The sequence below is a fragment of the Pyrus communis genome, chromosome 16 (assembly GCF_041283825.1).
Source record: "Pyrus communis isolate YQ-2024b chromosome 16, ASM4128382v1, whole genome shotgun sequence".
Taxonomy (NCBI): domain Eukaryota; kingdom Viridiplantae; phylum Streptophyta; class Magnoliopsida; order Rosales; family Rosaceae; genus Pyrus; species Pyrus communis.
Window position 1 is genome coordinate 18,885,182 of NC_142580.1, and position 288,358 is coordinate 19,173,539.

At 39.7% G+C, this 288,358-nt stretch overlaps 7 protein-coding genes, 1 non-coding gene and 8 pseudogenes across 20 annotated transcripts; 8 read left to right on the forward strand and 8 right to left on the reverse strand.

Annotated features, from left to right (window-relative positions):
• Positions 1–4,645: 4,645 nt before the first annotated feature.
• LOC137732291 (uncharacterized) lies at positions 4,646–8,982 on the reverse strand. Of its 3 annotated transcripts, XM_088687234.1 has the most exons (8): positions 8,720–8,982; positions 8,517–8,582; positions 7,922–7,976; positions 7,789–7,823; positions 7,195–7,360; positions 6,393–6,560; positions 6,155–6,265; positions 4,646–5,351 (listed from the first exon to the last, which is right to left on the reverse strand). In XM_088687234.1, the coding sequence occupies exons 1-5, from the start codon at positions 8,958–8,960 to the stop codon at positions 7,326–7,328; spliced, it is 432 nt and encodes a 143-aa protein (XP_088543360.1). In that variant the 5' UTR covers positions 8,961–8,982; the 3' UTR covers positions 4,646–5,351; positions 6,155–6,265; positions 6,393–6,560; positions 7,195–7,325. The 3 variants fall into 3 exon arrangements, 1 of the variants encoding a protein (XP_088543360.1); XR_015957490.1 differs by lacking the exons at positions 4,646–5,351; positions 7,789–7,823 and having other exon boundaries at positions 5,932–6,265; positions 8,517–8,560; XR_015957489.1 differs by lacking the exons at positions 4,646–5,351; positions 7,789–7,823 and having other exon boundaries at positions 5,932–6,265.
• Positions 8,983–12,145: 3,163 nt separating this feature from the next.
• LOC148690103 (uncharacterized) lies at positions 12,146–16,273 on the forward strand (annotated as a pseudogene).
• A 65,103-nt stretch (positions 16,274–81,376) lies between these two features.
• On the forward strand, positions 81,377–86,804 carry LOC137731831 (uncharacterized; annotated as a pseudogene). The gene is made up of 4 exons (XR_015957472.1): positions 81,377–81,387; positions 81,634–83,980; positions 84,419–84,568; positions 84,647–86,804. The product of XR_015957472.1 is annotated as an uncharacterized LOC137731831 (transcript).
• Positions 85,150–86,334, reverse strand: LOC148690104 (conserved oligomeric Golgi complex subunit 6 pseudogene; annotated as a pseudogene). The gene is made up of 2 exons (XR_015957709.1): positions 86,152–86,334; positions 85,150–85,801 (listed from the first exon to the last, which is right to left on the reverse strand). The product of XR_015957709.1 is annotated as a conserved oligomeric Golgi complex subunit 6 pseudogene (transcript).
• Positions 86,478–87,425, reverse strand: LOC137732821 (conserved oligomeric Golgi complex subunit 6 pseudogene; annotated as a pseudogene). Its single transcript, XR_015957710.1, has 3 exons — positions 87,033–87,425; positions 86,691–86,890; positions 86,478–86,565 (listed from the first exon to the last, which is right to left on the reverse strand). The product of XR_015957710.1 is annotated as a conserved oligomeric Golgi complex subunit 6 pseudogene (transcript).
• A 10,716-nt stretch (positions 87,426–98,141) lies between these two features.
• LOC137731830 (E3 ubiquitin-protein ligase, putative (DUF177)) lies at positions 98,142–99,989 on the reverse strand. 2 transcript variants are annotated; one of them, XM_068471064.2, is made up of 7 exons: positions 99,783–99,988; positions 99,330–99,518; positions 99,133–99,222; positions 98,838–98,927; positions 98,637–98,717; positions 98,487–98,532; positions 98,142–98,405 (listed from the first exon to the last, which is right to left on the reverse strand). In XM_068471064.2, exons 1-7 carry the CDS (start codon positions 99,918–99,920, stop codon positions 98,332–98,334), a joined length of 708 nt encoding a protein of 235 aa, XP_068327165.2. In that variant the 5' UTR covers positions 99,921–99,988; the 3' UTR covers positions 98,142–98,331. The 2 variants fall into 2 exon arrangements, with proteins under 2 accessions (XP_068327165.2, XP_068327166.2); XM_068471065.2 differs by lacking the exon at positions 98,838–98,927 and having other exon boundaries at positions 99,783–99,989.
• Positions 99,990–100,423: 434 nt separating this feature from the next.
• Positions 100,424–106,939, forward strand: LOC137730613 (putative splicing factor 3A subunit 1; annotated as a pseudogene). The gene is made up of 5 exons (XR_015957708.1): positions 100,424–100,725; positions 101,491–101,580; positions 101,748–105,493; positions 105,626–106,580; positions 106,710–106,939. The product of XR_015957708.1 is annotated as a putative splicing factor 3A subunit 1 (transcript).
• A 4,089-nt stretch (positions 106,940–111,028) lies between these two features.
• Positions 111,029–125,108, forward strand: LOC137731779 (phosphoinositide phosphatase SAC8). Its single transcript, XM_088687184.1, is given in 19 exon segments — positions 111,029–111,125; positions 113,181–113,303; positions 113,395–113,738; positions 114,037–114,252; positions 114,540–114,605; positions 120,529–120,616; positions 120,766–120,893; positions 120,975–121,066; positions 121,153–121,206; positions 121,770–121,845; positions 122,011–122,071; positions 122,183–122,245; positions 122,346–122,452; positions 123,067–123,153; positions 123,259–123,336; positions 123,632–123,696; positions 123,880–124,475; positions 124,614–124,707; positions 124,811–125,108. Coding segments are annotated over 17 exon segments (1,848 nt in total). The 3' UTR covers positions 123,983–124,475; positions 124,614–124,707; positions 124,811–125,108.
• A 333-nt stretch (positions 125,109–125,441) lies between these two features.
• On the forward strand, positions 125,442–130,368 carry LOC137746255 (putative receptor-like protein kinase At3g47110). 3 transcript variants are annotated; one of them, XM_088687877.1, is made up of 3 exons: positions 125,442–125,529; positions 126,841–129,492; positions 129,693–130,368. In XM_088687877.1, the coding sequence occupies exons 2-3, from the start codon at positions 126,849–126,851 to the stop codon at positions 130,112–130,114; spliced, it is 3,066 nt and encodes a 1,021-aa protein (XP_088544003.1). In that variant the 5' UTR covers positions 125,442–125,529; positions 126,841–126,848; the 3' UTR covers positions 130,115–130,368. The 3 variants fall into 3 exon arrangements, with proteins under 3 accessions (XP_088544003.1, XP_088544004.1, XP_068342432.2); XM_088687878.1 differs by having other exon boundaries at positions 125,444–125,529; positions 126,877–129,492; XM_068486331.2 differs by lacking the exon at positions 125,442–125,529 and having other exon boundaries at positions 126,093–129,492.
• A 1,957-nt stretch (positions 130,369–132,325) lies between these two features.
• LOC137730557 (protein RESPONSE TO ABA AND SALT 1-like) lies at positions 132,326–133,464 on the forward strand. Its single transcript, XM_068469539.2, has one exon. It carries the CDS (start codon positions 132,517–132,519, stop codon positions 133,351–133,353), a length of 837 nt encoding a protein of 278 aa, XP_068325640.2. The 5' UTR covers positions 132,326–132,516; the 3' UTR covers positions 133,354–133,464.
• A 557-nt stretch (positions 133,465–134,021) lies between these two features.
• LOC137732825 (acyl-coenzyme A oxidase 4, peroxisomal-like) lies at positions 134,022–136,842 on the reverse strand (annotated as a pseudogene). The gene is made up of 10 exons (XR_015957575.1): positions 136,728–136,842; positions 136,287–136,393; positions 136,092–136,169; positions 135,871–135,994; positions 135,670–135,743; positions 135,524–135,583; positions 135,284–135,393; positions 134,898–135,057; positions 134,417–134,493; positions 134,022–134,309 (listed from the first exon to the last, which is right to left on the reverse strand). The product of XR_015957575.1 is annotated as an acyl-coenzyme A oxidase 4, peroxisomal-like (transcript).
• A 19,354-nt stretch (positions 136,843–156,196) lies between these two features.
• On the reverse strand, positions 156,197–219,744 carry LOC137730957 (aspartic proteinase CDR1-like; annotated as a pseudogene).
• On the forward strand, positions 196,868–196,978 carry LOC137746359 (small nucleolar RNA R71). The gene has a single exon (XR_011069829.2). It is a non-coding gene; the product is annotated as a small nucleolar RNA R71 (small nucleolar RNA).
• A 7,353-nt stretch (positions 219,745–227,097) lies between the features above and the next one.
• Positions 227,098–228,787, reverse strand: LOC137730763 (aspartic proteinase CDR1-like). The gene has a single exon (XM_068469722.2). It carries the CDS (start codon positions 228,578–228,580, stop codon positions 227,207–227,209), a length of 1,374 nt encoding a protein of 457 aa, XP_068325823.2. The 5' UTR covers positions 228,581–228,787; the 3' UTR covers positions 227,098–227,206.
• A 30,851-nt stretch (positions 228,788–259,638) lies between these two features.
• On the forward strand, positions 259,639–260,336 carry LOC148690105 (receptor-like protein 51; annotated as a pseudogene).
• A 7,489-nt stretch (positions 260,337–267,825) lies between these two features.
• Positions 267,826–273,879, reverse strand: LOC137730995 (glycosyltransferase BC10). Of its 3 annotated transcripts, none has more exons than XM_068470028.2 (11): positions 273,416–273,879; positions 272,558–273,003; positions 271,914–272,012; positions 271,304–271,404; positions 271,137–271,208; positions 270,543–270,633; positions 270,291–270,371; positions 269,213–269,272; positions 269,006–269,128; positions 268,592–268,630; positions 267,826–268,508 (listed from the first exon to the last, which is right to left on the reverse strand). In XM_068470028.2, exons 2-11 carry the CDS (start codon positions 272,906–272,908, stop codon positions 268,380–268,382), a joined length of 1,146 nt encoding a protein of 381 aa, XP_068326129.2. In that variant the 5' UTR covers positions 272,909–273,003; positions 273,416–273,879; the 3' UTR covers positions 267,826–268,379. The 3 variants fall into 3 exon arrangements, with proteins under 3 accessions (XP_068326129.2, XP_068326130.2, XP_088543680.1); XM_068470029.2 differs by having other exon boundaries at positions 273,202–273,723; XM_088687554.1 differs by having other exon boundaries at positions 269,213–269,268; positions 270,287–270,371; positions 273,416–273,697.
• Between the last annotated feature and the right edge of the window lie 14,479 nt (positions 273,880–288,358).

Genomic DNA, 288,358 nt, shown 5'->3' on the forward strand with positions numbered 1-288,358 from the left:
CCAAAAATCCCAAAGCATATTAAAAATACAAAGCAATTTAAAAATACCAAAGCACATTAAATAATTCATTTACAAGTGTGAAAAATGTTAAAAAATATTCAAACGCTCGTGATTGCAAAATTAATAAAAATTCATTAAAAATAGGTAAATGCTCATGACCGCAAATGTTAAAAAATATGCAACTGCTCATTTTTTTTGTTTGAGTGCAAAATTAATAAAAATTAATGTACAAGCGTGAAAAATGTAAAAAAGTAAAAAAAAAAAAAATATATATATATATATATATATATATATATAATCACTCGTAAAGACAAGTTTTACAACTTTCTTGAATGGCTCAATTCCGAAATCCAACACCAAAACCCATAAACCCTAACTTTATATTTAATCATTGATTGTTATTTATGCTCTATTCTTTTCATTGGATTTCGTTTTTTAAATTTTTTTTTTTGAAAACATGATCTTTTAGCGGGTGCAGAAAAATGAACGATTCGGATGGTTGATATCACTTTCCAATGTTTACAGTTAACTGAAATATAAGTCGTGCTATATAGTTTCTAAAGACTTTATAAACTTCGAGCAATATTTTCACTAGCCGTAAAAATCTAAACGTGATACCAGCGATCAGAACTGTTCATCTTCCTGCATCTGCTAAAAGATCATGCTTTCGAAAGAGAACAATCTGAAGAAGAAAAAAAAAAAAAAAAAAAACTGGGTGAGAAGAATAGAGCGTAAACGTAAACGACAGTCAATGATTAAATTTAAATCTATGGTTTATGCAATTGTTGTAATGGCGGAGTTGACATCTCCACAAAAGTGCATGCTTTGAGTCTCATTGGCAAGGTTCTAACTTTTGAAAAAGGCTTTACAACCTTAAACTCTTTTCAGTTTGCATATTCTTGAACATTTGATATTTTGTAGTAATGTACTAATTTTTTTCATTAGGCTCTTATTTAGAGGTATAAAATACTTGAAAGACAAAAGTAATTTTATGTTTTGAAGTAATACGAGCAAAAGAGCCCCCGTGATGCCGCGTGTTTTAAAACTTTGTTAAATGTGTGGAACTTGTAAAAATTTATTTACATCCATGTCAAAATCCATTTACATCCCTACGTACTATAAAGAACAAATCATACATAAAAATTATCTTATTTACATCGATATGGTTATAATACACAAAAAATATCTTGTTTTCCATGTCCCAACTTTTCCCATTGTTGTTCAGTACTTCACTCTTCCTTCTTCTTTGCTGCTAAAGAGATGTTTTTCTTGTACCATGCATGGGATTTTTAGAAATGGATCAAAACTAACATGCGATGAGAGCATTTCCACTGGAAGCAAAAAAGGACGGCACCCAATGAAAAAAACAAGCTGAGACTCAGCCAATCCACTCCAGCCCGTGGAATAGACTGGCACCCAGCCCAAGCCAGTCCACAGGCTGGCCTAAAATCAACAGAGGAAGGAGACGGCTCATCTAATGCCTTGCTAACATCATGGCTAAAGTCTCTCTTATCTGGAACCCCATCCCGATCCCTGGAACCCCATCAAACCCCTTCCCTTGATAAATCCATATATTCAACACCATGTCCCCCTTCCAAATCGTGATCTTTCTGCAACTTGGATCGTCGTTGATTGGTTGATTAACTCGGATCTTCCTGCAATTGGAATTTTTTTTCTGTTTTGTATATTTTCGATGAATTTTTGAATATGTAGGTGTTGATTTTTGGAGGTTTACGATGTGCGCAGGTCCAGGATGGTGGGTGTCCATGTTCAGAATAGGGTAGATTCGACGGCGTGGTGTACAAAGAGAAGAAAAAAAGAAAGAAGAAGAAGAAGATGGTGTACATAGAGAAGAAAAAAGTGGGAAAAGTGGGAAGAATAAGAAGAAGAAGAAGAAGAAGAAGACGGGAGTAAGGGAGTCAGAAGAAAGAAGTCAGAAATTAAAAAAACCAAATTATTATTTTATAATAAAAATTAATAATATTTTAATAAAATTGACTAGGTTATTTTTTGGTTAGGGGTGGAGATGCTTTGGCTTATTACTGTTCACTGGGATCTATTACTGTTTACTTGAGTGGATAAATGAGCTGGGTGCTAGTGCAAAGTCTTTAGGGGTGGAATTGCTCTGAAGAACTTCTGTGTTTCACTTGCTTATTGATTGGGTTATGATTGGGTTACAATCTCAGGATGAGAAAAGCATTCCATGATCTAAAAAAAATAGTTAAGAAAAGAAAAAAAGCTCATCACTTTGCTTTCATTACTGGTTGTGAATTTACTTAGAATACCAATTGGATGAAAAGGTATTAGTTCATGAATTGTAGGAAAGGAGACAACAAATGCAAAGGTTATTTTGTGTGTGTGTGTGTGTGTGTGTGTATATATATTATACGAAACACACAAAAGGGATTGAAGTTCCTCCTATTCTGCAAGTACATAAAAATTAGAACTCACCACTTGAAATGTCCCTAGCAATTTCCCGAGTTTTTACCGAGTAGGTATGCATGTTGGTCTTCATCAGTCACTCCATCAAACATTATGTATTCAATGAAAATTTTTTGTTGACTGCAGAATCAGATAAAAGGCCTATAGTGAGATTTTCTAGGAGTGTAAAAGGATAGTAAAAGTTTCATTGCAAACAAATGAAAGCTAAAATTCCCACCTAGTCCATAGACGTTTGAAAATTAAGAAAGTACGTCTATACCCACTTGGACGCTTGCCTAGCACACTTAGGCGCCTGCCTAGTCCACCTAAACCCGCCTAAGTTGCAACTCTCACTTGGACAGAAAATCAATAATTTTAATTTTGCATTTTATTTTGTCAATCAAATGTAGAGACTTGTTGAATACTTAGATGAACACTCATTATATGCTTGTTCCCCATGTTTTTAATATGTTCTAATATTATATAATCTATATAATAAATTTACTTAAATTCGCCTAGACTGCCTAGGCCCCCCTAGCCGCTAGACCCCAACCTATTGCCCAACTAGCGCCTAACGTATTTTAGAACCTTGCTATGACTCAAAATTGAATTCAATATTTTTGTTCTTGTTCTTCAATTTGGGTTTCAGTTAAAGTAAACATAATTAATTGTGTGAAGTGTGATTGATAATGATTTCAATGTCGTATGATTTGGAGCATTATTAATTCTAGCTTTACTGCTTTAGTGGTTGAGTAACAAGAAATGCTCTCGACGTTTTATGCACGGGGCAACATGTGGTGAGACTAACTCATGACTCCAAAACAACTCTTTGACTCTTCCACTTCAAATATGAGATCCATTTATATCAACGGCTACCGATGCAAGTGAATTTGTTCTCAAGAAGTAAAAAGTTGCATAGAAGTCGGCACTACAACGTGATGTTAGAAAAACAAAGGTATGGGAGGTATGGGACTAAGTGCTAACATGCACATGTTGAGCATGTATGAATTAATGTTGGAGGTAGATTTGATAATTTCTTACACGACTGTTAATAAGATATGAAAACAAAAGATTTCAAGTTAATACGATAATTAATCGGGTCCATATTGGATAACCCGTTTACACACGAGTAACTCGTTTCAATCTGTCAGGAAAAAAGTTAGTTTTTATCCTTGTATTTAACAGAAAAATAACCATAGTACGTGGTAGTAAGGTAATCGGAAGATAATCCCCATGGTAAAATATTAGGATATAAACCCTTATATAAACTGCTAGCAAATCTAGTCCAAAAATCCCAAAGCATATTAAAAATACAAAGCAATTTAAAAATACCAAAGCACATTAAATAATTCATTTACAAGTGTGAAAAATGTTAAAAAATATTCAAACGCTCGTGATTGCAAAATTAATAAAAATTCATTAAAAATAGGCAAATGCTCATGACCGCAAATGTTAAAAAATATGCAACTGCTCATTTTTTTTTGTTTGAGTGCAAAATTAATAAAAATTAATGTACAAGCGTGAAAAATGTAAAAAAGTAACAAAAAAAAAAAAAAAAATATATATATATATATATATATATAATCACTCGTAAAGACAAGTTTTACAACTTTCTTGAATGGCTCAATTCCGAAATCCAACACCAAAACCCATAAACCCTAACTTTATATTTAATCGTTGATTATCATTTATGCTCTATTCTTTTCATTGGATTTCGTTTTTTAAATTTGTTTTTTGAAAACATGATCTTTTAGCGGGTGCAGAAAAATGAACGGTTCGGATGGTTGATATCACTTTCCAATGTTTACGGTTAACTGAAATATAAGTCGTGTTATATAGTTTCTAAAGACTTTATAAACTTCGAGCAATATTTTCACAAGCCGTAAAAATCTGAACGTGATACCAACGATCAAAACTGTTCATCTTCATGCATCTGCTAAAAGATCATGCTTTCGAAAGAGAACAATCTGAAGAAGAAAAAAAAAAAAAAAAAACTGGGTGAGAAGAATAGAGCGTAAACATAAACGACAGTCAATGATTAAATTTAAATCTATGGTTTATGCAATTGTTGTAATGGCGGAGTTGACATCTCCACAAAAGTGCAAGCTTTGAGTCTCATTGGCAAGGTTCTAACTTTTGAGAAAAGCTTTACACTTTTTTCAGTTTGCATATTCTTGAACATTTGATATTTTGTAGTAATGTACTAATTTTTTTCATTAGGCTCTTATTTAGAGGTATAAAATACTTGAAAGACAAAAGTAATTTTATGTTTTGAAGTAATACGAGCAAAAGAGCCCCCGTGATGCCGCGTGTTTTAAAACTTTGTTAAATGTGTGGAACTTGTAAAAATTTATTTACATCCATATCAAAATCCATTTACATCCCTATGTTCTATAAAGAACAAATCATACGTAAAAATTATCTTATTTACATCCATATGGTTATAATACACGGAAAATATCTTGTTTTCTATGTCCCAACTTTTCACATTGTTGTTCAGTACTTCACTCTTCCTTCTTCTTTGCTGCTAAAGAGATGTTTTTCTTGTACCATGCATGGGATTTTTAGAAATGGATCAAAACTAACATGCGATGAGAGCATTTCCACTGGAAGCAAAAGAGGCTGGCACCCAATGAAAAAAACAAGCTGAGACTCAGCCAATCCACTCCAGCCCGTGGAATAGACTGGCACCCAGCCCAAGCCAGTCCACAGGCTGGCCTAAAATCAACAGAGGAAGGAGACAGCTCATCTGACGCCTTGCTAACATCATGGCTAAAGTCTCTCTCATCTGGAACCCCATCCCGATCCCTGGAACCCCATCAAACCCCTTCCCCTGATAAATCCATATATTCAACACCATGTCCCCCTTCCAAATCGTGATCTTTCTGCAAATTGGATCGTCGTCGATCAGTTGATTAACTCGGATCTTCCTGCAATTGGAATTTTTTTTCTGTTTTGTATATTTTCGATGAATTTTTGAATATGTAGGTGTTGATTTTTGGGGGTTTACGATGTGCGCAGGTCCAGGATGGTGGGTGTCCATGTTCAGAATAGGGTAGATTCGAAAGCGTGGTGTACAAAGAGAAGAAAAAAAAAGGAAGAAGAAGAAGAAGAATATGGTGTGTACATAGAGAAGAAAAAAGTGGGAAGAATAAGAAGAAGAAGAAGAAGAAGAAGAAGAAGAAGACGGGAGTAAGGGAGTAAGAGAAAAGAAGTCAGAAATTAAAAAAACCAAATTATTATTTTATAATAAAAATTAATAATATTTTAATAAAATTGACTAGGTTATTTTTTGGTTAGGGGTGGAGATGCTTTGGCTTATTACTGTTCACTGGGATCTATTACTGTTTACTTGAGTGGATAAATGAGCTGGGTGCTAGTGCAAAGTCTTTATGAGTGGAATTGCTCTGAAGAACTTCTGTGTTTCACTTGCTTATTGATTGGGTTATGATTGGGTTACAATCTCAGGATGAGAAAAGCATTCCATGATCTAAAAAAAATAGTTAAGAAAAGAAAAAAAGCTCATTACTTTGCTTTCATTACTGGTTGTGAATTTACTTAGAATACCAATTGGATGAAAAGGTATTAGTTCATGAATTGTAGGAAAGGAGACAACAAATGCAAAGGTTATTTTGTGTGTGTGTGTGTGTGTGTGTGTGTGTGTGTTATACGAAACACACAAAAGGGATTGAAGTTCCTCCTATTCTGCAAGTACATAAAAATTAGAACTCACCACTTGAAATGTCCCTAGCAATTTCCCGAGTTTTTACCGAGTAGGTGTGCATGTTGGTCTTCATCAGTCACTCCATCAAACATTATGTATTCAATGAAAATATTTTGTTGACTGCAGAATCATATAAAAGGCCTATAGTGAGATTTTCTAGGAGTGTAAAACGATAGTAAAAGTTTCATGGCAAACAAATGAAAGCTAAAAGAATTTATTAAACACATGAGGTGCAATAAAACTTTACGTGTTCTCTTGGTAGTCTTGCAATGTATCAATCAGCTTTACTAAAGGAAAAGCCCGAGCTGCAGGCATTATCTGACAACAGATTTCTTGGACGGATGCATAAGTGAAACCGCTAATCCATAGCTAGAAGATCACTATGGAGCTTTTTGATAGCATGAATAATGCCGACCTACAGAAGATTAGATGCACAACTGTCAGAGTAGTAAGCCAAATGTTTTTAGCAATTGTGAACTACATCATTGCTTATGCAACTATGATTCACCCACATTCAATGAAAGAAGCAAAAGAGTACTTTGTACTACCTAATTTACTAATTTACTAAGATCCACAAAATCTAAAAGCTACAAAATTTTGATTATAGAATCAAATAAAATAGCATGAAAAAGTTATTAAGATACACCATATGTAAATGTTTGTGCAGATAAAAACATCTTAGAAATAATGGCAGTTTTCAATGCCTAGTCGACATGGTAATTTTCTTTGGCAGTCATGAGAAAGTTATTAAGATACACCATATCTGAATGTTTTTACAGATAAAAACATCTTAGACATAACGGCAGTTTTCAATGCTTACTGTCGACAATAATTTTCATTGGCGATAGGTGAAATAGTGATCCAGTCATAACATGAATTGCTTCAATTAAGGAACCATACTCATTCAAAGGTTCTCCCATTCCTTGAAAAAATACATAAAATCAAAGTATTCAACATTTCAATGGTTCCCATATTTCTTCCGTATGCATACCATTCAATAACATCCACAAATGAGAGAATTTGGAAAAGGATCAAAGGATAAGGGTCACCTTGGGCACAGCTCCAATTTGAACTTTCTTGATAGCATTGCAGAGGATTATCCCACTTCTCAATCCAAGCCTAACTCTCCCTCCGAAGGATCCGCCGGCATATCTATAGCAGCAACAATAACAATCATCTTTCAGAGTCCTCCGGCCAACTCATTTCTCCTTGTTGCTACAAAACAAATGATTAGCTCAATTAGCACAAACAATCAAACGAAACCCAACTTTCAAGTATTCAATTATTTCAAACTTAATGGTTGAAGTAACTTAAGAAACTTATAAAGTATCAATTTGTAAAAGTTAAACCAAAGAAAGGAGAGAGAGCTAATTTTCTGTTTGGTTAGTTAGAAAATGAAGGAAAATATAATCTTGACCTTTTGAGATACGCTAAACAAATTCAAAAACCCACTCCACATACAATCACTAAAACCGATTAAACTGGTTCAAAAGAACCGGTTTCCACAACCACTTCAAAAGTCAGCAAAAATAAAACAAAAAATTCAGAGCTATTTCTCAAAACATTAACTCCCAAAATCTTATACTATTTCTAGCCGATAACCTTTTCCGAAACCCTAAAAATCACAGATCAGAGGAACTTACTCATTGCAGGTTTGAAGCAGAACCAAATTGCTCTTCTTTTAAAAAAAAAAAAATCATTGGGGGAAGATTCAAAATGTAGTAAAAAGAAAATAATGATTGAGTAAGGAAAAAAAAGAATTCTATACGACCATACCTGAGCAGCGATGTAGAATGTACACGGACAAAGCATTTTCTTTTTAGATGAAAACCTGTCGGAAAATCGAAAACCAAATGAGATTACATAGCACAAAAATTGAGGGGGGGAAATAGATTAAGAAAAGCAATTAAAAATGAAAACACGTAGTAGAATCAAAAACCAAATGAGATTACATAGCAGAAAAAAAAAATGACGGGAAAAACAGATTATTAAAAATAAACACAGAGGATGAATGATGTTGTCAATGTACTTAATTTCTCTTATAAAATATAAGACAACTATATATATTTCTCGACCATATGAGAGAGCATCAAATTTGAATAAACTGATAGAGGCATTAATCCTAAGTTGGTCAGTCATTGTTGTCTGTCTAAACTTGATGGCATACTGTAAAGTCCTCTAGCATACATATTAATGCAATGTGAATTTAATTCCAGGGGCAATTTGATTTTTGCAGATTAAAAAGAATTGAAGAATATTGAAAATTAATAACCCCAATAATAGTTACTCAAATTCAATAACCTAGAATACTAAATTCAATGCCCATATAATCAAACGTATTTCAATAACCACAGATGTTTAAATTGCTTACCATGAACATAGAGGGATTTGAAAGGCGACGAACAACGTTTGAGCCTGGATACAAAACCCTCAAAATCTGAAAAATTTGAACAAAAAACCCCCAATAGTTACATATTTTTTCTAATGCTATGCTTTGAATCAATTGAGAAACAAAAACTCTGTATTTTCAATCCTTGGATCCCTAGAAAAATCACCAGAAGATAAATTGCTTACCTTCCGTAAATAGGGTTATGGAAAATGCGCGGATGGACTGGTGGTGCGTCGCGGTTCTCGCGTGTGCTGTGGAGCTAGTCGCCGGATTTGGGTGAATTGGTTTAGGGTTGGCGGTGGTTTTTTTTTTTTTTTTTTTTACTGAAGAGAATCTCGTTGAAAGAGGAGGAATGGCTATCCAAAATGGAGCACTGGAGCGGGAAAGAAGAGGTGCAGGAGATTGGGGCCAGTCCATTCGTTCCATGCTGTGAAAACAATTGATGTCGAATTCCAAAAACCACCGGGACACGGAGGAACGACAGCGCACAACACAGATACACGTGTTAACATGGGCAATTTCGTAATTTTACTGTGCTTACGAGGAAAACAAAGATCAATCTGAACCTAAAACAGGGGCATTTTCAGTCTTTTCACTGTGCTTATGAACAGTGCTACCGGGTTTTAGTATTTATAGAATTTATGTGACAATGTAGTATCTAGTATTACGTTTTTCATTTGATTATTTATTGGTTTAAAATATATTTTCTTTAACAAATAACAAGTAGGATCATATTACCCATTTAATATTAACGGGTCAATATTGAATCGGATCATATTACCTGTTTATTTTAACAAGTGTTACACGACACGATTTATTATAATATCAAATATGTCACGAAAATGATATAAATACGAAAAACACGACACGAATGTCAGACCTAATTGGAGGCACCGGCAACAGCATCACAACAAGGACTATGATATTATGATAAATAGCCAATTTGGGTATCATATTTTCTTTAGCAATTTACGTAGATTTGAACTGAGTATTGATGCTACTAGAAATTTCGAAATGATGGGAATTCAAAGATCGTTTTTCAACTGTGATTTTATGTGGTCTCGTTCTCTTGCTATGGCGTTGTGTGGCTTTGCTCATCTGCAAAGATTGTGTGTGTGCACTAGTATTGGTTTGTCACGTCTATCATTCTTGTGACAAACGATTCAGCCGTTGAGAATCACGTATGTTCTTTCATATTAAAAAGTAAAATGGATTAACCCAAATGCTTGGATGACGGACTTTCAAAGTACCAATGAACTATAAACTCAATTATAAAAAGTTACACGGACACCACCAATGAACTATTCGAGCACTACAAAAACACAACAACTGCGCTACATGGACTTTTAAAATGACACATTTCAACGAGTCATTTGAAATTTCTCTTAAACTTATTGTATCTAGTCATTTTTAAGTCTCTCCTTGTAATTTTTGTGGTGCATTCTTAACAAATTTAGCCAAAGTTCCATGGAAGTTTAAAGTCCCTCATCCAAAGCACACCATAAGGGCTCATGCATCGAATATCACTTTAAGCCGCTTTGCATTTTTACGAGTTTTGTGCACATCGACATCTAATCAAATGGAGTTTATAAGGGCCTTGGAAATTATACTGTAGACACCGAAATTTCAATGAAATAAATGTTAACCAATGTATTAAAATTACAACATTTATTCATTTCACTTACATCACACATTCATTTCACCTACATTACACATTTACTTCACCTACCAACTCCACTCACTTCACCAAAAAAAATGGATGGTGGTGATTCACTCTCTTGGCCTATAAATAGCCTTCTCCATCAAGAGAAAAGGGAGAGGAATTTACATTACACCAAAACCTTGAAGCCTTGAAACTCTAAAGCTCTCAAGCAAATCCCGAAGGATCAAGAAAGCACTTTTCGTTCTTCGTCAAATCCTCCTTCAAGATCAAGCCCCAACGGCCCTTGAAGAACTTCCACCAACTCAAGATCAAGCCCTGACGGGCCTTGAAGAAAGTGTTCATCGTTCATCATCCGTTCATCCTAAGATCAAGCCCCAATGACCCTTTAGATCAACAACCTCAACAAATCCACACACCCAATTGTTCTTCAAGATTAAGCCCAAAAGCCCTTGAAGATCCGCTCATCCATCAACCTTCAAGATCAAGCCCAAAAACCCTTTGAAGAAATCCGCACAACTATTATTCAAGATCAAGCCCCAACGGCCCTTGAAGAAACTTCAAACCGTTCATCCAAGATCAAGCCTCGACGGCCCTTGGATCAATCGCACATCCACAAATCAACACCTTACGGAGATCGAATCAGAGGATCAAATTATAAAGAAATTGTAACCCCAAAATCATTAATTAATACAAATATTATTTTGTACACGTGTTCTTGTTTTTTGTTTCAGGAATTTTTCGTGTTTACAAATTTGGCACGCCCAGTGGGACATCTCTACCTCTTATCTCTATCCTCAAATCATCGAAAAACGCAAATGGCATCAAGAAAGGATCAAGCTGTTCCTGCGATCAAAGCAAAGAACAAGAACATCATCGCCGCAAGTAGTGATATTTCGGGCATCATAACCCGAAGTAAGGCAAAAGCTCTTTTTGCCGCAGCTTCCGCCCCTGCATTAACTCTGTCAAAGGAACAAGAGCACTTGAGGCACGAGCCTGTGATCACCCTAGCCTCGCTAAAGGCGTCAAGAGGAGAGAGCCCGAGGAAATACTCAGAGTCCCTACTCTCCGACGATGATTCGAGCGGCAGTACAACCATGCAAGTCATGACCACTGGAGCAACTTCAATCGAGGAGCAGCTAGCTCAGATGAATGAAGCAATCGCAAAGCTCACACGGACTGTGGAAGAGAAGGACTTGCAGATTGCCGCACTTGTCAACCAACTAGATGCGCTGCCCGACGTGAAAGTCGACCCAAATGTTGGCCTATTAAAGAAAGAAGTCGACGAAAAAGAGGAGCCACCAGCGGAGAAAGTTGAAGAGAAGTTGAAGCTAGACCAAGCAACGACATTCATGGGATCTCTCTCTATCCAGCAGCTACAGGAGATGATCGCAAGCACTATCAAGACACAGTACGAAGGAAGCTCGCATGACTCCGTACTGTACTCAAAGCCTTACTCCAAGAAGATTGATGCTTTGAAGATGCCAAAGGGTTATCGGCCCCCAAAATTTATGCAGTTCGATGGAAAAGGCAACCCGAAGCAACATGTCGTCCATTTCATTGAAACTTGCAATAATGCTGGGACAGAGGGGGACTACCTCGTCAAACAATTCGTGCTTTCGCTAAAAAGTAACGCTTTTGACTGGTACACCGACCTCGAACCTGAGTTTATCAATAGTTGAGACCAGCTAGAAAGGGAATTCCTCAACCGCTTCTACAGCACTCGCCGTACTGTAAGCATGCTAGAGCTGACCAGTACTAAACAGTGGAAAGATGAACCTGTCGTCGACTACATCAATAGATGGCGCTCCTTAAGTCTAGATTGCAAAGATCGGCTTTCTGAAACCTCTGCCATTGAGATGTGCGTTCAAGGCATGCACTGGGGTTACATTACATCCTCCAAGGCATAAAACCAAGAACATTCGAAGAGCTAGTAACTCATTCCCACGACATGGAGCTGAGTATCGCTAATCACGGGAAAAATGAGCTGATTACTAACTTCAAGAAGGATAAAGTATTCACCCCAAATGTAGACAAGACTGGGAAGAAGCCCGCTAAGGAAGTTTTCACCGTCAACACTACCCCCATTAAGACCTCCTCAGCGCCCATCAAGATCTCCTCCAAAAAGAAAGCGAAGGAGATAAAAAAAGGTGAGTCTTCTCGCACCCAAGACAGATACAAGAGCACCTTGAGAGAGTTGGAACAGAAAACGTACCCTTTTCTTGACTCTGACATGGCTGCCATGTTAGATGACTTGCTGAAAAAAAGGTGATTGAGTTACCCGAATGCAAGCGTCCTGAAGAAATGAATCGCATAGACGATCTTAGGTACTGCAAGTACCATCGTATTGTGAGTCATCCTGTTGGCAAGTGCTTCGTTCTTAAAGAACTCATCATGAAGCTAGCACAACAAGGGCAAATTGAACTCGACCTTGAGGACACAGCTGCAACGCATACCACTACAATTGCGTTTGGATCGTTCGATCCTATGCCTCTCCAAGCGACACCTGACCATTCCTGTGAATGCTTAAGCGACACAATACCTCCTACACAACCATCACTGGGGGAAAGCGACCAAGATGCACATACCGATGATGAAGAAGGATGGATATTGGTGACCTACAAAAAAACAAGGAAGCCAAGACCATGAGTCATACAGCCAAAGGTGGAACAAAGAAGAAATCACCACGGTCGCAATAATAGGAAGCCTAAAAGAAACATAAATGATGATAAGACAACATATCCTGGGGAACCTACGGAGCAGGAGCCACGCATTCCCGTTTCCTTGCATGAGTACTTCCCGAATGACTTTTTCCAACAGTGCACTACCGTTGCCTGTCACATGGTTGAAGTAGAAATAGAAGAGCCCTCAAAAGGCAAAGCTATCGCCACTGAGGTAGAAAAAACCCTCACACCTGAAGAAAGTCTACCAACACACTTTAGCATCGAGGAAGCGCTACGATTGCCAAAAAAGATGCGAAAAGCACTAGCAACAGTCTTAACGAGTCCCGGCGACCATGAAGTACAAGAAAGTAACGACGAAGGCTCGAAGATTCAGCCACATGAATGTGCCACATGTTGTACCACCCATGACACAATTAACTTCACTGATGAAGACCTACTGCTGGGATCAAAGCCTCACAACCGTCATCTCTTCGTCTCGGGGTACGTAAGGGAACACAAAGTCAACCGCATGCTGGTAGATGGTAGGTCGGCCATAAACATCATGCCAAAATCAACAATGATCATAATCGGCATCAAGGTGAATGAACTATCCCTGAGCCGTCTGCTGATCCAACGTTTTAACCAAGGAGGACAAAGGACGATGGGCATGATCCGAGTAGAGATGACCATTGGTGAGCTTAAATCAAGCACGATATTCCACGTGATTGATGCAAGAACTTCCTACAGCTTGCTCCTAGGAAGACCTTGGATCCACGCAAATGGGGTAGTACCGTCCACCCTTCACCAATGCCTAAAATTTTACCGAGAAGGAGTGAAGGTGATCCAAGGTGACACTAAGCCATTCACTGAAGCCGAATCACATTTTGCAGACGCCAAGTTCTACATGGACGAAGACATGGTACCTGAAGCTTTTCCGGAAGAGATCAAATCCACGAGCAAAACAACACTTAAAAAGCAGGAGTGGCAAGCCATGCCTAAAAAGCAAAAAGAGCAAGCCGTGCCATCTTTAAGCAAAGACGATGATGAGTTTGCTAAACCTGCAACAACCAAAGGGAGTAGCATGCCTTCAAAAGGACCGAACACGCCCATATTCCGGTATATCCCGATGTCAAGAAGAAAGAATGGTCAATCTCCATTCGAAACTGGAACAAGAAAAACCAACACACGGTGGCACAAGGATAATGTGAAGTTGCTTAAGACGAATGTAGTTTTGCCTCTAACACAGCTAGGGAGTGCTAAGGTCGCAAGACTACCATAAGGCTTCATCAAAGCTCTACTAGATGAGGTGGAATCAAGCTTTCTTCCAACCAAAAGGACCGAGGAAGGTTTCAACCCAAACACCTACAAACTCATGTCGAAGGCCGGGTACGACTTCGCCTCCTCTTCTATGGCTGGAAAGAAGGTTTCAAACACTGTCAATGACAAAGAACGTAACCTCACCAAAACTCAAAAAAAGTTGAAGGAGCATGGTTATGGAGTTGACAACAACAAAGCCGGACTTGGCTTCACACCAAATGCACCTGTGATGATTTCAAACAAAACGAAAAGTACTAGCGCTCAATACGTCAGCGTGAGCATTGAACAAGACCAAGAAGAACCTAAACCCGCTTCTCAAACGTCGGTCTTTGATAAGATGAGTCGTTCAAGCCCCAGAATTTCAGTGCTTAATCGCATTGGTGGTCAAGACCGAATCTCTGTTTTCAAGAGGCTTAACGCACCAACATCCCAAAGCTCTGTTTTTTAAAGGTTGTTAAAGCCTAAGAAACAAATCAACACAGCTATCTCTCCTCTACGACGATCAGCTTTGGAAAGATTTGAAGATAATGAAAAACCTTCTAGAAAGAGGAAAACAACGCCAAAGGAAGAAAAGCTCGATGGGTTAGCAGAAAAAGGCGACGTTCGAAACTTGATATCATCCACACCGGACAATCCTCATGCCAACAAGCTCGAGAAGACAGCACTGAAGAGGAGGTCCAAGATGTCTTCCGCATCACGATTCAAGAAGGCAAAGAAGATGAAATCCCCGAGGAATATGTCACCGCTGCACCACCACAGCTCGAAGATGGGGGGCAAGCCACGGTTGATGATCTCAAGGAACTCAATTTAGGTACAAGCGAGGAACCAAAACCTATCTTCGTAAGTGCATTATTAAGTACGGATGAGATAAAAGAATATTATCAGCTATTGTTAGAGTACAAAGATGTCTTTGCTTGGACCTACAAGGAAATGCCCGCCTTGGACCCTATCATCGCTGTTCATCATCTTGCGGTCAAGTCTGGAACGCGACCGATAAAGCAAACTCAAAGACGCTATCGATCCGAGCTTATCCCACTAATCGAGGTCGAGGTCGACAAGCTAATCGAAGCAGGCTTTATTCGAGAAGTGCAATACCCCAAGTGGATCTCCAACATCGTAATTGTCCTTAAGAAATCAGGACAAATACGTGTTTGCGTAGACTTTTGGGACCTCATTGATGCTTGCCCAAAGGATGACTTCCCCTTGCCAATCATTGAAATCATGGTGGATGCAACCACTGGCCATGAGGTATTATCATTCATGGATGGCTCTTCTGGGCACAATCAAATTCGCATGGCCCTCAAAGACGAGGAACTAACAGCCTTTCGGACTCCAAAAGGTATCTACTGCTACAAGGTGATGCCCTTTGGTCTAAAGAACGCTGGAGCTACGTACCAAAGCGCAATGCAGAAAATCTTCAATGACATGCTACACAAAAACGTAGAATGTTACGTAGATGATGTGGTGGTTAAGACAAAGAAAAGATCAGACCACTTGAAGGATCTGCGAATAGTGTTCGAAAGGCTGCGAAAATACAACATCAAGATGAACCTATTAAAGTGTGCGTTTGGCGTCACCTCTGGAAGATTCCTTGGCTTCATCGTCAAGCATCGTGGTATTGAAGTGGACCAATCAAAGATCAAGGCCATTCAAAGCATGCCTGAGCCAAGAAACCTGCACGAGCTGAAAAGTCTACAAAGACGGTTAGCCTTCATCAGACGCTTCATCTCCAACCTCGCAGGGCGTTGTCAACCGTTTAGTCGCCTTATGAAGAAAGATGTCCCATTCGTATGGGACGAAGCATGCCATAATGCTTTTGAAAGCATAAAGAAATATTTGTCAAGTCCACCTGTCCTGGGGGCACCTGTGCCCGGGAAACCGCTCATATTGTATATTGTTGCTCAGGAAAGTTCAATCAGAGCACTCTTGGCACAAGAGAATGAATCCCAGAAAGAATGAGCACTTTACTACCTCAATTGAACTCTCACCGGTGCTGAGTTGAACTATTCCCCAATAGAAAAGATGTGCCTCACCTTGGTGTTTGCTGTTCAGAAGCTCAGACATTACATGCATGCTTACACCATCCACCTGGTTGCTAAAGCCGACTCTGTCAAATACGTCATGTCCAAGCCAGTCTTGACAAGGAGACTCGCTAAATGGGCTTTGCTTTTTAATCAATATGAGATCATCTACGTCCCAGCTAAAGCCGTCAAGGGACAAGCACTAGCAGACTTCCTTACCGATCATCCAATCCCGGCTGATTGGAAAATCTCAGACGACTTGCCTGACGAGGAGGTGTTTTACATCGACATTTTCCCGACATGGACGATGTTCTTCGACGGATCCGCACGAGCAGACGGAGCGGGGGCAGAAGTAGTATTCATGTCGCCACAAAGGCAAATACTACCTTACTCCTTCCAACTGAGTGAGCTATGCTCCAACAATGTTGCTGAGTACCAAGCATTGATCATGGGGCTCCAAATGGCGATCAACATGGAAATCACAGCTCTTGAGGTATATGGCGATTCCAAGCTCATAATCAATCAACTCTTAACTGAATATGAGGTGAGGAAAGATGATCTCGTCCCATACTTCCGGCTGGCGACTCAACTGCTACAAAAGTTCAAAGCCGTGACACTAGAACATGTGCCAAGAAAGGAAAATCAAATGGCAGACGCTCTTGTCAATCTGGCCTCGAGTATGACACTAGGAAAAGATGAAGCTGCAGACGTGCCAGTTTGCCAAAGATGGGTGATTCCGCTCGTTAATGAAATGTCACTGGACGATACAAATGTCATCTCAATACTTCCAGTCGATGCCGAAGAGTGGAGACATCCGCTGATCGACTACTTAGAGCACGGAAAGCTTCCAGATGATCTTAAACGCCGTTCCGAAATACGTCGACGAGCACATCGCTTCCTTTACTACAAAGGAACACTCTACCGATGCTCTTTTGAAAGAGTGCTCCTGAGATGCCTAGGTGAGGAAGAAGCCAATCAAGCCATGGAAGAAGCACATTCAGGTGTGTGTGGAGCGCATCAGTCTGGACCAAAGCTACATTTCCAACTCAAAAGAATGGGTTACTACTGGCCGAGCATGGTGAAGGATTGCCTGGAACATGCCAAAAGGTGCCAAGCCTGCCAATTCCACGCCAACTTCATACATCAACCGCCTGAACCATTACACCCTACAGTTGCTTCATAGCCGTTCGACGCATGGGGATTGGACGTTGTAGGACCAATTACGCCAAAGTCATCTGCAGGAGAAGCTTACATCCTAGCTGCAACAGATTACTTCTCCAAGTGGGCTGAAGCCATACCTTTAAGGGAAGTCAAAAAGGAAACTGTTGTTCGTTTCATCAAGGAGCATATCATCCACCGATATGGTGTGCCTCGCTACATTATCACTGACAATGGAAAACAGTTCTCCAACCGACTCGTGGATGAGCTTTGCGATAAATACAAGTTCAAGCAGCACAAGTCTTCCATGTATCATGCTCCAGCCAACGGCCTCGCGGAAGCATTCAACAAGACATTGTGCAACCTCCTGAAAAAGGTAATCGGTCGAACAAAGAGTGACTAGCATGAAAGAATAAGTGAAGCGCTTTGGGCATATAGGACTACATATAGGACTCCCACCCAAGCTACACCTTATTCTCTCGTATACGGCGTGGAAGTTGTTCTACCGCTCGAAAGTCAAATCCCCTCACTAAGGATGGCTATACAAGAAGGCTTGACTGACGAAGAAAATGCAAAGTTGCGCCTTCAAGAGTTGGAAGCACTGGATGAAAGAAGGCTCGAAGCTCAACAACACTTGGAATGCTACCAAGCACGGTTATCCAAGGCATTCAACAAGAAAGTCCGCCTAAGGTCTTTCCAAGTCGGAGATCTCGTGCTGGCATTGCTTAGACCTATCATCATAACTCACAAGACAAAAAGCAAGTTCACATCAAAGTGGGACGGACCCTACGTAATACAAGAGGTCTACACCAACGACGCCTACTTAATTATGGCAGAAGACAGCTTGAAGATCGGCCCTATCAACGGCAGATTTTTGAAGCGCTACTACCCTTAAAGAAAACGTGCCACGCTCCTGGCCCGCAAGAGCATAAACTGTGTACGGCAAAATCATCATCAAAATCATCAAAAAAAAAAAAAAAAACCATCACTTATTTGAACTACGTCATGACTTGATCTCTCCTCAACCAAGGGTACGTAGGCAACTTGAAACTTCAAAACTTCAAGTATAGTCACATCATCAACAACAAAAAAAAAAAAAAAAAAAAAACACAAACACTTTGAAGAATAAAGAGCAAATTCAAGAATGCAAACATTTTTTTTCTTTAAAGGAAAAAGTCTGATTACAAAAAAAAAAAAGGGGCAGAAGACATTACTCGAAAACTATGTCCCTAAAACTACGGAGGCGGTCTTCAAGCAAGCTTTCCAAAGCCTTCAAAGTCTCTACATCGGTGAGAGACAGGATGTGCAACTCCATAGCCATGTCTTTCTCTTGTTCTAGGCGTGAAATCTCCTCTTGGCATTGAGAAAGTGTAGCTCCCTGCTCCCCGAGAACACTTTCAAGTTTTGATGCCTCGATGCCCAGCTGTTCTTGCTCTCGCATCAACGTATCTAGACGTACCCGGACGGAAGCTAAAGAAGTCTCTGTGGATTGATAATCTCCCGAAACAGCTTGCTGAGAAGACCGGGCTTGGGTTAGTGACAAGTCTATTGCAGCAAGTTGGTGAGCTCTAACATCTGGACTCAACTTCTTCGAGGAAATAACACGCAAGGAAGAATACTCAGTTGAGGCGACCATAAGTTCGGCAATCTTGATCTTCAAGGATGAAGAATCAATGTTAAGATTGTCAATTGCAGAAACAAGTTTCGACAAGTCTTCCTTAAGCAACGCAAGGTCCTCCGACGGGCATTTTGAAATCCTCCCCTCAATATGGCTCTTGATATCCATTGCTGCACGAAGATTGATGCGATGAATAAGCTGCTCAGTACCACTAAGGTTTGGCCCTTTCAGAGAGATCTCAAAGCTAGCTGGCAAAGGTATAGAACGCATGACGGGATCTTGCATGCCTCCACCTACACATGGCAAACTTGGGAAACTTGACGGACTTGGGACAAGCTCTGTACTAGGTGGATCCCCAATTTCCCCGCCTGTAGGTAGGTCGCTTTCAAATAGCATCTTCGTATAAGAATAAATACCTGTGGTCGCCAAGTCAAAAAAACAAGAAGGCCCAACCTAAAGAAAACAAAAAAAGCTGTTAGAAACAAAAGCTAGAACAATGAAAGCAGAAAAAGTCATAAGAGAGAAGAAGATGCATACATCTTTCTCAAACGACACACTGCCATCGAGTTGAGGGAGCCTAAACACTTCTTTCTTCTTATGACGAAACTTGACATCGCTATCGGCCTGAGCGCCTTCAAGACGTCGTTTGTTTAAAACTTGTTGACGCTGCCGCAAAACAAGTCCATCTTCGTGCGAATCAACTTCATCACCGGTCTCTTCAGATACATCCGAATGTTGAGAAGACAAGCGTGGGCATTGAGGGACTAAAACCACTGGTCTATCTTGCAAAGTAGCAGCACTAGCGCAATCAAAAGGTATCGGTTGCGTAGGAACCACAGAACAACCCCCCTCGATACATCAAGGCGTGAATGAGAAGAATTGGTACCACTTGCCATCCCCAAGTTCTCATAATGTACCTTTGACCACCAACTTACGTAAGCACGGGTTACTGGACTACTCCCGAACTCGTCTTTGGCCGGCAGGGTGATAGAAGCATTTGTACATGCACGGGTACAAGACTCCCAATGCATATACACGGCTGGCAAGGAGTCTAATTGTTTTTTTTCCTTCAGCTTGCCTGGCACATTTTGGACAAAACCAAATTGCCTGCTAAAACAGTGGGGACTATACGGCTGAACAATGCATCGGTCTTCTTGCCGCAAAGAAACATATCCCGAGCGAAGACTTATAAGATAAGATAAGTCCGAGAAGCCAAGATGCAAATCATCCATGATGCCTCGCCGCACCGAGCCAACTCTCGCCAGATGGTCCATCTTCAAGCCTTCACAGCTTCTAAATAGTGCTTGGGCCTGGGAATCATTGAGGCTCTTCGAAGAAAGCACGCCAGAATACTTCGTCATTAAAGGCCCCGACTTGTCTAGAGTTGAAGAAAAAGAATGAGTGCCGAAGTACTCACCCAACCAACCATGCACATAGTGGTAGGGAAGAACCGTAGCACGATCTTCAGTGTTTGCCGAGTTCGAAACAACACTCAAGCCGTTATAAATATTGGCCAAGACCGGGATAGCAAGACTGAAAGATTCACCTGCCACCATCTTGCTAGCAACTTTGAAAACCCCAGGACAAACAAAGTTGACGTCGCCAGTTGGAAAAACAAACTTACAAAGCCAACAACCTAAGAAAGCAGCTAGGTAAGATTCTTCCACATGCTCTGATGCTATGCCAAGGTCCTCAAATGCTCTCAACTCGGCAGGGGAACGGCGCCTAGCTGAACCAATGGCACCAGACGGATATGGGTCTCCTTTTGGCTTAGTGGGTTTGTTGCAACTTCTTCTCTTCAAGGACTTCTTGTACCTTGTGTCCTCCCAATACCAGAAGCGGATTCATGAAGAAATCTTCACGCCTGATTTACCTCTAGCATCTTGGGAAAGCTTGTGATATGCCCAAAATAAACAGCGACAACTCGCAGGCAATCCTCGGCTATTGCAGAGAGAAAGTTCCTCCACACTAGGAAAGACCTCGTCATAAAACTTACCTTGGATTGGCAAGCCCCTTATCTTGTGGAGATCCCAAAGTGAAATTGACATCTCTCATTGAGCTGTATGAAGCGTGTTAGTCGCTGAACACCAATGCTCGAAGAACGCATGAAGGACAGAATGATGGAGATCATAACTGAACAAAGATGCGTACACGGCATGGTAAAGGCCCACGCTAGTAAGCACATGTTTAGATCGGCCCAAGACATCTTCAAGCCATTCCCAATAAGACTTAGCAAAAATAGCTTCTCCGGTAGTCAACAAGACATCATTCTAAGCCATAGCTCCTCTGCGAATGTGATCTCCGAGAAGCTTAAACGAAGCCGGATGATTGTCACGAGCATGGTGCGAAAGGTTCAAAATAAGAATCCTTAGTGTGCACACCTTCTTCTCCGTATTTGATCGAACAAAGTCTGCCACCTCCCAAGATACTTCAGAAGACCACGACTTGATATGGAGTTGTCTTTTGTAGGAAGATCAAGCGCCTTAAGGCCAGTCAGTGGGGTGTAAATCTTCAGCGTTGTTCCCCTATCTTGCGAATCACTTTCCTTCGCGAGAATGGTGATGGTGTTGTTCTTAAAACACTTGAAAAATACCATGACCGCAACAAAGCAAAATCAGCCACAAAACTTGAGCAGCACAAAAAAAAAAAAAAGCATATGTACACCCGCAGTCCTGCCCGCTCTGCCACCAGCTACCACACCTTTGGAAACTTCATGAGGGTCCTAGCATCATGCTCTGCCTTCCCCAAAAAAAAAAAAAAATTGTAGTATCACAACAAGGAAATCCATCAGTGGGGTACACACATTACAAATTTTACGCACAAAGATGAGACAATCAACATATATATATAAGTGCATGTCAGAAAGTGCATGTCAAAATCAATATATATATATATATATATATAAGTGCATGTCAGAAAGTGCATGTCAAAATCCATATATATATATATATATACATATGTACATATCAAAATCGTCTTCAGCTTAAAAGGAATAAACCTTACAGAGCAAAGGCTGTGCAAAGAAACTTGCTAAGTGACTGCTTCCTCTCCTTCCCATCCACAGCAGCTGAACTCCCAAAAATAGCACAGAGAGCTGCAAAGGTTGAAGAAGTGGAAAGCAACTCGCCTTGGCAGTTCAAACCTACGGTAGCATCCAGTTCAACGGGCAGCAGACGTGGAGAACGCAGTGTAGCAAGGAAGCGGTGCAGCGTAGGGTTGCAGGACAGAGTAGTCGGGATGCAAGAAGGCAGGCAATGAAGTGGCTGTGCAATGGTTGTGCGGTGACGATTCAATCCCATATAAATACATACATATATATATGTGCACATGAACCCAGAGAAGTGAATGAAGTGCAACGACTGTGCAAATAATGTTGCAGTGACTGTGCAAATAGCAATCCGCATGCAGTGCAGCCAGGGACCCAGCGGTGCCAGACTGTTATACTCATCATCAGAACAATGTACACGCACACAAAAAGAAATTGCAAGCTACTGTAAAGGAAGAGGAAAAAGAGGTGGTGGCGACAGAATTATTGCAAAGAAGAAAATAAGGGAAGGATGGTGCACGGCACCACTTGCAAAAGTGTGATGTAAAAAAAAAATAAAAAAGGGCGACAGAATTATTGCAAAGAAGAAAATAAGGGAAGGATGGTGCACGGCACCACTTGCAAAAGTGTGATTAAAAAAAAAAAAAAGAAAAAAAAAAAGATTGAGCTTTCACAAAGGTTGCTCACGTGAAGCCCCACTACTTGGCAAAACTCCAGGAGCGAGAGGCATCGAAGATAGATCATTCGAGGCTTCAATACTTGGTTGAACGCTAGATGACGAAGGAAAAAGGTGCCTCTGGAAGAAAGCGCAAGCCTTTGACGGTCACTTTGAATTCGAACTTCAGATTCTTGCAGCTGATCAAGCTTCCTCTTCATGCTCGTCGAATAATTATTTGCAAGCACGTGCAAATCCCTATTCTCGCGCTTAAGATGTTTGATCTCTTGTTTAAGATTTTCCACCTCCGCCATCAATGATTCAACTTGACGGGATCGAGCGAGTAGGTGTTGGCCCATGTTGGACACAGAGCCCGCAAATTGAACACTGAGAGCTAGGGACTCTTGAACGGCCAACTCATCAGACCGTCTTGAAAGCAGCCTATTATCTCTAGGAGTGAGGAGATTCCTAGTTACTACCGTAGCCGTTGTTGCATCCTGCATCACGGAGTCTTCACCTGTAAGAGGGCCATTAGAAGATAAGAAAGATGGGCACCATATATTACCCTGACGCGGCGCACCTGTATCACCGCTGAGACTCAAATCTAAGCAAATGTTAGATGTGTTAGCCATTTTCAAAGATGTTAAGAGAAAAGGGAGGGACGAAGTAAAATCTAAAAAAAAAAATACACTGGAGATGATTTTCACAAGCAGGTAATCTTCAAAGTGTGCACGTTGGATGTGATCGATACCTCTATAAAAGGAGAGGCAACACAACCACCAATAAAAATAAAAAAATAAAAAATAAAAAATAAAAAAATCGAAGAGACGCCACTTTTCAAATCTTAAAAGCCGGATTTTCCTGCGTAAAGTTCGTCAACACTCTTCAGACGCAATCTCAGCTTTTCAGATAACGCGTGCAACTTTGTCAAAGATCTCTGACAAAGTTGAAAACGGGTGAAGGTCATTATCCCAACCACCACACTTTTGCCGACAAGCGTGGGTGACAAAGCCGCACCCGCACTACTACTTGCCATTAAAATCCCTATATATGTCAACATTCATGGCAAGGCATACATCCAAAAACGCATGACTCTTCTTCTCGGCAGAAAATGTAGCTACAACCAAACCTCTCAATATGCTCAGTTTTCTTCTTCCCTTGAGAACACCTATTCAACCAAGTCTTCGAGAGCAAACATATCCCATATCATTAGGGTTGAAAGCAAGAGTATCTCATAGCATGCCTTTCCCCCGTCCTTTCCTTTGTTCTTGTTCTTCCCTGAAAGACAAAGAGAGAGAGAGAGATCAGTTGGCACTTGGAATCAAGCTTCCCGTTTGGAGCCGACTGCCTGGAATCCCTTCCCTGATTGCTTATCCAGCCCTGCTCTCAAATACTCATCTTCAACTATTGATGTACCCCCAAATAAAATACCAGATGCCTGGAGTACAGATGAGGCAGGAGGAAACGGTAGATCGAAGCATGTGGAGACAAGCGCAACAAATATATGTGCTGATTCATTCGCTGCTTCTTCAAAAGCAAAAGTATCTCATATCATCAAGGGCGAAAGCAAAGGTATCTCATATCATGCTTTTTCCCTGTCTTTTCCTTTGCCCTTGCTCTTGCCTCCAAGACAAGGAGAAAGAAAGCAATCAGTCGGAACCCGAAATCAAACTTCCGATCTGGAACTGATTGCCCATAACCTTTGCCTGGTTGCTTACCTAGCGTTGCTCTCGAGTACTCATTTTCAATTGTTGGTGAGTCTCGAATTCCCTCAGCGCATACTTTAGGACAGGTGACGGAGTGTCGACTCTTTACACTGAAGCTGCTAAGCATGGATGAATTGCTGAGACATGATGCCCTGAAAGACCATTTAAAGGCAAAGGGTTGCACACCACCTCGGCTATGTAAAAGAAACAAACAGAGAAGAATGCGGTACAAGGAGCTGGAACAAATTGCTGGAGCGCGACGCCTTCCCCTGCAGAACCATCTAGACAGAGGAATTTAAGTTAAATCCAAGCTCGACATCATTGTTCTAATCAAAGAGCTCGGGAAGCCTCAACAACCCTCCGCTGGCGCCGTCGCCAAAGAGCAAAGCCTCGCCGCGCGACGCTGGTAAATCGTCAACACTTCTTCAAAAAGCAAAAGTATCTCATATCATGCTTTCTCCATGTCCTTTCCTTTGTCATTGTTCTTACCCGCAGGGCAAAGAGAAAGATAGCAATCAGCCGGCACTTGGAGTCAGTCTTCCGATTTGGAACCGACTGCTTGGAATCTATTCCCTGGTTACTTACCTAGCGTTGCTCTCGAGTAGTCATCTTCAATGGTTGATACACTTCCAGAGAAGGTACCACATTCGTCTGGAGAACAGCTAGGACGAGTGACAATGAAACATCAATCTTGTGGATCGTCAGCAAACGCAACAACTGCACATGCTGATTCATCCCCTAACCCTCTTCAATATGAATTGGAAAGATTAAACAAAGAAACAGGTCATCACCTCCACCTCGTGCTTGCCTGCCATGTGTCTGAATCCTGAAACCACTCATGGTCCTATTTTCACTCAAGATCAAGCCTCAATGGCCTTTAAAGAAATCACAAGTTCGATTCAAAATCAAGTGTTCACCACCCTTGAATCAAATTCAAACTCCAGATAAGAAGAGTAAGTTCAAACCTTCGGAGGAGACAAAAAAAAAAAAAAAAAAAAAAAAAAAAAACCCTCCAGCCTTGTTCAAGATTAAGCCTGTGGAAAATCAACGATTAGAGGAAACTAGAAAATCATCCAGTCGAATTCAAGTTCAAGCCCCGACGGCCCTTGAAGAATTGTCCAGCCCAATTCAAGATCAAGCCTCGACGACCCTTGGGTTGACATCTACATTAAGGGACTTCAAAACGCATCTTCTACACATGACAAACATGTGTATACGACGCGCCTTGAAGTGGGGGCATTTGTAGACACCGAAATTTCAGTGAAATAAATGTTAACCAATGTATTAAAATTACAACATTTATTCATTTCACTTACATAACACATTCATTTCACCTACATTACACATTTACTTCACCTACCAACTCCACTCACTTCACCAAAAAAAATGGATGGTGGTGATTCACTCTCTTGGCCTATAAATAGCCTTCTCCATCAAGAGAAAAGGGAGAGGAATTTACATTACACCAAAACCTTGAAGCCTTGAAACTCTAAAGCTCTCAAGCAAATCCCGAAGGATCAAGAAAACACTCTTCGTTCTTCGTCAAATCCTCCTTCAAGATCAAGCCCCAACAGCCTTTGAAGAACTTCCACCAACTCAAGATCAAGCCCTGACGGCCCTTGAAGAAAGTGTTCATCGTTCATCATCCGTTCATCCTAAGATCAAGCCCCAACGACCTTTGGATCAACAACCTCAACAAATCCACACATCCAATCGTTCTTCAAGATTAAGCCCAAAAGCCCTTGAAGATCCGCTCATCCATCAACCTTCAAGATCAAGCCCAAAAACCCTTTGAAGAAATCCGCACAACCATTATTCAAGATCAAGCCCCAACGGCCCTTGAAGAAACTTCAAACCGTTCATCCAAGATCAAGCCTCGACGGCCCTTGGATCAATCGCACATCCACAAATCAACACCTTACGGAGATCGAATCAGAGGATCAAATTATAAAGAGATTGTAACCCCAAAATCATTAATTAATACAAATATTATTTTGTACATGTGTTCTTGTTTCAGGAATTTTTCGTGTTTACATATACCTTGAGAAATTTTCCAAGATAAGGAAGTGCTACGGAAACTCCGCCTAAGTTTATCTTACATTGCCAGTCCCAAGTCTGGATAAGGAAGGAGGAAGAGAGTGTTAGGTAGTCGACAGCCGGCACTCCTAGGTTACGTCGAATCCTTATGAAAATAAATCCAGAACGAATATATAGCCAACCCCACTTAGTGGAAATTTTTTTTTATTTTTTATTGTTGTTGTAGGGAAGTGCTACGAGAATGCAGTCAAAGACAAATCCAAAGCTTCCGTCCTCTATACGAAAACCGAAAACAAAACAAACCCACAGAAATTAACATAAAATCCAACACAAACTGAAACAAAATTAACACACGAAAAATTGTTTCGTTCTCTTACAAGCTATACTGGGGTTGCAGTTGAGCCAACAAAATGGTTTAAAATCAAAAACGAACCGAACCCGTATCCAATCCATCTGGGTAAGTAGGACTCGTCCAGCCCAAGGATTCCTACACAATCCCATCAACCAATCACATTCAAAATCTCAATCTAGAGAGAGAGATACCTAGTGTGAAGCGGAGGACGGAGAGCTTGAGTTGTGGGTTGGGGGTGCTGCTCGAATCCTTGAGACGAGCGGAGACTGGTAAGAAATTTGGGGAACTTTCTGGCACGGGGTTTGGGCGGGGTTTTCAACTAACGGATTTGGGGATCGAAGGGCCCTTCTGGCGTTGCTCATTTTTTCTTGGGAACTGTTTTTCTAGCTCTAGGTTTTTTTTTTGTTTGTTTGTTTTTTTTTTTTTTTTAATTTAAGACCATCTCTAATGGTTGGACTAAAAGTCAAATATTTTAAAATTTAACTTTTAATCTAGAAATAGTTTTTCTGCTCTAACCGTTCTAACTTAAAATTTTAGCTTAGGATTATTAAAAAATGTACTTAGGCTATTTTTTTTGTTAAATTAAAAAAATAAATATGTAGACTATCGTAAATTAATTTTATGAACATTTTAATCTAAAAAAAATTTAAATTCCGATAAATATTGAGTGGAGTCCACTTCGATTTCTGGGCTAAATTTTGGGGGGAATTTGGCCTTCATTTAGCATTTAGCTCAAATTTTCTCCTTGGGTTGGATTGGATTTAAGGGAAAATTTTGGAGGGTAATTTGGCTTTTAGCCCACCTGTTACATCTCGACCCGGGCCCCCACCACATCCCCGGCTCGAATCCACCGTAGCACGATATTGTTCGTTTTGGGCCCCGACCACGCCCTTACGGTTTTGTTTCTGGGAACTCACACGAGAACTTTCCAGTGGGTCACCCATTCTGGGAATGCTCTCGCGCGCTACACACTTAACTTTAGAGTTCCTACGGAACCCGAAGCCAGTGAGCTCCCAAAAGGCCTCATGCTAAGTAGAGATGAGAATATACATATAAGACTTACAGGATCCACTCCCCTGGACGATGTGGGATGTTACACCACCATTGGAGTTGGTCTAAAAAGATGACAACGGGTGGCCAACCATAATTATTCATCATTTCTGAATTCGAAAAGGCTATGGGAATTTTACTCTATCCGTGGCCACAATCAAGCAAACTCACTAACTCAGAGTATCAAACCCGGAACCTCCAACATTTATTTATTTATCAAGGAGCTGCAATATGTGCCCTTACCATTGGGCCATTTATTGTGGTTATTCTAGTTCCAAGTGTTTGGGAGCTGAGCAAAAGTGGGAAAGCGTGGGATGAAAAGCAATGCTAGGTAGATTAAATTTATAAATAAGCTCGTTAATCAACACTTAAGTAATAATCTAATTATCAACTTCCATGTCATTTAGTTTACAAAACTTACTCTACCTAGCATTACCCCGTTGAAGTGAGAGTCCAATGGTCCAAGTTGAGATTGCCCCAACTTCGAAAATTTGGGGAACTCGAAATTTTAGATGCATTTGTTGCCCAGGACTACTTCGGATTGGACTAGCTTTAAGGACTAAGCTGAATAAGAAGAAGGGTAATACAACTACAAAGCCTTTTCCCACTAAGTGGGGTTGGCTGTACGAATCCTAGAACACCATTGCGCTCAGTTCTGTGTCACGTATTCTGTTAGATCCAAGTACTTTAAGTTTTTTCATAGAGTCTTTTCCAAGGTATTCCTAGGTCTTCCTCTACCTCTTTGGCCTTGAACCTCTGTCCCGTAATCACATCTTCTAACCGGAGCGTTAGTAGACATTTGTTTCACATGTCCAAACCACCATAACCGATTTTCTCTCATGTTTCCTTCAATTTCTGCTACTTCTACTTTACCTCGAATGTCCTAATTCCTAATCTTATCATTTCTCGTGTGCCCACACATCTAACAAAACATTCTCATCTCCGCTACACCTATTTTATGTACGTTTTGATGTTTTGCCACCCAACATTATGTGCCATAAATTTCAACCATGTTCATAACAAAATATTCATGTTATTTGCTTCAACTTCAATTTCAACCAAATATTCATGGTATTCCCATCAAGCATTTCATCTTCTTCATGTTCAAAGTATGTTTGTGTCTGTTGAGACCCAAAAATGTCACATACAAGCTCGACCAAGCCTCGAAATCCAATTGTCATGCAAGCTTCTATTCAAACCCAAATACATGCAAATGTGCGAGATCGAGGAGGAAATATATTTATGAACATGCCATGCTACGATAATTAGACCAGATCACGCCATGCCTATTTATCACGTTAGTCACTATTCATGCTAAGCCTAAGTCACATGCCTGTGGCTTGTCAAATGAATTATGGTGTGGATGGTTATGGAAGTTCATTGGGCTTACTGGGAGTCAAGATAATGGAAGACTTTAGGTTAATTGGGAGCCTAAAAGTCTAAGCTCATAGCCTTTGTATTCCACTTGGGTAAGTTTGAGAGAGAACTAGCTTAGTTTGCCTTTTTCCCCAGCAAGCCAACCTTTTTAGTTATGACTAAACCATATTCATGCATTAAATGTATGCCAAACTTAGCAAGTCAAGCATTTAATGCTGACTATCCTTTCCTAGCTTGCACAGACAACCACAGTGTTAAAGCCGTGAGGTGCGCTACTGGAATTAGCATTTGCGGAAGGCCATATTGGGATAGGCCCATCTTGGGAAGAAGTAAACTACAGGTCTCAACAGTGCAGTTATCTTACACCAAAAGGGGTATAATAGGAGGCTTAAGGAGAAAGAAGGGGAAGACAAAGCCAGAAAAAGATATTCCCTTCGAACCTAGAGAAGAGCCATTCACTTATATAAAGAGGAGGGGTAACACAGAACGGAGGAAGGGGTTAGGACACGCATAAAGGAATACAGAGAGAGATAAGAGAGAATGTAAGGGAGAGAACAACCCTGTTAATAAGCCCAAAGAGTTCCATTTAGTCCAGAAGCATAATTCAAGCCTCAAGCATCACCATTCATGCAACCTTAGTAATCCCCACAACCTTCCACTAAAATCCTAGTTATCGTAAGCCTTGCTGCTACCCTAGGAAACCTTGATTATCTACCAGAAAACACCATGCAACCGTGCCAACTCTCTCAACATGCTAAACTAATGAACTTCTAGCTTCCACACCACGCTTCTCTTGATCAAGTCATTATTTGCCGAAATCATGCTATCTTCGCGTCGTTGATCCAACCAGGATATTTCCTAAGATAAGCTAACTCTTTCGAGATATTCCGGGACTTGGTACAAAACCGAACCAAGGGAGACAAGAGGACGTTCTTGAAGCCCAAGTCCACTTTGATAGGAGCATATTTATGTGACTTTGTTATCTTATTTCTTTGCATTTACTTAATTGATTTCCATTTGTTATAGTAATTTAAGTTATTTTCATTTTATTGTAGGTCCAGTTGGTAAAGTTAACAATAAAATGTCAAATGGAGCAATTTGGAGCAGTTTTGGACTTGGATTGGATATCGTTCGTGGATAGCATATGGGTTGGACATTTTTGGTGTTTAAAAGATGTTAAACATGTGCTAAAATCTGGATAAATTAAAGTTGAGGCTTGGAAGACAAGGAATTGCACAGGAAAGAGGAATCCTAGTTGGAGTGAAACATTATCTTATCATATCTTATCTTATCTCTAGCTGCAAGGAAGAATCCTAATCACATTCAACATTCTCCAACTGTTCTTAGAGTCCTAAAGTGACTCAAAACGCCTAATCCCTTTCCTCCTTGGATTTAGCCATGCCATACATACATATACATATATATATATATATATATATATATGCAATGTCCTGCAACGTTTTAGAAGGGTGCCGCACCTGTCATTCATCCATTGATGTTGTTGGATTTTTCAAAGTTCTTTCTATCTTTGTTTTAAGTTTCAATGTTTATTTTAGATTGCTTTTCAATTATGATGAACATGTGTAACTAAGTTTCTTTTTAGTTAAAGGTGAATTCGAAGCCATGATAATATGTTTTATATAAATTGATTACATCCAGTTATTGTTTCATAAAACATGAATGCAATTTACTTATCCGGTTTATAGAGAACTTATTCTTGTATGTTTATTAAGGGTGCACACTTAGTTTGCATGTAGGGATTTGATGCTAGAATATAAGGGAATTTCACCTAATCGTTATGAACTTATATTTGTTAGTAGTAAAAGTCACTAATCATGATTGAGTTAAGTAAATTCTTTGTAGGAGTATCATGCTTTATAGGTACGAATTCTTTGTCAATGCTTATGATTTTCACAGAACTTAATGATCTTCGAGATGTATCTCTATCATGTTTTTCATAGTTAGGGAACTTGAGAAGAATAATGTGGTTACTTCACTGAGTCCAATTCATTGAACTTAGGAAAATCTGAGAGTTAATCAGTGTTGTTCATGGTTAATTTGGGGTATTGTCATTCATGGTTTATAGGAAGAATTACTGGGAATCGATTTGTATGCATATGATTCATGTGTGGAGAAAAATCCTTTAGCTATCCTTCCATCCATATTTCATTCACAACCTAATTTACTTGTTGCCAATTACTTTTGTTTTAATTAAATTCATCCAAAATTCCCCAGTCACTGTTTTGTTGTTAGTTTAACTTAGTTTTAAATTTTATAAGTTTAATTTGTGTTGATTAGCATCCCTTCTAAACCCCGGAATAGAATGCTCCCTACTTACTCGTACTACGATTGCATAATATATATGGTTTAATTTGTGTGTTAGTTTTTATCACATCACACCTCGATCTAAAAGTCACCCAACATAAATTGGTGACTCTACTAGGGACCAGCTCGCATCTTGATTCAATGACTCGAAGATTCAGTATAGATGCTACTAGGAGCGGAAAAGCCTCACTGCCAAGGAAGGCTGCTTACCAACTTGACGAGGCTCAACACGAAGGCCAGCACCAGGAAAGCCAGGAGAACCTGGATGAATATGTCGTACCAGACATCAAAGCAGCCTTCTATGCTTTGGGTGAACTCCAAAAAGAAATTGATGCATTTGTAAATGAGTTGAAAAACTTAACCCCAAAGCCAAAAAAGAAAGTAGTGACGAAACCTGCACGCCCAGGGAAAGTACTTCTCAAGAGGAGCCAATTGCTGCTGCTTACAAGGGCCCTGAGAAAGCACCATCCTTTGTCACTTAAGAAGATGTTATTGCCATATTGGAAAAGAAGTTGCACAAGAGCTCGGAGGGTTGGAGGTATATTCCTAAGCCACCATACCTAGTCAACGTTCTCCACATGCCGTATCCTAAGGGATACAAGACTCCTAACCTTGTTCTCTTTGACGAGAGGAAGGGTAGCCCTAAGGAACATATGAGCCGTCTCATTGACGCTTTAGACCATCTCCAAAGGAGATGTCAAGTTTTAAACCTAAAATTTAAATTTGAAGGCTTACGTGACACTTTGGCATTTTTTTAACTTTTGGTCTCCAACCGATATGTCAAATTTTAAACATAAAATAATAATTCATATGTATTTTCTTTGCATTGGGAATGAAAAGAAGCAAAAGGATAATGCTTTAAACCAATAAAAAATTAATAAAAAAACATTTAATAATTAACTAAAAAAAATCTAAAGGTGCTGTCAAATTTGGCAGCAAGGGGGAGATATGTCAATCCATGTCATGCCACATCAGATTTGGCTTCTCGGTTGGAAAACATTAATGCTGTCTTTTATTATCGTTATTGCTAATTTGGACAATTTGACATCTCCTTTTGAGATGCTTTTAGGTCCTCATGTTGGAGATTGCAAGCTCCGTTTCAAGGAGTTCTCGAAAAGCCTAACTGACCATGCCTATACTTGGTACACTACCCTCGCACCAAGTTCCATCCAGACTTAGGAAGAGTTAGTGGGCAAGTTCTGTAAAAATACTTCTAACATGAGGAAAGGGTCACGACAACTCAGCTCAACAATACGTGCCAAAAACACCGGAAAGATCTGGTGACTTTTGTCAAACGTTTTCGAGACCTTGTCCTTGACTGCTATGACGAGGAGAACGAGGAAACACTTATGGAGATTTGCATTAACAACATTGTCGCTAATTACAGGGTATACTTGAAGAACACTGGTAGTGCCCAGTTCTCAAGAATCTTGGAAGTAGTGGGAGAGACTAGCAAGTTAGTCAAGCATTCCACAAAGAGATCCTGGAAAACTGACAAGAAGGAAACTCATCATGCCCTAGCTGTGGATGACAGATCTAACTACAACCCATGGAAAAAGAAGGAGAGGAAGAGGGATAGGGAAACCTATCCTCCACTAGCGCGCAATGACGAGGAATTTTAGGCTATCCTGGGTGCAATGTTTGTAGGTGGAGCTATTAAACTACCCAGGCCTTACAAAGTCCCTTTTAGGGAAGATATGAAGGATCCCAGGTATTATCGTTATCACCAGTGCATGGGACATCCATCTACAGCTTGCCAAACTCTAAGAAGGATTCTTTATGCAAAAATCTACGAATAAACGCTAGAGCTGCCATGCAAGACGTAAACCACAGACACTGACCCTCTGTCGAAACACTGAGGGAAGAAGGTAGCAGCTGCCATCATATGCTCTGGAGATGACGACGCCTACCACTTATGGATTAACGATCCTAAGCAACTGGAAGCCATTTGGGAACCTTCCAGAAGTATGGAAAAGACTTTTTGGTGTAAATATTCAAAGCCACAAAGCTGTGACACCCATGGTCCCAAGTTAATAGATAAAGAGAAGAGAGTGAAGGCATCATGGATATTTCCCCAAGCTACAATGACGATGTCTTCACCGTCGAGATGTCAGAATCATACAACTTGAGAACCCCAGAAGGACAACAAATCAACCAGGAAATGACTACCGTGACTTCTCACAACCTCTCCGACATGTAAACTGATGCAGTAGAGCGCTACCTTTCCCAAGGGCAATGACCTATTGCAACACAGGCCCTCCAGGGAGATTCAAAATTCAAATCTCCCTTTGATCAGCTTGGATGTAACCCAGAGGCAAGGATCGATGCTGCTAAAACACTTATGCATGTTTCCAAGGACTACGGCCCCCAATGCTACGCTACCTAACTATAGAACAATGATGCCATTATCTTTATTGATCTTCACATGGAAATGGTTTTCCCTGATCATCAAAGACCAATATACCTAGAAGGATAAATCAACGACGCCTTCAGCAGGCGAGCTTTGGTTGATACCACAGTTTTTCGTTTATGATGTGTTGGGGGGTTTAACTATATTGTGTGGGAAAGCCCCAAGAATGGAAGCATTACATGCCAAGAAGCCCCTAAGGAAACTAAAGATATGCACACTCTACAGTTGTTCCACACTTGGGGGCTTGACTTGGCCGAAACATTCAACTCAGCTTCTAAAGCCAATATATGGATCCTGGTTGCCACTGAGTACTTCACAAAATGGGTGGAAACAATCATTCTTGGGAAAACAACAGGAGCTGTAGTACCCAACTTCATTAGGGAAAATAAACAGGATCAGGCACCACTGCTTTATGTCGTACTACCCCTAGGAAAACGGTTAAGCCAAAGTCACAAATAAGGTACTACTAAGGATCATAAGTGATACTTTGCACAATTACTCTAGGGGTTGGAGCAAGTATCTCCCAGATATCCTTTAGGTCTATCACACGTCTCCAAGGAATACCACAACCTGTGTAGAATGAAGGTGGAGATATCTCGAGTTACTCAAGGAAAAAAAGTGGAAACAGCTAAGAAATTAGCCTTATACCACCAACAGGTTATCAGAGCCTACAATCGCATAATCAAGCCACTTAACTTCAAGGAAGGAGATCTCGTCCTCAGGACAGCCGAGCACATAAGGAGGCAGATCCTTTAAAGTTTGCCCCACACTGGGAAGGATTTTTTTGTGGCTAAAGTCCTATTATTGCTAAAACGCTCATGCTTATTTTAGAAAAACAAGCTCCTTTTATGCAATGATCATTTTGCTTACTCTATAAGGCCTTGTAAAGCTATGCAATAATTGATGTACTTCAAATTTTAATGAAATGAAGGAGCATTTTGTCAAAATATTTGGTACATTCGTTTCTTTACATTGGCAAGAGTAACTAGAAGGATTTCTTCTCAACAAGCTATAATAGTAATCATGCCAAGGCTATAATAAAAGTCTACGCCAAGCAAACCACCCTAAGGGGCAAAACATGCTAAGGCTATAATAAATTCCCATGCCAAAGCCTATCAATGCAAAGAAAGTTGCTCAATGGTTCAATGCTTATGCAATATGCCAAACCAACATGCCATGCAAAACCATTAAGTCAAGCAACTAAAGATTTTACAAAAGCTAGACTTATGCAATATGCCAAGCCAACACGCCATGCAAAACTATGGAGTCAAGTAACTAAAGTTTTTCCAAAAGTTATACTTGTGCAATATGCCAAAGCCTATTGATGCAAATCGATGCCAAGCCTATCAATGCAAAATCAATGCTAAGTAAGCTGCTTAATGGTTCAATGCTTATGCAACATGCCACAACAACACGACATTCAAAACCATTGAGTTAAGCAACTAAAGCTTTTTCAAAGCTATACTCACGCAACATGCCAAAGCCTATTAATGCAAAATCAATGCTAAGCCTAAGCCTATTGATGTCTATTGATGCAAATCAATACTAAGCCTATCGATGCAAATCAATGCTAAGCTTATCGAAGCAAATCAATGTTAAGCCTATCGATGCAAATTGATGCAAATCAATGCTAAGCCTGAGCCTATCGATGTTTATCGATGCAAATCAATGCTAAGCCTACCAATGCAAATCAATTTCGAGCAAGTCAAGCCTTCTTAGCACGCTCTGTTTCTCTGAGGAAACTCACCTAAATGTTCTCCTTCCCCAAGGAAACTCACCGATAGAGCACAAAGTACCAAAATCAGTCATTAGAAACAAGCAAAAGCTCCAGCCTGTATCTCAAGGCCTGACATAATTTTAGTCAACAAATCCCCACACATGGAAATTAAGTAGCAAAGTTATTCTAATAGAAAATATCTCAAATGTCATGCCAAGTTCAACATTAGAGTTCCAAGCTGAAGCAAGTAGAGAAACAAAACTAAGACAAAACGAAGAAGGCCTCATGCTTATAGTCTGAATGAGTAACTAGCCATTTGGAAAGAAAGATACAACAAAAGATCTTGCTACACCAAGAAAAGTGAAGCAAGGGTAAAACAAAGCAAACAACCAAGTGACATGCATTGCCTAAGAAAAACAAAAGATTGACCACAACAGACTAGCTTTCCAAATGAACACTGGAAGCATTAGCCTGCATTTGATCTGTCGCAAGTTAAAGGCAATTAGCCATCTCTTTTGAACTCCTATGACATATCTACTTCAACTTGGACTTCTCATGCTTCAACACCTTACACTTAAGCTCGAAGGCATGCTTTATCTCCCTAACCTTGGCGAATTTCCCTACGATGCCTTTGTCTTTCTTAAGGCAAAAGCCAAACATTGTGTCACGAAGCTTCTTCAATCTCTCGACCAATGAGTTTATAGGCATGCCTAGCGCCGCCAGATCGCTAATCATATCACACCAGCATAACATCTTGTGTTCTATAAGCTCCAAACAGGGCACACGCTCCATGTCTAGCAATAGGACCCTTAGTTCCTTAAGCACCATGCTGCACAAATAGGGTGACAGTTGCTTTAGGTTTCCATCGGCCTCCCCCACCATCTCAAAGAATATGTCTAAGACGTCGAGCAACCCTGAGCGAACCATCATACCTTTGAACTCAACGCGAAAGATGAAAGTCTCGCCTTGACGAATCAATTTTTTGATTGAATTTAGCATTCTCACACCATTTCTGAACTCATTCTTAAAGGCACCAAAAGCCTCGTGCCATGGCTCATACTCCTCGATTGAAGCTTGCTTTTCTGAAGGAAAAGTCTTTGGAGAAAGAATAACATTTAAAGCTTAGGCATCACTGATGCGATATTTATACGCACACAAATTAAACCCTCTTTTCGTCAAATTGTAGTATATGTATAAGTAGAGATCGTTCTAGACCGGGGATTAGGAGGGATTGTTAACCACTTGGATTTGACTCAAAAACGTAAAATAACAATATAAAACACTATATTAGACTCAAAGAATGCAAAACTAAACTTTAAAACACTCAAACAAACCAAAAGACTCAAAACAACACAAACACACTCAAATCTACCTAAAAACCACTTTCTGGGCAGATTTGAGTACAAACACAAATTTGGACGAAATTGGGAAATAAATTGACTCAAGAATGTAAAAACACAATATAAAACACTAAACTAACTCAAAGAATGTAAAACTAAACACTTAAAACATTAAAACAAACCAAAAGACTCAAACATCACCCAAAACACTCAAAACTGCCTTAAAATCACTTTCTGGGCAGTTTTGAGCACTTTGGTGAATTTGAACGAAATTGGGAAATAAAATTGAATCAAAACACTTTAAAACATAAACTAAACAAATTCTAAACACTAAAGAACAAGAAAGTAAAGGGGGGGGGGTTTTAAATTGACGAGAATTGAAATAACAAAACAGTTAATAAACTAAACAGATTGTAAAACGAATTTGACGGAATGGAATGAATGGATGATAGAATGGCTAAGGGGTTCATCTCCATACATGTTATACTTGCATAATAAAATGATTTCCAATTGCATTTCAATAAACCATGAAACTCAACACCCCGGGTTAACCGTGATGCACTAATTAACCTTCAAATCTTCCTAACGTTATTGAATTGGATGGGTTAGCGCATACAACAATTCAAAACATTCCCCACAAGTCCTCAACATGAATGCATAGAAGAGATACAAGCAAGAATCATTACGCTCTATGAAAATTATAAGTGTTGACGAGGCATTCGTTACTATGGATTGCATGAAACTTATGCCAAGAATTTGTTTAACGCGATTGTTTATAAGCAACCTCCACTACTTGTGAATATAAGTTCATAACGATTAGGTGAAACTTACTTATATTCTAGCGTCATATTCATGCATGAAAATTAAAAGCGCATTCTCAATAAACATACATAAATAAGTTATCAATCAAACGGTTAAACAAATTGAATCCACAACTTATGAAACGCAATTAGAAGTATTCAAATCAAAATGCAAGCATAAACATATATTCGAATCACCCCCTAACCAAGGGGGGTTTAGTTCCTCATGGTACAAAACAAAGAGAATCAAAGAAACACCTAAACATTCCAACAACTCAAACTTGAATTGTATGAACGTTTAGGCCCTCTTATCTTCCATTCCTCATTCGTACAAAACAAAGAGCATTGAAATTAAACATTGAAATCAAAGAAACACCTAAACATTCCAACAACTCAAACTTGAATTGTATGAACGTTTAGGCACTCTTCTCTTCCTCTTCGTTGTAGCACAAGGTCTAGGGATAGTTTGATGGTGTGAATGGTTTGGGGAGTGGTGGAGGAATGGAAGAGGAGTGGTGGAATATGGAAGGATGGTGTTTGGATTCTAAGGGAGGGCACGGCACAAAAGAGTTTTGATGTCTACATTCTGAAATGTGGAAGGATTTATGAATGGAATGGATGGACTTTGTGAAGGGCACGGCCCCAAGGGACCAATTTCTGTTGTGAAATGAATTGTGTATGAATGAGAATGAATGAATGAGTATTTATAGGTGAAATGGGGGGAACATGACAGCTAGGTTGCATGTGCTAATGCTTGTGTGTGCATGTGAAATCTGCCAAGATGCATGTGAAAGTGTTTGAATGTGCACGGCATGGGATGTTTGTGGAGTGGATTGTGCATGTGGGTTGCTGGAACAAAGATGGAATGCATGTGATTAAAGGGTGGAATGAATGGAATGCAATCTGAAATGCATGTGAATTAAAACTAGAGTGATGATGATGAATGCATGTGCAAAGGAAGTGGATTTTCTGCAAATGCAAGGTGAATGTGCATGGCTGAAAATGCATGTGAAAGCATGTGAATTAAATGGATGTGAGTGGAAATGTGGCTGCAATGATGAAGTGAATGCATGTGGAATGGATGCAAAGGGAATTAGGCTCGGCAATGATGGTGTTTTTCTGTGGTGAATGGTAATGCAATGTGTTTGCATGTGAATTAAAGTTATGTGAATGATTAGGGTGAGTGTACATGTGCTTTGACAGCTAGGATGAATTAATTAAAGGAAGTGCATGTGATTGCAAAATGTGAATGATTATGAGTGTGTGTGAGTGAATTAAAGGATGGAACTCATGTGAAATGAATGAAATGCAATCTGAAATAGGATAGGAGTGCACGGCAAGGTTGTAGAAATGATTATGGATGCATGTGTTGAATGATTAAAGTGCATGTGCAATGTTTTAAAGGATGGACTGATGGAGGAACAAGTGCATGTGAATGCATGGTGATAGCATGTGCACGATTTTGGTTGGAATGATGGCAGATTGTGAAAACATGTGAATGCATGTGTTTGATGAATGATAAGTGGTGAATGATATGATAAGTGATAAGTGGTGAATGATAAGTGATGAATGATAAGTAGTGAATGATAAGTGATGAATGATAAGTGGTGAATGATATGATAAGTGATAAGTGGTGAATGATAAGTGATGAATGATAAGTGGTGAATGATAAGTGATATGATATGTGATTATGATAAGTAATGGGAGCATGTGTATGGTTTTGGGAGAAAGGTGGAGATGCACGGCATAAGGGAATTGGAAAGGTTTAAATGTCCTAAAACTAAAGGGAACAAAGTTCCAACACTTTGGTCTTCAATTTCGTCCAACATTTTGGCGCCAAGCATAAGCTATCCATCCTTAGCCCAAAAGTGCTCCAAAAGTCTCCAAAATGCATCTTTTTGCTCCTTTAGCCCTTTGGACCTACAAACACACAAAAATAGCTTAAAGGACTAAAATAACTAAAGAAACATAACGTAAATGCACGAGAACAAGCCATTTAAGTCGCATGAATATGCTCCTATCAAATACCCCCACACTTATCTTTTGCTAGTCCTCGAGCAAAACAAAACAACAAAAGAACACGAAACTAGACAAAACGAACAAAACACAACCTACACCTTCCAACAATCGTCTCACGGATTTCCAATGCTCATGACAAGTTAAAAATCATTATTCCCACAGATTTTAGCCATCTTTACACTTAAGTACATTCTTAGTCATAGTCACCACATACTAGTTCACATTTAAGCATTTAAAACCATTTCGAATGTAGTAACATGCCTTAGAGAATTTCCTCAATTCCTTACTAGAATGCACTCTATTTTCACATAGATTTTCTGACTATACACCCTACACTAGTTATATGTGAGAGATTGATGTAAACATGAAAGACTAGTATCTCACATATGTTATAACAAAGAAAGCATTTTCTGGATTTACGATAATGACATGAATATGATCTCATGAATGGAATGCTACTACTTAGAATGAGAACCAGTGATTCCATAAGCTCATATCAATTCCAAACTCCACATATTGAACACATAACGATCAAGATAGAAGCATAAGGGTTGAAACGGGGCTAAAGGTGTTTGGCTAACAAAGAAAGGATAGGGAAAACAAACGTTCTTTAAGCAATAGTGAGCAAAGTATTGAATTAGGCACTTAGAATTCCCTTTAGAACGCAGAAGTCAACTTTGAACACCCAAGGGGAAGTCACACAAAACTTAGGGCCATATTCAAACTTTTTGGGCCCTTTCTTCAACAATCACACTTGTGAGTCCATTCTCACTTATTTTCACTCTTTTTCTTTCTTTTCTTCTTCTTTTTCTCACTTTTTTTTTTCTTTTTTTTTTCTGTGCCTCCTTTAAGACTTAGGCACATACATACACACAAAAATCTCTTCCCCCACACTTATTTTCTGCAACATATTAATCAAAAGGAATTCATTTAAGTCATGCTCACTATACTTCAAGAACAAGGGTATAGGAAAGTCCTACTCTAGGCTAGGTAAGGGGTGATGTGGTTAGCAAAGAAAATAGGCTAAACGAGGCTCAACGGGGTTAAAACTAATATATACGAAATATGGGAAGTAAGGCTATTTGGCTATGGTGGCAACAACACAACTTCATCTTGATATATATTATGCAATTCAATGTCATGCTTTGAATGAAACGGATATAAGTTCTAGCAGTTAGTTCTATCATGATACAATTGCATTCTAAGTAGCAACCAAGCAAGGAATAATGAGATCATGCAACAACTTTAGAAAACAAAGAATCACAGAAAATAACTCTCCAAAGAAGGTAATGGCTCGAGTCTCACAGGGTTGTAGCGTTTGTTTGAGTTCCTTCCTTCAAGCATGCTACAAAAACGAATTTTTCTTTTATGATTGCATGTGAAGTCATACATTATAACCATAACCAAGCATATACCAAGAGTAATTCAAACTTTTCTCTATGTTCATAACTCTTTTTAACAGTCATGCAATTACAAACCAAATCCTTATCATTTTGTTGGAAGGTACCCTAAGACACAAACACACAAAAATGACTCAAAACACTCTTTTTAGGCTTTTTAAAACATGTTTTTCAAATTTTTATGTGATTTTCGGAGTTATAAAACAAAACACACTAAAAACACTCTAAAACAACTTAAAAACACCTTAAAACAGCAAGGAACAACATTTGAAGTAATGGGTGATAAAATCCCACGAATTTGAATTAAATATACTTAGTTACCCCCCCCCCACACTTAAATCAAACATTGTCCTCAATGTTTTAAGCATAGATTCACACAAAACATAAGTAAACACACAAAAAAAAACAATTTAAACATACTAAACATGGCAGAATGTAATTAACAAAGAGAAGAGTTTAGGGACGCAAATCTGGTTATGGAGTGTAAATTCCCTCTTCTCCTTGGTAATTGCATTGAGGCTTTGATCATAGTGACTCCACAGGCATACTCTTGAACTGGGCTGCATGATTCTTTTGGTCTCCTCCACTTGTTGATTTTCCTTTGTGCTACTGGGCTGGAGGATTCTTTTGGTCTTCCCCGAAGGTCTGAGCTTACCCCTTTGGTCTGTTTCTTTGTTCAATCTTTCCAATTCGTATTGAAAAGGGTTGGAGGATAACTCAGCCTATGTTTGTCTCCACATGCTTCAATGTATCATTTTCACTTGCCTTACTCGCTCCCCTTTGCAGAAGTGGTCCCTTCTCCGGAAGTGTATCAACCGTTGAAGATGACTACTCGAGAGCAACGCTAGGTAAGCAACCAGGAATAGATTCCAGGCAGTTGGCTCCAGATCGAAAGACTGACTCTAAGTGCCGGCTGATTGCTTCTTTCACTTTGCCATGCGAGTAAGAATAAGGACAAAGAAAAAGACAGGGAAAGAGCATGATATGAGATACTTTTGCTTTTGACCTTGATGATATGAGATACCTTTGCTTTTGAAGAAGCGGTGAATGAATCAGCACACTTCAATCCGCCATTTCCTCCTGGGTCATCTGTACTCCAGGCATCTGGTATCATCTTTGGGGAAGAAGAAAGAATTGAGTATTTCGAAAGGCTTTGCTGGGAGTGCGCCCTCAGAGGTGAGGGAGAGTTGGGCATTTTCTTCAGGTTTACCTTGCCATAAAAGACGAAGGTCGACATATATAGAGATAATATCAAGTGGTGGTACTGTTCTTTTACCCTTGTCGACAAATGTCTCTTCGATATCAGAACGACGCCTCTTCGATTTCTGAGCAGGCGCCCCTTCGATTTCTGAACGACGCCCCTTCTCTTTCTGAACGACACGTGGTAGTGCAGATGCGGCTCCTTTTGACAAAGCTGCACGCGTTTTCTGAAAAGCAGAGAAAGCGTCGCCGAACTTTGCGCTTGTCGGCTAAAGACGTGTAGTTGCGATGATGGCCTCCACGTGTTTTCAGCTTTGTCAGAAATCTTTTGACAAAGTTGAACGCGTTTTCTGAAAAGCCGAGAACGCGTCGCCTAAATTACGCCGGAAATTCCGGTTTTTTGAATTGGTGGACGCGTCGCCTTGGCTTCTTATAGAGCTATCGATCACCACAACAAACACACTCTGAAGAATTCCCATTCTTGAAAATCGACTCCGACCCTTTGAAAATTTACTCCATCAACCCTTATCTTTGAACACCTTTGAAAAATGGCAAACTCATCGAACCTTAGCTTGGAATTGAGCCTTAGCAGTGATACGGGCGCGCCGCGTCAAGGTAACGTATGGCGCCCTTCTTTCTTATCTTCTAACGGTCTTCTTACAGGTGAAGACTCCGTGATGCAGGACGCCACAACAGCTACAATAGTAGCTAGGAACCTCCTCACTCCAAAAGATAGTAGGCTGCTGTCAGGACGGTCCGATGAGTTGGCCGTTCAAGAGTCCCTCGCACTTAGTGTTCAGTGTGCGAGTTCTGTGTCCAACATGGGCCAACGCCTGCTTGCCCGCTCCCGTCAGGTGGAATCATTGATGGCAGAGGTGGAAAGTCTTAAGCAAGAGATCCAGCAGCTTAAGTACGAGAATAGAAGTTTGCACGTGCTTGCCAACAACTATTCGACGGGCATGAAGAGTGATAGGAGCATATTCATGCGACTTAATTAGCTTGTTCTCGTGCGTTTATGTTGTGTTTACTTAGTTATTTTAGTGTTTAAGGCCACTTTTGTGTATTTTCAGATTATAAGGCCAAAGTGTGCAAGAAGATGCAAATTGGAGTCTTTTGGAGCGAAAGAGGAATGAATGAGTTGAAGACTTGAAGAAACGACGAATTCCTACTCTAATGATGAATTGTTACCAAAACGAGGAATCCTACTCAAACAAGGTTTCCTACTTGAAGTAGGAAAGTTAACCCTAAGTTTCCCGTTTTGGTAACCTTTCCTAAACTTAAACATCCGTATTTTCTAGCCACTTTGATGACCTTGTAGGCACTTTAGGACACAAAACCTAACCCTAGCCGCACCCTTTAATTATTCCTTCTTTAATTTCTGATTTTATTTCCTAAATTCTAGCAGCCTTTAGGTGAATTGTAGTTAATAAAAATAAATTAGGTTTTGAATTTCAAAAAACCCTACATTTTACAACTTAGCCGCAAGTTCCCATTAATCATTCACCTTAAAAGACAAAAATTGAATCTTGCCGCAGCCACCATAGCCCATTATTCTAATTAGCCATTGACCATAATAAAACATTCAGCCATTGATGCAATCCCCTTTGCTTGCCGTGTCCCCCATTCATCAAAAACCCTAAGAAAACCAACAAAAAGCTCTTGCCGTGGCCCCCCCATTGACCATTAACCCTAATAAACCAAAAATAAATCAAAGCCGTGGCCACCTAATCTAAAAATTCCATCACAGCCGCAACCATTCTTCCCTAATTCCCAAGCCGTGACATCTCCCTTCCATTCCAGCGATCTTACACATACAATCCAACCTTGCCGCAGCCATCCACACACTTCCAGCCACCATACAACCCTTCCTCCATCACTCCACCACCTTGCCGCACTACCAAACAACCCTAAACCTATCTATAACCCAGAAATTCACCCAAAATCATCCAAAACCCAATCTGCCGCATCAAGGAGAAGAGGAAAGAGGAGCTTCGACGCGCACCAATTCACGTGGATTCGTTGGGCGTTCTAGGTGTAATCAATCCTTTGTGCTTTATGTTTAAATTCATTTGTAATTCTCTTTTTGTGAACATGAGAGGCTAAATCCCCCTAGTTAGCTAGGGGGTGATTCGAAACCATGATTATATATGTGAAATAAGTTGATTACTTCCAATTATCGTTGCATAAGTTTTGAATACAATTTGCTTAACCGTTTGATTTAAAACTTATTCTTGTATGTTGATTGAGAGTGCACGCTTAATTTGCATGCTTGAATTTGATGCTAGGATATAAGTTTGTTTCACCTAATCGTTATGAATTTATATTCACAAGTAGTGAAGGTTGCTAGTCACGATCATGTTAAGTAGATTCCTGGCAAGCGTATCATGCTTTTCATAGTTACAAATGCCTTGTCGATGCTTATGATTTCCAAAGAACGTAATGATTCTAACTTATATCTTTATCATGCTGTTCATATAGAGAATTTGTTAGGAATAATTTGCTTGCGATGCATATTCATCCAATTCAATGATTCTAGGGAAATCTGAAGGTTAATTTAAGCGGACCTAATTAACTTGGAGTGTCGAGGTTCATAACTTATTGGATTGATAATTGGAAATTGATTTACGTTGCATATATTTCATGTGTGGAGAAGAACCCCTTAGCTATCCCATCATCCATTGATTCATCCAAATTTTGTCTTAAAATCTATTTTCTTTACAATCTGCCCATTTAGTTTAAATTCATCCAACCACAATCCCCCCATATTTTGTTGAGTCGTAGTCATTTGTATTTGTTTTATTTTGTGTTTTTAAGCATTTGGAGTCATAAACACTTTCAAATTCGACCAAATTAAATTTTAGTTTTTGTGTTTTTGAGTCAATTCAAATTAGATTAGCACCCCTAGTTAATCCCCGGTTAGAACGATCCCTACTTACTTCATTACTACAATTGTCACAAATAGGGTTTAATTTGTGTGTCAACATAATTTTCACATCAAAGAGGAAGCTTGATGAGCTGCAAGAGTCTGAAGGTCGGATTCACAGTGACCGTCAAAGGTTTTCGTCTTTCCTCCAGAGGCACCTTTTTCCTGGCTCATCCAGCGCTTGGCCAAGTATTGAGGCCTGGAATGCTTTAGCTCCGATGCCTCCCGCTCCGATGCCTTCCGCTCCGATGCCTTCCACTTCGATGCCTTCCGCTCCGATGCCTTCCACTTCGATGCCTTCCGCTCCGATGCCTTCCACTTCGATGCCTTCCGCTACTATGCCTTCCGCTCCGATGCCTCGTAGTGGGGCTTCACGTAAACAACCTTTGTGAAGCTCCATCTTTCTCCATGTTTAGTATCACTTTTTTTTTTTTTTTTTTTTTTTTTTTTTGAACATGCTTTGTTTTATTCAGTGCATTGGGTTGCCTCCCAAGTAGCGCTTTCTTTTACGTCTTGCAGCCGGACGAAGAACCCAATCACTCCAGGATATGTTCACGAATCGGATGAGAACTCCGAGTCATGAACTAGTACCTAAAATAAGAAACAAAACAAGATTAAGAATCTGGAATAAAAACAAACAAAAATAAAACAATCCAAGGGATTAGCAAATTTTCTAATCCCCGGCAACGGCGCCAAAATTTGATGCGTATAAATATCGCATCAATCACTTGGAAAAACTCCATTATTTGCTGCCATTTCCTTAGGGAAAGCCATGGGTTCAGAAGGAACACCATTAAGGGCTTAAGGACATGAAGAAGCCAATGTAGCGCTCATATTAATAGGAGAGATAGTTGCCCCAACATTCTCAGCATGCATGGATGAAGAAATCACCACATCCGAGCCATCAACATTCACCTGTGAGGAAAACACAAAACGTGCATAGTGAATGGATAAATCAGTAAGCAGAAACATGTAATATCACAAGCCACTAAGCCTATTTGAGGTAAAGCCTTAATGAGCTAACATGTATATACATGCATACATGCAACACGAAGAAAGATATGTCGATGCTCAAATATGGATTAGTCACCTCATAACACATAGATGAATTCATGTGGGCAATAGAGAATGGGCAAGCAGTTGTAAAAATTCACATTAAGATATCAATTAGGAAAAGATAATACCTCTGCGATCGTTGCAGTCGCAACACTAGTCACTATGGAAGAACACTCTACATTCGCTCAGAATCATCATTGAGGAAAACATCAACCTTATTGAAATTTTCATCACCAATCAACTTTTTGACGACCGCACCTTCTCTAAGGGAAGCCTAATGATACATTTTGTTTCCTAGCTCAGAAGAGACACTTGAATTGCTACTCTTTGTAGCTTCCAGATCCTTAATAGACTCATTGTCATCAGCAGCACCGTCGATACTCCAATCCTCTTCACTTGAACTGGAAGTATCAAGATACACTGCATGCTTAGGGGCACCAAATGATGCAAAGGCCTGTGAACTCCTAGTTCTACATGCCAGACTAGCAGGGGCGACTTATTTATCAAATATTACAATGAAAAGACACGGTTAACATGCAATTGTGAAGGCGTTGGGGATCAAGCAAGGAAAAAAAGACAATGTTAGAAGATCCATTACCCATCCTCGACTTTGCCGAAACATTCTTCCACTTTGGTTCATTAGGAATATTAAAAGTGACAAATTTCCTACTGTTAGGAATACCATCTTTTACCAGCTTAGGCCTGAAATGCTTCACCTTGCCACCTAAATCACAAAATACAAGATTCCTAAAACATGGGCTAAGTAGAAAAATAAAAGTAAAAGGTGTTCTGATAAGAAGCATACATGAAGCTACCCTCTCATTCTGTCTACTAAACTTTCCCCTGTCATCACAAGATGCCTTACTCTTCTTAATGCCTTGGGAAGAATCACTAGGAACGTTACTGTCCCCAGCCGTAGAAAGACATTGTCGTTTCAAGCCAAAAGTGACATTATCTAATACTAACCTTGGATGGCTGAAGATATAAGAATGTAACCTCAGTTGCTTGTCTTCATGGAGCTTGGCGATAGCCTTAAAGCACTTTGTCCAATATATCATATGGGCGTTGGAGATGCAACCCGCTTGAGTAATGTTGGAAATATAGTAGGAAGGCCGAAGGTTCTCGGGCGATAAATAGACGAAGCTTCAAAATAACCGACTGACGGAAACACTGTCTTCGACTAGGAAATACCATGGTACCCCTTGGTTAAAATCGAATTGTCACCTCACTCGAAAATGAGCATAAAATGCATTCATTTCCTTACTGTTCTCTCCAAGGAACAGAATCGGCAAAGCTAACAAAGCCAATGATTTCCCAGTAAATGAAGGGAAATCCAAATTCTCAGACAAGGGAATTTGGGTCATGCTATTGTCTCCCCTACAAACGACATCAGTATAAAACATCATCAGTTCAAAATCTTCAGAGAGTGCAGTGCAAAGGCAGAAAATGAAACTGCTCATGTCATTAAGAAGCTCTAGGATGTCTCACCTTTTCTCGGGAACCTTCTCAAACCAAAGGCATGCCACCAGAAGTTTCTCAGGCATATAAGATGATGAATCAATAACAAAGTGGCTCTTAATGGCCCTGCAGAGGTTATGACTAATCTTCAAGCCTCTAATCATTTCCCAAAGGAAGATCTGTGGGAAGCTAACACGTAAGAAACTCTTAATGAGGGCATCGCTAGCTATCTGCTCATCGAGAGCATAAATCTCATTCAACTCGCTGTATAAGAGACCAAGGAATTGTGGAGCTAATGGAACGACATGGCCCCGCATAATCACCAAGGCCAAAACAATCACTTGGCGGTGGAAGGTGTCTTTACTATTGCAAAATATAAAACGACTAAGCCACAAGCATAGTATGGCCTCAAACCTACAAATTGGCTCCAAACTCTTCTGCCAAAAGTCTTTTATCTATTCATTGAACTAGAGGGCTTTGCTCGGTGATGTGGGAGCACCTTTTTTCAAGATATTATACACTTCAGCATCCGCGAGAAGAATGTCATAATGGAAGGGGTTTACGTTCTCTACGATAAGAAGATGCAGGATGTTGGCTACGTCCTCCAGCATGGGGTGAACTCTCCCCAAGCATAAATAAAGGTATGAGTTTCTGTGCTCCACCTTCTAACCATATATTGGAGGAAATCAGACTCTACATGGACGACTTGCTTCTCAATCAAGAACACGGCATCCAAGACTTCTACCCTCTTCAGGATGGCGCATTGGTTAAAAAATCCTAATTCGGTATCAACCCAGTTAGCCTAGTCGGTGGCTTCACTACAGGAAAAGTCAAAATGGATTAGAACCGTAGGGAACCGTCTGCTATTTATGCAGCACCTTGAAACACACTTGGGATATACGAGATGAACCGCGTCCAGGAAAGGCTCTTCTCCCTTGAAAGCCTTGTTCTGGAAGCCGAAAGAAGGCAGTGGTCTACCTCGATAGAGTCGGTCACCAGTTGAAAATGACTCTTGTACCATGCCTAAGTATTTTTGAGAAACCACAGCCATAAAATTCCTACAGGAAACAGGCAAGGAATAATAGGGGTCGCAATACATCATATCATGCAAGGTAAGATATATAAGCATACAAAGCGAAACACAGCAAGGAATCTCTCCCGAGAAAGCAAGCAAGCACACCTTGGGAAAACAAGCAAGTGTGCCCCGTGAATGCAAAAGGGTACATGCATAAAATTCAAAGCCTTTCATGCAAGAGCCTAAGACTTGGACATAAGATTATTTTCCATACATGCTATCACCCAAAACACATGCATCTTTCCCTACACATGCCATGATATCAAAGCCCAAAAAAATCTAGCCTCGGAAAGTATGTTATACGTATATCCAAGCAAAAAAAAGGTTATATGCGTTCAAGCTAATCATGCCAAGCGGATCAATGCAATTGATCAATCAATCCCACTTAAGCACGCACCAACATGCAAAAAAGTTTGGCTAAATGACAATACCACAAGGCACATGAAAAGAAAGAAAAAATCTACAAAGGGGAGACCCAAGATCGAAAGTCACAGAGGAGCATGAGTTCGATTTCCCTAGGGATAGATCATGCCCCTTTGCTCTATGAAGATCAAAACCCTAAATTTCCCAAGCGTAAGCAAAAGACCACATCATGCTTGGATTCACCAGCAAGATCGTCAGCGAAGACAAGGAAACAAGAAATTTTTTGAAGATAAAGGTCAAGGAACTCTTCCTTACATGAAATAATGTTTCGATGCAGAACACTAAAGAACCCAAAAGCACATAAAGATGCAAGTAGGAGGTACGATGAATGATAAAGGAATGGTAGAAGAAAAAGTTGCAAATACCTATCCTATCCTAGAGAAGATAGGTGTCTAAAATGATTACCAAGAAAATATGAGAGGTCCCAGAATTCTTTGGGTCATGAAACGGGCACGAAAAGCAAGGAAGCACATTGTCAATAGGTCACCAGCATCCACGAAAAAGAAAGAAAGAAAGGAGAAGAACTCCCATCAGGAAAGCCACGTTCAAAAGAACCACTTAGACCTTGGTTTGATTATTTAGCCCGCCCAAGGTCATTCACAACCCAAATAATCATGGGGGCTAATGTTGAGGCCCAAAAATGTCACGCGCAAACCCGACCAAACCTCAAAGCCCAATTGTCATGCAAACCTCTATTCAAGCCTAAATGCATGCAAAGGTGCAAGATCGAGGAGGAAATATATTTACAAACATGCCATGCTATGGTAATTAGACCGGTTCACACCATGCCTATTTATCATGATAGTCACTATTCATGCTAAGCCCAAGTTACATGCCTGTGGCTTATCAAGTGAATTGTGGTGTGGATGGTTACAAAAGTTCATCGAGCCTACGTGGAGTCAAGATTATGGAAGATTTTGGGTTGCTTGGGAGCCCAAAAGTCCAAGCTCATGGCCCTTGTATTTTACGTGGGTAAGTTTGAGAAAGAACTAGCCTAATTTGCCTCTTTCCCTAGCAAGCCAACGTTCTTAGCTAAGACCAAACCAGGTTCATGCATTAAATGTATGCCAAACTCAGCAAGTCAAGCATTTAATGTTGACTTTCCCTTCCCAGCTTGCACAGACAACCAACGCACGAAAGCCGTGAGGCGTGCTACCAACATTAGCACATGCGGAAGGCCGTCCTGGGTAAGGCGCATCTTGGGAAGAAGCAAACTACAGGTCTCAACAGTGTAGCTATCTTACAGCAAAAGGGGAATATTATGAGGCCTAGGGAGAAAAAAGGGGAAGACCAAGCCATAAAGGGAGATTCTCTTTAAACATAGAGAAAAACCCTTCACTTACATAAAGATGAGAGGTAATACAAAATTGAGGAGGGGTTAGGACATACAGAAAAGAATATAGAGAGAGATAAGTGAGAATGCATGGGAGAAAACAATTCAAGAAATAAGCCCAGAGAGTTCCATTTAGTCCAGAAGCATACTTCAAGCCTCAAGCTGAAGGAAAAATTTTGTCCTAGCTAAGAACATGTAAGAACATTTGAATACATATGCAAACTAATAACACTTTAAAGTAGGCATGCATTCAAAAACACTTCATAAAATCCATGACTTTCAAAGCCTAGTATATGGTGAACCATAAGACTCTTTAACAATATTAAAGAGAATAAGAATTTAGAGATTCTTTACCCTTGAAGCTCATCCTTGATTGCACAAGGGATTCACCCAAGTGGAGGGCCTTCAAGTCACCTCCTTGCTCCTTGGATCTTCCTTGTGATTTCCTCCCTTTTAGTGCTCATTTTCTTCTTTGAGGATTTGAGGATTTGTTCTCCAAAACACCAAAGGTTTGGTGTCTCTAAGTCTCCACACCAAAGATGTAGTGTGAAGATGAAATGGATGACTTAGGGAAGAAAAGATTGCTAGATGTTCCTCCCCTAAGTGGCCGGCCTCTATGTAGAAAATGAGAGAAAATGTTTCACCCAAATTCTATTAGAAAAACCCTTATGAGAAACAAAGCTATAAAGATGACTTTATACTTCATCTCTTAGGTTAGTGGCAAACTTGCAATTAAGCAAAAGTTCCCACTACCCTTGATATGGCCGGCCTCCATTTGTTATTGGGCTTAATTGCCCATTTTGTTTTAGTTGTCATACAACTTAAACATAATGGGCCTTGTGGACCAAAACGTTTTTGTGCCCCGAAGCCCAAAACTAACTTAAACGCCCAATACGAACGTTTCGTATAATTAATTAACTATTTAATTAATCTTGACCATTCTTCAATTAAACCATTTAATTGCTTATCCATTTCATATAATTTCTTCACTTATATCCTTACTCGGTGTACGATCCATTAGGTTCCAATTAGCAAGGTAGTGGGCGATGTTACTCTTAACGATCGATTGTGAATTGAAACCACATTTCAATTCTCCCTTAAAATTAGTGTTTGCTAATCTTTAGGGCTTCCACAAACCATGGGTGACGCCTAGCAGCATGTCATGGTTACCCAAGCTAAGTAGAAGTGGTTGGAGAACCTATCCAGTTACAACTACAATGCAATACGGTCCTTCTCTAATACAATACTCTTAATCACATTGTTTAAGTGATAGTTTGTTTCATGTCTACTATCCAATGTGATACTTCTCTATATGATTCAATTGAATAAGATTTAGAACAAGCTTCCTTAGTCATATTCATATGCTTTGGCCAAAGACTCTCGAATCATATCTTAGAGTATTCTCCTTCCACCATGGAAGGTTAGAGATCCCTTGTTGTGCATTCATATGCCTACATGACTAGATAGCTTGACCCCAACAATGCCGTGGACACTCCAATGGAATGCCGTTGACATAATCAAAGATCAAGGACCCAACCATTAGACATCAATGATGCCTCAGGTCAAAGGACTACTTTGCATATTGCAACTATTGAGTTCTCACATGACATGTATGTTCGAACTCTCGTTTGATCGTTGTTCAGTGTACTTGATTACTCTTTCGAGCACCTATGTGTTTGCCTTAGTGTCCAACACCAAATGACTTGAGACTAGTTCATACTCACGCTTGAGTTGACATAACACATACTAACCTTAACGGATTGTCAATGCCCAATTGGCAATCCTATGGCTAGGAACGTTTTAGGAATGAACATAAGAGAAAGGTCTCGTTAATTTAACTAACTTAAATCACTTGTCTCTTAGATCAAATACATTCCTTGGATTCCCTTATTGCTTAAACACAAGATACTATAAATAGTGATTAACAATAAGCTTTGCCCTCTATTAAACATATAAAAGTTTAACACAATAAGTATTCCAAAAAGCTATTACATCAAATGAGTGGCTTTGTGGGCATACTTCCAACAATCTCCCACTTGCACTCAAAGCCATCTTCCCATGTATCTAATACCCATCTTTTCTATATGACGGTCAAGTTGGATTTGAGACATTGGCTTTGTCAGTGGATCTGCTACGTTATCGGCTGAAACAACTTTGATGATGTTGATTTTCCCCTCGGCAACATATCTTCTAATGATATTAAAGCGCTTGTCAAAGTGCTTGTTCTTTTGATGTGCCCTGGGTTCCTTGGCTTGAGCTATCGCCCCACTATTATCACAGTACAAAGTTACTGGTGATGTAATGGTTGGAACCACTCCAAGTTCAGTAATGAACTTTTTCATCCAGAACGCTTCTTTGCCGGCTTCAGCTGCAGCGACATATTCAGCCTCTGTCGTGGAATCGACAATTACACTTTGTTTCTTGCTTTTCCAGCTGACAGCCTCACCATTCAGAGTGAATACATATCCGGAGTTGGAACTTCTATCATCAACGTCAGATTGGAAATCTGCGTCTGTATAGCCTTCCACTCGCAACTCTGTCGCTCCTCCATAAACGAGGAACATGTCCTTAGTTCTTCTTAAGTACTTAAGGACCGTCTTGACAGCTGCCCAGTGTTCTGATCCTGGGTTAGATTGATATCGACTAGTAATGCTCACAGCATATGCGATATCAGGCCTTGTGCATATCATGGCATACATAAGACTTCCTATGGCGGAAGCATAAGGAATCATATTCATATGCCGTATCTCTTCAGGAGTCTTAGGTCCCATGGACTTAGAAAGATGAATTCCATGTCCTACAGGAAGAATACCTTTCTTAGATTGTTCCATCTGGAACCTACTTAGCACCTTATCAATGTACATAGATTGGGATAATCCAATTAATTTTCTGGATCTATCACGATAGAGCTTTATCCCAAGTACATAAGATGCATCTCCTAAATCTTTCATGTGGAAGGTTTTGGACAACCACACTTTTACAGAAGAAAGTATTGCAGTGTCATTCCCGAATAGTAATATGTCATCTACATATAATACTAGGAATACAACTGCTTCCCCAACGACCTTTTGATAAACACAATTGTTGTCTTCGTTTTGAGTAAAACCAAACGATTTGATTTCAGTATCAAAACGAATGTTCCAGCTCCTGGAGGCTTGCTTAAGTCCATAAATGGACCTCTGAAGTTTGCATACCTTAGTCTTTTCAGACTTGGATACGAAACCTTCGGGTTGAGCCATATAAAGCTCTTCCTCTAGGTAGCCATTCAGAAAGGCTGTCTTCACGTCTATTTGCCAGATTTCATAATCATGGTACGCAGCTATAGCAAGCAAAATCCGAATGGACTTAATCATGTCTCTATTTTTAAACACATTCAAAACATCTTAAAAGGGTGCTCGTATCATATCCTAGCCCAGGCCCCCACCACATCCCTGGCATGACTCCACCGTAGCACGATATTGTCCGATTTGGGCCCCCATCACACCCTCACGATTTTGTTTCTGGGAACTCATATGAGAACTTCCTAGTGGGTCACCCATCTTGGGATTGGTCTCGCGCAAACAAGCTTAACTTCGGAGTTCCGATGGAACCAGAAGCTAGTGAGCTCCCCAAAGGCCTCGTGCTAGGTAGAGATGGGAATATACATATAAGGCTTATAGGATCCACTTTCTTGGGCGATGTGGGATGTTACAATCTACCCCCCTTAGGGGCTCGACGTCCTCGTCGGCACACTTCCGATCAGGGATTGGCTCTGATACCAAATTGTCACATCCCGGCCGAGCCCCCACCATATCTCGGGCTCGACTCCATCATAACATGATATTATCTGCTTTGGGCCCCTACCACACCCTCACGGTTTTGTTTCTGGGAGCTCACATGAGAACTTCCTAGTAGGTCACCCATCTTGGGATTGCTCTCGCGCAAACTCGCTTAACTTCGGAGTTCTGATGGAACCCGAAACCAGTGAGCTCCCAAAAGGCCTCGTGCTAGGTAGAGATGGGAATATACATACAAGGCTTATAGGATCCACTCCCCTGGGCGATGTGGAATGTTACAGCTAATTATAAAAATGGTATTTTGCACGCGCATAATACTGTGATTCGATTAGTTGTCAAATGAAATTTTTTTTTTTTTGAACAAACGATATTATCTACACTAAAAGGGAAGGGGTGTGCTTAGCCTTACAATGCGCTAGCAATAATGTGATTCAATCAGTTGTTGATTAAATATTATTTTCTATATTTTTAAACACGTTCAAAATATCTTAAGAGGCACGTAGTACCGGTTATAAAAAATGTCATTTGCACGCGCATAATAATGTCATTCAATTAGTTGTCAAATGATTTTTTTTTTTTTGAACAAACGATATTATCTATACTAAGGGGGATGTGTGGGTTTAACCTCACAATGGGCTAGCAATAATGTGATTCAATTATGCTAGCTGGAACCATTGAACTATAATCTTATTGCGAGTTTACCAGACTTACTAAAAAAAAAAAAAAAAAACAAAAAAAAAAAAAAAAAGAAGAAAGAATTCTATACAACTTTGAGTTGTGGGAACGTGAACGTTGAAACACTTTTAGCAGCTAAATTGGTGCACCTGGGGATAGTACGGTATCGTGATTGAGTTATGAGTTAGACAATTTAGGCATATTCACACAAGAGGAACAAAATGATATTTGGGTATCTTCGAGAACTTCTCACTAGTTGTTGAGATGACGATAAGTTATCGGTGTTACAGGTTGCAGATTTAAATGTTAATGGTCTAATTGTTAGGTTCACTAAGCAAGTGGGCAAGACCGCTCATTTTCAACAACATTTACTAGTCAGTTATGGTTCAGACTCATTAGCGGAATTCGTGACACGACAAATGTTTGGCGAGGTCCATTTTTGTTTTGAGCTTTGATTTGTGTCGTGCAAATATTTTTCTTACTACATTGTTTTATTTATACGGGTATTACACTATTATATAGTAAGAATGGGTGAGCTTGGAGACATGAAAGATGAATAATTATATCCAATCGCGACGGAATGACATTTTTTTTATGCAGCTGTTATAACTCGATTTCGTCTTGCGTATGCATTTACATACATATTTTCTCCCTATTTTCGAGTATTTTATTGTAGCAAGTTATTTTAAGTTTCAGGGACAAAATTTTCTTAAGGGGGTAGATTGTGACAACCCGTCCCTAATTTTACGTTTTTACTAATTTTAAAAGTGTGAATTTACGAAAATGCCTTAGAGGCAAGGACTTTGACTTCCGTTGACCAACGGTTTGAAAGAGGTGGGACTTATTGTTTTAGCTTATCCTTGTAGTACTCGTTGGTACGAACGCATAGGCAAAAGTCGTTTGTGAGTTCGGATTATAACGATATAGTTACGAACATTTGAAGTTGGTTATTTAAAGTTAGTTAATTGGTTAAGGAGGACCAATTAGATAAAAGGTTAAAGAAAAAAAAAAGGCGGAAGCCCAATCAGAAACCAGGAAAGAAGAAGAAGAAAAAAAAAAAAAAAAAGGAAGTAGCTTTCCCATCGACCCACACCCACCGCGAGCTCCCATTTTCCAAGGCTGATTATGGCCAACTCCGTTGGAGATTTTTGACGCCATCACCACCTTCTTGAAGCTCTCATTCCACTCTACAAAACCCACCCAAGAACCACCTTGATAAACCACCACATGTGGTGGGGTGAAGCCACAAAATCTGATGCGTCAAAACCACATCCAATTACTCTTTTCAAATTTTCGGCGAATCGGCAAAGCAACGGCCGATGCCACAACTTGGGCTTTGCAGCCCATCATCCTAGGAGAAAATCCCAACCAACCTTGACCCCGTTGGACCACCGTAGACGACGAATCGATGCCGGGAAGCTTTAAGCACCCGCCGACTTTATGGGAAATTAACCATCTTCTGTCCACTTTTGGACTTCGTGGCAGGTATGAAAGTTGTTCATCTCCTTGAGATCTTCATTTCTGTGAAATTTGAGAATTTTTAGAAATAGTGGAATTTTGTGGCGAACCGTGGCGGCCGGCCACCGCGCGCAGCGGCGCGTGGGCGGAGGCTCCACCTGACCTTCCTAGGCTAATTTTGAAACCCTAATTTATTTAACATCCGTTTAGTGAAATTATAATGTTTAATATAGTTTCATAGTTGACCACCTAGTTGGCCATTAAGGGTCCTTGCATGAATTGACGATCCAACCATTGGATCGTCACCAAATTTTAATACATTATGGTATGTAATATTTAAGGATATTAGAAACTTATGGATTGGAAATCTGACTTACGGATCTTCCCATATTGGATTTGTAAGTTCGTAAAATAAAACGTTGACCGCCACTTGAATTGACAATTGGTAGAGATCCAACCGTTGGATCGTAATGAAACTTTAGCATTATGTTCTAGAAGTATAATGTGGATCTTTAGAAGTTTCGAATCAGAAATCCAAGATGCGGATCGTCCGGATTGAGTTATGAAGGGTCGTGGACCCTACCGTTGATCTTTGACCGAAGGTTGACTTTTGGTCAATGGATCTCAAATCATTCTAGAACGTCCTTGGGATGTGTTTTATGTAAATTACGGGTTTTATGGATAAGAGTTCTGAGATGTGACTGAATAATTGGTCTAGGTGAGGATCGTTCGTGACGTCTTGATATTCGTACTGGGGAGTTGTAGCGCGGACCTAAGGTGAGTGGGTATTTTGCCTTCTATCATTTATATATATATATATATGATTGACATCTCCACAAATGTTTATAAATCGAATATTTCATATAATTTCTGTGAATGTTTAGAAGTACATGCGTGAATTACGAATGGCTTGATCCTTATTAAGGGTGCATAGGTAGTCTAACGTGACGTTAGATGCAACCATACAAGAAGTGAGATTAAATAATTGAGACAATAGCTTTGTTTGGGGAATTGAACAATGTGAGGGACATTGGTGTAAAATGTGAGATTTAACCTTATGTGTTGGTGGTTAAATGTTGGTTATAAATCAATGTGTGAAAAATCAAGAAATTAAAGTAAGGAAACGTAAGTAATGGTAGTTAATTAAACTAGTGTCTAGTTGGGCTTGTCACCGATGATTATCCCCAAAAATAAATAGTTCAGGAGTAGGGCATTACAACTTATGCATTTTATGCTATAATATATATATATATATATATATATGTATGTATATAATTGAAAATGCTATGACATGGTTGAGTATTAGATTGCATTATGGTATATCCATATGTATATTACTTGCACATAATTATTGTGAATGCTTTGAAGTGCAAAGGTGAACGCAAGACACCCAGGTAAGTTCAGGTGAGTTTATGGTATTAGTTGAATCGATGGAGTTATGGCATGACTACATTTATGTGTTAGGCAACTTTGACATTGTCGTAATGGTTGCCAATGAGTTATACATGTTATATTGAGATGCATTGAGAGCTCATAAACATGCACTCCAGTGTTAGTGTTCCCGTCCGTGGCCAGGGCACAGTCATTCACGTGATGTTCACCTCCCGCATCTTACGCTCACCTTGGACTCAATGTAAGTGCATAGGCTTGTCGTACAAACCACTATAGGTGGTTCCGACTCGTAGGTAACCAGCGATTATTCGCACAGTCTTCACATGATCATAGCACTTGAGCATACTTATTTACACCCAGTCCTGTCGTACAGACAACTAGAGGTGGTTCCGACTCGTGTGCAGGGATGTTTGATAAGCTATAGATTAAGTCGCACAAATCACTATAGGCGACTCCCGACTTGTATGCTAGCATTGATTGATGAGATATGGATAAGTCGTACAGGTCACTATAGGTGACTCTCGACTTATATGCTAGCAAGGATAGATGAGATATCGATAAGTCATACAGGTCACTATAGGTGACTCTTGACGTATATCCTAGCATTAATTGATGAGATATGGATAAGTCGTACAGGTCATTATAGGTGACTCCCGACTTATATGCTAACATGTTGATGAGCTATTGATTCAGTCGTATAGGTCACGTGAGGTGACTCCGGCTAACATGTTGATGAGTTATTAGTTTAGCCGTTCAGGCCACAATAGGTGGATCTGGCTAACATACCATTTCATATTGATTTATTTCACCTGGGTTACTTATTCTTGTTAAGATATTTGACACGGCATAACTGTGAGACGGTTATTTTGGTTAAACTTTAGAGTTATAGTCATGCCTGTTATTTTCTGGGAAATTATACATGTGTTACGGTGAGGGGTTATTGCCTTTGGTAATTGAAATTGGTTTGACAAGTTTTGTTTCACTCACTCACATTTTCTATTTTTCCACCCCTCCAGGTTCTTGCAGTAGAGTTCCATATCGATGAGGATTCGTGGCACTTTGCAGTACATATGTCTTCTTATGATGGTATAATCATTATCTTACCTTACTGTACTATACCTATGCTCTGTATCACGCATGAAATGGGTCTAGACCCGCTCACCGTGCACTCGTGTACTTAAGCACTTTAGATTTTAATTTATTCACATTTTATACATTATCACACTTTATGGCTTCGTCACCTTCCAGGTGTCGGCCAGCACGGCTCGATTCAGGGTCCTAGTGGACATTCCGGGTTAGGGTGTGTCATTAAGAGACACGTATCGCTGGTGATAAAAAAACCCTTTCGCACGCACACAATAATGTGATTCAATCAGTTATTTATTAAATATTATTTTTTTCTATTTTAAACACTTAAGAGGCGTGTAGTGCCAGTTATAAAAAATGCCTTTTCGCACGCGCATAATAATGTGATTCGTTTAGTTGTCAAATTATCATTTTTTTTTTGAACAAATGATGTTATCTACACTAAAGGGAGGAGGTGGGTTTAGCTTCATAATGAACTAGCAATAATGTGATTCAGTTAGTTGTTTATTAAAAATTATTTTATCTATTTTTAATGTAAATTCAATAGAATGTAGATGGAAATTAAAAGACCGATTTTATTATGTAGATTCATTTGTTTTGATTGGTTTATGAGGAGTTTCTTCTATCATGGTCTAACATTATTCATTTAGTCCAAATATTTGACTTTCTTTTTGTCATAAAAAAAATATTGAATCAATTCACGCATATAAATACGTTTAAAATGTGTAAGTAGCATGTAGCATGCTGTGATTGAAAAAAAAGAAGCCTTTTGCATGCGCTCACGCGCGGGCATGAAGGCTAATACCATATTAATCCATAGTTAAGCCAATACACAATGTTATCAAACTAAACCTCATTTCTTCTTCTGGCAATTGTCATCGATTGATAATTTGCAAAATTCTTGAAATTTCAAAACCAACAATTGATAATTTGCTTCACATGTAAACAAAAACCTATCCACAACAAAGCAAATGTCAGCCTCATTCTGAAAGAGATGACGCGATGTTGCGCACGGTCGTAGCCATCGTCAAGCTGACCCATTGGTCGGCAGTAATTCAATTTTCGGATTTAGGCAGTGGGTGGGGCTAGTCGGTGTAAAGTGATGCGAACTAATTAAGCACACAAATTTAAACCCTCTTGTGACAATTGTAGTAAAGATGCAAGTAGGGATCGTTCTAGACCGGGGATTAGGAGGGATTACTAATTCACTTGGAAACTGACTCAAAAACGTAAAACAAACGTTAAAACACTAAACTAGACTCAAAGAATGCAAAACTAAATAATAAAACACTAAAACAAATCAAAAGACTCAAAGAATACAAAACACTTATAAACACAAACTAAGACACGTTCTAACTAAATTGGGCACTAAAGTAAAGGGGGATTGAGGTGTTGACGAAATTAAACTAAATGCACAGATTGTAATTTAAAGGCAAAATGTAAATATGGATGTGATGAAAATATGGATGAATGCTAGCTAGAAGGTTCTTCTCCACACATGTCACACTTGCATACAATTTGATTTTCAATTGGTCTTTCTATGAATTATGAAACTCAACGCCCCAGATTAACCGTGAATTGCACTAATTAACCCTCAGTTTTTCCACAAGTTATTAAGTTGGATGATTGCATACGACAACTCAAAACATTCCCTACAAGTTCCCTACATGAATTGCATAATAGAGATACAAGCAAGAATCATTAAGTTCTATGAAAAACATAAGCATTGACGAAGCATTCATTACTATGAATTGCATGAAACTTATGCTAAGAATTCATTCAACGCGATCGTTTTCAAGTGACCTTCACTACTTGTGATTATAAGATTGTAACTATTAGGTGAAACTCCCTCATAATCTAGCATCATATTCATGCATGAAAACTAAGCGTGCACTCTCAATCAACATACACAAATAAGTTATCAATCAAATAGATGAACGAATTGAATTCACCATTCATGAAATTCCAACCAAATGTAATCAAATCATATTGCAAGCATAAACATGGTTTCGAATCACCCCCTAGCTAAATAGGGGTTTAGCCTCTCATGTTCACAAAAAGAGAAATACAATTGAATTTAAACATAAAGCACAAAGGATTGATTACACCTAGAGCGCACAACGAATCCACTTGAATTTCTGCGCGTCCAAGCTCCTCTTTCTCCTTTCCTTATTGCGGCAGAGATGGTCTAGGGAATTTCTGGAGGTTTTTATGATTTGGGAGTGGATTTAGGGTGGTAAAGGTGTGCGGCAAGGTTGGTGGATGGTGTGTGAAGATGTGGAAGTGGCTGGAATTGATGTAGGAGGCTGCGGCTGTAGGTTTTTGGGTGATGGGATGCACGGCAAAGGTGGGAACTTAGGGTTATGGTGGCTACGGCTGATTGGGGAATTAGGTCAATCTGGGGGTGACGGTTTTTGGGAGAATTATATGGTGAATGGCTAAAGGTGGAAAAATGGGAGATGGTAGTCACGGCTTTTTGGGAGAATATGGGTGAATAATTATTGAATGGTTTTTTTCAATTAAATGCATGGCAGCGGATTGAATGAATGGGAGAATGAGAGTGACGGCTGCATGGGGAAATAGGGTTGAATATTAGGGTTATATGGTTGCGGCTTGAATTAAGGTGAATGATAGAATGGTATGCTAAATGCACGGCAAAGAAGAATCATCATATATGGTGGCTGCGGCTTTTTATTAATTTTTGTTTATTAGGGTAAATCATAAAATGGGGGGGGCCACGGCTTTTGAGGAAATTAGGGTTATTTTGGAAGGTACGGCTGGGAGAAAAATAGGGTAGAATGGCTGCAAAATGCTCTAGACTAAAACTTAGGTGCGGCTTTTGATTAGTGTGAATGGGAAGTATGAATGAAATCTCTAGGGTTAGGAAAAAGGTGCATAAAATGAGACAAAACTACCCCCCCCTTGCACGGCAAGGGAAAGGAATTGGGCTAAAGGCACGGCATGGGTTGGAAATTGGGCTAGGGCCTTGGTCTTGTGTACTAAAGTGCATACAAGGCCTACAAAGTGGCTAGAAAATACGGACGTTTAAGTTTAGGAAAGGTTACCAAAACGGGAAACTTAGGATTAACTTTCCTAAAATAGGAAACCTTGTTTGAGTAGGATTCCTCGTTTTGGTAAGAATTCATCATTGGAGAAGGAATTCGTCGTTTCTTCAAGTCTTCAACTCATTCATTCCTCTTTCGCTCCAAAAGACTCCAATTTGCATCTTCTTGCACACTTTGGCCTTATAATCTGAAAATACACAAAAGTGGCCTTAAACACTAAAATAACTAAATAAACACAACATAAATGCACGAGAACAAGCTAATTAAGTCGCATGAATATGCTCCTATCATAAAGAGATTTGACGACGAGGTTGTCAAGCAGGATGAGGTCGTGAACAGACTAAAGCATACAAGGGAAAAGCCTTAGTAGTTCGCTGCATTTTGGAAGGCCTAGCTAAGACCCTCTAACGAGGTCTTTAGTTAGATGCGAATCCCATTTAATTCCACTAAAATTAGTCCATGTGATTGCCAAATACAGGACTACACTAATTTTTAGTGCAATTCAATCAAGTGAAGGCTAATGAGGCCAAACAAACACGCTCTTAATGTACTCACTGGTATTAGATTAAAGGTACAAAGCTAGCATGTGTACTATTTGATTGCTATTAGATTAAATGTACAAAGCTAGCATGTGTACTATTTGATTGTGGCAAAGGGCAGACTAAAATCTCTTTAGCTTTTTCGAACGCACTGGGAATTAGTTCTATTCTTTGAAATGTCGGAAACCTAGGCTTCCCCTAAAAAAGAAGCAAAATGGAAGCGGTGCAGTCATGCACATCAAAACACAAAAAGCAAATGTCATTTGGTTAAATCTTAATTGTTCACTCTTGAAAAATAATAATACGCAGCAGATAATTACCATGCAAAATGGTTGCATAAAGAGTGTGTGAACAAGTGTGTTTGAATCCAATTAGGGTGTCGAGATGGGCTCGATGAATAATACTTGCGTCTCATCCTTGGTATGGATTTTCTCTATACACATCACCTAATAAAAAAAACTGTTCATCTCCTAAATCTTCATTTGAAATTGAAGATCCCCTTTATCGAAAAAAAAAAATCAACCAAATAGAAATTAATTAGTCATTGAAGGAAAGATAAGAGAAAATAGGTTACGATGGTTTAGACATGTGAAACGAAGGCCTACAGATGCCACCGTTAGAAGATGCGATTACGCGATGGAGGTTCAGGGGGATAGAGGAAGACTAAGGAAGACTTTGGAAGAAACTCTAAGAAAAGACTTGGAGTACTTGGATCTAACGGAAGACGGGGCAGAGAACCGAGCGCAATGACATTCTAGGATTTAGACAGTCGACCACACTTAGGGCTGGTTTGGTATTGATGTGCTTTGAAAAAAAACTGCTTCTGCTGTGCTGTAAGAATAAGCAGCTGTGAAATAAAGCAGTACAGTGTTTGGTAAACTTTTTTGTAAAAGTGCTTTTGAAAAAAAAAAGAAAAAAAAAGCAGTATTATAGTGTTTGGTAAACTTTTATGTAAAATAGATGTGAAAAAAGTTGGTTTTTCAAAGCTATGTTTTGCAGCTTCTTGTTTTTGGCCCTTTTTCACTCAAAACTGTGAAAAAAAGCTAAAGCTGAATGTTCACCAAACACAAAAACAGCTCCCAGCTTTTTTTTATACCAGTTTTTTTCAAAATCACCTCAGTACCAAACCAGCCTAGTAGGAAAATGCATTGTTGTTGTTGTATTGATATGTATAAACTAAATTGCTACCAAAACCGTTTATTCATTTGACGGATATGGATGAATAAACTACCACCAATTTCTTCTCTTACATGAATTTCATCTGATGAATTAATTATACTAACCCCTTGCAGATTTGGTCCATCTTTCAAACTTAAGACCCCCACTCAAACACTTGGAGGAGCAGCAGCAGCAAACAATGTTCCCCAAAAATGCAAAAATGGGACACTTTGGGTGTGGTCCCTAACTATCAATATTCTTTTACTGAAACCTTGTTAGTTTTCAATTTTTGATCGAAATCCCTGAAATTAATGTGATAAATGTATTTCTATATAGGTTACTATATTTTTTAACTTAAAAATTGAAATTTATAGTTGTTTATGTTAATGAGATTTTAAATAAATAAAACTATGATTTGTGGGATTAAAAATATTAAAATATAAATTATACTCTCCAATATATTTTGTGTGTGTATATATCTCCAATATGTATGTGACATCCCACATCGCCCAGGGGAGTGATCCTTAAATGTATATTCCCATCCCTACCTAGCACGAGGCCTTTTGGGAGCTCACTGGCTTCGGGTTCCGTAGGAACTCTGAAGTTAAGCGAGAAGGAGGCTAGAGCAATCCCATGATGGGTGACCCACTGGGAAGTTGCTCGTGAGTTCCCAAAAACAAAACCGTGAGGGCGTGGTCGAGGCCCAAAGCGGACAATATCATGCTATGGTGGTGGAGCGGGCCCGGGAAGTGATCTGCCCCGAGCCGGGATGTGACAATTTGGTATCAGAGCCTAACCCTAGTCGCGTGTGTGCCGACGAGGACATCGGGCCCCTAAGGGGGGTGGATTGTGACATCCCACATCGCCCAGGGGAGTGATCCTTAAATGTATATTCCCATCCCTACCTAGCACGAGGCCTTTTGGGAGCTCACTGGCTTCGGGTTCCGTAGGAACTCTGAAGTTAAGCGAGAAGGGGGCTAGAGCAATCCCATGATGGGTGACCCATTGGGAAGTTGCTCGTGAGTTCCCAAAAACAAAACCGTGAGGGCGTGGTCGAGGCCCAAAGTGGACAATATCGTTCTATGGTGGTGGAGCGGGCCCGGGAAGTGATCCGCCCCGGACCGGAATGTGACAATGTATGTATATAAATATAGGCATATTCATCAAACTTAACAAAAAAATTATTGTACGAAAATATGGGTACATACTTCAAAATCACACAAAAAATAATAGATATTAGGTGACACACTCTGACCGAGATCAGGGCATGCTGGCCGTCACGTGGAAGTGACGTAACCATATGCACAGTGCAGAAGCTAATAAATAATAATAAAAGTACGAATAAATAAAAACCCAGCTATACACAAAGTAATAACACACATGTGCAAGCGTAAGTGTGAAAAACAAAGTTCAGAGCACGAAAGACCTAGTGCAGTCCGAGAGAAACAACACTAAATAAACACACCCAAGGGTGGTCCTACACTGGTGATAATATGTCAGATAAGTCGGGAAAATCCTCTGGGGAGCCACCAAAAGCGCTAGCCAAACTAGAAGCTCGAGGGGCGCAAAACAGAAAGCGTGAGTGGGCAAAAACAAAGCTTTTCAAAAACCATTTCATAAACAAAGTTCTAAACCCTCGCCATAAAACCTGTATACTTCCCAGAAAAATAGAATATATGCATATATATATAATAACCATGCTTGGAAATATGCCACTCCAAATGCCTCGAATTAAAATGCAAGTACTCAGGTAATGCCAATCCATGCCATATAATCTGTCAACCGGAGTCACCTAACGTGACCTGTACGACTGAAACTAGAGCTCAAATCTCCATCTCACTAACTATACCTGCACACGAATCAGAACCACCTAAAGTGGTCTGTATGACAGGACTGAGTGTATAATAAGCACACTCAAGTGCTACGATCACGTGAAGACTGGGCAAATAATCGCAGGTCACCTACGAGTCGGAACCACCTAAAGTGGTCTGTACGACAGGACTGTGCACCTAACTTGGATCCAAAATGAGCGTGTGGTGCGGGAGGTGAACATCACGTGAAGGACTGTGCCCAACTCTGGGCGGGAGCACTAACACCGGGGGTGCAGGTTATGAGCTCTCTATGCATCTCAAATCACTACTGAACATAAACATAAACCATAACTTACCTGGCACTTACCTGTGCGTCCGCAGCACTAACATATATATATATATATATATATATGCAACTAACAATGTATAATTAAATGGGTAAACATAATGCATGGCATATAAACGTATAAAGGTTTCATTTCACTTTCTGGGAAAAACATAAGTATATAGGTATATACGAAAAACCAAAAGCCCATTCATTGGTATGTAGAAGGGTCGTAACCCCCTTGCCTTGAGTGACCGCGCTCGTCCTTGGGATAGGTCTCACCTATATGCAAAACAACTATAAAAACGTAAATTTTAAAGCACATAACCAACAATACGAAATAACTTCTCATACAATGCTCAAATGGGGTGTATGGATACACCAACGTGATCTACTCAACCTCACGAACATCCCCATATTTTAAAAATAATTTTTCGACGCCGCACGCGCCCCCACGTGCCGGCCCAAGGCACGGCCACATGCGCCGCCCATGCACAGGCATGTGCCTGGCACACTGACGACGTCAGTTAACGCCGTCAGGAATATTCCGTTAACTCTGACGGATTCCATTAACGCCGTTAGGAATATTCCGTCCAAACTGACGAAATATTTTCAAAGCTTGATATCTTCTTCGTTTTTCAACCAAATTTCACAAAATTGGTACCAAAATGAAGCTTACAACAAGAGAAACAAATCCATACCACTTTCAAGCACTAAAACCACCGAAATCTCACCAGAAAAACACCACCAACTCCGGCCAAACCTGCAACTCACGATCCCGACATCCAAAACCTTCAAACGAACTACCCCGAGCCTCCTAAGAACCTCACCAAGCTTCCTACAAGCTTGAAATTCCCAAAAACACAAGAATTAACGTGCGCATGAACAATGACCAAAATCGAGGATCTCGAGTTCGACTTGAAAATGAAGATATCCTTACCTGAAATGGGTATGGTTGAACTCCTAAGGACCTCATGAGCACAAATATGTAGTTTGTTTCCTCGATCCGTGACGATTTCAAGGGTTTGTGGTGTTGTCCGTACGAAAAGGATAGGAAATGAAAAGAGAGAGTCTCGGGACAGGGCAGAGAGAGAGGAAATGAGTGTGGGTGTGTGTGTGGTCCAAAATCAACTAACCAAAGCCCAAAAATGACCACACAACGAAACAAACATACTAGGGGCAAAACCATCATTTCATCCTTACGGTACGAAAAGTCTGGTACGGGCTGTCATAACCTACCCACCTTAATAAAATTTCATCCCGAAATTCAAAACAACTAATCACAGCAACCACTAACGATCAAAGAACAACTGAAGATACAAATCTCTCATCCGATCTTCAGTTTCCCAAGTAGCATCCTCCACGGAATGATTCCTCCACAAAACTTTCACCAAATTCACTGTCTTGTTCCTCAGAACCTTTTCTTTCCAATCTAGAATCGTCACTAGTTCCTCATCATAAGTCAAATCTGAATTAATTTCCAAGGGTTGAGGATGTATCACATGAGACGGATCTGCAATATAATGTCGAAGCATAGACACGTAAAAGACATTATGTACTTTAGCTAGCTCAGGAGGCAACTTCAGCCTGTAAGCCACCTCACCAACCTGCTCGGTGATCATGTACGGTCCGATATACCTGGGACTCAGCTTACCTTTCTTTCCAAACCGTACAACGTCTCTCCACGGTGAAAGCTTCAGAAACACCCAATCGCCAACCTCATACACTCTGTCAGTAGCATGCCGATCTGCTAAACTCTTTTGCTGATCCTAGGCAGCCTTCAGGTTAGACTTAATTACTGAACATTTTGAGTAGTCTCCTCAACAATCTCCAAGCCCACCAAAACTCTTTCTCCGACCTCTGACCAACATAAGGGTGTGCGACAAGATCTACCATACAACACCTCAAATGGTGCCATGCCGATACTCAAATCAAAGCTGTTGTTGTAGGAAAATTCCATTAAATCCAACCGCTTGTGCTAAGCATCACCAAACTGCAACACCGAAGATCGCAACATATCCTCCAAAGCCTGAACGGTTCTCTCCGACTGTCTGTCCGTCTGAGGATGATACGCCGTACTATAAAGTAGTCTCGTACCTAAAGCTTCCTGAAAAGCTACCCAAAATTTAGATGTAAACCTTAGGTCACGATCCGAGACAATACTCACAGGGACACCATGGTACTTCACGATCTTTGAGATGAACAACTCAGCTAATCGACCCAAAGAATACTTCTCCCTTACTGGAATGAAATGTGTTGACTTAGTAAGCCAATCAACAATCACCCAAATGCCGTCAAAACCATTATGTGTACACGGAAGCTTGTACACAAAATGCATAGTAATGTTTTCCCATTTCCACTCCGGAACGAGAAGCGGCTGTAACAACCCAAACGGTTTATTCCTTTCCGCTTTAACTTGCTGACAAACAGCACACCTAATCACATACTCAGCTATCTCCCTCTTTATACCCGGCCAATAATAAAATGGTCGAATGGTATGATACATTTTAGTAGCTCCTGGATGCATAGCATAAGCCGAGATATGTGCTTCATCAAGAATTGCTTTCTTTAAATCCAAATTATTAGGCACAAACATCCTACCCTCCTGCATCAGCATGCCATCCGATTCACGAACTCTGAGGTTTCTCATCCTCCCTTAATCTTGAGCTTGGATTATTTCTTGAGTTGCCTCATCAGCTACCTGAGCTTCAAGAACCCGATCAACTAAAATTGACCTAACTTGAAAATTAGCAAGTAAAGCCACCTCTCGATCTTCTGCCTCTAACCTCACTCCCGTGGATCTTAATTCTGCCAAAAAAGGAACGTGACTAGCGTACAACGCATTGATACGGCCCTGAGACTTTCTGCTAAGTGCATCAGCTACCACATTTGCATGACCAGGGTGATAATCAATCGTGCAGTCATAATCACGAAGCAATTCCAACCACCTCCGCTGACGAAGATTAAGATCCCTCTGCGTAAAATGTTCCTAAAGACTCTTATGATCTATAAAGATCTTACATTTCTCTCCATAAAGGTAATGTCTCCACAACTTCAACGCAAAAATAATGGCTGCTAACTCCAAATCATGTGTAGGGTAATTCAACTCATGAGGTTTCAATTGTCGTGAAGCATAAGCAATTACCATAGCATGCTGGATCAACACACATCCCAGACCATTCAAAGAAGCATCACGATAGACCTCGAAATCACCACTATCGTCCGGGAGTGCCAAAACAGGTGCATAAGTGAGACAATACTTCAACTGCTAGAAACTATGCTCACACTTATCATCCCACTCAAATTTAACATTTTTCCTTGTTAACCTCGTCAGTGGTAAAGCAATCACAGAAAAATCCTTAACAAACCGTCGATACCCTGCTAAACCAAGGAAACTCCTCACCTCAGTGACGGTTTGCAGTTGCTCCCACTTCTCCACAGTTGCCACCTTTTGAGGATCCACTAAGATACCTTGAGCTGAAATGACGTGCCCCAAAAAAGCAACTTGGTCTAACCAAAACTGGCACTTACTAAACTTAGCATACAATTGGTGTTTCCTAACCTTTTCAACACCAAAGTAAGATGTCAAACATACTCTGATTTAGATTTAGAGTACACCAGAATGTCGTCGATGAAAACAATAACAAACCTATCCAAATATGGCTGGAATACTCGATTCATCAAATCCATAAAAGCAGCTGGTGCATTCGTCAATCCAAATGGCATAACCAGAAACTCGTAATGACCATAACGAGTCCTGAAAGCCGTCTAAGGAACATCATCCCTACTAATCTTCAGCTGATAATATCCAGACCTCAAGTCAATCTTGGAGAATACACAATCACCTCGAAGCTGATCAAATAAATCATCAATACGCGGCAACGGATAACGGTTCTTAATCGTTACCCGATTCAATTGTCGGTAATCAATACATAGCCTCAAAGTTCCATCTTTCTTTCCCACAAACAATACCGGAGCTCCCCAAGGTGAAGTACTAGGCTGAATAAAACCCTTATCCACTAATTCCTGCAACTGAACTTTCAATGCCCTCAACTCAGCAAGAGCCATACGATAGGGAGTCAAAGATATAGGATTAGTACCTGGAAGCAAATCAATGGTGAACTTCATATCTCAGTTTGGCGGCAACCCAGGTAAATCTTCAGGGAAAACATCACGAAAATGCTTGACTACCTTTACATGCTCCACACTACTAGTAGCAGCATCATCCAACACCACATGAGCTAAGTACCCCTGGCAACTTTTAGATAACAACCTTTTCGCTCGCACAGCAGAAGTAACGCCATATCTCACCCCACTCTGCTCGCCCACAAAAGTGACCACAGGTAATCTAGGACGATGGAAAGTAACTATTTTCCCGTAACAATCAATATTGGCATGATTGAAATGCAACCAATCCGTGCCCAGAATCACATCAAAGTCAACAATATCTAACGGGATCAGATCAGCTGGCATAATAACATCCTCCACCATCATTGGACATCCTGGGTACACACAATTTACAATACATCTCTCCCCTCTATGCATAGCAAACTCTAAATCATACCTTAGAGGTGTAGGGTGAGGTTGCGTCACTTGAGCAAATGTATGAGAAATCATAAAATGAGTAGCACCACAGTCAATTAATACTCTAGCAAAATAATCAAGGATATTTAACGTACCTATGATCAAGTCTGGATTGTTTTGAGCGTCCTGCAGAGAGATATTGTGAATACGCCCCTAGGTCTGCTGTCGTCCACCACGACCTCTGCTTGTTTAGCCACCACGACTCTGTGCACCACGCCCCTGACTGGGCTGACCAGACTGCCTCGAAGACCCCGCACTACTTGCAACAATCTCCCTCTGCTAAGACTGTCTTCCCTGAAACCACTGAGACCCGTCTGCTGGAGCTGGAGGATACGGCATATAACCACCAGAATACTGGGGATAACCACCCTGAAAATATGGATCCTAGGGATATGGATACTGTCCCGGGGCATAAGGAACAGCATCACCCTGATAGTAATAGGCACCACCTTGACTCGTCTGCCCATAACTACCAGGACCAGGAAGTTGCTGGATCGGTGCAGGTGGTGGCAAGAAAGTCTGCTGGGGCTTCTGCTGACTCTGGGGACAATTTGCAGCCCGATGTCTCATTTTCCCACAAGTAAAGCAACCACAGCTGCCTCGCCTACACTCACCAAAATGTCGATTATTACACATGCGACAAACTGAGGTCATACTTCTACCAACATCACCCCGCCTCTGGCCTCTAGCACCACCAACAAACCTACCGCCACGACCCTGACCAGTGGCGCTAAAACCACCGCTAGAAGAGCTAGAACTAGTGCCACCCTTCTTAAAGCTTTGGGACTTATGACGTCCAAGCGACGCCTGACCCTTGCCCTTGTTATCTTTCCTCTGGTTGCCATTTTTCTCTTCCTCCTCACTTTCGCTAGGCATATTCTCAAAATCCTCAATTCTCAACATAATTTCATAAAACTCCTGGTAGGTGTCACAAGGGGTAGTGGTCACCATTGAACGTCACTTCTTCTTAGTGCCCAAACGGAAACGACGAAGCATCTTTGCTGGATTGCCAGCAACATCCGGATGATAGAGAGACAGATCAGTAAACCTTCGGTAATACTCATTTGCTATCAACTTCCCCTGTCTCAACTCAGTGAATTCCTGTTTTTTGCGGTCTATTGATGCACAAAATCGGCGAGGACTTTGGTACAACAGAAAGTGTCAAGTTTGTGACCTTCGCTAGGTTGCTCTGGTCATTAGTGTGGATAAGTATGTAAGTGAATAGAGACAGGGAAGCAAACAACATAAGATGTACGTGGTTCACCCAGATTGGCTACGTCCACGGAGTAGAGGAGTTCTCATTAGTTGTGAAGGGTTTACACAAATATAGAGGTTCAAGCTTTCTTTTAGTGAGTTCTAGTGAATAGTTTAGTACAAATGACATTAGGGATTATTGTGGGAGAATGATCCCCTTTTATAGAAGATAGTTTCTAGTTTTGTTCTGACATTAACACGTGTCGTGTTGTGATTGGCCTCTGATATCGACACGTGTCACATTGTGATTGGCTTCTGATACCGACATGTGTCGTGTTGTGATTGGCCTCCTGGTTGGAGGAAAAGTCTTGTGGGTCCTTGACGGTATGTTGTTGATCGGTGCTTAGTAGTTTCGGGATTGGTCAAGTATGGTGCAAACAGTGTTCCCCTAAGTTCCCGAGTGAGGGAAGCTCCTTGATTGGGGACTTGCAAGATCCAAGCCATTGAGTAATCACGAAACTTCCAAGTACCGAAGTGTGGTGTCGCATTCACTTGCCTTTTCTGTCCTGTAAGTAGATGTGGCATCTTCTCTTGGAAGTACTTTTCTTTCATCTAGGAGTGGTATCTTTAGTTGGGGTTGATGCACAAGGTAATGTATCATTTTCATTTGAAGCTTTATTGTAGTTTCGGGTTTGGTCAAGTGCAATACAAACCATATAGTAGGAGTCCCCCAAGTCTCTAAGCGAGGAGATCTGCCGAAGGAGGTGACAGGCAAGGTAAGCAATCAGGGTTCCAAGCAATCAGTCTCAGATCGGTAAGTTGATCTTGGGTTCCGGCTAATTGTACTCATTCTCCATGTCTCTCATTCAGCAACAAGGATAAAGAGAACAAACAAGGAGAAGAGATGATATGAGGTATTCTTGTTTTTGGAGAAGACGGATGAATCGGCATGTGCTTTGTTGTACTTGACTTTCCACAGGTGTATTCTTGAACTGGGCTGGAGGGTTTTCTGGTTTCCTCCAAAGGAACGAGCCGACTCCAGAATTTGAGGGTCAAAACAAGTCCGTCAAACCTGGAGTATGTTCGATCCTGATGATATGGGATATTTTTGCTGTTTGACAAAGTAGTAGATGTGGTATGGCGAAGCTTTGTTCTTCGACAACGGTGTTGGCAAATGGTTGTTGAGGCTTCTCGATCTCTTCAATTAGAGTAATGATGCCGAGCCTGGATTTTTTATTTTGTTGAAGTTTGCATGTTGAAACTTCATGGGTGGACCCTGTAGGTTGAAGTAGTGCTCCCTTAATTTCTTGAGTGATAGGGACTTGAAAAATCCAAGCCACTGAGTAGTCGCGAAATTTCTGAGTACCAAGGTGTAGTGGTATATGGTAGGAGTCCCCCAAGTCTCCGATCGAGAGAGTTGACGAGGGAGGTGTCTTGCTAGTAGGCAATTTTCCAAACAAAACTTCACCATTTTCCTTTCTAAGTGGTTGCCCAAAATTCCTCCTTCATATATATTTGGTATGAAAGTTGTTAGGCCCAAAGAAGGGGAGGCCTAGGCTCATTTCTTTCTTTCTTCCTTTCTTTCTTTTTTTTTTTTTTTTTTTTTTTTTTGTTTTTAATGGGTGAAGCTTTGTAGGTGAAGCTTTTGTGTTAAAGCTTTTGTACTGAAGCTTTGTGAGTGAAGTTTTGGTGTTGAAGGTTTTGTGTTGAAGCTTTGGTGTTGAAGGTTTTATGTTGAAGCTTGTAGGTGAATCTTTGTAGGCGAAGCTTTTGTGTTGAAGCTTTGTAGGTGAAGCTTTTGTGTTGAGGCTTTGTAGGTGAAGCTTTTGTGTTGAAGCTTTGTAGGTGAAGCTTTTGTGTTGAAGCTTTTGTATTGAAGCTTTGTTGGGCACCATAACTTGATTTTGCTTCACACTATCTTGATCAAGAGTGTGTGAAGCTTTTGAGAATTGTAGTTGCTCTCCATTAATGAAGCTTTGTAGGTGAAGCTTTTGTGTTGAGGCTTTGTAGGTGAAGCTTTTGTGTTGAAGCTTTTTAGGTGAAGCTCTTGTGTTGAAGCTTTGTAGGTGAAGCTTTTGTGTTGAAGCTTTTTAGGTGAAGCTCTTGTGTTGAAACTTTGTAGGTGAAGCTTTTGTGTTGAAGCTTTGTTGGGCACCATAAATTGATTTTGCTTCACACTATCTTGATCAAGAGTGTGTGAAGCTTTTGAGAATTGTAGTTGTTCTCCATTGACGAAGCTTTATTGTTAAAACTTTGTTTGATGTTGAAACTTTGTAGGTGAAGCTTTTGTGTTGAAGCTTTGTTGGGCACCATAAATTGATTTTGCTTCACACTATCTTGATCAAGAGTGTGTGAGGCTTTTGACATTTGTTGTTGCCCTCCATTTGTTGAAGCTCTTGTGGTGAAGCTTTTGTCTTGAAGCTTTGTAGGTGAAGCTTTTGTGTTGAAACTTTGTAGGTGAAGCTTTTGTGTTGAAGCTTTGTTGGGCACCATAAATTGATTTTGCTTCACACTATCTTGATCAAGAGTGTGTGAAGCTTTTGAGAATTGTTGTTGCCCTTCACTTGTTGAAGCTTTTATTGGCACCATAAATTGATTTTGCTTCACACTATCTTGATCAAGAGTGTGTGAAGCTTTTGAGAATTGTAGTTGCTCTCCATTGATAAAAATTTGTTGTTAAAACTTTGTTTGATGTTGAAACTTTGTAGGTGAAGCTTTTGTGTTGAAGCTTTGTTGGGCACCATAAATTGATTTTGTTTCACACTATCTTGATCAAGAGTGTGTGAGGCTTTTGACATTTGTTGTTGCCCTCCATTTGTTGAAGCTCTTGTGGTGAAGCTTTTGTGTTGAAGCTTTGTAGGTAAAGCTTTGAGGTTGAAGCTTTGTTGGGCACCATGAATTGATTTTGCTTCACACTATCTTGATCAAGAGTGTGTGAAGCTTTTGAGAATTGTTGTTGCCCTTCACTTGTTGAAGCTTTTGTTGGCACCATAAATTGATTTTGCTTCACGCTATCTTGATCAAGAATGTGTGAAGCTTTTGAGAACTATTGTTGCCCTTCACTTGTTGAAGTTGTTGAATTTCCCAATTTCCTCTTTTTTTTGTTTTTTGTTGTTCTTTTTTTTGTGGAGAGACAACATATACAAATTTTGTGGAAGAGAGACAACATATACAAATTTTTGCTTCCACACTGTTGAGCAAGAGATTGTGATGCAAGCCACACCTTGTAGTAGTCGAAGGTTTGGATGAACCATATAAATTGAATTTGCTTCGAACAGTCTTGATCAAGAGTGTGTGAAGCTTTCTACGAGCTGTAATGTTTGCATTGTTATAGAGGAGAAATGTCTGAAGCAGATGTAAAAGGGCTGAAGAGCTTGATCTTCGTATACCATGCACTGAAGCCGTTGTTGGCTTGCAATAAGACTTTGTTGGTGACTATAACTCTTGTTAGGCATAAGTGCTCCCCTAGTTGAGTTGTAAAGCTTGAGGGTTTTTGATTATTTATGAATGCTAGGAGTTCACATGTACAAGTTGTACCACTCGTCTTCTGGTTGGTGGAAGGAATGGTGAGTTGCTTTCATCACTTGGTTAGTGGTACGAATGTGAGTTCCTTTATCACCTTTCATCACATTTCATCACCTGGTTGGTGGCACGAAGATGAGTTCTTTCTTCACCTGGTTGGTGGCATGAGTGGCAAGTTGCCAAATGATGTTAGAGTATGGGTTATACATTTCATCACCTGGTTGGTGGCATGAAGATGAGTTCCTTCTTCACTTGGTTGGTGGCATGAGTGGCAAGTTGCCAAATGATGTTAGAGTATGGGTTGTACATTTCATCACCTGGTTGGTGGCATGAAGATGAGTTCCTTCTTTACTTGGTTGGTGGCATGAGTGGCAAGTTGCCAAATGATGTTAGAGTACGGGTTGTACATTTCAACACCTGGTTGGTGGCATGAAGATGAGTTCATTCTTCACTTGGTTGGTGGCATGAGTGGCAAGTTGCCAAATGATATTAGAGTACGGGTTGTACATTTTATCACCTGGTTGGTGGCATGAAGGAGAGTACAGGTTGTACATTTTATCATCTCGTTGGTGGCTTGAAGATGAGTTATTTCTTCACATTTCATCACTTGGTTGGTGAGAATAAGGGCAAGGTGTTGAGGCACATTGCAGTAAGTTCTGACACTTAGTATCACATATGTGAACCATGCTTTCGATATGTGAACCATGTTGATTGTAACACTTAGTATCACATACTTTGTGTCAAAGTATGCATGTTGAAGCTCTGAGTTGGAGTATAGGGGTAGGTCAGTGTAGACCAAGTGTTCTAGTGCTAGGAATGCAAAAAACTTAGAAGAAGTTGTCTGAATTCCCTCTTCTTTAAACATTTACCGAATGGCTTGTGTGACAAAAGATCTCAAGTAGTTGATAGTCAAAACACTTGTACTATGTATGCCTTCTTATAATAGCATTTCCTTCAGTACCCAGTCCTCCACTTTGAAAAAGTGAGGCTTGGCCTCATAGTCACCCCTGCTTGTCTTGATACGAACTTTTATCCTTTTTGTTGTAATAGGCTTGCTGAGAGTAAAAATTCTTCCTTTTACCAAGAGACAAATACGCTTGGTGACTTAGCAAGTAACTAAATGAGGCAGGAGATGATGCAATGGGTGTCTGAATGGCCAAGATCTCCTCACTTGGTAGAACTTGACTTCCACTTCCCACTTGTTGATAAGGGTTAACCATATGGGGGTTCCCTTGGTATGTCCTTGCTTCAGCAGAGGCATGGTTGTAAGCATGTGCCATCACCTCAAAGTAAGTCGTCCAAGTGTTAGCATTGATCATGTACTTGAAGAAACAGTCGCGTAGGCTTGCCGTGAAGGTTTTAAGGGCGGTCTTGTCATCTGCCTCAGCGCAGCGAGAATACTCATGGCTGAAGCGGCCATCATACTTTCGTAGTGACTCGTCCGGCTTCTGGTGAATAGTGTACAAGTCATCTGCGGAATGTAAGCGATCTGTCTAGAAGATGTGTTAAGAGACAAACAGTTTCTTCAGTTCCTCAAATGAGTCTACTGTCTTAGGTGGAAGACGGCAATACCAATTCAGAGCTCCGCTAGAGAGGGTAGAGGGGAAAAGAAGACATCGTTCTTCGTCAGTGTGTATCTGGTATGCCATGGTGGACTCAAGGAGGTTAAGGTGTTCAATCGAGTCCTCCCTTCCAATGTAGAGTGGTAAGCCAAGCTTCTGCTTTGTCTTTGCTTGGAGGGGGTGTCGAGGATCCTCCTTATAAAAGGGCCAGGCCTAGGTTGGTTCCAGTCAGGTATTTCGGCTTGACGTTCGGCCTTCAACATGTTTACTTCCTCAATGAGTTGCAGGACAAGGGGTCTTGAGTAGAGTCAGGTACTGTTGGATCATTCTTCTGTAAGTCTCCATCTCCTCTTGGAAGTAGAAGAGCTTGATCAAGGGCATGAGATTTTTCTTTGGACTCACCGTATTGACATCCAGAGCGAGCCTGTCGAAACGCGCCTGAGTCCCCCGTACCTTCATATTCCTCTAGGACATGTCGCTCATTCCCTAGATTGGTAGTTGGCTTGGGGCATGGGAGAGGACCGAATCTTTCAGAAACCCTTGGGTCATTGACCTTTGAGCTTATGTGGATGGAGTTCCCTCGACGTTGCCTCAGGAAGTCCCGACAGTCACAATAAACGGCTTTTGACCTTCTACTTCTTCTGCAAGAAGGTGCCTTTCTCCACTTCTCCTGTTTCGGGTCGAAGCAGCTGGGTCGAGAGAGGTCTCATGTTGATCAACACCTTGATGAGTAATTCGCTTCCCATTAGGGATATCCATGTTGAAGGCAGGTGATCCCTCGTGTTGGGAGGCACCCAGGTGGTGGTTGACTTCCCCAAGGGCGATGAGTTCGTGTGTTTGAGTATGCCTAGCTTCATGGAGCATCCCGAAGAACTTCTCATACTGCTCTTGGAGGATCTCATTCTTTATTGCTATCTTGTTGTACTGAGCCTCTAGCTCATCGACTTTAGTCTGAAGAGCAAACTTCTTTCGTTCATTCTTTCGTTGCTTCGCACTAAGTGCGAGGAGGTTGTCGTTCTGTGTGCTGTGGCTCCATTCACTCCCCATGTTGGAAAGGGGTGCCTGGTCGAAAGAAAGTGTACGAATGATGGAAACCAACTTAACAAAACTGGAGATAGTAGGAATAAGTGCGATTCCCACAGACGGCTCCAAATGTTGATGCACAAAATCGGCTAGGACTTTGGTACAACAGAAAGTGTCAAGTTTGTGACCTTCACTAGGTTGCTCTAGTCATTAGTGTGGATAAATATGTAAGTGAATAGAGACAGGGAAGCAAACAACACAAGATGTACGTGGTTCACCCAGATTGGCTACGTTCACGGAGTAGAGGAGTTCTCATTAGTTGTGAAGGGTTTACACAAATACATAGGTTCAAGCTCTCTTTTAGTGAGTTCTAATGAATAGTTTAGTACAAATGACATTAGGGATTATTGTGGGAGAATGATCCCCCTTTATAGAAGAGAGTTTCTAGTTTTGTTCTGACATTGACACGTGTCGTGTTGTGATTGGCCTCTGATATCGACACATGTCGCGCTGTGTTTGGCTTCTGATACCAACATGTGTCATGTTGTGATTGGCCTCCTGGTTGGAGGAAAAGTCTTGTGGGTCCTTGACGGTATGTTGTTGACCGGTGCTTAGTAGTTTCGGGATTGGTCAAGTATGGTACAAACACGGTCAATATATTCAGGAGGCACAAACCTTCTCCTGAACAGCTCTCTGAATACATCCCAATCAGTTCTCTTTTTTGGGGATAAATGACGAACCTCCTGCTCCCACCAGGATGCAGAATCTTTACCCAAAAACCACGATGTCATCTCAACCCAACAGAGAGATTCCCCTTATTATGCAGAACACGAAAGGTCTTCTCAATATGTTCTAGCCACCGCTCCGCTCCCTCAAAGCCCTCGTGGCCCTCGAATTTATCCAACTTCAGATTGTACATAGTCTCCAGATGAGTCATCTGGGGAGGGCGGAGCACCGACTGAATAGCTGTAGCGATAGCTTTCCCCAGCTGAGCTACATTGGGGAAACTAGGCTCAGCAGAGCGACGTGGTTCTCGACGAGGTGGCATAATTCTAACAGAAGACACCAAAACCATTAGAATACTCACAAAAGTACAAGACTGCCAAACCTAGGCTCTGATACCAAACTAACACACCCCAACCGAGATCAGGGCATGTTGGCCGTCACGTGAAAGTGACGTAACCATGTGCACAGTGCGGAAGCTAATAAATAATAATAAAAGTACGAATAAATAAAAACCCAGCTATACACAAAGTAATAACATACATGTGCAAGCGTAAGTGTGAAAAACAAAGTTCAGAGCACGAAAGACCTAATGCAGTCTGGGAGAAACAACACTAAATAAACACACCCAATGGTGGTCCTACACTAGTGATAATCTATCAGATAAGCCGAGAAAATCCTCTGGGGAGCCACCAAAAGCCCTAGCCAAACTAGAACCTGGAGGGGCGCAAAACAGAAAGCGTGAGTGGGCAAAAACAAAGTTTTTCAAAAATCATTTCATAAACAAAGTTCTAACCCCTCGCCGTAAAACCTGTATACTTCCCAGAAAAATAGAATATATACATATATATAATAACCATGCTCGGAAATATGCCATGCCAAATGCTTCGAATTAAAATGCAAGTACTCAGGTAATGCCAATCCATGCCATATAATCTGTCAACTGGAGTCACCTAACGTGACCTATACGGCTGAAACTAGAGCTCAAATCTCCATCTCACTAACTATACCTGCACACAAGTCGGAACCACCTAAAGTGGTCTGTACGATAGGACTGGGTGTATAATAAGTACGCTTAAGTGCTACGATCACGTGAAGACTGGGCGAATAATCGCAGGTCACCTACGAGTTGGAACCACCTAAAGTGGTATGTACGACAGGACTGTGCACCTAACTTGGATCCAAGATGAGCGTGTGGTGCGGGACGTGAACATCACGTGAAGGACTGTGCCCAACTCTGGGCGGGAGCACTAACACCGGGGGTGCATGTTATGAGCTCTCTATGCATCTCAAATCACTACTGAACATAAACATAAACCATAACTCACCTGACACTTACCTGTGCGTCCGCAGCACCAACACATACACACACACACACACATATATATATATATATATATGTATATGCAACTAATAATGCATAATTAAATGGGTAAACATAATGCATGGCATATAAACGTATAAACGTTTCATTTCACTTTCTGGGAAAAACATAAGTATATAGGTATATACGAAAAACCAAAAGCCCACTCACTAGTATGTAGAAGGGTCGTAACCCCCTTGCCTCGAGTGACCGCGCTCGTCCTCGGGATAGGTCTCACCTATATGCGAAACAACTATAAAAACGTAAATTTTAAAGCACATAACCAACAATACGAAATAACTTCTCATACAATGCTCAAATGGGGTGTATGAATACACCAACGTGATCTACTCAACCTCACGAACATCCCTATATTTTTAAAATAATTTTCCGACGCCGCACGCGCCCCCACACACCGGCCAAGGCACGGCCACACGCGCCGCCCACGCGCAGGCATGTGCCTGGCACACTGACAGCGTCGGTTAACGCCGTCAGGAATATTCCATTAACTCTGACGGATTCCGTTAACGTTGTTAGGAATATTCCGTCCAAACTAACGGAATATTCCGTCATCTTCTTCGGCCAAACTCCGGTGTCGTCGCCGGCGCTGGAAAACCAGGAAATTTTCAAAGCTTGATATCTTCTTTGTTTTTCAACCAAATTTCACAAAATTGGTACCAAAATGAAGCTTACAACAAGAGGAACAAATCCATAACACTTTCAAGCACTAAAACCACCGGAATCTTGCCAGGAAAACACCACCAACTCCAGCCAAACCTGCAACTCACGATCCCGACGTCCAAAACCTTCAAACGAACCACCCCGAGCCTCCTAAGAACCTCACCAAGCTTCCTACAAACTTGAAATTCCCAAAAACACAAGGATTAACGTGTGCATGAACAGTGACCAAAATCGGGGATCTCGAGTTCGACGTGAAAACGAAGGTATCCTTACCTGAAATGGGTATGGTTGAACTCCTAAGGACCTCACGAGCACAAATATGTAGTTTGTTTCCTCAATCCGTGACGATTTCAAGGGTTTGTGGTGTTGTCCGTATGAAAAGGATAGGAAAGGGAGAGAGAGAGTCTCGGGACAGGGCAGAGAGAGAGAGGAAATGAGTGTGGGTGTGTGTGTGGTCCAAAATCAACTAACCAATGCTCAAAAATGACCACACAACGAAACAAACATACTAGCGGCAAAACCGTCATTTCATCCCTACGATATGAAAAGTCCGGGACGGGCTGTCACATTAGGCTTAATAACATTAGTAAATTTCTTCAATTAAACTTGACATGGATACATTCTCAAATCAAGAAAAAAAATGTACCCATATAAGTTTAAAAATGGATTAGGAAAAAAATTGAATAGATTATATATATATATATATATATATATATATATATATATAAAGATTCATTTTACATAGAACAATTTGATATATTTAAGAATGTGTACATTGTAAGATTAAAAAAATTGAAAACCTTTTTATAAAAAATTAAGGGGTACAAACTTATCTAATTTATTTATTTTTATCTTGGAAATGTTTTGAATTGAAAATTAGTTAGCAGTTTAATAAAGAGGTAAGTATTAAAGTCTTAAATCAATTATTAATTCTTATTTTAAAAATTACGTAACTTAAATGTAAATTTATTATTGCTTTAAGAAATTTTGATGAAAATCTGAAAAATAATAACATTTAACTAGGGACGGATACCAATTGTTTCTTCAAATATTCCCCCAAACAACGATAATCTTCTCTCCAATCTTCCACACCAGACTAATTCGATCCTTTTGTTCTTGTTCTTGCCGAAGCAGTCTTACGGAACCCCTACCCCTTCAAACTCTACTCAAAAGCGGCTTCACTCCCACGCTCAAATTCATCGTCCAATTCCTTCTCTTCCTCTCTCGAACGCGCCGGTTCAACACCCTCCTCCACTTCTTCTCCCGAATGGAGTCCAACCAAATCAAAGGCAACTCCCAGGCGCACTCCATCGTGACCTGGGCTCTCCTAGATCTTCAGAAATACGAAGAAGCAGAGCATTTTATGAGGACACAGATGACCGAAGCTTCGAAGTTGCGGCGGAATCGGATGTGGGACTCTCTGATTCAAGGCCTGTGTATCAACCGGAAAGACCCCGAGAAGGCTTTGTGACCCACGGTATTTTTCCTTCTTCTTTCACGTTTTGCTCGTTAATTCATTCGTTTAGCAATGAGGGAGATATGAGCAAGGCAATTGAGGTGCTGGAGTTGATGACTGATGAGAAAGTTAAGTACCCTTTTGATAATTTTGTTTCTAGTTCAGTGATTTCCGGGTTTTGTAAGATTGGGAAGCCAGAAATCGCAGTCAAATTTCTCAAGAATGCCGTGGATTCAGGAGCTTTGGAGCCTAATATTGTGACTTATACAGCACTAGTTGCTGCTCTTTGTAAAAGGGTAGAGTTAATGAGGTTTGTGATTTGGTTTGTAGGATTGAGAAGCAAGGTTTGGCATTGGATGTTGTTTTGTTTAGTTGTTGGATTTGTGGTTATATTTCGGACGGGGTTCTGATGGAGGTTTTCCTGAGTCTGCATGTGAAGTGTATTTGGTTATGAGGTGGAAAGGGTCAGTTATCACAAGCAAAACTTACTATACAATTTTAAAAGGTCTAATTGGTGGTGGGAAAGATTCACTAACTCAGTCTTTCTCGAACATCTTTCTGAAAGAATATGGCCTAGAAGAACCCAAGGTAAGCAGGATTCTGGCTTACGACATATGTCTGAAGGGCGTTGATGATGCTCTCCGATTTCTAGACAAAATGAAGGACAAGCCTGCAACCGTCACTTTGCCTGTTACTCTTTTTAACACACTTATAAAGAATGGTAGAGTTTTGGATGCATATAAACTTGTCATGGTGGCTGGAGATGGTCTATCTATTCTAGATGCATTTGATTATTTGCTTATCGTTGATAGTCTTTGTAAAGTAGGATATATCAATGAGGCATTAGATCTGTGTAGTTTTGCTAAAAATAAATGGGCGACCCTTGATATCATCATTTATAATTCAGTTATAAATGGATTACGCCGCCAAGGCCACCTTGTTGAAGCATTTCGGCTATTTGATTCATTAGAGAGAATTAATTTGGTACCCACAGAAATCACTTATGCTACATCGATTGATGCCTTACGTAGAGAGGGGTTTCTTCTGGATGCCAAGCAGTTTTTTGAGAGGATGGTTCTCAAGGGCTTTAAACCAAATACACATGTATACAACTCGATTATTGATGGTTATTGCAAAATTGGAGATATGAATGATGCCTTGAAGGTTCTTTATGATTTGGACTTAAAATCCCTCCAGCCTGATGAATTCACTGTTAGCATTGTAATCAATGGCTTTTGTCTAAAGGGTGATATGGAAGGGGCACTCAAATTCTTTGTCAAGCTTAAAGGAAAAGGTACATTACCTGATTTTTTGGGTTTCTTGTATTTACTAAGAGGTCTATGCGCCAAGGGAAGGATGGAAGAAGCTCGAACCATCTTGAGAGAAATGCTTCACTCCCAATCTGTTGTTGAGCTAATAAACAGAGTTGATGTTGAGGTTGAGACAGATTCTTTAGAAGGTTTTCTTGTTTCTTTGTGTGAACAAGGCCTTATCGAAAAAGCACTTACTGTCTGTAATGAAATTGGGTGCATGTTTTTCCCTGTTAGAGGTTCACCCAATACTCACCAACAATCTCATAAACTAGACAAGCCTTGTGACAGGGAGGTTTCTGGTACAGTTGTTTCAACTTCTGTAACCTACACTGATGCAGAGTTGGATAGTCAGCTTTCTGAAATGAAGAAAGTAGAGAAGTTGGCAGAAAATTATGATGGCATGGAGAGAAGGTCTCAGTTTAATGACTTTGACTATTGCTATAAACAAATTGCTATACTCTGTTCAAGTGGGGAGATACAAAAGGCTAGTCAGTTAGCTTCCCAATTTTGGCAGGGCCACTTGGTATAATTGAAAAATCTGGCTAAAATGGTGTTGTAACTTCCTTCCCCTTCAATAAGGGACCAGTGAAAGCAGTTACAGGTATATCTTCTCATTCTTTGAAAGTTTTTCTACCCTTTCAAATTAGTAATTGTTAATTGCGTGTGTGGTATGTAAGTGTGCTCTCGTTATTTATTTGTTTGTGTTATGCCATTTGATTTTTAAGCTTGGAAAGACATGTATTGTTTATCTGCAATCTTTGTGTGCATATATTCAATTGATGATATAAGTGATATGAGTGACATTATTTATCCGCTTTTCCCTGATGGTATCTGAAGACTTTTGGACTTCCAGATAAGCTATCTTTGTCAACATATTGATGGAAAGTTTAAAATTTAACAACATACTTCATGGTTCAATATCTTTGTTCTGACACTGTTATGATTTGCTGTTAATATTTGTTTTTTTGCTTATGTTAATCGCTACATCTATGTGAACGCATATTTATATGTACTGACGTTCTTACATATATGTATACAGAGACTATGCCCTAAGTATAAGTTTTGGCTGCAACAGAATACTGTCAAACTAAACAGTATCAGCTGGTGGAACTTGAAACCGATGGTTATTTTGAAAAGGTTTTGTGCCATATAAACATTTTCGTTGCTTTGGCATCATGAAGATGAAAAGGTAACCCTCTATATTGTTTCAATTCTTTCTTTGTTTATTTGTTTCTTTTGTCTATTGGTATTTATTGCTTAGTTACAGAAACCTGCTGCACAGTGTGGTGTTCAACCTTAAGTCGCCCTTGCTGCCGTCAAAGTATATGATGGAAAAACTGGATGGTTATTTGTGCCCCAGGTAATTCACCAGCTCAGATGCATGAGTAACAGGTTAAACTCTCACCGGTTTTTATTTTTTATTTTTAACGTGTGCTGTTTTTTCATTGCCTCCCCAAAAATTCTCTTAATTTTACGGTATTGATTGATGAGCTAACAATTTCTCTCTTTAATCTTGGCCAAGGGACTTGCCACAACCCAGTGATACTAGTTCGATTTAGTATTATCCGAACTTGTATGGAATCCTGTGTTACTCAACAAATGAGGTCTGGTGAAGCATGTTGTCAACCTGCTCTATAACAGAAGAGAAAGTTCCATTAAAGCAGCCTTAAGAAAACGGTGTCTGTAGAACCATGCACGTTGTCAATCAGGTTCAGGGATGCAGGTATTGATTTGTTTCATCACCTCCGGATCATTTGGGCTTGGTTAACATTTGGTTTGAAAAAAGACACGCGAATTACGATTTCTTTGCTGTAAACGCAGAAATGTAGAGTTTCTTCATTTTCTTCACCTAATATCTCACAATCAAACAGTTAGTAGAACTTGTTCGACGGAAATAAGATGTTTCATCGGTGCTTCAAATTCCCAAAATGGTCCTTATCTGGTCTGGAGGATGCCTTGCCAGTGACTTGGGATCTGAGTAGCCATTTTTGGGATCCATAATTGCTTCATATGTAATGTCATATGCTTCGGCCAATGATTTAGCCACTTGGATACAAGCTTCAGAACGCAACTTTGGAACCTGCATCTGCTCAAATTCTGGCAGAGAACTCTCGCTTCCCAAAACAAGCCCAAAGAAAGCCTTCAAACACTCGGAAAGAGAGGCTGGAGAAGTGTCATCTATCTCTACCAATGGGGTAGTGCCAGTCTCCTTGCTGAGTGAGTCACGAAAGTAAGGCATCTTCTGCGACAAGCCACATCTTTTAAGGATCACATCGACTTCATTTTCTACAAGGGCTTACATGTGTTTAGCTATCATCCCGAGGCACTTCACGTATTCCTCTGCAACCTCATGCCCAAGCCATGGTTGTTGTATGGCACACAAGCAATTGATGAGGAATATCTTCGAGGATGTTTCACTTGACTGCACCAATACATTGAATAGGTATTAGGACGAAAGAAATGAAGAAGATTATGCATAAGAATCACACGAACATCTTCGAAACTAGCTTGAAATTTGTAAGAATAAGAGGCACATCTTTGGACTATTGCTAAACCAAACATTGATGTTATGTATCCTTTCCTCTATGTGTTTGGCAGGGGAGGGAGAGGATCTTGTTTGTCTTTGGCAAAGATTGATTTGGGATTAATCATAATTTGGCACCAGGAATAGATGCACACAAGTTGATGAGAAGTACAACAAAATGTAACAGCAAGCCATGCCGCTGAAGATAATCTGAAATCAGAGGCTCGGAAAGTAATGAGAAAAGAAACCTGAGATGAGGGGGCAGAATTGCTGTTGGACAATAGTGCATCAACTGGTGATTTAAGAAATTGACCTCAGTCAGAACTCATCCTATTTTTTCTTGAAGAGTAGCCAACTCCCTTGGACTTGTGCGCCTCTGCAGCTTGCTCACATATTGCTTACAGGAGTGGTTCTACTAACATAGAGAGCATTTGTTTGTGGGATCACAGAACTCCAGGGTATTACTTAGTTTGTACGAAATTATAAGACTGCACTGGGCTGCAAAACTTGTTCAAGTCTTAGTTTAAATGGCCGGCAAACTCCCTCAAAAATTCTATCCATAACAAACATCAAATCAGATTGTCTTTCGAGAATCACTCTCAGGGCTCTTGGAGAACCGGTTTCTAGTTGGACTAGCATCTCCCGCGGCATCTGGATAAAGCCTGCAACAGGAACAAGAAGAAGAAGGATTAATTATATTCACAAATGGAAGTGCAACACAACTAATAGGTCTTTGTTTTCACATCTGATGTAACCAACCTAGCATGTCCCCGAGAGTTAGTATCACCTTTTATGTTTCCATGATCCAGAAAATAAAAAATTCAGATGTGAGAGAGTAGAGAGTGCCTGATGATGTGTTCTCAAGAGCAATTTACAATTGGCATGATGAATTTCTTGAACATGTGAAAGCGCCTTGAAGAAGTTGTCATTCAGTTCTTCATCCCTCAATGCACTTATCTCACAAACCCAAATCAATAAATCAATCCACTGATTCGAATCTCAACACAAACCAACACCAAAAGCCCAAATCAAAAACTAAATCGATTGATTCGAACCTCAACCAGAAAACCCCAATCAATCAATTCATTGAAATCTCACAACTTATAAACGCAAATGGTTTGATGGGTACCTCTTGATTAGAGAGCTGGTAATCGCGTAGGAAGCAAAAGACGATCTGCTTGAGCCTTTCGGTGGTGGCGGTGCAGCTGCTGAGAGCGACAGCGATCTTGTCGCAGCTAGTGGCCAAGGCCTCTTGGGCAGCCAGGGAGGCCTTCAGGAACTTGAGGTTGGTGGCGAGGCCTCGCTTCTCGATGGTGGATCGGAGGTTCCGCCGCGACTGAGGGGTATTTTCGGAATAGAAAGATGAAAGGGTGTTGAGTGAGGCCAGCACATCGGGGGAGTCGGTGCGACACTCCAAGACCTTTTTCAGCTTCTGGGAAAGTCCCGGCGCCAGCTTCGCTCGTGTCAGATTAGCTAGTTGTTGAGACAATAGTTTATTAAGGTGATGATTCCGAGAGAATGATCATTCACATTGGGATTGAGACCATTACAAGAATTACATAACGTACCAACGTATTAACACATTGATGCGAAATATATTAAGCACACAAATTAAACCCTCTTCTGACAATTGTAGCAAAGTATGTAAGTAGGGATCGTTCAAAACCGGGGATTAGGAGGGATTGCTAAACTCTTGAAAACTGACCTAAGAACTCCAAAACAAAGTTAAAAACACTAATTTGGACTCAAAGAATGAAAAACCAAAGTTAAAACACTAAAACAAAACAAAAACTCAAAACAGCAACTAGAAGACTCAAAACTGCCTAAAAACCACTTTCTGGGCAGTTATGAGCACCTACACTAATTTGGACGAAATTGGTTGAAAACTTGACTCAAAACACTTAAAAACATGAACCAAAACAATTTCTAACTAAATTGAGACTTCAAAGTAAAGGGGGATTTGATTTGGACGAAATTAAAGTTGAGAAAACAGATTGCAAAGTAAAACTGATTTTGAAACGTTTTTTGGGGTTTTTAATGGATGATGGACTAGTTAGGGGTTCTTTCTCCACACATGACAAGTATGCAAATGACTCGATTTCTAGTTATTCCTTCATAGAATTATGAATGACAATGCCCCAAATTAACCGTGACATCACTAGTTAATTCTCAAGTTTTCCTTGTGTTATTGAATTGGATGACATCATACGACAACCCAAAGCATTCTTCAAAAGTTCCTTACATGACATCATAATAAAGATACAATCAAAGATCATTACGTTCAATGAAAACTATAAGCATTGACAAAGCACTTGTGACTATGACATCATGACACTTATGCTAGGAATTGAACTTAACGCGATTGTGACTAGCAACCTTCACTACTTGTGAATATAAGTGTGTGACAATTATGTGAAACAAACTTATATTCTAGCATCATATTCATGTAAGCCAATTAAGTGTCGACCCCTAATTAACAAACACAAATACGTTATTACTCGCACAGTTAAGCCAATTGCATTCACGATTCAAGAACTCATAACTGGAATTTATCAAATCAACTTGCACACATAGTTATGGCTTCGAAATCACCCCTAACCAATAGGGTTTTAGCCACTCATGTTCATAGCAAAATGAAAGGAAAATAAATTAAACATTGAAATCATAAAACGAATTACACCTAGAATGCACCAACGACGAAGCTTGAGCATCCAAGAGTCTTTCCTTCTTTCTCCTTGCTACGGCACAAAGGTGGATGGGATGGTTGGGATGTGTTTTAGGATCAGGGATTATGGAATTGGATGGAGGATAGATGAATGGACGAAAATTGAATGAATGAGTGATCCCCTTAGTGCCTTGTTGCAAAGCCTTATTTATAGGGCTAGGAAATGTTTAGAACTTAGTTGAAACCAAAAGGTTTTGTACCAGAAATTCTATACATGAAACACTTAAAGGATATATGTGTGTAGCTTGGACAAGGTAGGAGACAAGATAGGACGGCTAGGAGACAAGGTAGGACGGCTAGGAGACAAGGTAGGACGGCTAGTGACAAGCTAGGACGGCTAGTGACAAGCTAGGACGGCTAGTGACAAGCTAGGAGACAAGGTAGGACGGCTAGGAGACAAGCTAGGACGGCTAGGAGACAAGGTAGGACGGCTAGTGACAAGCTAGGACGGCTAGGAGACAAGCTAGGACGGCTAGTGACAAGCTAGGACGGCTAGTTCTTCCAATACAGAAATTAGGCACCATGTGTGAATAGATAAAGCCTTCTAGAAATAAGGTTTTTAGGCCCCCTTGCAGCTCCCTAACTGAATTCAAGCCTTCAAATTCGTCCATCCTCATGCCTCCATGCTTGCACTATCCAATCTTGGCCCAAAAATGCTCTAGAATGCTCCAAATTGCTTCTTTTTGCATAGTTTGACACTAAAACCTGAAATTGCACGAAAATGACTTTAAACACTAAACTAACTAAGGAAAAACAACATAAATGCATGAGAACAAGCCAATTAAGTCGCATAAAAATGCTCCTATCAAATTCCCCCACACTTAGCTTTTGCTAGTCCTCGAGCAAAACAAATAAATAAAACAAGACAAAACAAACAAACATAATCTAAACCTTCCAACGTTTGCCTCAGGGATTTCCAATGCACATGACATGTTAAAGATTATCATTCCCACAGATTTGAGTCAATTTAACACTTAAGCACATGCTTAATCATAGTCACTACTTACTAGTTCACAATTAACCAATTAAAACAATGTTTTGAATGTAGTAACATGCCTTAGAGAATTCCCTCAATCCTTAATAGATTTGCACTCTATTTTCACTCAGATTTTCTAACTACACACCCTATACTAGCTATATGTGAGAGAATTGATGTAGATATAAAACGAATGCTCACATATATGTATCACAAAGAACGCAATTTCCGGAGTTAATAGGCATGTTTAGATCCTCATGAATGGAATGCTACTACTTAGATGCGAGAACCAGTGACACCATATGCTCATACCAAATTCAAACTTAACAAATTGAAACACATAACACTCAAGATAGAAGTTTAAGGGTTGCAACGGGGCTTGGGGTATTGGTTAACAAAGAAAGGATAGGGAAAACAAACGTTACTTCAAGCATTAGTAAGCAAAGTAATGAAATTAAGACTTAGAATTCACTTAGTTTGCAGAAATTAACTTAAAAACACAAGGGGAAGACTTTAAACAACTTCTTGGGGCCGAATTCAACTTTTTGGACCCTTTCTTCAACAAACAACACCTTGGAACTCTTTTTCTCATGTTGTTCAACTCTTTTCATACTTTTTTTTTTTTTTTTTTTTTTTTTTTTTACGAATTTTTCTTTTCTTTTCTTTCTACTTCCCCCACACTTGGTTTCTGCCATAAAGGAATTCCATTTGAATCATGCTTACTATACTTTAAGAACGAGGGTATGGATAGTCCTAATCTAGGCTAGGTGAGGGTAATGTGGGTTAACAAAGAAAAGGCTAAACAAGGCTCAATGGGGTTAACACCTAAACATATAATGGAGTAGGGCACACGGCTTTTTGGCTAAAGTGGTGGTCACTACACAACTTCATCTTGAATATGTGTTATGCTAATCAATACCATGCTTTGAATGAAATGGGCATGACTTCTAGTGTTTGGAACTAAATGATGAAACGCCTTCTAAGTAACAACCAAGCAAAGAATAATGAGATCATGCAACGATTTTAGAAAACAAAGAATGCACAGATTTTAACTCTCCAAATAAACGTTTAGGTTCAAGTCTCACAAGGTTGTAGCGTTAATTTGAGTTCCTTCCTTCAAGCATGTTACAAAAACTGATTTTTTTTCTTTTATGATTGCATGTGAATTCATAAGTTATAACCACAACCAAGCATAAACATAGAGTAAATCAAACTTTCATCCATGTTAATCATTCTCTTTAACAGCCATGTATTTAAAAACCAAATCCTCATCATTGTGTTGGAAGGTACCCTAGGACACAAACAAACACACAAAAACAACTCTTTTTTGGGTTTTTTAAAACAAAATTTTCAAATTTTTCTTTGATTTTCGGATTTTTACTTCAAAACATACTAAAACACACCAAAACTGCTTAAAAACACTTAAAAACAGCAAGGAACAAGTTTTGAAATAATGGGTGATAAAATCCCACGAATTTGCATGAAAAACACTTAGTTACCCCCCCACACTTAAATCAAACATTGTCCTCAATGTTTTAAGCATAGAATCACACAAACAGCAAGTAAAACAACTAAATAGGCAGATTAGAAAGAATCAACAAAGAGAAGGGTTTAGGAACGCAAATCTGGAATTGGAGTGCTTTCTAGGTCTTCCTTTGTTGAATGGCATGGGTTGCCTCCCAAGTAGCGCTTTCTTTAACGTCTTGCAGCCGGACGAAGAACACGTTCAGGCACCATTGGTGCCCACGGCATGGAGTGAGATCTCCTCCACAACCTGCCCCACGACATTCTCATAGTATGGCTTCAATCTATGTCCGTTGACCTTGAATTCCACCCCATTCCTTAAGTTTTGGACTTGAACTGCACCATGTGGAAAAACATTAGTAACAATAAAAGGTCCAATCCATTTAGAACGTAACTTCCGGGAAATAAACGTAGACGAGAATTAAAAAGTAAAACTTTCTGCCCAATTGTGAAGGTTTTGCCCCTAATCATCTTGTCATGAAACGCCTTCGTCTTTTCCTTGTAAATGCGGGCATTCTCGTAGGCTTCATTCCTTAGTTCCTCAAGCTCATTCAATTGGAGCTTCCGATGCATTCCAGCAGCATCTAAGTCCAAATTGAACGTTTTGATGGCCCAATGTGCCTTATGCTCTAGCTCCACGGGTAAGTGACAAGGTTTTCCATAAACTAGCCGAAATGGAGACATCCCTAGGGGTGTTTTGTAGGCAGTGCGATATGCCCATAGTGCATCGTCTAAACGCATGCTCCAATCCTTCCGGTTAGGCCCCACGGTCTTCTCCAAGATTTGCTTGACCTCTCTATTTGATACTTCGGCTTGGCCACTTGTTTGTGGGTGATAAGGTGTTGAAACCTTATGCTTGACATTGTACTTCTTGAAGAGTGCCTCAATGGTCCTATTGCAGAAATGTGAACCTCCATCACTTATAAATACCCGCGGCATCCCAAATCTAGAGAAAATGTTAGTCTTGATGAAATCTGAAACCACTCTAGAATCGTTAGTACGGGTAGCTTTTGCTTCTACCCATTTAGAAACATAATCAACCGCAAGCAAAATATAAGTGAAACCAAATGAAGAAGGAAAATGACCCATGAAATCAATACCCCAAACATCAAAGATTTCAACATTGAAGATGGGTGTTTGCGGCATTTGGTCTTTTGCACCAATAGAACCTGTTCTTTGACATCTATCACATGTTAAGCAAAACGTTCTAGCATCTTTGAACAATGTAGGCCAATAAAAACCAGATTCTAACACTTTACGAGCTGTCCTTTGGGTACCAAAATGGCCTCCACATGCATAAGAATGACAAAATGCTAGAATTGAGTTAAAATCAGAAGTTGGCACACATCTTCTAATAATCTGATCTGGGCAATATTTCCATAGATATGGATCATCCCACACATAAAATCTTGCATCATGTATCAGTTTATCACGTTGGACCTTGCTTAGGGTGTTAGGAACTTGCTTAGTCACCAAGAAATTAACCAAATCGGCATACCAAGGGGTACTTACCTCAATGGACAGAAGTTGTTCATCCGGAAACGTCTCAGAAATGGGGAAGGATTCTTCTTCACGCACCAATCTACTCAAGTGGTCAGCCACCACGTTTTCACAACCTTTCTTGTCCCTAATTTCAATATCGAACTCTTGAAGTAAGAGCATCCAACGAATGAGCCTTGGTTTGGCCTCCTTTTTGGTGAAAAGATACTTCAAGGCTGCATGGTCAGTGAAAACAATTACTTTAGTGCCAATAAGATATGATCTAAACTTATCTAAAGCAAATACAACCGCCAAGAGTTCTTTTTCGGTTGTAGAATAATTCAATTGAGCATCATTTAAAGTGCGGGAAGCATAATAAATAACATGTGACTGTTTATTTTTCCTTTGACCCAAAACAGCCCCAAGTGCATAATCCGAGGCATCACACATCAATTCAAATGGAATGGACCAATCCGGGGGAGTTATGATGGGTGCCGTGGTTAGGAGCTCTTTGAGATGCTTGAATGACTTCTCGCATGCCTCGTTGAACTCAAAAGACACATCTTTTTGGAGGAGGCGGCATAGGGGTTGTGCAATCCTGGAAAAGTCCTTGATAAATCGTCTATAGAATCCTGCATGACCAAGAAAAGAACGAACCTCTCTAACCGAAGTAGGAGAGGGTAAGTAGCGTACAAGATCTACTTTAGACTTATCAACTTCAATTCCTTTTTCAGAGATTATATGACCCAAAACAATACCTTGTTTAACCATAAAATGGCATTTTTCCCAATTTAAAACAAGGTTTGTTTCAACACAACGTTTCAAGATTAAAGTGAGATTATCCAAGCATTTATCAAAAGAATCACCAAAAACACTAAAGTCATCCATGAATATCTCAATAATCCTTTCAACATAATCAGAAAATATGCTTACCATACACCTTTGAAACGTGGTAGGGGCATTGCACAAACCAAATGGCATGCGTCGATATGCAAATGTTCCAAAGGGACAAGTAAAAGTGGTCTTTTCTTGATCATCCGGGGCAATGACAATTTGATTATAACCTGAATATCCATCAAGAAAGCAATAAAAAGAATGACCCGCTAACCTTTCCAACATTTGATCTAGGAACGGCAATGGGAAGTGGTCCTTCCTTGTGGTGGCATTTATCTTCCTATAATCGATGCATACACGCCAACCGGTTTGGATTCTCATGGGTACAAGCTCATTCTCGGCATTCTCCACAACCGTCACTCCGGATTTCTTAGGCACACATTGGATAGGTGAAACCCAACGACTATCAGAGATAGGATAAATGACTCCACAATCAAGAAGTTTGATTATCTCCTTTTTCACAACTTCCATCATTGGAGGGTTAAGACGGCGTTGAGCCTCTCTAGTTGGTTTGGTCCCCTCCTCAAGAAATATGTGATGCATACAAGTTGTGGGGCTTATACCTTTGATATCGGCCAATGTCCATCCTAGGGCAGATTTGTACTCCTTCAACACATGCATGAGTTTTTCCTCCTCTTGTGCCGTGAGGAATGATGATATGATGGCAGGCAGTGTCTCATTTTTTCCCAAGAAAATGTACTTCAAATGGCTTGGCAAAGGTTTGAGTTCAAGGATAGGTGCCTGAATTATGGATGGAAGCAACTTGTTAGTCGAAATGGGAATGGACTCTTTGTTAGGAAACTTACCATCATGTATTGGTGATGACTCAAGGGCAGCAACTACTTCAAGAAAATCCTCACTAGGAGGCACGACATAGAATAGTGTATTTGTGCCGTGGGGTTGCATGGATGTTGCTCCCTTGGTTTTGACTTCTACACCACTTGTAATGACTTTTTCAAGCATATCATCATTCAAATCTTCAAGGTATCCCTGCGCCAAAGAGTCAACAGTATCAATAGAGAAACATGAATGATCTTCACTAGGATACTTAATAGAATCGGAAAGATTGAAATTAACAACTTCCCCATCAAATTCCATGGACAAAGTTCCATTAAACACGTCAATCTTAGTCCGGGCCGTTTTCATGAATGGCCTTCCAAGTAGAATGGGCAGCGAGGGTGCATGATCCGATTCATCCATCTCAAGGACATAGAAATCCGCCGGAAATATCAAATGATTAACCTGCACCAAAACATCTTCCAAAACTCCATTTGGATAGGCATTAGATCTATCGGCCAATTGTATGATAACACCATCCTTTTTCAATGCTCCTAGGTTCATAGATGCATATATGGAATATGGCATAACATTTATAGAGGCACCTAAGTCAAGCATGGCAGATTCAAATCTAGTGTTACCTATGACACAAGGAATGGTGAAACTACCCGGATCTTTGCATTTGGGAGGTAGTTTGCGTTGCAAGATGGCGGACACATTCTCACCTACTTTTACCAGTTCCTTGGTCGACATCCTCTTCCTAGTGGTGCACAACTCCTTCAAAAACTTGGCGTATCTAGGGACTTGCTTGATTGCATCCAACAAGGGTATGTTCACTTGAACTTTCCTAAATGTCTCAAGGATGTCCTTTTCAGCTTCTTCCTTCCTTGTTTGCATAAACCTACTAGGAAAGGGAGCATTCGAAGGAAAAGCATTAGTAGAAACCGAATTTGACACATTCTTACCCTTTTTGGCTTTATTAGACAGTTTTGGGGCACTAGGAACTTGCGGCAAAGACTCTCCCACCTTTGCCGTGGGTTTGCTTGATTCTTCCTCTTCAATTTGCAAGTTTTCATCACCTTTGGGACCTGATTGTGATGGTGTAGGATATGCCCCAATCTTTTCTCCACTTCTCAAGGTTATGGCCTTTGCACTTTCGAAGCTTCCCTTTGGATTTGGAACGGTGGAACTAGGGAGCTTTCCTTGTTCACGAAACTGCCCCATAAACTCGGCAATTTGCCCCATTTGTTTCTCCAATTGATCCACCCTTTTGTCTTGGTTTTGCATAGCCTTAGCTTGATCGTCCTGCCCATTAGACAACTTAGTTAGTATCTTAAGAAGTGCATCATTGTCAAGAGACGTACCTGAGGCACTTGGGCCGGATTGGGCTTGATTTTGGGGTGGGCCGTAGGTTTTGGGAAAGAACCCAGGGGGTTGTTGCCTAAAGCCTCCTTGGTTTTGAGATTGTTGGGGCTCCCTCCATTTGAAGTTTGGGTGGTCTCTCCAACCGGGATTATATGTGTTGGAATAAGGATCGTTCCTTGGTTGGTTTTGGCCTTGAAACCCAATTGCATTGGCGCTTTCCCATCCACCATTTTCAATCAACTGTGGACATTTTTCAGAGGCATGTCCATGCATAGAACATACGCCACATACAATTGGTCCTTGCATCTTCATGTCCCCGGCAACGGCGCCAAAAGTTTGATGCGAAATATATTAAGCACACAAATTAAACCCTCTTCTGACAATTGTAGCAAAGTATGTAAGTAGGGATCGTTCAAAACCGGGGATTAGGAGGGATTGCTAAACTCTTGAAAACTGACCTAAGAACTCCAAAACAAAGTTAAAAACACTAATTTGGACTCAAAGAATGAAAAACCAAAGTTAAAACACTAAAACAAAACAAAAACTCAAAACAGCAACTAGAAGACTCAAAACTGCCTAAAAACCACTTTCTGGGCAGTTATGAGCACCTACACTAATTTGGACGAAATTGGTTGAAAACTTGACTCAAAACACTTAAAAACATGAACCAAAACAATTTCTAACTAAATTGAGACTTCAAAGTAAAGGGGGATTTGATTTGGACGAAATTAAAGTTGAGAAAACAGATTGCAAAGTAAAACTGATTTTGAAACGTTTTTTGGGGTTTTTAATGGATGATGGACTAGTTAGGGGTTCTTTCTCCACACATGACAAGTATGCAAATGACTCGATTTCTAGTTATTCCTTCATAGAATTATGAATGACAATGCCCCAAATTAACCGTGACATCACTAGTTAATTCTCAAGTTTTCCTTGTGTTATTGAATTGGATGACATCATACGACAACCCAAAGCATTCTTCAAAAGTTCCTTACATGACATCATAATAAAGATACAATCAAAGATCATTACGTTCAATGAAAACTATAAGCATTGACAAAGCACTTGTGACTATGACATCATGACACTTATGCTAGGAATTGAACTTAACGCGATTGTGACTAGCAACCTTCACTACTTGTGAATATAAGTGTGTGACAATTATGTGAAACAAACTTATATTCTAGCATCATATTCATGTAAGCCAATTAAGTGTCGACCCCTAATTAACAAACACAAATACGTTATTACTCGCACAGTTAAGCCAATTGCATTCACGATTCAAGAACTCATAACTGGAATTTATCAAATCAACTTGCACACATAGTTATGGCTTCGAAATCACCCCTAACCAATAGGGTTTTAGCCACTCATGTTCATAGCAAAATGAAAGGAAAATAAATTAAACATTGAAATCATAAAACGAATTACACCTAGAATGCACCAACGACGAAGCTTGAGCATCCAAGAGTCTTTCCTTCTTTCTCCTTGCTACGGCACAAAGGTGGATGGGATGGTTGGGATGTGTTTTAGGATCAGGGATTATGGAATTGGATGGAGGATAGATGAATGGACGAAAATTGAATGAATGAGTGATCCCCTTAGTGCCTTGTTGCAAAGCCTTATTTATAGGGCTAGGAAATGTTTAGAACTTAGTTGAAACCAAAAGGTTTTGTACCAGAAATTCTATACATGAAACACTTAAAGGATATATGTGTGTAGCTTGGACAAGGTAGGAGACAAGATAGGACGGCTAGGAGACAAGGTAGGACGGCTAGGAGACAAGGTAGGACGGCTAGTGACAAGCTAGGACGGCTAGTGACAAGCTAGGACGGCTAGTGACAAGCTAGGAGACAAGGTAGGACGGCTAGGAGACAAGCTAGGACGGCTAGGAGACAAGGTAGGACGGCTAGTGACAAGCTAGGACGGCTAGGAGACAAGCTAGGACGGCTAGTGACAAGCTAGGACGGCTAGTTCTTCCAATACAGAAATTAGGCACCATGTGTGAATAGATAAAGCCTTCTAGAAATAAGGTTTTTAGGCCCCCTTGCAGCTCCCTAACTGAATTCAAGCCTTCAAATTCGTCCATCCTCATGCCTCCATGCTTGCACTATCCAATCTTGGCCCAAAAATGCTCTAGAATGCTCCAAATTGCTTCTTTTTGCATAGTTTGACACTAAAACCTGAAATTGCACGAAAATGACTTTAAACACTAAACTAACTAAGGAAAAACAACATAAATGCATGAGAACAAGCCAATTAAGTCGCATAAAAATGCTCCTATCACACATACCCAAATTAAAATTACACAATCTTTGATACATATGTGAGTCACTCGATGAAGGGTATGTTGTAGGATTGGGAGGATTTGACAATGTATGTAGAATGGCCATAAATCCTGTGGAACTTTTGCTGTTGAAAAAATTGATGCAAGTTGAAAGGTTGTAAACTTCAAATTAAAAATTAGTAAAAGAAAAGCTTAATCTATTGATACTTGATTTAAAAATTTGAAATTTGAAACTTCTATATCAGAATATCTTTTGAACTTAAAAATCTCTCACTTATTACTAAAAATGCATATTACTAAACCGCAGTTCCAACTGCGTTATACTATTTACAACGGTATAGACCATTACACACTTGTTCAAAATACATGAGCTTAATATCAGATAATATCATAGGCATATATTATTGCATATTCTTTAGCTCCAAAAGCCTAGACCATCTCTTATCAACAGAAGCAGTGCTTTTTCCACCAATATCTGCAAATCACAAATTGTGGGGAATTAATTACTTTCTTGCTCAAAGTAATTGCTAATTTTTTCTTGTCACACAACACTTACACTGCACAGTGGGATATGATTTCTCACACAGCTCTGAACAAGTATCCTGCAAAGTACAATTTCACCCCGTCGTTAATCAATCATTAAGGGTCTTCCTTTCGTGCTTTATGTCCGTATTATGATCGAAACTATTTCATTACTGGTTCATACTTTAATGGAGGTTGCAAGCCGTATCGTGTCCTGTATGAGTGAATCAAGTTCTGCTTCATTTCCAGGCTTCACGTAGATAACCTGTTGCAGCATGCAGCTGTGTGAACACACTATCATGGGGGGCTGAAAAAGGGAGGGAGGGAGAGAGAGAGAGAGAGAGAGAGAGAGAGAGCAAGAGATATAGAGAGTTTAGGGACTTACTGATGGATCATCGCCACCGATTTCAGGAAGTTGAACCGTGTGTTCGTCCCTGCTTGATGACAGAACCCACACGTTGAATTGTGTGTCAATCTGTTTAGACACAACATAACCAGATGAGTGCTGCAAAATTTGCGTCTCGTTTATTTCCATAAAGTACGATTTTAATATGTTTACCAACGCATAATTTGCTGAATAAATTTAGGATCTCTAGCATCATTATTGTTGTGTTGTCTGGAATTTATACATGATTGAAGTAACGACTAAGATTTCATGCTTCTGCTAAGAAAATAAATACCTTTCTGCAGTAGGTAGAAGAGCAGTTGCTACATTTTCTGTTGAATGATGTTAATATCTTTCCATCAACCGAGAAGCCAAAGCTAGCATGCTGCAGGTAGTCATAAGCAGAAGGGAATTAACACTGGTGCTTAATCGAAAAAACTGTCTCGTTAAGGACGATTATCTAATTTGCTATTCGAAAAAAATGGGAGCGACCTTGTGGACGCAGAGATTAACCGAAATTTGAGCGTCATGGGTATTTTCATCTTCGATCAAATCATCCAAACGCAGGTCTTGGAGGGAGAGAATGTAATCACAGCTCCAATTCCCATGCCATTTCCCATCTGCTGTTGATAATCTGATCACGCTCCGCGGGCTACTACTCCTGCTCTTCTTTTTGTTACCCTGAAGCACAAGTGGCAGCTCAACTATATTTATAATGCTATGGAGTAGTTATGCCTAGAACAATGTTCGTTTTGATAGACTTACGTAATCAGACTATGAATCTATATTGCGTATGCATACGAAAAACCACACATCCATATAACAATTGATGTGATCGATGGTACGCGGACTTATAGTTCGACACCTTAAGCATCTTAATATACACAACATAAATGAAGAAAGCTAAAAAGCATGAGAGAAATCTGTGTTGTTTGAGGTTGGTACCAGAGAGAGGGATTTCCTTTTAGAAGAAGCTCTGATTGTGAAAGAACGAGGCACCGAATCGGAGAATTTGGGGTTTGCCGGAGTTACAGAGAGAAGCTTAATATGCCTTGCTGATACCAGATGACCAGCTTCTGCCATCTCTCTTGGACTATAGGTCTTGTCCGGAAGGAGGAGAAATGTCGGACATGAGTTCTTGTTCGGAACCTTATCATCATATAAAGCGGTGGTACTTGGAAGTTTGGGAGACACTCAAAACATGGGCTAAAATTACAATGCTGCCCTCTTACGAAACGTTGTTTTGTTTAGGAAGGAAATTGTATCAATAGTCCAACAATTTAAATTAATTAGAGTAATGGTCCATCAACTAAAAATCTATAATTATTGATTCTTTAAGTCATCAAAACGTATAGTTATGATTAGGGGTGGGCAAATAGGTTCTGTACCCACAAGTCGGTGCGGGAAGGGGTGGGTACAAAATTTCAAAACACAAAACGGGACGGGACGGGACATGTAACCAAAATTAGTGGGACGGGGCAGGTTCAAAAATAGGAAGGAACGGGCCCCCGACCCGGCCTGTTTCTAGCTTTCTAGCTTTAGAAAATTGAAGTGGGTTTAATGTATGTCAAATCCCTCCACCTTTTATTGCCATATTTTCATCTTATAGACTGACTCAGTTTCCCGTTCTCCATTCATTCACGACTCAAGCTCGAGTTGAGTCCTCGACAGTAGCCGTCCTTCAACAACCACCATCAGACTCCACAGCCCTCGACAACCACTATCAGAGTCCTTGACAGTAGCCATCTTAGACTCCACAACCCTCGATTCCGTCTTCGTCTCCCTCTTTCTGGCAAAATGTCAGTGGCGGTAACCTTCAACAACCACCATCATCATCATCTCTCCGAATTGAGACCACCATCGTCATCTCATCTCCTTTCAAATTAAGGTAATATAATTTCTAAACTCTTAATTTTAACTCTCTGGTTAATTTTCTGGATTTAGGGATTTATGGTTATTTGCAATCTTTGATTCTCTCTGATCAATTTTTAGATTTGAGAGTTAGAGTTTTCTACAATCTCTCAGTCTATTAAGCAGTTCTTCATACCCTAAACACAATCCATAAATTTTCCTTCATGGAAATTAAGAATTAGGAAGTTAGGGATTTAGGGTTCAAATGTTCATTACCGTACCTACTGGGTATTCCATAATGTTTGAAATTTGAATTGGGAATTAATGTATTGTTCAAACTTGCAGGCTTGTTGTATAACATTGAATGGGAATTTATTTATTGTCCAAATCTACAAATGTACAACAGCTTGACATATTTGACATGTTTCACTTCTTAACTCTTTAATCTTTGGGGGTTTTGTGTTGCTAAGGAAATTTCTGATGCTATTTCAATTTTGACATCATTGCTAAGGAAAATACTTTTGTGTTGTAAATTTATTTGAGGATAATTTGATGATTGTTCTTTTCGTGATGATAGTTCTGTACTAGTCTCCCTAAATACAACTCCTCAGTATGTCAGAGGAATCTAAAGAACTATTGTCAGGTAATGCAAAGTTGAGTGCTGCTCTTTGTTGCGTGTATTTTCTTTGATGGATTGCTTTATTTGAATCTTGATATAATCAGGCATTTCATAGTAGTCCAGCATTTGAACTTACCAGCTCCGATGACTTTATTTGGTTTTTTTTAACTCCCTTTCGAGCAGCCCTACGTTGAATTGGCGCACTGCTATGTCAACGAAAAAATTGTGCATTTGGACGCAATGGTTGATAGACACAAGAAAAAGTATGACAATGTGAGTTCTTATTATGTTTTCATCCCGTTGTTTTTCCTTTATTCGTATGTCGTATCCATGGTGTTAAAGGAAAAGTGGATGCAACATGATTTCTTTGTAACCTACGATTCTCTGACTTGAATTCTTCAACCTTCTTAATTTGGCTTTGGAATTTTGTTTTTCACCAGGACAACAATCTTGTTGGACAGTTGGACTGGTGAGACAGATATTATCTTCCCAGTATAATCGAAACATTCAGAGACTGACTTAGACATACTCGACTCTTTCCCTTCAAGATTTTCAACAACCTGTCCCTCTTCATTTAATTTATAATATATATATATATATAACAAAAAAAAAAAAAAAAAAAAAAAAAAAAAACTAAGGACCCATGGACTCGGCCCGAACCGGCCCGTTTCAACCAGGTTGGGTAAAGTCCGATTCCTATATAAGAATCTGCTATCCCCAGCCCGCGCCGGCCTGTACCCACCCCTAGTTGTGGTCATTTTCGTTAAGTCTGTTAGAACTTTCATCAAATGAGTCACGTGGGCTGAATCAAATGGTAAGTATGAAAAACCAAATGAAAAAAATTATAGCAATGATTACTTAATTTTAACCCAAGTGAAGAATTGGTCTCGAAACTTTAACCCAATTATAACAATTATTCCACTATAACCCATTTTGACAAAATTGTAATGGAATTGATGAAGCAGAATGGCTGCACTTTTTTTGAGTTAGAACACCGAAAGCCCATCTTCATTTGCCTCGATAACATTGGGGCTTCGAAACCCTGGAACAGGTGGAATCATCTGGTTAGAACCCTAAGGTACACTCTCTCTCTCTCTCTCTCTTTCTCTCTCTCTCTCTTGCCTTAAACCCTAATATTTTGCGTACTCCCAAAAGTTCGAAGATCTCGTTTGTCGACCACATCGGCAGGGCAGGCGGGACTAATCTGTTAACGAGGTTTTGCTACAAAACTTTATGTATGTTTTTCTTAATGATGCAATTCTTGTTTATTTTATTTTCTAGTGCTTGAATCCTATCATGGTTTGAGGGCTCTCATTCAATTAATACTATTTTTTTTTGAGATTCAGAAGTTATTATTCCGAATTGAAGTTTCCTTCGAAAATCGAGAATTACTTTAAATTTTGATTTAGGTTTTTATCAATTGAAGAATGCCACAAAGATGGGGGTTTTCGGAATTGTGTTGATCAATTTGGCTAACTTAATTTCTGTAAGACTGTTTGTGTTCCCTTCGTTTTTGGGTTCATCTTAGAAAGTTTTTCTAGTCGGCAGCAATTCGGGTTTTCTGTATTTAGTAGTAAAACAGCTCAGTACTTACTAAAGTGGTCATGCGTATTTATAAATGCTTCTGACCATTCGTACGAGTTTTCCTGAAGTTTGTAATGTGCAGGTTGTAGTTAGCACAAGGCTGTTTTAATGCCTGTTAATTAGTCGATTCATACTTAAGGTACCGTTTGGTACGTGGGGCGGATGGAACAGAGTGGGACAAGGCGTTCCGTCCCACGTTTGGTACGCCTTGTTTCACATGACGAGTTTTGGGTGAATTTTCGTTCCACCTCACCCTCCTGGAACGACTCGTTCCACATCCGTGGAACACAAAATTATAACCTCTCCGTCTCCTTCTTCTTCCTCCTTGTTTCCATCCGAGGGCATCTTTGCTCCTGCTCCGTTCTGTTCCGTTCCATCCTGTCCCGTCCCTTTCCATTCCGTTCCGTCCCGTTCCGTCTGCATACCAAACGATACCTGTGTTCCGTTTTTTTTTCTCGACAGAAAATGATAGGGTCCATTGCCCTTACCAGCTCCTCCTTCTGATGGAGACCTTGGGCCTCGTCCGGAATCCCAAGTGACTGAACTCAATCAGGATGAGAAACAATTGGACGAGGAGTTGAGCAAAGCCAACTCTACATCAGTTGCGATGCATACCAGGGCTATTGGTATCATACATCCTCCTTCAGACATTAGAAACATTGTTGACAAAACTGCCCAATTTGTGGCAAATAATGGACCGGAATTTGGGAAAAGGATTATGGCTAATAATACCGGAAATGCAAAGTTCAGTTTCTTGATTTCGACAGATCCCTACCATGCATACTATCAGCATCGGTTGTCTGAATTCCGTGCCCAGAATTAGTCTTCTGGACAGCAACCATATACACAGCCTGCGGATTCTGCTTCACCTGAGTCAGCTCCACCAGGTCCAGCTGTAGATGGTGAAGCAGGAGCCCCAAAGCCTGATTTCTCAGCCCAGTTTAGACCGGTCCGCAAAGTGCTCGAACCACCACAAGCTTAGGAGTTTACTGTTCGTCTTCCTGAAGGTATTACTGGGGAAGAGTTGGATATTATTAAGCTCACAGCCCAGTTTGCAGCTCGAAACGGGAAAACATTTTTGCAAGGATTGACAAGCAGGGAAATGAACAACCACCAGTTCCATTTTCTGAAGCCTATGCATAGTATGTTCACGTTTTTCACTTCTCTGGCTGATGCGTATTCTAAGGTGTTGATGCCTCCGGAGAATTTGCCAGATAAGCTTAAGAAAAGTGTTGCTGACATGACAACTGTGCTCGAGAGGTGTGTCCATCAATTAGGGTGGGAGCGTTCACAAGAGCAAGCAAGACAGAAGGCTGAAGATGAGATTGAGCAGGAAAGGATACAAATGGCTATGATTGATTGGCATGATTTTGTTGTGGTTGAAACAATAGACTTTGCAGATGATGAGGATGAGGATTTACCTCCTCCGATGACCCTTGAGGAGGTTATAAGGAGAAGCAAGAACACAGATATGGAAGAAGACGTTGAGCCTGGTAAGGTGGTGGAAATGGAAATGGATGAAGAAGAGATGCAGCTTGTTGAAGAGGGCTTGAGGACATCTAGACTTGAAGAGAATGATGATGAAAAGAAGAATGAGAATGTGGTGACAGAGGACCCAGAACCACCAATGAGAATTGTGAAGAACTGGAAGAGACCCGAGGACAGGATCCCTGCCGAAAGAGACCCAACAAAGTATGTCATTTCCCCAATCACTGGAGAGCTTATCCCGACCAACGAGATGTCTGAACACATGAGGATTTCTCTCATTGATCCAAAATACAAAGAGCAAAAGGAAAGGATGTTTGCTAAGATTCGGGAGACTACTCTTGCTCAAGATGATGAAATCTCAAGAAACATTGTGGGCCTTGCACGAACCTGTCCTGATGTTTTTGGTACCACAGAGGAAGAAGGTTCTAATGCAGTCAAGGCTGAGATTGAGAAAAAGAAAGATGAGCAACCAAAGCAGGTCATTTGGGATGGCCACACTGGAAGTATTGGCCGCACAGCAAATCAAGCAATGTCGCAGAATATCAATGGAGAGGACCAAAATGATGGTCTCAACAATGATGCTAGGAACCTTCCTGGTCCTGCAGCTCCTCCTCCAAGACCTGGTGTGCCTTCAATTCGTCCTCTTCCTCCACCACCTGGTCTTGCCTTGAATACCTCGTCCTCCAAACACAGTTCAGTATTCTGCTCCACCTAGCGGCAGTCTCCCTGCTCCTCCACCAAGGCCCCCAGTTGTCCAATATCAATCAATTCGACCTCCTGGACATCCAATGCCCATGAGTTCTGGACAGCAGTCCCCTGCTCAATTGACCACGTCCTATGCCTCCATCCATGTCTATGAATGCACCTGGTAGTTCTGTACCACCTTCACCTGGTTCTCAGTTTACACCAATGCAAGTTTCCCGACTGTATATGCCTCTTCTCGTTCCTCCACCTACAATGCAAATGATGCCAGCCCCACCTTTGCCTCAGGGAGTGCCTCCACCACCACCTGAAGAAGCTCCTCCACCGTTTCCAGAAGAACCTGAGCCAAAGCGGCAGAAGCTTGACAATTCTATGCTTATTTCAGAAGATACAGTTTCTGGCACAGCATCCGGTATGGATTTTTTCGATATCCTTGTCTTTCTACCATAAATTCTTTAGTAAGTGCAATGCTATTGTATAATGGATTGTTGGTAGCCTGACAGAAACTATTCTTTTCTTTTCTTTTTTATCTTTTTGGTTACAGGGACCTGTTCGCATCACAGTATCTGTGCCCAATGTGGATGAAGGTAATCTAAAGGGACAACTTTTGGAGATCACGGTGCAGTCTTTGTCAGAAACTGTTGGCAGTTCGAAAGAGAAAATTTCTGGGGAGATCCAGCTTCCAGCAAACAAACAGAAGTTGAGTGGGAAACCTGGTTTTTTCAAGGACAACATGTCACTTGCATTTTACAATGTTGGAGCAGGAGAAACGCTTACTCTTTCATTAAGGGAGCGTGGTGGAGGAAAGAGATGAACATATTATGTGACCCAGGCGATTAAGGTTCTTGTTGGAATTTTCTTGTTACCATGAGAATCTGCAAGTTGTCATGTGGGGCACTTTTATTCTACTTTCTTTGATGTTATATGGGAGATTATATGTTCGTCATGTGTTGATAGGATGATTTTGCCTGACATATTATTGTTGTCTTTAAAGTTTAAACTGATTGCTAATGTTGTTTCTACTACAGATTTGGTGCTTTGGCGAGTGTCTCTCAAGGACAATGGGAAGTCGATCAGCTTCTTTCCTTAACCAGAGCAAGTTATTTAATAAAATATCTAATTACTGCTCCTTTTTGCAATTCAGTTTTTTCCCTGGAAAATATGTGCTCATTGTCTTATTATGGTTTCGAGTCTTTGATATCTTTAGAAGCATGCTTGGTGTTAGAAGACCTTTGTTTATCTTGAGTTATTTTCAGTGTTCACTTTTTCAATTATTTTGATGAAAGATTTTGCTGTTGGTGAATGTTGGTATTTCGGGTCTTGTTATCTAGTATGTAGTATCATTTTGTTGGTTTAAACTATACTGTGCATTTAACAAAGGGCGTATAAACTTTTGTTATTTTACGTTCTGCAATCCTTGAACAGCCAATAGCAAGCAGCGGCTGGTAGAGTTGGTGTTGTCTGATGATGGTTGTTAACTAAAGGAGAGAGGCTTAGAGGTACGTGTTGGGCATAAATCTCTTGTGCAAATCGTTCTCTTATAGCTCATAGCTCCCAGTATAAATTTAATTGGAGTGTAACTGTACAACGCATGAGAATGTGATAATCCCTACTTGTTATGTTGTTAGTGTGGAATGCGGATGCAAGATGGTATCATGGTGAGTGAGTTTGACCACTGGCGGATTTGGTTTTATTTTGGCAACGAAGAGATGATTACAAGTTTATTACAAATGTACAACGTGCTATAAAAAGGAAGAGCATGTGTAAATTACAACAATTGAGATACAAACTTATCACGTTTGAATCACCTCTTTGATAAGGGAAATGATTTATACTATATGGCACGTATTGCATGTGATGCTGTACTCGTATCATTTAAATTGTTTTCTTAATAGAGATAGGGTTTACCTATACAAGTAGGTTGCGCCTCTATTAGAAAGGTGGTGTGCAGAATATGATTAGAGTAGCATTTTTGTATGGTATAAGAGGATGATTACAATCAAAAGGAAAAAAGTTCGGAATCGATCTTAAGAAGATGCAACTGGTAGATAGGCCTTTGTTTTCATCTCATTACTTTATGGATTCAAACTCTCTCCCTTTCTTTTAGTGTAGATCTATAAACCATGAATACGGGAGTTCCATAGAGATTTGGCAACGTAAAAATTCTCAATGAATCCCGATTTGTGAGTCGCATGGATTCACTAATTAAATAAATATTAAAAATATATTACATTTAAGTAGTGAATAGGCCATTTGTTGGGGGACTTTTAGGTCGAGGTGGACTTGGGCTTTGAGAATGTCCTCGTCTTCCTTGCACTGGCTTGTAATGCCTATGGCTAGACGCTTTCTTTCCATAGGTGCATTATGGCCGTAGAATCACCAAAGTGTCTTACTGCCATTGATGGGTCCTTCACTACTGAGGATCGTCTTCGACGAGGCAGGCCGTCGCCTCCTCTTGGTTCTTAGAGCAAGGCCTTCAAGGATGAAGAACCCTCCTTAGATTCAATGCCTCCTATTGATCCTAGACATATTTCTTGATGTTGCATCGAAAATGGGTTGCTTCTCGTCGTGTCGATCCACTTCGAGTTTTCCTGTGGTGAGGCTATTGGCTGGGTGGATTGGGTAAAGACTGAGCTCAGCTTTGCAAAGCAGTGCGCGACCTTGACAAGGGCCAAGGTTTTGGACACTGTCTTCATGACCAAGAAACAAGTTGCTCGCCTCAAGCTTGAGTTTCTTCGCCACATGGTTAGGCGGTGGAGTACAGAGACCCACACCCTTGTTTGTGCTTGGGGAGAATTCAACCCTACTCTAGAGGATGTCGCTAATATTATGCATCTTCCAATTGTGGGTAACGTGGAACCCTTCCGTTACGTCATTCCTTCGGCAAGCACTGACATTTTTGATGTTTTGAAGAAAGGTGCTCCTACATCTCCGCGCAAGGCTTTTTGCTTCAACGGATGGATCAAACACTTTTGGCATAATAAACAAGAGTCGAACTGCAGGTTCAAAGCCATGTTGTGCTTATGGCTAGGTCGCTTCATCTTCTATGATAGCAAAGATACCTTTAGTCGCCAAGTGATTCCTTGGGCCATAGCAATCGTACGTGGCCAAGTGGTTCTGTTGGCTTCGTGTTCCTCCGGCTCCTCTACCACGAATTGGACCAGCTTCACACCTTGGAGGAGCAGTCACAGGTAGTGCCCTATTGAAAAGTTTTGTATGTGCTACCTTTCTTCAAATTTTTTTTGTGGGAGTGTATTAAGGGTTTGAAGATAACTTTTTACCCCTCTAGCGCAATGAAAAGCCGTTACATTATTGACTCTGCCTCTTATTTACCTAAGAAGCTCCCACTGGCTTGTCAATGGTTTGGGAAGATTCTTGCAAAGAAGTAGGACTTCCTAGAGCTTTTGGATGATGTGAACAATTTTATTTTTTGTTCAGATGTGTCAGTCCTCGAAGGTTTTTCCTCCGTGATGTTCTTTCATCGATGTTGCATGTGAAGATGATCAAAGTGTGATGTCAATTCCTCTTTCCGATAATCTAGATTTTCCTTTGCTCATCGAAAAATCATTAGTTGTGTTAGCTCTCTCAGTCCCTTTCAAAGGGGAAGATAATGAGGAAATGAGTGCAGTTTACTCTCTCTTCCGGGTGCGACGACAATTGGGTTTTGATTAAGGTATGCCAATAACTTTCCCTATTGAAGCTAAGACCTCTTTCAACAATCTGTTTTAAAGTTCTGTGTGTGAGCCTTCGCCATATTTTCGTCCTTTCTAGTACATTACCAATCGAACCTGAGTAAGTGGCATCTCTAAAGGCTATGCTGCTTACTGGTTGAAGAGTTTCTTTGCCATTGCCTGATGTGAAAATTATCTTGACACACAAATTAAACCCTATTTGTGACAATTGTAGTATATATGCAAGTAGGGATCGTTCTAACCGGGGATTAACTAGGATGCTAATCTACTTTAAATTGACTTAAAAACACTTAACTAGACCTATATGATTCAAAACAAATTAAAAAGACTCAAAACAACACAAAACAAGCAAATAGACTCAAACTAGACTCCAAAGGGTGATTTGGACGAAATTTAACTAACTTAGACTCAAAACACTAATTTGGACAGATTCAAACACTTTTCTAACTAATCTAACACACTTAATAAAAGGGGGAATTGACTTGGACGAAATTAATTAAATTGGACAGATTGTAAACTAAACAGATTAGGCACTAAATTAGGTGAATTGAATGGGAAAAGGCTAGTTAGAGGGTCTTTCTCCACACATGCACATATGTAACACAAATTGATTTCCAGATTTTATCCCTTTAAACCATGAATGACAATGCCCCAAATTAATTGTGAAAAACACTAATTAACTTTCAGATTTTCCTAGTTTCATTGAATTGGATGAAATACGCATCGACAATCAAATTATTCTTATCAAATTCCCTACATGAACTGCATAATAGAGATAAAATCAAAGATCATTAAGCTTTTTGAAAACCCTAAGCATTGACTAGGCATTCGTAACTATGAATTGCATAATACTCTTGCCTAGAAATTACTTAATACAATCATGACTAGTGATTTTTACTATTTGTGAATATAAGTTCATAACGATTAGGTGAAATTCCCTTATATCCTAGCATCAAATTCATGCATGAAAACTAAGTATGCATCCTTAATCAACACACAAGAACAAGTTCTCAATAAATCAATTAAGTAAATCACATTCACAATTCAAGAAACAAAATCTGGAGGAAATCAATTCATCTAAAACATATGTCCATGGCTTTGAATTCACCTCTAACTAAGAAAAACTTAGTTACACATGTTCATAACAATTGAAAAGCAAATTAAAATAAACATGGAAACGAAACGAGGGAAGAAAAAACTCCCAAAGTCTCCAATGGATGCAGATTCCTTGCGGCACAAGGGTCTCCTTCTCCTATGGAAGCCATGACACACCTTCTTCTCCCTAGGATTTGCGGCACAAGGTTGTATTTTCTGAATGGATGGTGTGTGTGTGAATGAATGAACGAATTGAATGATGAATGGCTGCCTAGGGTGTGTATGGGGGTGCGGCAACTTAAGGTCCCTTTATATAGTACTCGGCCAAAACCCTAGCAATCAGAATTTAGGGTTAAACCTAGCAGAAATAAGTGATTAGGGCCCCTAGGGTTGCGGCAAAGGTTGGGAACTTAAGTCCTAGCCCAATTGGTTTCAGATATGGACTAATACAATCCAAATCCAAGAGGAAAATGGGTAAATTAAGTCAGAATCCAATCAGAAAAAGGTTTAGGAATTTCGTCCAAAATTGGGCCTTCTAGAAACTAAGTGTTTTGTGGCTGATTTTGGGTGTTCTAGAAGGCATAAAAGGGGGAAAGGTGTGGCACCCTTTTAGGGTCAGATAAGGCTTCTAGAAATTAGGTTTTTAGGTCCACTTGTAGCTAGGATTAAGGTGGAACAAGATTAGGTTAGGATAAGATAGGATAAGGTTTGGATAAGATAAGGTTGTTAGGATAAGTTTCCATATTTCTTGCTCTTTCCTTATCTTCTTTGTCTTGAACTTTCCTTTTCTGATTTGTAGCATGTTTCTAACCTCTTTTGACTCCAAATTCATCCATCCACCTTGCTCCATATACAAGCTATCCATAATAAGCCCAAAACTGCTCTAAAAGGCTCAAAATTGCCTTTTGTTGCCAACTTTGTTATTAGGACCTACAAACAAACGAAAATAGCTTAAAACACTATAATAAGTAGTAATTAGCTCACTAAATGTAAGGAAATAACATAACTAAGTAGCATAAATATGCTCCTATCATTGCCAAGTTTCATGGTGACAAACAATCGCGGTTGTCTCCCAATGTTGTCAACCATCCCTGACAAGTGCTAGAGCCCACATCGGCTGCTTCCGGTTTGAAGCGTTGGTACCACAATTGAGGAAAGCAATGCTTTCGGTGATTCTTCCCAGAGCACGAAGAAGAGTAGAGCTGTCTAGTGTTGATGAAGGGAAATCTACAAGTGGAGGGAATAAGGCGGCTTCAGGTATATTTTCTTAGCTTGACTTATCTTGTTAACTTTCCTCTTGCATGCTTTTCCTAAGTGCTTCACATGTTGTGCCTAAGTGATAGGAGCATATTTATGCGACTCAGTTAGCTTGTTTTCTTACATTTATGTTGTTAGTTCCTAGTTATTTTAGTATTTTAAGCTATTTTCGTGTGTTTGTAGGTTCAATTGGCTAAAGTGGCAAGAAAGTGCAATTTGGAGCAATTTGGAGCAATTTTGGGCTTGGAATGGTTAGCACATGCCTGAAGTAAGGTGGATGGATGAAATTGAAGACCAAAGGAGGCTAGGAATCTGCTAAAGAGATGTAAGAAATTAATTCAAGATTTGGAAGAAAATGAATCAGCTACAAAGAAGGAAACATGAGTCAAACTTCCTTATTTTGACTTAGTCAATCCTAATATTTTCCTACTTATGTTCCAGCTATCAAAGGGGTTCCTAATCAATTTATGACACTCAAATATATGTTCTAGAACCCTAAATCCCATTCCCAAACTCAATGCCGCATCTCCCTTCCCTTTCCCTTTCCTTGCCGTGCAAGGGAGCACCTTTCCCTTTCCTATTTCCTATTTTCTGTCCTTGCCACACCCTTCTTCCCTTTTCTCTTGGGATTCTGACTTTAATTACCCTTTTTCCTTGAGGATTTGGGGTCTAAATCTTTCCTAAAACATTTAATTAAAGCCATGATCCTTTCCTTAAAATATTCACATTCTGCCGCACCCATTCACACATCATCACATACACAATTCTAAAGCAATCATCCACTCTCTCCACACACACAGCCGCACCAACCATTCAACCATCCTACATGCACAATTCCGCACCTTACCATTGATCCATTCTTGACCATAATACACCATAACCCAAATTCAGCCATTCCACACCTTTGTGCCGCAGCCTAGCAAGGAAGAAATAGAGGAGGAGCAGTCTTGGACGTTTTTGCCATTCAAGTTGGATTGTTGGAATGTTTTTAGGTGTAATATATCATTTGTTTTCAATGTTTAATTTAAATTCTCTTTGTTTTGCTGTGAACATGAGAGGCTAAACTTGTTTTAGCTAGAGGAGACTTCGAAACCATGATTATATTTGCAATATGAATTGATTAATTCCAGTTATGATTTCATAAATTATGAATGCAATTTACTTAACTATTTGATTAAGAACTTATTCTTGTATGTTGATTAAGGAGGCCTACTTAGTTTGCATGCATGAATTTGGTGCTAGAATATAAGGGAGTTTCACATAATCGTTACAAACTTATATTCACAAGTAGTGAAGGTTATTGGTCACAATCGTGTTAAGTTAAATTCTTGGCATGAGTATCATGATGTCATAGTTACGAATGCCTTGTCAATGCTTATGATTTTCACAAAGCTTAATGATCTTTGCTTGTGTCTCTATTATGCAGTTCATGTAGGGAACTTGGGAAGAATAATTTGGTTGCCGATGCGTTGTCCGTCTAATTCAATAACTTAAGGAAAATCTAAGGGTTAATTAGTGATGTCACGGTTAATCTGGGGTGTTGAGATTCATGGTTTATTGAAAAAGCAACTGGATATCAATTTGTATGCAAGTGTGTTATGTGTGGAAAAGGACCCTCTAGCTAGCTTATCACGCATCCATTCACCCAATTTCGAGCCAAACTTTGTTTAAGTCTTTAAGTTACTTGTTTTTACTTTAAATTCGTCAAAAACCCAATCCCCCTTACTTTGTTGTGTCAAATTAGTTAGAATCTGTCCTAATTTGTGTTTTTAAGTGTTTGAGTCAAAGTTAAGTTAAAATTCATCCAAATGACCCTTTAGAGTCTAGTTTGAGTCTATTTGATTGTTTTGTGCTATTCCAAGTCTTTTTAGTTTGTTTTGAGTTTTTTGAGTCTAGTTAAGTGTTTTTAAGCCTAGTTTAGTGTTTTTAAGTCAGTTTCAAGTAGATTAGCAATCCCTCATAATCCCCGGCCTAGAACGATCCCTACTTACATCTTTACTACAATTGTCAATAAGAGGGTTTAATTTGAGTGCAATCTTTTATCACATCACTCAGATGACGCAGTGAAACACTTCAAGCCTCAGGTGGTGAAGGACGGTCCACCTAGTAGCAAGCTTGACTCTTCCCCTGCTCTGAAGAAATCGAAGAGTGAAGGTTCCGCAGCGAAGCCAAAGACTGGTAAAAGACCTTGTTCCCTTGCTTCTTGCTCATCTTGCTTTGTGGCTTGATGCTAATTATAAGTTTTTTACAACAAAGGCTCTTACCAAAGAAGTAGTTCCTATTGGCCCTACTTGTAGGACTAAGAGTGCCAAAGTGCCTGCTTCTTTTGGCACTCCCAAGCCTCATGAGTTCTTCGATATCACTGAAGCAAGTGAGGAAAAACGGAGTGCTGGGGAAGCTGACGACGATGAGGCAGCTGGAGGAGGCTTGGCCATTGAGGAAAGTATCAATACAAGTGCCAAGTCTGACCTTGGAAGCGGAGAACATCTTCAGGCTTCCCTAGGGAAGGACACAGAAGGTGAAGAGATTGGCAAGGAGCCAAACGGCAAGGATGATAGTAAAGTAACAAAGGATGTTGATCTTGACGAAGTTGATGGATTTTTGAATGATGACGTTTAAGCGGAAATAGAAGGTATAGAGGTACATTTCTTCGTTGATGCTTGCCCTTGCGTGAATTTACTACTGTTTACCTTCTCCTTGAGTATTTGAATCTTGTTTAGACTTGCATGTGCATGTAAGAAGTAGCTAATTTCGCCTAGCATATTTTCTTCGTGTTTTTTCATGTGTATGTATAAGCATGTTGGTTTGTTGGAATTCCATATTAGATAGCTTCCGTGGGCTGTGCTACTTTGTGCCTCTACTTGTTGATCCGTTTCCTTACTTGTGCATATTTTCTCGTTTTCCCTCGTAGGTGAATACTGATGTTGTAGGGCCTAGAGTAGGTGTTGAAGCCCTCGGGAAGCTCAAGCATAATATCGCTAATGAAGATAGGGTATTAAATTCGATCGAGGAACTGATTCCTTCGAGCGAAGCTTTCTCTTCCTGGGTTGACTTCAGGGGAGTAAAGCTCTGTTCCATACTAGCTGAGGTGTTGGGCAAGTTCTTTGAGCGTGCCGGTGATGAAGATGTGAGCCTGATAGGTTTATCTTCATGCGTGGAATGATTTTTGAGGAACTGGGGACCTTGCTTTATGGCATGAAACATACTTCCCCATTGGAAATCATAGAGCACATGCTGCTATGTTGGCAAGACATGATTAGCGATGTGGTAGCTTTGGGTGTGCCAGTGGGTTCCTTAGTCGAGAAACTGGGAGAGTTGCGTGATACCATGTTTGGGCTTTGGCTTGAGAAGGATAAAGACGTTCTGGGTTAATTTGTTAAAGTTAGCAAATTGACATGTGCTCTTGAATTACAGCATAAGGAATTAGAGGTTGAGAAGCTCAAGTTGAAGAAGTTAGTATGCGGGAGCTCTATGGAAATAGTAACTTGTTTTCAACTTGTGGTAGATTAATTGCATGCTGATACCTCTAGCAGTTCCTCAGAAAGGTGGCGTTATGAGCTTAATTCCTCACCTTCCCACAAATGTGCACTTTGCATGACTGTTTGCATTTTTCTAACCATCGGCTTCTTTTCTTGGTAGAGCATGAACCTTGAGATGTTGAAGTAGCAGACCATGAAGAAAGTTGTTTTCCTCACTCCACTTTCACTTTTAGTTGTACTTTCCATTTGGACAGCTATCTTATTGTTTTTCAAACAATGGCAATAAGACTGCTTTGCTTTGCGTTTTGGTTATTTGCCTTTGACTTTGGCTGTTGACATTGAATTTAGCATGATGCTTGTGATGTATTTAATTTTGTAATGACATTGGCTTTCTTTTACTTTGAGTGCATGAGAATTTGTCGGATAAAATTCTATTTAGAGTTTCTAAGACATAGGTTTGAGCTTTTGCCCACTTTCCTAAGGGCAATAGGTAATCCTGCCACTTGGCCTTTTATCAACGAGCTTCCCCGAGGAAGATGAAAAAATGTTGCAGCCTCTATAAGGAAGTAGAGCAAGTTAGGAAAGTTTGGCTTGCTTAACATTGATAGGCTTAGCATTGATTAGCATTGATTTGCATCGGTACGCTTAGCATTGACTTGCATCAGTAGGCTTAGCATAACATTGATTTGCATTGATAGGCTTCGCATAACATTGATTTGCATTGATAGGCTTTGGCATATTGCATAAGTATAGCTTTTGGACAAGCTTTAGTTGCGTGACTCAAGGGTTTTGCATGGCGTGTTGGCTTGGCATGTTGCATGATCATTGAACATTGAGCAACTTGCATGGCATTGATAGGCTTGGCATGTTGCATAAGTATAACTTTAGCATGATTTTCCCTTTAGGGCAACTTGCTTGGCATGGGCTTTCCTTATAACCTTGGCATGATTATGTTATAACTTATTCAGAAGAAACCCTTCTAGTTACCCTTGCCAATGTAAAGAAACGAATGTACCAAAGATTTTGATAAAGTGCTCATTCATTTCATTAAAATTTGGGGTACATTAATTGCTGCATAGCTTGACTGTGCATGGCTTGACTGTACGGTTGTAGGCTTTGGTAACTTGTTGGTGGTATAGGGTTACTTTCCTAATTGCTTTTGCCCTATTTTCCTCAAGTAACTCAAGGTCTTTCCATCACCAGCTTGTGTATGCTGCAGCATCCCATTCCACGTCATTGAATGCTAAAACCCTTGCCATGGGCATCATCATTTCCACAGGGGAAATAGCTTCGGACCCATACACCAAGAAGTAAGGAGAAAAGCCCGTAGCGTTCCTTGCAGATGTGCGATGAGCCTATAGGACATCTGGAAGATGAGTGCCCCAGCCTCCAGCGTAATTGTGTACCATCTTGCTTAGGATTCTTAGCAGTGTCTTGTTTATGGCTTCAACTTGACTATTTCCCTGAGGATAGTATGACTTAGAGTAGCGGTGCTTGATCCCGTAAGCATAAAGTGTGGCACTTACTTGTTAGTTCACAAAAGGTGTGCTGTTGTCGCTCACTATCTTGTAAGGTATCCCAAATCAGCAAACAATGCATTCCCTGATGAAATTGGATACTGTTGCTCCTGTTGCTTTCCTGAGAGGGATTGCTTCTACGCACTTCGTGACTCAGTGGCTACTAGGATCCATATGTGGCCTTCGGAAGCTGGATTGATTGTTCTTATCAAATCAAGCCCCCAAGTATGGAATAGCCATGAAGTGCGCATGTCTTGCAGGAACGTTGGAGGCTTATGGGTTAAGTTTCCATGAACTTGGCATGCATGGCATCACTTGAGCATGTTGTGCATGTCTTCCCTCATATCCTAGGCTTAGTAGCTGCTTGTGCAATTTCTTTCGTCCTTGGTGCTCACCGCATTCTCCAGCATGTACTTCTTGCATGACTTATGAGGACTCGGATAGCCCAAGGCATCTCAATGGTTCCCCATTGAATCCATTCCAGTATAGAGTTGCCACATCCATGAAATACGTCTTTGTTGTCCCTTTCAACTTGCGTGCATCCCTGACATTGTTTGGCAGTGTTCCATCAATAAAAAAGATCAGGTATGGGGACCTCCAATAATCAGTGATGGAAATTGCAAATGCCTCTTCTGGGGAAAGTGTTCTACTGCATTTTGGATAGTCGGCTTGGATGCATGTAGCTTGTTGCTTAATCTCTGGCTAGTAGTACCTCTTTCTTTGTAGTCAGCGGTAGAGACTCACAACTTCATTGACTTCACATGTAGTCTCATGGGTCTCCTGCAACTGTTATTGTGCTTCTTTTTGTCTGAGGGATCGGGTTAGCTGATAGGAGCATATTTATGCTACCTAGTTATGTTGTTTCCTTGCATTTAGTTAGTTAATTACTACTTATTATAGTCTTTTAAGCTATTTTCGTATGTTTGTAGGTCCTAATGGCAAAAGGAGCAAGAAATTGCATTTTGGAGCCATTTGGAGCAGTTTTGGGCATGGATTGGATAGCTTAACTATGGAGCAAAATGGATGGACGAAATTGAAGACAAGAGAGGCTAGGAAATGCTACAAATCTGGAGAAAGAAGTTCAAATACAAAGAAGATAAGGAAAGAGCAAGAAATAAGGAACATTATCCAACCTTATTTATTCTATCCTAACCAACCTTATCCTATCCTATCTTATCTTATCCAAATCAGTTTGTGCCTTAATTCTAGCTATTTAGAAGGGATTAGATATACAATTAAACACATAACTCAGATTCTAGAAGCCTAATCCTTTATGTGCCGCATGTATGCCATTCCTTGAAGGTTTAGGAGTTGTAATCCCTCTCCTACAAAGGTGTCGCACCCCTTAGCCTAAGTTCTTCTAGAAATCTGCCCTTTATCCCTTCTAGAAGTCTAATTTCTGCCACAAAATACCTAGTTTCTAGAAGCCCTAAGTTCTGGCAAAAATTCCCTATCCCTTTCCCATTTGGTTTTAAATTCGTCAAAAACAATCCCCCTTTCATTTAGTCTTGTTATTTGAGTCAAAATTTGTTTTCTTTTAGTCTTTAGAGTCAAGTTAATTTTATTTTCACCAAAATCACTTGTGTTGGTCTAGAATTGAGTCTTTTTGAGTGTTTGTTGCTATTTTAAATGTTTTAAGTTAGTTTTGAGTCTATAGAGTCTAGTTTAGTGTTTTTGACTCTTAATTGTGTTGATTAGCATCCTTAGTTAATCCCTGGTCTAGAATGATCCCTACTTGCATATATACTACAATTGTCATAAATAGGGTTTAATTTGTGTGTCAAGTTAATTTTCACATCATTAGCATTCTTTCAGATAGGTGCTTGTACAATGTCTTAATAGCATTGATGTACTTTTTAAGGCATTTGACGCTGGGTTCTCCGCTTGGCTTGGAAAATTCCCTTCTAACAGTTTCCCTCCAGGTCGTCACCTTCTAAAGCTTCTTCTGGGAATGGTGCGTTAATGGCTGGGGCCTTTCTTCTAATTACAGCAATGTTGGGTTACTCTTCGACTAAGGTAAGCTTGAAGCTTGTCATGAGTTTCTCAGCTATAGTGTGGTATAATGACAAGGTTACTTCCTTCACCTCGAAGCTTCCTTGGACCTGGCTCAGGACCAAATTCGAGTCCCCTACGATTCTTATCTTCCTTGCGACCATTTCCATGGCTGTGGAAAGGCCTATGATGAAAGCCTCACTCAGCTACGTTGTTTGTGCATGGAAAGCTTAGCTTAAAGGCTAGGGCGGTAGCATGGCCTTATAGATTAATGAGTACAATGCCAGTTTCTCATCCCATGGTTGTGGAATAACCATCGAAATTCATGACCCATGGCTTATCTTCCACAGTGGCGACAACTATCTCTGGCAGCGCACCTGGGACTTCCTTGGAAATGGTGGCCTCTTCTTCTTCGGGGAATAATGCTATCATGTTTATCACAGCTTGGCCTTTGATAGCCTAAGGCATTACATATATAATATCAAATTCAGAGAGTTGGAGCAATCAATGAGTGAAACGGCTAGACAACATAGGTATAGTGAGCAAGTACCTTACCGGGTCAGACTTTACCATAAGGTGCAATTTGTGGGCTAGGAAATAATGGTATAGTTATTGTGATGTGTAGACATGAGCTAGGTAGAGGCGTTCCATCTTCTTATAGCGGGTTTTGGTGCCTTTTTGTTGTCTGCGGACCAATCTACTTCTTCCCTAGTTAAACTGCCTTGGGCAAGTAGGGCTCCTACTACAGTGCTTGTTGTGGCTAGGTAGAGCTTGAGCGGAATGTCTGGGATTGGTGCCTTCATGGTAGCAAGGATGGTAACTAGCTGATGGACTGGTTGATAAGCTTCACTTCATTCCTTAGTCCACATGAATTCCTTCCCTTTCCTAAGCATTTGGGCGAAGGCTCCTGTTACTACTGCTAATCTTAGGATGAAGCACCGAATGTAGGACAGCTTCCCCTTCAAGCTTTTAAACTCCTTTGCATTTGTTGAGGGGCATGAGAGTTTTGATGGTGCACACCTTGTCCAGATCTACATTGATGCCGCGTTGATGCAGTAGGAAGCTCAGGAACTTGCCTGAGGAAACACCGAAGGTGCATTTTTTGGGGTTCATCTTCAACCCATATATTTGGCATCTTCCCAGCACTTTCCTTAGCACTTCATAGTGTTCTTCCCTAGTCTTGGATTTCACGACAAGATCATCCCCATAGTCTTCCACTTAATTCCTCATCATGTCATGAAAGACTGCCGTCATTGCTCGTTGATAGGTGGCACCAGCGTTGTTGAGTCCAAATGGCATGACGGTGTAGTAAAAGTTTCCAAACGATGCGCTGAAAGTCGTCTTCTTAAGAGATCACTTCCGGTGCTGTTCACTTTTAATGAAAAACCACATTTATACATTTCCCTGGTACTATTCATTATACCTTTAAAAAAGGCTTTTCATTAAAAGGAGAGTTTTTTTTGGATTTTTCGTTAGTTTTCCTAAAAATTAACCCTTAATTTCAAAAATGTCAATTTTTATAAAAACTTTCAAATACATCCAAATTTTCACTTAAATAGACATAAATACCTCAAATTAAAAATTAAATAAATTAAAGGTTTTTTAGCTACCATCGCCTCAAGCTTCGATCCAACTCACCTTTGCTTCTACACTCCACCACCACAACCCTATCCCCTTCGACCCCCTCATCATCGACATTGAGCGCTGTCATGGTTATCACAAGTTGGAGTAGCAGAATTTCAATTATGCCTACTAATATCATTTTTAGTTTTAAATATAAGAATAGTTTTTAAAGTTAATCCACATGTCGTTATATGATTGTATTTGTGAGACCCACGTGGCGCCACATTATCACATTAATAGAGCAATTGACATATTTTTCATGAAAAAACTATAATGATCACGATGGACAAATTCAAAGAAAGACCAAACTGATTCACGATAGACAAATTCAAGAACACTATTATTGATTATCATTAATTATTAAGGACTAAATTAAGAAGTTATGTCAATATCACGAATCATTTTGGCTAAAAAACCTTTAATTTATTTGATTGTTAAATTTGAGAGTATTTGTTTGTATTTAGCTGAAATTTTGGATATATTTGAAAGATTTTATAAAAAATGACATTTTTAAAATTAAAGGTTAATTTTTTGCAATATTTAATAAATACTCCCCCGAGGGTTTAACCTCCCCATCCACCCACCCACAAAAACCCAAAAACGATGACTTGGCTTCACACAATCCCTTCACTTGGCAGCCTTGAGACGTGTTGCCCGTCATCTAGGAGAAATTTTTAATTGTGACGGAAATATAAATGGTATACCACCACATGTTTTTATGTAAATGATGAGAAATTTTATTTTTTAAGTTTAACATTAATATCTCACCGTTTAAACAGTGAGACATGATCAACACTGGAAAAATCTCTCGTCATCCAGGTAGCCCCAAACAAAACCTCGACGATATACGGAGTGGCGGGAACGATCAGATTGCTTACAGGTAAGTCAATTGCTTGCTTTTACTCGCTTTGGAGTATTTCGAAACGAAAATGTGTAACTTTTTTCCGTTGTATTGTATAAATCTGTGGATTGAATGGCTATATTTCCAGGGAATGGTGTTTGTTTGCTGAATTGATGTGTTTGGTGCAGGAAATTATGCTCTTGTAATAACTTCGCGGACGGAAGTTGGGACTTATCTCAGCTTCCCTGTTTATCGAGTGACCTCGATGAGGTTTCTGTCCTGCAACGATGGTATGAAGAATTCAACTGCTCAGGAGGTAAGGGTTTTGATTCTTTTCATTCGTTAGCGAGTTTGAGAGTGACTTGGGATGTTTTAATTTTGTGATGTGTTTGTGCAGAAAAAGGATGAGACGTACTTCATGGCTCTGTTGAAAACAGTCCAATCAAATCCGGGGCTGTACTTCTCGTACAAGACTGATATAACACTAAAGTAAATTCTTATGTCTATTTATGTATCTATTCGGTAAAGTGTTGTATTTGTTTATTTAATCATATATAATTGATCATTTCTACCAGCTTTCAAAGAAGATGTAAGTTAGTGGAAGGATGGATGGCCAAACCAATATGGAAGCAGGTTAGTTGGAAATTTGGAATATTGGGTTTATCGGGACCTGATTAGTTCTTAAAAGTGATTCATGTTATATACATCAGGTGCATATAAGCATATATATTGTCCACGCGTTTGGTTTACTAGGCATCCTCAACTCTTTCCAATTCAGAGGGTTAATGGGGAAAGAAAGGAAAACCGCCCTAAGGATTTGCCAACTTCTGTGTTTTTGTGCACTAGACTTATCTTTTGTTCTCAAGGTGAAAGTTTCAGCTCAATAAAGATGCCTTCTCAGTTCATATCCTTGAAAACATGCCATCCTTTGTGCAATTTTTTGGTTGTCAAGAGATTCTCCCTTCCCCTTTATCCAAAGAATTTTTTTGTCAGCACTAGAAGATGAGAAAGCATGAGTATCGAGTCAACTGACACACCATATCATATGGATGTTTATCAGTTTTTTCTCTTAATGCCATTTTAGCTCCTATCAAATGTTTACTTTACACATTATGATCTATGACTAGTAATTGCTTGGTAGTTTTTAACATTATTTGTGTTTTCAGGCTGACCCTCGATTTGTTTGGAACAGAAATCATTTGTGTTTTCTGGCTGATCCTCGATTTGTTTGGAACAGAAATCTTTTGGACGAACTTATCAAGTATAAGGTTAGACTTTCCATCTTTGAGGTCATAATTAGTTAAACAATTTAAAGTATTTTCTCGCTTACCGCCACTTAATGTATATCTTTAAGGAAGAACAGCATTTCCAAAAGTCGTCAGTTCTTCGCGCACAAATTTTATTGCTAATGCTCATTAATTTTCTCATGGCAGCTTGATGGGTTCATTATTCCTCTAGTACAAGGAAATATCCTGATTTACTGATTTCTTATGTGTATGTCCCTCTCTCTCTCTCTCCCTCTCTCTCTAAGATTGAGACTCAGAGTTAGGTGAGTAATATGTTATGGTGTTCCGTGACCTACATTTAAGCTTCCAGACTGCACAGCTAAAGCTAAAGGCTTATCTGCCACACTTACGATGGTCTCAAAGAGGTGTACCCGGCGTCTTGGCACAATCTTATAGAGATGATTGATTCTTGTAGTCACTTTTGTGTCCGTATCTGCATGTTTTGAAGGACTTAAACATGAAACACTGTAATGTGGTCGTAGGGACAAGAATGTGGAGAAGAGGAGCCAACCTTGATGGAGATGTTGCTAATTTTTTTGAAACTGAGCAGTTGGTGGAGATTGAAGGTTTCCAGCCCTCATTATTGCAGGTAATTCTCATATGAAGGTTCAGAAAAGAAATGTGTGCTAAGGTATTATTGTATCGGAGTATTTTTAGTTACTATTATATTTCTTTGCCTAAATAGGACATTAGCTTATATCATGGTGTCATTGTACATGTGATCAACTAAGTTGGCCGAGGATTAAACATTTGAGAAAAGTATATTCTGTTGAGAATGAATCCCATATTGATGGGAGGAGGGACCTTGCATGAGCTTATAAGTAAATTGGGCTAATCCCCATATTGCAAATTGGTTTTATGGTGGAACCTCAACTTTCTTCACATTCTGCGCTCCTTGTTGATATGAGAAATATCATAATTGTAGAACTTTGTCATTCTTTTCTGAGGTTTATGGACTGCCCCTCACATAGATGAAACTTTTGTACAGTTTAGCAAGGATAGATTGGTTTTTGCCAACTTTTATACATTTAGAGAACTTTTTCAATACTATACTTTCTAAATATGCAGGCGCTGTTTCACTATTAACCCTTAAGACTGATAATAGATTGGAAGTTTTGTCATAAATTAATTCAAGAAGATTTATTTATCTATTCCTTTTTTCTGTATAAAAACCTTCCATAATACTTTTGATATGTTTTTCAGATTCGAGGTTCAATTCTGCTTCTTTGGTAGCAAATTGTTGACTTGAGCTATAAACCACAACTTAGGATTATTACTCATGAGCAGAGAGTAATTTGTCGCCAGAGATGCAAATCCATCCCTTTTTACTCTTTTCTGGCTTCATGGTACAGTTCTTGTTAGAGTAGTTTCTGAATTTTCCCAATCTACTTACAGTCAAATGTTGTGGAGCACCATTTTTTTGATCTTTCCCAAAGATATGGAGAGACAATGGCAATAGACCTAACTGATAAAGTAAGGGTTTCTTCTCTTTTTAACGTTTTACTTTGAATTTAACAATCCTTGAACACTGGTTCACCTTTACGTTAAGCTGAAAATTTTGCAATTTTTTTCCTTCAAATTGTGTTTGTACGATATGCTCACCTTTTTGTGGCTCTGGGATTCGCTAAATAAGCAATGGTGTGTATAACTCGTCCCAGCTGATTGCTTGTGCTACACAAGTTTTACTTTTTTTTTAATTGTATGCAAAGTATATGTTGTTTCATATACTTCCAGTTGTTATAAGCTTTCCATTTATTGTTATTTGTAGCATGGCGATGAAGGTCAACTAAGCACGGCATTTTCTGTTGAAATGCAAAATCTACCAAACATGAGGTGACAATTTGCTTACTTATGTATGCAACTATGTTGGCTCCCAACTGAATCATTTTCCCACTTCAAGTGGATTCCTTTTTTGTTTTCGAGGTTGCTTAAAATGAAGTCAGTTCTATTGGTTGGCATTGGGAACAATGTCAGAAATGAGATTTTGTTCTCAACTTACTAGTGTTTTTGTAGCAGATACGTTTCATTTGACTTTCAACATGTATGTGGTAACTCAAACTTTGAAAACCTAAAGGTTCTATACGAGCGGATCTCAGAGCCATTTGAAAAGCAAGTGTAATGAAAGCGTAATATCTGATTGAATTAAGTATGCCAAAATCCAGGTATGCTGGCAATATGTAATACTGTTTTTAATCAAAACTGTTCCAGCTGAGCAGATACTTCCTTGTAGATGCGAAGGGCAATATACTTGAGGAGCAGGACTGCATTGATTGCCATTGCAGGAGTAAACTGAGATTTGACATTCAATTGTTTACTGGTTCTTTATTTTGTAGAGTTGCTTGGCCCAGAAGTCTCTAGATGCACAGTTGCAGAGGACTGGAGTGCTGGATTCTTCTGAAAGCATTTCTATGTTTGCTGAAGACTACCAAACATTTAGAGCATGTATGGAATTATTCGTGTCATGTATCCTATCTTTCATAAATGATCAAACGATGTCTATAATAAGTTGTTATACTTATTCTCAATTCCGGGTCTTTGGTGTGGGCGGAGCAAGGTGACGAGATAAGCCTCGACTACGCAGGGACATATGCCCTTAAAGGGGACCTGGTTAGGTAAATTCAACTGTATAGTATGACTTGAATCATGGACTACACACACACACACACACACACACACACACACACATATAATGTAATTATGTATATATGTCCTTTTTTTTCGAATCATATTCTGGATCCATATTACCGCAGATAAGGGAAGCAGACATTTGGAGGAATAATTAAAGATGGGATGAGTGCTCTTTCAAGATATTTTTTGAATAACTTTCAGGATGGCATTCGGCAGGTAAACTGCCTCTCTTTGGCAAATAGAGTATTCCTCATCTGCATGAAAGCAAGTGACTTCCATGTATATATACTTGCTTGAAATAAGTTTCAAATTTGTTCAGGATGCTATGGATCTTATCAGTGGCCGCTGTACAGTTAGAAGGGATATTTCACCATCGCGGGCTGAATCTTTTTCTGTACAATGAATCTTTCAAAGAAATTGAAGTGCCTGAAGTCCTTGTCTGGTTTCATATATCCCTTTGTTATCAGTTGTACAGATCCTGGGTAGGATAATAAAATCTTGGTCCATCTTCTCGGAACCTTGATATTTTAGTTTATGATCGTTTGGGGAGTACCCTTATGGTTCAATTGCATCTCATGAAAGTAAATTTAGTAAGAAATCATGCCTACTTTAGCAAATACGAGCGATATTTAATGGATATGCCTTTAGTAACGAAAGGAGAAGTAAAATTCAATTCTAGCAAACTTGATGTTTGATTGGCCAGCTTGGCATGTAATCATCATTAGTTGGCCGCGAATGTAGGTGACTTGTGCCGCTTTTAAAATGCCTTCACTGAATCTATGGTCAAGTTTTAAGTGAGAACAAACATTGCAGTATCTACCAGTGGCATCAAAAAAGGTATTACTATTATTTGGTTTTGCCTGAAATCTTAGCACATGGAACTTTGTTCTCAGGTGCGAGTTCTATTCAATATTCACTAAGACCTGAGAAATTTCGAATCCAACTTGCAGCGGGTCGAAATGCCCAACAGTATATGTCTTCTGTTCTTTGTGCTGGAGTGACTGCTGGAGTAGCGGCAGCGGTTAAAGCTAACGGAAGGTAATTCTGTTTGAGACCTCGCTTGTGCAGACTAGTGTAACATTATTCTGAACTCGTTCATTCAAACCGTAGAGTTACAGTGTTGCAAGCCTTGTAATTTCGTAGCTAATATTTACAAGCGACTTGTGGTTAAAATGGTAAACTTGTTTTACTGTTTCCGGTTGCAGCCGATAAATTACTTGGTACATTTGGCCACGAGTTCAAATGGCAGTGCAATCGGACATGGTACACTACTTTAGAGATTGTGTGAGATCGCTAATTCAGGGGGGCACGTTGTTTTGATAATCTTTGCAATCCAAATAAAAAGAAATCGCTCTGAATTACTTGGGTGTGTTTTGATAATCTTTGCTTTAGTTAAATTCAACTACGCAGGGACATATGCCCTTAAAGGGGACCCGGTTAGGTAAATTCAACTGTATAGTATGACTTGAATCATGGACTCTATGTGTGTGTGTGTGTGTGTGTGTGTGTGTGTATATATAATGTAATTATGTATATATGTCCTTTTTTTTCGAATCATATTCTGTATCCATATTACCGCAGATAAGGGAAGCAGACATGTTGTTTACGATAACATGGGTGTGTTTTGATAATCTTTGCAATCCAAATAAAAAGAAATCGCTCTGAATTTACTCCAAATATTCTAAACATGATTTCAACCGGACGAAACACTTACAATGCCCTTTTGCTGGAATGGGATTGATTACAAACACACATAGACATCCCTCTTATAGAGATTTCACAAAGACTAACACAAAACATAGGTGTTCAAAAGTCTTACCACAAAATATAAAACACAAAACATAGGTGTTCAAAAGTCTCTGCACATCCGCACTTTCACACGTATTTTTAAACTTTTGTATACACACACATAGCTTTCGGCCATTACAGAAGGCTGTCACTCTCTGCTTTCGGCCAGTACAGAAACATTGACAGCTATCAAAGTAAAACATAAGTATAGCTTTTGAAAAACAAGGCAGCTATAGACAAAACATGCTAGCTGAAAAGTGGTCGTGTAGCCAACTATTCCACCAATTTCGGCCACTTTAGTTTGATTTGAACTTCCAACAGTTCCAACAGATTCCTTAATTTCTGTTGACTAACCACTAAGTTGGTCTATCTTAATTTCTGTGGCCATCCAATCTCAAGTGTATTTTCTTACATGTGATAGGATTTCTTCTCTTTTGTGCTTCTGTGCAAATTAAACTTTGGTTTTCTGGTTTTCCATTTGTCTTTGAACAATGATGGAGCATTCACGTACTATTCGTAATTTGGTTTTGTTGAAATTCCTGCATGGCTTCTTTCTCTTAGTCTTATGCATGATGAGCACATGTCCGGAATCTACAGCATTTCCCAGCTCTACCTTGCTTGGAAACGAATCTGATCGCTTGGCTTTGCTAGACTTCAAGAAAAGAATAACTGAAGATCCCCTCAGTGTCATGAGCTCGTGGAATCATTCCACCCACTTCTGCAGTTGGGTAGGCATTACATGCCACCGTGCCACCCAAAGAGTCTTGATTCTGGACCTGCAAGATAAACAATTGGTGGGCTCCATTCCACATTCCATTGGGAATCTTACTCGTCTAATTGAAATAAGCTTGGGAATCAACAAGTTTCATGGTGAAATTCCTCAAGAATTGGGTCGACTGCGGACCTTGGAAAGTCTCAACCTGTCTTTCAATTCTTTAGGCGGGAAACTTCCGACTAATATGTCCCACTGTACACAACTCAGATTTTTGGATCTTTTATCCAATAAGATTATTGGGTCAATTCCACGCCAACTCAGTTCATGGTTGAGTTTGACTGTTCTACAACTTGGAAAAAATAATCTCAGTGGAACCATCCCAGGTTGGATAGGAAATTTTTCTTCTTTGAGGAGTCTTAGACTTGGCGGCAACAATTTTCAAGGAAGCATACCAAATGAGCTCGGGCATATAACAACCTTGGAATTATTCATAGTTGGGCACAATAATTTGTCTGGTATGCTCCCTTCTTCAATTTATAATATTTCTTCCATATACATATTCAGTGTTTTTATGAACCATTTCCATGGAGAGCTACCACCAAATCTCGGCATCTTGCTTCCTAATCTCGTAGAAATTTACTGTGATGGAAACAATTTCACAGGAAATATTCCTGTATCATTGTCAAATGCTTCTAGACTTCAATTGATTGATTTTTCTTGTAATGACTTCACGGGGACAATCCCTGGAGAAAGTCTCGGAAGCTTGCGAAGCTTACTTGTGCTAAACCTTTATCAACTGGGAAATGGAAAACTTGGTGATATGAGTTTTCTCCATTTCTTGACTAATTGTACTAGTCTTCGATATCTGAGTCTTAGCTTTAATCGTTTTGGGGGAGAAATCCCGAGATCCATAGCCAACCTTTCGACCCAACTACAAACTCTTTATCTATGGGGTAATTTGTTACATGGAAGCCTCCCAAACGGCATTGGAAATCTTATAAACCTTGCCGATCTAGTTATGACTGATAACTATTTGGCGGGTGTTGTCCCCGAAGAAATTGGGAAGCTCAAGAAGATGCAGAGACTAGTTTTGAGTGAGAACAAATTTTCCGGGCCAATTCCATCTTCCCTGGGTAATATGACTTCATTGATAGAGCTCCACATGGACGGAAACAGTTTTGAGGGAAGTATACCTCCAAGTCTTGGAAACTGCCAAAAACTGTTAAAACTTTTACTTAATAATAACAATCTAACGGGCATCATACCTAAAAAGTTTATGGAGCTTTCAACCCTTTCAGGTCGTTTAGACCTGTCTGGAAATTATTTGACTGGTTCATTGCCAAGTGAAGTGGGTGATTTGGTGCATCTCACAGTGCTAAATATATCAAACAACAAGTTATCAGGGGAAATCCCCAGCACCATCGGCCGTTGTAACAGTTTGGGGGGCTTGTACTTGGACGACAACAAATTTGAAGGAACAATTCCTCAGTCTCTTAAAGATTTAAAGGGCTTGGAAGAACTTGACATTTCAAGCAATAACTTATCCGGGCAGATTCCTGAATTCATAGGCAAGCTTGGAGCACTTCAGTATCTCAATCTTTCGCATAATGATTTTGAAGGCGAGTTGCCCAAAGAAGGAATTTTTTCAAATGTCAACGGTGTCTCAGTTCTTGGAAATCATAGGCTCTGTGGTGGTATCCCAGAATTACATCAACCTACATGCCCCAAAAATAAACACCATTCATCTCGAGGACTACTTTCCCCAAAAGTAGTCATCCCTATATCTTGTGCACTTGCATTCATAATTGCTCTATCATGCTTCTTTGGTGCTCGTTCAATGCTGAAAAAGTCAAGAGATGGACTTGTAACTTCACGTTCTTATAAGGATTGGAAATTAGGTGTTTCCTACTCACAGCTTGTTGAATCGACTAACGGTTTCTCTGTGGATAATTTGATCGGTTCGGGAAGTTTTGGTTCTGTTTTTAAAGGGGTAATTCCTAGCGATGGAACGGTAGTTGCTGTTAAGGTATTAAACCTTCAACAACAAGGAGCGTCCAAGAGTTTCAATGATGAATGCAAAGCTTTAAGAAGTGTCAGGCACCGAAATCTTGTCAAGATCATAACTGCATGCTCAAGCATTGATAATCATGGTAGAGACTTCAAAAGTCTAGTCTTCGAGTTCATGCCAAATGGAAGTCTTGACTCGTGGTTGCATCCTAGAGATGAGGAGCAATCTCCAAGTAAGAGATTGAATTTTATGCAAAGATTGAACATAGCCATTGATGTTGCTTCTGTGTTAGATTATCTCCACAACCATTGTGAAACGTCCATTGTTCATTGTGATCTAAAGTCGAGCAATGTACTTCTTGATGAAGACATGGTAGCCCATGTTGGGGACTTTGGTTTAGCAAGGTTCCTCTTGGAAGCATCAACTGATCATTCCCTCAGTCAAACAATGTCATCGCAACTAAAGGGTTCTGTAGGTTACATTCCTCCAGGTATGAGATTCCATCATTCTAATTTCATTTTTCAATTCTTATTAACTTATTACTAAAAACCAACTAATTAAATCCTATTTATTAAAGATATACTATTGACTCTTTTTCCTGGAAACAAGTAACATTAATCTGAAATAAGATATCAATTTTAATAGTCAATTGCATGTGACATCTTATTGTCTATATGTATGTCACTGCAGAGTACGGCATGGGAGGCCAAGTTTCCATACTGGGAGATGTTTATAGCTACGGGATACTCTTGCTAGAAATGTTCACAGGAAAAACACCTACTAATGACATGTTCATTGAAGGTCTAAGCATTTACAAATTTGCAGCCATGGCTTTGCCTGACCATGTCATGGACGTTGTTGACCCTTCATTGCTCCTCGACCTCGAAGCTGATGGTAGTGTTAACGATGACAGATATGAAATGACTGCGCTGCCCAGACGTAACAATCGTAGAGTGGTGAAAGCAAAAAAGGTAGAGGAATGCTTGTTTGCTGTGATGCAGATAGGACTGTCCTGCTGTGCAGTATCACCAAGAGAGCGTATGCTTTTGAATATGGTTGTCGGAAAAATGAGTGCAATTAGAGACTCGTACCTCAAAGTTCAAGAAGGCTAAAAAAGGACAAAGATATGCTGCTTGTGGTTTTTCTTTTCTTGTATTTCTTTACTTTTCCTGCCGTCGCTTTGAACCTTGCCTCTTTTATGTCAACTGTTGTTTTAAACAAACAAAGTTTTCATTTGTATGACTTGAAGCTTTCAAATTCTTATTTGTGTGGAGCTATTTGTAATTGTCTTGGTTATGTCTATCTTGTTTAGAATAAACTCAATGCTGAAGCAGTTTATAACATTTTAGTCTCATATTTCTTCCCAGATGGTTGCATGTGCTACACAAGTTTTGTTGGATTTTTTTTTTGTTTTGATAGCATGTGGGTTATGGTTGTGACGAAGGATGAAAGATTGTTTTAAGGCACGTATAAATATGTTGTCGTTCATAATTTATTTGCCCCGACATACAATGTGCAAAAGGGATATGCAAATAAGCCTTGTGGATACAGTTAAGCCCGACGTTATGCCTATTGTTTATCCAAGTTTTGCACACTCCTAAAACAAAGTCCAAACACTCAAGGAGATAGATAAGAATAGTCAAGATTTAACTAGAAATGATACTGCATATTTAGTTTTTAGGCTTTCATTATGTCAAATAATAGGAATATAAAGATAATTCTCACTTTTTTTTTTCTTCTCTCTAGCCTTGATATCGCTTACATTAATTTCTATATTGTGTCGTGTTCTTTCTAAAACATTTGATCGAGTTGATTTAATAGGAAAATAAATAAGATAGCATGCCTCAAAATATGTTTTCCGCAGATAAATTTATTTTATTATAACAGGTCGTCCCCCTTTACAACATAAAATTGGTAAATAAGAAAAACAAATTTTGTTATATGAATTTTTTTAAACAAATAATATTATCAATAGAGAAGTGGATCAAGTATTTAACGATAATGTGGTTGAAATTCGTTTTTATCGTGAGTCAAAACCTCTCCCAATCGCTCCGATCCCCTGTTACAGTAGCATCCCTTCATCCGAGTCCTCTCCAGCTATCTTCAGTAAGCTTTGCTCTTTTCGCATATGTAGAAAACTACTGCTGTATTTTGATTATTTCCATCTAAAATTCAAATTTCTAGCCTAATGCACATTGATTACTTGTTTTAGGGTTCCTGTTTTGTTCAATTTATTAGTTGTTTCATCAATTTACACAGCATCTGTAATTCCCACAATTTGTTTTCTGAGATGGGAATTAGGCAAACATCGGAAGCACCCAGAAGTTGACAGAGTAATTAGAAATTAAAAAATTTGGATTTTTTAGGTTTTTTTGGTATTGGAGTTATGGGGCAATGAACTGCTTTGCATTGATGAATTGGTGTGACAAAAGTAAACCACTTTTATTATTTTTGTGCATAGTTGCAAAAACAGATCATGTTTCGCTTAGCTTCTGGAAATCATTTTGTTTTGTTCGTCATCGAGACTTAGCCAATATTCTAATCAGGTAATTTTCTTAGGAAACTTGCTTGTTGCTGCTTGTATGTTTGACTGTTGTACTTTCTCGTTCGATACGTTTCGAACCTACTCTCATTCCGTGGCTAGTCTAGTTAAGGAATTAATGACTTCCATAATTCTCACTCGTAATCTTTGTATGTGGCATGCATCTATGGATGTTTGAACTCCTCGGTGTTCTTGGAGCTTTGTTTATCCAATTTCATATCTGATTTAAGATTCAGTAGATGAACTTGGCATTTCCTTTTTATCTTCTACTGAAGAGGACTCCATGCTAAATATTGCTTAGTAAGTCGACGCTATACTCTTAGAAATCTTTCAAAATCTCAATTGAGTACGCCCCGCTTAATGATTTTGGCTACAGAGTGTGTCCTACCCTTTGCTCTCAAGTCCGATCCCTTCCCCCGAGATTAGGGTAGTCAAAAGAAAGGACCCCATTACTATGCGATGCAAAACTTATGGTCTACAAAATGAACACCTTTGTTAGATGATCAAGCCATTCAGATTTTGATCAAGCTCTATGGAATGTGAAGAGTCATATAAGTGTGAATTTACAAAAATATTATTCACATCTCTTCTTAAGAACATAGATCATTTGCGTGAGCGAGATTATTGGAAAACATATATTTCAATATGTACGTATGTGTATAATACGTTTTTAGTACATTAGAGTTGTTAAATGTATATTTCAACGAATCATTCTAACGTGTACAACAAACAGAAGCACACAAATTTACGAACGAGAATAAATAATTAACAAATAGTTTTATTGTCGGTCGCCGCACAATTTCAAATCTCATTGGATTTCCCACTTCATGCATAAAAGAATTGAGACTTGTTGAGTTATATACATCCCCCTCTCTCTCTCTCTCTTTAATGGCGTCCAACTGCACACGCGTCTCCGTCTGAGCCTCACCTCCTCTGTTTTCCCTTCTCTCTCTCTGAAAAAAAACAAAATGCATGAAGCTTGCTCTCGAAGTATCCTCACTCATTAGCATTACTTGCCCACAAAGCAAATCAAAAACCAAAATCCCAAAAGAAATCCCCCACATTTCGAATCCCACCTCCTATTTAATCCCACCCATCTCTCTGTTTTTCGTCGCCATTAAAACCCCAGAAAGCTTTGCTGTTTTTGTTTTGGTTATGACAAACGGTTCTCAAAGCGGCAATGCGTCAAACACATTCGAGGCATTCTACGAGGGCTGGCTGGTCCAGCAAGGACACTTCCTCGATGAGCTCTTATCGGCCCAGCAGACGATCGACGAGGCCCGAGATGAAGACCTCCGAGATTTGGTGTCTCGGGTTCTCTTCCATTACCAGCAGTATTACGACGAGAAATTGCAACTTGGACAGCGAGATGTTTTACTGGTTTTCTCGCCGACGTGGTATACTTCCTACGAAAGGAGCTTGCTTTGGATCGCCGGGTACAAACCGAGTATCGTATTCCGGCTCGTGACCGAGTCGGTGTCCGATTTGAGCGACCAGCTGCAGGTCAGGATGGCCCGGCTGAGGGAGGCGACCCGGGTCGAGGAGCGCGCGCTCAACGACAAGCTCGCCAAGATTCACGAGAGCGTGGCGGCACCGCCGTTCATGGATGTGGTGAGGCGGTACGGGAGGGCCGGCCACGGGGAGATCGTGGCGGACGACGCGGTGATCAAGTCGCTTAAGTCGGCATTGGAGACCGTGGTAGAGAATGCCAACTTGCTGAGGACGACGATGGCGACGAAGCTGGTGGATTTGCTGAGCTCGGGGCAGGCAGTGAAATTTTTGGCTAATAATTTTGATTATGGATGGTAATGGTAATTTTGAGATGTGCATTATGTTATATTTAATATGATTGCATTTTGCAATGGAGCTTGGATGATGAAAATGTTTTTTAATATAATTGATATAAAGGAAAGTTTTGAACTTGGGACATAGTAAATTTAAATTTGGAACGCAATGAATAGGAAATGATTATGTAATTTGCTTTAGTTACAGAGAAAAATGACACTTTATAAGTTTCGATTAGACACCAAAAATATTACTAAAAGGTATGATTTTTGGAATGTATGGTCAACAGAACGAGACACGGCAGAACTAAGAAAGGTATGATGTTTAGAATGTATGGTCAACACAATGAGACTCGACCAAACTTCTACTGGTACTTTTCTCCTGCTTGGAGTCCAATTAGATCAAATTTTAATCGCTTAAGGAAAGGTTACCAGATGATCAAGAGAACGAAACTTGCTTAGACACTTCTAGTCAAACGTTTCTCCCACTTGGAGGCCAATTAGACCAACTCCAAGCACTTAAGAGCAACTTTTTATCTCATGGACGACAGTTGTTGATTAAAAATGTCTTCGAAACTCATGGGAGTCTGCTAGGTTCCTACACTAAAGGAGTCGATAGCAAACGTTACCTAACCCTTTACCGACAACGGTAGGACAGAGGAATAGGTATACAAGTCAATAAGACACAGCAAATTTAAAATCAATCCTATCATTGCCTTCAAGTCCTAGCTTGAAAATTGCACCCATTTAGTATTTTGAATGTATAAGCAATAGGATAACTAAATGCATCAGGATGTCATTTTTTTCTACCTTCCCCATGCGAGCATGACCAGGAGTCATTTTACCGCCTCATACAGCTTGCAGAGGCGCCAACCTATAAGAACCATAGCTTGAACATTACCAAGCATACGGACAAGTTTCTCTTGGTTGATCTGGAAAGCTGCAAGAGGGGCTCCAAATTGTTTCCTCTCCTTCAGATACCTTTCAAATCCTTATAATTTAGACTTAATACAGAGGAACTTGAATTATGGTAAATGGAAGATGAGAGAGAGAGAGAGAGAGAGCGCTGCTTAGGCATGTTTTTATACCTGTGACATATATCATAGACCCCCATACATAAACCAATAGGTTGCCAGGCGACCATGACACGCGAAACAGCAAGAACCTGTATTCAGTAGTTTAAAGCAACATCAAATCAATAAATACTCATGAAGACAGCATTATACGTGTCACTCTCACATGTGTGAGAAATGAGAGACCATAGCACATCTGTTTTATATTAGGGCAACATAATGAAAAACTTTGCTCCATGCTCCGTAGAAAGAAGATTCAGAGTTATAACTTTGGGATAATGTCGTTATAACTTTGGGATAACGTCATCACAGTATCAAGCCTTATCTCTCAAAAGGGGAATAAAGAGCTATTACAAAGACCAATATGAATCTCTAGTCAAGCTTAAACATGTCTTGTTTATTAAACATAAGCTCGAATAAGAAGTAGAATTTATGTCTAAATTACTCTAAAGGGAGAAGATTAAACAAATTGCAATAATGCAGCTCTGCAGCTTACCTTGTTAGTATCCTAAAAAGAATTAACACCAGGTAGCCTTTCCTCATCTGGAACAAATACTTTATTTAAGAGAATATCTCCATTTTGAACAATGCGTAAACCAATTTTATTTTCTAGTTTTGTAGCTGTCAGTCCAGGGGCATTCTTCTTTACTATAAATCTGAAATAGAAGGAGAAAAAAAGCATTCAACATGAGAGTGCTGCTACGATAAACCATCATGCTAAATTTTGGATGCATCTAGGCATCTAAACACCAAAGCAATTTGGAGTCAAGGAGAAGCATAATCAGAAAGAAATAATCGTAAATTCTGCATAACCTTGAAGCTTGACAAACAAGTTCCGAACACATATTGAGAGGTTGTTCGCATGTTTATGTTTTTACATACCCATTAATCTGATTTGTTGTTGTATTCCTAGCAAAAATAATCAAGACATCGGCAAATGTACTATTTCCTATCCATCCCTTTTGGCCTTCAAGTACCCAACCTCCTTCCACCTGACGATCCCAACAACACAAGAATACATGATATAGCATGATCGGAGCCATGACACCCAAAAACCAAAAGAGCATGATAATACCATTTAACAGAAATAAAGAAGTAAATGAGAAGGTTGAAATCCTTGACCTTTGTTGCTGTCGCTCTCAAGGCACTTGCATCACTTCCATAGTCAGGCTCAGTCAAACCCTTTAACATGCAGATAAACAGATCTGAGTATCTTGACATTAGCATAAAAAGATATTAGATACGAATATCATAAAAGAGCATCTTACCCAGCAGGCGACAGTCTTAAATTCAGCCAAAGAAAGTAGATATTTCTGCTTTTGAGCCTTCGACCCACATAATGCTATTCTTCACAGTCCAGAAATGTTAGACTAGTTATAAGCCTTGACGTGTCAACAACATCATTTTTCAGTGAAGGTTTGGTTATTTATAAAACAAAAGGTCAAAAATAAAATTATCCAAATTCTAACTAATAGTAAGCATTGCTGCTGAGGAATGAACCAAGAAGAAAGTAGAACAGCTTGCATCAACTCTTGCAATTTCAGCTGTAGCAAAAGCATTTGCCGTAAGAGAAAGACCAGGACACCCATAACCCTGATAGAAAGAAGACCACAAGCGAAATTACCAACCCATCCAACAAATTATCGAACGCAAGACTTAAAAATAACTTATTAAGTTATGTATTAAGCACCTTGATTGTCCCACCAGCAATGCGCAATGCACCAAGCTTTGGAATAATTTGAAATGGAAACTCTGCCTTCTCACAATACTGAAAAACCAAGTTCGCAGATCAATCTCATTGTTTACGAATGTATATTAAATAATTAAATATTGATTGTTTTAGCCTTAATATGAAATGCAGAAATGGTTAGAGTAAAAAGGATACCTCTGCCATAATTGGAGCCACGTCTTTCTCCATACACTCTCTTACTCTCAACCTAATAGCCTGCTCCTCAGGTGTCAATAGATCATCAATCTGGTAGTAATTCGAAGCTGTAAATTTTTAAGGCCAAGAGATAAGAATATGGAAGTTAATTACTGAAGTTGCCCGTTTCTTCAAATTACAAATCAAAATCACAACAACTAAAGAGGTGCACGAGCAATGTACTAAATAGTCACAAGGAAACAAAGTAAACAAACCAGAATGCAAAAAGTGAGACAAGATGAATACGCAAATCCGAGAATTTCGACTCAATAGTCTGGATTCACATAAGTTACATAACAAGAGGAAATCCTGAACTGTTTTACAAAAGACAATTTCTCCATAGACACACATACAAGTTTATCTATACGATATCTATTATATAATGATGGTCAATGTTCTTACTGCAGGGAGGAAAAGTAGAAGCCGGCGTTGCTTGCGGAAAAGCAACTGAAACATCCAATGCAGGGGAATTGAAGTAATTCATCATCTCATTATTCTTAACATTTTTGCCAGACATCTTGATTTGATTGTATTCGCTGAAGCCATCCATAAACATGCCTTGCCCTGAGGTTGAATCGATCATGATGTCCATGTTGGGCAATGGGAACTCATCTTTTGGGCATGCTGCATTGAGATCTCGGTAGTCGATGCATATCTAGATTTGGACAATGTTCTTCTTCTTTACTAGGACGATGTTGGCTAGCCAAATAGGGTGTTTGATATGCTTGATAAATTCTGTAGCAATGAGTTTCTCTACCTCGACTTTGATTTTAGCCTACATTTATGGGTGGAAATTCCTTTTTTACTACACAACAGGCTTGATCCCAGGCTACGTATTTAGCGTGTGGCATACTAAATTTGGATCAAGGCCTGGCATCTCTTCATAGCTCTAGGCAAAGTCGTCCTTTAACTCTTTTAGCAGGTTGACTAGTTTTTTCTTTTCCTTAACAGTTAAGTAAACACTAATAGAAATCAATTTTTTCACAGAGGGATCATCGCTTCAAGTTTTTTACCATAGACACTAATAGAAATCAATTTTTTTCACAGAGGGATCATCACTTCAAGTTTCTTACCTCTTCAAGTTTTTCCGCTACTGCAGTAGATCCATCATGCATGCATTTTGGCGCATGCATGATTTTCTGTAGGGATTCATCCTTAGCAACAGGTGCATGCTTGTCTTTAGTTTCTTTGGGAATTTCACTTGTTTGGTGTGCAACACCTCCATACTTGGGGCTTTACCACACAATGTGGTCAGGCCCCCTAACCCGTCATAAGCGGTAGACGATGCGGCTGTCGAGAATCATGACCTTGGAGCATTGAGGTGGAGTGTTGGCAAGAACATTGGCTTCTGGTTGTATATGTTTTCCTTTGCTATGAATTCTTGGTCACTAAGATCTCTAACTTCTTCCCAAAGAGGTAAAGGTATCCCTGAGGCATGTGATATGCCACTTCCGATACTTGAGAAATCATTTTAGAACTCGACATCAAAATAGTGAACTTCATTTAGGTTGAATGACATCTGGTTTCTTGGGATGCGAATAGGCCTTAGACCAATCCTTCCCTTGACACACTGGTGGTAGGTGGAGACTGCGAGTTTATGCTAGTTTATCCATGGCCTTTCGAGTAAAGGGTGGTAAGCCACGTTGATGTCCATCACATAAAACTTAGTAAATGACCTGATAGGGCCGATCTTCAAGTCGATCTTGATATATCCAATAGTTTCCTCGCTGCTATTCCTAAACCAATTGATAGAGATTTGAGACCTTACCACCTTTGATGTTGGGATGCCTACTTTAGTGAGCACTGCCAAGGGCAGACTGTTGACGGAGGAACCAATGTCAACCAAAGCTTGCCTAATGAAGACGTCATTGATTTGTCCTTCTAGGTACAATGGCCTTCGATGGTTAGGGAAAGCTACTTGTATGTCTTCATCAGTGAAGATGATGGCATTGTTGTTCTCAAGGAAGGCCTTTTGTGGTTAAGCAGTATAACATTAAGGGCCATAGTCCTCGGAAACATGCATGTCAGCTTCAGCAGCAGCAGTCTTTTCTTCCAAGCCGTATTCAAGCTGGTCGAAGAGGGATTTGAACTTTAGGTTTTCCTGGAGGACTTGCGCTACAGTAGGCCCTTGCCTTTGGGAAAGGTAACGCTTAACCGCGTCAGCTTCCATGTCGGGAAGGCTATACAAAGTCAAAACCATCATTTCTTGTTTGAACACTTGCCCTTTTAAGGCTTCCTTATTGTATTCTTCTAGCATATTCATAGTGAAGACTTCATCACTTAGGCTTGGGGCAAAATCCATGAGATTTGCATCTTTATCTCCCCATGCTTCAGCTTGAGGCCGCGGATTATCATAGCTCTGTGGCTAGGAGTATTTGCACCAGTAAACCTTCTCCATGTTCCCATAAGGTTCCCAAATGGCTTTAGATGGCTTGGGGTCGTTGATCCACTGGCGGTAATCATTATCATCTTTGGAGCATGTGATGATAACTGCCATCTCTTTCCCTCTGCGCTTCGGCAGAGGGTTAATGTCTATGGCTTACATCTTGCATGTTAGCTCTAGTGTTCCTTCAAGGATTTTTGCATGGAGAATTTTTCGCAAAGTTTGGCATACAATAGATGGATGTCCCACATCCTGATGGTAGCGACAATATATGGGATCATTTCTATCTTCCCTGGAAGGGGTTTTGTACAGCCGAGCAGCTTGATGGCCCCATTTACGGGCATAGTATTAATGATGGCATGGAATTCTTCATCGTTGCATGCTAGTGGATGATAGGTTTTCCTATGGCTTTTATTTCCTTCATTTTTTGTGGGTTGTAGTTAGATCTGTCATCCACGGTTAGGGCATGATGAGCTTCATTCTTGTTAGTTTTCTAGGATCTCCCCGAGGAAGGCTTAACTGACAAGCTGGTTTTCTTTACTGCTTCTAGGAGCCTCGAGAACTGGCTAATACTGATGTTCTCCAAATACGCCCTGTAGTTAGCTACAATGTTGCCGATACAGATTTCCACAAGAGCTTTCTCATCCTTCTCGTCATAGCAGTCAAAGGCGAGGTTTCGGAAACGTTAGACAAAAGTCATTAAATCTTCCCCGTGCCTTTGGCACTTATTGTTGAGCTGAGTTATTATGACCCTTTCCTCATGCTAGAAGTACTTTTTACAGAACTTGCATGCTAGCTCTTCCAAGGTCCGGATGGAACCTGGTACGAGGGTGGTGTACCAAGTATAGGCACAATTAGTTAGGATTTTCGAGAACTCCTTGAGATGTAGGTTGTAGTTACCTGCATGAGGACCCAAAACGTCAATGAAACGACTTATATGTTCCTTAGGGTTACCCTTCCTCCTGTCAAAGCGAACAAGGATGGGGGTCTTACATCCGTTAGGATATGGCATGTGGAGAACGCTGGTTGGATATGGTTGCTCAGGAACATATTTCCAGTCCTTTGAGCTCCTGTGCATCTCATTTTCGAGCATGGCTACGATGTCTTCCTAAGTGACAAAAGATGGTGTTTTCTCAGGGCCCTTGCCAGTAGTAACATCTGACTCTTCCTGAGAAGCCTTTTCCTTGGGCGTGCAGTCCTTGTCATTGACATTTTCACTTGGCTTTGGGATTGAGTTTTTCAACTCTTTCACGGACGCAACAATTTCTTTTTGGGCTTCACCCAAGTCATGAATGGCCACGATGATGTCTGACATGTTATATTCGTCCATGTTTTCTTAGCTTTCCTGGCATTGGCCTTCACGTTGAGACTTGTCAAGTAGAGAAGCAGCTTCGCTTGCGTATGAAGCGTTGTCACTCATGGCAGTGTTCCTTCTAGATCTTGGAGCCATTGAATGAAGACTGCGACTTGTTTTCAGCAGAGTCGCTAATTTATGTTGGGGGACTTTTAGGTCGGGGTGGACTTAGGCTTTGAGAATGTCCTATTGTCTCTCTTGGCGCAGGTTCCTAACAAGTCATGGGATATCTCGAAAGAAATACCTTGTCTTAGGAAATACCCTGGTAACATCAACGGCTTATAGATAGCATGAAAGATCAACATAATGACTTGTTCAAGTGAAGAGTTGTGTGGAAGCTAGAAAATTATCAGTTTACCTGAGAGAGAAGGTTTGCATGGTTGCATAGCATTCTTAGCTGCATGATTTGGGCTTTTCTAGGGTGATAGTAAGGCTGTTAATGGTTGAGATGTTTGATGGAAGGCAGTAAGGATTACTAATGTTGCATGGAAGGTGATGCTTGAGGCTTGGAGTATACTTCTGGACTAAATGGAACTTTATGGGCTTTTTTCTGGGTGGTTCTTTTTCATCACTTTTTCTCTATCTCTCCATCTGTGTTTTTCCCCTGAATCCCTCTAATGGCTTCTCCCCCTCCTTATGTAAGTGAAGAGTTCTTCTTTAAGCTTCAAGGGAACATCTCTTTGTGGCTTGGTCTTCTCTTCCTTTCTCCCTAACTTTCCTACTATTCCCATTTTGTTGTAAACTAGCTGCATTGTTGAGACATGTAGATCGCTTCTTCCCGAGACGCAGTTTCCCCAGGGCGGTCTTCTGCAGGTGCTAATTCTGGTAGTGCGCCGCGTGAAATGAAAAGGGTATGGGCGGATCTTTAAGCTCCTAAGCAGCCCAAAGTCTTCCATGACCCCGATTTCACATTGGCCCGATAACCTTCCATAACCATTCACACGACAATCCACTTGGCAAACCCCGAATATGTGACTTAGGTTTAGCATGAACTGTGGCAAAGGAAGCATGGCATGATGAATAGGCTTGAGCATGACGTGAATATTCGGCTTAATCATCATGACATGGCATGTTTGTAAATATATTCCTCGTCCATCCCATGCCTTGGCATGTGCTTGGGCTTGAATGTAGGCTTTGCATAACAATTGGGCCTTGAGACTTGGTTGGATTGGTGTGTGACATTTTTGGGCCCCACCATTTAAACATTAAGAAAGTTCACATAGGCCTGCCTAGACTCGTGCATAGCCCGCCTATGCACCCGTCTACGTTGCGACACTTGCTTAGACAAAAAATAGAAAACTTCCATTTATTTTGTTCAATAAACAGTACGAGACTTGTTGGATAGTTCATTATATGCTTATTCCCCATGTTTTCAATATTTTCTACTAATTTATAATTTATATATCATTTTATTTTGCAATTTAAGTATTCCAATTATGTTTTTTTTTAGGATAAGTAGACATTATATGTTACATAATAAATTTAGTGAAAACTGAAGAAAAAAAAAAAAAAAAAAAAAACTATCTAGGTTAGGCTTTGCTTGCTGCCCGACTAGACGCCTAGCACAGACACATCTTACATTACTTTTGGGCCTAATGTCAAGTGATTTGGTTCTCTTTCAAATTATACATATATAATATTAGATTTTGGGCTTGTTTAGTTGGATCACATAATGAAACCCATATGCACAAGTGATAGGAGCATATTCATGCGACTTAAATGGCTTGTTCTCGTACATTTACGTTATGTTTCTTTAGTTATTTTAGTTCTTTATGCTTCTTTTGTGTGTTTTCAGGTTCTAAGGGCTTAGGGAGCAAGAAAGTGCATTTTGAGGCCATTTGGAGCATTTTTGGGCATGGATTGGATAGCTTATCCATGGAGCCAAAGTTTGGACGAATTTGAAGGCCTTATTTTCACTTTGGACATAAAACAAAGGGCCTAGCCCATTCTCTCTTATTCTATCCCTTATAGCCATGCAAAGAACCATCCATTCCATCAAAAACAATCCATCAATTCACATGCAAAACCACCATTAACATACATGCACCCAAACAAAGCCAACCTAGCTAACCCTACATGCATTATTTATTAGCATCTTTACAAGACATTATCATTGCATAACATTCCACTTCCACCTCTTTCCAACCTAATTCACATGCATATCAACCCTACATACATTAATTAGTCATTCTTTTCATATTACACTCAAATGCATTCACATGCATTTCAAGAAGCAAAACAACATTGTGCCGTGAGCTTCCCTTGCATTTTCAGCTTTCCTCCTTGCATTCACATGCATAACCAACCTAGTGTCACTCCCATTCATTCCCTTTAATTATTTAGCCATTATCATACATTTATTCTCCCATAAACAACCCAACAATGCCGTGAGTTCCCACTCCCATTTCCAACTTTCCATAACTTTTCCTAGTTGTTTTATTACATACATTCCCCCTTCATTATTCCAAACACATGCACCCATAATCATTCATCCCCTCCTAGCTGCAATATTTCCTCTTTTGTTCCCCCATTTCACCTATAAATAAGCATCCAACACTCCTCAAAATTCATTCACTCTTCCATACACATTTTCAGTTACAAACACTTCCATTTTCTGTGCAGTTTTTCTCCTTCATTGCAGCCACTATCCAACCACTTCCCATCCCTCCAAAACACTTCACATAATCCCCAAAGCTCACCTTAGACCTTGTGCTACAACAACGAGGAAGAAAAGAGTGCTTAAACGTTCATACAATTCAAGTTTGAGTTGTTGGAATGTTTAGGTGTTTCTTTGATTTCAAAGTTTAAATTTAATTCTCTTTGTTTTGTACGTATGAGAAGGGAAGAGAAGAGTGCCTAAACGTTCATACAATTCACGTTATATTTACATTTTGCCTTTAATTATATTCTGTCTTTTTAATTTAATATCGTCCAACCACAATTCCCCCCCTATTTTGTTAAGTCTTAATCATTCGTATTTGTTTTATTTTTGTATCTTTAAGCTTTTGGAGTCATAAACAATTGCAAATTCATCTAAATCAAGTTCTAGCTTCTATTTGAGTCAATTTGATTGTTTTAGACAATTTGAGTTTTTCAAAGCCATTCTGAGTCATAGTAGTCTTGTTAAGAGTATTTTAATTTAGTTTTTATGTTTTTAAGTCAATTTAGAAGGTTTTAGCAAGCCCTCCTAATCCCCGGTCTAGAACGATCCCTCACTTATCCATTCTACTACAATTGTCAAACGAGGGTTTAATTTGAGTGTCAAGTAATTCTCGCACCAAATTTTGGCGCCGTTGCCGGGGATTAGCAACTTTGCTAATCCTTTGTCTTTATTTTTATATTTTGTTTTTCGTGCATTCTTATTTCAAATTCTTAGTTTGTTTGTTTCCTTGTTTTTTTTTAGGTACTGTGTATGACTCGTAGCTCTCGGCCTATTATAGAGAACATCTCCGACTTTGACGGTGATTTTGAACGCACTTTGAGGAGAACGAGGAGTCAACAAGAGCCACCACAATCTCCACCACAACCTGGGCTTGAAGAAGACGAAGTAGGTGTAGAAGAAAAGCCCACGGATCAGATTTTTGAAGAAGAACAAGCCATGGCAGCAGATAATAGAACCATCAAGGAGCTTTCGGCCTCGGGTCTGGATAATGCATTGCCTCTTTGTATCCAATACCCCACGGCTGCCCAAGGCAAGACCGATGAATTTGAACTCAAATCCAGTTTGTTACACCATATTCCGAAGTTCCATGGCTTGTCTATGGAAGACCCCAACAAACACTTGAAGGAGTTCGAGGTGGTTTGTTCGAGCATGACCCCCGTCAATGTGGATGGGAGTATATTGAAGATGAAGGCCTTTCCATTTTCACTTATGGACAAGGCCAAAGATTGGCTCTACGAACTAGCCCCGGGAACTGTGACTTCGTGGGAGAGTATGAAGCGTGCTTTCTTGGAGAAATTCTTCCCTACTTCGAGAGTGATTCTCCTACGGAAGAAAATTAGTGGTATTCAACAGAATCATGGTGAGACATTCCCGGCTTATTATGAGCGCTTCAAGGGCCTTGTAGCTTCATGTCCTCAACATCAAATGAAGGAGGAACTTCTCCTTCAATATTTCTATGAGGGCCTCCTTCCTATCGAACGTCAAATGCTTGATGCATCAGCGGGAGGAGCATTGGTGGACAAAACACCAAGGGATGCCAAGGTTCTCATAGCCAACCGAGCGCTCAACGCTCAACAATATGAAGGAGTGGGCCAAAGGGAAGCCCCACGGCAACAAAGTGTAAATGAGGTGAGTGCTATTTCTGAAATTCAATCACAACTTGCTAATCTTACTTCTCTTGTTTCTCAGGTTGTGATTGGTCCAAAAGCACAAGAACACCAAGTCTGTGGCGTGTGCTCAATTCAAGGGCATCCATCCGACAAGTGCCCTCAACTAATCGAGAATGGTGGGTGGGAATCTGCCAATGCAATTGGTTTCCAAGGACAAAATCAAAACAACCCATACTCGAACACTTATAATGCCGGATGGAGGGACCATCCAAACTTCAAATGGAGGGAGCCACAACAAGCTGCCCAACAAGGAGGATTTAGGCCAAACCCCCCTGGTTTTTATTCCAAGCCGTATGCACCCCAACAATCCCAACAACCTTCGGAATCATCTCATTCAGGTACGTCTTTGGAAAGTAATCAAGCTATGCAATTACTAACCTCTATTTCGCAGGGGTTGCAAAATCAAAACAACCGGATAGAAAATAACGAGAAGGAGATGATGGATATGAAGAAACAAATAGGGCAGATTTCTGAGTTCCTTGGACAGATTAGAGAGCAAGGAAAGCTTCCTAGCTCAACCACAGTCAATCCAAAGGGAGGATTCGAATCCGCCAAGGCCATCACCCTAAGGGGTGGAAAAGAAGTTGGGACCGAGCCAAACAATCCCACATCTGCCCAGAAAGTAGATGAAGAGAAGACACAACCTGAGGCAGATCACCCTAACTCGGCCAAATCAGGTAATTTAAGTTCAAATTCATGTACTTCACGTCCTAATCTGCCCAATGTACCTTTTCCTCGTAGGTTCATGCAAGAAAAAAAGGAAGAAAGCGAGAAGGACATTCTTGAAACGTTCCGGAAGGTGCAAGTGAACATACCACTTCTCGATGCAATCAAACAGGTTCCAAAGTATGCTAAATTCCTCAAGGACCTATGCAATACAAAGAGAAGAAGGGCAAACAAAGAGGTAGTGAAGGTAAGCGAGAATGTGTCCGCTGTTTTGCAACGTAAACTGCCTACCAAGTGCAAAGACCCCGGTAGTTTCACGATTCCTTGTGTGATTGGACATAATCGTTTTGAACATGCCATGCTTGATTTAGGTGCATCCATAAATGTCATGCCTTATTCGATTTATGCATCTATGAATTTGGGTGAATTAAAACAAGATGGTGTAATTATACAATTGGCCGATCGTTCTAACGCGTATCCAAAAGGAGTTTTGGAAGATGTGCTTGTGCAGGTGAACCATTTAATTTTTCCGGCTGATTTCTACGTCCTAGACATGGAGGATTCAGCCCATTCTACATCTTTGCCGATTCTCCTTGGTAGGCCATTCATGAAGACGGCCCGAACGAAGATTGATGTATACAAAGGCACCTTGACAATGGAATTCAATGGGGAAGTGATTGATTTTAATATTTCTGAAACTATGAGATATCCCGTTGATGACCATTCTTGTTTTTCCATTGATGTTATCGATTCTTTGGCGCAGGTATACCTTGAAGAATTGAATGAGGACGCCCTGGAAACAACCATCACTAAGGCCATAGAGCGCAAAAATGAAGGATTTGGGCCAATGCAAGGCCACGGCAAGGAGGAGGAATTCTTTGCAATGGGTTCTAGTGAAGAAATAATTGAGGTTGTGGCAGCCCTTGAGTCATTACCACAACAATATGGTAAGGTTCCACTCTCACTTTCAAATTCAGTTTCCACTAAGATGCTACCTTCTGTTGTTCAGGCACCATCGCTTGAACTTAAGCCGTTGCCGGACCATTTGAAGTATGTGTTTTTGGGAAAAGGCGAAACATTGCCCGTCATCATTTCATCAAGTCTCACGGTAATGGAGGAGGAGAAGCTTGAGAGGGTGCTGCGAGAGCACAAAACGGCCATAGGGTGGACTTTGGCCGACATTAAAGGAATAAGCCCTACCACATGCATGCACCGTATACTTCTTGAGGAGGGGACTAAGCCATCCCGAGAGGCTCAACGCCGTCTCAACCCTCCGATGATGGAAGTGGTGAAGAAGGAAATAATCAAGCTTTTGGATTGCGGAGTGATCTACCCTATCTCCGATAGCCGTTGGGTCTCTCCAGTTCAAGTCGTTCCCAAGAAGTCCGGAGTAACTGTTATCAAGAATGATGAGAATGAGCTCGTGCCTACACGCATTCAGACTGGATGGCGAGTATGTATCGATTACCGGAAGCTAAATGCCATGACTAGGAAAGATCACTTTCCTTTGCCATTCATCGACCAGATGCTCGAAAGGTTAGCCGGTCACGCCTTTTACTGTTTTCTTGATGGATACTCTGGATATAACCAAATTGTGATAGCCCCGGATGATCAAGAGAAGACCACATTCACATGTCCCTTTGGAACATTTGCTTATCGTCGCATGCCATTTGGCTTATGCAACGCACCGGCCACTTTCCAAAGGTGTATGGTAAGTATATTTTCCGATTTTGTTGAAAAGATCATTGAGGTTTTCATGGATGATTTCAGTGTATTTGGGAGTTCATTTGATAATTGCTTGGATAATCTGACCTTAATTTTGAAACGATGTGTTGAAACTAACCTTGTCTTGAATTGGGAGAAATGTCACTTTATGGTGAAACAAGGTATAGTTTTAGGACATATTGTTTCAGAAAAAGGAATTGAAGTAGATAAATCAAAAATAGACCTTGTACGTCACTTACCCTCTCCTACTTCGGTTAGAGAGGTACGTTCGTTTCTTGGCCATGCAGGGTTCTATAGGCGTTTTATCAAGGACTTCTCCAAGATGTCCAACCCTCTTTGCCGATTGCTTCAAAAAGATGTGCCATTCAAGTTTGATGGAGAGTGTAATTCGGCATTTAACCAACTCAAGGAGAAGCTAGTCTCGGCCCCCATTATTGTACCTCCAGATTGGAGCCTTCCGTTCGAGCTCATGTGCGATGCATCCGACTATGCATTAGGAGCTGTTCTAGGACAAAGAAGAGACAAGCGGCCGCATGTCATATACTATGCCTCTCGGACTCTCAATGATGCCCAATTGAACTACTCCACGACGGAAAAAGAACTTCTAGCTGTGGTTTTTGCTTTAGATAAATTCCGTTCATATTTAATTGGTACTAAAGTAATCGTTTATTCTGATCATGCAGCTTTGAGGTACTTGCTCACGAAAAAGGAAGCAAAGCCGAGGCTTATCCGTTGGATTCTTCTTCTTCAAGAATTTGATATTGAAATCCGGGATAAGAAAGGAAGCGAGAATGTAGTGGCTGACCATTTAAGCCGAATGATCCACGAGGAGCATGAACATGCCGTACCTATCCCTGAAACTTTTCCCGATGAGCAGCTGCTTTCCATTGAGGTAAGTGAACCATGGTATGCAGATTTAGTGAATTACTTGGTGGCTAAACAAATTCCAAATGAACTAAACAAGCACCAACGTGATAAGCTTAAAAATGATGCACGTTTCTATGTTTGGGATGACCCTTATTTGTGGAAGTATTGCTCAGATCAAATTGTACGTAGATGTGTGCATGATTCTGAATTTCACTCAATTCTAAGCTTTTGTCACACATATGCATGTGGTGGTCATTTTGGCACACAACGCACTGCCCTCAAGGTTTTAGAGTGTGGTTTTTATTGGCCGACTATATTTAGGGATGCTAGAACCTTTTGTATGTCTTGTGATCGTTGCCAACGAATGGGTAACATAGGTACCAAGGACCAAATGCCGCAAACCCCTGTCTTTAATGTTGAAATTTTTGATGTTTGGGGCATTGATTTCATGGGCCCTTTCCCTCCATCTTATGGTTTCACTTATATCTTGCTAGCCGTTGATTATGTTTCTAAATGGGTGGAAGCAAAAGCCACCCGTACTAACGATTCTAAGGTGGTTGCAGATTTCGTGAAAACTAACATTTTTGCTAGGTTTGGAATGCCGAGAGTAATCATAAGTGATGGAGGGTCTCACTTTTGCAATCGGACCATTGAGGCGTTGCTAAGAAAGTACCATGTCAACCATAAGGTCTCCACACCTTACCATCCTCAAACAAATGGCCAAGCCGAGGTGTCTAACCGAGAAATCAAACAAATTTTGGAGAAGACCGTTGGACCAACAAGGAGGGATTGGAGCTTACGTTTAGATGATGCACTGTGGGCATATCGTACGGCATACAAAACACCCATTGGGATGTCACCTTTTCGGCTCGTCTATGGTAAGCCATGTCATTTGCCCGTAGAGTTAGAGCACAAGGCACATTGGGCCGTGAAGATTTTCAACATGGACATAGATGCAGCGGGAGTTCATAGGAAGCTCCAATTGAATGAACTTGAGGAGATTCGGAATGAAGCCTATGAGAATGCCCGGATGTACAAAACCAAGACCAAAGCATTCCATGATAAAATGATTCGAACCAAGACCTTCACAGTTGGGCAGAAAGTGTTACTTTTCAACTCTCGCCTACGGTTGTTTCCTGGTAAGTTGCGTTCTAAATGGATTGGCCCGTTTGTTGTTACTAATGTTTTCCCTCATGGTGCAGTGCAAATCAAAAGTTCAAGGACGCAGCAAGAATTCAAAGTGAATGGGCATCGATTGAAGCCCTATTACGAGATGTTTGAGGAGCATGTCGTGGAGGAGGTACCCCTCCATGCCGTGGAACCTAGTCAAGCTTAAACGGAGGTACCGTCCGGCTGCAAGACGTAAAAGAAAGCGCTACTTGGGAGGCAACCCATGCATCCGAATAGAGAAGAACTTGGAAAACCCCTTTAAGAGACTTATTTTTATTCCTTTCTTTTTCTTTACTGCCTTACTTTGCTTTCTTTCTCGTATTTGTTTATTTGCTTGCTCTGTTGTGACTTTCTGCTTAAAACATTGAGGACAAGGTTTGATTTAAGTGTGGGGGGGTAAACAATTTGTATTTGCATGAATTTCGTGGGATTTATTCACCTATCACTTAGAATGTTGTTTCTTGCTGTTTTAAGCGTTTTTAGAGTGTTTTATAGTGTCTTGGTATAAAACTTCGAAAATTTGATAAAAAAAAAAATAAATAATAAAAAAAAAAAAAAAAAAAGATCTTTTGAAAAACCCAAAAATATGTGTTTTTAGAGTCATTTGAGTCATTTTGGTGTTTGTTTGTGTCTTAGCGCTACTTAGGTTGTTTAGTTGTTATTGTTTGTTTGTTTATTAATTATGTGAGTCTATGATTGTAACATTGAGAAAATGTTTGATTTATTGATAGGCACTGCTAAACAAAGAAAGATGGTGCTTCACAAAGGGTGTTTGCTTGAGGCCCCACTACGTGGCTTTACTCTTGAAGCGGAAGGCGTAGGAGCAGAAGGCATCGGAGCGGAAGGCATAGGAGCAGAAGGCATCGAAGATAGAGCATTCCAGGCCTCAATACTTGGCCAAGCGCTGGATGAGCCAGGAAAAAGTTGCCTCTGGAGGAAAGACGAGAACCTTTGACGGTCACTGTGAATCCGACCTTCAGACTCTTGCAGCTCATCAAGCTTCCTCTTCATGCCCGTCGAATAGTTGTTTGCAAGCACGTGCAAACTTCTATTCTCATACTTCAGCTGCTGGATCTCCTGCTTGAGACTTTCCACTTCTGCCATCAATGATTCCACCTGACGGGAGCGGGCAAGCAGGCGTTGGCCCATGTTGGACACAGAACTCGCACACTGAACACTAAGTGCGAGGGACTCTTGAACGGCCAGCTCATCGGACCGTCCTGACAGCAGCCTGCTATCTTTCGGAGTGAGGAGGTTCCTAGCTACTATTGTAGCTGTTGTGGCGTCCTGCATCACGGAGTCTTCACCTGTGAGAGGACCGTTAGAAGAAAAGAAAGAAGGGCGCCATACGTTACCTTGACGCGGCGCGCCCGTATCACTGCTAAGGCTCAATTCCAAGCTAAGGTTCGATGAGTTTGCCATTTTTCAAAAGTGTTCAGAAAGAAGGGGTGGTTGGAGTTAATTCTCAAAGGGCCGGAGTCGATTTTTCAAGAATGGGATTTCTTCAGAGTGTATTTGTTGGGGTGATCGATAGCTCCATAAAAAGCCATGGCGACGGGTCCACCGATTCAGAGATCCGGATTTTCCTCCGCAAATTTCGACGACGCTTTCGCGGTTTTTCAGAAAACGCGTTCAGCTTTGTCAAAAGATATCTGACAAAGCTGATAACACGTGGAGGCCATCATCTCAATTACACGTCTTTAGCCGACAAGCGCAAAGTTCGGCGACACTTTCTCAGCTTTTCAGAAGACGCGTGCAGCTTTGTCAAAAGGAGCCGCATCTGCACTACCACGTGTCGTTCAGCACTCGAAGGGGCGCCTGCTCAGAAATCGAAGAGGCGTGTTCAGAGATCGAAGAGGCGCCATTATTTCAAAAAGCCGGATTTGCGGGATCAAAACGTTTGTCGACGAAGGTAAAAAGTACCACCACTTGATATTATCTCTATATATGTCGACCTTCGTCTTTTATGGCAGGGTAAACCTGAAGAAAAATGCCCAACTCTCTCTCACCTCTGAGGGCGCACTCCCAGCAAAGCCTTTTGAATTACTCAAAATTTTCTTCTTCCCCAAAGATGATACCAGATACCTGGAGTACATATGACCCAGGAGGAAATACATGCGCTGATTCCTTCACCGCTTCTTCAAAAGCAAAGGTATCTCATATCATCAAGGTCAAAAGCAAAAGTATCTCATATCATGCTCTCTCCCTGTCTTTTTCTTTGTCCTTGTTCTTACTCGCATGGCAAAGTGAAAGAAGCAATCAGCCGGCACTTGGAGTCAGTCTTCCGATCTGGAGCCAACTGCCTGGAACCTATTCCTGATTGCTTACCTAGCGTTGCTCTCGAGTAGTCATCTTCAACGGTTGATACACTTCCAGAGAAGGGACCACTCCTGCACAGATTGAACAAAGAAACAGACAAAAGGGATAAGCTCAGACCTTCGGGGAAGACCAAAAGAATCCTCCAGCCCAGTAGCACAAAGGAAAATCAATGATGGGCGGAAACCAGTTCGAGAGTAAGCCTGTGGATCATCAAGATCAAGCCTCATTGCAATCAACAAAGAGAAGATGGAATTTACACTCCATAACCAGATTTGCGTCCCTAAACTCTTCTCTTTGTTAATTACATTTTGCCATGTTTAGTATGTTTAAGTGCTTTTTGTGTATTTACTTATGCTTTGTGTGAATCTATGCTTAAAACATTGAGGACAATGTTTGATTTAAGTGTGGGGGGGGTAACTAAGTATATTTGATGCAAATTCGTTGGATTTTATCACCTATCACTTCACATGTTGTTTCTCACTGTTTTAAAACTATTTTAGTGTGTGTTGTTTTATAACTCCGAAAAGCACATAAAAATTTGAAAAATTGTTTTGAAAAGCCTAAAAAGAGTGTTTTGAGTCGTTTTTGTGAGTTTGTGTCTTAGGATACCTTCCAACACAATGTTAAGGATTTGGTTTATAATTGCATGACGGTTAGAAAGAGTTATAAACATAGAGAAAAGTTTGATTTACTCTTGGTTTATGCTTAGTTATGGTTATAATATATGACTTCACATGCAATCATAAAAGAAAAATTCGTTTTTGTAACATGCTTGAAGGAAGGAACTCAAACAAACGCTACAACCCTGTGAGACTCGAGCCATTACCTTCTTTGGAGAGTTATTTTCTGTGATTCTTTGTTTTCTAAAGTTGTTGCATGATCTCATTATTCCTTGCTTGGTTACTACTTAGAATGCAATTGTATCATGATAGAACTAAATGCTAGAACTTATATCCGTTTCATTCAAAGCATGACATTGAATTGCATAACATATATCAAGATGAAGTTGTGTAGTTGCCACCATAACCAAATAGCCTTACTTCCCATATTTCGTATTTATTGTAAGTTTTAACCCCGTTGAGCCTCGTTTAGCCTTTATTCTTTGTTAACCCACATCACCCCTTACCTAGCCTAGAGTAGGACTTTCCTATACCCTTGTTCTTAAAGGATAGTGAGCATGACTTAATTGAATTCCTTTTTATTAATATGTTGCAGAAAATAAGTGTGGGGGAAGGGATTTTTGTGTGTATGTATGTGCCTAAGTCTTAAAGGAGGCACGGAAAAAAAAAAAAAAAAAAAAAAAAAAAGAAAAGAAAAGAAAAGAAAAAGAGTGAAAATAAGTGAGAATGGACTCACAAGTGTGATTGTTGATGAAAGGGCCCAAAAAGTTTGAATATGGCCCTAAGTGTTGTGACTTCCCCTTGGGTGTTCAAAGTTAACTTCTGCGTTCTAAAGGGAATTCTAAGTGCCTAATTCAATACTTTGCTCACTATTGCTTTAAGAACGTTTGTGTACTCTACCTTTCTTTGTTAAACCATTACCCTTAGCCCCGTTACCTCCCTCAACTTCTATCTTGAGTGTTATGTGTTTCAATTTGCGGAGTTTGAAATTGATATGAGCTTATGGAATCACTGGTTCTCATTCTAAGTAGTAGCATTCCATTCATGAGATCATACCTAAACATGCTTATTAACTCCAGAAATTGCTCTCTTTATGATACATATATGTGAGTGTTCGTTTTCATGTTTACATCAATCTTCTCACATATGACTAGATTAGGGTGTGTAGTTAGAAATTCTGAGTGAAAATCGAGTGCATATCTTGTAAGGAATTGAGCAAATTCTCTAAGGCATGTTACTACATTCAAAACATGGTTTTAAATGCTTAATTGTGAACTAGTATATGGTGACTATGATTAAGAATGTACTTAAGTGTGAAGATGACTAAAAATCTGTGAGAATGATGATTTTTAACATGTCATGTGCATTGGAAATCCCTAAGACGGTTGTTGGAAGGTTTAGGTTGTGTTTTACGTGTTTAGTGTCGTTTTGTTTATTTGTTTTTATTCTGTTTTGCTCGAGGACTAGCAAAAGCTAAGTGTGGGGGTATTTGATAGGAGCATATTCATGCGACTTAAATGGCTTGTTCTCGTACATTTACGTTATGTTTCTTTAGTTATTTTAGTTCTTTATGCTTCTTTTGTGTGTTTTCAGGTTCTAAGGGCTTAGGGAGCAAGAAAGTGCATTTTGAGGCCATTTGGAGCATTTTTGGGCATGGATTGGATAGCTTATCCATGGAGCCAAAGTTTGGACGAATTTGAAGGCCTTATTTTCACTTTGGACATAAAACAAAGGGCCTAGCCCATTCTCTCTTATTCTATCCCTTATAGCCATGCAAAGAACCATCCATTCCATCAAAAACAATCCATCAATTCACATGCAAAACCACCATTAACATACATGCACCCAAACAAAGCCAACCTAGCTAACCCTACATGCATTATTTATTAGCATCTTTACAAGACATTATCATTGCATAACATTCCACTTCCACCTCTTTCCAACCTAATTCACATGCATATCAACCCTACATACATTAATTAGTCATTCTTTTCATATTACACTCAAATGCATTCACATGCATTTCAAGAAGCAAAACAACATTGTGCCGTGAGCTTCCCTTGCATTTTCAGCTTTCCTCCTTGCATTCACATGCATAACCAACCTAGTGTCACTCCCATTCATTCCCTTTAATTATTTAGCCATTATCATACATTTATTCTCCCATAAACAACCCAACAATGCCGTGAGTTCCCACTCCCATTTCCAACTTTCCATAACTTTTCCTAGTTGTTTTATTACATACATTCCCCCTTCATTATTCCAAACACATGCACCCATAATCATTCATCCCCTCCTAGCTGCAATATTTCCTCTTTTGTTCCCCCATTTCACCTATAAATAAGCATCCAACACTCCTCAAAATTCATTCACTCTTCCATACACATTTTCAGTTACAAACACTTCCATTTTCTGTGCAGTTTTTCTCCTTCATTGCAGCCACTATCCAACCACTTCCCATCCCTCCAAAACACTTCACATAATCCCCAAAGCTCACCTTAGACCTTGTGCTACAACAACGAGGAAGAAAAGAGTGCTTAAACGTTCATACAATTCAAGTTTGAGTTGTTGGAATGTTTAGGTGTTTCTTTGATTTCAAAGTTTAAATTTAATTCTCTTTGTTTTGTACGTATGAGAAGGGAAGAGAAGAGTGCCTAAACGTTCATACAATTCACGTTTGAGTTGTTGGAATGTTTAGGTGTTTCTTTGATTTCAAAGTTATGAGGAACTAAACCCCCTTTAGCTAGGGGGTGATTCGAAACTATGTTTATATTTGCATTTTGAATTGATTACGTTTGGTTGGAATTTCATAAGTTGTGGATTCAATTCGTTTAACTGTTTGATTGATAACTTATTTATGTATGTTCATTGAGATTGCAAGCTTAATTTTCATGCATAAATATGACGCTAGAATATAAGTGAATTTCACCTAATCGTTATGAACTTATATTCACAAGTAGTAGAGGTTGCTTATAAACAATCGCGTTAAACGAATTCTTGGCATAAGTTTCATGCGTATTCCATAGTAACGAATGCCTCGTCGATGTTTATGATTTCCGTTGAACTTAATGATCTCGGTTAAATGTCTCTATCATGCGTATTCCATAGTTAGGGACTTTGATTAAGAATAATTTGGTTGTAATGCGTATTCCATTCAATCCAACGAATTTAGGGAAATCTGAAAGTTAATCTAAGCGGATCTAATTAACTTGGAGCATTGAGTTTCACAACTTATCGAAAGACCAACTGAGAATCAATTTTGTTTGCAAGTGTAACATGTGTGGAGAAGAACCCCTTGGCTATTCCATCATCCATATTTTTATCACATTCATATTTACATTTTGCCTTTAATTATATTCTGTCTTTTTAATTTAATATCGTCCAACCACAATTCCCCCCCTATTTTGTTAAGTCTTAATCATTCGTATTTGTTTTATTTTTGTATCTTTAAGCTTTTGGAGTCATAAACAATTGCAAATTCATCTAAATCAAGTTCTAGCTTCTATTTGAGTCAATTTGATTGTTTTAGACAATTTGAGTTTTTCAAAGCCATTCTGAGTCATAGTAGTCTTGTTAAGAGTATTTTAATTTAGTTTTTATGTTTTTAAGTCAATTTAGAAGGTTTTAGCAAGCCCTCCTAATCCCCGGTCTAGAACGATCCCTCACTTATCCATTCTACTACAATTGTCAAACGAGGGTTTAATTTGAGTGTCAAGTAATTCTCGCACCAACAAGCTACAATAATATAGCATTAGAGAGACTAATCAATCTTCACCTACATCTCATATTTATAACAAACACATCATGACATATCAATGTAACTGTTAATTACTTTCTTTGTTTTCCTGATTATTATTAGATCATGCACAATGAACCCCAATTAATCATCAAGAAGTTGACAATAAATCCTCTGGAAATAAACCTGGCTTGCAGCAAGATCATAGGCAACATTGTAATGCTGTTGCGCCATAATTCCAACAACGTTCAAGTCACTTCCCTCAGGAGACACTTGCGCACTACCATGCAAAACTCACCCTCCCCATAATCTGGAAAAGTGCTCTATATGTCTAACCCACTTGCAAAGTTCAACACAACATCTGGAATTCTTGTAGCACAAACCTGAAGGAACACTGAGCTCTTCCACCTTTTCCAATCTTCCATTAAACAACTTTTGCACTTCATCTCTAAGGACATTGTATGCACCTGTGGCTAAGAAGCTTACTGTTGTTCCAGGATCGATGACTGTTCCACCCGAGCCTTATTCTGTTCTCTTGAAGATTTCCGGATCGATTTCAAGCCGCTTTTCGTTGAGGTTGACGCTCTCTAGGGTTAGATAGTAAAGATTATTGTAGACTTCAAGTGGAGTTGAAGTGCCTTCTATCTTTGCACCATCGCCTAAGACTAATTGGTTATGAGGGTAGTTAGGATCCCTTATCTACCGATGCAATAAGAGAATTTTGACCCCATGTGGTTTGCCAAAGATATGTTTGAAGGACCTAGACCAAGTATTCCATGTTAGAATTCCCTCCTCATGACATTAAATGCCCATCTTTAATGCGCAGCTGTCTAAGAAGCAAAATCCTTGGACAAAGAAAGGTCTTTCTAGTTTCAAGAACTGAGTAAGTGTAAAGCAGCCCAATATTGATTGCTATGGCTATCCCCTTGCATAGTTTTTTAGAAGGGAGTTGAATATGAATATTTATATGTTTTTAGCCTGTAGCACACTCAACATTCCACTAGGCTGCCCGTTGTAACCATCACTGTCATGGGCACAACCAAAAACAACATTTAAACGGTGCTAATGCCTTCATCGGACGTCTCAAGGGTGAAAGTAGGGTCCCAATAAGTTCAGCTACTTTGGTTCTATCAAGGTATGCGTGAGAGAGTTTGCAATTGTTTAAGGGGTCACATTTGTCACTAGGGGAAATTGTGCAATATGGGGATGAGCACGATAATGTGTGTATGTTGCGGACTTAGAAGGGTAAAAAATCAGACTTGTTTGTTTAAAGCACTTGGTGCAAGGAAGGCATTGAACCCACAAGAGGTTGCACCCTGTGTCTATGGTTAAGAGCTATGGAACTGGTGGCTCACCGATTGAGAAATTCGCCATAAATTGTGCTCCGCTGTCTTCTGCAACAAGACCAGCACAGATGTCATTGTCACTGAAAAAACCAGCCTTTGCTCCCAAGCATGCTAAGTGTGCCCTGAAGCGTTTCAATGTTCTTATATCACTGTCTTTGATGGTTGCATTAGGATTGTAGTACAGAGAGAAAGCCGAATCATGGTGAATGAGTTCTGTGGCAAAACCCCTTGGTGTTTGGACGGGATAGAATTACAGTTAAAATCTGAAGACAAAAAAGATGAAACTTCCTCCGAATCTTTAAATGCATCATCCCAACAAATAGTAAAGCCTAACAATCAAAGCATCAGATGGGCCGACTACCAGGATCCACAAGACCCAATTGCATAAAGCCATGTGAATCAACAAGTCAAGCCATGTAAACGCAGTCAGTCACTATGTCAGTCACCAGGAGAAGAATTTAGTCATCATTTCAAGACACCATGTGAAGCATTCAAACATTATTCACATTCAGACATTATCCACACAGGAAAAGTAAGAAATCAATTAGTCAGCAGGAATCACTTAGCACTTTCTACAATAAAAGTAACAATTATTCTGACAAGTTTACTATTCATGAACAATAAAAGCAAGTCATCTTCCATTATGTGCTTCAACAGTAAAGAACTCAATAATTCAAGTCTCGTTTTCCAAGTATATAAGAGGAAGACTCCGAAGACAAAGAAAGCAAGTTAATTTTCACACCTTTCCTTAGTTCAAATTTTCTTTAAAGTTCACATTGTATTCAAAGAAATCAAATATTGTGAACACTTTTAGAAAGAGAAGAAGGATGCATATGAGCGCCATCATCCAATTCTTTCAGTAAAGTTTATCAGTCAATTGTAAGTTTTCAAAAGTCAACAATAAATGATATTTTCAGTAATTATATTGCATCTTTAATTTAAATTCATTATTTTCATCATAAGATACAGTTTTACTTAGCAATCTCAGTCATTCTAGAATTGAAGTATTTATTTCTTATCTTATTCACAAAACAAAAACTGAGTCGGATTTCTATACATTCATGTTATCAATCTATTCTAGTTAATCTTATCTCATCCCTCATCTAATAAACAAATCCATTGTCAGATCAATTGTCATCTGGTATTTCCGCGTCATTTGGTATCAGAGCCAAGTGATTAGTACTTGATTAAGTCATTTATAGTTAATCCATTGCCAGATCAATTATAATTCTTGGTAATTGAGTAAGTATTTCCGCATCATTTTCAGTCAAGATTTGACTGAAGTCAATTCAACAAAAAAAAAACTTCTTTTAATTTTTATGGCCAAATATAAAGTTCCATGGATTTTAAAATGGGGGTTCGAAGCAGACAATGAAGAAGTTCAGAGTCAAATCGGTCAAATGGTGGGATAAATTCAACCAGCAAGGAATCATTAAACAGGTTCTCAGTGAATTTCCCATTGAACCATAGCCAGTTATCGAAGCATAGTCATTATCAGATATCTCTCCATTTTCCTCACTCAAAGAAAAGTCAAAGTCTTCGAAGTCATCAAAATCAAAGCACAAAGTTGCAGAAATTGAAGACCTTGGACAAAAACTTCTCGCTTAAGCGGAACAGTCACATGTAGTCTAGTTACAATTACAATTAAAATCTGAAGATGAAGAAGATGAAACGTTCTCCGAATCATCAGATGCATCATCACAGTAACCAGTAAAAACAAATAGTCAAAGTACCAGGTGGGCTGACTACTAGGATACACAAGACCCATATGCATAATGTCATGTGAATCAACATGTCAAGCCAAGTGAGCATGGTCAGTCACCATGTAAAGCATGTGAAGCATTCATACATTATTTGCATTCAGACAATATTCACACAGTAAAAGCAAGGAATCAATCAGTCAACAGGAATCACTCAGCATGTTCTACAGTAAAAGCAATAATTATTTTGACAAGTTCACTATTTATCAATAGTAAAAGCAAGTCATCTTCCATCCTGTGCTTCAACAATAAAGAACTCAATCATTCAAGTCTCATTTTCCAAGTCTATAAGAGGAAGACTCCGAAGACAAAGAAAACAAGTTAATTTTCACACTTTTTCTGAGTTCAAATTTTCTTTGATTTCACATTGTATTCAAAGGAACCAGATATTGTAAACACTTTTAGAAAGTGAAGAAGGATACCTATGAGCACCATCATCTAGTTCTTTCAGTAAATTTTATATGTCAATTGTAAGTTTTCAAAAGTCAATTATAAATTCTATTTTTAGTAATTATATTGTATCATTAATTTAAATTCATTATGTTCATCATAATGTATGATCCAGTTTTACTTAGCAATCTCAATCATTTTAGAATTGAAGTATTTATTTCTTCTATTATTTACAAAATAGAAACTAAGTTAGAAATCTATTCAGAAAATAGAAACTGAGTCAGATTTCTATACATTCATGTTATCAATCTATTCTAGTCAATCTTATCTCATTTGTCATCTAGTAAACAAATCCATTACCATATCAATTGTCATCTAGTATTTCCGCATCATTTGGTATCGGAGCCAAGTGATTGTAATTGAGTAAGTCATTTATAGTTAATTCATTCTACCCAATTTTGGTCTTTGCAATTCAATATTTTATCTATTCATTGGTTTCTCAAATGTTTAAGTTTCTAATCTCAAACCAAACCAGCAGAGCTTGAGTCCAAACAATAAGTCTTGATGATATGACATGAGTAGAACAGGAAGAGCAGAGAGAGAGAGAGAGAGAGAGAGAGAGAGAGAGAGAGAGAAAACCCAATAAGTAGATAATTTATTTCATAACTGTAAACCCAGAAACTAGATAAAATGAGTTGTCTATTTAGGAAAAACTCATCTACCAGTACTAACTCTAGATCCAATTTAAATAGGATCCCAGACGTAGTAAATGAAGAACAAAAGTTAGAATTTTAGTCAGACGAAAGTGTCGACTTTGGAGATTGAATATCCCGTATCCAGTAAAGAAATTTATAAGAAAAAATGGTCACTTTCTTTGTTTAAAAGTGAACACCATGTAAGAATAGTCGAGTAAGCTTATGCTCTCAGTAAAGAACATGAAACCTGTCAACTATTCACACAGAATAAATAAGAGATCATAGAAAAGACGATCATAATTACATTCACATTGGTCTTGTACAAATCGCAGTAAAACCATTAACAAGAAGAGGTCTCAACACCGTTACCATGTTATGTCTCTGAGATGCAAGATTCACTAACATTAGTGATAGCATTCTTGGAATGATTGTGTCAAGCCTTTACAATGGACCAATCCATTTTGATTGTTTCCTAGACCTCACAATAAACCTAACAGACCCACACATGATAAAAGCACTCACATTAAACATAAAAACCTTTGGTTATCAAGTCTTGAAAGGTGTCTAACCACTAGCTCTAATTTTCAAAGTTTATTACAAGTGCATGGGTAACAACATGAACTTCCAAGTCATAGCCAAGAGTCCCGGAGAACACACTTTGTTAATCCAAAGTAATCAAGAAAATACCAATATCAAAATATCTAGAACCATCAAATGGTCAGACATTAGTTTACCATCAGATTGGTTTCTAATTAATGAAAGTAAACTAGTTGATACTCAAAACAACTTAGTCAATCTAGACAACATAGAACAATACTATGATGGTACAGTTACAATCAATTTCAACCCTTTTGCTAGGAAGTCGAGCGTCCAACTTCAATATTTAAGTCAATCAATTAGGTTCAAATAACCATGTAAACACAAAAATTCTGTAACAAATGAAACGAGAACACATGCACAAAGTAGATTTGTATTGATGAATTTGTAGGCTACAATCTTTGTTTACAATGTTCTTCTCATTTAGTCTTCAAATTTGATAAGATGTGTACGTTGTTAATCCAAGGGTCACGACGAGTTGATCTCGAACGAATGATTGAACGATTGCTTCAAGTTTTGAGCTTGAAACAATGCATGGATGATCTTCACCTCAAAGCAGCTGCGGCAAAGGGTGATGTTGATGCAGGATTTCGTTGATTCAAGGGCCTTGGCGACTTAATCTTGAAATGAACGTCATTACAAGTTTTAAGCTTGCAACAGAGTCTTGAAGGAGTCGGCACGAGTGCTTGTTGATTCTTCAAGGGGAATGCTTCGGCTTTAGTCGAAACAAAACTTTGGCCCTTATGCTTGTGGGAGGACCTTATATTTATAGGCTTCTCAAGGCTTGCCTTTGGGTGGATTTGGCTTTGATTTGTGTCTTGATTCTTCCATGGGAGGATTTAGGCACATTTTGTGTCTTAATTTCAGCCACCTTTACTCCCTTGGCTGAAATTAAGAGGCTTTATTGCCTATTTTGTAAACAATCTTCAATTCTTGTTTGTTTTTGAAGATGCCTTAGCTTTCTTTCCGATTTTAGGATCACTTTAGACCTTTTTGCCGAGTTTAAGGGAGTTTTCTCCTTTGTGCCAAATTTTGGGAATGTTTTATACTTCCCTTGCTTGATTTATGCCACATGTCATTGATGACTTGTCCATTTGTGATGAGTCATATGCCACGTGGAGCTTTGTGATGCATCATTTGTATACAACAAAATTTACATGTCTACAAATGCCCCCATTTCAAGGCGCGTTGTAGGCATGTGCTTGTCACATGTAAGAAATGTGTTTTGAAGTCCTGCAATGTGAATGTTCTAAATCAAGGGTCGTTGAGACTTGATCTTGAATTAGTTTGCTTCTTCAAGGGCCGTAAAGGTGTACTTCTTGAATTGATATGATGAATTTTGTCAAGGGCCGTTGAGGCATATTTCTTGAACGAAACATTTCTTCAAGGGCCGTTGAGGCTTGGTTTTGAATTGAAGTGGTGTATTTCGTCAAGGGCCGTTGAGGCTTGGTCTTGAGTTGAAATTAAAGTTTTCTTTAAGGGCCACAGAGGCTTGATCTTGAATGAAGTGATGAATTTCGACAAGGGCCGTAGAGGCTTGGTCTTGAACAAAACATCTCTTCAAGGGCCGTTGAGGCTTGATCTTGAATGAAATGAAACTTTTTCTTCAAGGGCCATAGAGGCTTGATCTTGAAAGAAATGAAAATTTCTTTTTCAAGGGCCGTAGAGGCTTGATCTTGAAAGAAATTTTGAAAATGGATAAATCGGCACATACTTATTGTGCATATTTGATTTTCCATAATCTTTGACAAAATACATTTGGTGGATTTTGGGACTTGATTTTCTTTTCCTTGTGGGTGTAGGAAACAAGTGTTTTTCCTTGTCGTCGTATGAAACAAATGTTTTTCCTTTGGTAGGAATCGTCTTCAATTTTGGTAACGAGGATGACTTCCTTCAAAGTGTTGGAAAGTTTTTGTGACTTCCTTCAAGGTTTTGGAAAGCTTAAATGCTTGTCCTTGGGTAAGTCGGATAAGCAATTTTTTCACCTTCCTTTTTTTGTTCTTTTTTTTTTCCCACGGCAAGGAGGTGTCTTTTTCTTTCCACTTTCGATTTCCTGCAGCAAGGAGGGTGTTTTGTTCTTTCCCCTTTCGATTCCCAACGGCCAGGAGGTATTTTTCCTTTCCCATTTTTTGTTTTGGAAAATATGTCATCTGACTTGAACGCCCAGTTTGAGGTTGATTTCTCTTCTGGAAAATTCTGTAAAAATATTGAAAACGTAGCTTTATCCCTTATCTTTTCAGACATATATTGCATGCCACTAGGAAAAATCAGGAAAGCCTTCAACTTTGCATTTTTCTACAGCTGCGCAATCCTGACGGGAAAACAACTTCTGCGGGAATAACTTTGAAAACGGGAACGTTTGGCTTTAAGGAAAATTATGAAATTTGGACTCAATGATCCTCATCTACTCAGCTTCCTTCTCCAATTTTCCTTGCATCGAAATTCCTTCGGAAAGTTGAATTATCACAAAAACGTCCTAGTTGCGCAGATTGGCTGAAACTTGTCATTTTTTTTTTGGAATTTGCTTCCTTGTTTTGATTTTTCTTTTGCTATTTGGGTATGTATTTCCCTTATAGCATTAGGAAGCAATTGACCCCCATTTATAGGACAATTTAGTGTGCATTTTTTTCACAACATAAATTCTTGTTGTGGCTTGCTTGTTGTTGCTACTTGGAGCTTGTTGTAGTGCATCATTGGTGCTGTGCAAAAGACTGCAGCGTGTTTATGTTGTGTAGTGCCTTTTGGTCACAATATTCCCTTGGTAGTGACGTTGTCATGCGCATCTGTTGCTGTTGCTGTTGTGCCCTATAGTTGTTGCTGCCGTGCCCTTTTTGCTGGTGCTTGGTGAGAGTTGTAGCTGCTTGAAGCTTGTTGCAGTGCTTCACTTTACCGTGTGGGGTTGCGTAGTGCGATTACGTGGTGTTTTAGTTTTCCTTGTGATTATAGCGTGCTTTGAAGGACCATCTTGTAGCTGCCCTCTTCGCCATGCAGTGCAAGAAACTGCTTGCGTAATCGCTGCGGGGTTGCGTAGTGCGATTATGATGTGTTTTGGTTTTCTTTACTAATGTAGCGTGCCTTGAAGGACTATCTTGTAACTGCCTTCTTTGCCGTGTTGATCAAGCATTGTGGCTGATTTCTTCTTGTCGTTGTGACATTGTCATTGTCATTCTTCAACATTCATGAGGTTTGGCTCGCATGTCTTTTGCTTTAGGGAAACGATTTTTCCTTTCTTTGCCATCCCACTTTTATGCTTATGTTGCTTTGTTTATTTTGTTGCAGCCATGATATTTTTCAAGTGCTTTAAGAGCAATACCATCACCATTCTTGCAAAGGAAGGTGATTAGCAAGATAGAGGAACGACATTGAAGCTTTGCGTGCCATTGACTGGCCCTAAGGTGCTTGTTCTTCCTTCAAAAGACAACTCGGTACATATCAAATCATGGTCCTCTAACGCATCTTGGGAGGTGACAGATTTTGGTCGACCAAATACAAAAAAGAAGGCATGTACATCGAGGATTCTTATCTTGAATCCTTCGCACCATGTTCGTGACAATCCACCGGCTTCGCTTGAGCTTATTGGTGATCGCATCCGCAGCGGAGCTATGACTGAGAATAACACCTTGTCGACTATTGGAGAAGGCCTATTTATTTATTTTTTTTTTCACTTTGTAATAAGGCTTTGTAGCTGAATTCTTTCTTTAAAGAAATAAAGTACTCACATTTTGAATTTGCTCTTTATTCTTCAAAGTGTTTGTGATTTTGTTGATGATGTGACTGTACTTGAAGTTTTTTGAAGTTTCAAGTTGCCTACGTAGTACGTACCCTCAGTTAAGGAGGGATTAAGTCATGACGTAGTTCAAGTGAGTGAGGGTTTTGGCAATTTTGATGGTGATCTTGTTGGTGATTTTTTTTTATTTTGTTTTCTCGTACACAGTTTATGCTCATGTGGGCCAAGAGCGTTGAGTGTCTCCTTTTAAGCTCGTGCGAACAAGGAACATTATGCCATGTGTAGGTTAGGCTCCTGCAGGTGAAGAACATTGTTGCCGTGTGCAGTTTAGGCTCATGCAGGCGAGGAGCATTGGATGTCACATTGTAAGTTCATGTGAACAAGGAGCATTGAGTGTCACTGTTTAGGCTCGTGCAAACAAGGAACATTGTTCCCGTGTGTAGTTTAGGCTCGTACATGCAAGGAGCATTGTTTGTTTGTTTTAGGGGTAGTAACGCTTAAAGAATCTGCCATTGATGGGGCCAATCTTTAAGCCGTCTTCCTCCATGAGTAAGTATGCGCCATTGGTGTAGACCTCTTGTATTACGTAAGGTCCATCCCACTTTGATGGGAACTTGCTTTTGTTTTGTGAGTTGTGATGATGGGCCTTCATAATGCCAAGACAAGATCTCCAGTTTGGAAAGCCCTTGGGCGGACCTTCTTGTTGAATGCCTTGGATAGCTATGCTTAGTAGCATTCCAAATGTTGTTGAGCTTTAAGCCTCATTTCGTCGAGTGCTTCCAACTCTTGAAGTCGTATCTTTGCATTTTCCTCTTCAGTCAAGCCTTCTTGTATAGTTATCCTTATTGAGGAGATTTGACTTTCAAGCAACAGAACAACTTCCACGCCATATATGAGAGAATAAGGCGTAGCTTGGGTAAGAGTTCTATGTGTCGTCATATATGCCTAAAGTGCTTCGCTTATTCTTTTGTGCCAGTCTCTCTTCGTTCGGCCGATTACTTTCTTCAGGAGGTTGCACAACATTTTGTTGAATGTTTCTGCAAGACCGTTGGCTGGAGCATGATACATATAAGACTTTTGCTATTTGAAGTTGTATTTCTCGCAAAGTTTGTCCATGAGTTGGTTGGAGATGAAGTGTTTGATGAAGGCTAGCCGCCTCTGTGGACTTTTTAGCTCATGTATGTTCCTTGGTTCGGGCATGCTTTGAATGGCCTTGCTCTTTGATTGTCCACTTCAATGCCACGATGCTTGACAATGAAGCCAAGGAACTTCCCAGAAGTAACGCGAAAAGCACACTTAAATGGGTTCATTTTGAGGATGTAGTGTCGTAGTTTGTTAAACACCATTCGTAAATCCTTCAAGTGATCGGATCTCTTCTTGGTCTTGACAACCATGTCGTCTACGTAACATTCTACATTTTTATGTAGCATGTTATTGAAGATTTTCTGCATTGCGCATTGATATGTAGCTCCAGTATTCTTCAGAGCAAAGGGCATTACCTTGTAGCAGTAGATACCTTTTGGAATGTGGAAGGCTATTAATTCCTTGTCTTCGGAAGCCATGCGAATTTGATTGTATCCAGAGGAGCCATCCATGAATGACAATGCCTCGTGGCTAGTGGTTGCGTCCACCATGAATTCAATGATTGGCAAGGGAAAGTCATCCTTTAGGAAAACATCATTAAGGTCTCAGAAGTCTAAGCAAACACGTATTTGTCCAGATTTTTTAAGGACAATGACGATGTTGGAGATCCACTTAGGGTATTGCATTTCTTGGATGAAGCTTGCTTTGATTAGCTTGTCAATCTCAATTTGAGGGATGAGCTCGGATCGATAACGTCTTTGAGTTTAATTCTTAGTTACTACAAAATCTATAACCCAAATTGTTTACCAAAAACATAAGGTAAAATTTTAAATTAATCACCCAATTCTTTTTCTTAGACAAATTTTCAACAAAAGATTACTTTTAAGGTTGCATCTAACTCCCGTTAGACTGCCTACGTACCCTTGAACAGGATCAAGGCTTTCGTAGTTCACATTCATTGGAAATTCTCGTCAGATTATCAAATCATCGGAAATTCCGACCAAAATCATTGGAATTTTCAAATCACAATTCCTCACCATCATTGGCAAAACAACAATTTCATCACCTTTTTCTTTTATCCCAATAAGTGACTAATAGACTGGAAATGATTGTAGTATACCTTGCAAATATACCTTTGCACACATACTTACCACATTCATAATTCATTCTCGTAGCCCTCACATGGAGCTTTCTCTCGAAAACATTGGGCTTTTGTGCTCGTTCAACCATTTCTCCACATTCTATGGGTCATTTCATCCAATCCCACATCCATGGACTTTTTCTGTCCAAATCAACATCCATGGGCCTTTTCGCCCAATCCAACATCCACAGGCCCTTTTCGCCCAATCCAACATCCACAGGCCCTTTTTGCCCAATTCAACATTCTTAATTGCACAGGTATAATATGACGCTTCCATCTACTTGTCACAATTTCACAATCATCTTAACGTTCAAAATTTTCATAAGGCAAAACACAATATCAACCCAATTCAAGATTAATCCGAGACTTTAATCAAGTGCTCATCTTTGAGGCTATACCATGAAATATGACATCTTAAAAAAATTTCTACTCCCATTCAATTCAATTCATTGTGATTCACAATATATATATATATATATATATATATATATATACTTCCCACATAAATTACTCATTATCCATAAATCTTATGAAATAATGCAATGTCCATGAAATTCATAATTCACATCCACAACTCAATAATTTCTCACATTGTAAGGTAGGATCATTTGCTTTGATACCATTTTGTAATGCTCTGACCCGAAAAATTTATTTCGGAAGATAATTACTATGATAGGCCCAAATTAAACTCTTGTTTGTGTTCTACCATTTATCACAATTCTTTTATTTAATTCTTAGTTACTCACAAAATCTATAACCCAAACGGAGTTATAACGAAAGAGATATAAATGAACAAAGATAGGGACAAAATGGTCATTTAATTGTTAATCTAAAAAGCTCCAGATTGGTGGACCAATTATCTGTGATGCCACATGTATGGTTGAGATGAAAAGAAAAGGAGAGAAAAGGATGGGGCGGATGAATCAGAGGGGAAAGGGAGGAGTGAACTAATAGGAGAGGGAAGAAAGGAGGGAAATGAGGGAAGAGAGAATGAGAGGGAAAAAACCGAACCCTTCTTTGACCTGCGACCCGGCCAGATGAGTTTCATACTTTTTGACGCTTTTCAGGTGGTTTTTTTTGGCAAATCATATCAAACAACCACCTGGGAAACATTCCACAACCTTTCCTCTATCTATTCCACCCTAGATTTGATGAAAATTGACCTTGAATTGGTGAAACCTGCACTGGTGGGTGTGGTGTTACCTTACCGAGATCCACCAAGCCTGAAACGTTCTCTTCCAATTACCACCACCATTAGACTCCCCTTAAGGCCTGGAACAAAGTGCAAACAATTGTAAGGGTGGTGGAGCACCAGAGGTGACAAATCTAAGCCACCCGTTTCTAGGGTTTCCGGTAGGTTTGAGGGAAATTGGAGCTTTTCCCGACCAAATTAGCTTTGGTCATAGGTGTGAAATTTGCTTTACTCATTAAGATCTACAGTTATATGGAATTTGGTAATTTTCAGAGTTAGTCGGAAAATTTGGGTTTCCGTTCATCGAAACCCACCACGTGCGTCGGTGCGTGGCCATTGGGCAGATGCTATCTTTTCATGCAAATTTTGATATTTTCAATCCGTAATTTGTACCCATTTGATGTGATTTGATTATGAAAGCTAATGTTGAATATTTTCGTTACTAGATTTTTTCGGAAATGGATAAAAGAATGAATATGAACTATGAAAAGGCTTGATCTTGTTGAAGGGTATGTAGGCAGTCTAACGGGAGTTAGATACAGCCTTAAATATAACCGAGATTAATATTTTGTTGAAAATTTGTCTAAGAAAAGGAATTGGGTGATTAATTTAAAAATTTACCTTATGTGTTTGGTAAACAATTTGGGTTATAGATTTTGTGAGTAACTAAGAATTAAATTAAAGAATTGTGATAAATGGTAGAAAATAAACAAGAGTTTAATTTGGGCCTATCATAGTAATTATCTTCCAAAATAAATTTTTTGGGTTGGAGCATTACAACGATTGTAGGGTTAAGGCCGGGCATTTCCTTATAGGTCCAAGCAAATACGTCTTTGTACTCCAAAAGCAGTTGTTAGTACTTTTCGACCTTGGCTGTACTTAGCAATGCACTTACGAAGATAGGCTTTGGTTCTTCTCTTGTGCCTAAGTTAAGCTCCTTGAGATCATCAACCGTGGCTTGTCCCCCGTCCTCAAGTTAAGGTGGCGCAGTAGTGACATCTTCCTCAGGTCTTCGTCTTCTTTGTCGTCTTGGATTGTGATGTGGAAGACGTCTTGGACCTCCTCTTTAGTGTTGTCCCCCTGGGCTTGTTGGCGTGAAGATTGACCGATGTGGATGATGGTGCGCCTCCTTACCTTTAGTGGTCCTTTTGTGCCCACCTCTAGGGTTGATTGGCGTTTCATCTTTGAAGGAATCGAGCTTCGAACATTGTCTTTTTTTGCTAGACTTTTGAGTTTTTCTTCCTCTTTCTAGAAGGCTTATTGGTTTCTTCAACTCTTTCCAAGGCCGACCGTCATGAAGGAAAGCTAGCCGTGTTGCTTTGTTTCTTAGGTTTTGACAACATTTCAAAAACAGAGCTTTGGGGTGTTGGCGTATTAAGCCACTTGAAGATGGAAGTTCGGTCTTGACCACCAATGCGATCAAGTGCCGAAATTCTGGGTTTTGAACGATTCAGCCTATCAAAGACCGACGTTCGAAAGGTGGGTTTAGGCTCCTCTTGATTTTGTTCAACGTTTATGCTAATGTGTTGAGTGCTAACTTTTTTCGCTTTGCTTGAAATCTTCACGGGTGCATTTGGTGTGAAGCCAAGTCCAGCTTTATTATTGTCAACTGTGTAACCATACTCCTTCAACTTCTTTTGAGTCTCGGTGAGGTCATGTTCTTTGTCGTTGACGATGTTTCCATTCTTTTTTCCAAGATTTGAAGAGGAGACGAAATCTTACCCAACCTTTTACATGAGTTTGTAGGCGTTTAAGTCAAAACCTTCTTCGGTCCTCTTGGTTGCAAAAGAGCTTAGTTCCACCCCTTTTGGTAGAGGTTTCATGAAACCTTGTGGTGGTTTTGAAACTTTAGCATCGCCTAGCTGTGTCAGAGGTAACGCTATATTTGTCTTGAGCAGCTTTAAATCATCTTTGTGCAGCTGTGTGTCGGCTTTGCTTGCTCTAGTTTTGAATAGGGATTGCACACTTTTTTTTTCTTGACATCGGGATGTATTGGAAGATGGGTGCGTTTGACCCTTTTGAAGGCATCACAATCCCTTTGGTTGTTGCCGGCTTAGCAGGCTCATCGTTGTCTTTACTTGAAAATGGCATGATTTCCCCTTGTTGCTCTTTGGGCACGGCTTGCTATTCCTTCTTTTTAGGTGCAGCTTTGCCTGTGGACTTGATCTCTTTTGAAAGAGCTTCAGGCACCATTTCCTCATCCATGTAGACCTTGGCGTTTGCAAAGTATGATTCAGCTTCAGTGAATGGCTTGGTGTCGCCTTGTAACACCTTCACGCATTCTCGATAAAACTTTAGGCATTGGTGAAGGGTGGACGGCACCACTCCATTCTCATGGATCCAAGGCCTTCCCAAGAGCAAGTTGTAGTAAGTTCTCATGTTAATCACGTGGAATAGCATGTTTGCCTTGAGTTTGCCAATATTTATTTCAACTCGGACCATGTTCATCACTTTTTGTCCTTCTTGGTTAAACCTTGGATTAAAAGACGGCTTCAAGATAGTTCATCTACCTTGATGCCAATTGTAGTCATTGTTGACTTTGCCATGATGTTTATGGCCGATCCACCATCCACAAGCATGAGTTGACTTTGTGCTCCCTTATGTATCCAGAGACGAAGAGAGAACAATTATGAGACTTTGATCCTAGCAGCGAGTCTTCGTTAGTGAAGTTGATTGCATCGTGGGTGGCAGAGCATGTGGCATATTCATTTGGCCGAAGCTTTAAGCTTTCACCCTTGCTTTCTTGTGCTTCGTGGACATCAGGGCTTGCCAAGACTGTTACTAGTGCTTTTCGCATCTCCTTGGGAAATTGCAGTGCCTCCTCGATGCTAAAGTATGACACTAGCCTTTCTTTAGGTGGTGGAGTTTTCTTTTACTCGATGGCGATAGCTTTGCTTTTTTAGGGCTCTTCTATCTCCACTTCAACCATATGATAGGCAACGGTAGTGCACTGTTGGAAGAAGTCATTTAGGAAGTACTCGTGCAAGGAAATGGGAAAGCATGGCTCTTACTCCATAGGCCCCTAGCGTATGTCAGCTTAGCAGCTCTTACGTTTCTCTTAGGCTTCCTATTGTTGCAGCGGCGGTGCTTTCTCCTTTGTTGCACCTTGGGCTTTTAAGTTTCTTTTAGGCTTCCTATTGTCGTGCAGCTTGAGCATGAACGATAGTGTTCATGCGTTACTTGAAGAGGCACGGGATCGAAGGATTCAAACATAAAATGCAGCAGTGTGTGTTGGGGTTGTGTTTTCAAGGTCGAGTTCAATTCGTCCTTGTTATGCTAGCTTCATGATGAGCTCCTTAAAGATGAAGCATTTGCCAACAAGATTGCTTACAATATGATGGTATTTACAGTACTTAGGATTGTTAATACGATTCATCTCTTCAGGGCGCTTGCATTCAGGTAGCTCGATCACTTTCTTCTCTAGCAAGTCGTCTAGCATTGCGGCCACGTTAGAGTCTGGAAAAGGGTAAGTCTTAAGTTACAGTGTCCTCAAGGTGTTTTTGTACCTATCTTCAGTGCGAGAAGGCTCACCGCTCTTTATCTCATTCACTTTGTTCTTAGAGAAGATTTTGATGGACGCATGAGAGGTTTTGATGGGGGTAGTGTTGACCGTAAAAGCTTCATTGACAGGCTTCTTCCTAGTCTTGTCTACCTTCGGAGCAATCACCTTGTCCTTCTTGAAGTCAGTGATTAGCTTATTCTTCCCATGATTGGCGATACTCAGCTCCATGTCATGGGAATGTGTTGCCAGTTCCTTAAATGTTCTCGACTTTATACCTTGGCGGATGTAATGTAGCCCCCAGTGCATGCGTTGAACACACATCTCAACGGCGAAAGTTTCAAAAAGCCGATCTTTGCAATCCAAACTTAATGAACTCCATCTGTTAATGTAGTCGACGACATGTTCATCCTTCCATTGCTTCGTACTCGTTAACTCCAGCATGCTTATAGTGCGGCGAGTGTTATAGAAGCGGTTAAGGAAATCTTTTTCAAGCTGATCCCAGTTGTTGATGGACTCAAGCTCGAGTCGGTGTACCAATGAAAGGCATTACCTTTCAACGAGCACATGAACTGCTTGAGGAGGTAGTCTCCCTCTGTCACAGCGTTGTTGCAAGTTTCGATGAAATGGGCAATATGTTGTTTAGGATTGCCCTTTCCATCAAATTGCATGAACTTTGGTGGCTAATAACCCATTGGCATCCTTAAGGCGTTAATCTTCTTAGAGTAGGGTTTTGAGTATAGCATCGAGTCATGTGAGCTTCCTTGGTACTGTGCCTTGATGGTGAAGGAAATATTTGTGAAAACTAGTTCATTTGAGCAACATCCATGCATGATATTGACAATTAAAAGGCGAAATCATGCTTGTATGCACTCAAAAAACAAACCTTTACCCATGAAATTCAAGGCCTAGTAGTTGTGGTGAACCAAGACTCAAATCAAAACAAAGTGAGTTGAGAAACTTTATACCTTTGAAGCACGTCTTTGCTTAGCAAAGGTTAATCACCCATGTGATGGCCTTCTTCCTTTGTCACCTTGCTCCTTGGCTCCATGGATTTGGATGGAGGAACTTTGCTTCTTGGCTCCATGTTTTCTTGGATATGGATGGAAGAATTGGGTTCTCCAAAAGTCACCAAAGTTGGAGACCTCTAAGTTTCGACATCAATGATGGTTGAGGAAGAAAATGAGTGACCATGGAAAAATTAGATGATAGTAAATTTTCCCATGGTGGCCGACAGTTCTAGAGAGAAAAGAGAGAGAGTTGTTCTCTTTTCTTCCCTTAGAAAACCCTAATGATGAAAACATTATAAAGTCCTTTATATAGTCCCTTCAATTAAGTGACTAAAAGAACCACAAACCCTTTCCTTCTCTATATGGCTGATGTGGTAGAAAATAACACACAAATTAAACCTTATAAATTATGCAATCATAGTATAAGTAATTAGGGATCGTTCTATTACAGGGATTAGAAGGGATGCTAATCAACACAAATTAAACTTATAAAACTGAAAGCTAAGTTAAACTAACAACAAAACAATGATTGGGGGGATTTTGGACGAATTTAATAAAAACAAAAGTAAATGGTAGCAAGTAAATTAAGTTGTGAATGAAATATGGATGAAAGGATAGCCAAAGGATTCTTATCCACACATGAATCATATGCATACAAATCGATTTCCAGTTATTCTTCCTATAAACCATGAATGACAATGCCCCAAATTAACTGTGTACAACACTAATTAACTCTCAGATTTTCCTAAGTTCATTGAATTGGACTCAGCGACGCAACCAAATTATTCTTCTCAAGTTCCCGAATTATGAAAAGCATGATAGAGATACATCTCGAATATCATTAAGTTCTGTGAAAATCATAAGCATTGACAAAGCATTCATAACTATGAAAAACATGATACTCCTGCCAAGGATTTACTTAACTCAATCATGACTAGTGACTTTTACTACTTGCAAATATAAGTTCATAATGATTAGGTGAAATTCCCTTATATTCTAGCATCAAATCCCTGCATGCAAACTAAGTATGCATCATTAATAAACATACAAGAATAAGTTTTCTATAAAGCAGATAAGTAAATCACATTCATGTTTTATGAAACAACAGCTGGATGTAATCAATTTATATAAAACATATGATCATGGCTTCGAATTCACCTTTATCTAAAAAGAAACTTACCTACACATGTTCATCATAACTGAAAAGCAATCTAAAATAAACATTGAAACTTAAAACAAAGAGAGAAAGAACTCTGAAAATTCTAGCAACTTCAATGGATGAATGGTAGGTGTGGCACACTTCTCAACGTTGCAGAACACTTCATATATATATATAGGGCACAACTAGGGTTTTCTTTAGAGTGAATGAAAAGAGAGGGAAAAATAGGTAATCAGAATTAGGTAATTCACCTAGAATAAAAAGGGCATGTAAAAGTGGCAAAAGGCAAGTTTTTCTGGGGTAAAAGAGGCTGCAAGATATTCTGGGGTAAAAGAGGCTGCAAGATATTCCAAAGTGATCCCAGCAACTTAGCCTTTATTTTTCACATTGTTGCCTTATTTGGCACCTCCAAATCAGGCTAGATATCCCAATTCCTTTCCCATTCTATTCCTGGTCTTCTAACAAGCCAGATTCATCTTTGATTCTTTATTTGGTCTTCTCTCTAACTAGGATTCCTTTTTCTTGTGTAATTCCTTGCCTTCGAAGCCTCAACTTTAATTTCTCCAGATTATAGCACATGTTTAACACCTTTTAAACACCAAAACGTCCAGCCCATATGCTATCCACGCCTGCTATCCAATCTAAGTCCAAAACTACGCCAAATTGCTCCATTTGACTATTTATTGTCTTCTTTACCAATTGGACCTACAATATGTTGGAAATGTGCCCAAAAGCCAATCATATGATGATACTTTACGGTCATTTCACATGTTAAACTAATCTAGTTTAATATAAAGGGCTAAGATTATTGTTTAAAGTCGTCTCATATAAATGTTATATGCTTAAACGATAAGTCCAAGGAATATGTAATTAGGAGAATGTGATCTAAAGAAGTTAGATTCATGGGACCATTCTCTTTCGTATACATATCCTAAAAGTTCCTGATCAGAGGATTGCCAATTGGGCATTGACAGTCCGTTAAGATCAGTATGTGCTATGTCTTCTCTTAGGGAGAGTGATTGGTCTCAAGTCATTGGTGTGACTGACATCAAGACAAGCATGTAGGTGCTCAATGAAGAATGAGTCCACTGAACACGATCAACAAGGAGTTCTCATACTCATGTTATATGAGAACTCATGGTTGGGATAATGCAAAGTAATCATTTTGACCTAAGGCATCATAGTTGTCTTGTGGTTAGGTTCTTGATCTTTGACTATATCAAAGTCACTCCGTTAGAGGGTGTCCAAGACATAGTTGGGGTTAAGCCACTTAACCATGGAGGCAAGTAAATGTGCAACAAGGGATCTCTAACCTTCAAACCATTTGAGGGAGAATACTCTATGATATGATTAAGAATCTCTGGCTAGAGTATGAATGAGATTTAGGAAGTCGGTCCAAAACACATTCAAGGTAATCATATAAGTAAGAGAATCACATTAGATAGTAAACATGAATAAACTATCAAACCAAACAATGTGGTCAAGAGTATTGTATTAGAGAAAGACCGTATTACATTGTAATCCTAAACTAAATAGGTTCTCTACTTCTTCTGATTAGCCTGGGTAGTCATGACATACTGCTAGGTGTCAGTCATGGTTTGTGGAAGCCCTAAAGGTGTATAATCACTAAAGGGACAATTGAAAGTAAGCTTCAATTCACAATTGATTTGAAGAGTTCTAATCGCCCACTGCCTCGTTAAAAGGAACCTAATGGATCGTACACCGAGTAAGGTAGAGATTGAAGAAACAACGGAGATGAGTAAGGATAATTAAATGATTTAATTATTTATGGCTAGGATTAATTAATATGTTAATTAATCGAACAAATAAGTTCGTTATAGACCTTGGGGGCCCAATGGGATTTGAATGTCAAGCCCATTAACTCAAGTTGTATGACAACTTGAAACACAAAGGGTCTCAAAGCCCAAAGAATCCAATATGGCCGGCCATAAGAGTGAGGGGTCGTAAACTTGGCTTAATTGCAAGTTTACCACTCCATTGTGAGGTGGTATGAAAGGAACTTTATAGCCATTTCATCCTTAGGGTTTCTTTTGGAGAAAAATATGAGAACACAAGCTCTCATTTTCTCTCTAGGAGGTCGGTTGCCTTGGAGGAATTACTAGCATCTATTTCATCCAAGGTCACTCATCTCTTCATCAATACTCTCCTTGGTGTAGAGACTTAGAGGTTCTCTATTTTGGGAACTTGGAGAATCCATTCCCCTCCAAGAAATCCATGGAGCTAAAAAGAAAGGAATGAAGGTCCTCTCTCTTGGGTGATTAGCCTTTGCTTATGCAAAGAGGAATCAACAAGGATATAAGATTTTTCAACTCACTTTGTTTTGAGTTGAGTCTTGGTTCACCATAAATACTAGGCTTTGAATTTCATGGGTTAGGTTTTGTTTTTGAGTGCATACAAGCATGATTCCGCCTTTTATTTGTTAATATCATGCATAGATGTTGCTCAAATGAACTTGTTTTTCACAAATATTTCCTTCACAATAATATGAAAATAACTTAAATTACTATAATAAATGGAAATTAACTAAGTAAACGCAAAGAAATAAGATAACAAAGTCGCATAAATATGCTTCTATCAATGACCGGCCTCCTTAAGGCTATGGGTTGTTTGGTCCCTTTTGGGTCTTTAGTTAATAAGTTGTCATACAATTTATGTTAATGGGCTTGACATTCAAATCCTATTGGGCCTTGTGGCCCAAAACTAACCTAAGGTCTATAACGAACTTATTCGTTTGATTAATTAACATATTAATTAATCATAGCCATAAATAATTAAACCATTTAATTATCCTTACTCATCTCCATTAAATCCTTCAAACATTACCTTACACGGTGTGCGATCCATTAGGTTCCTTTTAGCGAGGCAGTGGGTGACTAGAACTCTTCAAATTGATTGTGAATTGAAACTTACTTTCAATTCTCCCTTTAACGATTATACACCTTTAGGGCTTCCATAAACCATGAGTGAAACCTAGCAGTATGTCAAGGCTACCTAAGCTAATTAGAAGAGGTGGATAACTTATTCAATTTGGGATTACAATGCAATACGGTCTTTCTCTAATATAATACTCTTGACGACATTGTTTAGTTTGATAGTTTATTCATGTCTACTATCTAATGTGATTCTTTTACTTATATGATTACCTTGAATGTGATTTGGAACAACTTCCTAAATCTCATTCATACTCTTGCCAGAGATTCTTAATCATATCATAGAGTATTCTCCCTGAAACGGTTTGAAGGTTATAGATCCCTTGTTGCACATTTACTTGCCTCCATGGCCAAGTGGCTTAACCCCAACTATGCCGTGGACACCCTATGACTGAGTGACTTTGACATAGTTAAATATTAAGGACTTAACCACAAGATAACTATGATGCCTTAGGTCAAAATGATTACTTTGCATTATCCCAACCATGAGTTCTTATGTGACATGAGTATGAGAACTCCTCATTGATCGCGTTTAGTGGACTCATTCTGTATTGAGCACCTACATACTTGTCTTGGTGTCAGTTACACCAACGACTCAAGGCTAGTCATTCTCTGTAAGAGAAGACATAGCACATATTGATCTTAATGGACTGTCAATGCCCAATTGTCAATCCTATGATCAGGAACGTTTAGAGGCCATCAAAGAGAGATGGGAGAACCTTTGGCATCACAATGAAAGATTATCCATGGCTAATTCTTATCTTTGAAGTATAAATTTTGTTCTAGCTAAGAACAAGTAAGAACATTTGAACACATAAGCAAACTAATAACACTTTAAAGAAAGCATGCATTCAAAAACAATTCTAAAACCCATGACTTTCAAAGCCTAGTGAATGGTGAACCACAATACTCTTTAACTACATTAAAGAGAAGAAAGGACTTTGAGATTCATTACCCTTGAAGCTCATCCTTGTTTCCACAAGGGATTCACCCAAGTGGAGGGCCTTCAAGTCACCTCCTAGCTCCTTAGATCTTCCTTGTGATTTTCTTCCTTCTGATACTCCTTTGCTCCTTGAGGATGTGAGGAAAGTATCTCCAAGAACACCAAAAGTTTGGTGTCTCTAAGTCTTCACACCAAATATGAGGTGTGAAGATGAAATGGATCACTTAGAGGAAGAAAAAATTGCTAGCTATTTTTCCCCTAAGTGGCTGGCCTCTATAAAGGAAAGGGAGAAAAAGTTTCTCTTCTTTTGCCTCAAAGAAAACCCTAGTGAGAGAATTTCTATAAAGTTGCCTTTAGACCACCTCACATATGAGTGGCAAACTTGCAATTAATTCAAGTCCATTACCACTTACCCCATGGCCGGCCATCCTATAGTTATTGTGCTAATTGCCTGTTTTGTTTTAGTTGTCATACAACTTAAACATATTGGGCCTTGTGGACCAAAACCCTTTTGGGCCCCAAGACCCAAAACTAACTTGAAAGCCCAATATGAACCTTTCGTAAAATTAATTAACTAATTAATTAATGTTGACCATTCCCAATTAAACCATTTAATCGCTTATCCATTTCATTTATATTTCTTCACTATCATCCTTAGTTAATGTATGATCCATTAGGTTCCAATTAGCGAGACAGTGGGCGATTGTTACTCTTAACGATCGATTGTGAATTGAAACTACATTTCAATACTCCCTATGATGAAGATTTGTGTTTGCTAATCTTTAGGGCTTCCGCAAACCATGAGTGACACCTAGCAATATGTCATGGCTACCCAAGCTAAGTAGAAGTCGTTAGAGAATCTATCCAGTTACAATTACAATGCAATACAGTCCTTCTCTAATACAATACTCTTAATCACATTGTTTGAGTGATAGTTTGTTTCATGTCTACTATCCAATGTGATACTTCTCTATATGATTTAGTTGAATATGATTTGGAGCAAACTTTCTTAGTCATATTTGTATTCTTTGGCCAAAGACTCCTAAATCATATCTTGAAGTATTCTCCCTCTATCATGGAAGGTTAGAGATCCCTTGTTGTGCATTCATATGCCTACATGACTAGATAGCTTGACCCCAACAATGTCGTGGACACTCTCAATGGAATGCCTTTGACATGATCAAAGATTAAGGACCTAACCATTAGACATCTATGATGCCTTAGGTCAAAGGACTACTTTGCCTATTGCAACTTTTGAGTTCTTACATGACACGTATGTTTGAACTCTTTTTTTATCGTAGTTCAGTGTACTCAATTACCTTTTGAGCACCTATGTGTTTGTCTCAATGTCCAACACTAAATGACTTGAGACTTGTCATACTCACACTTAAGTTAACATAACACATACTAACCTTAGCGGATTGTTAATGCCCAATTGGTAATCCTATGGCTAGGAACGTTTTAGGAATGAACATAAGAGAAAGGTCTCGTTAATCTAAACTGTTTGACAAGTAGGGCAAGATCATTTTTTGAGGTTTGTCCACAAAAGCCGACACTAAGCAATGCCGAAGTCGAACCACACTTCGGGACGCTAACTTCTACATAGATGAAGATATGGTGCCCGAAGCTCTTCCAAAAGAGATCAAATCCACTAGCAAAGCCTCACCCAAAAAGAAGTAGCAAGTCGTGCCCAAGAAGCAAGAAGGGGAAACTGTGCCATCTTCAAGCAAAGATGATGATAAGCCTGCTAAGCCTACAACAATCAAGGGGAGTATGACACCCTTAAAAGGATTAAACACACCCGTCTTCAAATACATCCCAATGTCGAGAAGAAAAAATGGGCAGTCCTTGTTCAAAATCGGAACAAGCAAAACTAACACACAGCTGCACAAGGATCATGTAAAGCTGCTCTCAAGACAAATACAATTTTACCTTAGACATAGCTAGGCAACGCTAAAGTTTCAAAAATAGCACAAGGTTTCATAAAACCCTTGCCAAAGGGGGCAGAACCAAGATCTCTTCCAACCAAGATGATCGAAGAAGGTTTTGACCCAAACGAAGAATGCAAACACCGTCAATTTTGCCTCCTCTTCAAATCTTGGAAAGAAGAATGCAAACACCGTCAACGACAAAGAACGTGACCTCACTGAGACTCAAAAGATGTTGAAGGAGCATGGTTACGGAGTTGACAACAACAAAGTTAGGCTTGGCTTCAACCAAATACACCTGTGAAGATTTCAAGCAAAGCAGAAAATGCTAGCTCTCAACATATCAGCGTGAGTGTTGAACAAGATCAAGATAAGCCTAAACCCGCCCCTCGAATGTCAGTCTTTGATAAGCTAAATCGTTCAAAACTCAGAATTTCGGCACTTGTTCACATTGGTAGTCAAGACTAAACTCTCGTCTTCAAACGACTTAGCACGCCAACACCCCAAAGCTCTGTTTTCGAAAGGTTGTCAAAACCTAAGAAACAAAGCAACACATCTAGTTCTCTTCCATGACGGTCGGCCTTGGAAAGACTTGAAGAAACCAAAAAGCCATCTAGAAAGAGGAAGACAACGCCAAAGGAAGAAAAGCTTGACGGTCTAGTAGAAAAAGACGATGTTTGAAGCTTGATTCCCTAAAGGATGAAGCGCCAACCAACCTTGGAAGTTGACACAAAAGGACAACTGAAGGTAAAGAGGTGCACTCTCATCCACACTGTCCAATCTTCACGCTAACAGCCCAAGAGGACGGCACTAAAGATGAGGTCCAAGAAGTCTTCATTGATGATCTCAATGAGCTCAACTTAGGCACAAACGAGCAACTGAAGCCTATCTTTGTAAGTACACTACTAAGTGCAGATAAGATCGAGGAATACTACTAACTGCTATTGGAGTACAAATATGTCTTTGCTTGGACCTACAAGGAAATGCTCGGCCTTGACCCTACCATTGTCGTGCATCGTCTTGCAGTCAAGCCTGGAGCGCGACCGATAAAGCAAACTCAACGACGCTATTGATCCGAACTCATCCCATAAATTAAGGTCGAGATTGACAAGCTAATCGAAGCAGGCTTCATTTGAGAGGTACAATACCCTAAATGGATCTCCAACATCGTTATTGTCCTTAACAAATTTAGATAAATACATGTTTGCGTAGATTTCCGCAACCTTAATGATGCTTGCCCAAAGGATGACTTTCCTTTGCCAATCATTGAAATCATGGTGGACTCAACCACTGGTCACGGGGCGCTATCATTCATGAACTGCTTCTTTGGGTTCAATCAAATCCATATGGCCCTAAAGACGAAGAACTAACAGCCTTTCGCACTCCAAAAGGTATTTACTGCTACAAGGTAATGCCCTTTGGCTCGAAGAACGTTGGGCCTACATATCAACGTGCAATGCAGAAGACCTTCAACGACATGCTACAGAAAAACATAGAATTTTACATAGATGATGTAGTTGTCATGACCAAGAAAAGATCCGATCACTTGAAGGATTTACAAATGGTGGTCGACAAACTATGACACTACAACCTCAAGATGAACCCGTTGAAGTGTGCATTTGGCGTCACCTCTGGAAAGTTCCTTAGCTTCATTGTTAAGCACTGTGGCATTGAAGTGGACCAATTAAAGATTAAAGCCATTCAAAGCTTGCCCAGGCTAAAGAATATACGCGACCTAAAAAGTCTACAAGGACGGCTAGCCTTAATTAGGCACTTCATCTCTAACCTTGTTAGACGCTGTCAACCCTTTAGTTGACTCATGAAAAATGATGCTCTATTCATATGGGATGACTTTTGCTGCAATGCCTTCAAGAGTATAAAATGGTACCTGGCAAGCCCACCTATCTTTGGAGCACTCGTACCTGGAAAGCTGCTCATCCAATACATTGCTGCACAAGAGGGTTCCATTGGAGCACTCTTGGCACAAGAAAATGAAGACCAAAAGGAAAGATTATTCTACTACCGAAGTAGAACTCTCACTAGTGCTGTTCTTAACTACTTGCCAATCAAGAAAATATGCGTTGTCGTAGTCTTTGCCGTCCAAAAGCTTAGACATTATATGCATGCTTACACCATCCACTTAGTTGCAAAATTTGACCTGATCAAGTACATTATATCACAGCTAGGTTTGACAGGGCAACTAGCTAAATGGGCGTTACTCTTCAACCTACACAAGATCATCTACGTCTTAACCAAAGCTGTAAAGGGACAAGCCCTAGCAGACTTCCTTGCTGATCACCTAATCCTAGCCAATTGTAAAATCTCAGATGACTGCCTGATGAGGCTAGAAGTGTATGGTGACTCCAAGATTATAATCAATAAACTATTGACTGAATATGAAGTGAGGAAAGATGATCTCGTCCCATACTTCTGGCTAGCAACTCAACTGCTACAAATGTTCGAGGTCGTGATGTTAGAACATGTGCCAAGGAAAAAAAACCAAGTGGCGGACGCTTTTGCTAACTTAGCCTCAAGTATGGCGCTAGGAGAAGACGAAGCTGTAGACGTGCCAGTTTGCCAAAGATGGGTGATCTCACTTATCACTAAAATGCTACTAAATGACACAAACGTCATCTCAGTACTTCCAGTCGACACTAAAAAGTGGAGGCAGCGGATGATCGACTACTTAGAGCATGGGAAGCTTCCAGACGATCCTAGATACCGCTTTAAAATACATCAACGAACACCTAGCTTCCTCTACTACAAAACAACACTTTACCGATGATTTTTTCGAGGTGTACTTCTAAGATGCCTAGGTGAGGAATAGGCCAATGAAGCTATAGAAGAAGCACACTCAAGCGCATGTGGAGCGCATCTGTTTGGACCAAAGCTACATTTCTAGCTCAAAAGAATGGGTTACTACTGGCCGAGCATGGTAAAGGATTGCCTGGAATATGCCAAAAGGTGCCAAGCCTTCCAATTTCGTGCCAACATCATACATCAACCACCTTAACCCTTACACCTTACAATTACCTCATGGACGTTTGATGCATTGGGATTAGGCGTCGTAGGACCAATCACACCAAAGTCATTTGTAGGAGAAGCTTACATCTTAGCTATAATAGATCACTTCTCTAAGTGGGCTGAAGCCATACCCCTAAGGGAAGTCAAGAAGAAAATTGTCGTTCATTTCATCAAGGAGCATATCATCCACCGATATGGTGTGCCTCGCTACATCATCACCGACAACGGAAAATAGTTCTCCAACTAACTCATGGATGAGCTTTACGAAAAATACTAATTCAAGCAGCACAAATGTTGTCCAACCTTCTAAATAAGGTGATCGGCCGAACAAAGAGAGACTAGCACGAAAGAATAAGCAAAGCACTTTGGGCATATAGGAAGACACATAGGACTCCTACCCAAGCTACGCCGTATTCTCTCGTATATAGTGTGGAAGCTCTTGTCTTGGCATATAGGAAGACTTCTACCCAAGGTCTTTCCAAACTGGAGATCATGTCTTGGCATTACGAAGCACCATCATCACAACTCACAAAACAAAAAGCAAGTTCACATCAAAGTGGGATGGACCTTACGTAATACAAGAAGTCTGCACAAATGGCACCAAATCCACATAATGCTCCTTGCCTGCACGAGCCTAAACTGCACATGGCACAAAATTCCTCGCCATGAGCCTAAACTGGACACGACACAATGCTCATCACCTGCACAAGCCTAAACTGAACATGGCACAATGCTTTTCGCCTGCACGAGCCTAAACTACAAACAACACAATGCTCCTCACCTGCACGAGCCTAAACTGCACACGGCAACATTGCTCTTTGTTCGCATGAGCTTCAAAGGCAATACCTAACGCTCTTTGTTTGCACGAGCTTAAAAGGCAACACCCAATGTTCCTTGTTCACACGAGCTTAAAAGGCTACACCCAATGCTCCTTGCCTGCACAAGCCTAAACTGCACATGGCACAATGCTCCTTGTTTGCACAAGCTTAAAAGGCGACTCCCAATGCTCCTTGTTCACACGAGCTTAAAAGGCTACACCTAATGCTCCTCCCCTGCATGAGCCTAAACTTCACATGGCACAATGCTCCTTGTTCGCACGAGTTTAAGAGGCAATACTCAACGCTCCTTGTTTGCACGAGTTTAAAAGGCGACACTCAACGCTCCTAGCCCGCAAAAGCATAAATTGTGTACAAAAAAACAAACAAAACCAAAATCACCATCAAAACTGCCAAAACCATAAATAAAAAATAAAAAAATCGATCGCTCATTTGAACTATGTCATGACTTGATCCCTCCTCAACTGAGGGTATGTAGGCAACTTGAAACTTCAAAACTTCAAGTACAGTCACATCATCAACAAAAACACAAACACTTTGAGGAATAAAGAGCAAACTCAAGAATGTGAATACTTTATTTCTTTAAAGGAAGAATTCGGCTACAAAGCCGTATTACAAAATGAGCAAAAAAACAAAGACGACTTCTCCAATAGTCGACAAGGTGTTATTTCGAGTCATAGCTCTGCTATGGATGCGATCACCAAGAAGCTCAAATGAAGCTGGCAAATTGTCATGAACATGGTGTGAAGGATTCAAGATAAGAATCCTCGACGTATATCCCTTCTTCTTCATAGTTGGGTGACCAAAATCTATCCCCTCCCAAGATACTTTAGAAGACCACGACTTGATATGCATTGAGTTGTCTTTTGCAGGAAGAACAAGCGCCTTAGGACCAGTCAACGGTGCACAAAGTTTTGACGTCATTCCCCTATCTTCCAAATCGCCATCCTTTGCAAGAATAGTGATGGTTTTGCTCTTAAAGCACTTTAAAAATACCATGGCTGCAATGAAAAAAAAAAAAAGAAAACATAAGCACAAGGTGGGACGGCAAGAAAAAAAAAAAAGAAGAACAAAAAAATTTTGCTTCACTAAAGTAAAAGATATGCGAGACAAACGTCGTAAGCGTTGAAGAATGATGATGGCAAAGTCACAACAATGAGAAGAAATCAGCCACAAAGCTTGGGCAAGCATGGCAAAGAGAGCAGCTACAAGACGGTCCTTCAAAGCATGCTATAGTAGCAAAGAAAACCAAAATGCCATGCAATTGCACTACGCAAACTGACAGCGATTACGCAAGTAGTTTCTTGCACTGCACGACAACATCACCACTAAGGGAAAACTATGAACAAAATGCCCTACACAGTGCAAACCAGCTCCAATCTTTTGCATAGCGCCACACTATAAAAAGTGACGCACTGCAATAAGCTTCAAGCAAGCAGCCCACGGGAAGCACAGCAGCAAAAACCCACGGCAAAGCGCAGCAGCAAGCACATGGCAAGGATGTGAATTGTGAAAAAAGTACACACCCAATTGTCTTATAAATGGGGTCAATTGCTTCCTAATACTATAAGGGAAATACCTACCCAAATAGCAAAGGCAAAATCAAAACAAGGAAGCATATTCCAACCAAAAGAAGGAAGCAAATTCCAAGCAAAAAATGGCAAGTTTCAGCTAATCTGTGCAAGCAGGACGTTTTTGGTGATAATTTAACTTCCCGGAGGAATTTTGGTGCAAGGCCAATTGGAGAAGGAAGCTAAGAGGCTGATGATCGTTGTGTCCAAATTTCATAATTTTCCCTAGAGCCAAACGTTCCAGTTTTCAAAGTTAATCCCACAGAAGCTGTTTTCCCATCAGCACTGCGCAGCGGTGGGAAAATGACGAGTTCAAGGATTTCCTCATTTTTCCTAATGGTGTGTGATAGATGCCTGAAATGATAAGAGATAAAGCTATGTTGCCCATATTTTTACAGAATTTTCCAGAAGAGAAATCGACCTCAAACTGGGCATGCAATTCGGATGACGTGTTTCCCAAACCAACAAGGGAAATACATGCTGTTTTTGCCAAAAAAAAAAAAAAAAAAAAAAAAAAAAAAAAAAAAAACCCAGCAAAGAAAAGAAAAGAAAAAAAAAAAAAAATTAAGGAAAGGGCATCAAGGGAAAGTACCCTTCCTTGCCAAAATACAAAAGGGAATCCCTCCAAAGCAAGGACAAGTCTTTAAGTTTACTAAACCAAAAGGGAAAATACCCTCTTTGCCGTGGAAAAGAAAAAGGAAAGGAAAAAAAAAAAAAAAATGCAAATCGTACTTACCCAAGGACAAGCATTAAATCTTTCCAAAACCTTGAAGGAAATCACCAAAGCTTTCCAACACTTTGAAGGAAATCACCCTCATTACCAACACTTTGAAGAAGGTTCCTACCTAAGAAAGGAAAAACATTTTTGCCGCAACCACAAGGAAAAAATCCAAGTCTCAAAATACACCAAATGTATTTTGTCAAAAATTATGGAAAATCAATACACACAATAAGTATGTGCCGATTTATCCATTTCCAAAATTTCTTTCAAGATCAAGCCTCTACGACCCTTGAAGAAAAGTTTCATTTCTTCCAAGATCAAGCCTCTACGGCCCTTGAAGAAAAGTTTCATTTCATCCAAGATCATGGTTTCATTTCATCCAAGATCAAGCCTCTACGGCCCTTGAAGAAAAGTTTCATTTCATTCAAGATCAAGCCTCTAAAACGAACTTATTCGTTTGATTAATTAACATATTAATTAATCCTAGCCATAAATAATTAAACCATTTCATTATCCTTACTCATCTCCATTGTTTCTTCAATCTCTACCTTACATGATGTATGATCCATTAGGTTCCTTTTAGCGAGGCAATGGGCGATTAGAACTCTTCAAATTGATTGTGAATTGAAGCTTACTTTTCAATTCTCCCTTTAGTGATTATACACCTTTAGGGCTTCCACAAACCATGAGTAACACCTAGCAGTATGTCATGGCTACCTAAGCAAATCAGAAGAGGTAGAGAACCTATTCAGTTTGGGATTACAATGCAATACGGTCTTTCTCTAATACAATACTCTTGACCACATTGTTTGATTTGATAGTTTATTCATGTCTACTATCCAATGTGATTCTCTTACTTATATGATTACCTTGAATGTGATTTGGAACGAATTCCTAAATCTCATACTCTGGCCAAAGATTCTTATTCATATCATAGAGTGTTCTCCCTCAAACGGTTTGAAGGTTAGAGATCCTTTGTTGTGCATTCACTTGCCTCCATGGTTAAGTGGCTTAACCCCAACTATGTCATGGACACACTTTGATGTAGTGACTTTGACATAGTCAAAGATCAAGGACCTAACCATAACACAACTCTGATGCCTTAAGTCAAAAGACTACTTTGCATTATCCCAACCATGAGTTTTCATGTGACATGATTATGAGAACTCCTTGTTGATCGCCTTGAATGGACTCACTCTCTATTGAGCACCTACATGCTTATTTTGGTGTCAGTCACACTAATGACTCGAGACTAGTCACTTTCTTTAAAAGAAGACATAGCACTAACTTTTTGAATCTTTATTAAGAATAAAGAAATGAATCAACCGTTTTGGAAGGTAGAAACAGCATAACAAACTGGATAATACTCAGCTTGCAAGGTCTTGTTCATCAAGCTACTTGAGACTTTGAACTTATTTGGAGAACCCTAAAGGGGTTCAGGAGGTGATGGAGATTTCCCTTGCTTGCGTAGGTCATGTCATTGACCTATCAAGATACTCGTCGCACCAACCATCTTTTGTCAGCTTCTCAAGGTATTTCTTCCACTTCTGGCAGTCATTGGTAGTATGGCCTGGTTCTTGATGGAATGTGCAATACTTTGTCTAATCTAGCCTGGTAAGATCACCCTTCATGGGTGGTGGCAGTTCGAACCAAGAAGTAAGGAATGAAGGCCCTATCTCTTAGGTGATTAGCCTTTGCTTATGCAAAGAGGATTCAACAAAGGTATAATATTTCTCAACTCACTTTGTTCTTGAGTTGAGTCTTGGTTCACCACACTCACTAGGCTTTGAATTTCATGGGTAAAGTTTTGTTTTTTGAGTGCATATAAGCATGATTCCACCTTTTAATTGACATGTATAGATGTTACTTAAATGAACTAGTTTTCACAAATATATCCTTCAACTTTTCCCTATGCTCGACTCTTCTATGTCATGGTCGCGGTGCATATGGCACATTCCTGGCAAGCTAGCGGGGTTGTTCGTAGGCTGCCGGTTGAACTTGAGCCTGATTGAGTGAGTTTTTCTCCGTCCGCCTTGCTGCCTATTCTGATGTAAGGTGGATAATGCTCTTTACGAGCCTAGTTGTGAATGAACATTTTGCCTAGAAAGTTGTCCATGTTGATAATCGGAGTGTGGCCTCAACCGTGAACGTATGCTCGTCTATGGGCTTAATCGGGAGTGCATGCTCCTCCATGCGCTAAGACAAGAGTATACGTTATCCCGAGGACCTAGGCGGGAGTGTAAACTACTAGAATGCTCAAATCTTGGCTAGTTGAAGGGCTGCTTGCCGGGACACTGCTTGAGAGATTCTTCGTCTGCCCTTGTCCTACTTCAGGACACCTCATCTGGGGCACGCTGCATCTCGGCATGCTGCAAGAGCTGATTCACCAAGATAATCTGCTGCATAAGGGTGCTTGTCAACTCTATGACTTGTAAAGACAAGTGTTATTCACCGTTTGGGTTGGAATAGCTTGGACGGAATGCGTCTTCTTAGGTAGTGGAAGTGTGGTAAGCTCTGGGTGCAAGATTTGAATTGGGAAATTTCAAATCTGCGGAGAAATGTGGTGAATATGCCCCCGGTTCAATTGTGGGCCTAAAAATCTAAAGTCGGGATGGTTGAACCAGTCTTGGACCGGTGGGATATGCTTGAAGGTCTACGAGAGTGGGCTACTCAGTGTGTGGCGCATGTGCGTGCTGGGCTTGGGTTGCTCGAGCTGGCTCTTTTTGGGCTTGGGCCCGTGTGAGCTTGAATGGCACCGCTTAGGCCGTGGTCTTGGCACCATGGGCTTTACTGAAGGTGGTTGTTATGGACGCCACCATCGTAGTTGGGACGGTGCCGCCCCGTAGGGGTGGTACGCTCCACTCATCATCGTGTTGAGCCTTGTGGATCGCCGTGGTCCTAATTGTTGAACGTTGGAATTTCCATTTGTTGAGGTTCTAAATCTCTTGCCATTGTATTTTTCTTATATGTTTTATCGAAGAATTTTTATAAATAAAAATTCCAAGAATAAGAACGTACGAAAAATCTACAAACGAACAAGAAAACGAAAAACCTTGAATGCAAGAGTCTTCTATAAGTGTGTGACTCAAACTCTCAATGAAAACACCAATTTATGGATGCAAATTTCCGCCTTCTTCTTTTTGGACGAAAATGCACCTACAAAACAATTAACACCTTAGGTGAAGGGCAATAGCCTCACGTGCCCACGATGAATGCGGGGGTTTGGCCGAAGAACCTCAGATGCCAAAGTTAGAATTTGAGGGAAAAGTGTTCGGAGAAATTTGGAGAATTTAGCAAGAGAGTTGGAATTAGATTTTTCAAGAAATGAGGTGATATTATGTCAAAATAATGTCTTGCTGACACACCCCGACCCGGAATGTCCACTAAGACCCCAAATCGAGCTGTGTTGCCTGACACCTGGAAGGTGACGAAGCCATAAAGTGTGATAGTGTATAAAATGTGAATAAATTTGAATCTAAAAGTGTCTAAATACCAGAGTGCGCTACAAGTGGGAGCGAACCCATTTCACACGCGATGCCAGAGCATAAGTAAAGTACAGTAGTGTGGGTAAGAATCATACCCCTAAAAGTAGCCACCAATACTAAGATTAGCCATATATCCTCGTCGATACATGTTGTTGTCTTCCTTCCTAGTGCTAAAACATGTTTAGTGTAATGGCACAAGTAAGGGTGTCGAATCCACAGGGACTAATTGGACCTATATAATCACTTGTTTTGCAAGAACTCGTTACTAGAGAAATAAAACTAATCAATGTAGGCAGATTTGTTGTTGTAACTTGAAAGCATAAGGAAATGAAGTAAACACAAATAAATGAATCAACAACTAATAAAATGGAATAGTATCAATGGAGATGAAGCTAGGGATTCGATTTCACCATTGCTAAACCAAGTCCATGTTTGTTAAATCAGTTTATACTCAGTCATCTACCTATTTCTTGAGTTTGTTTCACTTGGATATGATCAACCATATGATGTGTGGATTTGATCAAATGTCTCTAATCATGAACCTAATTGTGATGTGCAACTTTGGTTCCTAATCAAGATTATGTAGTGCACAAGAAACTTTCATAAAACCCAAGGGAACACTCGGCAGGATGTTTGCAAAACATTCCCTTCGTTCATTCACATATCCACCAAGATTATGCATGATGTGTGCTTTAATCTTGGCTAAACAACCTGTGGTTAACTCAAATGATGATCAAGCATTAAAATCAACTCACTAAGTCACAATTAAACTGGAGAATGAAACAAGAAATAAATAGACTAACTGAGAATTCTGAATTAACTACATGGCAATCTTGCAAGGCTACATCGAATCCTTAGAGAGAGATTAGTTACACTTCATGTTTACAAAAGGTTTGACATAATAATAAATAACATGACACTTCATGTTTACAAAAGGTTTGACATAATAATAAGTAACATGAGTGAACATAGAATTAATAAGAAGAAACCCTTGAAGCAAAACTGATGTTGAAATCCTTTAAGAGTGGCATTCGGTGTTGGTTCTCCAAGTGTGATGTACAGGAAATGGATCGGCTTAAGGTTGGATGTTCTCTGCAAATGGGAGAGCAAATGAACAGAGATGGAGCGGCTTAGAATGTGTGAATCATGGAATGATCGAAGAACCCCAGAGAAGTGAGTTTGCACGGTTTTTATAGAAGGGAAATGTCACTGCCATCATTAAGAATGGAGCTGGAACTGCACATGTGAGATGGAAGTGCATAAGTGAGCTGGAATGAGTGGGTTTCTGGGGTGGTGGATGCACGGCACTAGGGAAATATGCATGTATATGGCTATTTTAATTGATCATGCATGTGTATTGGCTGCAAAGCTGAAATGGACAACCTGGAATTGGGTGTACAAATCTGGAAAGGGTATGAAAGTGCACGGCATGGGCAAGAGGGAGTTGGAATGGCATAATGTGAGCTGGAACTGCATGGAATGGATGGATTTCTGGGATGTTGGATGCACGGCACAAAGATAATATGCATGTATGTGGTTTATTTAATCAAAAGTGCATGTGCAATGTCTGCAACAAAGGAGTGGACAACCTGGAATTGGTTGTACCAAGCTGGAACAAGGGATGAAAATGCACGGCATGGTGTGTGATGTTGATGTAAAAGTGGTTGAATGGTTTAATTAATGGGAGTGGATATTTTTGGTGCAAAAGGGAGCTGGACAAGGCAAGGGAATACACGGCACAAGTTATGTGGAATAAGCAAGGTGTCCGAATGTTTTTGCCTTGTTTAGAACCACCCAATGTGACTCCAATGCACCACTTTCCTAACACATCTTCTCCTGAATTTCAGCAGCCACATTAGTCCTAGATTCCTCATTTGGACTTCAAATTAACTCCCAAGAATCCTTTCCACGTTTGTAATAATGCTCAGCTACCAAAGGCGTGCTTTTGCTTCATTTGCCTTCCAATTAATCTTATTACACACTTAGCTGCACACTAACACCAAATAATGTAAAATGCAACTAGTTTAATCCAAAACATCACAAAGACGCCAAATAAGGAAGATATAAATGCATGCAAAATGTGCCTTATCAAATACCCCCAAACCTGGTTTTTGCTAGTCCTCGAGCAAACTTAAAACTAAAACACACAAAACACAAACATCTAACTAAACCACTTTCGCTGGCCAAACGATTGCACTAAGCATGTGCAACAAGCCTTTGAACCCCTAGGTGTCCCTAATTGGAGGAGTTGTGTCTCCTGAGGGTTTACAGTGATGACACCCACAAACATCTACAAAATCTGCAAACAATTTGGTTACTACATGCTTTAAACAAACTAATAAGAACCAATGAAGATTTTGTCATACATTCACACTCAAAAGTTTGCCACTCCAAAGAATCGTATCAATTGTAACGTATAAAGATATTTCTCCGTGTCTTACAACTTCAAGGTCACCATACCCAAATGCTTAAGATAGAATTCAACTCAACTCTACTCCTCACATCTTCTCCTCAAGTTCTCACTCAGATCCTAAGGTTTAGTCTCTCCACAACCATATATGAGTGAAATTATGTAAAGGGAATCAAAATTCTCACATATGAAATCTGAAATGGAAGCACAATTTCTGAGTAGATCTCATGAAATGAATCAAATGCTAAGAATATAGATAACACACATACTTACCATCACCCATGAATACATCCTCAATGATCAGCTAGGTCTTTCTCAAGATTGTAATGCAAGGCTTAAGGTATAGGTTACGAAAGAAGTGATATGAAATACTAGAGCTTGGGGCATACCAAAGTGTCCTTGAGGATCATGCTCTTCACTTGCATTTGTCTTCTTTTTTTTTTCTTTGTTTTTGGCGTCCAGGCCCTATGCATTATAATGAGGGGATTTGGAACTTGTATCCATTTTGACTCTCTCTTTTTTTTTTTTTTTTTTTTTTTATTTTTTTTTTTATTTTTTTACAAACATCTTCAACATAGGTGCCCTTGGTACACGCCACAATCTTGTTCTAAGCTCAATTTACCTTTAGTCTTCATCACATTGGTATTCCCCAAACTATAAGGTTTGGCTTGTAATGGGCTAGAATGGGTAGAGTATGATGTGGGTGATGAAAGAATTAGGCTAAAGTGTTTGGCTGCAACAAGGGTGAATGGAGCACACAAAGGGATAGGATTTAAGCCTTTGAGTAGTTAAAACATGCATAGCCTAACATCATCTCATTGAGTTCATTCATAAATGATACTAAACATATGGTATCTGCAACGGAGAGTAATTCTTAGTATCCAAACAAAATAGAAGTAATGAGATCATTTAGAGTGAAATTGAAAGAACAAGATAGGAGTAGAAAAACTTTAAACCCTCTCAAAGAAGCAATTAGGCTCAAAATAACTCACTAGGGTAGTCTCCACTATTCTTCTTCCAGAATTTGAGTATGGTACCTCTATCATCATATCTTCAAGAGTTACAGCTTTATAAATAACAACAAGATTCAAAACTTTCTCATAGCAACCCAATAGTTTGTTTGCAAACATAGCCTTCATATACATTCATATTAGTAAGCAAAAACACACTTAACTAAACCAAACACAAAAAAAAAAAAAAAAAAAAACAAACCAAACCTTCCATCCCATACCCCCAAACCTAACCTAAACATTGTCCTCGATGTTTTAAAATTGTATGCAATGCAAGTAGGCAAAGAATATGGCATGGTAACAATATAAACACAACATAAAGAAAGAACACAAACCACACTAGGTTGCCTCCTAGCAAGCGCTTTATTTAATGTCTAGGCAAGACATGGTAGCTTGTTCATGGTGTTGTAAACTCAAGAAAATCTACAACTTGATACACTGGTTCTTCCTCCACTTTTTCCAAATATGGTTTCAATCGCTGCCCATTGACTTTAAAAGAGGTGCCATTCTTCATGTTCTCTATCTCCACAGCTCCGTGGGGAAATGTTTGTAGCACTTTGAATGGTCCCACCCACCTAGACTTCAATTTACCTGGAAAAAGTCTCAAACGTGAGTCATACAAAAGTACTTTCATACCTTGGTGAAACTCCTTCCTTAGGATGGCCTTGTCATGATAGAGCTTAGTCCGTTCCTTGTAGATTTTGGCATTCTCATATGCCTCATTTCTAAGCTCTTCCAACTCATTAAGTTGGAGCTTCCTTGCTATTCCAGCATCCTTGTAATCAAAGTTGAACTTCTTGATGGCCCAATATGCACGGTGTTCAAGCTCCATTGGCAAATGACAAGCTTTCCCAAACACAAGGCGATAAGGACTCATGCCAATAGGGGTCTTATATGCTGTTCTATATGCCCAGAGTGCATCATTTAACCTCAATGACCAATCCTTCCTTGTAGGGCTCACAGTCTTCATCAAAATGTTCTTGATCTCCCTGTTGCTAATCTCCACTTGTCCTGAGGTTTGAGGATGGTACGGGGTTGCCACTTTGTGGTTGATGTTGTACTTCTTCATCAAGGATTCAAAGGGTTTGTTGCAGAAATGGCTGCCACCATCACTAATAATAGCTCTTGGGGTTCCAAACCTACAAAAAATCACATCTTTAAGAAAATTCAAAACAACCTTATGATCATTAGTTCTTGTAGCAATGGCTTCAACCCATTTGGATACATAATCTACTGCCACTAATATGTATAAGTAGCCAAAAGAGGATGGAAATGGTCCCATGAAATCGATTCCCCAAACATCAAAGAGCTCCACCACCAAAATGTTGTTCAATGGCATCTCATTTCTTCAGCTAATGTTCCCCATTTTCTGGCACCTATCACACTTCGAACAAAAATCAAAAGCATCCTTGAACAAAGTAGGCCAAAAGAAACCAGATTGTAAAACCTTTAGAGATGTCTTTTTGGCACCAAAATGTCCCCCACATGCCAATGTATGGCTGAATGTTAGAATGCTTTGTTGCTCACTCTCTGGGACATATCTCCTAATGATTTGGTCAGGGCAATATTTAAACAAATATGGTTCGTCCCAAACGTAGTGCTTTACCATGGCAAGGAACTTCTTTCTTTCCTGAAAAGAAAGGTCATTTCTCATTACACCACAAACAAGATAATTAACAAAATCAGCATACCATGTTCTTTTTCTTGAACAACAAGGAGTTGTTCATCTGGAAATGATTCATTTAGAGGCAAAGGTGGTCCAACTCCATGGTTTTCATTAAGCCGTGACAAATGGTCAGCCACAACATTATCACTTCCCTTCTTATCTCGAATTTCCAAGTCAAACTCTTGTAGTAAGAGTATCCATCTAATTAAGTGTGGTTTAGCATCCTTTTTTGTCATCAAATACCTAAGGGCTGCATGATCAGAAAACACAATAACTTTAGATCCCACAAGATATGACCGAAACTTTTCTAAGGCAAAAACAATAGCAAGCAACTCATTTTCAGTTGTGGAATAGTTAAGTTGAGCATCATGTAGAGTCCGGCTTGCATAGTAGATCACATGTGGAAGCTTGTTCACCCTTTGCCCTAAAACTGCACCAATAGCATAGTCAGAGGCATCACACATTAATTCAAAAGGTAAAGACCAATCTGGTGCCATAATAGTAGGGGCCGAGGTTAGTTCATATTTCAAAGTATTGAATGCATCCATACAAGCCTTATCAAAATGAAATACAACATCTTTAGCTAACAGATTGCATAATGGACGAGTGATCATTGAAAAGTTCTTAATGAAACGACGATAAAAGCCCGCATGTCCCAAAAAACTTCTTACTCCCTTCACAGTGGTGGGAGCTACCATATTGGTGATGACGTCAATTTTGGCTTTATCCACCTCCATTCCTTTGCTAGAGATTACATGTCCTAACACAATTCCTTGTTTCACCATAAATTGGCACTTTTCCCAATTGAGAACCAAATTTGTTTCCTGACATCTTTGGAGTACTAAAGAGAGATGGTTAAGACATTCGTCAAAAGAGGAACCAAACACTGAGAAGTCATCCATAAATACCTCAATGAATCTTTCTACCATGTCAGAAAAGATTGCCAACATGCATCTCTGACATGTTGCTGGAGCATTGCAAAGTCCAAAAGGCATTCTCCTATATGCAAATGTGCCAAAAGGGCAAGTAAAGGTTGTTTTCTCTTGATCCTCCGGAGCAATTGCAATTTGATTGTAACCCATTTGCTATCAGAAATGGGATATATGATCCCCACATCTAACAACTTCAACACTTCATTCCTCACAACTTCTTTCATGTGTGGATTGAGCCTTCTTTGTGGTTCACAGGTTGACTTGGCTCCTTCCTCTAAAAGAATCCTATGCATACACATGGTAGGGCTTATTCCCTTGATATCTGCAATAGACCAACCAAAAGCCGATTTGAACTCTTTTAACACCCTAATTAGTTTATCTTCTTCATTTGGGGTGAGGTCAGAAGCTATGATAGCTGGAAGAGTTTCAAATTCAGCTAGATATGCATATTTTAGATGTGGTGGAAGTGGTTTAAGTTCAAGTTTTGGTGCCTTAACAGTGGAAGGAGTTAGATGTGACATCGATGATTCTAAATGCTCTAAAAGAGGTGAAACATTCAAAGGATACGATGTAATGCTTCCAATGCAGCTACTTCTTCCATGAGTGCATCTTCTTCATCAAACTCATCTTGAGATTGACTCAAAACAGTTTGTAATGGTTCATTAGATTGTGCCTGCAAGAACTTAGAGAAAACAAGTGAATCAAGCACATCAATGGCATAACAATCAAGAGATGAAGAAGGATGAGAAAGAGACTCAAACACTTTGAATTGAACTGTCTCTCCTAACACTGTCATAGTGAGGAGTCCATTTTGCACATCAATGATGGTCTTGGCCGTGGCCATGAAAGGTCTTCCAAGCAAGATAGGCAACTCTCGGTCATGTATAGGAGCTTCTTCCATGTCTAACACTACAAAATCTGCAGGCAAGATTAGTGTATCAACTTGAACTAGAATATCTTCTACTATACCTCTTGGATATTTCATGGATCTGTCTGCAAGTTGTAAGGAGATGGTGGTGGCTTTCAAATCCCCCAAACCTAGTTGAAGGTACACGGAATAAGGCATTAAGTTGATGCTGGCACCCAAATCAAGCATCGCCTTCTCTACTTTCTTGTCCCCTATGGTGATGTTGATAGAGAAACTACCAGGATCCTTGAGCTTTGGTGGAAGTTTTCTTTGCAAAACGGCACTCACATTCTCAGACACCACTACCTTCTCATGTGGTCCATACTTCCTTTTGTAGCTGTTTAACTCCTTGAAGAACTTCCCATACGCCGGCATGTTCCTAATGACATCAAGCAAAGGCAAGTTAACATTCACTTTACTTAGTATATCAAAAATTTCCTTAAATGACTTATCCTGCTTGCTCTTGGCAAGTCTTCCAGGGAATGGTATTGGTGGAGTGTATGGTTTCTCGGCCTTGTGAAGATTTGGTGCTTCAAATGAGGAAGTAGCATGGCTTGGTTCCTCATTTGGTTTCTCATTTTCTCCTTGAGTAACTCCTGCATTCACATGATCAGATTCATTAGTAACTTCATTGCCAACTCTATTATCAATAACCTTACCACTTCTAAGTGTAGTGATTGCTTTGGCTTGCTCTTGGTTCCTTTGGAGTATCACGGGTTGGCTTGGAAACTTTCCAACCTCTCTTTGGTTCAAGGCATCTGCAATCTGCCCCAATTGTGTCTCCATTTTGGTTAGGGCCGCCAAATGTTGTTGGAGAGTGCTATTTGTGGTATGTTGGAATTGCAAGGTATTTTGGGCTAACAACTTAACCGTATCCTCAAGAGTAGTGGCAGGTTTTGGTTGGAAATTTTGGAATTGATTGTTGTTCTTCCATGAAAGGTTGGGATGATCTCTCCAACTTGAGTTATATGTATTGGAATACACATCATTCCTTGGCCTTTGATTGTAAGAATTCATGAGGTTCACTTGCTCTTGAACATACTCGGGGTAAGCCTCCCTAGATGGACATTGATGAGTAGGATGGCTTGGTATGTTGCAAATGGCACACACTTCATTTGCTTTTGGCACCATGTTGAGCACGGATTCAAGCTTCCTTTCTAGGTTAGCTACCTGTAACAAAAGATCATGATTAGAGCTTGTTTCATAGACTCCAACTTTCTTACCCTTTAAATCTTTGTGTTGAGCATTAGACCCCAACATCTCATAAATGTTATATGACTCTTGAGCATTCTTTTTCTTCAAAGCTCCACCTGCTGCATTATCAACAGTTGATTGACATGTTTGGGTTAGTCCATCATAGAAAATTTGCATTTGTAAGTGAAAAGGTAACCCATGGTGTGGACATTGCAGCAAAAGGCTTTTAAAGCGCTCCCAACACTCATTGAAAGGTTCTCCATCATCTTGTTTGAAGTTGAAGATTTGTCCCCTTAATGTGGCTGTCTTTTGAGTGGAAAAGAACTTCTCCAAAAACTTCTTAGCCACGGCATCCCATGTGGTGAGGGAACCTGGTGTTAGAGTCATCAACCAACTCTTGGCCCTATCTTTCAAGGTGTAAGGAAACACTCTCATCCTCAAATTTGCTTCACTTACTCCCTGCAAAGGTAAACCACTCACAACATTGTAAAACTCTTTAATATGAGCTAAAGGGTCTTCAGTAGGTAAGCCATAAAAAGAGGGAAACATATGGAAATGTGAAGATTTAAGATCATAGTTTCTAGCTTCTGTGGGCAGCAAGATGCATGAAGGTGAATTTGGTATGATTGGTTGAGCAAAGTCCTCCAAAGCTCGAAGCTCATCTTGGTTGCCCGCCATATCTTCTTCTCTTTCCCAATTAAAGTGCTCAGATCCTTTACTTGTTGAACTAGGTGAATTCTCTTCCTCTTCTTCACGGATAATGGAGGAACTTGATGGCACAAAGTTGTCCAAAGTGTTGCCCTTTAACCGTTCAATTCTTTGGCCTAACTCAGCAAGTCTATTTGACATATACTACAAGAAACAAAATAAAACAAGTTTGAATAAAAATTAGAAATCTACTTAAAATGAACAGAACAAAGTTTAATAGCAAACAAGCAATTACAAGAGACTGAAATCAGTCCCCGGCAACGGCGCCATTTTTGTTGTTGTCTTCCTTCCTAGTGCTAAAACATGTTTAGTATAATGGCATAAGTAAGGGTGTCGAATCCACAGGGACTAATTGGACCTATATAATCACTTGTTTTGCAAGAACTCGTTACTAGAGAAATAAAACTAATCAATGTAGGCAGATTTGTTGTTGTAACTTGAAAGCATAAGGAAATGAAGTAAACACAAATAAATGAATCAACAACTAATAAAATGGAATAGTATCAATGGAGATGAAGCTAGGGATTCGATTTCACCATTGCTAAACCAAGTCCATGTTTGTTAAATCAGTTTATACTCAGTCATCTACCTATTTCTTGAGTTTGTTTCACTTGGATATGATCAACCATATGATGTGTGGATTTGATCAAATGTCTCTAATCATGAACCTAATTGTGATGTGCAACTTTGGTTCCTAATCAAGATTATGTAGTGCACAAGAAACTTTCATAAAACCCAAGGGAACACTCGGCAGGATGTTTGCAAAACATTCCCTTCGTTCATTCACATATCCACCAAGATTATGCATGATGTGTGCTTTAATCTTGGCTAAACAACCTGTGGTTAACTCAAATGATGATCAAGCATTAAAATCAACTCACTAAGTCACAATTAAACTGGAGAATGAAACAAGAAATAAATAGACTAACTGAGAATTCTGAATTAACTACATGGCAATCTTGCAAGGCTACATCGAATCCCTAGAGAAAGATTAGTTACACTTCATGTTTACAAAAGGTTTGACATAATAATAAATAACATGAGTGAACATAGAATTAATAAGAAGAAACCCTTGAAGCAAAACTGATGTTGAAATCCTTTAAGAGTGGCCTTCGGTGTTGGTTCTCCAAGTGTGATGTACAGGAAATGGATCGGCTTAAGGTTGGATGTTCTCTGCAAATGGGAGAGCAAATGGACAGAGATGGAGCGGCTTAGAATGTGTGAATCATGGAATGATCGAAGAACCCCAGAGAAGTGAGTTTGCACGGTTTTTATAGAAGGGAAATGTCACTGCCATCATTAAGAATGGAGCTGGAACTGCACATGTGAGATGGAAGTGCATAAGTGAGCTGGAATGAGTGGGTTTCTGGGGTGGTGGATGCACGGCACTAGGGAAATATGCATGCATATGGCTATTTTAATTGATCATGCATGTGTATTGGCTGCAAAGCTGAAATGGACAACCTGGAATTGGGTGTACAAATCTGGAAAAGGTATGAAAGTGCACGGCATGGGCAAGAGGGAGTTGGAATGGCATAATGTGAGCTGGAACTGCATGGAATGGATGGATTTCTGGGATGGTGGATGCACGGCACAAACATAATATGCATGTATGTGGTTTATTTAATCAAAGGTGCATGTGCAATGTCTGCAACAAAGGAGTGGACAACCTGGAATTGGTTGTACCAAGCTGGAACAAGGGATGAAAATGCACGGCATGGTGTGTGATGTTGATGTAAAAGTGGCTGAATGGTTTAATTAATGGGAGTGGATATTTTTGGTGCAAAAGGGAGCTGGACAAGGCAAGGGAATACACGGCACAAGTTATGTGGAATAAGCAAGGTGTCCGAATGTTTTTGCCTTGTTTAGAACCACCCAATGTGACTCCAATGCACCACTTTCCTAACACATCTTCTCCTGAATTTCAGCAGCCACATTAGTCCTAGATTCCTCATTTGGACTTCAAATTAACTCCCAAGAATCCTTTCCACGTTTGTAATAATGCTCAGCTACCAAAGGCGTGCTTTTGCTTCATTTGCCTTCCAATTGATCTTATTACACACTTAGCTGCACACTAACACCAAATAATGTAAAATGCAACTAGTTTAATCCAAAACATCACAAATACGCCAAATAAGGAAGATATAAATGCATGCAAAATGTGCCTTATCAATACAAACTCAGCAGTTAAAACCTAAAGGGGGTACAAAACAGAAAGTGTGAGTAAGCAGTAAAACAAAAGCTTCCCAAAACTATTACCTTTCTAACAGTAATAACCCCTCACTGTAATTCCCTTATCGTTTTCTATAGGACAATACTACACACACACACACACACACACACACACACACACACACACACACACACACACACACACACACACACACATATATATATATATATATATTTATATATCCACCCATGCTAAAAAATGGCCAAAACCACGGGTATGCCGTGTCCATAGACTCTGCAATGCATTAACAAGTAGGCCAAATGAACTTAATCAATATAAAATGATACATCAGTCGGAATCACCAAACGTGACCCATACGACTGTACTCATATCTCATCAATCAATGCAAGCATATAAGTCGGGAGTCATCTCTAGTGACCTGTACGACTTATCCATATCTCATCAAGCATTCCTGCACACAAGTCAAAACCACCTCTAGTGGTCTGTACGACAGGACTGGGTGTATATAAGTGCGCTTAAGTGCTACGGTCACGTGAAGGCTAGGCAAATAATCGCGGGTCACCTACGAGTCGGAACCACCTATAGTGGTATGTGCATGTGCACCTACCTTGAGTCCAAGGTGAGCGTAAGGTGCGGGAGGTGAACATCACATGAAGGACTGTGCCCTGGCCACGGGCGGGAGCACTAACACCGGAGTGCAGGTACCCATATCTCATCAATCAATACTAGCATACAAGTCGGGAGTCACCTATAGTGACCTGTACGACTTAATCTATAGCTCATCAAACATCCCTACACACGAGTCGGAACCACCTCTAGTGGTCTATACGACAGGACTGGGTGTAAATAAGTACGCTTAAGTGCTACGATCACGTAAATACTGGGCGAATAATCACGGGTCACCTACGAGTCGGAACCACCTATAGTGGTCTATAGGACAAGCCTATGCACCTACCTTGAGTCCAAGGTGAGCGTAAGGTGCGAGAGGTGAACATCACGTGAAAGACTGTGCCCTGGCCACGGGCAGGAGCACTAACATCGGGGTGCAGGTTTATGAGCTCTCAATGTATCTCAATATAACATGTACAACTTATGGCAACCATTACGACAGTATCGGAGTTGCCTAACATATAAATGTAGTCATGCTATAACTCCATTGATTCAATTAATACCATAAACTCACCTGAACTTACCTGGGTGTCCTGCGTTCACCTTTGCACTTGAAAGCATTCCCAATAATTATGTGCAAGTAATATACATATGGATATACCATGATGCAATCTAATACTCAACCATGTCATAGCATTTTCAATTATATACAATACGGTGTGAAACGTACAACCAATAACGCCCTACTCCCGAACTACTTATTTTCAGGGATAATTATCCATGACAACCCAATTAACACTAATTTAACTAACTAATTCACAAAACTAAAACTTGCCTTTACCAATTTCCTTCGCATTACTAGTTTCCCAAATAAGGCTTTTGTCTCAAATATATTATGGATGCATCTAACGTCTCGTTAGACTGCCTACGTACCCTAAATAAGGATCAAGCCATTCGTAGTTCATATTAGTACTTCAAGCATTCACAATAATTATATGAAGGTAATATACCTAATCAATTTAAAAGTGTCGATGGAACTATCAATAATATGTACGATAAAAGGAAAAGGTCCACTCACCTGGAGTCTACGCTATGATTCTCTAGCGCACACATCGAGGCATCCTGAATGATTAGTGCCTGTGACCAATTATCGAATCACATCTCAAAATTCTTATCAGTAGAATATGTAATTCACATAAAACACAACCTCAAGGGCATTCTAAAATAGTTTGAGACCCATTGACCACAAGTCAACAATCGATCAAAGATCGACGGTAGGGTCACAACCCTGTATAACTCGAACTGGAAGATCCGCATATCAGATTTCCAATCTGCAACTCCCAATGATCCATAATATGTTTCTAGAATAACATATTAAAATTTCATTACGATCCAACGGTCGGATCTCCACCAATTGCCCAAAACCAAGTGGCGGTTAACATTTATTTTACTAACTTACAAATCCAATTCAGGAAAATCCGTACGTTGGATTCCTGATCTATAAATTCCTATGATCTTTAAATATTACGCATTATAATGTATCAAAGTTTGGTGACGATACCATGGTTGGATCGTATCGTAACGAATTTAGGTTCCAACGATCAACCTACGTCATTCAAATAACAAAACTAAATTTAAGAAATTCGACATAGCCTAAAAATAGCATTGGTGGCCCATTGGCCATGCGCCGTAGCACGCGCCGCAGCGGGTGGCAGTCGGCCACCCCGACTCGCCGGAAAATCCAACTATTTCCAAAAATTCTCAAACTTCACATAAATGAAGATCTCATTGAGTGGAGCAACTTTCATACCTGCCATGAAGTCCAAAAGTGGATGGAAAATGGTCAATTTTTCCCACAAAGCCAACGGGCGCCTAAAACTTCCCAACGTCGATTCGTCGTCTACGGTGGCCTCAAACCGCCAACTTTCGTGGCCTCAAACCGCCACATACCGTGTCTAATCAAGGTGGTTCCTGGGTGGGTTTGGTAGAGGGGAATGTGAGCTTTAAGATGGTGGTGGTGGCGTCGAAAAAATCCATCGGAGTTGGCCGGAATAGGCCTTGGAAAATGGGTGATTGCAAGGGGAAAAATGCACGGGAAAGCTGGGAGCTTTCTTCTTTTTTTTTTTTTTTTGTTTTTCTTTTTGTTTTTCTTCTTCTTTCTTTTTGATTGGCTGAAGGCTTTCCTCCTCTCCTCTAATTGGTTCCTTGTCCCTTTAATTTAATTGGTCCACTATTCCCACAAGGTGGGAATTTAAATAATTTATAACTAAACTTTAAATAACCATTTTCAAACGTCCATAACTATACTGTTATAATCCAGACTCGCAAACAGCTTTCACCTATGCGTTCACACCAACGAGTACTACGAGAATATGTTAAAAGAATAAGTCATACATCTCTCTAGACGATGGTCAACATAAGTCAAAATCTTTGCCTCTATGGCATTTTCGTAAATTCACGCTTTTAAAATAAAATAAAAACGTAAAATTTGGAACGGGGTGTCACACTTGCAATCAATTAGGAAATTAATTAGAAAATTAATCCTATTTTGAATGAATAATTGAAGGTTACCTTGTGGGAAGGATTTGATGAGGATGAAAGAACTAGGTTTTGAATAAATACCTATTTTGATCACTTTTGACCTTGATTGAGTTGTGATTGTCCACTGCTTACGCGTAGGAGTTCTTGTGTGCCTCGAGGGTAATTTTTTCTTTTTAACCGAAGAATCCACGTGTCGCCTCGATTATTTTTGGCTCCACACCTTGTATCACCTTCACTTATTCTCTGTAGAATTTTAAGCATTGGTGAAGGGTGGATGGCACCACTCCATTCTCATGGAACCAAGGCCTTCCTTAGAGCAAGCGATAGAAAGTTCTTTCGTCAATCACATGGAATAGTGTGCTTGACTTGAGTTCGCCAATGGTCATCTCGACTTGGAATGTACCCATTGCTCTTTGTCCTTCTTGGTTAAAACCTTGAATTAGAAGGCGGCTTTGGGATAATTCATCCACCTTGATGTCGATTATGGTCATTGTTGACTTTGGCATGATGTTTATGGTCGATCCACCATCCACAAGCCTATGGTTGATTTTGTTCTATCTTACGTAACTAGAGACAAAGAGAGGACGATTGTGAGGCTTTAACCCTAGTAGCAAGTCTTTGTCAGTGAAGTTGATTGCGTCATGGGTGGCACAACATGTGGCATATTCATGTGGCCAAAGTTTCAAGCCTTTATCCTTGCTTTCTTGCACCTCATGGTCGTCGGGACTTACCAAGACTAGTACTAGTGCTTTTCGCATCTCCTTGGGCAATCGTACTGCCTCCTCGATGCTAAAGTGTGCCAGCAGGCTTTCTTTAGGCATGGGAGTTTTCTTTTGCTCTATGACCATAGCTTTGCCTTTCGAGGGTTTTTTTATCTTTATTTCAACCATGTGGCAGGCAACGGTAATGCACTGTCGGAAGAAGTCATTCGGGAAGTACTTATGCAAGTAGACGGGAATGCATGGATATTACTCCATAGGTTCCCCAGCGTACGTTGGTTTAGCAGCTTTTACGTTTCTTTTGGGTTTCCTATTTTTGCGACGGTGGTGCTTTCTCCCTTGTTCCACCTTTGGCCGTGTGACTTGTGCTCTTGGCTGTCTTGTCTTTTCGTAGGTCACCAACGTCTACCTTTCTTCATTGTTGGTAGGTACATCTTGGTCGTTTGCCCCTAGCGATGGTTGTGCAGAAAGTGTCGTGCAGCTTGAGCATGGACGGGAGTGGGCATGCGTCACTTGGAAAGGCACATAATCGAAGGATCCAAACACAATCGTAGTAGTGTGAGTTGCGACCATGTCTTCAAGGTTAATCTCAATTTGCCCTTATTATGCCAGCTTCATGATGAGCGACTTGAGGACGAAGCATTTGCCAACCAGATCATTCACGATACGATGGTATTTACAGTACCTAGGATTGTTAATGCGATTCATCTCTTCGGGGCGCTTAGGTAACTCAATCACCTGCATTTCCAGCAAGTCATCTAGCATTGCAACCACTTTAGAATCAGGAAAATGGTACGTTTTCCACTCTAGTTCCCTTAAGGTGTTTTTGTACCTGTCTTAGGTATGAGAAGGCTCACCTCTCTTTATCTCATTCGTTCTTTTTTCGGAGGAAATCTTAAAGGGTGCGGATGAGGGCTTGATGGAGGTAGTGTTGACGGTAAAAGCTTCCTTGGTGGGCTTCTTCCCAGTCTTGTAGACCTTCAGACTAAACACCTTGTCTTTCTTGAACTTGATGAATGGCTATTTTTCCCATGATTAGCAATACTTAGCTCATTTCAAAAAGCTGATATTTGCAATCCAGACTTAATAAACGCCATCTGTGGATGTAATCGACGACAAGTTCGTCCTTCCACTACTTCGTATTTGTCAGCTCTAGCATGCTTACAATGCGGTGATTATTGTAGAAGTGGTTAAGGAATTCCCTTTCAAGCTAATCCCAGTTATTGATAGATTCGGGCTCGAGGTCGGCATACCAATCAAAGGCCTTAACTTTCAGTGAACGCATGAATTATTTGATGAGGTAGTCTCCCTTTGTCCCATCGTTGTTGCAAGTTTCGATGAAATGGGCAATATGTTGTTTGGGATTGCCTTTTCCATCAAATTGCATGAATTTTGGCGGCTGATAACCCCTTAGCATCCTCAAGGCATCAATCTTCTTAAAATAAGGCTTTGAATACAACATAGAGTCATGTGAGCTCCCTTCATACTATGTCTTGATGGTACTAGTGATCATCTCCTGCAGCTACTGGATAGAAAAAGATCTCATGAGCGTCGTTGCTTGGTCCAGCTTCTCCTCGACTTTTTTTATAGGAGGCTCCTCATCTTCATCAATTTCCATCTTTTGTAGGTCAACCTTTGGGTCGTGGTCAGCTTTTTCGTCGTCCTGTGCCTCTAGTCGGTTGACGAGTATGGTAATTTGCAAGTTATTTTCCTCCACGGTCTGTGTTAGCCTTGCAATTGCTTCATTCATTTGAGCTAGCTACTCCTCGATGGAAGTTGCACTAGTAATCATAACTTGCATGGCTACAGGATACGAGATGTTACTTAAGTCGGCATCAGAAGTCAATGACTCAAAGTACCTCATTGGGCTTTCTTGTTGGAAGTATGCCCACAAAGCCATTCATTTGATGTAATAACTTTTGGAATACTTATTATGTTAAACTATTATATGTTCAATGAAGGGCAAAGCTTATTATTAATCACTTTTTATTGTATTATGTGTTTAAGCAATAAGGGAATCCAAGGAATGTATTTAATCTAAGAGAGAAGTGATTTAAGTAAGTTAGATTAACGAGACCTTTCTTTTATGTTCATTCCTAAAACGTTCCTAGCCATAGGATTGCCAATTGGGCATTGACAATCCACTAAGGTTAGTATGTGTTATGTTAACTCAAGCACGAGTATGACTAGTCTCAAGTCATTTAGTGTTGGACACTGAGACAAACACATAGGTGCTCAAAAGGTAATTCAGTACACTAAACAACGATCAAAAAGAAGTTCGAACATACATGTCATGTAAGAACTCATAAGTTGCAATATGCAAAGTAGTCCTTTGACTTGAGGCATCATAGATGACTAATGGTTAGGTCCTTAATCTTTGATCATGTCAAAAGCATTCCATCGAAAGTGTCCACAGCATTGTTGGGATCAAGCTATCTAGTCATGTAGGTATATGAATGCACAACAAGGGATCTCTAACCTTCCATGGTGGAGGAAGAAGACTCTAAGATATGATTCAAGAGTCTTTTGCCAAAGCATACGAATATGACTTAGGAAGTTTGTTCCAAATCATATTCAATTGAATCATACAGAGAAGTATCATATTGGATAGTAGACATGAAACAAACTTTCACTCAAACAATGTGATTAAGAGTATTGTATTAGACAATGACCATATTGCGTTGTAATTGTAACTAGATAGGTTCTCCAACCACTTTTACTTAGCTTGGGTAGCCATGACATACTGCTAGGTGTCACTCATAGTTTGTGGAATCCTTAAGGATTAGTAAACACTAGTCTTTATCAAAGGGAGAATTGAAATGTAGTTTCAATTCACAATCAATTGTTAAGAGTAACAATCGCCCACTGCCTCACTAATTGGAACCTAATGGATCGTATACCGAGTAAGGATGAAAGTGAAGAAATATAAATGAGATGGATAAGCAATTAAATAGTTTAATTGAGAATGGTCAAGAATATTAATTAGTTAATTAATCTTACAAAATGTTCGTATTGGGCTTTTAAGTTGGTTTGGGGTTTCAGGGCCCAAAAAGGTTTTTGGTCCTCAAGGCCCATTGAGTTTAGGTTGTGTGACAACTAAATGGAAATTAGCCCAATAACTAAGTCAAAAACCGGCCATAGGGTGAGTGGATGCAAACTTGGCTTAATTGCAAGTTTGCCACTTAGATGTGAGGTGGTATTAAGGCAACTTTGTAGCCATTCTCTCACTAGGGTTTTCTTGGGTCAAAGAAGAGAAGCCTTTTCTCTCTTTTTCTTTATAGAGGCAGGCCACTTAGGGGTGGGATAGCTACCAATCTTTCTTCCTCTAAGTCAACTATTTCATCTTTACACCTCATCTTTGGTGTGGAGACTTAGAGACACCAAACCTTTGGTGTTCTTGGAGATACTTTCCTCACATCCTTAAGGAGCAAAGGAGAATCAAAAGGAAGAAAATCACAAGAAAGATCTAAGGAGCTAGGAGGTGACTTGAAGGCCCTCCACTTGGGTGAATCCCTTGTGTAAAGAAGGATGAGCTTTAAGGGTAATGAATCTCAAAATTCTTCCTTCTCTTTAATTTTGTTAAAGAGTCTTGTGGTTCACCATTCACTAGGCTTTAAAAGTCATGGGTTTTAGAATTGTTTTTTAATGTGTGCCTACTTTAAACTGTTATTAGTTTGCTTATGTGTTCAAATGTTCTTACATGTTCTTAGCTAGGAAAAAAAATTTCCTTCATTTCTTCCCTTGGCGCACTTAGCGAGGCTAGGGTGACCACGAGCTCGTGCCTCGGGTGCTCTTAGTCCTTCGGCAGAGTTGATGTAGAGGTGGAAGGCATAGTAGAGAGAGCTAATGCTTTGCTTCGAGTTGCAATGCCTAAAATGCCACCACTTGTGGCAATGATGTTCTTGTTCTTTGCGTTGGTTGCGGGAATAGCTTGATGCCATGTATGTTTCTTAGTTGCGAGCTCGTGCCTTAGGTGCTCTTAGTCCTTCGGCAGAGTTAATGTAGAGGTGGAAGGCACGGTAGAGAGAGCTATAGCCTTGCTTCGAGTTGCGACACCCAAATTGCCACCACTTGCGGCAAGGATGTTCTTGTTCTTTGCGTTGGTTGTGGGAATAACTTGATCCTTTCTTGATGCCATGTATGTTTCTTGTGGATTTGAAGACAGAGATGAGAGGCAGAGAGATCTCGCTAGGCATGCCAAATTTGTAAACACGAAAATTGTGTAACGAATGAAACAATCTCTGTTTATAATTTTCCTTTAATTCAGTGTTCAAATTATATGAAGATGCGTAGATTGTTGATCCAAGGGTCGCGATGACTTGATCTCAGATGAACTATTGAACGATTGTTTCAAGTTTTAAGTTTGAAACAATACGTTGATAGTCTTCACCTCAAAGCTACAACAAAAGTAGTGTTGATGTAGGATTTCGTTGATTCAAGAGTCTTGGCGACTTGATCTTGAATCGAACGTTGTTACAAGTTTTGAGTTTGCAACAAAGTCTTGAAGGAATCGGCACAGGTGCTTGTTGATTCTTCAGGGGAGTGCTTTGCTTTTGTCGAAAGAAAGCTTCAGCTTTGGTTATGCGTTCTTTAAAGAGAGCTTTGGCCACAGATTAGTCTTCAAAGATTTGGTAGAGGTTCTCCTTTTGTGAGAATTTCGGCCTTGAATGTAGAAATTGTCAACCTTAAATGTAGAAATTGTTGACCTTATACTTGTCCGTGGACCTTGTATTTATAGACTTCTCAAAGCTTGCCTTTGGATGGATTTTGCTTTGATTTGTGTCTTGATTCGTCCATGGGAGAATTTAGGCCATGTTTTGTGTCTTAATTTCAGCCAATTTCCTTGCTTGGTCGAATTATAGGGCTTTCTTGCCTATTTTGTGAGCAATCTTCAATTCTTTCTTGTTTTGTGAAGATAGTTTAGCTTTCATTCTGGTTTTGAGAGATTTTGGACTCCATGCTGATTTTAAGAGATATTTTCTCCCTATTGCCGAAATTTGGGAAGTTTTATTCTTCCTTTGCTTGATTTGTGCCACATGTCATTGAAGACTTGTCTATTTGTGATGATTCATATTCCACGTGGAGCTTTGTGATGCATCATTCGCATGCAACGAAATTTACATGTCTACAATTGGATTTATAGAAATGTTACATTCCTGTGGGAAAAACAACTCACTAAATAATCAATAAATGCAATAAAACATGCAATAAAAAGGAATGAAGACAGAACCCCTATATTCGATGAAAAAGTCGGTAAGGGAGTCCTAGACACAATCAACACATTACTCTTCACAATACTTGAACACTTCATAGAAACACCAAGTAACGTAACCTCCAAAATACATGATCAACTAAGTAATCTAAGATATCCCACCTTAAGCGACTTTAGGTGGTACAAAGACATTTTCATGTCCTAAGTAATGCTTAGAGAAGGCAGTAAAGAGTCATTTTGGAAAGATAAATTCAAAAATTGGATTACCAAACTTATTTTCACACAAAATCAGACAAGTTTTAGTCAACGAAGAAGGTACCATACCATATAATACCCTTACTTATGGAAATATTATTAATATTTTCTAGAAGGAAGGATTAAAAATGTGTATTGATATGAAAATAACAAAACAAGTCAACAAAGATAAATCAATAGCCAAATATGAGTTATGAATGTTTTATGAACAATACGGTTTACCCCCTATTGCCCCTTCTAGTAAAAAGAAAAGCATAGAAAGATATCCCAATAAATACCAAAATAAAAGATATCACAAATATGACAAGTACAACAAAAAGAATTTTAACACCAATAAATTCTATGAAAAAAGTAAACCTAACAAAAATTGGAAAAAAAATCATTTAATAAAATTTATTCCAAAGATCAAAACAAAGGTAATTTGGCCACCATGCAAACAAATGTACAGTAAAAAAAGATAATTAATTAGTTAAAATATATGAGGAACAGAAAACTAAATTAATCCAAGTGCTAGAGTTAAAAGACACAGACCAAAGTGAAAATGAACAAGAGTTCGATTATAACTCCTCAGAGTCAAACCATTCAAACAACTATGACTCCCTAGACATAAATATGGGATGCAGAGATAGTTGTCGTAAAACAATTTCAGTCTTAAATAAACAAGAAGAACAAGAAGGTTTATTAATTGAATTAATTAGTAAAATCGATGATCCAGAATTAAAATCTCATTACTTGAAAAAAATTAAAGAAATTAGATAGTCAAGAAGAAGCTAGCACCAGTCAACAGCCAACTTGTCACATCCCGGCCTGGGGCGAATCATTTCCCGGGCCCGCTCCACCACCGTAGCATGATATTGCTCACTTTGGGCCCCGACCACACCCTCACGATTTTGTTTCTGGGAACTCACATGAGAACTTCCCAATGGGTCACCCATCCTGGAGTGCTCTCGCGTGCTATTTGTTTAACTTCGGAGTTCCCATGGAACCCGAAGCCAGTAAGCTCCCAAAAGGCCTCATGCTAGGTAGGGATGAGAATATACATTTAAGGATCACTCCCCTGGGCAATGTGGGATGTCACAGCCCGCGCGGGGAAGTGATCCGCCCCGGGCCGGGATGTGACAATTTGGTATCAGAGCCTAACCCTGGTCGCGTGTGTGCCGACGAGGATGTCGGGCCCCTAAAGGGGGTGGATTGTGACATAGGGGAGTGATCCTTAAATGTATATTCCCATCCCTACCTAGCATGAGGCCTTTTGGGAGCTCACTGGCTTCGTGTTCCATGGGAATTCCGAAGTTAAGCAAGTAGCGCGCGAGAGCACTCCTAGGATGGGTGACCCATTCGAAAGTTCTCGTGTGAGTTCCCAGAAACAAAACAGTGAGGGCATAGTCGGGGCCCAAAGCGGACAATATCGTGCTACGGTGGTGGAGCGGGCTCGGGAAGTGGTCCCCCCGGGCTGGGATGTGACAATTTGGTATCAGAGCCTAACCCTAGTCGCGTGTGTGTCGACGAGGACGACAGGCCCCTAAGGGGGGTGGATTGTGACATCCCACATCGCCCAAGGGAGTGATCCTTAAATGTATATTCCCATCCCTACTAAGCATGAGGCCTTTTGGGAGCTCACTGGCTTCGGGTTCCATGGGAACTCCGAAGTTAAGCGAGTAGCGTGCGAGAGCACTCCCAGGATGGAGGATGGGTGACCCATTGGGAAGTTCTCGTGTGAGTTCTCAGAAGGCCTCATGCTAGGTAGGGATGGGAATATACATTTAAGGATCACTCCCCTGGACGATGTGGGATGTCACACAACTCCACAAAGTAAAATCTGTCTTGGTACAACCTTGGAAAGATTTAATGAACCAAAAAAAGAAATTATGGTTACAGATTTATAATATGAAGTAAACAAAATTAAGGAAGAAATAAAAATCCTTAAAACAGACAATCAATAAATTAGATCACATCTTAGCTTCATTCAAACACAAAAATTAATTGAGAAAGAATCTAAGCAAAACAATAAACAAACTTCTTCCTCATCCGAGAAAGAACCAAGAGAAAACAACCATGAAGAAAATGATAAAGGTTCAACCAAAAGTTTAATTTTAAGCTCATTTAACAAAATGGCTTTTTAGCCAAAATGGTCTCTGAGATTTGCATAACCCCTCAATTTACCACCAATCAATACAAGTGGTCATTGATATCATCCACCACCAATCATTTTAGTCCTTCTGTGAATAGTTATGTTAAATAAAGATTAAAATGATGAAACTACCCTCAATTTAATAAACAATAAGTCAAAATGATTTGACAAAAATTGAGGGTATTTTTATAAATTTATCCTTAATTAATGGAGAATTTTCACGGAATGACCAAAATGATTGATGGTGGACAAACTTAGGGACCAATTCTATCAACTTCAAATTTCAGGGACCAAAATGAGGAGTTATACAAATCTCAGGGATCATTTTGGATAAAAGGCCTAACAAAATTAGAATTAGAAAATGGTATTTAAATGTCAAACTAATAAATGAAGATTTCTAAAGAGAAACAATTGCCCTAATCAATTCAGAAGCAAATTTGAATTGTATTCATAAGGGAATAATTTCAACCAAATACTTTCACAAATCAACTAAAATCCTTAGTACATCCAACCATTTCCCAATGCAATTAAATTACGAAATACCAAAAGCACACATTTGTCAAGACAATGTTTGTTTTCAAACACCATTTGTCCTTGTAAAAAAAAAAACATATCAGACCATATCATTTAGGACTTCCTTTCATAGCCCTTATGTATCCTTTTACAGTACACTATGATGAATTTCTACCATTGCTATGGGCCAAGAAGTAAAATTTAAGTTCTCTTCTAAAACAGAGCTCAACGGGATAAATTAGTTAAAGAAAATAATATTTCAAAAACAATCAACATAATTGAAAGAAAAATGCAACACATGAGTTATTTAAAAGAAGAAATAAATTACGAAAGAATTGAAGATCAGTTAAACAGCAAACCCTTACAACAAAGAATTAATTCTTTTCAACAAAACTTGTTGAAGAAATATGTTTAGATAATCCTAATGCCTTTTTGTGTAGGAAACAACATACAGTCAAACTTCCTTACATTAAAGAATTCGATGAATGGAAAATACCCACAAAAGCTAGGTCAATCCAAATGAGTCATGAAACTATGAAATTTTGTAAACATGAAATCACATAATTACTCAACAAAGGAATAATCAGAAAAAGTAACTCACATTGGTCATGCCCTGCTTTCTATATCCCTAAAAATACTGAATTTCTCCAAGATTAATCATTAATTATAAACCATTAAATGAAGCCTTAGAATGGATAAGATATCCAGTCCCCAATAAAAGAGATTTAACAAAAAGATTAAGTGAAGCAGTAATCTTTTCAAAATTTGACATGAAATTGGACTTCTCGCAAATTCAAATTCATGAGGATGACAAATACAAAATAGCATTTGTCACTCTCTTGGCCATTATGAATGTAATGTAATGCCATTTGGCATGAAAAATGCACCCAGTAAATTCCAAAACATAATTAATGAAATATTCAATCAATATAATCACTTTTCCCTTGTTTACCTGGATGATGTCCTCATTTATTCAAAGTTAATTGATGAACATTGGAAACATTTAAACATGTTCATAAAAATAATTAAGTCAAATAGATTAGTTATTTCAGCTACAAAAATAAAATTGTTTCAAACCAGTATAAGACTTTTAGGATACAATATCCATCATTCAACAATCCAACCCATAGACAGAGTCATCCAGTTTGGAGATAAATTCCCAAATGAAATCACTGACAAAAGTTAGGCCTTGTGTCTTACTTAGCCAGCAGTTCAGTAAATCGTTTTACAACCTTAGGTTCTACCGTAGGGAATTTTCGACCAAATTATCAGTCAACCTTAGTCAAACCTTATGATCATTACAAAACCTCAGTAAAACCACCACAACCAATGATGAATTACAATCAACCCTCTCTTTACATTCCAAAATCATCCAGTGAATATTTGTTCAGTTACCCTCCAAATCTTATTCCAAACCCAACACCAGCAAAGTTGGCCAAATTCTGGTTTCCGCCAAATTTCCACTATCAACCGGAAGAGTTAGACAAAACCTATGAACTTTACAAAAGCATTCTCTTTGAAACCGAGTTAATAACCATTAAACCCATCACCAGTCACACAAATGAAAGATCATGACAAAAAAAGAATGGGGAATCCCTATTTACAATACAAGTCCCTTCACACTCAACCATCCAATATTCAGTACAATTATTATGATTACATCAATGCATGGACCAACATTTTCCTCTATCAGAAAGAAGTCATTCTTGGTTTATCAACTTCGACAAAAAATTTCAACCAATATTGCTAGCTTGGTTCTCCAAGTGGTAGTCAGTTCATGGCCTTACAGTTAGTCTCATCCCATAATCACTCATGCAAATAATCAACTATTTTCGGTCAAGATTCAACAGAAGTCAGTTCAACAAAAAAATACCTCTTCTTTTAATTTTCGTGGCCAAATATAGAGTTCTAGTGATTTTAAAATGGGAGTACGAAGTAGACAATGAAGAAGTTCATAAAGTTAGACTAGTCAAATGGTAGGACAAATTCAGCCAACAAAGAATCATTGAACAGGTTCTTAGTGAATTTCCCATTGAACCACATCCAGTTATCGAAACACAGTCATTATCAGATATCTCTTCATCTTCCTCACTTAAAGAAAAGTCAAAGTCTTCCAAATCATCATCAAAGCATAAAATTGTAGAAATTAAAGACCTTGTACAAAAACTTCTTGCTCAAGTGGCATAATTATAGTCACAGGCAGCCCAATTACAATTACAGTTAAAATCTAAAGATGAAGAAGATGAAACTTCCTCTTAATCCTTAGATGCATCATCACAGCAACTAGTAAAGCCAAACAGTCAAAGCATTAGGTAGGCTGACTACCAGGATGCATAATACCCATTTGCATAAAGCCATGTGAACGCAGTTAGTCACCATGTCAACCACCATGTGAAGAATTCAATCATCATTTTTGTGAAGTCTAAACTTTTAGGTTTGGCTTTCCTTGTCAACATTGTAATTGTACCACATACTCAATCTAGCTTTTCTCTATTTAAGGGCTGTGTTTACTGGGAAGAAATGTTCAAAGATGTGGCACATGTCACTTCAACAGGTTTGTTCATGCATGTGCATTTCATGTCTACATTCCTATTACTTTATGACTAGCTTAGTTGACTAGTCAGTTGTGCACACAGATTTCCAGCAAGTTAGGCACGTAATTTGTGACCTACCCACATGGGCTAACTGACAGTTTTTTGGCGAATGTCTGTTTTTCAGATTGCTTAGAACCTTGACACGTGTCATGAGGGTTGAAAAATGAACCAAAACTTTGAAGGTTAAGATCCCTAGTCGGTTCCTTAGTTCATTTGGGGTTTCAGATCTTATTTCCTAGAGAGAGAAAGAAAGAAAACAACATTAAGGTTTTACCTTCCTCTTTGTTCTTCATTTATGAAACCTTAATTTCAAAACCTTTTTTCATGCATTAAACACCCAATCATTAAAGAATATGGTTGCATTGTCTTTGTGCTTTTACATTAATTTTGTGGTGAAGTGTTTCTAATTTCAAATCTGTAAACTGACCCATTTTTGGATTCTCTTCAGTTTCTTCCTTCAATTGTTTGACTAGAGAAACTGAGTAAATATTTGAATCTAGATATGCATATCATTGTCATATCATCATATGCATAGTTTATGTATTGGTCTCTGTGCCACAAGGTGAAAAGCTTAGGAGGACTGCCACTTCGTTAAGATTGAATGAATCCATCTTGTATAAGGCAAGGTTGCTTCATAGACTAGGTCTAGGAATTGAGCTTTGCATGGTACTTTGTACGAATCCTGATTATACTAGTGGATTGGACTCAGTGGAGAGCCTCTATTTTTTTTAACCTCGAGGTGGGTTTTTCAAGAAAAAAGTATCTTGTGTCCAAAGTTATTTATATTGTGTCACATATCTCACATACATATACATGCTACGTGTATCACTTGAATATATAATTGGCACGTGCTCACAATCATGCTCTCTTAACACATTAATAACTTGGAACGAACTGAGGCCATGTTGAGTAAGATAGCTTTTACTATTTGAAATTGGTTATTGACTCTTTGATTTATTGACTAACAAATTTATCTTAGTTGACTAACAGGCTTGACTAGTCAGTCCAGCAGATTATAGTTTTTATATACAAGTTATTCCGCCTGGTACTAATTTCAATTTTCAGTCATCATTTCAAGACACCATGTGAAGCATGTGAAACATTCAGACATTATTCACATAGTAAAAGCAAGGAATCAATCAGTCAGTAGGAATCACTCAACACATTCTACTATAAAAATAATAATTATTCCAACAAGCTCAATATTCATCAACAGTAAAAACAAGTCATCTTCCAGCTTGTGCTTAAACAGTGAAGAACTCAATCATTCAAGTCTCATTTTCCAAGTCTAGAAGAGGAAGACTCTAAAGACAAAGAAAGCAAGTTAATTTCCATAACTTTCCTTAGTTCAAATTTTCTTCGAGTTCGCATTGTATTCAAGGAAACCAAATATTGTACACACTTTTAGAAAGAGAAGAAGGATGCCTATGAGCATCATCATCCAATTCTTTCAGTAAATTTTATCAGTAAATTGTAAGTTTTCAAAAGTCAATAATAAATTCTAATTTCAATAACTATATTGCATCATTAATTTAAGTTCATTATTTTCATCATAATGTATGATCCAATTTTACTTAGCAATCTTAGTCATTATATATATATATATATATATATATATATATATATATCAAGTTGACTTTGTTTATAAGAAGTAATAAAGCAACAAATATAAGTGATTTATGTATCTGCTAAATGGTCTAGATTCATGGTACTCTTTTCGTCCTTGTAGACATATCAAGACACAAAACATGCCTAAATTCTCACATGGACGAATCAAGACACAAATCAAGGCCAAATCCATCCAAAGGCATGACTTTGGAAGTCTATAAATATAAGGACCCAAGACATACAAAGGGATCGAAAACTACACATTGAGAAGAACCGTTGCACAAATCTTTGAAGACTAATACGCTGCCAAAGCTCTCTTTGAAGAATGCACAACCAAAGCCAAAGCTTTCTGTCACCAAAGCCGAAGCACTCCTTGAAGAATCAACAAGCACTTGTGCCGATTCCTTCAAGACTTTGTTGCAAGCTTAAAACTTGTAACGACATTCATTTAAGAATCAAGTCGCCAAGACCCTTGAATCAATGAAATCCCACATCAACATCATCTTTGCCAGACCTTGAGGTACAGACCATCCAAGCATTATTTCAAGCTCAAAACTTAAAGCAATCATTCTCTGAGATCAAGTCATCACGACCCTTGGATCAACAACCTACGCATCTACATCAAATTTGAAGACTAAATCAGAGGGAAATTGTAAACAAAGATTGTAACTTACAAATTCAAATCAATACAAATTTACTTTGTACACGTGTTCTCATTTCATTCATTACATAATTTTTTTGTTTACAAATTTGGCACACCCAGTGGGACATCTCTACCTCTCATCTCTGTCTTCAAATCCACAAGAAACCTACATAGCATCAACAAAGGATCAAACTATTCCCACAACCATTGCAAAGAACAAGATCATCCTTGGTGCAAGTGGTGGCACTTTAGGCGTCACAACCCAAAGCAAGGAAGACTATTTCTGCCATGCCTTCCACTTTTACATCAACTTTGCCAAAGGAGCAAGAGCACTTAAGGCATGAGCCCATGATCACCTTGACCTCACTAAGGGCACCAAGGGAAGAAAGCTCGATGAGGTACTCTGAGTCCTTGACTTCCGATGCCGACTCAAACAGCAGTTCATATCTCATAGCCATACAAGTCATGATTACTAGTGTGATTTCCATTGAGGACTAGCTGGCGTAAATGAATGAGGTAATCCTAAGGCTAACAAGGACTGTGAAGGAAAATGACTTGCAAATTACCACACTCATCAACCGACTGGAGGCGTAACATGACGATAAAGCTGACTACGACCTAAAGATTGACCTACAAAAAAAAAAAGGAAAATGATGAAGATGAGGAACCTTCGATAGAAAAAGTTGAGCAGAAACTGAACCAAGCAGTAGCTCTCATAGGATCTTTTTCTATCCAACAACCGTAGGAGATGATCACTAGCACCATCAAGGCGCAGTACAAGGGGAGCTTACATGACTCCGTGCTATATTCAAAGCCTTACTTTAAGAAGATTGACGCCTTAAGGATGCCAAGGGGTTATTAGATGCCAAAATTCATGCAATTTGATGGAAGGAGTAATCCCAAACAACATATTGCCCATTTCGTCGAAACTTGCAACAAGATTGGGACTCAGCTACCAAAATCGTCGTTTTTTGCATCATAACAAGCAAGGAAATCCCTTTATACAAGGTCGTATGCTTCACAAAAGAACTTGGGCAAATAACCCCTCTAGTGCCATCAACAAGCTTGGCACATGCGTCTATGTCTTTAACAATATATGGCTTCAAATCGGATAGATCTTAGCAGCCTCTACAGAAACAAGCTTGGTGGATTTCTCACAACTACCCACATGAGCATTCTCCTCTTTCTTAGCTCCCAACGAACGTCTTAGGCACATATTTTGGCATTGGGCACACGACGGAACCTCTATGCTGACAAATTCTATCAGTAATCATACTAGCTATCTTCGGCATGGCAAGCATCACTAGCTTAGATCCAGCAACCTTATCTTTCTTCTCCTTGGAAGAAGTCAAGTCAATCACAAGCCTATCAATAGCAGGCAAACATTCGATTTTTTCTCAACCGACATCTCTTAAGCAGGTAGGGAAGATCTCTTATTTCTACCTTCATTCACAGCAGGCTTCACGACAATGATCAGACAAGTTAATGCCTCCACCTTGATCTGCTTTATCTCCTATTTCGAGGACAGCCCACCTTTCTCCTGGTGAAAAAGGATTAAGCAGCAAATGTTATTCATGGTACTCAGCAGGGATACATAAAGTAACATGCACCTTCTCCATATCTAGAGAAGTCTTGGAATTTGAGCCAAATTATGAATCTTTATAAACAGATGAGGACAATCAACAAATCAGAGAGCAGGTTAGCAAAAGCACAAAGCAGCCTAGAGACTAAGTAGTCTATTTATCAGTGATGAAAATCGTCAGAACGCGCAGCTTAAGGGAAGAATTAGACTCTCATTCTCCACTTATCTCCAAATTCTCCTTGGGCCAGTCATGATATCACTTGCTCGAATGATTAAAGAGCCTATGATGGGATCGCAGTTGCCCAACTTCATCAATATGGCCTATGTCAAAGAAGTACCAAAATTCGTTGATGGTCAGATCCAAATCAAAGAATTGGCTTCGATTAAGGAATCCCACCATCACATGGACCGCATTTGGAGAACATTGAGTGAGGGCACACTTTATGGAACAAAACACTTCTTGGAAGAAACACGGAATGAGAAAAGTAAATCCCAACACGAAGTAGTATGGGTAAAACTTGATGGCTCTCTAAGCCCCCATTACATGGCTCATGGCTACTACCCTCCTTGACACGCGTCACACGCATCCCAGACGGAATGGAGTGCCTATACGCTTCCAAGAAATCTTTGAACAAGTCATTGGAATTAATTTTGAAGTTAACAACCTTGAAGTAGCCCACTTTACTCAAAGACCCACCTTGATGATATAACGGTGGCGCACCATCATCATTCTTGTGGCCTAAAGAAGACATGCTCAAAGAACTTCTACGAAAACACAAGGAATAATCATTAGACAGCAAAAAACTAAAAAAGGTAACAACACACCAGGCCCAAGATCATAGGAGCCCAGCAGCCACACCAGGCCCCACAACCTGGTCCATCTCTTATCTCGGCCCAAAATGCCTCCCGACCCAAGTCAGCAGGAAAGGGTAGCAAGAGCCCCAGGGCCTCCCTTATTCTCTTACTCGCACGAGCCAAGCCTAGCGGCCCGCAGGCCCAAGGCCTCATTTTCCTCTATCTCTGCATACGGGCCCGAGCCCAACAAAATAGGAGACTCACACATCTTTGGCATCACCACAACATGACCAGCACAGGTATCGTCATCATTGGAAAAACTGGCTTTTGCTCCCGAGCATGCTAAACGCACCCTGGAGCATTTCAATGTGCTTATAGCACTTTCTTTGATGGTTGCATTAAGATTATAGTACGGAGAAAGAGCCGAATCACGGTGAAAGAGTTTTGTGGCAAAACAGCTTGGTGTTTTGATGGCGGAAGTTGTGGTCGTAGATGCCGTGAGATTGGTGGTTAAGCATGATAAATATAAGAAAATAACAAATTATTGAGAGAGAGCGAAGGAGATTTTGCAAATAAGCCTGCCATATTTACTTCCCTCAACACAGAATGGTAGACTAGGTAGAAGAGCTATGCTTATTTATATAACATTCTATCCTTGATGTACGATATAAGGATTGTATATCTTGAGCATGTGTCACCAATCATCACATAACATAAATTTCTAAGGTAGTAGTTGTTGTTTCATAAAATATCTATAATCTCAATTAAAAAAAAAAAAAAAGGAAACAAGTAAAGATGGTTTTGTATAAACTGCCTTCTACAGTTAAGGTCATGCAAAAAATCCCTTTTGTCGATTGACAAAACAAATCTTGCAGGGTCCAAATCCAAGTTTACTCCACCTGAAAAATGAGACGTTGTTGCAGGTATTCCGCCAATTTCCCGGCCTACAGTTCCATTGTAGCACATTATACACGATCTATTTGTCATTATAACTGTATAAAGGAATTCGTGCACAAAAAGTATTAGTGAAGAAAAGAAAGAGACCTGTATTTTGGGAGAATAACTCAATGGTTTTTGTATTGACATAGTTCTGAATATATATATTACAAGTTGACCTTGTACAACTAATTATAAAAAGTAATAATTATTACAACAAATATAAGTTACCTTGTACATCAACCATTTGGTGGTGAGATGGGATAAACTATGTAGCAAGAACTCCTTGGGCAAGCAATTCCCTGATAAAATGGTAGTCAATTTCAATGTGACGAGTTCGAGCATGGAATATTGGATTTGAAATTGGGGAAAGTGGAGACATTGTCAACAAAAATGCAAAGAGATAAACGGATTGGAATGCCAGGTTTACGAAATAGATAATAAAACCATCTTAGTTCAATGGCTGCCGTGGCAAAAGCACGATATTGAGCTTCAAAACTAGAACAGGATACAATGGTTTGCTTCTTAGCTGTCAAGTAAAGAGATCACCTAGGACCCATAAAAATATATACATCCCTATCAGACCCATGGTCGTCAATGGAACCTGCCCAATCAGCCTCGGAAAATACTTAATGGGAGTAGTCCTGAGAGGAGTGAAAGAGTATGCCATGCTCGATGGTGCCCTTGATATAACTATATATATGTTTGACTACTGGATGATGAGTGGACTCCAGATTATGCATGAATTGACATACTTGATTAACTGCATAGGCGATGTTGGGACGAGACAAAGTTAAACATTGGAGCCCACCCACCATACTGTGATAAGTCTCCAGATTAGAAACAAAATTACCTTCAAGCGTTGACAAGAGCATAGAGGAAGGATATAAAGTGGGACTTGCTTTGCACAGGTTCATTTTAAATTCTTCAATAAGTCGAACGGATAATGAGTCTGAGAGAGCAGAAGATGGCTAGTTGTTCATGTGACCTCCAATCCAAGGTAAAAATTAAAATCCTCTAACTTACAACTAGCAAAAGTAGCACATAACAGACCAATGAACTAATGACTGGCATCAGAATTAGACCTTGTGACAATTAATTCATCAACATACTAAAACCTATAGTGAATATGCAGATGAGTGATGAATAATAAAGAAGCGTCAAATTTGAGAGTAGTGTTGCATAGTTGTATTGCATTGATAATGTAATGTACGGATTTCTGTGATAAATGCCAATTAGGGCTTATTTTGGGGTTTAATTTTCTGATATTATTCTTCTCACCAATGAGGGAAATATATATTGTACAAGATTGATTTACAAGGAAAGAAACACCAAATAATATTTATCCTAATTACATCCTGATTACAAGGACCCAAATAGGTAACTAAGCTAATTACAAAGGTCAACTCTCCAACACTCCCCCTCAAGTTGGTGCATAAATGTCGTTCATGCCCAACTTGACGAAAGAGTTGTAGAACGCTTGACTGGCAACATCTTTAGTTAAGATGTCCGCTAATTGATCCTTTGACTTTACGAACGGGAAGTGAATAATATTCCCATCCAACTTCTCCTTAATGAAGTGTCTGTCAACTTCCACATGTTTCGTGTGATCATGCTGGATTGGGTTGTGGGAGATATCAATCTTTGCCTTATTATCACAAAACAAATTCGAAGTCGACATTAAAGGACACTCGAGTTCTTCGAGCAACCTCCGAAGCCATAATAATTCACATACTCCTTTTGCCATACCTTTGTATTCCACCTGTGCACTTGATAAAGCAACCACTTTCTGCTTCTTACTCCACCAAGTCACTAAATTTCCCCCCACAAATGTAAAGTAACCCGATGTGGACCGTCGATCAGTAATATTCCATGCCCAATCTGCATCGGTATAACCTCCTATCCAGCAATGACCATTCTTAGAAAACAGGATGCCTCTACCTGGGGCGGACTTTAGGTATCGTAGAATGCGTTCAACCGCCCCTATATGGGTATCACTCGGGGAATGCATAAATTGACTAACAACACTTACTGCTTATGCAATATCAGGCCTGGTATGAGATAAATAAATTAACCTCCCAACTAACCATTGATAACGATCTCGGTTAGTGGGAACTTGATCAGGGTGCACGGCAAGATTAGGGATGGCAATTCTAATCGTTAAACCCGATAACAGTAGATAACCGCTCGAATGGATTGGATTTGGATATGAAAATTCAAGTATGGTATGGATATGGGGAAAAATCGTGAACTTTATTCGGTTATGGTTTTGGATATGGTTATAGGGGTCCCCAATCTGTATCTGTCCCCGAATCCGACCCGAATATATATATATACATTTGATATATAATATAATTTTATTCAATTTACCGAACCCTCCCTATACTAATTCATTATGCATGCATCAAACCCTATACTATCTTTATTATGCACCAAACATCATGCATAGGGTATACCAACAACCTCATCAATTCAATGCTCTTATTGTTATACTCAACCAAATTAATTCATTGAATCATTATATATATCAATTATCAAATACTACAAGTTTATCAGATTCATCTCTCTTTAAGAGTCACACTGTCAAGAAATTGGTGCATGTTATCATGAACAATTTCAAATATATTGTTAGTTTTTTTGTAATTGGATGTTGTTTTTTAATGACGGAATTAGTATCTACTAAAATATATAATGCGTCAATTGGATAAATATAATTTTCTTTTCTTTTCTTTTTGACAGAGATGGATTGTTACCCGATGGATATGGCTATGGATAATCTCCGATGGTTAATTTGAGGTTATGGATATGGTTAATTTTCGTGGTTATGGGGATGGATATAGCATTTCCATCCCCAAACCAAACCGTTGGCATCCCTAAGCAAGATGGTGATTTTGGACTATAGGGGTGTCAACCGATTTACAATCAAGCATTCCAGTTTTGGCTAACAAGTCAAGAACATATTTTCTTTAAGATAGAAATATACCCTGTTTAGATTGAGCTACTTCTATACCCAAGAAATATTTCAATCCACCAAGATCTTTCATCTCAAACTTAGTTGCTAAGTAATCTTTCAGGCTTGAGATTTCCTCTTTATCATCACCCGTAACAATCATATCATCCACATAAATAATTAGTGCGGTCAATTTACCCATTCGACGTTTCAAGAAAAGTGTATGATCAGAATTGCTTTGCCTAAACCCATACTTCCTCATAGCCGTTCGGAACCTACCAAACTATACCCCAGGTGATTATTTCAATCCATACAATGCCTTAGTCAACTTACACACCATTCCGGATTGTGAAACCGATGCATAACCAGGTGGAATATCTGTATACACTTCTTCTTTAAGATTACCATGTAAGAAAGCATTTTTCACATCAAATTGCTGTAATGGCCAATCCAAGTTAGCCGCCAACGAAAGTAACACACTTACATTATTAATCTTTGCTACTGAAGCAAATATTTCTGTATAATCAACACCATACGTCTGAGTGTATCCCTTGGCCACCAATCGTGCTTTGTATCATTCCATCGACCCATCAGCTTTGTACTTGATGGTGTACACCCATCGACATCCCACTCTCTTCTTTCCTCAGGGTAGCAGAACTAAATCCCATGTTTGATTTTTCTGAAGTGCATCCATTTCTTCCTCCATTGCCTTGGTCCATCGATCATAAAATAGTGCCTCATTCAATGAACTTGGTGTGCTATCATTGGATATTTGTTGTACAAAAGCTTTGCCAAGTTTTGATAATTTCTGTGACGACACATAGTTAGCAATGGGATATTTAGAGCCTTTTGTGGTTTCTGGTGAATATGGATTGGGTGGCTTTCCCTGGTTGTGCCTGAAAGGTAACTGATAATTCGGAACATCGGATACATCAATAGGGATAGTAGATTTTACCTCAGGAATATTCTCTAGAGCATGGTCATCTGGCGGAACTATATTTTGAGACAAGGGTGAATAGTATCAGTAGAAGTCTCAAGATTGACAAGTGGCAGCACTGTTGCCGTGGGAAAGGACGGCACTGTTGTGCCTACCGCTGGTTCTGTGGGCAGTGATGCTGCTTCTGTTGGTTGGGCTCCACTACGGGCTCGGCTACTGGCTCAGCTAATAGTGGCAGTAGAAGATCAATGGTAGCAGCCATGGTCCAAACCTACTCGTCATGTAGTGTCTCCCCCTGAAGAGGAAGTTTGGAAGAAGCCGGAGAGTAATACATCTCAGACTCTATAAAAAGTAACATCCATGGTAGTATACATCCGACATGAAAGAGGGTGGTAGCAACGGTACCTTTTCTGATGTAGTTCATACCCCATGAAAACACAACAGAGAGCACATGAGTCAAGTTTTGTCCGTTGATTTTTATGTAGATGAACAAAGGCAACACATCCAAAAACTCGCGGTGGGTGCACCAAAACGGACGGTAAAGACACGAATGTAGCAAGAACTTGCAAAGGTGTAAGAAAATTCAATACTTTGGATGGCATGCAATTCATAAGGTAAGTGGCAGTCTGAAGAGCAACATCCCAAGAGGAACGGGGAACATCTGCCCTAATCAATAACGATCGAGCCGTTTCTAATAGATGGCGATTTTTGTGCTCAGCCACCTCATTCTGTTGAGGAGTCTGAGGACAATTAGTCTCGTGGAGTATTCTATGATTAGTTAAATAATGTGTAAAATCATTATTAACATATTCACCACCATTATCAAAATGCAAAATTCAGATTTTAGTAGAAAATTGTGTCTGAACAATGGTGTGGAATGTCTTAAACGCCAAAAACACATCACTTTTATGCTTAAGAAGGTACAACCATGTCATCCGTGTGCAATCATCTTTGAACGTTACAAACCACCTAATACCAGATGAAGTAGTAATCGGAGATTGTCCCCAAACATCCGAATGAACAAGACCAAAAGGAATAGCACTTTTATTAGAATTCAACAGATAAGAAACACGATGACTCTTAGCAAGTACGCAAGTGTCACATTTAAAGTCTGAAACTGAACAACCAACAAATAAATCTGGAAACATATGCTGTAAATAACTGAAAGACGGATGACCCAAACGACGATGCCATAACCATATCTGACGCCGTTTATGATCAACGGCTCCTTGGGCGAGAATTAACCTATCCTATACTCACATCGTCCACAGAATAGAGATCCCCCCTCTTAGTACCACGACCAATTATCTCCTTCATGAGAATATCCTGAATAAGACAAAACTTCGGATACAATAGTACATAACAGTTCAATTGCTCAGTAACTTGGCCAGGAGACATCAATTTATGCTTTAGTGAAGGTACAAGTAGTGTATGCGGCAAAGAGAGGGTAGACGTGAGGTGTACAGTGCCAGCGCCAGTTACCGATGAGGTGACACCATTAGCATTAGTAATATTTCGTCGAAGTGGAACAATATCACAAGCTAAATCAATAGGGTCATAGGTCATATAGTCTGTGGCACCGGAGTCAATGATCCAATCAGACTGAGAATCACAATTATTCATATTAAAAGCATAACCACAATTACCTGAGGACTCTGAAGGCATGTCGGAAGAACTTGAAACAGGAGGATTCATGGTAAGGTCAGTTAGGGTAGTAGTGTTTAGTATAGGGGTAGGATCGGTTAGGATGAAATTGTTTCCATTGTGGAGTGGTGGTAGGTTCTCCATGGGAGGGCCAAGTTTGCTTGAGGGAACGAGCAGAGCAGAAATCCTAGGATCTCTGCTCTGATACCATGCTAATTAGGGCTTATTTTGGGGTTTAATTTTCTGATATTATTCTTCTCACCAAGGAGGGAAATATATATTGTACAAGATTGATTTACAAGGAAAGAAACACCAAGTAATATATATGCTAGTTACATCCTAATTACAAGGACCCAAACAGGTAACTAAGCTAATTACAAAGGTCAACTCTCCAACAATAAACACTACCCTTTCCATGTGATCTCCAACATTAAAATGTGCCTCAATTGTTTATAGTTGTAGAGATGATCACTTATGTTGCCAGCCATCATGGTTGAGTTTCAGGTCCAAGTACTATGCCCGGCTTTGCATTAACGTTTTCAATTTGCAACTTAATCGCACTAGCATGTAATGTACACACATTAGAAGAGTTTCTCAGGAGTAAGAATCTCTTGTGCAAATCGTTCTCTCATAGCTCCTAGTATAAATTTAATTGGAGTGTAACTGTACAACGTATGAGAGGGTGTTAATCCGTACTTGTTATGTTGTTAGTGTGTTATACGGATGCAAGATGCTATCATGGTGCGTGAGTTTGACCATAAGCGGAATTGGTTTTGTTTTGGCAACAAAGAGAGCCATGATTACAAGTTTATTACAAATGTACAACTTGCTATAAATAGTAAGAGCATGAGTAAATTACAACTATTGAGATACAAACTTATCATGTTTGTATCACCTCTCTGATAATGAAAATGATTTATATTATATGACACGTATGCCATGAGGTGTTGTACTCATACCACTTAAATTGTTCTCTTAACGGAGATAGGGTTCACCAATACAAGTAGGTCCCACCTCTATTAGAAAGGTGATATGCAAAATACAGTTAACATTTTTGTATAGTAAAAGAGGATGATTACAATCAAAAGGAAGAAAGTTTAGAATCGATCTTAAGAAGATGCAATTGGTAGATGGGCCTTCTTTTTCATCTCACTACTTTATGGGTCAAACTCTCTCTTCGGTCCTCTTAGTGTAGAGCTATGAAGCATAGTTGAATAGAGATTTGAGAGCCAGAATATTCGGGAGCATGAAAATTCTCAATGAATCCCGATTTGGGAGCAGCATGGATTCACTAATTAAATAAGTAATAAAAATATATTACACACAAGTAGTGAATAGCCCATCCAACCGCTTAGACTCGTGCATGACCCGCCTATGTTGCAATTCTCATTATATGCTTATTTTTCATATTTTCAATATTTTCTGTTATTGTATAATTTATATGTCATTTTATTTTGCAATTTATGTATACCAATAAAATTATATATATTTTTTAAACATAAGTAGACAATGTTTATATGTTACACAATAAATTTAGTAAAATTTAAAAAGCCACCTAGGCCCCTGCCTAGACGCCTAAGCGCTTTCTGCCCGCCACCCAACTATATATGCCTAGTGCCTTTCACAACCTTGACATATCTTATCTTAGTTCTGGGGCTTATGTTAAGTGATTTTGTTCTCTTTCAAATTATACATATATAATATTAGACTTTGGGCTTGTGTAGTTAGATCACATAAAGAAACCCTTATGTAAAAGCTGCAATAATACAGCATTAGAGAGACTAATCTATCTTTAACCACATCTCTCATATTTATAAATCAATAAATAAACAAAAAACAACTAAACCGAAAATTTATGAAAAATTATTTTAATATAAAAAACACATCATGACATATCAATGTAACAGTTAATTACTTTGTTTTTCCTGATTATTATTACGTAATGCGCAATAAAGCCCAAATTAATCATCAAGAAGTTGACAATCAATCCTCTGGAAATAAACCTGGCTTGCCGCAAGATCATAGGCAACATTGTAATGCTGCTGCGCCATAATCCCAACAACGTTCAAGTCACTGCCCTCGGGAGACACTTGCACTGCCATGCAAAACTCACCCTCACCATAATCTTGAAAAGCGCTCTCTACGTCTAACCCTACTTCAGCCCCACCTGCAAAGTTCAACACAACATCTGGAAACCCTGTTAAATCTTCCCTTATATTCCCCTTGTAGCACAAACCTGAAGGAACACCAGGCTCTTCCACTTTTTCCAATCTTCCATCAAGCAACTTCCGCACTTCATCTCTAAGCATATAGTATGCACCTGTGGCTAAGAAGGATACTGTTGTTCCGGAATCGATGACTGTTCCACCCGTGCCTGATTCTGTTCTCTTGAAGATTTGCGGATCGATCTCAAGCCGCCTTTCTGCGAGGCTGATGCTCTCTAGGGTTAGATAGTAAAGTTCATTGTAGACTTCTAGTGGAGTTGAAGTGCCTTCTATCTTTGCACCATCGCCTAAGACTAACTGGTTATGAGGGTAGTTAGGATCCCTTACGCTACCGATGCAATAAGAGAATTTTGACCCCATGTGGTTTGCCAAAGATATGTTTGAAGGGCCAAGACCAATTATTCCACTAGGCTGCCCGTTGTAACCATCATTGTCCTGGGCACAACCAAAAACAACATTCGGAACGGTGCTAATGCCTTCGTCGGACGTCTCAAAGGTGAAAATTTCGGTCCCTACAAGTCCAGCTACTTTGGTGCTATCAAGGTATGTGTGAGAGAATTTGCAATTGTTTGAGGGGTCACATTTGTCACTAGAGGAAATTGTGCAATATGGGGATGAGCATGGTAATTGGTTGTATGTAGAGGACTTGGAAGGGTCAAAAATCGGACTTGTTTGTTCAAAGCACTTGGTGCAAGGAAGGCATTGAACCCACAACAGGTTGCTCCCTGTGTCTATGGTTAAGAGCTGTGGGACTGGTGGCTCACCGATTGAGAAATTGGCCATAAATTGTGCTCCACTGTCCTCGGCAACAAGACCAGCACGGGTGTCATCGTCACTGGAAAAACCGGCCTTTGCTCCCAAGCATGCTAAGCGTGCTCTGGACCGTTTCAATGTGCTTATAGCACGGTCTTTGATGCTTGTATTAGGATTGTAGTACGGAGAGAGAGCCGAATCACGGTGAATGAGTTTTGTGGCAAAACGGCTTGGTGTTTTGACGGCGGAAGTTGTGGTCGTGGAGGCCGTGAGATTGGCGGTCGAGCATGATAAATATAAGAAAATAACAAGATTAATAAGAAAGAGGGAAGCAGATTTTGCAAATAAGCCTGCCATATTTGCTTCCCTCAACACAGAATGGCAGACTATGCAGAAGAGCTGTGCTTATTTATATACCATTCTATCCTTGATATACAATACAAGGAACTAATCTTTTTGCGTAAACTTTCTTTATGCATGTTAGATCTTATATATCGTAAGGGATTTACTCCTAATTAAGAAAAGGACTACATTAAATTAAAAAGGAAAAAAAGGAAAGGATTGTATATCTTGGGAATAAGTCACCGATCGTCACATAACATAAATTTCTAAGGCAGTAGTTTCATAAAATATCTATAATCTCAATGAAAAAAAAGGAAACAAGTAAATAAGCATGTACCCTTGGAAACATAAAAACAAGGAAACATGTAAAGATAGTTTCGTATAAACTGCCTTCTATAGTTACGATCATGCAAAAGAAGCCTTCTGTGAATTGGCAAAACAAAGCAGGGTCCAAATCCAAGTCTTCTCTACCTGAAAAATATCCTATCCTTTTCGTACGGACAACACCACAAACCCTTAAAATCATCACGGATCGAGGAAACAAACTACATATTCGTGCTCGTGAGGTCCTTAGAAGTTCAACCATACCCATTTCAGGTAAGGATACCTTCGTTTTCACGTTGAACTCGGGATCCTCCGATTTGGTCACTGTTCATGCACACGTTAATTCTTGTGTTTTTCGGAATTTCAAGCTTGTAGGAAGCTTGGTGAGGTCCTTAGGAGGCTCGAGGTGGTTCGTTTGAAGGTTTTGGACGTCGAGATCGTGAGTTGCAGGTTTGGTTGGAGTTGGTGGTGTTTTCCCGGTGAGATTCTGTGGGTTTTAGTGCTTGAAAGTGGTATGGATTTGTTCCTCTTGTTGTAAGATTCATTTTGGTACCAATTTTGTGAAATTTGGTTGAAAAACGAGTGAGATATCAAGTTTAGAAAATTTCCCGATTTTCCGGCGCCGGAGTTTGGCCGGAGAAGATGACGGAATATTCTGTCAGTTTGGACAGAATATTCCTAACGGCGTTAACGGCATCAGTTAGATTTAACGGAATATTCCTGACGGCGTTAACTGACACAGTCAGTGTGCCAGGCACGTGCCTGCGCGTGGGTGGCGCGTGTGGCCGTGCCTTGGCTGGCGCGTGGGGGCGTGTACGACGTCGGAAAATTATTTTAAAAATATAGGCATGTTCGTGAGGTTGAGTAGATCACGTTGGTGTATTCATACACCCCATTTGAGCATTGTATGGGAAGTTATTTCGTAATGTTGGTTATATGCTTTAAAATTAACGTATTTATAGTTGTTTCGAATATAGGTGAGACCTATCCCGAGGACGAGCGCGGTCACTCGAGGCAAGGGGGTTATGACCCTTCTACATACCAGTGAGTGGGCTTTTGGTTTTCCGTATATACCTATATACTTATGTTTTTCCTAGAAAGTGAAATGAAACGTTTATACGTTTATATGCCATGCATTATGTTTGCCCATTTAATTATGCATTATTAGTTGCATATATATGTGTGTTGATGCTGTGGACGCACAGGTAAGTGCCAGGTAAGTTATGGTTTATGTTTATGTTCAGTAGTGATTTGAGATGCATAGAAAGCTCATAACCTGCACCCCCGGTGTTAATGCTCCCGCCCAGAGTTGGGCACAGTCCTTCACGTGATGTTCACCTCCCGTACCACACGCTCATCTTGGGTCCAAGTTAGGTGCACAATCCTGTCGTACAAACCACTTTAGGTGGTTTCGACTCGTAAGTGACCCGCGATTATTCGCCCAGTCTTCACGTGATTGTAGCACTTGAGCGTACTTATTATACACCCAGTCATGTCGTACAGACCACTTTAGGTGGTTCCGACTCATGTGCAGGTATAGTTAGTGAGTTGGAGATTTAAGCTCTAGATTCAGCTGTACAGGTCACGTTAGGTGACTCTGGCTGATAGATTACATGGCATTGTTTGGCATTACCTGAGTACTTGCATTTTATTTCGAGCCATTTGGCATGGCATATTTCCGAGCATGATTTACATATATGTATATATTCTATTTTTCTGGGAAGTATACAGGTTTTACGACGAGGGGTTAGAACTTTGTTTTTGAAATGGTTTTTGAAAAGCTTTATTTTTTCCCACTCACGCTTTCTGTTTTGCGCCCCTCCAGGTTCTAGTTTTGCTAGCGCTTTTGGTGGCTCCCCAGAGGTTTTTCCCGGCCTATCTGACAGATTATCACCAGTGTAGGACCACCTTTGGGTGTGTTTATTTAGTGTTATTTCTCCCGGACTGCACTAGGTCTTTCGTGCTCTGAACTTTGTTTTTCACACTTACGCTTGCACATGTATGTTATTTACTTTGTGTATATCTAGGTTTTTTTTTATTTGTACTTTTATTATTATTTATTAGCTTCCGCACTGTGTACATGGTTACGTCACTTCCACGTGATGGCTAACATGCCCTGATCTCGGTCGGGGTGCGTCAGTTTGGTATCAGAGCCTAGGTTTGGCAGTCCTGTACTTTTGTGAGTATTCTAATGGTTTTGGTGTCTTCCGTCAGAACTATGCCGCCTCGTAGGGAACCACGTCGCTCGGCTAAGCCTCGTTTCCCTGATGTAGCTCAGCTGGGGGAAGCTATCGCTACAGTTATTCAGTCGGCGCTCTGCCCTCCCCAGAGGACTCCTCTGGAGACTATGTATAATCTGAAGCTGGATAAATTCGAGGGCCACGAGGGCTTTGAGGGAGCGGAGCGGTGGCTAGAACATATTGAGAAGACCTTTCGTGTTCTGCATAATCAAAGGAATCTCCCTGTTGAGAAGTGGGTTGAGACGACATCGTGGTTTTTGGGTAAGGATTCTGCATCTTAGTGGGAGCAGGAGGTTCGTCGTTTATCCCCAGAGAGCTGTTTAGGAGAAGATTTGTGCCTCCTGAGTATATTGATCATAAAAAGCAGGAATTCACTGAGTTGAGACAGGGGAAGTTGACAGCAAACGAGTATTACCAGAGGTTTACTGATCTGTCTCGCTATCATCTGGATGTTGCTGGCAATCCGGCAGAGATGCTTCGTCGTTTCCGTTTGGGCACTAAGAAGAAGTGGCGTTCGATGGCGACCACTACCCCTTATGATACCTACCAGGAGTTTTATGAGATTCTGTTGAGAATTAAGGATTCCGAGAATATGCCCAGCGAGAGTGAGGAGGAAGAAAAAGATGGTAACCAGAGGAAAGATGACAAGGGCAAGGGTCAGGCGTCACTCGGACCTCGCAAGACCCAGAGCTTTAAGAGAGGTGGCACTAGTTCTAGCTCTTTTAGTGGTGGTTTTAGCACCACTGGTCAAGGTCGTGGTGGTAGGTTTGCTGGTGGTGTTAAAGGCCAGAGGCAGGGTGTTGCTGGTAGAGGTTGGGCCCCAATTTGCCGCAGGTGTAATAATCGACATTTTGGTGAGTGCAGGCGAGGCAGCGGCGGTTGCTTTACTTGTGGGCAGATGGGACACCAGGCTGCAAATTGTCCTCAAAGTCAACAGAGGCCCCAGCAGACTTTCTTGCCACCACTCGCACCGATCCAGCAGGTTCCTGGTCCTGGTAGTTACGGGTAGACGAGTTGAGGTGGTGCCTATTACTATCAGGGCGATGCTGTTCCTTATGCCTCAGGACAGTATCCATATCCCCAGGATCCATATTCTCAGGGTGGTTATCCCTAGTATTCTGGCGGCTATATGCCGTATCCTCCAGTTCCAGCAGGCGGGTCTTAGTGGTTTCAAGGAGGACAATCTCAGCAGGGGGAGATTGCTGCGAGTAGTGCGGGGTCTTCGAGGCAGTCTGGTCAGCCCAGTCAGGGGCGTGGTGCACAGAGTCGTGGTGGCCAGACGAGTAGAGGTCGTGGTGGACGGTAGTAGACCCAGGGGCGTATTCACAATATCTCTTTGTAGGACGCTCAAAACAATCCAGACTTGATCATGGGTACATTAAATATCCTTGGTTATTTTGCTAGAGTATTAATTGACTGTGGTGCTACACATTCTGTTATTTCTCATACATTTGCTCAAGTGACGCAACCTCACCCTACACCTCCAAGGTATGATTTAGAGTTTGCTATGCCTAAAGGGGAGATATGTATTGTAGATCGTGTGTACCCAGGATGTCCAGTGATGGTGGAGGATGTTATTATGCCAGCTAATCTTATCCCGTTGGATATTGTTGACTTTGATGTGATTCTGGGCACGGATTGGTTGCATTTCAATCGTGCCAATATTGATTGTTACGGGAAAATAGTTACTTTCCATCGTCCTAGATTACCTGTGGTTACTTTTGTGGGCGAGCAGAGTGGGGTGAGACATGGCGTTATTTCTGCTATGCGAGCGAAAAGATTGTTATCTAAAGGTTGCCAGGGGTACTTAGCTCATGTGGTGTTAGATGATGCTGCTCCTAGTAATGTGGAGGATGTAAGGGTAGTCAGACATTTTCCTGATGTTTTCCTTGAGGATTTACCTGGTTTGCCGCCAGACCGAGACATGGAGTTCACTATTGATTTGCTTCCAGGTACTAATCCCATATCTTTGTCTCCTTATCGTATGGCTCCTACTGAGTTGAGGGAATTGAAAGTTCAGTTGCAGGAATTAGTGGATAAGGGTTTTATTCAGCCTAGTACTTCACCTTGGGGAGCTCCAGTATTGTTTGTGAGAAAGAAAGACGGAACTTTAAGGCTATGTATTGATTACCGGCAATTGAATCAGGTAACGATTAAGAACCGTACCGTTATCCATTGCCGCATATTGATGATTTATTTGATCAGCTTCGAGGCGCTTGTGTATTTTCCAAGATTGACCTGAGGTCTGGATATTATCAGTTGAAGATTAGTAGGGATACTGTTCCCAAGACGACTTTTAGGACTCGTTATGGTCATTACGAGTTTCTGGATATGCCATTTGGATTGACGAATGCACCAGCTGCTTTTATGGATTTGATGAACCGAGTATTCCAGCCATATTTGGATAGGTTTGTTATTGTCTTCATCGACGACATTCTGGTGTACTCTAAATCTAAATCGGAACATGTTCGACATCTTACTTTGGTGTTGAAAAGGTTGAGGGAACACCAATTGTATGCTAAGTTTAGCAAGTGCTAGTTTTGGTTAGTCCAAGTTGCATTTTTGGGGCACGTCATTTCAACTCAGGGTATCTTGGTGGATCCTCAAAATATGGCAGCTGTGGAGAAGTGAAAGCAACCGCGAACCGTCATTGAGGTGAGAAGTTTCCTTGGTTTAGCAGGGTATTATCGACTGTTTGTTAAGGATTTTTCTATGATTGTTTTACCACTGACGAGGTTAACGAGGAAATATGTTAAATTTGAGTGGGATGATAAGTGTGAGCAGAGTTTCCAGCAGTTGAAGTATTGTCTCACTCATGCACCTGTTTTGGCACTCCCGGACGATAGTGGTGATTTCAAGGTCTATAGTGATGCTTCTTTGAATGGTCTGGGTTGTGTGTTGATGTAGCATGGTAGGGTAATTGCTTATGCTTCACGACAATTGAAACCTCATGAGTTGAATTACCCTACGCATGATTTGGAGTTAGCTGCCATTATTTTTGCGTTGAAGTTGTGGAGACATTACCTTTATGGAGAAAAATGCAAGATCTTTACAGATCATAAGAGTCTTCAGTATCTTTTTACGCAGAGGGATCTTAATCTTCGTCAGCGGAGGTGGTTGGAACTGCTTAGTGATTATGACTGCACGATTGATTATCACCGTGGTCGTGCAAATGTGGTAGCTGATGCACTTAGCAGGAAGTCTCAGGGCCGTATCAATGCGTTGTACGCTAGTCACATTCCTCTTCTGGCAGATTTAAGATCCACAGGAGTGAGGTTGGAGGCAGAAGATCGAGAGGTGGCTTTACTTGCTAATTTTCAAGTTAAGCCAATTTTAGTTGATCGGGTGCTTGAAGCTCAGATAGCTGATGAGGAAACTCAAGAAATAATCAAAGCTCGAGATCAAGAATTTGTGCCTAATAATTTGGATTTAAAGAAAGCAATTCTCGATGAAGCACATATCTCAGCTTATGCTATGCATCCAGGAGCTACCAAAATGTATCATACCATTCGACCATTTTATTATTGGCCAGGTATGAAGAGGGAGATAGCTGAGTATGTGAGTAGGTGTGCTGTTTGCCAGCAAGTTAAAGCAGAAAGGAAGAAGCCGTTTGGGTTGTTGCAGCCGCTTCCCGTTCCAGAGTGGAAATGGGAAAACATTACTATGAATTTTGTGTACAAGCTTCCGCGTACACATAATGGTTTTGACGGCATTTGGGTGATTGTTGATCGGCTTACTAAGTCAGGACATTTCATTCCAGTGAGGGAGAAGTATTCTTTGGGCCGATTAGCTGAGTCGTTCATCTCGAAGATCATGAAGTACCATGGTGTCCCTGTGAGTATTGTCTCGGATTGTGACCCAAGATTTACATCTAAATTTTGGGTAGCTTTTCAGGAAGCTTTGGGTACGAGACTACTTTATAATACGGCATATCATCCTCAGACAGACGGACAGTCAGAGAGAACCATTCAGACGTTGGAGGATATGTTGCGATCTTCGGTGTTACAGTTTGGTGATGCTTGGCACAAGCAGTTGGATTTAATGGAATTTGCCTATAACAATAGCTTTCATTCGAGTATCGGCATGGCACCATTTCAGGTGTTGTATGGTAGATCTTGTCGTACACCCTTGTGTTAGTCTTAGATCGGAGAAAGAGTTTTGGTGGGCCCGGAGATTGTTGAAGAGACTACTCAAAATGTTCAAGTAATTAAGTCTAACCTGAAGGCGGCCCAGGATCAGAAAAAGAGTTTAGCAGATCGGCATGCTATTAACAGAGTGTATGAGGTTGGCGATTGGGTGTTTCTGAAGCTTTCACCGTGGAGAGGCGTTGTACGGTTTGGAAAGAAAGGTAAGCTGAGTCCCAGGTATATCGGACCGTACATGATCACGGAGCGAGTTGGTGAGGTGGCTTACAGGCTGGAGTTGCCTCCTGAGCTAGCTAAAGTACATAACGTTTTTCACGTGTCCATGCTTCGACATTATGTTGCAGATCCGTCTCATGTGATACCTCCTCAACCCTTGGAAATTAATCCGGATTCGACTTATGATGAGGAACCAGTGACGATTCTAGATTGGAAAGAAAAGGTTATGAGGAACAAGACAGGGAATTTGGTGAAAGTTTTGTGGAGGAATCATTCCGTGGAGGAGGCTACTTGGGAAACTGAAGATCGAATGAGAGATTTGTATCTTCGGTTGTTCTTTGATCGCTAGTGGTTGCTGTGAGTGGTTATTTTGAATTTCGGGATGAAATCTATTAAGGTGGGTAGGTTGTGACAACCCGTCCCGGACTTTTCGTACCGTAGAAGGGAAATGATGATTTTGCCCCTAGTATGGTTGTTTCGTTGTGTGGTCGTTTTTGGGTTTTGATTGGTTGATTTTGGACCACACACATACCCTGCTCATTTCTCTCTCTCTCTACCCTGTCCCGAGACTCTCTCTCTCTCCCTTTCCTATCCTTTTCGTACGGACAACACCACAAACCCTTGAAATCGTCACGGATCGAGGGAACAAACTACATATTCGTGCTCGTGAGGTCCTTAGAAGTTCAACCATACCCATTTCAGGTAAGGATACCTTCGTTTTCACGTCGAACTCGGGATCCCCCGATTTGGTCACAGTTCATGCACACGTTAATTCTTGTGTTTTTTGGAATTTCAAGCTTGTAGGAACCTTGGTGAGGTCCTTAGGAGGCTTGGGGTGGTTCGTTTGAAGGTTTTGGACGTCGGGATCGTGAGTTGCAGGTTTGGTTGGAGTTGGTGGTGTTTTCCCGGTGAGATTCTGTGGGTTTTAGTGCTTGAAAGTGGTATGGATTTGTTCCTTTTGTTGTAAGCTTCATTTTTGTACCAATTTTGTGAAATTTGGTTGAAAAACGAGTGAGATATCAAGTTTAGAAAATTTCCCGGTTTTCGGCGCCGGCGACGGAGCCGGAGTTTGGCCGGAGAAAATGACAGAATATTCCATCAGTTTGGACGAAATATTCCTAACGACGTTAACGGCATCAGTTATATTTAACGGAATATTCCTGACGCCGTCAGTGTGCCGGGCATGTGGCCGTGCCTTGGCCGGGGCGTGGGGGCGCGTGCGGCGTCGAAAAATTATTTTAAAAATATGGGGATCTTCGTGAGGTTGAGTAGATCACATTGGTGTATTCAAACACCCCATTTGAGCATTGTATGAGAAGTTATTTCGTAATGTTGGTTATGTGCTTTAAAATTAACGTATTTATAGTTGTTTCCCATATAGGTGAGACCTATGCCGAGGATGAGCGCGGTCACTCGAGGCAAGGGGGTTACGACCCTTCTACATACCAGTGAGTAGGCTTTTGGTTTTCCGTATATACCTATATACTTATGTTTTTGCCAGAAAGTGAAATGAAACGTTTATACGTTTATATGCCATGCATTATGTTTGCCCATTTAATTATGCATTATTAGTTGCATATATATATGTGTGTTGATGCTGCGGACGCACAGGTAAGTGCCAGGTAAGTTATGGTTCATGTTTATGTTCAGTAGTGATTTGAGATGCATAGAGAGCTCATAACCTGCACCCCCGGTGTTAGTGCTCCCACCCAGAGTTGGGCACAGTCCTTCACGTGATGTTCACCTCCTGCACCACACGCTCATCTTGGATTCAAGTTAGGTGCACAGTCCTATCGTACAAACCACTTTAGGTGGTTCCGACTCGTAGGTGGCCCACGATTATTCACCCAGTCTTCACGTGATCGTAGCACTTGAGCTTACTTATTATACACCCTGTCCTGTCGTATAGACCACTTTAGGTGGTTCCGACTCGTGTGCAGATATAGTTAGTGAGTTGGAGATTTGAGCTCTAGATTCAGCCGTAGAGGTCACGTTAGTTAACTCCGGCTGACAGATTACATGACATTGTTTGGCATTACCTGAGTACTTGCATTTTATTTCGAGGCATTTGGCATGGCATATTTCCGAGCATGATTTATATATATGTATATATTCTATTTTTTTGGGAAGTATACAGGTTTTACGGCAAGGGGTTAGAACCTTGTTTTTGAAATGGTTTTTGAAAAGCTTTGTTTTTGCTCACTCACGCTTTCTGTTTTGCGCCCCTCCAGGTTCTAGTTTGGCTAGCGTTTTTGGTGGCTCCCCAGAGGATTTTCCCGGCCTATCTGACAGATTATCACTAGTGTAGGAGCACCTTTGGGTGTGTTTATTTAGTGTTGTTTCTCCCGGACTGCACTAGGTCTTTTGTGCTCTGAACTTTGTTTTTCACACTTACGCTTGCACATGTATGTTAGTTACTTTGTGTATAGCTAGGTTTGTTTTTATTCGTACTTTTATTATTATTTATTAGCTTCCGCACTGTGCACATGGTTACGTCACTTCCACGTGACGGCCAGCATGCCCTAATCTCGATCGGGGTGCGTCACTCAAGGCATCGCCCTAGCAAACGGAAATTAGTTACGAACAACCATAAAACAAAAGGAATTTTATTGAAATAGAAAAAGGATATAAAACACCTTGAAATAAAAAACGTCGAAGCCTAGCTAAGTTCTCCAAATTGATGTCTACATTCTCCTCCTAACTCTAATGGCTAAAAAGCCTTATTTATACTACTCCAAATTAAAACCCTCATAGAAAAGGTTTTCTAAAAACTAGAAAATAAAATAAGAAAAGGATAACTGTCCAATTCCAAAATCCATCATCTTCCAGCCCAAAAGTCCCAAATAAGTTTTGCAACCCAATCTGTCAACATTACACACTAAACATAAATTAATTCGCCATGATCAGATGCTTCAGGATAAAATTATGAAATTTTGATACAGCCTTCTTGACAGATTCACGAACCCGCTTCAATTGGAATCACTAAAAAATTCCACCGTTTGAATACTTTATACTCAAAACGAGTTCGCATGTCCTGCATTAAAAATACATAACAAAGGATCAAAATCTCACCAAAATATACCAAGAATAAAGAATAATATATAGTATAAAATCGACCCATTAATAACACAACAACTGCTTCACTTTGATTTTGGACCCAAGAGTTTATATAAGAAAATTCTGAAAATCAGGATGATTACTATAAATTGATAATGAGACAATCCAACCAATAAAAGGAAACTGATTTTTGGGATTAATATAGAAGGGAAGCGTGAACATCGTCGTCGGCAGGGAAAAAGGGAAAAAGTTCAATGAGGCCGGAGATGGAGAGCTGAATCGTAATTGAATGCAGAGAGACTAGAGGAACCTATAACTCCAAAGCGTTTAAACATTTATGTATACCTAAGGGCAATACAGGAAAACTAAAAATATAATGTAGAAAAATAATGAAATATGACATGGACTATATAATCTGAAATGGACACAAGTCAAATGACTATTTTTAATTTTTAATTTTTAATCTTCAATATGTTATTATTGACAAGTCTTATTTAGGGATTAAAATAAAGTTTTCAAAAATTAAAAACTAAAAACCATTTTCAGAAAGTTTCATTTTTCTAGTTTTTCTTTCCTACTTTCTCTTTCATTTTTTCTTTCTCCCTTCCCCACTGGAGCCATTGTCCTTCATTCATCTTTCCTCCACATACACTCATGTATTTATCAAGAAACAATAAAAACTAAAAACAAAATGGTTGTTCAATTGGCCCTTCTGACTTTTTTCTTGATTTTTATACTTTACTTTTGGCAAAGAATGATACTTGCATTCCCCCATTGGAGAGATGATCAGAACCATAGAAATTTTATAATCAGAACCATTCAATTTCTTAATTTTCAATTTTTTTTGTCAATTCTTGATCTTCATTTGAAGATCATCAATAAAAAAAAAATCATTCTAATTGTGTATCACTTAGTCATTAAAAATGTATTAAATAAATGTACCTTTCATCATATGTTACTTGATATCTATACTATTGATTTTTTTATTACATTTAAATTACCAAATAATCTCTAATTCGAATGATTTTTGTAGAGATAATCTTCATTTGAAGATACATAATTTGTAAAGAGAAAAATGAGCTCATTCCCAAGGCGGAATGCAAGTTCTTTTGCAAAATTGGTTTATACCAGGGAAAAATTATGTCCTTCATGTAATTAACACTACCCTGTTAGCCTCCTGGCCCGACTTCGGTCACCCTAACTGCTCTCTCAGTTGCCCTTGCACTCAAGAATCGCGGTGGGGAGCAAGGTGGGGAACAATCACGCCTCTATAACGCCACAATTTACAACTTCGTCAGCTATACTGGAAATTAGATGGAGCAAATGGGTCGAAAGCGATCCACCAAAGAATATGGAGTAAAAAATAGGGTGCTTTAGATTTTGGCCCTTAGAGCTCATCTATTTTTAAACGTCTAATAAAAACCCAAATTTAAAATATGCAGTCATATCGGAACACTATTAATTAGTATAATTTATTTACACCCATGCCACTTCCCAAATCCTTAAATTTATGCCAAATTAAAAATAGTAGAAAAAGTGAAATAAAATATATAAACTTTTGTATTATATTAATTGTATCCATGTCATACCAAAAATTTACCTTTTTGTGATATATTTTGCATTACTTGGGAGGTAAAGTTAATTTGTTCCAACTGTTAAAAAAAATTATTCTAAGTTCATATTGTTGTGGCCTATATTTAATTGACAGGGAAAGGAGGCCGGCGGCACAGAGAGAGAATAGAGAGAGGTGTGTTTATAGGGTTGTGTAGAGGAATGTGTATTATTCCCCCTACGCAGTGCCTTTACTTATATTAATAAGAGAGAAGAAATCCTTCTCCTCCAAGGAATACAAGTCCATATAGGAAATAATAACTAGAGTCAAATCTAATCTAGGATTTACACAATCACACTTAAATAAGAAGTTTATAACACTCCCCCTTGAATGTGTAAAATACTCAAGTAGATTCGACATTATGTAGAGGTTGAGGAAGTCGACTATGTCGGCATTGATTCTGGGAACACACTAATCTCAATAAGGTAGGAACTTGCATAAGGAAGTAAGTCTCACAAAAAAATCATATGGCTATGGTAAAAACCCGAGTAGGGACAAAACCCATAGTCTAAGGAAAAATGTGTGAGAAATGCAAAGTCAAATGAAACGTCTATGGGATGTCATCAGGGATATGATCAACCCAAGGTGGATGCCTCATCAAAACCTAGTTAGGTAGCAAAAACCCAGTGGCAAAAATGCTTTTAATCGTAGGGAAAAAGAGTACATTAAAATCAAGCAAGTATACTTTAGGATACTCCCCCTAAGTTTGACACAATTCCAAAGAGAACTAGCAATGTTACAACTCAGAAAGTTTACGCATACCAATTCCTTGAACAAGCTTCTGAAACGTCACCTTCGGTAGTAATTTGGTGAAAAGGTTGGCCAAATTGTCTTGTGAACGGATTTGCGCAACATCAATCTTTTGATGCTCTTGTTGTTGATGTGAGAAGAAGAATTTCGGCACAATGTGCTTGGTGTTGTCTCATTTGATGTAACCCATCTTGAGTTGTTCGATGCATGCTGTATTGTCTTCATAGATCGTCGTCGGGGTAAACATCGCAGGAGCTTCGAATATGGTCCACCAATGCTCTCAACCAAAAGCATTCCCGAGTTGCTTCGTGTCAGGCGAGAATTTCAGTGTGATTAGGCGAAGTGGCAACTAAGGTCTATTTAGTTGACCTCCAAGAGATTGCGGTGCCTCTAACGGTAAAGACATAACATGTTTGAGAGCGCGCCTTGTGCAGATCAGAAAAGTATCCTACATCAGCATTGTGAACACGAAAGTTTCTTTGAAACAAGAAACCAGAATAACGTGTACAAAATAATATTTTTGTGTTTATGATTTTGGGGTTACGATCTCTCTCAAATTTGGTCCTCTGATTCTATCTTCGTAGGGTGTAGGTTTGTGGATGAGTTATTGATCCAAAGGGCCGTCGGGGCTTGATCTAAGGATGAACAGTTGATGAACGGATCTTCAAGGGGCATTGGGCTTGATCTTGAAGAATGGGTGTATGGATTTCTTCAAGGGGCTTTTGGGCTTGATCTTGAAGGTTGATGGATGAGCAGATCTTCAAGGGCTTTTGGGCTTAGTCTTGAAGAACGATTGGATGTGTGGATTTGTTTGTGTTGTTGATCCAAGGGGCCGTTGGGGCTTGATCTTAGGATGAATGATGAACACTTTCTTCAAGGGCCGTCGGGGTTTGATCTTGAATAATGGTTGTGTGGATTTCTTCAAGGGCTTTTGGGCTTAATCTTGAAGAACGATTGGATGTGTGGATTTGTTTGTGCTGTTGATCCAAGGGGCCGTTGGGGCTTGATCTTAGGATGAACGATGAACACTTTCTTCAAGGGCCGTCGGGGCTTGATCTTGAATAATGGTTGTGTGGATTTCTTCAAGGGCTTTTGGGCTTAATCTTGAAGGTTGATGGATGAGCGGATCTTCAAGGGCTTTTGGGCTTAATCTTGAAGAACGATTGGATGTGTGGATTTGTTGAGGTTGTTGATCCAAAGGGCCGTTGGGGGCTTATGCTTAGGATGAACGATGAACACTTTCTTCAAGGGCCGTCGGGGCTTGATCTTGAATAATGGTTGTGTGGATTTCTTCAAGGGCTTTTGGGCTTGATCTTGAAGAATGATTTGACGAAGAAACGAAGAGTGCTTTCTTGATCCTTCGGGATTTTCTTGAGAGCTTTAGAACTTTAAGGCTTCAAGGTTTTGGTGTGTAGAGAAATGTATTTGTGAATTGGTTTTGGTGTGTGTTGGCTTTTCTTGGGAATTTGGATGGTTGGAAGCTTTGGAGTTTCAAAGCTTCAAGGATTTGGGGAATTCTCTTCCAATTTGGGAGTAGAGAAATGTATTTGTGAATTGGTTGATGCTTGATACCTTGATGGAGAAGCCTATTTATAGGCTTTGAGAATGAATCACCACCACAAAATATTTTTTTCCTTTCCAAGCACCATTGCCTAATTTTCCCACTTAATGCAATATTGAAATTGAAGTGGTGTAACTTATGGCCTAATTTCCCACTTAATACCATTTTAAACTTGAAGTGGTCTAACTTATGGCCTAATTTCCCACTTAATACCATTTTAAACTTGAAGTGGTCTAACTTATGGCCTAATTTCCCACTTAACACCATTTTAAACTTGAAATGTGTATGCTTTGTCATTGCCCAAATGAGAAAAACTTGCTTTGATCCGTAATGGATTGAAGTGTGCTTGCCTTGTCATTGCCCAACATGAGAAGAAAAACTTGTTTTGATCCTCAATGGATTGAAATATACTTGCCTTGTCATTGCCCAAAATGAGAAGAAAAACTTGTTTAATCCTTCAAGGGTATTTCTTCCTATTTTGTTGAGTCACACGCCATGTGTACAATTTGTACAACACATGGCGTATGCCATGTATGCCTTGACACGTCAAAACTTTAATGCATTGGTGAACATTTGTTTTACTGAAATTTCGATGTCTACAAATGCCCCCACTTCAAGGCGCGTCGTAGACATGTGCTTGTCACGTGTAGAAGATGCGTTTTGAAGTCCCTTAATGTAGATGTTAACCCAAGGGCCGTCGAGGCTTGATCTTGAATTGGGCTGGAAATTTCTTCAAGGGCCATTGAGGCTTGATCTTGAATTGGGCTGGAAATTTCTTCAAGGGCCATTGAGGCTTGATCTTGAGTTCGACTGGAAGATTTTCTGGTTTCCTCCAATCGTTGATTTTCCACAGGCTTAGTCTTGAACTGGGCTGGAAATTTCTTCAAGGGCCATTGAGGCTTGATCTTGAGTTCGACTAGAAGATTTTCTGGTTTCCTCCAATCGTTGATTTTCCACAGGCTTAGTCTTGAACTGGGCTGGAAATTTCTTCAAGAGCCATCGAGGCTTGATCTTGAGTTCGACTGGAAGATTTTCTGGTTTCCTCCAATCGTTGATTTTCCTTTGTGCTACTCTTGAACTGGGCAGCAGGATTCTTTTGGTCTCCCCCGAAGGTCTGAGCTTTACTCCTTTTTTCTGTTTCTTTGTTCAATCTCTCCAATTCGTATTGAAGAGGGTTAGAGGATAGCTCAGCATATGCAGTTGTTGCTTGTCTCCATATGCTTTAATGTATCATTTTCACTTGCCTTACTTGCTCCCCTTTGCAGAAGTGGTCCCTTCTCTGGAAGTGTATCAACCGTCGAAGATGACTACTCGAGAGCAACGCTAGGTAAGCAACCAGGGAATAGATTCCAAGCAGTCGGTTCCAGATCGGAAGACTGACTCCAAGTGCCGGCTGATTGCTTCTTTCACTTTGCCATGCGAGTAAGAACAAGGACAAAGAAAAAAACAGGGAAAAAGCATGATATGAGATACTTTTGCTTTTGACCTTGATGATATGAGATACCTTTGCTTTTGAAGAAGCGGCGAATGGATCAGCACATGTATTTGTTGTGCTTGTCTCCACATGCTTCAATCTACCGTTTCCTCCTGGGTCATCTGTACTCCAGGCATCTGGTATCTTCTTTGGGGAAGAAGAAAAAATTGAGTATTTCGAAAGGCTTTGCTGGGAGTGCGCCCTCAGAGGTGAGGAAGAGTTGGGCATTTTTTTTTTTTTTTGCAGGTCTGCCTTGCCATAAAAGATGAAGGTTGACATATATAGGGATTTCCCAATAGCAAGTGGTGGTTATGTTCTTTTACCCTTGTCGACAAACGTCTCTTCGATTTTTTAACAAGCGTCTCTTCGATTTCTGAGCGAGCGCCTCTTCGAAAAAGTAGTCACGGGTGCGGCTCTGTCACCACGCTTGTTGGCAAAGGCGCGTAGTTGGGATGATAACCTTCATGTGTTTTCAACTTTGTCAGAGATCTTTTGACAAAGTTGAACGCGTTATCTGAAAAGCCGCGAAAGCGTCGCCGAACTTCACGCAGGAAAATCCGATTTTTTGAATCGGTGGTCGTGTCGCCTTGGCTTTTTATAGAGGTATCGATCACCTCCAACATGCACACTTTGAAGATCGCCCGTTTGTGAAAATCGTCTTCGGCCCTTTCTGATTTTACTCCATCCACCTTTCTCTTTTAACCTTTTGACAATGGCTAACCCGTCTAACATTTGCTTAGATTTGAGTCTCAGCAGTGATCCGAGTGCGCCGCGTTAGGTAAATGTATGGTGCCCTTCTTTCTTATCTTCTAATGGCCCTTTGACAGGTGAAGATTCTGTGATGAAGGACGCAACAACAGCTACGATAGTAGCTAGGAACTTCCTCACTCCAAAAGATAGTATGCTGCTTTCAGAACGATCCGATGAGTTGGCCGTTCAAGAGTCCCTAACTCTCAGTGTTCAGTGCGCAGGCTCTGTGTCCAACATGGGCCAACGCCTACTTGCTCGATCCCGCCAAGTGGAATCATTGATGGCGGAGGTGGAAACTCTTAAGCAAGAGATCAAACAGCTTAAGCAGGAGAATAGAAGTTTGCATGTGCTTGCAAATAACTATTCGACGGGCATGAAGAGGAAGCTTGATGAGCTGCAAGAATCCAGTGGTCGAATTCAAAGTGACCGTCAAAGTGACCGTCAAAGGCTTGCTGCTTTCTTCCAGATGCACCTTTTTCCTGGCTCATCTAGCGTTCCACCAAGTATTGAGGCCTCTTCTTTGATGCCTCCCGCTTCTGTAGTTTTCCCAAGTAGTGAGGCTTCACGTGAACAACCTTTATGAAAGCTCCATCTCTCTTTTTTTTTTTTCTTTTTTTTTTTTTTTGTACGCACTTGTAATTTCTCAGAGATCAATGAACATGCTTTATTTTATTTAGTGTATTGTGCTAAATACAGATAAAACATATACATCACCAAGATGTGTTATTTCCCTTTTTTTTTTTTTTTTTTTTTTATTTTGATGATGTGACTGTACTTGAAGTTTTGAAGTTTCAAGTTGCCTACATACCCTTGGTTGAGGAGGGATCAAGTCATGACGTAGTTCAAATGAGTGATGGTTTTTTTTTTTTTTTTTTTTTTTTTGATGATTTTGCCGTACACAGTTTATGCTCTTGCGGGCCAGGAGCGTGGTGCGTTTGCTTTAGGGGTAGTAGCGCTTCAAAAATCTGCCGTTGATGGGGCCGATCTTCAACCCGTCTTCTGCCATGATTAAGTAAGCGCCATTGGTGTAGATCTCTTGTATTACGTAGGGTCCATCCCACTTTGATGTGAACTTGCTTTTTGTCTTATGAGTTGTAATGATAGGCCTACGCAATGCCAGCACGAGATCTTCGGCTTGGAAAGACCTTGGGCGGACTTTCTTGTTGAATGCCTTGGATAACCGTGCTTGGTAGCATTCCAAGTGTTGTTGAGCTTCGAGCCTTCTCTCATCCAGCGCTTCCAACTCCTGAAGGCGCAACTTTGCATTTTCTTCATCAGTCAAGCCTTCTTGTATAGCCATCCTTAGTGAGGGAATTTGACTTTCGAGCGGTAGAACAGCTTCTACGCCATATACGAGAGAATAAGGTGTAGCTTGGGTAGGAGTCCTATATGTAGTCTTATATGCCCAAAGTGTTTCACTTATTCTTTCATGTCAATCTCTCTTTGTTCGGCCGATTACCTTTTTCAGGAGGTTGCACAGCGTCTTGTTGAATGCTTCCGCGAGGCCGTTGGCCGGAGCATGATACATGGAAGACTTGTGCTGCTTGAACTTGTATTTGTCGCAAAGCTCGTCCACAAGTCGGTTGGAGAACTGCTTTCCGTTGTCAGTGATAATGTAGCGAGGCACCCCATATCGGTGGATGATATGCTCCTTGATGAAACGAACAACAGTTTCCTTTTTTACTTCCCTTAAAAGGATGGCTTCAGCCCACTTGGAGAAGTAATCTGTTGCAGCTAGGATGTAAGCTTCCCCTGCAGATGACTTTGGCGTAATTGGTCCTACAACGTCCAATCCCCATGCGTCGAACGGCCATGAAGCAACTGTAGGGTGTAATGGTTCAAGCGGTTGATGTATGAAGTTGGCGTGGAATTGGCAGGCTTGGCACCTTTTGGCGTGTTCCAGGCAATCCTTCACCATGCTCGGCCAGTAGTAACCCATTCTTTTAAGCTGGAAATGTAGCTTTGGTCCAGACTGATGTGCCCCACGCACACCTGAATGTGCTTCTTCCATGGCTAGATTAACTTCTTCCTCACCAAGGCATCTCAGGAGCACTCCTTCAAGAGAGCGTCGATAGAGTGTTCCTTTGTAGTAAAGGAAGCGAGGTGCTCGTCGACGTATTTCGGAACGGTGTCTGAGATCATCTGGAAGCTTTCCGTGCTCTAAGTAGTCGATCGGCGGCTGTCTCCACTCTTCAACATCGACTGGAAGTACTGAGATGACATTTGTATCATCTAGTGACATTTCATTAACGAGTGGAATCACCCATCTTTGGCAAACTGGCACGTCTGCAACTTCATCTTTTCCTAGTGTCATACTCGAGGCTAGATTGGCGAGAGCGTCTGCCATTTGATTTTCCTTTCTTGGCACATGTTCTAGTGTCACAGCTTCGAACTTTTGTAGCAGTTGGGTCGCTAGCCGGAAGTATGGGACGAGATCATCTTTCCTCGCCTCATATTCAGTTAAGAGTTGATTGATTATGAGCTTGGAATCGCCATATACCTCAAGAGCTATGATTTCCATGTTGATCGCCATTTGGAGCCCGATGATCAATGCTTGGTACTCAGCAACATTGTTGGAGCATAGCTCATTCAGTTGGAAGGAGTAAGGTAGTATTTGCCTTTGTGGCGACATGAATACTACTCCTGCCCCCGCTCCGTCTGCTCGTGCGGATCTGTCGAAGAACATCGTCCATGTTGGGAAGATGTCGATGTAGAACACCTCCTCGTCAGGCAAGTAGTGTTTGGTGCTGTTTGCAGTTTCAGCTCGTGCAGGCAAGGAGCGTTTTGATGCCGTTTGCAGTTTCAGCTCGTGCAGGCAAGGAGCGTTTTGGTGCCGTTTGCAGTTTCAGCTCGTGCAGGCAAGGAGCGTTTGGTGTCACCTTTTAGGCTCGTGCGAACGAGGAGCTTGTGGACAAGATGGTTGCTGCTTGTCCAATTTCTTCGAAGCGATTTTCGAAAGGCATTCCTCACAATCTTCATAGCAATGAGCCTTGATCGAGAAATTGAATAAGTCTTCGATGAAGAAGAGATCGCGCATGAACGATCTTTGTGTTGAAATTTTCTTATCTTCAATATTTTCACATTGCTTTGGAGGTTGGCGAAAGCTGTTTTCCCTCCTTTCTGATTGGTGCACTTGTGGAGAAGACATATGTTTCTCGTGCAGTTTCTTCGGAGTGACATGAGTCCATCCTTCAATTTCACTTGACTTGGAGCATGCCCCCAACAGTCGAGGTGAAGACTTTGAGTCGAAAGAGCCAGAAGTGACATCTTTCTTAGGGATTTCATCTTCAGTGCCGTCCTCTTGGGTTTGTTGGCATGAAGATTTGCCAGTGTGGACGATGATGCGCCTCCTTACTTTCAGTGGTCCTTTTGTGTCGACCTCTAGGATTGCTTGGCGCTTCATCCTTGAAGGAATCAAGCTTCGAACGTCGCCTTTTTCTGCTAACCCATCGAACTTTTCTTCCTTTGGTGTTGTCTTCCTCTTTCCAAAAGGCTTCTCATTATCTTCAAATCTTTCCGAAGCTGATTGTCGCAGAGGAGAGATAGCTGTGTTGCTTTGTTTCTTAGGCTTTAACAACCTTTCAAAAATAGAGCTTTGGGATGTTGGCGCGTTAAGCATCTTGAAGACAGAGGTTCGGCCTTGACTACCAATGCGATTAAGCACTGAAATTCTGGACCTTGAATGGCTCATCCTATCGAAGACCGACGTCCGAGGGGCGGGTTTAGGCTCTTTTTGGTCTTGTTCAATGCTCACGCTGATGTGTTGAGCGCTAGCTTTCTTTACTTTGCTTGAAATCTTCACGGGTGTATTTGGTGTGAAGCCAAGTCCAGCTTTGTTGTTGTCAACTCCGTAATCATGCTCCTTCAACTTCTTTTGAGTCTCGGTGAGGTCACGATCTTTGTCATTGACGGTGTTTGAAACCTTCTTTCCAAGATTTGAAGAGGAAGCAAAGTCATGCCTAGCCTTTGACATGAGTTCGTAGGCATTTGGGTTAAAGCCTTCTTCGGTCTTCTTAGTTGGAATAGAGCTTGGTTTCATTTTGAGGCCATGTTGTGCCTCCAGATGGTTGATGAGTCCGGCGGTTTGCAAGTTTTTCTCCTCTGCAGTCCGTGTGAGCTTTGCGATTGCTTCATTCATCTGAGCTAGCTGCTCCTCGATTGAAGTTATTCCAGTGGTCATGAATTGCATGGTTGTACTGCCGCTCGAATCAGCGTCGGAGAGTAGGGACTCTGAGTATTTCCTCAGGCTTTCCCCTCTTGATGCCCTTAGCGAGGCTAGGGTGATCACAGGCTCGTGCCTCAGGTGCTCTTGTTCCTTTGACAGAGTTAATGCAGGGGCGGAAGCCGCGGCAAAAAGAGCTCTTGCCTTACTTCGGGTTATGGTGCCCGAAATATCACCACTTGCGGCGATGATGTTCTTATTCTTTGCTTTGATTGCAGGAACAACTTGATCCTTTCTTGATGCCATTTGCGTTTTTCGATGATTTGAGGATAGAGATGAGAGGTAGAGATGTCCCACTGGGCGTGCCAAATTTGTGAACACGAAAGTTTCTTTGAAACAAGAAACCAGAATAACGTGTACAAAATAATATTTTTGTGTTTATGATTTTGGGGTTACGATCTCTCTCAAATTTGGTCCTCTGATTCTATCTTCGTAGGGTGTAGGTTTGTGGATGAGTTGTTGATCCAAAGGGTCGTCGGGGCTTGATCTAAGGATGAACAGTTGATGAACGGATCTTCAAGGGGCGTTGGGCTTGATCTTGAAGAATGGGTGTATGGATTTCTTCAAGGGGCTTTTGGGCTTGATCTTGAAGGTTGATGGATGAGCAGATCTTCAAGGGCTTTTGGGCTTAGTCTTGAAGAACGATTGGATGTGTGAATTTGTTTGTGCTGTTGATCCAAGGGGCCGTTGGGGCTTGATCTTAGGATGAACGATGAACACTTTCTTCAAGGGCCGTCGGGGCTTGATCTTGAATAATGGTTGTGTGGATTTCTTCAAGGGCTTTTGGGCTTGATCTTGAAGGTTGATGGATGAGCGGATCTTCAAGGGCTTTTGGGCTTAATCTTGAAGAACGATTGGATGTGTGGATTTGTTTGTGCTGTTGATCCAAGGGGCCGTTGGGGCTTGATCTTAGGATGAACGATGAACACTTTCTTCAAGGGTCGTCGGGGCTTGATCTTGAATAATGGTTGTGTGGATTTCTTCAAGGGCTTTTGGGCTTGATCTTGAAGGTTGATGGATGAGCGGATCTTCAAGGGCTTTTGGGCTTAATCTTGAAGAACGATTGGATGTGTGGATTTGTTGAGGTTGTTGATCCAAAGGGCCGTTGGGGGCTTATGCTTAGGATGAACGATGAACACTTTCTTCAAGGGCCGTCGGGGCTTGATCTTGAATAATGGTTGTGTGGATTTCTTCAAGGGCTTTTGGGCTTGATCTTGAAGAATGATTTGACGAAGAAACGAAGAGTGCTTTCTTGATCCTTCGGGATTTTCTTGAGAGCTTTAGAACTTTAAGGCTTCAAGGTTTTGGTGTGTAGAGAAATGTATTTGTGAATTGGTTTTGGTGTGTGTTGGCTTTTCTTGGGAATTTGGATGGTTGGAAGCTTTGGAGTTTCAAAGCTTCAAGGATTTGGGGAATTCTCTTCCAATTTGGGAGTAGAGAAATGTATTTGTGAATTGGTTGATGCTTGATACCTTGATGGAGAAGCCTATTTATAGGCTTTGAGAATGAATCACCACCACAAAATATTTTTTTCCTTTCCAAGCACCATTGCCTAATTTTCCCACTTAATGCAATATTGAAATTGAAGTGGTGTAACTTATGGCCTAATTTCCCACTTAATACCATTTTAAACTTGAAGTGGTCTAACTTATGGCCTAATTTCCCACTTAATACCATTTTAAACTTGAAGTGGTCTAACTTATGGCCTAATTTCCCACTTAACACCATTTTAAACTTGAAATGTGTATGCTTTGTCATTGCCCAAATGAGAAAAACTTGCTTTGATCCGTAATGGATTGAAGTGTGCTTGCCTTGTCATTGCCCAACATGAGAAGAAAAACTTGTTTTGATCCTCAATGGATTGAAATATACTTGCCTTGTCATTGCCCAAAATGAGAAGAAAAACTTGTTTAATCCTTCAAGGGTATTTCTTCCTATTTTGTTGAGTCACACGCCATGTGTACAATTTGTACAACACGTGGCGTATGCCATGTATGCCTTGACACGTCAAAACTTTAATGCATTGGTGAACATTTGTTTTACTGAAATTTCGATGTCTACAAGCATAACCAACAAGGCGAGAATTGACTTGAGATAAAGGGGTCGATGATCCGTAGGGATAGAACAAGCCCTAATCCGTAGTACCCTTAAGGTAGTAGAAGTTGTCTTTAACACCAGTCCAGTGTTTGCGTGTTGGTGCATTACTATATCTTGCCAAAAGATTAACGACAAATGAGTTGTCAGGTCTAGTGCATGGAGCTAAGTACAATAAACCGCATATCACACTTAGATAAGGAGCTTCAGTCTCCAAAATCTCTTCATCATCCACATTCCGACGAAAAGGATCTCGTTTGCATCTAATGATCGAACGACCATAGGAGTACTCGAAGGCTTCGCTTTATCCTCATTAAAGCGGCGCAACACCTTCTAGTGTAGTTCGATTGATGTACGAAGATTCCATCTGAACAATGCTCTATCTCGAGACCAAGACTGTATCGAGTCTTTCCTCGATCTTTCATCTCAAATTCTCACTTCAAGTGTGCGGCAGTTCTCGCGAGCTCTTTAGGAGTTCCGATGACATTCATGTCATCGACATAAACTGCAACTATCGCAAAACTGGAATATGACTTCTTAATGAACACACAAGAGCATAGTTTGCTGTTCACGTATCCCTGACTAGTCAAATACTCACTCAAACAGTTATACTACATTCTTCCGGATTGCTTTAAACTGTAAAGTAAACGCCTTAGCCGAATTGAGAGTGTGTTCTGAGGTTTGGAAATATTTGATCTAGTCAATGTAAGTCTTTTAGGAACTTTCATATAAATTTCCTTATCAAGATCCCCATAAAGATACGTAATTACTACGTACATCGGCTGCATACTCAGTTTTTCAGAAACTACCAAACTGATAAGGTATCGAAAAGTAATCACATCCATAACGGGTGAATAAATTTCATCATAGTCAATCTCAAAGCATTGTGAGAAGCCTTGCGAAACAAGGCGAGCTTTGTAACGCACAATTTTGTTCTTCTCATTACGCTTCCGAACGAAAACCTATTTGTAGCCAACGGGCTGCACATGCGGAGAAGTAGGAGTTACAAGTCTAAACACTTTACGTTTCACAAGTGAGTCGAGTTCGACTTAGATTGCTTGTTTCCAGTTTGACCAATCAGTTCTATGTCAACATTCATCAACAGAACGGAGTTCAATGTCCTCACTCAACATGATCTCAATAGCTACTGCATATGCTAATGCATCGTTGACAATCATCTCATTTCTACACAAAACATCATCCAAGCTAGCATAATGAACCGAAATCTCATGATTCTCAGGAGGTGGATTCGTCTTTTCAAGGACGCTTCCGTGATCTAAAATTTCCTCACAAGTTGGATAGAATGAGTAAGCAACATTTGGATTCATGGCAGGCTCTTCAGGTCCCTGTGTTGTGGGTTTTCTCTTCTAGAGGTGTGAATCCTTTAAACAAAGTGGTCTCCCATGCTTATGTGTAGGGGCAAATGATTGGCTAGCCGCTAATGTACGTGGATCGACAAAAATGACATCCCAGACCTCCAGGAGGGAAGTCCATTGTACATTTGATACATCCATTTTTGCAGGCACATTCGCAGCTGGAATATGTGATCTTGTCACTCGCGCTAGATCGGTGAAAGCATCTGGCATGCTCTGAGCTATGCTCTAAAGATCTAATATGCGTTGCACTTCAATTTCAGACTAAGCAATGTGAGGTTCTAAATGAAACAAAGTGGGAGCCGTCCACGATAATTTGCGTCGTTCATCAAGAATGTTGACATTCTCATCTCCCCCTAAGGACGGGAATACTGTCTCATAGAAGTGACAATCCGTGAAACGAGCGGTAAACAGATCTTCTATCAAAGGTTTTAAATAACGAATAATCAAAGGAGAATCATATCCAACATAGATTCCCATCCTTCGATGAGACACCATTTTTGTACGTAAGGGTGGCGAAATTGGCACATAGACCACGCAACCAAAATCGTACAGATGCGATATATCGAGTTTGATATTCAAAAGGTTGCACATATGATATCAGTTTACCAGTTGTTGGGATACTATCTTTTATAAATTGGTTTGACAAATGGAATTCAGTTGGAGATTTCTATTTTCCTAAAACAACAACCATACTTTTATGCTATTTGAAATGAAGCATTCTATTGCATACTACAAAGAGTTTAATATACGAACTTTTACATATCATTCATAATACTAACGGATTAGTGCTTTTATCTAATATATAGCTTGGCTGAAGTATTTTAATGTACTTATGTATTTTGAACTATACCTTTGCTTATTTTATAAAAGTATTCTAGTTCAAAAGTTCCTTCACTGATGACCATGCTGTTATAAATTAACATAATGGCTTTTGAATTAGTAGTGTGTAATTAGCAAGCTTAAGCATGCTGACTAGGATTAAAGTTCATGTCATGTTTTTTAGTAATTGCTTACACTTGTGGATAGGAGTTGCTGAAGGTAGACTCTTGTAGTAGAGAGTCAGAGCTATGCTTTGGAATCCAGATAGGGGAAATAAGGCAAACCTTTACATAGATTGATTCTATTAAATTTCATGAAATACTATATTCGTTTTGGTTGTTTAATGTGATTTGATGTTATTTGGCTAATTGCTTCAGTTAAGTGTTTACTTGTTACTGGTTATGGAATTATTGCTGGAATGCTATTCGTTGAGAATATACTATGATACGAAAGATGAAATGACATTATTTGTGCGTCATCATGTTGATGTGGTTGGAATTTCAGTATTCATATTGGAAGTATGGAAATGAGGGTAGTTGGAAATGATCTTTTATGTAGTTGAATCTATTCATTGTGAAACCAGTTCCAGGCGAGCCCGATGTGCACAGTAGAATATGATATCAACGAGAACTGTCGATGTGGGTGATTTGTGCTGGAGATCAATAAATTAGATAAGATGACTAGCAAAAGGGGTTTATGAACTTGGGATATCATATGGGGGTTAGTTTCTATAATAGAACATTCGAACCACCTCTGCAGGGATAAAATGCATGGTATGGGACGTGCAGGTCTGCGTGTTTTATTAAATAAATTAGCAAGGGTAATTGAAGAGGTTGCATTGCATTCATGCATTATTAGCAAGAATGATTTGATATTTGGCGATATGATTTCATGACACTTAATTTAATATTGTCAATTATTGTGATAAGGTTATGTCTCTACTGGGCTGTTGAAGCTCACCCCTCTATTGTTATGCAAGTTTAAGAACTAAACAGTCAAGAAGGGTAGACGGGATGAGATCGGATTAAGTGTGAGGATAGAATTTTGTATTTATTTATTTTAGTCTTGTAAAGAATTATCGATTTCTTGCTATAAGAGGAATTTCATATTTTTCCACCTAGTTTTAGTTTCCTTTTATTTAATTTTATTTTTAGTTTGCGCGCCAGATTTGGGTTCGAGATTTTTCTATTGACCCCGGGTCCGAGGCGTGAGAGAATAATATAAAAGCATAGGGATTAGACACCCTTGGAAAAGTTGTGTTACCAATTAAATAGTCAGTTTAAAAGAGCTGGAGCATTTCTGTTTTGTGGTATTAGTTTTGTTAAGTCTTTTGTTTCGACTTGAATTTATTTGACTGAGAGACTAGTAGGTCTAGTTAGGGGGTAGTAATATGGGTTGTTAGGTCTTAACGTGGTTGGAAGTGTCATTGTTTGCTTTACTGTTGTGATGTTGAAATTTTATTCGGCTTATGTGGTACATATTACTTGTGTTGTGACTACTCACCAGTGTGTCCAACCATACTATAGTTTTCCGAACTGCCGAGTGATAGACATGGTTTTGGTTTAGAATTGAATTGAAATGTTGGGATGATTGTAAAAGCAAAAGCTGGCAATATGCGTAATATTCTACCTACTTAAGTAGTTGACCCCTACTGCGTTCAAATGAGTGAGTAAGCTATCTGTTAGCTTGAGTTCGTGCTAATTAAGTTGGAAGCTGGAATGGGGTTGCCACAAGGTGGAATAGGTGTCACACCACTAAACCCAAAGCCATTTGGTTTTACACGTTGCTCTTTGTAGGAAAGATCTTATTTAGTTCTGGTAAGTCTATCCATTCCACTTCCGCATTTCCCCTAGTATAAATAAAAACCAGGGTTTCAACTGCATACTAAACTCAGAAAACAGAGAGAGAGGTTTCATCGAAATCTATGGCGTCTAAATCATGAAAAAAAAATCACGAATACATATGTCGTAAACCTGTAGCTCACAAAGCTTTGGTAATTATTTTCATATCCCCTGTATTTTGTTAGTGGCTATACTATGACTTTCTTAATATGTTGTTAATGTTATGCAGTATTGTGATTGACAACTTAATTTGTACAAATGTTTCTTTCCACATCTTAATCCGTTTGGTTTTATGCACTACATATTTGAGGTGGCCGTTTTCATACGAAAGCTGAAAGGGATGTGTGATATCAGTTGATATACCAACTGATTCATTTTAAAAAGAAAATCTATTTTGACATAATACCCTTGATAAGTTTATGACATATCCCCAGTTTTCCCTTACATTTTCTATTGCTATTTTCATGTCTATCTATCATGTTGCGTTTAATTTTATATAATAGTTTATCTATCAGGGCTTTGTGAGCTTCCATGTTAGTTATCAAGCTACATACATTTATACTATATATGGTTTCAATTATATATGAAGTAAGCATGTATTTAGTGCTGGAAATGATTATATATGTTGGATATACATACATATGCATGTACGTATATATACATATGTGTTTCATTAGAGGCATTTTTATACTAATGTTCCTTTTGTTATGAGTATGTTGTTTTAGATTAACCAAAATCACTTTTGAATTGAGTGATGTACTTCATTTCACTGGTTGATTACCATTGTTTCCGTCATGTTAGTTCGTTGGGATTCAACCAATTAGCTGGAGTACGAGATTACCAATCATCATTGTCTTTAGGTAGTGCATGGTGTTCAATGATCTCATGAATCCTATGGTGGTGGTTACCAATTAAACCATATCTTGAGATAAAGTGTATGAATACTCGTACTAATCTGTTTGCTTGGTTCGCAAACATCACCTTTCTTATGAGAAACCTTTAGGCATGGAATATCTTGAAGTTTTTGGTTGAAGATTGTCCTAGAATTGAGAGTTAAAGGTTGTCTAAAATACAAGTGACTCTCTTAAATGTAGGTTCAAAGTCAAAGTTTGGACTACTGGAAGTAGTCATTTATTTGATAAAGTTTCGGAGAAGAAACAAATTCACATGTGATCCCTGTTATTCATTGAATTTTCATGGATTAATTCTATGGTTGTGATTGGGGCACAAGTTTCTGTTAGGGTCCATTAGATGAATGTGGAGTAATTCTATGTTTGCATAGTTTTGCAAACACCACATCTCTTTCAGAAAAGACTTAGTCGGGAACCGTCCTAAATTTATAAGATGGGGGATGTCTTAGAACTTTGATGTAAGAGACTCTCTTAGACAGGAGTTTAAAATTAAGGTTTGGATTTACTGAAGTATTTATTAGTTAGATTATGTTACGGAGAGGAAACCAACTCACATGTGACTCACTTCTACTCGGAAAGGTAATGGTTAAGTGACATTCTCATTCCTACACGAGTTGGCATTATATACATGGTGATTCATTCCTATACAACTGGGGTTGTATAATGAACTACTGAAATGTCATTCCTACACAATTTTGGATTGTGTGATGAGCATATTATATTTCATTCCTACGCAACTTTTGGTTGTGTGATGAATCTATTGAACTTTATTCCTACACAATTATTGGTTGTGTGATAAGTTTGATAAATTTCATTCCTACATAGCTTTGGGCTATGTGATAAATTTGACAAAGAACTTCATTCCTACATGACTTACGGTTGTGTGATGAAACTACTGATCCTCATTCCTATATAGCTTCAGGCTATATAATGAGGAAAACGAAGTCACGAATATCGTGTGGTGAGAATAAAAGAATTAAATAGTGAAGCTGAGTGATGAGTCACATTTCTGAATGTTGTTATACTAGGAAGCCATTAGGGATACTACTTGAAGTACTATTTCGTTTGGAAACTACATTTAGATCAAGGAAATGGATTCAGTGTGTCATGAATATGTCTTCAGATGAAAATCATGACAATGGTACTTGGTTTGTAGTGCGCCATGAATATGTTTTTTGATGAAGATCATGGCAATGGCTTTCTCATAATGGCTTTCTCAGCTTCGCCAACCAAGTTATCCGTCTCATCTTCAATGGCAGGACGCAAATTCTTTGCAGTGAGGTGGAGCTTCACATCTTGAACCCACTTGGGGTAGTTTTTTCCGGAGACCTCCAAAGCGGTAAAGTCAAGTTTTTTCAAATTCGACATGTTCCTATCACAAAATAAATGGACAAGATGTGATTAGTGTAATGGAGAAAAAAAATTAATCCACTCACATAGGAGTAGAACATTCAGGTTCTAATAGACATGTATTGATTTAAATTTACATGAAAAACTTCGGGTTTTCATGAGTGATGTTTTTAAGGAAAACTTCAAGTTTTCAAATAAGGCATGTTTCTAGAAACTTAAGGTTTCGAAATAATTATGAAATTTAGGTTCATATGTTCCTGTAGGAAAACGCAAATATATATACAGAAATATGCAACAAGAAAAGATGCAAATAGAACTTCAGGTCTATAATTATAATTGAATTAATTATTTGGACTTCAGCCAAATTTAGAGTGTGGGCGAAAAAAATATAAAACCCAAATTGTGTAAAAAAACAATTAAGCTTAAGGCCCAAAAACATGGGCCAAAGCCCATGGGTGGGTTGAGCAGATTAAAAATGTGCGGCCTAGGCCTAAAAAATGGGCTAGGTTAAATAGGTATGGGCGGTTGACCCAAAAAATGGGCTAGATCCAAGAAAGCCCGTGAAAAGGGCACAGATCTGGTGTGGCATCGTGCATGGGGACACTGAAGCCAAGTAGACTGGTGTTGCGAGTTAGGTCGAGCCAAGGCAGTGGGTCGCTGCAGGCGAGCCCAAAAAAAAATTACTTTTTTTCAATTTAGGCCGAGTATAGGGTCGGGTTGGGCTTCCAGTAGCGAGCCCCAAAAAAAAATTCTTTTTTTTTTTTCAGCCCGAGTCAATGCCAAGCCCAAAAACTAGGGTCGGGCTTAGACTAAGAAATCCTAGCAAAGCTAGGGATTTTCGCTGGAGACTAGTGCCACCACTGCAGATGGCCAAATCTTGGACAGGGAAACTCAGGGTTACCCTTTTGGGTGTTTTCGACCATGATTACGAACGGAGATTGTGAAATCGCAACGATTCAACCAAAAACCCTAGAATTTAAAATCGGGATTTCAAAATATCCGATGAGATTCAAAGGAATCTCAGTCAATCTACGTCGGTGGACGAGCTTCAAGTCGTCAGGACGGTAACCCAAGGTCAAGGTTGGGCTGTAGGCCCACATGTGATGGTGGAGGCGCCATTGATGGCATCGGGTTTGTTTATGGGTTTCAGACTAGAAGTCCATGGCTCCGGCTTCGTGGACACACGACACGGCTCAACAACACAAGCTGGAAGCTTAGGCTAGCAGCTCGGGTTTACGACTCAGGTCATGGGTTCGAAGAACCCTAAAAGTTTTCGATTTTTTTCTTTTTTTTTCAATTAATTCAAGGCATATATAATTTTAATTAATGAACATATATTTGATGCAATTCATGGCAATATCAAATTCACATAATTCAACAATTATGGATATAAGGCATACACAATTTATGTAGAATCTAAAATTAAAAAAATGTGAAGTTGGGTCATGCATTATGGTGAATGTTCATGCTATCAGGGCTACAAAAATATCGAGATAAAACTATTGTTTTGGAAGAACCTGATTGTGTGATCATATTGGTGAACAGGTTTGATGCAAAAAACTTCCACGTCATATTCTTAAGCGTAACGGTAGGAGCGTGCTGATAATGTGTTGTGGCCTATATTTAACTGACAAGGGAAGGGGGCTGGTGGCACAGAGAGAGAATAGAGAGAGAGAGAGATTTTGTTGTAGGGTTGTGTAGAAGAATGTGTATTATCACCCTTACGCAGTGCCTTTATTTATAGTAATAAGAGAGAGAAGAAATCCTTCTCCTCCAAGGAATACAAGGCCATATAGAAAATAATAACTAGAATCAAATCTAATCTAGGATTTGCACAATCACACTTAAATAAGAAGTTTATAACACATATTATATAGGGTAAATTACATTTTACCCTCTCATGTTTGAAGTCGATTTCAATTCCTTACAACATCTTTAAAACATTTCAATTTTATACCTAAAATGTGATTTAGTTGCAATTTCATACAATCCGTTACATAATCTGTTAGAATGGCTATTAAGTGATGATGTGTCAGATATGGAACCTAGCTTTTAATGAAGTGGATGTCAAATTTGCACCACATGGATAAAAAAATTATCAAATATAACAAATTATTATTATTTGAAATATTTAATAAATAATTAAAATGTCTTAAAAAAAAAAACAAAAAAAAATCAAACCCACCCCACCCCTACACTCGACCCCTCTTCTCTCTGATCAACTCCTCATCCGCTCCTCCACCATCCCCACACCTTTTCTCCCTCTAATTAACCTCATCTTCCGTAACCACCAAGAACATGCCTCTCCATCACCATTAACCCTCGACACAACACCGCCACCTCATTTCCCTCTGCCTCACCAACTGCTCCAATGATGTCGCCCTTTCCTTCACTGCCCTCAAATCCCTTTCCACCCTCCAATCCCTCTAGTTCCTCAATTGCCCCATTGCTTAAATCCGCTTCCCCGCCAACCTCATCGCCTCCCTCCACTCCTTCACCTGCATCAACTCCCTCCACCGCCTCAACGTTGTCTAGCTCGTTCGCCTCCAAAACCTCACCGTCTCCAACATGCAAGTCAAGGCCTCCGAACCTTTCATCATCCTCGGAAACTTGAAGAAGCTCAGGTCAATCACCATCTCCCATGCCAATTTAACCGGCAGCATTCCGAAACACATGAATTTAAACCTTACCCACATCGATTTTTCCAGCAATAAGCTTCGGGGGAAGATACCCAGTTCCCTCACACTCCTCGAAACCTCGAAACCTTAAACCTTTCCTCCAATTCCATCAATGGCAAAATACCCACTTCGTTCGGGGACCTAATTTTGCTAAAGAGCGTGTCTTTGTCCTCAAATTCTTTATCTGGCGCCATCCCGAAGTCGATTTCAACAATCCCAGACTTAGTTCATCTGGAGGCAGGGATTTGCAATGTGTTGGTGCGTGGTGAGGGAGGGAGGAAGTTTAGGGAGTCTCGTGCAATGTGTGAGATTTGCAAGGAGGAAGAGGTAGCACGAGGAAGAAGAGGTTGAAGTCTATAGGGCGATAGAAGAAGCTTCCCAAACATATGGGATTATTGATTGCAAACAAGCACAAAGAAGATGGGATGGAGTAGAGGAAGAGATGTGGTTATTGGGCTATGCTTTGCCCATATAGTTGAGGAGAGAGAGTGGTGCAAGAGAAAGAGTGTTAGGGGGTCGGAGGGGGGCACGAGTAGGGATTCTGGGGAAGAAGGGGATCTGGGTTTATTTATTTATTTATTTTTTTTAGGTAAATAAGTTTTCTTTAAATAATTATTTTAATATTTTAGGGGATGGTGAACCTCATCACATTGAGCAAGAAAGTTTGAAATTCGTTTCCAAGCAAGGCACGCCAACAAGGTGCAGGGGATGGTGAACCTCATCACAGAATTCACTTTGGCTTCTAGAGGAAATGACATGCCAGAAACCTGAACCATTTCCCCAGGCAGGACGGTCGCTAGAAATACAGTGCATGAATGGGTCGTCTAAGAGCAACTCCACCCCTAAAGACTTTGCGCCAGCACCCAGCCTATTTATCCACTTCAGTGAACAGTAATAGGCCAAAGCATCTCCACCCCAAAAAAAATGTGCTGGCACCCAGTCTAAAAATGCGCTGGCACAAACGATCTCCACCCCTACAAAATGCGCTGGCACCCAGTCCATTTAAAATATTAAATAATTTTTTTATAAAATAATAAATTTAAAAAATAGTTTTAATTTCAGATAGGATTTTTAACCAATCTCATCACGCCACGTGTCATTATCCGAACGTACTATTTTGTGAATAGATTTCCGCTAAGATTTTCAACCAATCCCGACAACCCACGTGTCACTTCCTGTTTACAATAATTTAGGCAAGATTTCGATAAGATTTTCAACCAATCTTGTCAGGCCACGTGTCATTATCCGAACGTACTATTTTGTAGATAGATTTCTGATAAGATTTTCAATCAATCCCGACACGCCACGTGTTACTTCCTGTTTACAATAATTTAGCTAAGATTTCGATAAGATTTTCAACCAATCACATAGTGCCACGTGGCATTGTCCAGAACCTCATCTTCTCTTTTTTTGTCCATATAAACCCTACATCCCTACATCCATCCTCACACTAAACTCAATCCTTTTTTTTAGCTCAGAATTCTTCTTTATCGTTTTCAAATCTTGAGTTCTTACAATGTCTTCTTCAAGGAGAGTGTATAAACAGTTGCAAGAGCAGCAGAAAAGGTTGTTGGTACAACAAGAAGAATTGGTCAATCTTGACGAAGGTAGAGGTGGAGATGAGGCTTTCGCAATGGAGGAGGATAAGGATGATCACCATAGAAGGCGGAGGGAGGCTTTCGCAATGGAGGAGGATAAGGATGATCACCATAGAAGGCGGAGGGCCTCACATTCCTAACGTATCATGGAAGCTGTGGGTCAGATAGCCAAACCCAGACATGCGGCTAGCATCGATAGAAGAAGGGAAAGACGAGGTAAAGATCTCTTGGAAGATTATTTTATTCCCAACAGCGTTTTCCCTGATCATGTTTTTAGACGTCGTTTTAGAATGCAATGAAGTTTGTTCGATAAAATCATGAGTGCTGTTTGCAACCATGATCCATATTTTGTGCAAAAAGAGGATGCTTTTCATGTTCTAAGTCTTCTTCCTAAGCAAAAAATTATGGCTGCCTTGCAAATGCTTGCATATGGAGCATCTGCAGATCAAGTGGATGAGATCGCAAGGATGGGAAAAACAACAGTTCTGGAGTCCCTGATGCGGTTTTGCTCTGCAATTGAAGCCCTCTACACCAATGAGTACCTTCGGAAACCCACGCCAAGGGACATGCGAAGGCTTCTGAGGAAGGGTGAGATGCGAGGCTTCCCTAGCATGATTGGAAGCATCGATTGCATGCACTGGACATGGAAAAACTGTCCAAGTGCGTGGCAAGAAGCTTATGGCGACAAAAAATGAGCCAAAAACATCATTTTGGAAGCGGTGGCTTCTTTTGATACATGGATTTGACATGCTTTTTTTGGTGTTCCAGGAGCTTAGAATGACCTAAATGTCCTTACCCAATCTCCAGTGTTTGACGAACTGCTACAAGGAAATGGGCCGAGATGCACATATTGGGTTAATGGTAATAAATACGATGGACCATACTACCTTGCAGATGGTATTTACCCAAGGTGGTCAACATTTGTCAAAACAGTGCAACATCCACAGAGTGAAAAAGAAAAACACTTCGCAAAGTGTCAAGAAGGGTGTAGGAATGATGTCGAGCGTTGTTTTGGTATCCTGCAAGCTCGTTGGGCGATTGTCAAGGCTGCAGCTAGAATGTTTGATGTCGAGGCTCTTCGATCCATCATGATGACGTGTATTATTCTCCACAACGTGATTGTTGAAGACGAGTATGATTATGACGCAGTCGATGAATACGAGCCGGATCCGATGAACAACTCAAGAACACAAATCTACTATGCTCATGACCAGACCGAAGATCCCGTGCAACACAAGCCGTTGGAACGGGATGGACGTTACAATGAATTGATCATTCAGCGGTACACTTCATTGCAAGAGCCATACTGGCACATAACCCGCCAAAATGACTTGATTGACCATCAGTGGGGATTGCACGAAGGCGAAGATAATTAAAATAAGGCTTGTGGTTGAAGAATGAAGCGTATTGTTTTTTAAGTAATCTTATTTAGTGTGTTTTTTTTTTTTTTTTAAGTTTATATGGTGAGGTTATGTAATTTTATTTGGTGTTTTTTTTTTTAAATGTTTATTTGGTGAGTTTATGTAATCTTATTCAAATATTTAAATAAAGTACAAAAATTACATAAGAAATTAAATAAAGTTCTAAAAATAAATAAGAAATTACATAAGAAATTAAATAAAGTTCTAAAAATGTTGAGAAATCACATAACAAATTAAATAAAGTAGTACAAATAAATACGAAATTGTACAAAGTCTGTGGAGTTAGGATATGTGGTGCTAGGATCTTGGTTGCTAGGATTTCTGTAGCTGGAACCCCCTTGACTTGTTTCGGCATCTCTTGCACGCCTCCTTCGCACGACATCTCTTTTTTCTGATGTCCAAAAATATTTTGAATTCGGAGACAGTCCTACTAGAGACTTGTTCATAGTGTCACGATCTGCTTGAGCCATCCTTTCTGCTCTAAGCATCTCATTCTCTCGACGAAGTGCTTCTCTAATCATCTCGTTCTCTTGATTAACTATTTCTCTTTGTCTCTCAACCGCCGCATCACGAGCCTCAGTAGCTGCTATTATTGCTGCCATAGCAGTAGCTTTTTCCTCATCTCTAGCCTTTTCCCATGCCATGTTCAGTTCACCTTGGCGAGCAAGTTCCTCCATATATTTAGTGTAGTCATTTTTGGAAGAACTACCTTTTTTCTTTGATGCCTTTTTACATTGAGGCCTGAGGGACCGACGAGTCGATTGGGTCTCCGGCACTTCTTCAGGCGTTGATGCGAGATTTATACGCACACAAATTAAACCCTCTTTTTGTCGATTTGTAGTATAAGTATAAGTAGGGATCGTTCTGGACCGGGGATTAGGAGGGATTGCAAATCTCTTGGAAACTGACTCAAAAACGTAAAATAAAGTTTAAAACACTAAGACAAACCAAAAACTCAAAATGCTTTAAAAACACAAACTAAATTGAATTCTAACTAAAATGAACATTAAAGCAAAAGGGGGATTGAGGTTTTTACGAAAATTGAAATAACGAAACAAGTTAATAAACTAGACAGAATGTAAATATGAAATTTATGGATGAATGCTAGCTAAGGGGTTCATCTCCATACATGTTACACTTGCATACAAGATTGATTCTCAGTTGGTCTTTCGATAAATTATGAAACTCAACGCCCCGGGTTAATTAGGTCCGCTTAAATTAACCGTCAAGTTTTCCTTAAGTTAATGAATTGGATGGGTTAGCGCAACGCAATTCACCACATTCTCCAAAAGTCCTTTACGTGAACAGCACAATAAAGATACGATCAAAGATCATTAAGCATTATGAAAACTATAAGTGTTGACGAGGCATTCGTTACTATGATGAGCATGAAACTCGTGCCAAGAATTCGTTTAACGCGATTGTTTATAAGCAACCTCCACTACTTGTGAATATAAGTTCATAACGATTAGGTGAAATTCACTTATATTCTAGCGTCATATTTATGCATGAAAATTAAGCGCGCATTCTTAATAAACATTCATAAATAAATTATCAATCAAACGGTTAAACAAATTGAATTCAAAACTTATGAAATTCCAACGAAAGGTAATCAAATCAAAATGCAAGTATAAACATTTATTTCGAATCACCCCCTAGCTAAAGGGGGGTTTATTTCCTCATAACTTTGAAATTAAAGAAACACCTAAACATTCCAACAACTCAAACTTGAATTGTATGAACGTTTAGGCACTCTTCTCTTCCATTCCTTATACGTACAAAACAAAGAGAATTAAAATGAAACATTGAAATCAAAGAATCGCCTAAACATTCCAACAACTCAAACTTGAATTGTATGAACGTTTAGGTCCTCTTCTCTTCCTCGTTGTTGTAGCATATGGTTCTAAGGATAGTTGGTTTGGGGGAATGGAAGTGTGGAATGGAGTGAGGAGTGATGGAAATGGAAAGATGGTTTTTGGATTACAAGGGAACTCACGGCAAAGAGAAGGAATGGAAGTGTTTGTGGTGTGTTGTGTATGAAAATGAGATGTTTTTGAATGAATGAATGCAAGGGTATTTATAGGAGTAGTGAAGGGAACATATGGCTATGTCATTTGTAGGTGAAGTAGGTGGATGTTGTAGGTGAAGTAGGTGGATGTTGTAGGTGAAGTGGATGTTGTAGGTGAAGTAGGTGGATGTTGTAGGTGAAGTAGGTGGATGATATGTTAAGTGATAAGTGATAAGTGATATGATATGTGGTTATGATATGATAAGTGGTTAAGTGGTGATGATAAGTGATAAGTGATTAAGTGATATGATATGTGGTGATGATAAGTGATAAGTGCATGTGGGTTAACTAATGAAGGAAATGCATGTGCAATGACAATGTGTTAGAATGGATGTGTGTTATGCATGGCATGATTGGGATTAGGAAAGGTTTAAATGTCCTAAAACTAAAGAGAACAAGGTTCCAACACTTTGGCTCCAATTAGGTCTTCAATTTCGTCCAACACTTTGGCTTCAAGCATAAGCTATCCGTCCTTAGCCCAAAAGTGCTCCAAAAGTCTCCAAAATGCATCTTTTTGCTCCTTTAGCCCTTTGGACCTACAAACACACGAAAATAGCTTAAAGTACTAAAATAACTAAAGAAACATAACGTAAATGCACGAGAACAAGCCATTTAAGTCGCATGAATATGCTCCTATCAGGCGTCCCTTCCGTGTCTTCAAATATGTTGGCTTCTTGTTCGGCCGTGTCTGCTTCTGGCGAACTGTGTAGACCCATACCGTGCATGACAACTTTTGGACCGGTTGCCACAATTTTGTATCTAGGGCAATCTTTGACAATTTGCCAACATTCCCATTTGTTGAATGATTTGTTACGGTTCTTTGCATTGTAGAATGCTTGTGCTTGTAGTGTCTATAAAAATGTGGGATAAGATAGTATTAAAAAATACGGGTGTAACACAAATAAATAAATTAAAATATTGATGGGCGTGGAATGCATATAAATTACATAAGAAATTAAATAAATTAAAATATTGATTTGGGTGGAATGCATATAAATAAATAAAAATATTGTTACCTGATCCGCTAAACTTGTCCCACTACGTAGATTACCAGAAGCATGAGAGATGGCATTTTTCCAACAAGTAAAGGATGCATTGAGTTTTTTCCAACGACCTTGAAGACCTTGACTAGATCTGGCATCTTTTCCATGTACATCGCAAAATGATTTCGTAATTTTACTCCACATTTCTCGCTTATCCATCTCATTACCTGTAATCGGGTCATGAGTAGTGTGAACCCAACATTCACACAACGTAACATCTTCAATGAGCTTTCACGAAGTCATTTTTCTCTCTCAAAGTGTACAAAATATTCAAATGTAGAAAGTGTAGAAAATATTGAAATGTGGTGTAAGGTGGAAGATAAGGGTTAGGTATTTATAGAAAAAATTAATTAATTTTTTTAAATTTTTCTGTATTTTTAAAAAAAAAATTCACAATTTTTAATAAATTTTAATGTTGTAATTCATTTGGACCGTTGGATTTGAAAAATAATCAAATCCAACAGCCAACCAGCTGCCACGTGGCCAACGGTCAAAATTCTGACCGTTGGGCCTTTTTTTTTTTTGGTGAAAAAAACGTGGACCGTTGATCTGTGATCAGACGATCCATTTTAAAAGTCAAATTTAAATTTTTTTTACCGTTGGAAATCCAATAGCCTACAAAAACTAGCCGTTGGAAATCCAACGACTCTGAGGAGGGCCACGTAACCCTCATCCGGGTAAACGCAAGTGGCCTGAGAAGCGGGCCCCGCCGCCTGCAACCTTGTCTCTTACTCGCACCCAGTCGCAAGTGTTGTGCACGCGCCAGCCAAATAGGCCGGCTTCTGGATCTGTCCGAAATGAGCTGGTCTGTTGCCTGGCTTGGGCTGGGTGCCAGACTGTTTTGCGGGTTGGAGCACTTGGACAGGGTGCTGGCCTGTGTTTTGGACAGGGTGTTGGGCAAGTCCACCTCCAGTGGAACTGCTCTAACAGGAACGGGAGCAAAGCTGGCCTTTTATTAGTCTCACCTAACGAAAAAATGATAGAAAAGAGTGAATGTATTAGCCGAGTGCTATTTAGCCTTGAGATCAATATATTATGAACATCATAGTGAATGAAGCCTAGTTTTGAAGGGCAAACCACTTATATCTCTAAGTCCATTTAATTTCAGTCCATATCCTAAGCCTACTAAGGGTTATTTAATCTAGTTTGTTAACCTTACAATTTTTAGCGTTAACAACTATCACATCCACAAACATACAAATACCACCAATAAAGATCTCTCGCAAAAACAATAGGCACCTACATTGGTCATCGTCGAAGAGTTAGACCACACAACAAACCTACACTGACGCCCACATTGGTCATCGCTAAGAGTGAGACCACTTAATTTCATCATAGAGGAGTGAGATTGATATAGTAATCGTTGAAAGACAGTACTGCATAACTCATTGCTCAAAGGCCAATACCACATCCAACCATCATAAAAGCAAGACCACAAGGTGAGCTAATTCCTCCACTTACAGAAAACGTATCTTCACAATCGAAATTTATAATCAGAACCGTTTATTTTCTTTATTTTTTTGTTTGGTAAATTCTTGATCTTCATTTGAAGATAATCTTTACAAAAATCATTTGAATCGATGATTATTTAGTTATTCAAATGTATCAAATAAATGGACAGTTCATCGTTAATTTATTTGTTACACTTGAATTACCTAACAATCTCTTATTTGAATAATTTTTTTCGATATTCAAATGAAGACTAAGAAATTGAACGATTTCGCTTATGTTTATACAATAAACATACATAATTTGCAAACAAGAGAATAAGATCATCCTCCAAGCGGATTACATGTTTTGCAAAAACAGAGTCATACCAGGGAGAAATTATATGTCCTCGTCATTTCTAGTTTTATTTTCTCTCAATTTTGCCGCTTGCCCAAAGAGTGCCGGTCATAACTTTTAAAGCATGAATTTCACGGCGCTATTGTGTGTTGTATAATTTTCCATTCGAGAGTTGCCTAAAAAAATTTAAGTTCTAGAAATGTAACACGGATAGCACAAAATGAAGGGTTCATAGAGATAACAACATATCCTCATATCATCCCCAAGTAACACTACCCTGTTAGCCTCCTGCCCGACTCCGGCCACCCTAACTGCTCTGCCAGTAGCCCTTGCACTCAAGAATCGTGGTAGGGAGGCGGCGAACAATCAAGCCTCTATAATGTGGCAATTTACAACTTCGTCAGCTATACTGGAAATAACATGGAGTGGAACGGTCGAAAGCGATCCAACCAAAGAATATGGAGTAAAAAATATCTGGCTCAAATTGTTGTATAATTGGCAAAAAGGTGCAACAAGTCATTGAGAGTCTCTGGATGGAACTTCCTTGCAAATAAGTAACACGGTCGTTGTATACCATTCCATAAGCAAGGCCATCTCTGTACTACTTTCTGAAAAACAAAACAGAAAAGGTAAATTTTTAACAAGCTATCAAATTCAATAAGCACGTCTTAGGGATTTTTTAGATGCGTACCTTCGCATCACTGGTTACATGCACGCTCACATCAACTGACTGCAGAGCAAGACAACCAAAGTCACTATCAGAAAATTTGAACTATTTACATTCAAAGCGGTGGTCTTTCTAACATTATCTATGTTGGAAACTGATGGTACAAAGAAAGCAACTACAACTGAAACGTGAAAGCCAAAAACAAGCGTCACCCTAAACCATTCCTTTTTCTTAGTTCTTTATCGTTAGATGAGGACCAATAATTAACAGTCATAACATGAGGAGGACAGGATCAACTACTATGAAATCGGCAGTCAGTGTCAATATACATATGCCACATATATCTAAACTAGATAAACATACATACATGATGGCGCTGTCATCTGTAAATAATACACATGCATATATATATATATAAAGCTTATAGCAGAATTCTACCGTAATATTCTTCAGAAGCTCATATGTAATATCCTGAGATTTGTATAACTTTGGATGCCACTTTCTTTCAGACCAATCAACATGTGTTACCGACCAGTTTGCAATGCCACCAGGATCAATTATCTGGAAACATGTATAAAGAAAACTTCATTCAGGCAGAGATGCAAATACAAGGAAACACTAAAGAGAATTCTTAAGAGGCCTCACATTGAAAAAGGTTGGCAAGTAATGTTCATCAGCAATGCAATTGCGCCCGTCAAAACCTGGCTGTAATAACCAAGAAATCCCATATCAAGAAATTGAACCAGTGAACATAGAGTATCATAATTTTAAAGATTCCATAAACCTATTTGGGCCCATTAGGAATCCTGCTCAAAAAATTCATCCTTTCTAAAAATATTTCTTAAGACATATCTTAAGAGCAATTTTTATAAGACTAAAAAACTTGTTCGGTATAAAATTCAAAATTGTATTGTATTCACAATTAAAAAAGAAAAACAAAAGGAAGCATCAACTCATTGGAGAGCCGACAGAGGTAAAAGAGAGGATCTGGCGTGAGAGTAGAGAGAGGAGAGAGATAGAGGGGAGAGAGAGAAGACAGGATCTGGCTTTAAAGTAGAGAGAGAGAGAGAGAGAGAGAGAGAGAGAAAAGAGATCAGAAGAGAGGATAGAAGAGATCCGGAAAGAGATGAAAGAGAGAAGAGAACTGACAAGAGAGAAGAGAGAGAGAAAGAGATAAGATAGAGTGAAGCGAGATAGGATGCAGAGAGAGAGTGGAGTGTGTGTTAGTTTGAAAACTCTCAAAACTGACTTCTTGTGTTTTTAATATATAGGCTATTTTCCGGTTGGTTTTGAGTTCAATTTCTGAAAACAGTTCTACCAAACAAGGATTCTTGGCTTGAAACTCATAAATTGTTTTTGTGTTAAAAAAATTGACTTCAAGTTCAATACCAAACAGGCCCTTAGATACTTGCATCTCAGCTGTATAGTGGGCCAAGCATGAGAAGAGGAAAGAAATCCAAATGTTGAAATCAAGCAGATGTTTTACATGAAGACAAAAAATTTCAGCATTGCTAGAGCTTAGATTATCAGAAACAACCAAATAAAGAGCGAACCGAAATCTATTACACCCATAATAGGAGAAAATAAGGATCAAAGTATCATATATGCAGATATGCTATAGCCTATACGTATATGATAACAAATTATAGGCAAAAATATCTACTATAAGAAAATTTAAGAAATAAAGAAGGTAGATATAAAAATGCTGGGAAGGAAAACTTGCCTTACAGTAGTCCCGGAATTTCGAGTAGTAGAGACTATCAGCCATTGCTATCACAGCATGCTGACGCTTCATAGAGAACCACTGCATATAATTCACAATATTAAGTGGTCATACATCTCTACTGTTTACATTTGTTGATATTGCCAACTAGTAATGCATTCATAAAACTAATAAACATGCCCTACAGTAAGCAAATATCAATTTGCACAGATTATAAAACTACATCGATAATCTCAACATGATCAAAATTACCTGTGCTCCCTTTCTAAAGTCTTTCTTCTCAATTTCAGGTAACATGTGTTCAGAATACCTCCCATTTCCATGCGGACCAGGATCCTCAAAGCTGAAAAGAATACACAAGTATACAGGTAATAAAAATAAATTTATCAATTAGGAATAAGTTGGCTCTTTAGTAATTTCAGAGGATTAAAAAATTAACAGTGCTGCTCTCCTAAGGTCCTCATTTTGAGGACCTTTGAGGACCAAATGCATATTAGCAACAAGATTATATTAGTATAGATCCAAAGGCTTAAAATATTTGATAACTTAATAAAACCAACTTAAACTCCATGAACCATTAGAAAACTCATTTTCTTGTTTTTGTTTATTAAGTTATCAAATATTTTAAGCCTTTGGATCTAAACTAATATGATATTGTGGTTAATATGAATTTGGTCCTCACAGGTCCTCAAAATGAGGACCTTAGGAGAGCAAAGCTCAAAAATTAAAACGTACTTGGGCAGCATTCATAACCGTCATTATTCATCAAATTGAAATCCAGTCGCACAATGAGCTACCAACACATTTAAACTAGAACAGTAGCTCGTAAAACAAGATTTTACTTACCAGTCAACATAGCTTATATTTGTATTCATCAGATAGTCATAGATATAGTCAAACGTGTACAATGGTACACAACTGCACAACATAAAGAATTAATGAGATATTGATAGCAGCAGAAATAACCAGAACTAGACAAATAGGATGACTAAAGGTACCTAAAATTTAATCACCTTTCTGAAAGTAAGACAAAATGCTGGTTATCAGGATCTTGAAGAGCATTTGCCAATAATCTTCTCTCTGCATCTACCATTGAAATTTTTCCCCATATCACCTGGAAACATGAACCAACAATCGATCTCATTAATCTCCTAGATCACTAGTTAAACATGAGTCAATAATAAATCACAGTCACTTCTGATAGAATGATTGAGCATAACAACAAAAAATAGAAATATTAGAAATAGTAAAGATCCCGTATGCTGGGAAAAAAATTCTAGTAAAATTACTATCTATTGCCTGTAAAAGTTTTAATCTTAAGGCAGATGTGGTTTAAGAAAATACATGTGAAGGATATGTGACATGTCTAATCCTTATATTCTTCTACCTATCATTGTAACCTCATCAACGCAAGTATAAACCCTTGCATGACAAATAGTGAAAGATTCAATCTGTCTGTTAGTTTAAAATTGATCAAGATCAACATAGCTCATAATGAAGAAAAAATCAGTAAGTCTCTGCTATTTGAGTTAATATTAAAGATTATGCTGAGCTTCCTTGAGATTTATATGGATTAAATATGAAATATAAATTTGTAAAGCCATGTAATCCAAGCAGGTTTACCGGGTCACTGCGAATCTCTCGATTAGAAAAGTAACGGCTCAAATGAATTGCCTTTTCTTTAGAAGCATGGACATACACAGAGAACCTTCCTTCATGACCCTGCCAACAAAAAACAGAAGTGCTCAAGCTAAGCATACGAATCAATAACTACTTGAACAGGCTCTATCAACACTGAAATATTGAGTGAACGTGATCAGATATAATGTTCTATAAAAGGTTGAACATTTACAATCACATATTATTACGGGAAAGACCTAATTTAACATACACACGTGCCAACCAACTATAAATCAGAGTCATTAACATGAAAACAATCTCTTGAAAAGAGCACCAAAAGTAACAGTTAAAGAAGGTTCACTGTTAACCGGTAACCATAATATAATTCAGGCCTTAAAGACTGTTGTACATGGACGGTCCAACGACTATACTTGCTAACGATTATAGGGTTAATCGTTCTCTACTCTTATACTTTCTTATTAGAAAGCACTATCTGACAAAGATCAGATAGCATCTGAATATGCTTAAACCAACTAAACAGGAGAAGCGTAGTAGGACAAAAGTTGAAAAGAAACCCAAAAAAAGAAACAAGAAACACAGAAGATTTCTTTCTTGGGCCAATAAATCAATAGGAGATGAAGCCTTACATGGAGAAACTTATCCCAGAGCTTCTCAAAAGGCAATGCACTTGGAGTAAGGAACATGAATGCAATTTTTGGATTCTTGGATTGAATAGGAGGTTGGCTTAAAATCTCTCTAATTACAACACGGGATGCGATCTCATCGTCGGTAAAATCCCTTGCAGGAGCAGGTGGAAGCCAGTCCGAAATAGCCTTACAACCTCTAGAAGAAAATATGTAACAAGCAGCGCTGCTTTGAGGCGGATAGAGGAAAGCACAAATCACAAAGATGCTGACCAAAGAAACCAAGACAATAATCCACACCGGCCTCTTCAAAGGCGGGCGATGGCGAGGCCCGGGCAACTGATTCGTCTTCATCTAGAATAAATGGATCACAACTCGATCACATAAAGATTTCATTCCTGACTATTGTCCCTATCCACCATTGCACTGTCCGATTGGTGTGGAAGTTTCTGCAATCCGAAAGTATAAAAGGATTAATTCGTAATTAGAAGGTTCTATATGCAACGACAAATGGACTAATCGGAAGAACGAGCCAAAGCAACAAAACCCTAAAGTCACAATTCAAATCTCGGAAACAGTCAAACGCCTGAATATATGTATGCAGGATTTTCGGTATAAAAATCCAAGTAAATAAAAGTCAAACCTACCCACAGACTCCAATCTACCCCCGAAAATCAAAACCCCAACTCCAAGACGCAATCTCCATTCCCCTATTAGTCAACCCAGCAGCCCACAATCCCAGAATTTTCCGCCATTTTCTTGTTTCCCGTTTGGTTGCCGAGAAAATAAGCAAAATCAAAACGACCCAAATGAAAATTCAGAGTCTCAGTGTCTCACACTCGGAGAAGACGAAAGAGATACCTGATGCAATGAGCTGAAAGGAGTTTCAAATCGAGAATTGAAGATCTGGAATGGTGATTTTTCGTTGACTCTCTCAAGATCTAGGGCACGCAGCAGGAAGGAAGGAAGGCCTCCACACACTCTCTCCTCGCACAGAAGAGAGAGAGACAGAGACAGAGAGATGGAAAATGGGATTTTGAATGGGAAGAAGATGGATGTGTTGGATTGCTGTGATTCCTTGAAGGACGATTCTTTTGTTCTCAAAATTCTCTCTCCTCTCTTCTCTCTCCTTTCAGTCAATACAGTCGTTTGCCTTTCTTCCAAACACTAAAAAAGCCGGCGATCCGTGAGACATACGCTTAACAAGCCGCGTTGAACGGAATAAACATGCCGGCGATTTTTTATTATTATTATTTTGTATAATTTTGTGTGGACTGCTTCTACTCTTCTTCTCGCTCGTGGCGCGTGTTTCTTAGTACCAACCCCACCAAATCCCCTCTTCATTTAAATTTTTTTTTTTTTTTTTTTAACAAATGATATTATTTATAGTAAATTTAGCCTCACAACAGACTAACAATAATGTGGTTTAAATTCGTCTTTGGCGAGAATTGAACCAAAAACCTCTCACTTATTATTAGACGCTAATTCAAATTCTTTTCCGTATTAAAACAAGAATTATTAATTGATTTGCTCTCTAACATTGTTGTTTAGTCTCATTTTACTCCTTAAAACTTGTTTTGTCTCATTTTTCCACTTTAATCTGCCATCTTATTTATCTCAGTTCACCTAATTTTTGTCAATTCCCCCAAATAGGCTTTGAATTAATGGGTAGTATGGACATTATCGGTCGACTTGAACTCAAGGACTGGATTCACTTAAACCTAATTTGTCTTCCTAACTTTTCTCGCCACAATTCACTTGCGTCTTGGTAAATATTGCGTGGTCGACTAAAATTCTCACCTAAGTGCCACGTGGTCAACCAAAATTCTCACCTAAGTGCCACGTCGTAAAAAATGGAGCTTATCTTTGTTTACATAAAAAATAAACTGTTCTAACTCCTCTTGTTTTAACGTATATTTGACAGAATTGACGAAAATGGGGTGACATGAGACTCAATGAGACAAAAAATGATAGCTGCAAGAGACAGAGTGGCCACTTAGTATTACGGTCTAGTATTATTCCTCTTCACTTGTAAGTAAGAGGTTTTAGGTTCAATTCTCACCAAGAGCGAATTTGAACCATATTATTGCTAGCACATTGTGAGGCTTAAGACCACCCTCTCCCCCTTAATATAAATACTATTGTTTGTTCAAATTTGTTCAAAAAAAAAACAAAACAAAAAAAAACAAAACAAAACAAAACAAAAAAAAAATAATAATAAAACAAAACAAAACAAAGACAAAACAAGTTTCATGTGGTAAAATGAGACTAACTAAATGGCAGTTTTAGAGGGCAAATCAATTAATAAGTATTAACACAATGCCCACATGAAGGAACATATTTTTCAATTCTAACCATGATTTCATTAGCACTATAGCATGTTGGTGTTATACTCTATTTGTAAGGTGAAGATCTTAAATTTGTCTCCATTTAATATCGCGATATAAAAGATAAATGCATGTGCCTTCAATGGTGATTGTGGCTGGCTATGTAAATTGTTTTTAGTATACCAGTGTTTATCATTCGGTACATATGGCACTCTATTAGCAGTGTACTTTAAAAAATCTGATTTCACAATAAAATCAATTTGTAATGGGGGTATAGTCCAATTTTTTATAAGCATATAGATTTCTCTTCACGTGTCGATTCATTTAAGCCTAACATGTGGAAGCATGTGTGTTATTGGGCTCAACATGTGGTTGAACTAGTTATGATGGCATGGAAGAAGTTGAGATTCTACCACAAGACTAAATGGCAATACGAGTTTAGTCTAATTTCTTATAGTCATTGCAATCCTTAGTTTCCCAATGTGAGATTCACACTCCATCATGCCAACTTGTCATTGGGTTGGGGGAGCAGCATGATCTACTTGGATACGTGGCCCATATGTTGTGTAAATAGGGTAAGTTTTTTGGAAAACTAAAAAAATGGTCACGTGATATTATTATTTCACTCAAATTATAAAATGTGGATTTACTTTTTTTAATATATCATAAAAGTGAGACATATCAACAATTTTGCTTACCATAAAATCCATTACTACTAGGGTGACAACTTGCGTTGAGTGAACCTAAATCCGCCTTTGTCCAAGCTGATTTCAAATCTGATCGGAAGGGTTATAATTAAGAAAAAAACCCGCCCAACCCCAACATGACCTCAACCCAATCATTTATTAGGTTGAGTTGGGTTGATGTCTTACCCGCCCACATTTATTAGGATCAAACCTAACCCGATTTTGAGACCGAATTCGCTCATGCACATATTACCCATCCAACTTCATATTATATAAGTCATGTATAAGTGTTGGAATGACAATACTTGAAGTCTATTCTCGGTTTTCATGTGGATAGTGAATGTTAGTGTTAGTTTTACATTTCTTTCGGTTGAAGTTTGGTATACGTCTTGTAATTTAGTTTCAACTTTGCATGGTTGTTTGTTTTAAATGTTGTGTAGATGATGATATGTAAATGAATTTTAACTAATATTGACGTTGTTTAGTTCAAAATTGGAAAAATAATGCAAAATAAGGTATTATAGATTGAACTCGATAAAGTTGGATGAATCTGAACTCAACTAAACTCGCATGAACCCGAACCCAACCCAAACTCAAATTGTAAAAGTTGAATTAGAGTTGGATTGACTATCCAACATGCCAAACCTGACCGAGTTGCATCCCTAATCACTACAGTACTTTGGTTCATAATTTAAGTTCGCATGAAAGTGCTTGATATATTTTTGTCAAAAAAATAAAGATATGTAAAGCCCAAAATCCACACAGACAAAGGCGAGCGCATTGAGGCAAAATTATTGAGTGGCTGGCCTGCTTGTGGCATGCATACGGCGTGCATCCAGTTTTAGCGTATCATCTGGGCTGGGCATTGACTGGTGATCGAAACCAACAGATGTCAATTCTATGATGATAACTTCTATTTAAGGAAAATCATTTTTAATGGCGGTTTGCCATCAACTATATTAATAAAATGGAGTTTTAACAAAAAGTCCACGGTACTGTTCACTTCAACGAAAAACCACATTTTTACACTAAAAAGTCAAACCTGGTACTATTCACTTTACCCTCTTTATCGTTAAAATTCAAAGTTTTTAAATCCTTTTCATTAGTTTTCCTTTAATAAAATCTAGTCATTTTCTCAATTTAAAATGTACATGGACTTACCGTGGGACTTTTTTTATTTTTTAGGAAAGTGTTATTGGCATTCCAAAAATTTTATTCTACACTCCTCACAAGTGTAATTTTCTTTCATAATATAGTAAGTTTGGAGTGTAGAATGAGATTTTTGGAGTGCTAATAACAATTCCTATTTTTTATTTATTTTTATTTAGTACAACGATATTTTTTACACTAAGTGAATGGGGATTTCGGCTAAAATCACATAACAGGCAACTTAGGGCTGGTTTGGTATTGCTGTGCTTTGAAAAAAAGCTGCTTCTGCTGTGCTGTGAGAATAAGCAGCTGTGAAATAAAGTAGCAGAGTGTTTGGTAAACTTTTTTGTAAAAGTGCTTTTGAAAAATAAAAAAGCAGTATTATAGTGCTTGGTAAACTTTTATGTAAAACAGATGTGAAAAAAAACCAGTTTTTCAAAGCTGAGTTTTGTAACTTCTTGTTTTTGGCTTTTTTTCACCCAAAACTATGAAAAAAAACTAAAGTTGAATGTTTACCAAACACAAAAACAGCTCCCAGCTTTTTTTTATACCAGCTTTTTTCAGAATCACCTCAGTACCAAACCAGGCCTTAATTTGGTATCAAATTTGTCATCTACAAGATTAGAACCTAAGACCTCTTACTTACAAGTGAAGAAGAAGAATATTATCAGATTGTAGTACTGAGTGACAACTTACCCTTTGGACTCAGATGATGGTGGAAGATGTTTATTACTTTCGTATAGAAATTGAAGTGGCACAAGAGTGTTGTCTATTATGTTTACTCATATGTACTACTTTTTTTTTCTCACTTTATAACTCAAATATAAAGAACAATTAATATGAGATGAACAAGAAATGATAACAAGGCACTCTGACAAGATTAAGAGCATTAAGTATGAACTAAGCTATCAAAAAAGTGTGTGTAAGAAATAAAAATGAGTATCCGGACAGTATTTTAAAAAAAATATGTCATAAAATGGGCTAAATATGTGTTTAATATTGTATTAATTTACTAACTTATTAGCGTTTGAGCATTTCTATATCTATATATAACATTTTCGTTGCTATTATGTGAATCGAAACTGTCGATGCAAATTTCTGCCATCTCTAGCTTTGACAAAAATGCATGTGCAAAACAATCAACACTTTTGATCAATGACCTAAGTCTCATGCGCCCACAAGTTGGGGGGTTAGGCCAATGGATCTCCAATGCCTAAGTTAGTTTCTCTGAGAAGAGTAAGTGTTTAAGACTTTTTAGGGTTGTAAAAGCTTACCGAAATTTGGTAGAATAAGGGGTATATATAGGGGAGTGGCCGGCCATGGTGTTAGGGTTTTACCCTACACATGGTGGCATCCTATTGGTTAAGGTTTTACGGAGAAATATTCTCAAGATATTAAATAGGAAATAATATCTTGAGATAATGGAGTAATTATCCTTAATTGATTTAAATAGGGATTATTTACTTGAATTGAATCAATCTTCAATTGGGAGTGTATTAAAGATAGGATTTGGGTAATTAATCCTTATCTTTAATGCTTTGACTTTTCCTTGCCAAGGGCAAGTCAGCTGTGGGCAATTGTATTCAGCTATAGGGACCTTCAGGGGTCTGAGCTGCGGGTGGGAGTATCTGAGAAGCCTGCCCATTTAATGAGGGCAATCTTGTCTTTCTTAGGCAAAAGTTCACATGTCACCTCCAGAATATTTGGGCCACATCTGTTGGGTTGTTCGTAGGAAAATGGTAGTAAGTGTAGAAATCTTAAGCTGTATAGGCTTGTAGTGTTGTTTACCAATTCGAACTAGATCTCCTTTCTTAATTTGGAGATGGACTTCTTCTAGAAAAAGGAAACCAATTGCCCCCAATACCTATTTAGTTATGCCTTAAGCAAGGGATTGAATAAATTTGCAGAACAATCATAATTCCAACAAGGAAGAGAGAAGCCAGAGGAAATTTGTTCCCCTTCCCCTAGCTTTCTTCTTTTCTTGCCGTTGCAAAAAGTCGTCTCTCATTGTTGTTCTTTTTCTCCATGCTGTACCAAGGGAAGAAAATTTTGAATTTTGATTTTTTGGGACTTGAAAAATTGGCTCGGCAAAGCCAAGGTGGCGTGAAGGACGTGGCAAGGGTGTCATGGGGCTGCTGTGCACAGGTGGTGCGGCGGCGGAACTCGGCTCCACTCGGGCCGAGGTGACAGGAGCGCTAGGCGCAGAGCTAGGTGAGCCGTGAGGATCTAGCCCAATTAGGTTCGAGCTTAGTGCGGGCCAAGCATGGAGGAGCAGGCTCGGGCCTGCCATGGAATGTGAAAGGGAGAGAGAGACCGACACAGGCCTGGTTTCTCCTGCTGGCAGATTGGGCCAAGAAGTGGCAGGGATTTGGGTCATAGGGGTTAACGTGTTGCTGGGCTCCAACGGTTTGGGCCCGCACTAAAGGAGAGAGAGAGAATGAGGGCTGGCTCTTCTATGGCCTGGTAGTGTAGGTGAGCTGGGCCTTGGGGCCTGGCGATAGGGTGTTGAGCTCTTCGGTCCTCTTATTTTTATATATATTTTCGTTTCTCTTCTCGCGAGCTGCCTTCTAAATATTTTTCTTTGTACTTTTTTGCAAGAATTTTGAGATGTCTTCCTCCGATCGCTGGTTCGTTCGGTAAGTTGGGCTACTTTAAGGTTACGCATGTCAAGATCAATTCCAATGAGCTATTTTGGGATTTTCTCGAGACGTACAAGCATGCGATTCCGTCAAAGGTTTGCGTCAAGAGGGTGAAGGATAATAGCGGCCATGAACAGTGTAGTGAAGGTGCCACTACTAGGAAGAGGGCTATAAAATTCCATCCGTATTACCTCATGTTGGGATTAATTTTTCCCATACCGCATCTTTTTTAGGAGGTGATCTACTCCATGAAATGCGCGCCTGCTCAGTGCTCCTCGAATACAGTTTGTGTGATGGTGGGGTTCTCGAACTTGAGCAGATTCTTTGATCTTGGCTTGACCATAAATGAGTTATGGTACTTCTTTGAAATCGGCCACAAAAAAGGGGTAAGGTAGCTGAGGTCTCGCCATGCTTTCCGCAAAGGTAATCATGAGTGGACGAGAGATACCTCGGAGGTAAATAGAGAGTGGGAGTCTGACTCCTTTCCTGAGTTTCGTGTTTCGACTGTCTTTATCAATGGTAAGTGAACTACTTCATTCCTGACCTGCTTGAATTTTTGTTGAGCTACTCTATGATTTCAGTTTATTGATCGTTCTTCTTACTTTGTGTAGATTCAAAATTTGGCTCAACCCCAAGAACTTCGACGGATATGAAGAAAGTGCACTCGCCTTGGGCATTCTTGTTGAGTAATGCGAGTGGCGCTGGCTACTCAGCCTTCTTCGTCGGGAGAAAGGCGGGCTGCCTTCGAATGAAGAGAAACTATATAAAGGATGAAGTGTTTGCTCATCTGATCGTTATTGTAGAGTCTGCTGCCAATGAAGGTGGAAAGAAGAGGCCTTGCTCATTTGCTTGTGAGCCTTCGGCTGAAAAACAAGCCAATGACTTCTTTTGTTGCTCGTAGGGGCTCATCTGCTATTAAGAAGATTGTCATTGATCTAACTTTTCACAAGGGGATGAAAATGACCATTGAGTGTAAGCCTATGAAACCTGCCGCTCCAAAGGTAGCCATCACCATTGATAAGAGGATTGCCCAGAGAAAAGGTTCGGTGGTGCCTTCGGTGTCTAGGTTTATATCAAAGCGCACGTCAGAAGCTAAGTTCAGTTCGACTTCTGAGAGGCTCGCCACTATAAAGAGCGGGAAGGTGGATTCATCTGCTAAGGTGGCGCCTAGGCCTATTTCTTCTTCCGTTGTGACTGATTCGTCTACTGAGAAAGGGAAGTCTACTCACACGGGTAATTATAAGCGATCAATTGAGTCTGAAGTTGGGAAGTTTCCCAAGGTTTGTGATTTGCTGAAGGCTGACTTACTTGAGGACGTTGATGCATGTGCCAAGTTTATTGATAGTGTTGGGAAAGTTATCGTCCACTCAGACTCTTTTGTGAAGCGTCCTGCCTACTCAATAAGGTCCTCCCTGATTGCTACAATGCATAAGACTTTGATTCTGGCAGCTGAGTCTATACGGCTTCGATCAAGATGCTGTCGAATGTGATGAGGAGGCCGAAGTGGCATTGACGGCTCAGCTTCGCTTGACTGTTGAATAGATCTAGAAGCTCAAATCTGAACTCCCTGTTTTGAAAGGGTCTAATGTCTCTGCCCCTACTTCTATGCAGCTGGAAACGATTCATCAGGAGGTCGTCCATTTGAAGGCTAAGCTTAGTGCGACTTAGGCAATATGGGAAGCTACAGAGAAAGAAGTCAGTCGTGTTGCACCAGTGGTTAAGGACCTTGAACATGTCTATTTGAAGCTACGATCTGCTTGTTTCACCAAGGACGAGGAACTTATCTTCATGATTGTTGAAGTGTCGCGTCTCAAGGATGTTGCTAATAAGCTTGAGTACAAAGAAGTAGATATGTAAGATGCGTTTTCTGCTAGCGAGAACCTGATGAATGAACTAGGTAAACTGCATGATGCTCACATTAGGCTTGGTGAGGAGAATATGTAGTTGAAAAATGAGAATGTCAGTCAAGAAGTGGCATTTACTTCTTATCAAGCTGATTTCTTCAGAGTAGGTCGTCAGATTATGAGTTTTTTGAGAAGGACTTTGAGACTTTCTTCATTTCTTCAGTTGATCTGCTTGACGTCTCGCTTAAAGCTGCCTTTGGCAGAGCAGTTAAGGGTCAGGTAGTCCAGGTAGGGGCGGTTGAGGATAAACTGATAGAAGCTTTGGCTGCTGAGAGCGGTGTGGCTAAAGGTGTGGCAGTCGAGAGACTAGTGGTTGCGCAGGCTGCCGATAAGTAGTCTTTTTGCTTAGACTTAGGAATTTTCTTCTTTTCCTTTTCGTTCTGCTTTATTTGAACTTTGTTGGCCTTCGAGCCGGTTTATCAATTTGTTAGAAATTTAATAAACAACTTTCCTTGCTTTGCTTTATCCTTTTATTTTGCCATGTCTTTTGCAAAACTTAACCGTAGAACGAGAGGTTGGGTGAGTTGCTTCAATGAAGCAGTCGATCCCACGTCGCCACTTAGGTTTTAGTTTCGGCTTTGATGCTCAAGAAGCTTTACTTGCACGAGGAAAAAAATGCAAGATTTCTAACCTATAGAGCTAGCGGCCGAACTCGTAACCTCTGTAGGAAGTAGGCAAGTCTGGGTAGCTGCTATAGTCGTAATCTTGGTTTTAGCTGCAAAGTTTAACTTATAAAGTCGGCAATCGGACACTTTGTAGAAAGCAGAGAAGTCTGTGTAACTACTATAGTCGTGAATCTCGGCTTTAGCAGGTGCACGAGCCTGGGCTTTCCTGGGGTATGTTGCAAAATTTTTAACTTATAATGTCGGTGGTTGGACATGTGTTTCTCGTAGAAAGCAAAGGAATTCGTGTAGCTGCTATAGTTGTGAATATCGACTTTAGCGGTTTTACAAGCTTTGGCCCTCTCGGGGCATATATTGCGAAATCTTTAACTTATGGAGCCGGCGGTTGAACACGTGCTTCTCATAGAAAGTAGTGGAGTTCGCGTATCTGTTATAGTCATGAATCTCGGCTTTAATGGCTGCACGAGCCCGGACTCATGTCCCAATCACTATTATCCAGTCCCTATTCCTTGTGTGCATACTCCAAATCCCCAATTCCACAAACCTTAAATTCTCAATCCCAATACAAGAATTCAATTTTACCCCAATCTAATACCTTAATTTGGTCCAAAATTCTTCACACCACCACAATTGGTTCAAAATTCAAGTTTTCAAATATCCTAATATCATTTGAATTATATTAAATATTAAATAGAGGTGTATTCTAATCTTAGTTAGACATTAAATTCAAGTAATTGTTACAAAGTGGAACTCTTTTTTACAAAGAAAAGCTAGTTCAACTTGATATTTATTTTCATTTTGTGCATTCTAATAATGATTTTTCTCAATTGCAGGTGATTAGTGATCTTGCTAAAAGAATGGTGGAGAAAGGGTTGCATCAAACATTTGCATATGTATATTTGCTTATTGAGTTGACTTTTAGTTTTATTGATTGCAACTGCTTTAGTGGAGAGGAAATTTTTCACTATAAATATCATTGAGGGTCCACTTCACAACAAAATGGGAGATCGATAGTTGAGTGACAACTTAATTGTTTACATTAAAAAATATATTTTTCTTGTATCGATAATCGAGCTATCGTGGAATATTTTTAGACTATGAAACCTCATTGTGGACGAACTTATTTCTCTTGAGTGTTTGCATTGAGATATTAAGACACTCCTAAAGAAAGAAAAAGTAAATGAATCATGTATGGAAAGGAAATAACAAATTCATTACGGTGAATATGGGAGTACAAGACAAATGATTGGATTGTAATTACGATTTCATGGTTTCTCAACTTTCTCTAGTAATTCAAATGATTACCTTGTTTTCTCATCTTTTAATAAAAAACTTAGACCATCTCCAACCCTTGAGATAAAGTGTAAAAATTTAAGTTAGAAAATTTTAAGTTATAACTCAGAAACTGTTTTTCTCCTCCAACTCTTACGGCTTAAAATTTTAAGCATGTTGCAGTCATATTTATAATAGGAATGTAATTGTGTAAATCCTAGGGAATATGGGAAAATATTATATATTCCTATTAGGATTAGATTACCTATTAAATGCTACAATCCTAAAGGGAAAGGTTTTACCCTTTCTACTGCTATAAATAAAGACACAATGGGGTGAATCAAACACACCCACAATTACACATCTCTCTCCTTCTCTCTCTATGCCGCACCCTCTCTCTCTTTCTGGCCTCCATAATTGTTCAGTAAATTATGCCTACAACACGTTATCAGCACGCTCTTGACGCTACATTAAAGAGAGTTTATTCTTCAATCAGGGGAGTATTACGTTTTAATCATCCTTTTCATGATTAATTAATTTATTATTTTGAATTGATCTACATGCTATTGATTCAATTTAATTTTTCTTTTTTTATCGTGATACAACGCATTGGAGAAGTAATTCCGGTTTTTCAAGAAGGATCTTCAACAAATTCAAAGGCTTTTATCGTTTTCTGCCAATCAAGTACACTTAAAATAAAGTAAGATATTTGAAATGACCATGAAGCATGAAAACATTCCCCATGATGCATGAACCCCCTACATTTATATTTACCTTCCAATATATATATTGTATATGTTTCATATATTTGTCAATATATATATTTGTTTCATGCATTACGCAATTATGCTATGTGGAATTTGTGAGTCAAATTATATAAAATAAATTAGAAGCATATTTAGGGTTTCCTCAACCCTAAGGGATTTTGAAAACTATATGGGAATTAGACATGGTGTGGCACACCACTGCACCATCATTATGCACACAGACACCAGGCTTCGGCTTGGGGAAAATATAGTGGGCCTATAACCCTTCTCCTGTTTGCACTATGGCCTGCAACCATCCAACCCAGCCCAGATTGACTGGGCTCTATTCCCTACACGTTGCAACCTTTAAGGTTGCTGGGTTCTGTGTTGCCAGGCCCTCAGCCTGCTCCTTGGCCCATAACAAATTGACGCCAGCCATACGGCTGGGCTTCTCATGCCCAGGACCACGGCCCCAGCTTTTTAGGGTCTCCCCATGTGCTAACCCACAAGCCAGCGTATGATGGGCTTGTCCCCGTGCCACCCCACCCAGGCCCGTGGCCTGCAGCCACCATAGGACTGCTTTCCTACTGCCAACTTGAGCTTTTTGCTCACGGCACTAAGCCCAAATTATTTTGGGGCTATATTTTTCGACCAATAATATTATTTTGCTTCTACAATCGCCCCGGTATGGCCCGATTTATTAAATTAATTAAAAGTGACTTGCTATTTATTAATCTGATAATGAATCCAAAAGTATTGACCTGAAGATCACTTTTGGACATTAACGATTCGATAATTTATTTTTATACTTTGAACCGTCACATACTTTCGTAGTAACGAAGCTCTCACACTTGAGTTCTCGAAGAAACTCAGATCCACTATACTTAAATCAGCATATTGCATTCTGTGTTTCTTACGGGAACCTCTCCTTATGGATTAATTGTTCATTAAACTAAATTGAACCTGTAGTTTCAAATTTAGTGCCTTTGAAACTTTGATGCTTATGGATGATTCCTTCCCATAGCACCAATCACAATCTTGTTCCTTCCATTCAGTGGATTGTCGTGCCGTAACAAGTTCGATTTTTTTTATTTGGACGTTTCTAATAAAAACCACTTCATGTGAGGTACAAGACGTGAATCTTCACTTGACTATCAAGAAGCTGAGAAACCATTGAAGCCAACAATAGCAAGGAAGAGCTGAATAAGCCTCCGCCATGATCTTCATTCGAAGACTTATGCCCGAAGTATTATCAATGGAAATACCTCCCGAACAAGGATTCCATGGCTCTTTGGCTCGCTCCTACGGACCGTGTGATCATGCGACATATTGCCCGAAACACACCATGATTATGTCTATGAATGAGTACAATTCTGAAGTTTATAAATACGATCGAATTTTGATTGGAGAATATTTTTCTCGCCCTTCCATGTTTCTAACTCTCCCCTGAAGTAGCAGTGTAAAAAGCGGAAGTTTACCACATTCTCAGATCTGATTACCACCACAAACATATGGTAGAATCAAGGCTTGCCAAGGTGTGGCATCATGCCCGAAGTGTGATCCTTGGCACCTAAGACCTAAAACTTCAAGAATAAGGGATAATATTCCTGAACCTTAACCCTACATAATCTTTTTCTGTCTTGATGGGATAGATCATTGGTTATGCACCTGTTCGTGCCCCTACCAATGTTGTTAAGGAGTACCATTCTAGTAGTCAATATGTGAGACTAATTTTGCTCCACCAAACATCGTTGAAAGAGCAAAATTTTGACATGGATGGCCTTGTTGGCCGAATCCACCCTAGTAACTTTGGTTTACTTTGTGAACATTTTTCCATGTTCTTGGATTCAAGTTTGGTGTATGTTTTACTTATGGATAATCTTATTGATATTGTCCTCGAATATGAGTTAATTGAATCATGTTTCTTAATACATGTGACGAATTCAATTAAACACGTGATTAGGTAGGAATGTGGGAAAGTTAGTTGTCTGAATGAATGCGTATTACACACACTAACTTTACACCTAAATCACATCTCTAACAATGACTTTAGGTCTATCCAACCTGATTAAGAGCATTTGGCACGCTTCTCGTTGTATGATACTGAATTACCATTTAAGGGACCTTAAATTCTCTCTGACGTTGAGTTTTTAAGGATATTCGAGATGACAGTGATCATAAATGAAACCACTAAAGAAAATAAAGTGAAATATCTTTGCACCACCTCCAAAAATGAGCCTGAAACTTTGATTTAGGGCCAATGGGTTATCTTCCAACTAGGAATACACCACATGTGGACGACCTGGAGCTTGGTGATTGAGCAGTTTACTTGCTTTGGCACGACCTTTTGGGACACTTAGGTCGAACAATGATGCTACAACGCATCTCCTTATCTAAAGTAAGGATATTGTGCCTACAAGCACACTTTGCCAAGCATGCTCATTAAGGAAATTGATTTTCTATATCATTCCTCACAAAGATACAACACGACTTTCTTTTCATAGTGGATTCAAAGGAATTTATGTGGACTAATCCAACCAAAATGCGGACCATATAAATACTTATGGTTTTGGTTGATGAATCAACAAACTGGTCACATGTTTGTCCACACACATTGATGCTAAACCTCATGGCCGATTATGGCTTCACCACCTTACATATCCCTTAAGGTCCGGGAGACTGGATAATGTCGAAGAGTTTATATCGAAGGTTTTCGCTAAAGTATTGCATGTCGTTTTGGGTTTCTAATTGAACATCGAATTCCCATGTTCACCCCAAATAGCCTCGCCTAATGATCATAAAGCACAATTTAAATGATCGCCCGAATTTTGGTGAACATACCAAGTTTTCGATTTCTGCCTAGGGCTATGCAATCCTTGTACACAGTTATGTTGGTCCACCTTGAGGCCCATTGCCACCCAACCTATATGACGTTACAGTTGGTTACTAGGTACGAACCTGACAATTTTTGTATTTACGCATTTGGGTGTGCATTCCATATGCCAAGTTACGATGCCGCAACGTACCACCATGGGTCCTCAAAGAAGGATGTGTATCTTTTGTCGATCATGATTCTTCTTCACACTAGCTCTCTTCAAGCCCTTGCATGCGATCTCTTTACGGCTCATTTGAGGGTTGTCACTTTAATGAGATAGTCTTCCCGTCGTTAAGGGGAGACAAGAACATCAACATTTCTGTAAAACGGTGCGAATTTACGTGGATGTTGCCCAGTATGTCTCATCTCGATCCCCATACCACACAAGTGTGAAAAAGCAAGTGCGATGAATTCTGGTTTTTAAAATGTTGCTCCATATGGATTTATCTGATCTAGCTAAAGTGACAAGATCATATACCAGCTGCAAACATGCCTACAAGGATAGACGTACTTAAGGGATGTCAAGTCAACATCCTTGGAGGGTGTGCCACCCCTGTTGGACTGTTTGGATGCCCTTGTTGGACGGTCTGGTACACTAGCGGATAGCCAATTAATTTGTCTTGGCCTGGAGCATGACAAATCACTATGTTCGTATGATTCACTTCCCTATAAAAGGAAGACACGACACAACAATGAATCTAAACTCGATCGTTGTCTCAAATCATTTCCATCTCATGAGATTAATCCAGATTTCTCTTGAGATTTAAGGTTTTTGGTCCAGTATACTAGTTTGGATAAGCTAAATGGAATTGAAATGAGATTATCATCGATGATGTTTTCACTTATATGGTAGCTACCGACATAAATGAAAAGCGGCGATATCAAACCGTGTTCCGTTGATTAAGTGACAACGTAGAATTGATTGGACAACTAAAGTTACAATCTAAGTCAAATTCCTTACCAAAGTGTGTATTGGACCTGTCGTTCCTACACAGCCCAAGGTAATCCTGTTGTGTTACAAGTGGGAAAGGAAGCGTTATGAGATGAATGAAATAGTGCAATATGATGCACGCCTTATGGTGCAAGGTTTCTCTCAAACGTCCTATGATTGATAGCAGCATTATGAAATGTGGTTAGTGTTTTCTCCATGGGGATATAGATACGGAGATTTACATGTAAGTTCTCAAAGAATTACATGGACTAGTTCAAATAGTTCCAAAACCATGGAACACCCTCTTAAACTTATTTTGAGGCGTTCACTTATGGATAGAAAAATCTGACGGAAGTGGTATACCCGTCTACGTGATTATTTGATCAGTCAGGGATATGAATTATGCCCTTGCGTGTTAAACTAAGAAGTTTTATTCCAAATTGCTAGAGTTACAATTTATGTCATTGACACAAATCTCACTAAAACTCTGGAAGAGCTTGAGAAAGCTACCTCGCACTTGAAGATGGAATTTGAGATAAAAGATCTTTGGAAAACTCATTTATGCCTTAACCTAAAGTTGAAGCATTGTTCTGATGGTATTTTGGTCTACCAGTCGAACTACACTCCGAATGTGTCACCTTTGAGTATATTT

What these genes read in the sequence shown, in the direction of transcription:
- LOC137732291 (XM_088687234.1), bottom strand. Translation starts at nt 8,960, where the DNA reads ATGGAACGAATGGACTGGCCCCAATCTCCTGCACCTCTTCTTTCCCGC. An exon ending in CAAATCCCTCTATGTTCATG is followed by an intron (nt 7,977 to 8,516) that starts GTAAGCAATTTA and finishes ATTTTCCGACAG; the next exon opens with GTTTTCATCTAAAAAGAAAA. An exon ending in CTGCTTCAAACCTGCAATGA is followed by an intron (nt 7,361 to 7,788) that starts GTAAGTTCCTCT and finishes TTTGTTTTGTAG; the next exon opens with CAACAAGGAGAAATGAGTTG.
- LOC137731830 (XM_068471064.2), bottom strand. Translation starts at nt 99,920, where the DNA reads ATGGCAGAAGCTGGTCATCTGGTATCAGCAAGGCATATTAAGCTTCTC. An exon ending in TTAATCTCTGCGTCCACAAG is followed by an intron (nt 99,223 to 99,329) that starts GTCGCTCCCATT and finishes GACTACCTGCAG; the next exon opens with CATGCTAGCTTTGGCTTCTC. An exon ending in CTTCTACCTACTGCAGAAAG is followed by an intron (nt 98,928 to 99,132) that starts GTATTTATTTTC and finishes GTGTCTAAACAG; the next exon opens with ATTGACACACAATTCAACGT.
- LOC137746255 (XM_068486331.2), top strand. Translation starts at nt 126,771, where the DNA reads ATGATGGAGCATTCACGTACTATTCGTAATTTGGTTTTGTTGAAATTC. An exon ending in TGTAGGTTACATTCCTCCAG is followed by an intron (nt 129,493 to 129,692) that starts GTATGAGATTCC and finishes ATGTCACTGCAG; the next exon opens with AGTACGGCATGGGAGGCCAA.
- LOC137730557 (XM_068469539.2), top strand. Translation starts at nt 132,517, where the DNA reads ATGAAGCTTGCTCTCGAAGTATCCTCACTCATTAGCATTACTTGCCCA.
- LOC137730763 (XM_068469722.2), bottom strand. Translation starts at nt 228,580, where the DNA reads ATGGCAGGCTTATTTGCAAAATCTGCTTCCCTCTTTCTTATTAATCTT.
- LOC137730995 (XM_068470028.2), bottom strand. Translation starts at nt 272,908, where the DNA reads ATGAAGACGAATCAGTTGCCCGGGCCTCGCCATCGCCCGCCTTTGAAG. An exon ending in GAGAGATTCGCAGTGACCCG is followed by an intron (nt 271,405 to 271,913) that starts GTAAACCTGCTT and finishes TCATGTTTCCAG; the next exon opens with GTGATATGGGGAAAAATTTC. An exon ending in AGCTTCTGAAGAATATTACG is followed by an intron (nt 268,631 to 269,005) that starts GTAGAATTCTGC and finishes CTTGCTCTGCAG; the next exon opens with TCAGTTGATGTGAGCGTGCA.